The 260,106-nt window shown below is 47.2% G+C and overlaps 25 protein-coding genes and 1 non-coding gene across 42 annotated transcripts; 13 read left to right on the top strand and 13 right to left on the bottom strand.

The window, feature by feature from the left end:
* Positions 1–3,302: 3,302 nt before the first annotated feature.
* Positions 3,303–11,230, bottom strand: pkz (protein kinase containing Z-DNA binding domains). The gene is made up of 13 exons (XM_028989343.1): positions 10,835–11,230; positions 9,479–9,562; positions 8,731–8,814; positions 8,002–8,076; positions 7,470–7,511; positions 7,263–7,379; positions 7,083–7,184; positions 6,637–6,720; positions 5,783–5,966; positions 5,399–5,539; positions 3,871–3,972; positions 3,717–3,779; positions 3,303–3,639 (listed from the first exon to the last, which is right to left on the bottom strand). The coding sequence occupies exons 1-13, from the start codon at positions 11,050–11,052 to the stop codon at positions 3,523–3,525; spliced, it is 1,413 nt and encodes a 470-aa protein (XP_028845176.1). The 5' UTR covers positions 11,053–11,230; the 3' UTR covers positions 3,303–3,522.
* A 649-nt stretch (positions 11,231–11,879) lies between these two features.
* pdpk1b (3-phosphoinositide dependent protein kinase 1b) lies at positions 11,880–18,840 on the bottom strand. Its single transcript, XM_028988218.1, has 14 exons — positions 18,686–18,840; positions 17,370–17,567; positions 17,102–17,144; positions 16,872–17,009; positions 16,621–16,765; positions 15,858–15,955; positions 15,687–15,762; positions 15,513–15,581; positions 15,324–15,420; positions 15,070–15,243; positions 14,530–14,744; positions 14,387–14,444; positions 14,152–14,304; positions 11,880–13,576 (listed from the first exon to the last, which is right to left on the bottom strand). The coding sequence occupies exons 1-14, from the start codon at positions 18,707–18,709 to the stop codon at positions 13,463–13,465; spliced, it is 1,602 nt and encodes a 533-aa protein (XP_028844051.1). The 5' UTR covers positions 18,710–18,840; the 3' UTR covers positions 11,880–13,462.
* Positions 18,841–19,107: 267 nt separating this feature from the next.
* On the bottom strand, positions 19,108–21,607 carry tsr3 (TSR3 ribosome maturation factor). Its single transcript, XM_028988222.1, has 6 exons — positions 21,304–21,607; positions 20,768–20,975; positions 20,474–20,667; positions 20,198–20,365; positions 19,715–19,769; positions 19,108–19,427 (listed from the first exon to the last, which is right to left on the bottom strand). Exons 1-6 carry the CDS (start codon positions 21,422–21,424, stop codon positions 19,283–19,285), a joined length of 891 nt encoding a protein of 296 aa, XP_028844055.1. The 5' UTR covers positions 21,425–21,607; the 3' UTR covers positions 19,108–19,282.
* gnptg (N-acetylglucosamine-1-phosphate transferase subunit gamma) lies at positions 19,792–24,971 on the top strand. Of its 2 annotated transcripts, XM_028988220.1 has the most exons (11): positions 19,792–19,867; positions 21,711–21,873; positions 21,953–22,001; positions 22,139–22,261; positions 23,163–23,246; positions 23,319–23,412; positions 23,495–23,609; positions 24,027–24,109; positions 24,194–24,313; positions 24,401–24,482; positions 24,545–24,971. In XM_028988220.1, the coding sequence occupies exons 2-11, from the start codon at positions 21,822–21,824 to the stop codon at positions 24,634–24,636; spliced, it is 894 nt and encodes a 297-aa protein (XP_028844053.1). In that variant the 5' UTR covers positions 19,792–19,867; positions 21,711–21,821; the 3' UTR covers positions 24,637–24,971. The 2 variants fall into 2 exon arrangements, with proteins under 2 accessions (XP_028844053.1, XP_028844052.1); XM_028988219.1 differs by lacking the exon at positions 19,792–19,867 and having other exon boundaries at positions 21,605–21,873.
* Positions 24,972–25,301: 330 nt separating this feature from the next.
* On the bottom strand, positions 25,302–35,281 carry stat5b (signal transducer and activator of transcription 5b). 2 transcript variants are annotated; one of them, XM_028988216.1, is made up of 19 exons: positions 35,002–35,281; positions 33,311–33,439; positions 33,065–33,221; positions 30,833–30,922; positions 30,524–30,698; positions 30,287–30,417; positions 30,028–30,179; positions 29,667–29,822; positions 29,391–29,570; positions 28,966–29,053; positions 28,731–28,853; positions 28,147–28,239; positions 27,799–28,005; positions 27,582–27,676; positions 27,281–27,423; positions 27,018–27,173; positions 26,869–26,923; positions 26,658–26,765; positions 25,302–26,585 (listed from the first exon to the last, which is right to left on the bottom strand). In XM_028988216.1, exons 2-19 carry the CDS (start codon positions 33,436–33,438, stop codon positions 26,459–26,461), a joined length of 2,364 nt encoding a protein of 787 aa, XP_028844049.1. In that variant the 5' UTR covers position 33,439; positions 35,002–35,281; the 3' UTR covers positions 25,302–26,458. The 2 variants fall into 2 exon arrangements, with proteins under 2 accessions (XP_028844049.1, XP_028844050.1); XM_028988217.1 differs by having other exon boundaries at positions 35,151–35,271.
* A 4,493-nt stretch (positions 35,282–39,774) lies between these two features.
* LOC114795314 (putative nuclease HARBI1) lies at positions 39,775–42,349 on the top strand. Its single transcript, XM_028988420.1, has 2 exons — positions 39,775–40,597; positions 41,698–42,349. Exons 1-2 carry the CDS (start codon positions 39,928–39,930, stop codon positions 42,156–42,158), a joined length of 1,131 nt encoding a protein of 376 aa, XP_028844253.1. The 5' UTR covers positions 39,775–39,927; the 3' UTR covers positions 42,159–42,349.
* Positions 42,350–43,285: 936 nt separating this feature from the next.
* LOC114795716 (receptor-type tyrosine-protein phosphatase H) lies at positions 43,286–53,806 on the bottom strand. The gene is made up of 20 exons (XM_028989295.1): positions 53,638–53,806; positions 51,822–51,906; positions 50,390–50,632; positions 49,816–50,058; positions 49,470–49,721; positions 49,096–49,362; positions 48,715–48,981; positions 47,239–47,516; positions 46,960–47,203; positions 46,614–46,883; positions 46,108–46,183; positions 45,968–46,018; positions 45,803–45,884; positions 45,642–45,732; positions 44,698–44,768; positions 44,487–44,624; positions 44,291–44,413; positions 44,054–44,214; positions 43,849–43,984; positions 43,286–43,635 (listed from the first exon to the last, which is right to left on the bottom strand). The coding sequence occupies exons 1-20, from the start codon at positions 53,683–53,685 to the stop codon at positions 43,489–43,491; spliced, it is 3,273 nt and encodes a 1,090-aa protein (XP_028845128.1). The 5' UTR covers positions 53,686–53,806; the 3' UTR covers positions 43,286–43,488.
* Positions 53,807–55,330: 1,524 nt separating this feature from the next.
* Positions 55,331–64,584, bottom strand: slc16a5a (solute carrier family 16 member 5a). Its single transcript, XM_028988419.1, has 6 exons — positions 64,422–64,584; positions 63,318–63,711; positions 62,726–62,869; positions 62,050–62,631; positions 61,664–61,912; positions 55,331–57,132 (listed from the first exon to the last, which is right to left on the bottom strand). Exons 2-6 carry the CDS (start codon positions 63,622–63,624, stop codon positions 56,885–56,887), a joined length of 1,530 nt encoding a protein of 509 aa, XP_028844252.1. The 5' UTR covers positions 63,625–63,711; positions 64,422–64,584; the 3' UTR covers positions 55,331–56,884.
* A 3,189-nt stretch (positions 64,585–67,773) lies between these two features.
* Positions 67,774–70,567, bottom strand: kctd2 (potassium channel tetramerization domain containing 2). The gene is made up of 6 exons (XM_028988895.1): positions 69,960–70,567; positions 69,197–69,305; positions 69,029–69,120; positions 68,847–68,942; positions 68,549–68,674; positions 67,774–68,474 (listed from the first exon to the last, which is right to left on the bottom strand). Exons 1-6 carry the CDS (start codon positions 70,308–70,310, stop codon positions 68,445–68,447), a joined length of 804 nt encoding a protein of 267 aa, XP_028844728.1. The 5' UTR covers positions 70,311–70,567; the 3' UTR covers positions 67,774–68,444.
* A 368-nt stretch (positions 70,568–70,935) lies between these two features.
* hexd (hexosaminidase d) lies at positions 70,936–73,634 on the bottom strand. Of its 2 annotated transcripts, XM_028988893.1 has the most exons (12): positions 73,419–73,634; positions 73,233–73,348; positions 73,048–73,135; positions 72,793–72,957; positions 72,538–72,721; positions 72,396–72,467; positions 72,126–72,324; positions 71,973–72,055; positions 71,816–71,894; positions 71,617–71,727; positions 71,455–71,544; positions 70,936–71,375 (listed from the first exon to the last, which is right to left on the bottom strand). In XM_028988893.1, exons 1-12 carry the CDS (start codon positions 73,518–73,520, stop codon positions 71,177–71,179), a joined length of 1,488 nt encoding a protein of 495 aa, XP_028844726.1. In that variant the 5' UTR covers positions 73,521–73,634; the 3' UTR covers positions 70,936–71,176. The 2 variants fall into 2 exon arrangements, with proteins under 2 accessions (XP_028844726.1, XP_028844724.1); XM_028988891.1 differs by having other exon boundaries at positions 72,793–73,135.
* A 1,084-nt stretch (positions 73,635–74,718) lies between these two features.
* cpn1 (carboxypeptidase N, polypeptide 1) lies at positions 74,719–81,600 on the top strand. Its single transcript, XM_028988894.1, has 10 exons — positions 74,719–74,898; positions 74,995–75,288; positions 76,686–76,882; positions 77,594–77,749; positions 79,471–79,647; positions 79,738–79,849; positions 80,216–80,355; positions 80,531–80,630; positions 80,713–80,831; positions 81,173–81,600. The coding sequence occupies exons 2-10, from the start codon at positions 75,069–75,071 to the stop codon at positions 81,281–81,283; spliced, it is 1,332 nt and encodes a 443-aa protein (XP_028844727.1). The 5' UTR covers positions 74,719–74,898; positions 74,995–75,068; the 3' UTR covers positions 81,284–81,600.
* A 382-nt stretch (positions 81,601–81,982) lies between these two features.
* On the bottom strand, positions 81,983–82,075 carry trnai-uau (transfer RNA isoleucine (anticodon UAU)). The gene is given in 2 exon segments: positions 81,983–82,018; positions 82,038–82,075. It is a non-coding gene; the product is annotated as a tRNA-Ile (tRNA).
* Positions 82,076–84,274: 2,199 nt separating this feature from the next.
* dnmbp (dynamin binding protein) lies at positions 84,275–113,332 on the top strand. Of its 3 annotated transcripts, XM_028989372.1 has the most exons (17): positions 84,275–84,475; positions 91,507–91,664; positions 91,749–91,871; positions 93,728–95,956; positions 106,743–106,945; positions 107,033–107,135; positions 107,225–107,372; positions 108,150–108,167; positions 108,601–108,800; positions 109,275–109,405; positions 109,485–109,589; positions 109,686–109,814; positions 109,897–110,229; positions 110,935–111,105; positions 111,198–111,396; positions 111,649–112,271; positions 112,510–113,332. In XM_028989372.1, exons 2-17 carry the CDS (start codon positions 91,520–91,522, stop codon positions 112,693–112,695), a joined length of 5,046 nt encoding a protein of 1,681 aa, XP_028845205.1. In that variant the 5' UTR covers positions 84,275–84,475; positions 91,507–91,519; the 3' UTR covers positions 112,696–113,332. The 3 variants fall into 3 exon arrangements, with proteins under 3 accessions (XP_028845205.1, XP_028845206.1, XP_028845207.1); XM_028989373.1 differs by lacking the exons at positions 84,275–84,475; positions 91,507–91,664; positions 91,749–91,871 and adding an exon at positions 91,914–92,005; XM_028989374.1 differs by lacking the exons at positions 84,275–84,475; positions 91,507–91,664; positions 91,749–91,871; positions 93,728–95,956 and adding an exon at positions 99,929–101,496.
* Positions 113,333–114,231: 899 nt separating this feature from the next.
* Positions 114,232–118,623, top strand: habp2 (hyaluronan binding protein 2). The gene is made up of 13 exons (XM_028989296.1): positions 114,232–114,324; positions 114,485–114,518; positions 114,641–114,739; positions 115,035–115,145; positions 115,332–115,448; positions 115,537–115,653; positions 115,735–115,888; positions 116,638–116,726; positions 116,806–117,052; positions 117,128–117,270; positions 117,349–117,483; positions 117,578–117,723; positions 118,462–118,623. Exons 1-13 carry the CDS (start codon positions 114,232–114,234, stop codon positions 118,621–118,623), a joined length of 1,647 nt encoding a protein of 548 aa, XP_028845129.1.
* Positions 118,624–118,654: 31 nt separating this feature from the next.
* On the bottom strand, positions 118,655–134,679 carry nrap (nebulin-related anchoring protein). Its single transcript, XM_028988389.1, has 43 exons — positions 134,441–134,679; positions 134,263–134,357; positions 134,093–134,180; positions 133,007–133,111; positions 132,830–132,934; positions 132,589–132,693; positions 132,396–132,503; positions 132,211–132,315; positions 132,026–132,133; positions 131,056–131,163; positions 130,677–130,784; positions 130,311–130,427; positions 129,705–129,809; positions 129,503–129,610; positions 129,257–129,355; positions 128,852–128,950; positions 128,597–128,701; positions 128,416–128,523; positions 128,234–128,341; positions 127,962–128,159; positions 127,784–127,888; positions 127,591–127,689; positions 127,401–127,505; positions 127,208–127,315; positions 126,804–127,115; positions 126,619–126,723; positions 125,802–125,900; positions 125,613–125,717; positions 125,418–125,525; positions 125,219–125,332; positions 124,926–125,123; positions 124,746–124,850; positions 124,558–124,656; positions 124,229–124,333; positions 122,018–122,125; positions 121,574–121,885; positions 121,076–121,180; positions 120,426–120,524; positions 120,238–120,342; positions 120,051–120,158; positions 119,661–119,972; positions 119,431–119,583; positions 118,655–119,353 (listed from the first exon to the last, which is right to left on the bottom strand). Exons 1-43 carry the CDS (start codon positions 134,510–134,512, stop codon positions 119,117–119,119), a joined length of 5,460 nt encoding a protein of 1,819 aa, XP_028844222.1. The 5' UTR covers positions 134,513–134,679; the 3' UTR covers positions 118,655–119,116.
* Positions 134,680–136,371: 1,692 nt separating this feature from the next.
* On the top strand, positions 136,372–143,629 carry casp7 (caspase 7, apoptosis-related cysteine peptidase). 5 transcript variants are annotated; one of them, XM_028988404.1, is made up of 7 exons: positions 136,372–136,434; positions 137,096–137,220; positions 140,143–140,291; positions 140,375–140,503; positions 141,168–141,343; positions 142,205–142,343; positions 143,329–143,629. In XM_028988404.1, the coding sequence occupies exons 2-7, from the start codon at positions 137,096–137,098 to the stop codon at positions 143,553–143,555; spliced, it is 945 nt and encodes a 314-aa protein (XP_028844237.1). In that variant the 5' UTR covers positions 136,372–136,434; the 3' UTR covers positions 143,556–143,629. The 5 variants fall into 5 exon arrangements, with proteins under 5 accessions (XP_028844237.1, XP_028844238.1, XP_028844236.1 ...); XM_028988405.1 differs by lacking the exon at positions 136,372–136,434 and adding an exon at positions 136,709–136,713; XM_028988403.1 differs by lacking the exon at positions 136,372–136,434 and having other exon boundaries at positions 136,950–137,220.
* Positions 143,630–145,318: 1,689 nt separating this feature from the next.
* plekhs1.4 (pleckstrin homology domain containing S1, tandem duplicate 4) lies at positions 145,319–148,188 on the top strand. 3 transcript variants are annotated; one of them, XM_028988411.1, is made up of 11 exons: positions 145,319–145,426; positions 145,507–145,599; positions 145,699–145,814; positions 145,895–146,029; positions 146,311–146,386; positions 146,470–146,562; positions 146,641–146,702; positions 146,783–146,815; positions 147,009–147,107; positions 147,810–147,860; positions 148,013–148,188. In XM_028988411.1, the coding sequence occupies exons 2-10, from the start codon at positions 145,510–145,512 to the stop codon at positions 147,853–147,855; spliced, it is 750 nt and encodes a 249-aa protein (XP_028844244.1). In that variant the 5' UTR covers positions 145,319–145,426; positions 145,507–145,509; the 3' UTR covers positions 147,856–147,860; positions 148,013–148,188. The 3 variants fall into 3 exon arrangements, with proteins under 3 accessions (XP_028844244.1, XP_028844243.1, XP_028844242.1); XM_028988410.1 differs by having other exon boundaries at positions 147,810–147,856; XM_028988409.1 differs by lacking the exons at positions 147,810–147,860; positions 148,013–148,188 and having other exon boundaries at positions 147,009–147,353.
* A 330-nt stretch (positions 148,189–148,518) lies between these two features.
* LOC114795308 (E3 ubiquitin-protein ligase TRIM39) lies at positions 148,519–152,379 on the bottom strand. Its single transcript, XM_028988412.1, has 4 exons — positions 152,114–152,379; positions 151,480–151,715; positions 149,792–149,946; positions 148,519–149,353 (listed from the first exon to the last, which is right to left on the bottom strand). The coding sequence occupies exons 1-4, from the start codon at positions 152,264–152,266 to the stop codon at positions 148,776–148,778; spliced, it is 1,122 nt and encodes a 373-aa protein (XP_028844245.1). The 5' UTR covers positions 152,267–152,379; the 3' UTR covers positions 148,519–148,775.
* A 1,660-nt stretch (positions 152,380–154,039) lies between these two features.
* Positions 154,040–160,343, top strand: LOC114795304 (pleckstrin homology domain-containing family S member 1-like). 2 transcript variants are annotated; one of them, XM_028988400.1, is made up of 15 exons: positions 154,040–154,162; positions 154,414–154,449; positions 154,568–154,671; positions 154,760–154,878; positions 155,028–155,162; positions 155,683–155,767; positions 155,843–155,926; positions 156,063–156,152; positions 156,251–156,339; positions 156,433–156,477; positions 156,894–156,971; positions 157,437–157,514; positions 158,990–159,082; positions 159,186–159,300; positions 159,425–160,343. In XM_028988400.1, exons 2-15 carry the CDS (start codon positions 154,428–154,430, stop codon positions 159,491–159,493), a joined length of 1,206 nt encoding a protein of 401 aa, XP_028844233.1. In that variant the 5' UTR covers positions 154,040–154,162; positions 154,414–154,427; the 3' UTR covers positions 159,494–160,343. The 2 variants fall into 2 exon arrangements, with proteins under 2 accessions (XP_028844233.1, XP_028844234.1); XM_028988401.1 differs by lacking the exon at positions 156,894–156,971 and having other exon boundaries at positions 154,041–154,162.
* Positions 160,344–161,117: 774 nt separating this feature from the next.
* dclre1a (DNA cross-link repair 1A (PSO2 homolog, S. cerevisiae)) lies at positions 161,118–169,894 on the bottom strand. Of its 2 annotated transcripts, none has more exons than XM_028988397.1 (9): positions 169,369–169,894; positions 167,146–168,408; positions 165,954–166,087; positions 165,637–165,755; positions 165,140–165,283; positions 164,909–165,054; positions 163,600–163,754; positions 162,482–162,614; positions 161,118–161,565 (listed from the first exon to the last, which is right to left on the bottom strand). In XM_028988397.1, exons 1-9 carry the CDS (start codon positions 169,646–169,648, stop codon positions 161,411–161,413), a joined length of 2,529 nt encoding a protein of 842 aa, XP_028844230.1. In that variant the 5' UTR covers positions 169,649–169,894; the 3' UTR covers positions 161,118–161,410. The 2 variants fall into 2 exon arrangements, 1 of the variants encoding a protein (XP_028844230.1); XR_003750493.1 differs by having other exon boundaries at positions 161,429–161,565; positions 163,600–163,767.
* Positions 169,895–170,119: 225 nt separating this feature from the next.
* nhlrc2 (NHL repeat containing 2) lies at positions 170,120–183,503 on the top strand. The gene is made up of 11 exons (XM_028988399.1): positions 170,120–170,307; positions 170,425–170,577; positions 174,653–175,108; positions 175,192–175,313; positions 175,393–175,522; positions 177,601–177,694; positions 177,923–178,154; positions 179,669–179,791; positions 180,183–180,392; positions 180,592–180,805; positions 182,409–183,503. Exons 1-11 carry the CDS (start codon positions 170,145–170,147, stop codon positions 182,663–182,665), a joined length of 2,154 nt encoding a protein of 717 aa, XP_028844232.1. The 5' UTR covers positions 170,120–170,144; the 3' UTR covers positions 182,666–183,503.
* Positions 183,504–189,380: 5,877 nt separating this feature from the next.
* adrb1 (adrenoceptor beta 1) lies at positions 189,381–191,548 on the top strand. Its single transcript, XM_028988402.1, has one exon. The coding sequence runs from the start codon at positions 189,763–189,765 to the stop codon at positions 190,936–190,938; it is 1,176 nt and encodes a 391-aa protein (XP_028844235.1). The 5' UTR covers positions 189,381–189,762; the 3' UTR covers positions 190,939–191,548.
* Positions 191,549–195,111: 3,563 nt separating this feature from the next.
* ccdc186 (coiled-coil domain-containing protein 186) lies at positions 195,112–215,319 on the bottom strand. Of its 3 annotated transcripts, none has more exons than XM_028988394.1 (17): positions 215,186–215,319; positions 212,863–213,243; positions 211,952–212,829; positions 209,908–210,034; positions 208,558–208,686; positions 207,541–207,753; positions 206,620–206,739; positions 205,423–205,527; positions 205,205–205,303; positions 204,595–204,681; positions 204,284–204,426; positions 203,629–203,884; positions 201,425–201,614; positions 200,437–200,517; positions 199,258–199,471; positions 196,027–196,246; positions 195,112–195,930 (listed from the first exon to the last, which is right to left on the bottom strand). In XM_028988394.1, exons 2-17 carry the CDS (start codon positions 213,235–213,237, stop codon positions 195,847–195,849), a joined length of 3,321 nt encoding a protein of 1,106 aa, XP_028844227.1. In that variant the 5' UTR covers positions 213,238–213,243; positions 215,186–215,319; the 3' UTR covers positions 195,112–195,846. The 3 variants fall into 3 exon arrangements, with proteins under 3 accessions (XP_028844227.1, XP_028844228.1, XP_028844226.1); XM_028988395.1 differs by having other exon boundaries at positions 211,952–212,738; positions 212,838–213,243; XM_028988393.1 differs by having other exon boundaries at positions 211,952–213,243.
* A 685-nt stretch (positions 215,320–216,004) lies between these two features.
* Positions 216,005–225,612, top strand: tdrd1 (tudor domain containing 1). Its single transcript, XM_028988396.1, has 25 exons — positions 216,005–216,044; positions 216,800–217,013; positions 217,934–217,986; positions 218,093–218,144; positions 218,349–218,466; positions 218,624–218,687; positions 218,778–218,870; positions 218,937–219,116; positions 219,272–219,415; positions 219,496–219,664; positions 220,139–220,228; positions 220,389–220,565; positions 220,655–220,762; positions 220,867–221,037; positions 221,128–221,376; positions 221,516–221,650; positions 222,364–222,474; positions 222,551–222,718; positions 222,805–223,146; positions 223,566–223,682; positions 223,766–223,879; positions 224,537–224,704; positions 224,792–225,085; positions 225,228–225,265; positions 225,353–225,612. The coding sequence occupies exons 2-25, from the start codon at positions 216,875–216,877 to the stop codon at positions 225,404–225,406; spliced, it is 3,348 nt and encodes a 1,115-aa protein (XP_028844229.1). The 5' UTR covers positions 216,005–216,044; positions 216,800–216,874; the 3' UTR covers positions 225,407–225,612.
* Positions 225,613–229,201: 3,589 nt separating this feature from the next.
* Positions 229,202–241,459, top strand: top2a (DNA topoisomerase II alpha). 2 transcript variants are annotated; one of them, XM_028988391.1, is made up of 37 exons: positions 229,202–229,359; positions 230,376–230,522; positions 230,611–230,701; positions 230,791–230,854; positions 231,000–231,145; positions 231,224–231,321; positions 232,161–232,373; positions 232,448–232,621; positions 232,832–232,933; positions 233,025–233,162; positions 233,249–233,387; positions 233,466–233,623; positions 233,761–233,886; positions 233,980–234,090; positions 234,227–234,332; positions 234,632–234,741; positions 234,829–234,921; positions 235,040–235,154; positions 235,250–235,371; positions 235,464–235,612; positions 235,698–235,929; positions 236,239–236,373; positions 236,671–236,871; positions 236,958–237,153; positions 237,317–237,408; positions 237,847–237,990; positions 238,075–238,158; positions 238,302–238,502; positions 238,570–238,693; positions 238,782–239,082; positions 239,237–239,298; positions 239,386–239,499; positions 239,779–239,914; positions 240,522–240,583; positions 240,671–240,784; positions 240,896–241,107; positions 241,186–241,459. In XM_028988391.1, the coding sequence occupies exons 1-37, from the start codon at positions 229,243–229,245 to the stop codon at positions 241,333–241,335; spliced, it is 5,079 nt and encodes a 1,692-aa protein (XP_028844224.1). In that variant the 5' UTR covers positions 229,202–229,242; the 3' UTR covers positions 241,336–241,459. The 2 variants fall into 2 exon arrangements, with proteins under 2 accessions (XP_028844224.1, XP_028844225.1); XM_028988392.1 differs by having other exon boundaries at positions 241,189–241,459.
* A 572-nt stretch (positions 241,460–242,031) lies between these two features.
* Positions 242,032–243,027, top strand: LOC114795718 (gap junction delta-3 protein-like). Its single transcript, XM_028989297.1, has 2 exons — positions 242,032–242,093; positions 242,257–243,027. The coding sequence occupies exon 2, from the start codon at positions 242,293–242,295 to the stop codon at positions 243,025–243,027; it is 735 nt and encodes a 244-aa protein (XP_028845130.1). The 5' UTR covers positions 242,032–242,093; positions 242,257–242,292.
* Positions 243,028–260,106: the final 17,079 nt, after the last annotated feature.

Here is a 260,106-nt window from a genome sequence, read left to right on the forward strand (position 1 = left end):
CAGTTAATGGATAAATGAATCGGTGAGATGAAAAGGAGCAATACAGAGAAGTTTTATGGTGCACAAATGCATCTGGAAGCCCTCTTTAACAAACCAGCAAAACTCAGACATTCATGAACTCTGCTTTCATTTTATGGTGTCCTGTTATCTCACCTGATAGACAAGGGAACAGAATGTTTTATACTTGTGCCATCTTCTCCGTCTCCTAATCTCCTGATCGCTCATAAGGCACGTACCATAATACAATAAGAACGTCATAAGGCATGAAATCAATAGATTATCATAATGATTTTAACCATGTTTCATGTTCTTTGAGTTCAAACAAAACTGTTGCATTTATATTTTGTTCAGTGTATAAACACCACATGGAACAAAACATTCTACAGGAAAATACACATTTAAACCCTCTATTTCTTTGTGTTTCTTAACATATGGTTTAAACATGGGTGACAAACATTCATATAATTATTCATAAAACCATTGTGATATTTCTTTTTGAAAAATATATTTAAAAAAAACACTAAATAAATTGTCGAAACTTCATGACATTTGATTTAAAATAATGAAATGTATTCAATTTGGTGCCTGCTTACCATACTGTCTGATAACATTTTACAGCCTGTGTGGTAAGCATAGATATTGCTTTGCAACTTATTCTGTGTGTTTTTTAAAAAATCATCCTACGGTTGCATTCCTCATGCATGTGGACTAAAATGGTCCAACAGTCGCAGGAAGAATATTCATAAAATAGAAAATGGAATGGGTTACATATTAAGAGAGACTGGACAGAGGTAGAGTTGTCACCCTTGTTTCCAATGGAATTAAATAACTAAATAAATAGTTAGAAACTTTAAAAAACGTTTACTTTGTGCAACCAAGATGTCTGGGAACAGGGAAATACACACGGTCATGTCAGAGGGTTGTCATGAATCAATCAAATTTTGACAGAGTGTGTAGGTTAAAACTACCAATTTGCATTTTATTTTGACCCGGTTTGTTGGGAGAAGGGCACCATGATGCCTGCAGTGGTGTGCTAGGTAAGATCATTCCTCCTCCGTTTCATCTTTAAAGATTTTTTTAATTTAACTGTAAAGAAGACAGACCCATAATCAGAAGGTTGCCGGTTCGAGTCCAGAACCGCCAAGGTGCCACTGAGGTGCCACTGGGCAAAGTACCGTCCCGGGCGCCTGTCATGGCTGCCCACTTCTCACCAAGGGTGATGGGTTAAAAGCAGAGGACACATTTCGTTGTGTCACCGTGTGCTTTTTTTTAACAATGACAGTCGCTTCACATTCAGACTATCAAAAAATGCAGCCCAGTCTGGAGATTCTGTCAATCACCCAGCCGGGTGATCTGTACAAACAGCATTTCACACCTTCCAGAAGTTTCCTTCACCAGGTGAACGTCTGAACTCGGAGCTGGGAGTCGTCTTGTGGAGATTTAGTGAGCCAACAGGAAGCTGACGGCAGATAGGATCCCTTCGGAAGCGGCACTGGCAGCCTGTCAGACGAGGCACAGGCAGAATCATCTGCATTAAATTGCCAGCCCACATGAGGTGACAGAAAGGCCATGTTCACCAAGGAACCTGATAGCCACATCAGTCAGCTCCATACTCACAGGAAGGGAGGAACCGAGAGGAAAGATTCCTGCTCAAAGTCAACACACTTGGAAAGACAATTTGTCTGTCTGGAGGAAGGACAAAAACCTGAGACCCATAATAGTCAGTAAAAGTCAAGAGAAGACCTGACAAAGATTAACTTTCATTATTAGTTACACCACCGAGCAAGATGGCCATAAGCTAAAAACACATTGGGATGAAGTTGTCAGGTAATCAATAAACAATATACAGACATATTAATCGCCTTCCCTTCTTCTCAGAAGGCTTTCCACAAGATTTTTAATAGTTTTTATTTAGCACTTATTTCATCTTTTCCGCCACTACCTGCATTCCAAATACGTTAGAGGTGTGTGGTTTAGGTACTTAAATAGCCCTGTTTTTTTGTGAGACGTGTACCACCCCAAAATGATGACAGATCCATGCAGGCCACCCCGCTGAAAATATCCTGGCTCTGCCACTGATGGTGACATGTGCCTTTGACATTGAATTGAACTGAATATTTTGTGGAAGAATATAGTCGGCTATAAAATGTATATTGTGACTGAGCCCAAATATACCAGAACATGGTATTTTGGTCCATGTCGGCTAATATCAGTGACCTAACAAAGGTTGATCATCTGAATGAGGCGGGCACAGATGAGATGAGATGAGAGTAGTGATTGGATCATCAGCTTCTCTTGGCTGGGTCCATCAGTGCAGCAACCAGTCCAGAAACGCTTCAGTTGACAAAGCGGAGACGAGTCTTGAATGCAATTGGCTTGAAGCGTTTTGATGCCAAATTGCTTTTAAACGGAAGCAGCAGTTCATGCCTATTGGACAGGGTGGAACCCGGCCTGGAATAATTGATCTGGTGAGGACCACAGTTGGCTCAAGCTCACTCACAACCAGCTGCTCTTCCCTGGTTGGCAAAAAACCGGGAGAGTCTCTTGGGGGCTGGGGATTCGGGTGATGTTTAAATCAAACAAAGGTCCATGTGTGATACACATCAGGTGACATTACTGGGACCAACACGAGAGTTGATTTCCCCATGTGACGAAAATTCTGTGTTCTGTCTGGTGGCCCAATTAAATATCACCCTCTGTCACAACTCTGGGCCATCTCGCTGGGCATGACCCTCTTCCACCTTGAGAAGCCAAGTGCAGTGAGTTTGTTCAACATCTCCCCCGCTGAAAATGACAAATATGGAGCAACGGGCAGCTTAAAAATGGGTGAAACATGGCAATGCTGCCCTCCTGTGGTTCTTGGAGCTTTCTGCCTACTTTTCTAAGTACTTTCTTTTTGGCTTCTAATTTGTGTTGAGGGAGGCATCATGTTTTCTAGTCATTTAATTGTTTTATGTCTTACAGTTTTATGATGACTTTGTAGTATTTTAGCTCTTAATTTTATCTACACAAGCTCTTGTACAGCACCCTCGTAAACCAGTAGTATAAAGGTGCTCTAAAAATAAACTGACTGATTGAAAACTTCATTGTAGCAACAGAGGGAAACATTAAAGAAACAAAATCACCTCTTCTTTTAATTATTGGGTCTGTCAGGAAGACAGACCATTTATTATTGTGCTGAGAATGGCAAAAAAGAACATGTCTTACATTAAAGACCGCCACGCGAAGACCGTCAAACGTAAAGAAACAACGGAGTGGTCAGGCCGAATGGGAGATCTTTGAAGTGATACTGCAGTACCACATTAAAGAATTCCCATTTTACAAATTCCATGCCCGCAGCTGTGACCAATGCCTGGACAGACCCATCAAAATTTCCCCTGGAATTTTGGCTTCTAGTTAAGATTGCTATTGTTCAGCACCACTCAGCTCTGCTCAGATTTGCAGATCTGCAAATTGCAAAAATCTTCCATACAAGAGAAATACAGACAATGTAATAATGTAAACATTTAAAAAAAAAAAAACTCAATAAGTCTTTTGTCTGCGGTCACTTTCAGACCCTGCATCCAAAGCTGCCTTGAGCTGTGCTGCAGCAGGACGCTTTCTGGGCTCTCTGGACAACATCTTTTTTATGAGTTTGGACTGAAAAGACAGCAGAGAAGTACGGTTGAAGTGTGTGTAACAATTTAATACAGTGAGAGGACACAGTGAGAACTCACCTCATAGTTAAAGTCCTCGCTGAACTCATCTGGAAATTCCTGTTTACGGAGGTTCTCCCAAGTCTGCAAGACCAAATGTTAAAATGATAAAATGACATCACAAGAATACACGAGAGGAGAATCAGAACTGCTGGACCAGAGATGTAAACGTCACCTTTGCTTTCTCAAGGCGTGTGGAGAATTTCCAAAGGAGTTCAAAGAAAATCAGTCCCAGTGGGAATATGTCTGTTTTCTCGTCATAACTTCTCCTATCCTTCTATTCACACAAACACACAAACAATTTTTAAATATATATAATTAATGAATGTAATTAATTGCAGAATGACTCAAAATCCCTAAAATGTCAAAATGCCAGTTTGTCCGAGTACACAGTTACCTTCAGCTAATCTGGTAGTGAGACAGGCAGCAGAACCGATCGGCTCAATATGGAAGACGATAAACAGCACATTGGTCCTCGCAATGGAAAATTAGAGTATAAATGTAACAGATGGCAACAAAGTAATAGGCATGATGCTTTCACCGAAGCACTTCAAGCTTAAAATACCGCATTAACGCGAAGCATACGTTGATCGTAGGTGCTACTAGCACTTTGGGTAACACATTGCCCAGCTTGCGACAAACAACTCGCACGGAGGTTGGGGAATCAGTAGGTCTACCTCGAACAAACTGACACAATTGCCAAGTGGATTGCATCAAACTGCACACCTAATATCATTGCACACCTAATTTATCATCGTTTAGAGAGGGTTTTTTGTTAACATGAATGATCAAGATGGTTAATAAACAAGTAAAGTGCATACATGTTCATTTGTCTTCAGTCTGTTTGCAAAATGAAATGAGATTATAGATTAATATATATTAAATAAAGAATGAAATGTTTTGATTAATTGAGTATTAATCCACAGCAATAATCTGATTAAACATTTTCAGCGTTTGACATCACTATCACACAGTGTTGGGGAGCAACGGAATACATGTACCGGCGTTACGTATTTAGAATACAAAATATGAGTGACTATCACTCATTTAAACTGTAACTGTAATGAAATACAATCAGAATACACTTACTTTTTTAAATAAATTAATTACACGGCCGTCTTTTTCCATTTCATATGTTAGGCGTGGACCATGCATAACACAGGTGTTCTGTCGAAACATGCTGCCTATCGAGTTGTGCTACCTAGCGGATTGGCGCATGCGCAGTCCCTCAAGTTTGCACTCTGTTTCAGCGGCCATAAATCCATGCTACCCCTATAAATAGTGCAGTGCACACACATGGACGGAGTGTGTGTAAGGTGACACGCCATCACCCGGTTTAACCGCGCGGAACGGAGGGCCGCGGAACGGAGATGGTTATAATTGCCCGCTTTCTGCCGCGAGGAAAAAAAGAGGGTCATTTTTGTTGTGCAAGGCTACTTTTTATTTTAACTAAGTAATGGAATATGTTGGGGACCATAACAGTAAATACTTTCAATGGCATATTTTATGTTTCCAAAGTATTCAGAATACGTTACTCACACTGAGTAACTTAACGGAATACGTTACAAACTACATTTTGGGGCATGTATTCTGTAATCTTTAACGGAATACATTTTAAAAGTAACCTTCCCAACACTGCTATCACACACACACGTGATTTTGAGACTTTTTGATGATTACGCCATGACAGAATAATGACACACCTGCTCAGGGCTCATGTATGACTGTGTTCCTTTAGCCAGAGTTCTTTCCACTGATCCACCACTTTCATCCGTAATCATGGTCACAAGGCCAAAGTCTCCGATCTTCACGTCGCCATTCTTTTCAAACAATATGTTGTCCGGCTGCAGGGAAAAAATATTATATAATATAATAATATAATAACATGTGCTAGTGTTTGCCCCCTCTCTGATTTCTTACTTTTTTCCCCACATTTAAATGTTTATGCTTTTGAGGATATTTTGGTCTACATCACTTTGTCAGGTATGTTAGGTAGGTTGTTAACATAAAAAAAAAAGTCAGAAATCAGAAAGGGGCAAATGCTTTTTCACACCACTCTACAATACATTTTCTAAATTAAGTGTTACCTTCAGATCTCGGTGAATGAGTCTCTGTGAGTGAATGTACATTACTCCACAGACAACTTGCTTAAAAACTGTTAGAGCATCTTCTGCGTTCCTCTGGCTATTCCTGTAATTTCTGTCTTCTATCCAAGTGGTCAGTGTTCCATTCTCACAGAACTCCATCTGAATGAACAGATGCGGTCCTGCACTAAAAGACCACATCATGTTAAATGCAGAATAAAAATTGATTAAACAATTAATGTAAAGCTTCTGTTCATGTAGAGCTACTCATTATAAAAAAAAAAATTGGGGGCTGCCATGAAGAACTGCAGATAGGACAGGACTTTGATTTACATCCTGAACCATGTTTACTCTGCTGCACGCCCTTCGGACAGACTGATTCACTGTACAGTTTCTTTCTGAACTCACTCTCCCTGTGTACAGTGATTGGCCTAGTGGGGCAAAAAAAAAAAAAAAAAAGACCCATAATCGGAAGGTTTGAATCCCAAACCGCCAAGGTGCCACTGAGCAATGAACCATCCCCACACACTGGTGCCTGTCATGGCTGCGCATTTTAACCCATCCCTACAGAGAACGCAAAGGCCGGATCTTTCTGCAGCAACCCTGACATTAACCAATGGAGCAGGGTCTAGGGTTGCAAAATTGCAGTTGTTTCGTTATATTGTTTAGCCTTACTGCTCATCATATTACATTTGTGAAGTTGATTCGCAAACCTTCCTGCACCCATACAATTCTGGGAAAGGCTGTGATCAGACCTGGAGAACGGGTATTTAAAATGGAGGGTGGTCCCTGAAGATTCTGACTGGTGGTAATGAGTTGTGGGATAATAATATGTGAATATATTTAACGGAACATACAGGAAATCTGTGGTCCCTGAAGATCCTGACTGGTCGCCACTTGATGTATCAGTATAGCTGGACTGGTTTCCTCCCTTGCTGCTCCTGATGAAAGAGTGAAAGAGAACAGCAATTGTATTAGTCCAAAATCTTTACCCATATACTAATTAATGAAATATTACTATAAAGATTTTTATAGGAAGCCTATAACGTGGTAACTACACACACACGCGCCTACCTCCTTTGATATTCGGACTTTGGGTATTAAAAGTACCATGATGATTGTCTCTGAACAGAGTACAACATAGTCTATTACAATGTATTGAATATCATTATTCAATATAATGAATAATGATAATGTCATGAAATATTTTCAAACATTGGTGTCATCACTCAGAACTGTATGAGTAATGTTTATTCATGCAGATATAAAAGATGTGTGTGATAATCATATAAAATCTGCTCACCCTGCAACATTCCAGTCAAACTTTCCTTTCCAGGCTGTGTAGTAACGTACTATGTTTTGATGGTCGCAACGTGCCAGATTCTTTACTTCACTTTCCGCCTGACTGAAAGGAAAAATCTGTGCTCATAAATCAGCTATGTCTTTGCAACAATATATACAAAAATATATTTATCATACTTACCTGGTATATTTTACTATCTTTAGTGCATAAAACATGCCATCCATTTTATGCTTTGCTTTATAAACATTACCATAGCCCCCACTTCCGATCTCATTTATTTGATCAAAATCTTTCAAACTGTAATGCAAAGAAAACAAATACATGAGCAAGTGTCATTAAATTTAATGAAATTATTTCTACATCCCCCAGTTTCATATTTATCCATACCTTAATCCAGTGGCTGTGTCAAGTGTCCCGTCTGCAAAACCACTAAGAAGAAGATAATTTTTTTTCTTTAAAAGTAGAAAAATAAAAAATAGACAGGATATACAGTACAAACATAAATAACAATTTTACCCACATACAACATTTATGCACCTCCCACACTCCAATACACACAAATTGACAAACCAGGTAAATCCCCTTCAAACAAAGCATCCTGCACCCTCTGTGGATGTAGGAAATGCACGTCTGTGTGCAGTTGGTGAGGTGACGTGTGACAGTGGGTACCGCATTACAGGTCGTCAAATGTTGATTAGCTGTACAGAATGAGTTCTGCATGTTTTAAGTGAGAGCTTCCAAACTCAGCCAGAAAAAGGTGTCTATACACATGTCACTATTATATCACCTACCCAAGACATAATACTTGTGTGTGTGTGTGCGCCTGTGTGAATGTTCAATGCCATGTCACTGTCCTCACGTGAGACGGTGAGAAGGGAGGTTGGGTAATAATGCGTGAATATTTTTTAACGGAACATACAGGAAATCTGAAGATCCTGGCTGGTCACCACTTGATACATCAGTATAGTTGGACTGGTTTCCTCCCTTGCTGCTCCTGATGAAAGAGTGAAGGAGAACAGCAATTGTATTAGACCAAAATCTTTACCCATATACTAATTAATGAAATGTTACTATAAAGATTTTTATAGGAAGCTGTTTGAATATGGTAACTATGATGATGCAAACTAAACAGCCTTTTCAATTTTGTGAATTTTGAGAAAAATTGCAGTCATTGTGATTTATAAAGTCGCATGTATTCAGCAATTTTGGTTCAATTTCTATATATCATTCAGCCCTACTGGTCATCATATTATATTTGTGAATTTGATTCGCAAACCTTCCTGCACCCAAATGAAGCATCCTGCACCCTCTGTGGATGTAGGAAATGCACGTCTGTGTGCAGTTGGCGAGGTGACGTGTGACAGTGGGTACCGCATTACAGGTCGTCAAATGTTGATTAGCTGTACAGAATGAGTTCTGCGTGTTTTAAGTGAGAGCTTACAAACTCAGCCAGAAAAAGGTGTCTGTACGCATGTCACTATTATATCACCTACCCAAGACATAATACTTTGTGTGTGTGTGTGTGTGTGTGTGTGTGTGTGTGCCTGTGTGACTGTGTGACTGTTCAATGCCATGTCACTGTCCTCGCGTGAGATGGTGAGAAGGGAGGTCGGGTAATAATACGTGAATATTTTTAAACGGAACATACAGGAAATCTGTGGTCCCTGAAGATCCTGACTGGTCGCCACTTGATGTATCAGTATAGCTGGACTGGTTTCCTCCCTTGCTGCTCCTGATGAAAGTGTGAAAGAGAACAGCAATTGTATTAGACCAAAATCTTTACCCATATACTAATTAATGAAATGTTACTATAAAGATTTTTATAGGAAGCTGTTTGAATATGGTAACTATGATGATGCAAACTAAACAGCCTTTTCAATTTTGTGAATTTTGAGAAAAATTGCAGTCATTGTGATTTATAAAGTCGCATGTATTCAGCAATTTTGGTTCAATTTCTATATATCATTCAGCCCTACTGGTCATCATATTATATTTGTGAATTTGATTCGCAAACCTTCCTGCACCCAAATGAAGCATCCTGCACCCTCTGTGGATGTAGGAAATGCACGTCTGTGTGCAGTTGGCGAGGTGACGTGTGACAGTGGGTACCGCATTACAGGTCGTCAAATGTTGATTAGCTGTACAGAATGAGTTCTGCGTGTTTTAAGTGAGAGCTTACAAACTCAGCCAGAAAAAGGTGTCTATACGCATGTCACTATTATATCACCTACCCAAGACATAATACTTTGTGTGTGTGTGTGTGTGTGTGTGTGTGTGTGTGTGTGTGTGTGTGTGTGTGCCTGTGTGAATGTTCAATGCCATGTCACTGTCCTCGCGTGAGACGGTGAGAAGGGAGGTCGGGTAATAATACGTGAATATTTTTAAACGGAACATACAGGAAATCTGTGGTCCCTGAAGATCCTGACTGGTCGCCACTTGATGTATCAGTATAGCTGGACTGGTTTCCTCCCTTGCTGCTCCTGATGAAAGTGTGAAAGAGAACAGCAATTGTATTAGACCAAAATCTTTACCCATATACTAATTAATGAAATATTACTATAAAGATTTTTTATAGGAAGCTGTTTGAATGTGGTAACTATGTGGTAACTACGATGCAAACTAAACAGCCTTTTCGTCAATGTTGATAACCTGTACAGAATGAGTTCTGCGTGTTTTAAGTGAGAGCCTAAATGTCTATATGCATATTACTATTATATCACCTACCCAATACATAATACTTTGTCCTTATGGCACGGTGCTACATCATGCTGGAAAAGGCATCATTCTTCACTAAACTGTGCTAAATTCTATCACATCCGTATACCTGGGAAGTAAACGCGAGGTCCTCCGTGCGTCCAAATAAAGTACATTTAAGAAAAATTTGTGGTGTTCCTCGGGTTGGAGGATGGGTGTCGATACTGCAGTGAAAAAATTAACACCGATGGAAGATGGACTATGTATACCTGGTTAAATTCAGTATGGCTCAGACAACAGATTTTACAAGATAAAATATGCTGATACATAATTCCTAATACGTTTTGTGTTTCTGTGTGTGTGTTGGGGCTGGGCCCACCAGAGGGGGTGTTCCAAACCCTGGCCTGGCGATATGAAGAGCTCACAACACTCAAACTACAGATCCCATAAGGCGGTGCTTCAGTCGCCATGCCGAACGCAATCCAAGATATCTTGTGCGCATCATCGCCACCAGACTTACAGAAATGAATAAGAGAAAGACCCCAGTTCTAAGGTAGAGGCGCTGTTCCACCCAAAGGTAGTTGTGACAAACCTTCTGTAGGTAAAAGATGCGTTGGGGCAGTGGTGGCCTAGCGGTTAAGGAAGCGGCCCAGTAATCGGTTCGAATACTGAGCCGCCAAGGTGCCACTGAGCAAAGCACCGTCCCCACACGCCGCTCCCCGGGCGCCTGTCATGGCTGCCCACTGCTCACCAAGGGTGATGGTTAAATGCAGAGGACACGTTTCGATGTGTCACCGTGTGCTGTGCATGTGTTTCATGCACAGTCTACGATGATATATGTCTTATTGAAGCAGGTTTTCTTAGCAACGTCTAAATGGAAATCATTTTAAAATGATTTTAAGCGGTGTACGATACTGTACAACCGTTAGGATCTGGCAACACTGGCGGGCGTAATTTCGCACGTACCTGGCAACTGCACGACTTACGGGTTTAAATAACGATTATAATAATAATCTGCACAAAACAACAGTAAAAGGTAAGAAGAAGATGGAGAATACCTGTCTTGTTTGGGTCCTAGAGACCACAATGGCGGGGTCTCGCCCGTAAACACCAGGCGACCGTTTCTACTCAGCGCGTATAAAGTCGGATTCACGTCTTTCGCCGTCTTTAGCCCCACGGCTCTGGCGACGTCCAGCGCCTTAAACGCCTGCGTCGGGTTCTTCCTGAAATGCTCGCCTATTCTGTCCTCCAAGGACCCGCCGGGCCGCTCCGCCATGGTCCAGATGTGAAGGTGCGTCCTGACGTGCGTGTGTCACCGTGGACCGACTTTCGGTTTCGATTCTCCCCGCGCTTCACGTCAGCGGTCCGTGCGCGACTTCGAAAGTTAATAGTTCTCGACATCCGGGTACTGCAGAATTTAAGGCGGAACGGACCATGCGACAAATGGACTCATTTCATTTAAGAAGTCGGACACGACGCGCTGGATTGTTTATTAACGCTGTTCCTGACTGGGGACTAAGTGTCAGGGGAAATAGTAAAAAAAAAAAACAACAACAACACACAAACAAGATTCAACTCGGGATTTGAGACATGGTCAAAAGTCATTTTTATCATTTTTTCGAACCAGGCGTGACGTTGGCGCTTCCTGCTGCACTCACCTGCTGGTTATGGTGTATCGGGACACGCCCACGTGTAACCTGGTGTACCTGCTACCAAACCTACACACACAAACCTAAACACAGTCATGTCGACTAGTAATACTTGTAAACCGCGGTTCAGGCCGTCAACTTCCGCAGGAAACGCGAGCACGTGCACGCGCAGGTCACCAGCTAACGCCGACATCGCGCGTCTGACGTCACGGCGGTGACGTCACCCACAGGTCCGTGCGATGCGTAACACGAGTTACCTCGAATTGCATCTTATTTCTATGAGCTGAATAAAAAAAAAAAAAAGTTAAAAACAATTTAATTAAAAATTATTAATTGGCAATTAGATCCCCCTTTACCAACTGCTTTTATTTCTGTAATGTCTTCTCTGATCGGACGGAAAAGGAGCCTCTGATTGGTGCCGAGAACTCCTCCTTATGAAAAACAGGACGCACAGTGTCGGCCTAAACCCCTACATGCTTTATTTTATTTCAGCTCTAAGTGGCGCTGCACAAGTACAGGCGTCACCATGGCAATGAGAACAGCAATGAGAACAGGCTTCAAATGATCAGAACTATGATTAAATCACTGAGCAAATAGAAAATGTATATGAAATAGTGAGAACAAAAAGCTGTAAAGTTTACAATAATTCTTCACATTCAAAGGCTTTACATTTCAAAACAAACACAGCATGGCCCCCGAATATGACTTCAATCCAAATATGATTTTTTTTTCTCATATATTAGAATTTAAATAACACAGAATGAACTAGAACTAGAGGCTAGAACAGTAGCCATACAAGAATAAAAATACAAAACCTGGATCCTAGCACGGTTGCATTTCTCCCGTCAGATTTCAATATTACATCATCTGTACATCACAGTTCTCCCTGCTGCTCGCCGCGTAAAGGAGGGAGAGGTACGCAACGCCGCCGGGCCTTTACCTTTTAAAAAGCCCCCAGGGAGAAAGGGGAGACACACACACACACACACACACACAGTCACACACACACACTGTTGTACATACAGCACGCCGACTGCCCACAGGCAGACCCATCCATGTCCAATTTCACCCTCATATATACACACTCTCACACACACACACACACACACACCATTATCCCCAATCACCGCGCCTTAAACTATAGGAAGAAGGGAAAAGAAAAAAAAAAAAAAAACTTTATTGAAATCAGTCGCACCATTGGCTCAGGGATTATGCAGAACCCTTAACAAATCCTTCAGAACCTCACCATCCGCAGTTCTGCAGTGATTGTTTTTAGGGAGGGAAAGAGGTGATTGGATGATTGGGATGTTGCGTGAATATATGTTTGTTCAGGATGAGGCTTTTTTCTTTCTTTTTTTTTTTCTTTTTTTTTTTTTTTTTAAAGAGCAAGAACACAAAAATCAGGGGGAAAAACATTCGAGAGGGGAAAAAAAAATCATCCAATCAGATCAGTCAGACTGGCTATGGTGGCCAATGAAGGAAAAAGGACCCGCCTTAATTCAAATAGAGACCAATCAGACAGAGCAGACAATGGCGACTTGGGCACCACACTGTTCCAAATTGAATTTGAATGTTGAATATTGGGGACGAAGAGAGGGTGGGGAGGAGAGAGCGGGGGGAAGAAAAAAAAAAAAAAAAAAAAAGATGTTTAAATACTTATTAAAATAAAATAATAAAAAAAATAATAATAACTCATCTTCTCTGAATTTTGAACAGGCTGAATGTGAATATGTGAAATGAGGGACAGAACATCTAGACATCTAGCCGGTTCCGTACAGCCGCTGCCTGGCCAGTGCTCTCGACCCCTCAGCATTCAGGACAACTGGAGTGGAAATGTACTACTGAACTACTGGAAATGAACTACTCTGATACACAGAGGTGGAGGAAAAAGCGGGGAAGAAATAAAGCGTGAAACTGAGAGACGATGAAACAAAGCTGCAGAGTCTATGAGCGCAATGGGAAAGCAGTAACTGTCTCTGTTCTGTGATTGGCCAAGAGGGACACAGGGGAGGTGTGGCCGAGGGGAGATCGGCACTCCTATAGGCCTGGGTTCTGGTGTTTGTGGTAGATCTTCCTCCAGACCTCCTGGATCTTTTTACACCACTTGTCCGCATTTCCGCTGGGATCCATCAGATAGTACGTCCGGTTGGGCTGTGGACACAAAGCAACCAAAAATTGATTTTAGTTCCCTTTTGATGCCAGAAGAGTCATTACAAAAAAATAATAAAAATCAACAGGAAATGAGGGTTTTAACATATTACATCCATGCATTAAGCAGACTTACAAGCAGCACTTACAGGGACAGTCCCTCTTGATAGTAACACAATGGTAGTAAGTGGGGTTTGAACCTGTGACTTTGTGGTCTACAGATTGATAGACATGTGTTTTACCCATTAGGCATTAGGCACTCTTCCAGGTTAGATTGTGACAGGTGTCACCAGACTTGGACCAGGAGGACATTTGTCCATTTTGTTGAGTTGAAGAAGGTGTGGTAGAACATGTGAAGAACGGAGATGTTCAGGGCTGGTGGCCTCCATGACCAGCGTCCAACATCGACCCTGTGCTTTGTGTTTTTGTGCTTGTGCTTTTGTTGACTCCCCTCTGGTGAACATGGTAGGTGAGATCTTGTTTGTGGCTAAGATGACCTAAGCAGTCTCACCCACCACTAAACACATTTCTGTCAGATAAGTTGGTCTGTCTCCTTGTGATCATGTTGGTTTAGTTACCGTGTGAACAAAGAAGGTTTTGAAGTTCTTCGCTTCGGGTCGCAGCTCAGGAGACCATGGAATCTCCCCCTTTAGAACCTTGTTGACCGGATCCACATAGTACAGGTGAGGTCCTTCGGTCAAAAGCAACTGCCTTCTCCGTGCAAATAAACCCTGCGCCACACGGAGTATAAAAAGGTGAGACGAGGACCTGCAGTCAACAACAGACCCTAGGCAGAGGTTACACAACACTCACCTTGCGCTTGTCCACAGGGCCCATTTTCAGGATGAGATTATTCTCTACAAACTGATGCCTAGAAAGCAGGCAGAGAAACGACGGTCAGTCGGCGTGATCGGCAGAGCCAAATCGCCTCAACAGGGGCATTGTGGGTAAGGTACCATGGGTTGGCTGCGCTCTGTTTGTCCAGCAGCAGGCGTTTCTGCTCGTCGCTGAACTGCAGGTCCAGCTCCATGCTGTTGCTGTCCAGGTCGTGAATGAACTGGTCCACTGAGGGGGGGTTGCTTGTGCTGGGGGGGGCTTCCACGGCGGGAGTGAGGAAAGGACTGGGCTGCGCCACCTGCATACTGCTGAACTGGCTGAGGAGGTCATCGTACTGGCCGAGGCAGAATGACAAACATTTACATGCACGCAATCACCTGCTCATAAACACGCGTCATGCATCCGCATGGCTCAATTCTGTCACAAAGCCAAACATTCACATTTAAGGAAGTGACTTGTTTACTTCAGACACTTCTACATCTATGCCTCGCCCATATAAAATATCAGGGAAAAACAGACAGTCGAATTGAAACCGTTTCGGTTTGCTAGAAGTCATGGTAATTTCATCTCCAAAATGTTTACATGACTATTAATAATCGAAAAATTTGCTTCATCAGTATGTGAATATTAGCTTCCAATGTGTGTGTTCACATGCTCACATTGCCATAGCAGTCCTCATCATCTTCTGACATGGCGGGCAGGTACGCAGTGAGCTTTGGGGGTGTTTGGAGGTGCAGATCACTCCAGGAAATTGATTCAAAGAAGGGGTGGGACTTAAGGGGCTCGTACCCGCCCATCTCCTCACAACCAATCCGCTTACAGGGATCCAATAACTGCAAAACAAAGGATGAGAAAATTTACACTGATCTCACTCGGTTACTCACACATGGAAAACTGAGGAAACAAATCTCACCAGTAGTTGCTTTACAAGATCCTTGGCTTTAGGGAAAAACTTCTCAGGAAACTCGTACTCCAACTTTATAATCTTCTGGAATATTAGATACTCATTTCTGCAGAGACAGAGACTCCAGTTTAATAAGGAGAGAAAAGTAATGAATGTAGACAGGGCATAGTGTGAAAAAATGTGGGAAGGTCACCGTACCCAGCTCTGAAAGGTGGTAACCCAGCAACCAGCTGGTAAATGATGCAACCTAACGCCCAAAGGTCAGAACTGTACAGGAAACAGGGTGATACGGGGGATCAAAATCATGGGTAAAAAGAAAATGACTAAAGTGACAGCGATGCGGCAGCAACAGCTCTGCTCTGACACACTCACCTTTTACATGCAGATTTCTCGGTCAGCAGCTCAGGGGAGACATACTGGGCCGTCCCAACAAAAGAGTTTGCCCGAGCTGAGGCAAGAGACAAAAGCAGAAAAAGAAAAAGATGGACAGTGAGCATATATTTGGACGCCGGCGCATACTCGTTCTTTTTCTCACCGACTTACCCTGTTTGCTGTCTGAAGAAAGCTGTTTAGCCGTGCCGAAGTCTGTGATCTGAATATGCATCTCCTCACTCAGCAGAATGTTCTCTGGCTTCAAATCTCTGGAAAAGCACACAAAGTTACTCTGTATGAAACGGCTGCATTTGGTATGTCTTTATGAGGTCTGTCTCAACCAGACGGGAAAAGAGTAGCCACGAAAGTATGAGTAGACTTACTCCAAAATAATAATACTAAAGTACAATTAGAAAGCAGTCATCCAAAAAATGACTCAAATAAGAGTACAAAAGTATGTAGTGATAAAAACCATTCAAGTACTGAGTAACTGTTTGATTGTGATCTCATTTATTTTTAAAAATTATGTATTCAGACAAATAATATAAATGTGCTAATTCTGGTATTTCCTAATAATAATAAAAATAATAATAACAAAGTACGATTGGTAGTAATTAATGGATTAAACCTGAGCATACAATCTTATACATGCTAATTATTTGTGTTAGTGAAGTTTCAGTAAAATTTCTTATTGACAAATGTACACAAGTAAAAGGTATTGCATTGTAAACCTACACATAAATTACTTATCTTTCCCCAAAATGTTACTCAAGCAAATGTAACGGAGAAAATATAACTCGTTACAACCCACCTAATCCTACTTTACTCTGGTGGATAACATCATTTGTTGCATCTTGAGTAAGGTCTAGACTACTAGCCACTTATATATTTATACACACTGCACTCATCAGACACCGGCTTCTCAGGATCTCACCTGTGTATGATGCCTTTATTGTGTAAGTACTCTAGAGCGCACACAATTTCAGCAGAGTAGAACCTTGTGCACGTCTCATCAAACGAGCCGATCTTGCGGATGTATTTCAGTAATTCGCCGTTTTTTGCATAACTTAGACCAAAATCTGGACAGTTATTAAGGACAAAATTATGCATCTTGAAGCAGCATATTTAGTGCAGTCCTGTTTAAACATTCTTCTCTGTGTTTAAGCTCATCCAATTGAAGGATACACAGTTTCTCCTCATCCTGAAAGGTGAAGTAGAGCTTGACAAAGAAAGGATGATCGAGGTTCGACATCACATCTCGTTCTCGCTTCACATACTGGGCCTTGTTTTCTTTCATAATGTGCCGCTTCTCCAAGATCTTAACTGGAACACAAACACAGAAACACAGCATGTGAGCCAGGACTCCCCACGCCCAGCAGAAGCGGGGTTTGAATGTTAAAACCACAAGAACTTACTGGCATATTCCTTCCCTGTGTTGTGTTCTTTTGCGAGGACAACCTATCAGAATGGAAAATGCAATGAGATGTATACGGCCATGAATCCTTACTATGCCATCAATACCAGAGGTGCTTTTAAACAATCGCAATAAAGTATTAATCTATTCTATATCTATACTAATGTATTCTATAGATGTTCTATAGAGTATTTTCACACGAAACAAAACGATGCAGCTCAGCGTGATGATGACAGTATGAAATACAGTGATAAGGTGAGCATTCGTACGGTTGAGAAGGAGCCCTCTCCCAGGATTTTGCCAAATTTAAAATCATCCGATCTCTTCTTCCGTGGCTGCGTGGGCTGGGGGGGTGGTGCCTGACCCTCCATGCTGCTGCCTGGGAGACGGGGCGTGTCCTGCTGACCTCTTACCATGGGTGGACAGGTGCGGAGAACAACAGAGGAGTGGATGGGCGCAACATCATACTGCGGGAAAAGGGGAAAGGGTGTAATGCAGTCTACTGCAGCCGTAAAACTGCACACACTGCGCTGAATAATAGGCAAATGTTACGCTATAATAATAATTTGTCAAACAGGCTGGGCACATGAGATTGATTTTTTTTTACAAGCTTACTAGAAAACATTAAGTAATGATATAAAAGAAGGAAAAAAAAATATTTGAAATGTTTTTTATTTGGCGCCCCTGGTTAACCTGTTGACCCACATTCATGCTACTACTATGACACTTGACCCCGTGTTCCCCCAGGGCGCTGAACCTGCATTTAGGGAACGTTCTGGACGCGAGAACAAACCACTACACGGCCTGGGTTCTCATCTTTTCTCCTGCGAGCCGGAACTACAACAGCAGATGATCGCAGCAGGGACGACACGCCATAAAAACAGCGGAGGGTGAAGTGACATGTAAACATGTAGACAGGCCGCGACGAGTTCCGCCTCATCCAAGGCCGGGGCCTGTTCGTTCCTCTCACAAGTAACACGACAGACGAATTAAGGGGAAGAACGAAATAAGATTAAAAAATAATAATAATAATAATAAGTGCGCGGCTGCGGAGAAGCCGCTCCGGTCGCTCCCACCCATAACCCCGGCTCGCCCAGATCATCGGGAGGGATCACACCGGGACAACAACTCGCACTGGACCTCCGGGTTCCCGGAGAGGGCTGGGATAAAAATACACGAACCAACGAGACACACGAAGCGGCGACTGGCGAACTTTTTCAGCGTGCGGCAAACGAGCCTAGTTTCCTCCGACGGCGGCTAAAGTTGTTAGCTTTAGCTGCCAGCCAACTACGCCGGGGGGGGGACGGACAAGGAAAGAACTAAACCAACCGCGACACTCAACCTAAAACCCCGACCGGCGTCCATACGAGCAGTAGCTGGCCGTCGACGTTGTAGGAAGAACTGTCCGCAAAGTTTATTCACGTTAGCCGCGCGGCTAACACGCTAACGCTAGTCGGCCAGCCGCGTCGACCGCCGCGTCTCCAGTCGAAGGCCCACCGAGAAAAACGCTGCCCTGCTGCCGCCGCGCCGCACACGGCGAGCGGCGGCTTCGAGCCGACGCTCGGCCGAGCGCCGGCGTACTTACGATCTGACTTGTGGCTCTTGCCATGGGAGTTTTCCGCGAGTAATTTATTTGGGTGAAATAATCGCGGAGCTCGCAGTCATGGCCGCCGCTGCGCCTTCATCTTCCAGCCGTGACGTCATTCCACAACAACGCTGCCGCAGTCGAGGAGGACGGGGGCGCGGCTCTAGATGTACGATTTATAGACGTGCCCGTGAGCGAGTCACTGAGCCAGCCGCCATTCTAGAATTACTTTTCTATGGCGCTCAAACCGACGTCTGTAGATTTTTTTTTTTTTTTTAAATACGGATGGCTTATACGTTTCACGTCACAAACTGCCAGATATAACTTTCAGCTGCCTACAACTGCAAATTTGTATCGTAACTCACTCCTCGAATTGAAACTCAAATCGATTCCATAAGCTGACATAAAATACTAAACCACACTGAATAGCAATATAAGCTTTATTTATGAACAGTAACAGTGAACAGACGTTTACTGTATATTGTACAACGATGACCTGTTCTCAGTTTGACTACAATTCTGTGTAGCAGTAACTGCTGGGACAGTTATTTCCCCAGAAGAGCTGATGCAATAAACTCCAAAGGCTTCTCTGTTCTTTCATCCTACGTTCTCTGCTGATATTGTGTCTTCACTCTCTTTACATGACGTTGTGGCTGCCGCTTCTTTTTCTGAAGTTTCAGCCTCTTCGCTGTCTTCCTCATCATCATCATCATCATCATCTTCATCTTCATCCTCCTCCTCCCTGCAAACAGAAATACATTTAAACATTTCAACTGCATTTCGATCAATAGTTCCTTTATTTATGAGTAGAGCTTATTACTAAATACAATTAGTTGTCCGATGATGCATAAAAAGTTTTATTTGTCAAACTGCTACTACCACCCTGAATTTATGAAATGTTTCTGGAAAAAAAAAAACCTTCATAATGCATAACTTGCATAGGCTATTAACAACATGAACATACAGGTTGTGTGACGAGATGAGTGTGATTAATGAGCCTCTGTGTGTCACAGATGGGTGTGTTCTCACCGCAGGGGCCTGTTCAGGTTCATACACGTTCTTCCAGAGTCCACATCAAAGGGATCTGCAGGTGAAGACGCGCACACAAATGCTAAACAAACACGAACTGGGAGAATACGCCTCACCTACTTACCAGAACCAACACCCTCACACCTGATCCAGGTAATGCCTGTTCATAGCCATAATATAAACCTAGCTAGAAACCAACTCTCCTGTAATGGCACAGGTTATGAATATATCCTGACTTTTATAAACAAAACGACTACAAATATAGGGATACTGTACAAAAATAATTCAGACTGGGTCAATTTTCCTTGCATTTCATAAGGAGTTTTCACCTGAAGGTTTCATTCTACACTAACCATCAAGGGTATGTCTAATCAATATTTAATCCAGAGAATTATACTGCATTTATGTCAAGGGTTCAGGAAGACCTAAATCTGCATTTGTTGTTCTTCAAGTAATACTCCCCCCAAAGACCACCCTCTTTACCTAGCTCCTCCTCCTGAGGGGTGGAGCTAAGGTAGTCTTTCTCCACAGCCAGGAGATCCTCTTCTGATAGGCTGGCAGCGTAGCGCTCGAGCACGATTCGGTTGAGTTCCAAGAAGCCCATTCCCCATTTGAACTTCCTAAGTAGGAGCACAGCCAGGTCCTGGAAACCTGAACCACACACAGTAAAGCATGAAGAGGGTCCCGACACACACACACACATCTGACACAATAGTGTGTCATTTCTTATCTTATAGTAATTTGGTCACTGATGCATACCCACAATGCAGAAGGTGGCAGCGAAGGCCTCCACACAGGACAGTCGGTGTGGTTTCCCATAATTGACTGGATTTGCTGCCACCAGGTAGGGCAGTAACCGTGGGTGCGCGCCAACCATCTTGCTGAAAGGTGTGTCCTCAAGCCGCGCCCATGAACAGTCAATGACGGCGACCCCGGCCTGAGCCACGATCTCCCTGCCCAGCACAAACCAAGAACTAAAATAATCCCACAATGTCCTATACGAGAACCACATGGGCGGCACAGTGTCCTGCCCATTTACAGACTGAGCCTCACCTGTCTGCAGGGGTGACGTATCTGCTTCCCGCCGGACTGAGGATGAGGCCGTTGAAACGCTGGTTGAGACGCAGGCCATGCACCAGCCCCTTACGCACAAGCTTCCTGCCCGTGCAGCGCTTCGGGTCACAGTGACCCAGGTCCCACATGGCCAATGGGCAGGGCAGCTTGACCACAGCTGCCCCCTCCAACTCAGGCTCCATACTGGCTGCACACACACACACACACACACACACACAACTGAACCATTTTACATTTACAGCATTTATCAGACGCTTTTATCCAGAGCGACTTACAATCAGTAGTTACAGGGACAGTCCCCCCTGGAGACACTCAAGGTTAAGTGTCTTGCTCAGGGACACAATGGTAGTAAGCGGAATTTGAACCTGGGTCTTCTGGTTCATAGGCAAGTAGCCCACTAAGCTACTACCACCCTATCTGGGTGGACCAGGGGATGCATGTGGGGGCAGGACGCACCCCTCTGATCTAACTGGGACTTGCATGCAGGTGGCACGTTGAAGCGCGCGTTGACAGACCTCGCAGGGCGTCGTGCATCTCCTCGGTGAAGGTCTCCATCGTTTTGCCTTTCATCTTGTGCCTGGTGTCCTTTCCGCGGTGCACCGGCCGCTCGCACTTGCCCGCTTTCTTCCGGCCCATGTCGAGTTAATTTCCCTTCAACGCGGAAACGACGGACAGCGCGCGTGCGGCCATCTCATCAGGGTCGTATAACGAAACGACAGAAACAAGACCGCAAACTGTAGTGATTTCGGGTCGCAAACTTTCACACCTCGCTGGTAAACACGCCGCGGCCGCCGTCGCTTACGGCGCATGCGCGAAGCGATCACATGATCGCCCGATTCAATGTGCAACAACGTTCGCGTCTTTTCTCACATTGAATTACATTCAATACAACACAAAACCTTCGTCTTGTTTATTGTTTCAGAATTTAAGGAAAGCGACAAGGCGCGAATCCACATCGGCTCCCCGGCTCCAAAGCGATCACGTGATTTACAAACGCCAACATGGCGGCCGGCGGAAGACAACAGCTCGAGTGATGGAGGGACGGAGTGCGTGGGGCTTGCAGCTTCTGTGGCTGATTTCAGCGGGTGATTTCTTTATTGTCTTCAAACTAGTTTGTGAATAAATGGGCACGACAGAGGCTCTGAAGCTTCCTGTATTTTGTAGGCTGCTTCGCCGGAAAAATGAAGATCGTGGAGGAGCCGAACACGTTTGGGTGGGTTTTCATCTTAATTCGCCCGTAGCAGGGGTTGCACAGACGTCTCCGTTCTCCTCCGAATGAGCCAGTCTGCCGCGTTCCCCTGGGAAGCGAGTCCTGGTGATGAATCCGTCTCTGCGCCTTGTGTCCTCCAGGATAAATAGCCACCTGTTGAGCCAGGGCAGCAGGCTGCAGGCCAGAACCGGCCCGTCCGCGGCGGCAGGACCAGCACATTTACTGCGGCTGGCCGGGAAGTGCTTCAGCTACACGGAGTCCACGTGGGTGCTTTTATGTACACTTTCCATCATCAAGGGTCACCCAGAAACATCCTCACTTCTGATGCAAGGCTCGTCTGAAGTGAAGCGGGCAGTGGTGGACTAGCGGTTAAAGAAGCGGCCCGGTTGCTGGTTCGAATCACAAGCCACCAAGGTGCCACTGAGCAACAGCATTGTCCCCACACACTGCTCCACGGGTGGCTGTCATGGACGCCCAGTGCTCACCAAGGGTGATGGTTTTTGTGCGTTTCAAAAAAATACTGCAGCACAGCACACGGTGACACAATGAATTAAACCAGTCACCCTTGGGCAGCCATGAAACATGCCCGGGGAGCAGCTCGTGGGGAGGGCACCTCGGTTCAGGACTTTTTGATTACGTTTCCTCACACGCTAGGCCACCACTGCCCCATCTAGAAACATCCTCACTTTTGATGCAACGCATTTACATGACCAACATTTAGCGGAGTGCCTTACAACCTGTAGTTACAGGGACAGTCCCCCTGGAGACACTTAGGGTCAAGTGACTTGCTCAGGGACATACGTGGGGTTTGAACCTGTGACTTTGTGGTCTTCTGGTTCATAGGTGAGTGACTTACCTACTAGGCTACTAACACCCCTACAAAAGAACTCCTTAGCCCAACATTATTCATGTTGTAAATGGCTGTTAATGAACGGAATACAACAGTTAGTCAGTAAGTCAGTGGGTTGATGCCGATTAGATTCAGATATATTAGAAATAAACTTTTAATAAACTAAAGCAAGTCTCATGCTTGATGAAAAATGCATCACGTATGAAGCATTGACTAGACAGCCCTTTCGCAGTGGGTTTATTAGAGCTGGAACCAGTTTCAGTTGTAATAACACTTAGGTAATTTTTGTGAATTTTTTTTTCCTTCATCATCAGATATAAATACGACTTCTGCCCGTTCCACAACGTTACGCAGCATGAACAGACTTTCAGGTGGAACGCCTACAGTGGAATTCTGGGGTGAGTCTCCTGGGACTCCTACAGATTTTCACTCATTCCTTATTCCTTCATTCCAACGTCTCGTCTTCGCAGGATCTGGGAGGAATGGGAGATTCACAATAATACTTTTGTGGCCATGTGGATGAGGGAGGGAGACTCTTGTGGGAACAAGAACAGGCAAACCAAGGTGCGAGTGTGTGAGAGAGCGAGCGGTGGGTAGAGGCTGCAGTCTGGGGTCCAGTGTTCAGTTACTGGTGGGTGTGTTTCAGGTGATCCTGACTTGTGGAAACACCAGTAAACTGGCTCAGGTGTCTGAGCCACAGACGTGTGTTTATTCTCTCACTTTCAAGACTCCACTGGTCTGTCACCCACACTCCATGCTGGGTAAGTGATGTGTGTGTGTGTGTGTGTGTGTGTGTGTTAATTAAGTGATTGTGAAACACACGGTGACACAACGAAATATGTCCTTTGCACCCCCCTTGGTGAGCAGTGGGCCATGGAAGGCAGATGTAGCACATGGATGCGTAAAAAGGGAGTTCAGATAAAGTTAAAGAGGTGACACTTAACATGCAGGATTGTGAAAGTGAAGTGATTGTGAAACCAGAACATACCGGAGTCCACTGAACTGCCTGTACATATTTAAATATCTGAATTTAATTTGGCACAATTACTTTACAGAAAAAAAAATAATAAAGGGGCGGGACCAAGTAAATTACATTACTGCATGAGTTTGCTCCAAGTGAAGTTTACAGCTGTTATGCTTTATTTATTGTGTGTGTGCGCGCGCGCGCGTGCTCTCAGTGTATCCGGTCCTCAGTGAGAAGTTGCAGAAGGAGTGGGATGAAGCAGAACAGGCAAAATATGATGAGCTCATCACTGAACAGGTGACATGAACGCACACTAAATATAAAACCTCGGGATATATGAGAGTATGATTTATAGAAAATTGTGTGCGTGTGTGTGTGTAGGGCTATAATAAGCGGCTACGGCTGGTGTTTGAAGAGGCTGGCTTTCTGAAGCCTACAGACCCAAAACCAGAGGAGAAGAAGCCATCCCCAACACACCAGACAGTGGACCAGTGCAGACAGGTGTGTGATCCTACACCCACACAGGCACGTTACAAACAACTGTGTGCGCGGCTAGTCTGAACTTCCTCAATTCACGTCTTTTGACAGGAGTCACAGAAGCAGCAGGCTGAAATTGAGAAGCTTCGCTCTTTGCTCCAGCGGCACAACATCAGCTATGAAACAGGGAGAGGTAAGACGACGTTGGAACTGGCCTGCGGGTGGGGCGGAGTATAACATGTTTCTCATTCTCAGACACGCCAAAGGCCCCGGAGAGCCCAGAGCCCACGGTGTTGCAGGATGAGCATCTCCGTGGTGACACCGGCATAATGCCTGATAAGCTCTGACCATCCCACAGTTCTCTGCTCCGTTTCACCCTGGTGGGATCAGACACTTCTCTCACATAGTCAGAACTGGACACTGGAACCATCTGACCTGCCAGGTGTCTCCTGGAGCAACATTCTTGGACATTGGACAGTCTTCTGTTTTGTTGCTCACATTCATGCTTCCTTTTTTTTTTATATTTCTAATGATTAACTGGTTCATCAAATGGTTTTAAAATATTAATATTTTAAATCCAAACATAATTCTAAAAATGTTCATAAAGTGTGCACTTCCAGTACTTTTACTTCCAGTAAAATAATGATTGTACCTGAATAAAAGCACTTTTCCCCTCCATTTATGATAAAATATAAAAGAAATTGTGAAGTAGAAAACCGATGAATGATAGACGTCTAGAAAAAGGTAGGTAGTATTAAGGTTATAGAAATTATTTTAAATGAATGTGATTATGTGAGGACTGTTGAAGGCAAATGGAGGAGAGGGGGTCACTTCCTGCCGTAATCAACAGTCAATATCAATGAAGGGTTATGAATGAAATCATTTTATGTGTTTCAAGGATTTCCAAAAACAGATATAGTATGGGTGATTCTGGATGTTTAACTGTAAAAAGGTATGAATGTGTGTGGATTCAGGAGATCTCTGCTGGCTGACAGCCATAGTAACAACTGCCTTTTAAAATATATATAAAACTTTTATTTTCCCTCCCAAAATGCTCCAAGGTACGGCATACAGGACATGTCGTAACAATGGAACATTTCAGAATCATTGTCCAACGAAGGAAAAGCAACACAAACCAGACTCGTTTTCACAGTACCCACAAACTGTCCTCGGGTATAAAAAGCACGATACGCGGTGGTAAACACTTATGAGTTAGTAAAATAACATGGTTTTCACAGAACAGAAAGAAAATAACTCAAGAAGAGACTCTTGTTTGGTACTGTGCCTGTTAGAATTTTCCTGAGATCTTTTCTGAACACAAGGGTGTGGCTCTGCATGGCTTGATTGGCGGAATGGTCGGGACTGAACATTACTTCAAACGTAAAGCTGTTCCAGTTCAACATGAACACGCGCTGACTTGCTGCCATTTTCAGATAGGAATCTAATAAAGAACTCGATTGCCTGATTCTTGGAGGCAGAGGGCCGACGGCCATCACAGCACACCGTTTAGAAATCCGGCGTAAAAAAAAAAAAAACGCTGCAGCTCAAGTCATCACAAGCCCACTCTGGCACAAGCCCACTCGTTCAATGTAGTACTGATTAACGTCCCCCTTTGTCCTTTCGATGTCGCCAATTGTACCCTTCGTTTAGAAATAAAAACCAAGAGTGCAAGTGATCGGGGGCTTTGGGGAAGCAAGCGTTCGTTCTGAACCGTAGCTGCTTTGAAATGGAGCCAATTCATGTCAGCAGGACCAGTCACCAGCTGCAACAGAGCTTCATAACTGTACAAGTCATCTTAGACCAACAGTATTGGCTGATCAATGTGCGGCATGTATATGTATATGGGCTATGAACATCTGGTGTGTGTGTGTGTGTGTGTGTAAAGATGATGTACAATGTTGGCAGCAGATATTAACATACTGGTTTTCCTTTCCTCCCCTGCTCACTACAAGAAACCACCATTAAAAAAAAAAAAAGGGACGTTTCACATTAATCAGCAATTTGCACAAGACAGGATTACAACACAGAAGAGTTAATAATAAGGTCAGCGTGGCACTTTTACATGTTCCTCAATTTTTTTTTGTAAGCACCCTGCTTGGGGCTGCAGAGCAGTGATTGTCAGGCACAGAGTGGGTGTGTGGTATGTCTCAGGTGGACAGGGACGTGTGGTCAGGACTGCTGGCCGCCCCAGCGGTTCTCGATAGGCTGCCTCAGGAACTCCTCCACCTGCCGCGCCATGTCCATGGTCTCCACCTCCAGGTCAAACTCCCCATCAGGATCCATCATAGAGTCAGACCTGTGCACATGGAACACGGAATCGTCACAAAGCGTCGTGGCTTTTCATTAACGAGGTGTATTGGAGACTCACATGCCAGAGTACAGGTTGAAAGCATGGGGCTGGTTGACTGTTGGAGACACGGCCTGATCCACGAAAGAGGGAGTTCCAGGTGATGGATCAGGGCTGGGGGATGAGAACCTGAGGAACACATCAGCACACACTGTTCTACAGGCTACAAATTTGCTAAATGCAACAATACGAGTGTGAAAACGGTGTAGATGTGAAACTACAGGAAACTTACTCCACTTTGACCACCTGCTTGATCTCTGGTTTGACATAGCCATCCACCGGTTTAGCTGGAGATTAGATGAGAATGAAGACTGTGACATAGGTGTCCAAAGCTCCAAGAGAATACAAGAGTGTTTAAAAGGGCAGCGGAGACGGCCTCACAGTGAGGGGGGCTGTAGTATCTGGAGAAGACCTCATCTTTAGGCTGGCTGGGGTAGAGGAAGTGCAGGTGGTTGAGGTCACTGATTCGGTCAGCCAAAGAGCGGATTGTGAAGTCTTTAGTCGTGAAGGGCATCAGATTCCATACCATCCTCTCTCCTGCAACACACATACGCACACAAGCGGATATTTTACACTATACTGAGCAGCTATTAAGCAGCTCAGTTAGACCTCTCCTCGCTCTTCCAGCTAAGGAGGAATCTCACCTGCTTTGTTGGGGTTCTCCGCCACCCAGGCGATAGTGATGCCCCCGATCTCAGAGTCGCTGAAGCGCAGCAGAAACGTGCGGTTGGGTTTGGACATCAGCATGTCCTGGGCCTGCTGCTTATTCACAAAGCCCAGGATCGCTCTTCACACACAGAAGAGAGTAAAAATAAAAAATGACTGATGGTGCTACTGCATAACATAACGTGATTTGCAGATCACGTTATGACGCTCATCAGTTTTGTGATTTTCCATTTGGTGTGGTTTTGTTCATCTTGTGATAACTGTGCATGTCTCTTTTACCCATCATTCCAGTGGGCCCTGAGGTGCCTCTTCATCAGCTCCATCACCCCATCAAACCACTGCCAGAAGGTGAAGGTCCTGCCAGGTAAATTCTCCTGCAAAAGGAAGCAGATTGATGCAATATTTTTTACATATATGGCATAACTCGGAGGGTGGCTGATCTAGTATCAGTTGCAGGCTTGTTTTTTTTTTTTTTTTTTTTTACTCAGGCGCTGACCCGGTTGAATTGGGACCAGGTCATGGTCATGCTGCGGTAATCCTCTGGGTTGTTGCTGCAGTTGCTGAAGGCCTTCTGGGCGAGGAAGACCAGGTTCTCCTCAGACAGTCCACGGTTGCTCTGCATCTCTGCCTTGTATTTCATATTCAGAGCCTCACACAGCTGTGGCCACAGCACCTTATCAGGAACGACGAAAGGAACCCTCCCCTGGAAGGAAGTCAGGACAAACAAGTGCTGAGAACTATACGCTCGCACTGAATCTTGTTCCGACTGTGTTTAATAATGGTTAACATGTCTTCAGTTAGATGTTGTAGTTTTAATGAAAAACCCACACACACATTCACTCACCGGCTCAGAGAAAGCATTGTCCCACAGTACAGTTGCTGTAGCATTGTTGTCCTGACTGCCATGAACAATAACAACCACAGGCAGTGACAACGTCTGAAACGGTATAATTATCATGACTTAATCATCATTTATATTTTTTAAAATAAAAGTAGCCACTTATAATCTCCTGTGTTAGTGTCACGGCATGTTGCATACAGCTATCATCCACAATACATTATTACCAGTCACAGGTCAAGTGAATCTGATTGAGTCGCTTCTTACTGTGGCGCCTGGCAGTGGGTTGCATGTATTAGGAAGCAACAGAACCTCCTTGGGGTTCCAAAACTGCAACTCTTGTGCAATGTTGGGTGGTGACCAATGCCCACCACCAACTACAGTAGCATCAAAGAAGGACCATGGAGCAATGGAAGAAGGTGACCTGGTCTGAGGAATCATGTTTTCTTTTATATGTCTGTGTGTGTATGTCACTGTGGAGTCTACATTTCATGCAAGTGTTCACACAGTTTGAAGGACACACACCAGATTAATTGTCTAATTATATTTAAAATAAAATAACAAAAGAAAAAAATAATCATTTTGTGGACCTTGACGTGGAACACGAGTTCGTTTCCGCCCACAGTGAACTGAGACTCAAAAAGGACCGTGAACTTCTCCTCAGTCACTGACTCTGCCCCACGTCGATCCGACCTCTTGATGCGCTTCAGAGACTGTGAGAGCGAGAGGGAGAGAGGGGTGGGTTCATATGGTGACTGTGTGTGTGTGTGTGTGTGTATGTGAGTGTGTGTGTGATCTGCACTCCTGCTGTCCTGCTCTTCTCACCATGTTCCTGAAGTGTGCGCTGAGGGTTCCCGTGGTCTGGTGGTACTCCATCACACAGTTATTATTCAGGATATCCCCACTGCTGTCACTAGAAACATACACACAGACACACACACTCACTCAGTGTGACCCAATAATACAACTGCACCACTCTCCTTCTCTACTTTAGCTGGGAACAGCTGGGACAAAAGAGCTTCAGTAAAACATAAAGAGGACTTTTCCCCACACATTTAAGCCCACATTACTCAGAATGATGGACAAGGAAAGGAGATATGCTGAGATAAGCCCAAAAAGTCCACATAAACACTGTTAAAATGTTAGAATATGACAGAATGATTCAATATTTTTAATTGTTTCTAGTCACCCATATACAAGCTAATTGTGCAAAAACGTTCCCAGCGTATAATCTTAAACCATGAACTCACTTCCTGGTGTTCTCGTTCTTGACCAGGGCTTTGGCCTGCTGTTCACTGATGATGATGGCTTTGACCTGAGGAGGGTTCATGTGGACGTTGAGCTTCCCTCCCACCAAAAAGCGAACAGTTGCTGCGAACTTGGTCTGAGTCTTCAGAACTTGGGGAGGCTGCTTCTCTATGATGAAGGTGCTGCAGATCAACACACAAACACACACACACACACACACACACGTGAGAAGAGGTTTCTTCTTCCCAGAATGATTTGCTCTGGGTCTGAGTAGACACCTGGTGACCAGCGTTGATATGATGTCTGTGATGGTGGTGTTGAGTTCGCTCAGCAGCTCCTCAGTTGGTCCCGGAATGGGCAGCTGCTGGGTCAGGTGTTCGACTCGTCGAATCTGCTGCCGGTTCTGCCAGATCGTGTCTGCCAGCTTTTCACACCTACAGGCAAACACACACACACACACACACACACACACACACAACTGATGTACAGGCAGGTCAATGCACCACAGGAAATGACACCTGGTCCAGCAGCCAATCACATGTGATTATCAAAAATGAAACAATATTTAAAGAGTGCCAACTCTGGTCTGATACACGTATGTGAGTGAGTTTGTGTGTGTGTGTTGGGATATATGTATACCAGGACTGCAGTATGTCCAGTCCTCCCTCCTGTGGTCCACCATTGCCAGCCAGTTGCTGCCGTCTCTTCCACTGGATCAGTTCATCGTCCAGAATCACTGTCTGCTGTTTACGCAGCGATGCCAACGTTTTCTGCATCTTCTCTGCCAGGTCCTTCAACAACCACATAAATGCTGTACTACAGCACAGTTTCTATAAAGGACTCATCCGCTACCGTCTACCCCATGTGTCTGCGTGTAGGTATGTTAGGGGAGGAATACCTGTCTGTATTTAAGTAGTGTGTTAGCCTCTCGCGTGAGCCAGGCCTCCACTGTGGCACGTTTACTCTGCAGACTGCTCTCCCGCTGCACACGCTCAGTTGGGGGCAAGTTTGCTAGACTGTTAATCTGAGCTTCAGGGTTAGGGCGCAAAAACCAGAAGGCAGTGAGAGAAAATGAGATAGGGGTACACAAGTGCAAAGTATAGTGTGTGTGTGTAAGTGTGTGTGAGAGAGTTACCCTGAATGCGCAGGCTTTCCTGGTACTGTATAATGAAGTATTCCTGGCTGTGCTGCAGCTTCCGCAAGTCGTTCTCAGTGTCCTGCGTCATCACACGCAGCTCCTCGAAGGTCTGATTGATCTGCTGGTACTTCTGAGAGGTCCCGTCAATAGTCCCTCCTGCCGGGGAGGTCACCTACCAATCACAGTCAAGCAAACACGAGAACAAGACCAATCAGAACGGCTCCCGAGAAGCAGTGATCAGAATGTGTAACAAAGCCTCAATTCACTGCAGTTAATGTGTAGTTGATGTTTTTGTGTGTTGCTCACATTCATGGCTTCCTGCACCAGCCTCTCTTCGTTGTACAGGATGTGTTTAATACTGCGCACCAACTCCAGAGGGCATCGGTCATATGTGCTCTAAAGATAAAAATACAAATCCACTCACTTGGAGAAACATACACATTAAAAAAAATCACATATAATAGCCTGTACAAGTACATATGAAGCATGTTTAAACAGCAAGAAAACCAGGCTCCACTTTTGCCATTAAAAATAAGATTTGATGAGAAAATGTGTCCTTTTCTGAATGCTGAAAACAACTATGTAGTAAGAATCAGATAAAACAAAAGCCCCTTGTATTTACAGACAATCAGAAACGAGTGAATGAAGAGCAGCTTTCATTCATTTCACATGAAACAACCTGGGGGACAACATCTGGAAATAGATCATCTACCAACTCATTTAACTCCAAGAACGGCGAGTGAAGAGGTGATGAGAAAACGAAAGTGGAATGCCACAGCGGCAGTTTTCAAGGTATGAGACCAAAAACACCCGTAACCTTCACTCTCAACTGCCTGCACTAATCGTCTTTTTGTGGAAACCCCCAGTGTACGGGCAACACTCCAAACCAAACCTGGCAACGTGTAGAAACTACTGAGAAGCTTTACTTCCGTTCCACCAAAAAGTCCTTGCTTTATACAGTTTTGGGTCATTTCCTTGTTTTCCAAGAAAAAACATTAATAAAACAAAATTGATAAAACACACATATTATGAGCTCCCTGACTCACTAGAAATGAGGGAGACTGAACCAGGAAGGATGCAGTGAAGAAAGGTCGTATCAGGACACACCCGCATCCTCCATGACTTACATTCAGAGGTGGACATTAACGAAGTTGATTTACTTGAGTGTTGAGTATTTGTGAAATGTATGACTTTCACTTCACTACATTTTAAAGACAAATATTGTACCCTTTACTTCACTTCATTTCTATCAAGGGCCTTGCTAGTCATTACTTTTAACTCGGGTGTTTTTTGTGACGGCACATAAAAAATAAACAGATTACTTCGTTGTCAGCTCGGTTGTGTTTCATTCTGTAACATCTGACCAATTCCTTACTCTAGAGCATGAACATCTGGCGTTTTTGGTCCAAATCATATATCTTCACAATCTGCACAATCTACATTTACAGCATTTATCAGACGCCCTTATCCAGAGAGACTTACAATCAGTAGTTACAGGGACAGTCCCCCCCTGGAGCAACTTAGGGTTAAGTGTCTTGCTCAGGGACACAATGGTAGTAAGTGGGGTTTGAACCTGGGTCTTCTGGTTCATAGGTGTTACCCACTAGGCTACTACTACCAGGTAGGGCTGGAGTGAAGACTCTTTGGCAGACGTTCCTCCAGGACCAGGGTTGGAGAAATGCTGACCTAGAGCACTTTATATAGATCTATTATTATGGTCCGGCGATATGAAATCACACTAACTACAGATCCCATAATGCAGTGCTTAAGTTCTTTACACTGCACCTGAAACTGTACAGGAGCAGGTTCCACGTCGACGGCTTCAAAGTCACCGAAGCGCAATGTGAACTCGGAGAGCAGGGCACTCGGGTTGACACCGAAGTGCTGTAGTCTGTGTGTTATCAGTGCTTTATATGGCCGGGCCTTAATAATAGATCTATATAATGAGATCTCATGGGATGTGGTATGAGAGTCTGACACATGTGCTCTAGAGGTTCTACAATCTAGTCAATCTAGGTATTGTATGTGTTCTGACTATGACCTTTTGGCAGTGGTAGCCTAGCGGTTAAGGAAGTGACCCCATAATCAGAAGGTTGCCAGTTCGAATCCTGATCTGCCAAGGTGCCACTGAGCAAAGCACTGTCCCCACACACTGCTCCCCGGGCGCCTGTCATGGCTGCCCACTCTCACCAAAGGTTAAAAGCAGAGGACACATTTTATTGTGTCACCGTGTGCTGTGCTGCAGTGTTTCACAATGGCAATCAATCAATCACTTCACTTGTAGTGGAGTAAGATTTCATCAGTGGTATCTGTACATTCACTTAAGTAATGACATTTCTTGTAAATTACTAGTTGTAAGACCTTTTCTAATACTGGTAAAAAAGCAACTACAAAACAAAACAAAAAAAGGAGTAGAAGGATGTTATCTTTTCTGAAAATTAGTCTGAAATATTGTCCTTATGTGACTATGAATACCGATACACTTTCCAAGTTATAAATAGACAACATCTAGGCTTCTCTTCTGGGCTTCATGCGCACCTTGAGCTGCGTGGCGTAGTGGCCCAGTTTAATCTTGAGCAGGAAGCCATCTTCTCCCACTTGATGCTCGGCTCTTTTCTGCAGCTCCTGGATCAGGCTGTCCAGCAAACGCTTGGCCTTAAACTCTTCCTGGGTGTTCTCGGGGTCCACAGCGTCCCTGATGGTGGAACACGTCACACAGGCCCGACATTAAACCCCCAGCCAGTCTTACACCCGACCAAAGATCACACACAGACAGAAACAGACCAGGGCTGCGCTTCGATCCACTGGGCCAGGTAATGGCGGACCTCTATCGGGAAGTGCTGGCCATAGAGGGACTGCATCCGGTGCAGAGCCTCCCCTTGCAGCTGCTGCGCCTGAGCCCACAACGCCATCCTGAGAGACAGAGGATGGCCAGGAGAGAACAGAGTGACAAACAGCGAGGGCGTCAGCTACGGACGTGGTGGGTGGGGATTTTAAAAATCGGTGTAGGACAACTGGAGGAGAAATTTAATTAGACACAAAATCTAATAAGGCAGCATAATAGGTTCTAGTGGTCTGGTATAGGGAAAAGGGAAAACTAGCCAGCCGGGCACCAAATTGGAGGATCTGGCCATTTCCACCTGTTTTTTTTTTTTTCCTATATGAAAAAAGATCATCGTATTGACAACTGTTGCATGAAAAAGATTGTTGTTTCAGGCCAGTTTCCGCAACCTGGCGTCAGTGCACAATGTCAGACAGAATCAGACGCTGATGAGATTCACAGAATCAGTCGTGAAAGAGATTGATGCGTTTTTTCACTAGTTTTGCATTTTACTGTAGATTTCAAACAGTTACCATAAAAAAGCACTGCAAAAGTTAATATAAATCACAGTAAAACATCACAAATGTAATTCTGATGACAACAGTGATTAAAGCAAATATGACGCGACACATGGATTTACGCAACTGACGTATGACGTACTAACATGCTTCAGACTGATGATGATGATGATGATGATGTGTAACTGGAACGAGGAGACACTCCCTTGGCATGCTCCTGAGAACAAGATGGGGCAGTCCTCGGCCGTGTGAATAATAAAACCAAAGCCTCGCCAACCTGCAGTGCAAGCTGGGAAGTTGACTCACTTACATTTACTGTATTTACCAGACTCGCTTATCGAGAGTGACTTACAATCAGCAGTTACGGGGACAGTCCCCCCCTGGAGACACTCGGGGTTAAGTGTCTTGCTCAGGGACACGATGGTAGTAAGCTGGTTTGAACCCGGGTCTTCTGGCTCATAGGCGAATGTGTTACCCACTGGGCTACTACCACCCCGTACTCGTATTCAAATATCAATTGTATGATTGTATTTAGTTTATTGTGTCATTGCAATGCACCTACGGGGGCAAAGGCCACTGGGTCCAGGGGCAGCACGACGTTTGTTAAAATTCACCATTACGGGACGATTTCGCTTTCGCTTCTGTCAACAACCCGCTCCTGCCACTTGTTGCACGTTTAGCTACCGATGCTAACGCCAACACCGACTCGCCACCAAGTCGGCGACAGTCCGCACAATACCGCGGACCAGAAAGACGGACGTTCTAAACAAAAAAAAAAAGCTCAAATCCCACATTGTGGTTGTGCAACGAAGTTCGCGGGGCGTGAGCGACAACACGTCTTAGCCGAGTTTAGCTTGACCAGGAGAGTCATTAAAACAAACAAAACAAAAAAATAATAATTCGGTCAACATCAGATCGTGGAACCAGGTCGACGTGTTAGAGAGGAAACGAGGGCTTTAAAAGAGTAAACTCCTCGTCGGGGAAGGAGTCGCGACCGCCGACCCCTCTCACGGTTTAGCTAAAGGCTAAATTAGCTTAGCATGCTACTCGGCCGGCGCGGCGCACTTGACAGGCGGAGAACCGCGAAGTTCCACCGCGAACCTGCAGCCAGTAACGCGCCGCGCCGGGGTACTCACTAGTGGCCGGTTCGTGATGTCATGGACGGTCGGGCCGAACTCTTGACCGGCTGCACTTCGGACGCACGGCGGTCGCACGGAGCGTCGGGGACTGGACCTCCAGAAGGCAAAGTCAGCATAAAACCAGGAGGGAAGGATCCGCGGTTCACCTGGCAGACAGGTCGCTCCAGCCCGCCGGGATTCTGGACCACGAAGGGGGTTTAACAGCAGGACGTCAGACGCAGGCGCCGCTTTACTTCAGCGGCTCATGTTTAGTTGCTCACTGGGGGATTTGCGACACTCGTGCGCGCGCGCACACACTCATATACACACGCTCGCGCACGCACACACGCGACACACGCGCTCGCACGCACACACAGCAGACACACACACGCCGCGCACGCACACACGCAGACACACACGCGCGCGCACGCACACACGCAGACACACACCACGCGCGCACGCACACCACGCAGACACGCAGACACACGCGCGCGCACGCACACACGCAGACATCACAGCGCGCGCACGCACACACGCAGACACGCAGAGCACACGCGCGCACGCACACACGCAGAACACACACGCGCGAGCACGCACACACGCACACACACACGCGCACGCACACACGCAGACACGCAGACACACGCGCGCGCACGCACACACGCAGACACACCACGCGCGAGCACGGCACACACGCAGACACACACACGCGCGCACGCACACACGCAGACACACACGCGCGCGCACGCACACACGCAGACACACACGCGGCGCCACGCACACACGCAGACACACACGCGCTGCACGCACGCACGCATACACACACGCATGCGCGCACGCACACACGCACACACACACGCGCGCACTGCCACATCCACGCACACACACACACGCGCGCACGCACACTACGCAGACACACACGCGCGCACGCACACACGCAGACACACACCACACACACGCGCGCACGCACACACGCAGACACACACACGCGCGCACGCACCACACGCAGACACACACGCGCGCGCACGCACACACGCAGGACACTACACACGCGCGCACGCACACACGCAGAGACACACACCACGCAAAACACGCAGACACACACACGCGCGCGAACGCACCACACGCAGACCACACCACACGCGCACGCACACACGCAGAGCCACACACACACGAAACACGCAGACACACAGACGCGCGCGCACGCACACACACACACACACACACACACACACACGCAAACACGCACACACACACACGCGCGCGCACGCACACACGCAGACACACACACGCGCGCACGCACACACGCAGACACACGCGCGCGCACGCACACACGCACGCACACACACACGCGCGCACGCACACACGCAGACACACACACGCGCGCACGCACACACGCACACACACACACACGCGCGCACGCACACACGCAGACACACACACGCGCGCACGCAGACACACACACACGCACACACGCAGACACACACACGCGCGCGCACGCACGCACACACACACACGCGCGCACGCACACGCAGACACACACACACACACACTACACACGCAAACACGCAGACACACACACGCGGCGCACGCACACACGCAGACACACACACGCACACACGCACACACGCAGACACACACACACACACACGCAAACACGCAGACACACACACGCGCGCGCACGCACACACGCACACACACACGCGCGCACGCACACACGCACACACACGCGCACGCACACACGCAGACACACACACACGCAAACACGCACACACACCACACGCGCGCGCACGCACACACGCAGACACACCACGCGCCCACGCACACACGCAGACACACGCACACACACCACACACACACGCAAACACGCACTTTCACACACACGCGCACGCACGCACACACGCACACACACACACGCGCGCACGCACACACGCAGACACACGCGCACGCACGCACACACGCAGACACACACACGCGCACGCACACACGCACACACACACACGCGCGCACGCAGACACACACACACGCAAACACGCAGACACACACACGCGCGCGCACGCACGCAGACACACACACGCGCACGCACACACGCAGACACACACACACACACACCACGCAAACACGCAGACACTACACACGCGCGCGCACGCACACACGCAGACACACACACGCAAACACGCAGACACACACACGCGCGCGCACGCACACACGCAGACACACACACACACACGCCCATAAACACTGCAGTACACACACACGCGCTCACGCACACACGCATACACACACACGCGCGCACTCAGTACACACACACACTCAAACACGCATGACACACACACGCTCGCTCACTCACGCATACACACACACGTCTCACTCACATACTCAGACCACACACACACCACACACACGCAAAAACACACACACACACACGCTCTCTCACTCACACACTCATACACACACACACACACTCAACACACGTCAGACACACACACTCGTCCTCACGCACACACTCATGACACACACGCTCTACTCACTCACACACGCATACACACACTCACTCACACACTCATACACACACTCTCCCACTCACACATCTCATACACACTCACACACCCTCTCACACTCATACACACACACACTCTCTCGCACTCATACACACACACACACACACTCTCACTCACACACTCATACACACACACACACTCACACACACTCTCTCACTCACACACTCATACACACACTCACACACACTCATACACATGCGCACACTCTCTCACTCACACACTCATACCAGGGACGGATTACGGACCGGGCCCTTGGGGTGCAGAGGGCCCATGGGGCCCCTAGCCCCAAACATTTTGCATCGCAAACAGTTTTTTTGGAGAACTTGCAATGCGTAAATCATGGGGAGAGACCTATCTTTCCCATGGTAATAACCATGGGCTTCTGAATAGAAATGGGATGAATAGGTTTCATTTATCATTTGCCCGCCGTGGCTCTAGTTGGCAAGAAATTCACAGCACGTATTATTTTGACCGCATCATATTTCTTGTTGGGTCTATTTGTTGCACCTTATACCATCGTCAGATTTATACATGTCAACTTGCATCTGGCAAGCTAACGCCCGGGCCACCTCTCAACTACATGAGCGCACATCTCCACAACATTCTGACAACCCATGTGTAAACCTGCTGTTTATCTAAGTTATTGGTTTATTAAATATGGCACGGGTGGCTGGTAGTATTTGTGATTTTCGCTTACTTTACCATTTAATTCTGTTGGTGTCCTTGAATTTATTTGTTCCTGGCCCTGCGCATGATATGACTGCCTGCTAGCTGCGAGGATATAATTGTCTTCTTTGGGAAAGCTGCAAAGCAACAATGGCAGATTATAACAGGTACCTGACATTTTGGTTCACTTTTATAGACATTTCCATTTCTATTTCGAACTGGCACATTCTGGATTATTCAAACAAATAATGTTAGTCATGGTACGATCTGGTTGTGCTACGTTGCTAACGTGAGGTAAAGGCATTAGGCTGTACTGATTATAATTTGAGATCCAACTTACTGTATCAACTTAAGCCACCTTCTTTTCACATTTTCCAAGGTAAAAAGCGGCAAAAGATTTTGTCAACATCATTCTGCTTTTACAACATGGTACACCGCACTAGTTTGGACCCACAAGTGGCATGGTGACGTAGCAACTAGCCATCCCAGACAATGCTGGCGTTTTTTTTTTTTTGAGGGGGAAGGGGGCCTCGCGAACGTTTTGCCCAGGGACCCACATGACCCATAATCCGTCCCTGACTCATACACATACACACACTCTCTCACTCACACACTCATACACATGAGTGAGGGTCAGTTAAGGAATCGGCCCCGTAATCAGAAGGTTGCCGGTTCGAATCCCGATCTGCCAAGGTGCCACTGAGGTGCCACTGAGCAAAGCACCGTCCCCACACACTGCTCCCCGGGCGCATGTCATGGCTGCCCACTGCCCACTCAGGGTGATGGGTTAAATGCAGAGTTAAATCACTGTGCTGTGTGCTGTGCTGCTGTGTATCACATGTGACAATCACTTCACACACACTCATATACACACACACACACTCTCTCACACACACTCATACACACACACGCACATACACACACACACTCTCTCACACACTCATACACACACACACTCTCTCTCCCACACACAGTCATACACTCTCTCTCTCACACACTCACACATACACGTGCACACACTCTCTAACACACATACTCAAATTACATTCATGATATTAATTACATGCCCATTAACATATTTTTTTTTTTCAGTTTTTTACCTGATTTTTTAATGATATGTACCATAGTTACAAGTTACTTGTCAGTTACTCCTGACTTCCTGAGAAGAGAAAAGATGGCTGCATATAAACATTAATTGGTTTAATTTAATTTAGTTATGCTGTTCAGTTTGTATGCAGCTCAGTATTTATTATTTATATATGAATTTTTATATTGTGTTCGGATCTACAGGGTTTGTCATGTTTATTGACATCAAAATTCAGTGCACATTTTATTGCTTTACTGTTACGACAAAGATAATCCTGGGTCTTCTGGTGAAGGTTCTTCAGAAACTTCACTTCAAACAAATGCTAAAAAATAGTAACATGCACTGCAAAATGTTGTCACAAAATCTGGTATTTCAGTCCTCAGACTGCTTAATCCTGCTAAATCCTGTAAAAAAATAAATAAATAAAAAATACATTTGGCAACATTGTCGGTAAAGCAAAGACTTTTATTTTGAAGCGGTGCCCGCCGCCCACCGGAAGTTAACACGATCCCCTCCCGCTTTCTCTCAGCGTCCTTTTCCACGACGCGCGTTACTGTGTTTAAAATGCTTTCGTGAAGCGACGAGACGCTGAATTAAACCCGACATGCCGGAGTAGCGCGTCCCGTCGCCATGTTCGCCCCAGCCGTGTGGTTCGCGGTGCAGGAGCAGCTCTCCCGCACCGGCGGCCAGCATGCGGACCCGGATCCGACCCAGCGCTACCTGGACCAGTTCGACGACGAGTTCCTGTTCGGGAACTTCCACTTCGGCCGCGAGTGTCTCACTTTCATCGTGGACCTGCTCAGGGTCCGATTCGGCAAGAAGCTGCCGGACCGGGTGGACGCCGCGGTTCTGGCCGCGCTCGGCTTCTTCGCCACCGGCTCCGTGTCCAGGACCGTGATGGACAGGCTGGGACTGGACCGGGCCTCGGCGGACGAAGCCGTCCGGTCCGTGTCCCGCCTGCTGGCCGGCATGGTGCCGCAGTTCGTCACCTTCCCCGGCAGCCACAACGACCGCATGTGCGTGGCGCAGACCATCAAGGACCTGAGCCGCATCCCCAACGTGGTCGGGATCCTGGGCTGCCTGCACGTCCGGGTCACGCCGCCGGCCGACAGCGCCGCCCTGTACCTGAACGCCCTGGGCTACACGTCCGTCCTGACCCAGGCGGTCTGCGACAGCGACGGCAACCTGCTGAGCGTGGAGGGGTGCTGCCCGGGAGGGACCCCCGAGCAGAAGGTGTGGGACGGATCCAGCATCTCCTTCCAGTTCCGACAGGGCTGCCACGGCCCCAACTGGCTCATTGGTACGTCCTCCCGGCGTCTGGTTTTCACGGTTATCAGAATGTCCAGGTGCCACTGAGCAACATGCCGTCCCCGCACACGCCTTTCATCACCAAGAGTGCTGAAAGGTGTGTGCAGTGTTTCACAAGGACAATCACTTCACTTTCAATTAATTAAAATGAAAATAAAGCGCGACAGTGGGTACCACACTCGCCTATGAACCAGAGGACCCAGGTTCAAATCCCACTTACTACCATTGTGTCCCTGAGCAAGACACTTAACCCTGAGTGTCTCCAGGGGGGGACTGTCCCTGTAACTACTGATTGTAAGTCGCTCTGGATAAGGGCACTTGCTAAAGGCTGTAAATGTAAAGCAATTATTTTGCTGCATTCCGACTTGCACCGATGCCCTGTCACAAGCCCCGCCCTCATAACGGTTTCATGTACTTTTATTCATTTTCACTTACGAAATTCCATTTTAAGAAGTAATGAATGTCGTGACTATTATTGTTTTGGTGAAGTCGAGTAGCCTTATGAAAGTGACGTGATTGTCGTTGTGAAACACAGCACGCGGTGCACACAGTGAAATGTGTCCTCTGCGTTTCACCATGACAAGCGCCCGGGGAGCAGTGTGTGGGGACGGTGGTTTGCTCGGGTCGGGATTCGAACCGGCAACCTTCTGATTACGGGGCCGCTTCCTTCACCGCTAGGCCACCACCGCCTGTACTCTATTACAACATCAATAAAGTAAAGTAAAGTGAAGTGATTGTCACATGTGATACACAGCAGCACAGCACACGGTGCACACAGTGAAATTTGTCCTCTGCATTTAACCCATCACCCTGAGTGAGCAGTGGGCAGCCATGACCGGCGCCCGGGGAGCAGTGTGTGGGGACGGTGCTTTGCTCGGTGGCACCTCAGTGGCACCTTGGCGGATCGGGATTCGAACCGGCAACCTTCTGATTACGGGGCCGCTTCCTTAACCGCTAGGCCACCACTGCCCACATCAGTATCAGTGGAACAGGCGCACGAAACCTGTTCCGGCGCGAAATTAGCTCTAACTTCACAGAGATTCCTGCCCGCTGTTACGGCTGCCCTCCCTAACAAGATCCCACCTTCGGCAGGGGGGCGGGGCTACGAGCTCAGCAGGCACATCATGACGCCGCTGCGCTTCAACTGCTCCAAGGGACACTCCAAAGCGCACTACAGCATCGCCCACCACAAGGTCCTCTGCTGCGGCCTGCGCGCGTTCGGCGCCCTGAAGAGCCGCTTCCGCTGCCTGGAGGACCTGGGCCCCGTCGACGGCTCGCTGGGCCGCGCCGCCCGGGTCATCCACGCCTGCTGCGTCCTGCACAACATCGGCAAGAAGTTCTCGGCGCCGCTGCCAGGGCAGCTCGTGCCGGAGCCCATCCAGCCGCTGCCGTTCGTCCGGGCCGAGGCGCTGGCGAGTAATTTGTACGAGGTGGAGATCATGCAGGACGACATGATCCGGGCCTGCTTCGGCCACTCGGACGAGGAGAACTCCCGGAGGCCAGAACTGGGCCGGGAGGAGGAGGAGGGCGCCGACCTGACGCAGCCCGCGTAGAATCCCCGTCACAGCAGCCCTTCTGTAAATATGATCACGTCCCCGGACTCGCGGGGACCGCCTTTTTTCTGCAGATCTGGACTACGTTTTATTCGCAAGTTGCCTCGTTTTTTTATTATTCCTTTAAAGAAATTCTAAAAAATGTAACTCATTACAAATACAAAAATAAAAGCAATATTGTTATTATTTTTTTTTTTAAGTCAAAGTGATTGTCACATGTGATACACAGCAGCACAGCACACAATGCACACAGTGAAATTTGTCCTCTGCATTTGTCCCATAAGTGAGCAGTGGGCAGCCATGACAGGCGCCCAGGGAGCAGTGTGTGGGGACGGTGCTTTGCTCAGTGGCACCTCAGTGGCACCTTGGCGGATCGGGATTCGAACCGGCAACCTTCTGATTACGGGGGCCGCTTCCTTAACCGCTAGGCCACCACCGCCCCACAATGTTCTTGTGGAATCGGGCATTCGGCCTGCAGAATCCCAATAATGCTGGCTAACTTACATCATACGGTTTTCAAACGAGAAACACGGAGAAACCCCTCTAAATCCCGGTCCCTCCATCTCAATGATGTAATCCGAGTCGATTTTACGACCGTCCTTTTCTACGACAATATAAACCCAACATAAAGTCTTGTGACGTGCGTGGTGAACAACGGTGGATGATCTCTACACGCGTGGAGGGGAAGCGGTCCTGTAAAGACACGAAAGAAACGCATTTCAGTGACTAAAGACTCCGTCTCAAGTGAGGCTGTAGGTTTTTTTTTCCACCCAAAATTCACGTATCAACTTGCAAGGTTCAACACATTCGGAAGCCCGCATCAAAGGCCACGTCCGGACGAAAACGTTTCTCCCTAAAACGGGAAAGTTTCTGTCCGATCTGCCGTTACGTCCACATGGAAACGGCATTTTAGGCAACATACATTTTCTGAAATGTGTTTCAGAGCGAATTTCTCTTTTACGTGAATCCGAATGGCGAGTCGCTGGCGTATTAGCCCAACCTAGAACGTTTTTTAAGAAACCGAGAAAAACCTTCTCGTGTGGACGGGCCTTAACTCTGCCGTGATCTGATAAGATAAGATGATCCTTTATTAGTCCCACAAGTGAGAAATTTAAAAGGTTGGAGCCTATTTTTTTGTATTTTTTTTTTTTTTAATTTTGCCAGGACCAAGACAAGAGGCAAGGGTACAAAAAACACTTGTTTAAAGAAAAATATAGTTTTAATGTGACATAAAAAGGAAAAATAAATTAAGATGACTATTATTGTTTACAGGGTTCTCTGGGGAAAATTACATAACCCAATTCCCATGTGACCCGATGAGGAGGAGAAATCAGGCCGTCCGCTCGGAGTGGAATTCGCGCAGGGCTGTGGCGTTCGCGTAGATCATGTCTGAATTTTCATACACCGGCTCTTCTGGGACGTCGCCATTAAACTGCAGACAGTCCATGATGCACTGGTGCAGGAATATGTACTGAGCCTAGAGAGGGACGGATGATGTGAGAGAGCCGTCAATCATGTCTACAGACCCCTCCCCCTTTTAAGCTATCTTTTTATTAACATCATTAAAGCTCATCGTCTGGGTCTCAGAAATAATTACACGTCTGGGTGGGTAGTTAGTTCCTCTCCCAACATGCAAATAGGCACTACTCAGCCACTTCCTGTTTCATCTGGTTAAAGATGAGTGCTCTACCTCGGTCTGTACCATGAGGGGTCGGCCCAACCTCATGCGGCGCACCAGCGCTGCGATGCCCACCGCCTTCTCTCTCTCCAGCTGCTGCAGGAGGACGTCCAGGGCGATCAGGGTCCCCGTCCTGCCCACTCCAGCACTGAGTTCAACGTTCAGCCGTTAGGAGTTACTGGAACTGGTCGTGGTTCGCGGTGGATCGTAATGTTACCTGCAGTGGACCACAGTGGGCCCGTGGTTTCTGGAAGCTCCTATGTGATTCCGGACAAGGCCGCGGAACTGGATGAGAGATTCTGTCCCGATGGGAACGCCGTGGTCCGGCCAGGATGTGAAGTGGAAGTGCTTCACCACCCGTTGCTCTGATGTCGTTTCCTGAACACACACACACAGTCTAGTTTCAGTAGAATGGAGTAGAACAGCAATATCTGCTGGAGCGAAGTCCACTCACGTTTTGAACCTCAAATTCTCTCAGGGTCCAGTCTGTCTCTTTCTGCTCCGACAGAACGGTGACCCGGAGGCCACCATATTGGCGGGGTGCGAAGTCCCCGGGCCAGTACTGCTCACATTTCACCTGAAAACCGGAGGAACACGTTTCCTACCCTGGTCCAGTAGGGATTACTTCCACCACCACGCTGTGGTTTTACCTTTCCGGCCTCTGTGCAGTTGGTTACCATGACGACGCCCAGTGACCGCTGCTCCCAGACCATGCGCCAGAAGTCATTTACGGTGCCGGGGAGGGGTCCTTGGGCCGCAATGTACTGCCTGCCGATGCCACCGTACCCCTGCGGAGGAGATCACGGGCTTTATGAGGATGCGGAGGCTTCAACAACAGGCCTGCTGGTGGCGCCGCCTTACAGTCATGTAGCTGGCGTTGATGTAGTCGGAGTTGTGGTTCTGCACGCTGAGCTTCACTCGAGAACAGTCATCTGGCCGTATGAGAATAAAAGTAGGGGTGTTGAAATGAATGTCATAGTCGACACATCGTGATGCAGATGTGGATGATTCTGCATCGGTGCTGTGCAGAACATAATCGATTATGTCATATTCATGTTGCTCGGTGATTTGCGGCTTGAAAATTCTTATTACAAAGCAGCGCCGGTAGGAGTTCATCCACACAGACGTGCATAATAAACGTTTATTTCACTCCATTCAAACGCGCAGCCAACCGAACGCTGGTGCTGAATGCCCATATGGACGGTTTATTTGCTCCAATGAGCAGAAAAAAACGGTCGCCGCTCATTCCGCACTCGTCTGATGCCACGAGCGGCAGAAAAAGTCCCGGTTGAACAAGGCCTTGACTCTCATCGTATTTGAAAACATAATGTTGAGGGTTGAAGTTTATTGTCACGTGTACAGCGTACAAAGCACAATGAAATTCTTACTTGAAAACCCCTCCCACGCAGACAGAACATAGGACGTGATACACAGAAGACATAGAAGACAAAGTGGTGCAGCAGCAATAAATAAGTCGCATAAAGTGAATGTGCATAGTTTAAAGTGTCAGTGCGTAATGTTAAGCAAGTTATATATAGTAAAGTGTACATCGGTTTATTGCTCGTAGAGAGAGAGCGATTGAACTGGGGAGGAAACTGGTCCCGAATCGTGTTGGGCACGTGTGAATTGTCCCTGAGTCTCTTGCCTGAGACTCAGGGACAGGCAGGAAAGTAAAACGTGACAGTGCAGGGTGGCTGGGGTCTTTCACCACCCTCTGCAGAGCTTTCTTTGTCCTGAGCAGTGCAACTGCCGTACCATGTGAAGGAGTGTAGAAAAATTGATCGCCGTAAAAAAAAGGTACTCACAGGGCAGGACGTTGACGAAGCGGTTCTTCGCCTTGTTTTCTGGGAGCAACGCGGCGTCCGTCAACTGCCCCGTCCCCACCGAGCTAAAGTCCTGCGACACACGGCCCACACTGCTCAGGTGTGCAATGGTCCTTCAACCCAGAAGCCATTGGTTCTCATACCTTATACTCCTCTGCAAACCTCAGGTTCTCGTCACAGCTCATGGTCTTAAAATGCTCTGGGAAGCGGTGCGCCGGGACGGCCCTAGAAGACAGTCCAGCCAGCGGAGGCTTACACAAGACACGCAGGCTGCTGAGCAACAACACGACACAACGCCGAGCACGTACGTGTATTTGCCTCCGGACACCGAGGGCTTCTTCATCTGGTCTGGACCTCTCCTGCGGGCACCAACGGTGGGAATTCAAGCTTTTCAAGGACGTGCTCAGCCGGGCTTTAATGTAAAAAGTCACCGCATTCGAATACAGACCTGCGCCGCCAAAGGAACAATCCCACGCCAGCCAGGGACACCAACAGCATGATCAACACCGGCAACCAGATGACCGCTGGGGAGCAATGAAGAACGTATCAGATTCTATTTAAACGGCACGCGTCCATTAGGAAAGACATGAAGGTGTGGCTGACATCTTGGATTTTTATCTGGATTTTTCGTATTAACCCTGATGTCATGGGACATTCGACATTTTTTTGGTGGCAGTGGTGGCCTAGCGGTTAAGGAAGCGGCCCCGTAATCAGAAGGTTGTCGGTTCGAATCCCGATCCGCCAAGGTGCCACTGAGCAAAAGCACCGTCCCCACACACTGCTCCACGGGCGCCTGTCATGGCTTCCCGCTGCTCACTCAGGGTTAAATGCAGAGGACAAATTTCACTGTGTGCACCGTGTGCTGTGCTGCTGTGTATCACATGTGACAATCACTTCACTTTCACTTTATTGTTTATTACTTTTACATGATGGCCAGGCGCCGGAGCGACATACTCGTGGTGGTGGCACAGCTGGCTGGAACAGCCTCGCTCCTCATGTGAGCCGAGACGGACGTAACCGTCACTCCGTATGTCTTCGCCGGCTGAAGTCCTTGTATGCCGACTTCCATTCCTGGCTGTGAATGAGATTCGTTATGGACTATTGACCCGTCTCCGCCGTTTACGATGACCTCCACAGCAGTCCACACGCCAGCCGGCGGAGTCCAGCGGAGACGCAGGGACAAGTCTGCAGGCTCACAGCGCACGTCGCTCACGACCGCTGGAACTGCGGAATAACGCGGAAGCCGTGTTAGCGAAGGACATTTTCCTCATTGTCTAATCAGGGACGGAGAGGGACGTACCTAACGTCAGAGTGTGCGTGCACTGCAGGAGACGGGTGGCGAGTAACTCGTAGCACAGGCTCACGTCGTACGTGAATCCCGGTCGGAGGTTCGAGAAGGAAACCTTGTTATCTGACACGGTGCCGTTCACAGTGCCATTCAGCACTTGTGCCGTGGAAAAGAGTCCCGGGACCTCGGCCTCGATCCTTGACTCGGTGACGTTCCACCGGGCGACGGCACAGTTGATGGCTGGAAATAAGGAGGTCTTAGGGAACGTTTGCGGCAAGTGGAGGGTCTCGCCAGGAACGAAGTGCGCTTACTGGTTAGAGTCGAGAACGGGTACCCGCTGCTCTTCACCCCCTCGAACTCGGTGTACAGAAAAAGGTCGTATCTTGTTCCAGCGGTGAGAGCTGAGACGGTCAGTGTCACCTCTTCCTGCACTCCTCCCGCCGTCTGCAGCTCGGTATTGTTCTCGAACCTCAGAACGTAGCTGTAGCTCTTTTTGACGTTTAGCCATTGTAATTCGAATCCCGTCTCGCGTCGATTTGTCACAGTGACGCCATGGACGTTTAGGGGACCTAAGGACATAGAAATGAAGAGACCCAGGGTATGAGGTGTCCCCTAGGCCATATATGAAAAACATGAAGCAATTTTGTCTTGCACGCTCTTGTCAACAGCTCAAACCCGTACTGTGATGATTTTTCTGTTTTTCACATGCACATTGCCTACATATATACACAACTCGCGGCTCGTTCCTCCTTACACTGTGGCTCCCTGTGGCTTCGGAACACAAATGATGAGTGTATTATATTTTGAATCTGTTTTTTATTAGTTTGAAATTGGAAGACTATTGTGATCTTGTTTACATTCAAATGCAACGTGTTTTAATTTTTCGACACTCAGACACTCAAATGCGTCACAAATGCCCTATATGTGCATTTGCCCACCAGAGTTGTTAATCAGTTTGCTCCATTAGATTAGCATTTCACAATCTGACGCCTGTTGGGGTCAGTAAACAGTTTTTTGCAGTATTTAAAAGTTGCAAAATTTTTAACATATTTAAAAATTAAAACAATTTCATTTTGATATCATATATCAGTCTCTTATCTATTCATATGGTTATTTATTTAATTATTTGTTTCATTTTGAACATTTTGGGGTTTCAAACACATGAGCCTAGTTATTTTATACATAGCATAAAAGTAAAAATGATATATGCAGTGTTAGCTTAATTTTACAAAAATTGTCAAAAAGAATTTGCGGTACCCAGTGCCGGAAACCGGGTCCAAATGGACCTTTGAGTGTTAACTGGTTACCGACCCCCCGCACTACACCCTTTAAAATTGTACTGTCAGACGTGAAAGGTACATGATGTAAGTGTGTGAGCGAACAAACAGAGCACTCCCATTGGCCGGCCCGCCCAGGTGGTCCCATCCAGATTCTCCACGGATGTGGACCTCCAGGGAAATGGCAGGAACCACACGGAAGCAGGAAGCACTCCATATTTGTTATGTACATAGGGACATTGCAACAGCTTTTATTGATATATGGCCGAAAAAAAAAAAAAATCTATATATATTTATATATTTGATATATATTATATATTTGATATATATTATATATTTTATATTCTGGTCTGCAGAAAATGAACCGCATTCTATATTTCACACATACTTTGGAAGGTGGCTCATTTTAATGCATGAAACACACTGGTGAAATGATTTAAATATTTTGGGTAAGAGCCGAACACGACGGGAATGAACGATGGGACCTTACTGGTGACGTTACTGAAGTTATAGCCCCTGCTCCTCGCTCCTTCAAACTCGGTGTAGAGAATGAAGTGGTATCTTGTTCCAGCGTCCAGAGAACGGACCGCGAGGGTAACGCTCCCTTCGGCCTCCTGTGTGCAGGTGTTGGCCTCCGTGCCGTTGCTGTACGTCAGTGTGTAGTTGTAGTTCCGGTTGCTGGTGACTTTGCTCCAGTTTAGCACTAGTTCTGTTTCGCTGCGATTTGTCACACTGATGCAGTCAACATCGAGGGGACCTGAAAGACGGGAGACGTGTTCCCAGACATTCTCATTTCGCAGCTACAGGACCAGCACAGTAACAGAACTATTTAAGAATGGGGGCTGAAACGTCAACGAAAGAAGGTCCTTACTGGTAACATTAGAGAATTTATACCCGCTGCTTCTCACATCTTCAAGCAGGGTGTAGAGGGTGAAGTTGTACTTCGTTCCAGCAGACAGAGACGAGACCGTGAAGGTGACTGTGTTCTTTCCTGCATCTCCGGTCGCGTTCAGCTCCGTATTGTTGCTGAATGCCAGGACGTAGCTGTAGATGTCGTCGTTGTTGACTTTTTCCCATTCTAATGTCAATTCTGTCTCACTGCGTCCAATCACATGGACACCAGCAACGTTCTCAGGAGCTAAACAGAGTGCAGAGTGGATGTTCTCAAAAAAATCTCAGATATTTCTCTAATCCCGAAACTGTGGGAAATAATTTAAATCCCATAAAAAGGTGAGACGTCCTTACTGGTGAGCGCCGTGAAGTGGTAGCCGCTGCTTCTGACATCTTTAAACACCGTGTAGAGAACGAGGTCGTACTTGGTCCCGGCAGAGAGGGACGTGAGGGTCACTCCCGCCTCGCCAGTTGCGTTCAGCTCGGTTCCGTTGCTGAACGCCAGGACGTAGCTGTAGATGTCGTCGTTGTTGACGTTTTCCCATTCTAATGTCAATTCTGTTTCACTGCGTCCCGTCACTCGGACACCAGCAACGTTCTCAGGAGCTAAACAGAGCGCAGAGTGGATGTTCTCAAAAAATCTCTAATCCCGAAATTGTGGGAAATAATTTAAATTCCATAAAAGGTGAGACGTCCTTACTGGTGAGCGCCGTGAAGTGGTAGCCGCTGCTTCTGACATCTATAAACACCGTGTAGAGAACGAGGTCGTACTTGGTCCCGGCAGAGAGGGACGTGAGGGTCACTCCCGCCTCGCCAGTGGCGTTCAGCTCGGTACCGTTGCTGAACGCCAGGACGTAGCTGTAGTTGTTGCTTCTGTTCCACGTTAATGTTAACTTTGCTTCGCTGCGTTCCGTCACGTTCACTCCAGCAACGTTTAAAGGCCCTAAACACAAAATCCAAACTTTCTATCAACAACAGACCCTGTGGGATCAAGCTTCTGCCTTCCCATCAGTCGTCCCAGCAGGTCTACCACTCAAAATGTCCCTGTGACATGAACCATGTCTCTTTTTTTAACTGAAAAAACATCGGAACCAGTGAACCAAAGTTGGCAGTGAGAACAGTTCAAAAGACCATTAGTTCTGGCACCAGTCATGTGACTATTATTTAGTCCAGTTTCTCAGGAGACACTGAGCACAGGGCGTGGCTCCGGCCCACTGCAGACATGATCAATAAAACAATTCAAATAAATCCCACAAAAGGTGAGACGTCCTTACTGGTGAGCGCCGTGAAGTGGTAGCCGCTGCTTCTGACATCTTTAAACACCGTGTAGAGAACGAGGTCGTACTTGGTCCCGGCAGAGAGGGACGTGAGGGTCACTCCCGCCTCGCCAGTGGCGTGCAGCTCGGTACCGTTGCTGAACGCCAGGACGTAGCTGTAGTTGTTGCTTCTGTTCCACGTTAACGTTAACTCTGCTTCGCTGCGTTCCGTCACGTTCACTCCAGCAACGTTTTCAGGAGCTGAAAACAGAAATCGTTACTGCTGTCCTGGTAATAATCACAGGGACACCGGAGCTTAGTGTGGACCTCCAGCCCTCCACCACCGCGCAGCAACAATGCCGCCTGGCCACGTATCGGGAAGGTATTATCACCAACTGGCCTGATAAGAGTGTCCTTCGAACTGTGGGAGGGACCCTGGACACCTGGAGGCTCAATCCAAGGCCTCCTTGTGACATTAACTGCATATACACCAATCAGCCATAACATTGTGACCAACAATTGAGTAGGTTCCCCTTTTACCTGAAAGTTGAGTTGTGGCAACTGGAAGGAAGTTGGCTTGTGACCACAAACCTGGAGGATAAATTTTTGGTCACAAGCCAACTTCCGTCAGATTGACAAAGTTCTGTGGATGCAGAATGAAACGTCTCTACATTAAAGTGAGAAAGTCCAGTTGCCACGACTCAACTTTCAGACAAATTCACCTGGATGACTGAGAATCTTCACAGACATTTGTCCCCCTTTTACCACCAAAAAATGAGTAGGTCCCCCTTTTACTACCAAAACAGCCCTGACCTGCCCAGGCATGGACCCCACTGCTCCTCTGGAGGTCCTGTTAGGTGATACCACCTATAGGTGCACCTCCCACAGGTTCTCAGTTGTCAAACTCATTGTAGTGTTGCTTAAACCAATTGCGAAATACCATTTCCATGAATGGGTGAAATTGGTTTGCCAAAGTAGCTTCCACGTGAAAGCAGGAGCCAAGGTTTAGATTACATTTACAGCATTTAACTGAGCAGATGCCTGAAATGACAATAAAAATCTATTCTACTAACTTTAGGTCACTGGTAATTAATTTGTGTGATAACCACACAAAGATATAGCGTTGAAATACAGGAAACCCAAGAGTAAAACCACCAAAATCAGTAAAGACTGCAACCAAAAATACTACACTCTATAACAGGAGAAGAAATAAGCAGCATGAGGTGCTGACATCGGAGGTGGTAGTAGCCTAGTGGGTAAAACCAGAAGAGCACAAAGTCCCAGGTTGAAACCCAACTTACTGCCATTGTGTCCCTGAGCAAGACGCTTATCCCTGGGCGTCTCCGGGGGGGACTGTCCCTGTCACCACTGGTTATAAGGTGCACTGGATAAGGCCGTCTGATAAATGCCAAAAATGCAAGTGCATGCTGTAAAGAAAAAAAAATCTCACGTGCTACTGTAGTATGAGTAGAAGGTGCAGTCGATGGAGCTGTCGGAGCTTCAGTTGTAGTCCCAGTTGCTGAATCCTTTGTTTCCTATTCAAGGGCATTAAAGGGATCGCTGGTAACATGTTCATTACAGCGAGAAATACACTGATCAAAACGTGAACGGAACACAAATGTGAGATATCCTAGGCCCGAATGAATGAAATATTCATACTAAATACTTTGTTCTTTGCATAGTTGAACGTGCTGACGACAAAGTCACACAAAGATTATCGATGGAAATGAAATGCATGAACCCATGGGGCTCTGGATTTTAAGTCACACTCAAAATTAGTGCGGTGCTGCTGGACTTGAACCTCCCTTTTCATGGGGTTGTAAGGATTTTGCTGTTAACCTGTCCAGAGAATTTCAGATCGTATTCTTGTATCCAGGGTAAGTGACGTGACCAACAGACACCACTTGGTATGAGTGAGCGGGGAAACTGCCATTTAAATTCAGAAACACAGTTACTACCACAACATTGAAGGATTTGCGTTAAAGTTTCCGATGCATTTCATGAAACTTGTGTTTTTGCAATTCCTGCCGAGAGACCACGACAACGTGCGAAAGGAGCACAATGCTGTCAACATTAAATCATACCCTCGAATAGCAGTTGATCCAAAAAGCACATTCAAGAATCGAGGGAAGTTTAAAAAATCCACAAATAATTGAAAGCATATTCACACATATATATATGGTGGTTTGTAAATGCAGGTTTGTCGGTTTGTGAATAAATGTAACTGGACTTTTTTTTTTTTTGTTGCTGAATGAAGAAATATATTTGTGAACGGTGTGATATTTATTTGTGAATTTTGAAACTAAACTATCTCCATACTGGCAGCGCTCCTGCACAACGGCGGAGGTTGCGGCCCTGCTGCTGGGCTGTTGCCCTCCTACGGCCTCCTCCACGTCTCCTGGTAGCGCCTCCCTGCTCTGGACACTACGCTGACGGACACAGCAAACCTTCTTGCCGCATTGCATTGCACAGCTCGCGTCCATCCTGGATGAGCTGCAGTTACCTGAGCCACTTGTGTGGGTTGTAGACTCCACTAGAGTGAAAGCACCGCCAGCATTCAAAAGTGACCAAAACATGAACCAGAAAGCACAGGAACTGAGAAGTGGTCTGTGGTCACCGCCTTTATTGGGGACATCTTGCTAATTCTCCCACCTATAATTTCCACCTGTTGTCCATTCCATATGCACAACAGCATGTGAAATTGATTGTCCATCAGTGTTGCTTCAGTGGACATTTTGATTTCACAGAAGTGTGATTGACCTTTTTATTTATCCCTTTATTTTTGAATGTATAAAAGAGTGTATAATGAGAAACGTTATATTTGCTCCAGCTAGAGGCACCACTGCATGGTACCTGCTCAACACAATGTGACTCACTTCATACCAGACTCCTGATTCTCCACTGCAGATGTAGGGCCAAAACCAAGCATGTTCTTTAATCTGTCATTAATATCTGCACTGGCTGGAGATGTTCGGACAGAAGAAAGAAAGACTGGCTGCAAAATGTTGGTTTTTATATTAACAAATAATGAGATATCAGGAGAAATCAAATGAAGGTAGATCATAAACTGCTCATCAGAAACAATTGTTCCTGTAATAATTGTTCTTATTTTTATCGAAAAACACCTTCATCCCTTTATCTCTGCCAAAGATACTGTAGTAGTGCTGTAATATGTAGAGCTGCAACCGTATGGATTAATCAACGAATGTCCGAGATACGTGAGAAAGTCTATAATTACATTTTTAATCATAAGCAGAGGTACTCACCAACAGCAAAAACGCAGCCAGCCACAGGAACCACACCGCTTTCCCCATGGCCTGCAGCTTCACTGGTCTGCGAACTTTTATTCAAACACTGAAACGTCTCTCCTGGGACTCTGCACTGGGTAATGACCTCCTCAGGCGACTCTCGCCGCATTTCAACCTTTGTTCTTCAGCATACATCTGCTTCTCGTACTTCCTTATTCCCTCCCTCTCTCTCTGCCCTATATCTCTGATCAGCAGTTTTCGAACTAATAAAATCAACACGTGAACCTGACTCTCTTTGGGGATTTGGTAATTATTCATTTGTATGAACATATTTTGTTTTTTTTATATATATATTTGATTTATACGGATCCATTTGTGATTTTCTGTGATTTCCACTGGGCTGTAATTGACAATAATCAGAGTTTCACTTACTTTTACCGATCTTTAACTTGGACAACTGGCTGTGTCCAAACCCGCAGTTTGGAGGTAGGGGACAGAGATGCACGCAGCGCTGAGCGGCCTGGCAGCAACCAGATCGACTAAGTGTTAAACACTTTGACCCTGTAAAAAAGTCTGAGGCAGCGGATAGTGCATAAACTATTTTGATTTGACAGAGAACTACCGCCGGTTAAACATTAACATGATTTCTAGATTAAGGAACTCATTCCCAGGATTATAAGATTTATTGCAGACGCAAATATGTGTCTTCTGCTTTTGTGCTTTTTGGTAAGCTTCTTATAGTGGTGATGTGCAAAATGGACATTTTATTTTATTCATCTTTGCATCGGTGAGTCGAAAATTAATAGATATTGTGTTCTTCAGGTTAAAATAAGATTCATCCATTCTTTCTTAAAAAAAAAACAACTTTCATTTGGACAGTAGGTCCTCCAAGGGAACATACTGGCTCGCTCTCTCTCTCATATATATATATATATATAATGTATGTATCATACACATCATCATCAGTTTAGTTTATGAGTGGAGAGAAAATCACACATGAAACATACTTAACACAGACATTGGGTTTATGTTTCTTTTTAAGGTTTTTCTGCACAAATAGAGTTACAATATTGGAAGTAAAAAATAGTTAGTTGAAAGAGAAAAGATGACCCTCTGTCCATGCACCGCATGGGGAGGAGTGTTGGGGGACGGAACCTTTAACTGGGTCAGGGTTCTTTTGGGCTGACCACTTGATTGTCTGCTTCAAAAGATAAATGGATTTATTTGGCGAGATCAAGTAACATCTGGTAAACTTGGCTTCCATGTTTGTTCTTTTTACGGTTGGTTCCTGTTACACAGGGTTGCTTGCATGGTTACACTAGCACTTCCTCATTTCCAGTCATCACCACTGTGAACGCCATTAACGCATTCTCACCAGTGTTCATTTGCAGGAACCTGCAGTCATTTGTCACTCATTTCCTGTATCTTGCTAATGTGTAATAAATTACAAATCAAAGACAAATTGATTAATTGCTGTCCATTTGCATATTTGATTTGCTATTTTTTAGTCATTTTTACTTATTTATAAATAATACAGAGTTCTTCTTTTGTTCCTCTTTTTCCCATTCATGGTTTCAGTTCTATGTTCATTTCTTCAAAGTGTTTAGAATTTTTTTTTTTACACTTTATTTAATTGGGTTGAGATTACTTTACCCACAAGAGCAAAAGATGAGGATCCCGGAAACAGCAACAAGACTCAGGCGAGTACAACTCAAGTCATTTTTTTTATTTTCTCCATACAGTGTACATCAGGTGCCAGATAAGACCAGTTTCATCGCTTCTGTGTTCCTACAATGGGCCACAGCACACATAACAACAAACACGATTAAAAGAAGAAAAAAAAAATTAAGCACAGGAAATAGTGAACGGACGGAGGTTTCGGATGCAGTGCTGGATGGCTCCGCCCACTCCTCCCAACCTTCGCCTACGCTCATGAAAAAGCAGCGTTCTTTATACATTCATATAGAAACAAAAGAGGCGTGCGTTCAGTCATGAGTTGAATGGGGCAGTGGTGGCCTAGTGGGTTGAGGGTTCGAATCCCGAAACGCCAAGGTGCTGTCCCCACACACTGCTCCCCGGGCACGTTTCATGGCTGCCCACTGCTCACTAAGGGTGATGGTTAAATGTTGAGGAGACATTTCGTTGAGTCACCATGGGCTGTGCTTGCTGTGGATCACAATGACAACCACTAATATTCTCAAATCACAATCACATCTACTGGCCCTCATTCAAGTTAAATCACAAACTCATTTGGCGAAAGTTCTGGAATTTTTAGGTTTGCAGGTCTTGCTACATCCCAATGCCCTGAAACGTTCTGTAGAGGTGTCTTCATTTGAAATGTGCACTGTTCACCCTAGTCCAGTGCCTGCAGGGCTGTGAAATGAAGTTTTTACCAACGTTTGGCAGCGTTTTCACACTTGTAACAACAGCTTATGACAGGTGGACATGGCTGCTTGTGGCTTTTCTGCTTTGTCTGTAGAGCGTCAGATAGGAAGTAACACATCGACACATCAGCTGCTGAGAGAAGCAACAACTAGAGGTTAAAGGCACAGTCTCAAGCTGCAATACGCTGCAGATTATTCATGGCTTTGAGACATTAATTAGCTGGAGTTTAAATTTGGAGTTAAATTAAATGAAAAGAGGATGGGAAAAGGTCTGCAGTCCGGGAACACTCATTTAAAACAAGGAGAGAGAGCGCCTCACGTCTAAAGAACGCATGTAATGCACAAGCATTTCTGCAACAATATGACACTTTTGCAAATGTTTGATTAAATGCTAAAACATATGAATACCTGAATACCAAAAGCGTGCAACTCTTCCACGCTGGTTAATGCAGCTGTTAAAAGGTAAAGGCACTCTTTATTTGGTTTGGTATGGAAACACGGCAGGGCACCACGGTGGTTGCAGCGGGAAAAAAAAAAATAATTCAAAATCGAGCAAGCAATATAACAAGGGATCCAGGTCCAAATCTTCAGTGAAGCCCACATGCTGCGCCTTCAATCCAGTGTACGGTGTAATGCGTCAGATGGGCGAGCTGCAGCCGTGGAAAGACCCCGCTCCCCTGCTTGCCACATCGGCATCAACTCGACCACAGGTTTGCTAAATTAGCCTAGCTTAACTAACGTATAGCTTATAGGTAAGTCAAATTCAAACATTTCTGGTTTACCGTGAGGCGAGCAGGTGAAGGCATTCGGTGTTTGTGAGGCGCACACTTCACCTAAAGTCTGTAAGGCAGGGGTGACGAGTTCATGGCCATCGGCACACATCATTTCTGATCTGGGCCCGGGCTTTTGTCCTTGTCACACTCAGTGGACACGCTGCTGTACTGGCAGTCCGTCGCCAGCGTGGCGGCGGCCTTTTGCGGACATCCGTTAGGACGTTGTGCATCCGCCGTCGCCTTCTTACGGTCCAACCAGTAGAAGGACGCCATGAGAAAGAGAGCCGACAGCGCCACGGTCACACTGCAGGCATAGAAGACCAGTGTGTAGTGACCCGTGCGGTCCACCAAGAGGCCTGGCAATTTAAAAAGAGAAAAAAACATTACATGCAAAACACACATACAGATACTGCATAAATCAGGGGCGGGCAAACTTTTAAGCTCCGGGGCCACATTAACTTTTGTCAGACAGCCAAGACCAGCACCAGATGCACACACATCAAACATAAAGATTTTTTTAAAAAGCCTTACGGTGTTAATATTTACATTCACTTTTAGTGGGAACTGTGTTGCTTATCAGCCTTCGCTTGCTAAACTAAGAAAGGAAATTTTTACTTTTACTGCTGATACCACGCAATGTAGACGGTGCCTAACCCACAGTAAACTGTGTTTAACCCCCCATGTAACACACATCTCAGCAGGTAACATTCAACTATTTACAACAAACCCGCTCATTTCCTTTCCTTTCTTAGTTTAGCAGGTAGCCGAAGTCAACAGTACAACGCGGCCATTTTTTTTACTTTTACTGCTGACACCACGCAATGTAGACGGTGCCTAACCTACAATAAACTGTGTTTAACCCCCCATGTAACTCACAACTCAGCAGGTAACATTGAACTATTTACAACCAACCCGCTCATTTCCTTTCCTTTCTTAGTTTAGCAGGTAGCCGAAGTCAACAGTACAACGCGGCCATTTTTTTTACTTTTACTGCTGACACCACGCAATGTAGACGGTGCCTAACCTACAATAAACTGTGTTTAACCTCCCCATGTAACTCACAACTCAGCAGGTAACATTCAACTATTTACAACAAACCCGCTCATTTCCTTTCCTTTCTTAGTTTAGCTGGTAGCCGAAGTCAACAGTACAACGCGGCCATTTTTTTTACTTTTACTGCTGACACCACGCAATGTAGACGGTGCCTAACCTACAATAAACTGTGTTTAACCCCCCATGTAACACACATCTCAGCAGGTAACATTGAACTATTTACAACCAACCCGCTCATTTCCTTTCCTTTCTTAGTTTAGCAGGTAGCCGAAGTCAGCGGCCACTTTTTTTTACCTTTTACTGCTGACACCACACAATATAGACGGTGCCTAACCTACAATAAACTGTGTTTAACCTCCCCATGTAACTCACAACTCAGCAGGTAACATTCAACTATTTACAACAAACCCACTCATTTCCTTTCCTTTCTTAGTTTAGCAGGAAGCCGAAGTCAACAGTACAACGCAGCCATTTTTTTTACTTTTACTGCTGACACAACGCAATGTAGACGGTGCCTAACCTACAATAAACTGTGTTTAACCCCCCATGTAACACACATCTCAGCAAGTAACATTCAACTATTTACATCCAACCCGCTCATTTCCTTTCCTTTCTTAGTTTAGCAGGTAGCCGAAGTCAGCGGCCACTTTTTTTTACCTTTTACTGCTGACACCACACAACATAGACGGTGCCTAACCTACAATAAACTGTGTATTAACCCCCCCATGTAACTCACATCTCAGCAGGCAACATTAAACTCTTCACATCCTACATACTTGGCTACACGCCTGCTGTTCTGTTATTAGTCACCACAGAGAGTAAAAATGAGCCTTCGGGCACAAACGTCTGACTGCGCATGAGTCTGCCGCTATTGTGATAGTCGGCGTGTTTGGCGCGGATAAGCGCCTCTCTTCAAGAACAGGTGCTGGGGGTGTAGGGGCAGGTGGTTTTACCGGTTGTGGTGGGAAAATGTCTGCCGGGCTTCCTGACTGGAAGCGAGAGAAGGCGCGCAGAAACATGACTGCAAACTCACCCTCATCCTTAAATTCTGTCCGAATGTGCACGCTTGCGTGGCGCGGTTACATTTTTATTCCGGATTAAATAAATTCTTAGTCCAGTTCAGAGCTGTGAATCTTCGCCCTTTTTTATGTCTTTTTTTTTTTTTAACAGTTCTCAGCCACCATCATCAAGTGATGTGTTCATTTTCACAGAAGAGATGCGAATATGCATGGAGAAGTGGTGACCTGGAGGCTAGCCGCTGGCAATTGTTTTAAACCCGCCCACCGGCCTTTTAAAGAGATGTACTTGCTGGTCGGGCTCGGGTCGGCTCAACTTTTCAGGCCTGATTACAGCTTAAGCCTACCGGCTCCACCTTCCATCTGACGACTGGTCGCCACAGCCTATATAAAGTGGTGTGCTAGGCCCTTACTCCTTCAGGGGGTCCCCAGACTCCCCCAGATGTCTGCAAGGAGCTCCATTGGGGGACTTGAGTACATGCTTGAGTTATCCCCTCTGGACCACCCATTCTGTGCTGACCAGTGGTGAGGGTTCTGCTTCGCAATGTTTGGACATTTTCTGATTGTGTCCCCTGAGTGTCTCCATGGGGACTGTCCTGTAACTACTGATTGGATGTCGCTCTGGATAATATGGAACTTCAAATATATTAAAATAAAAAGGCGGGAAAAATGAAGTTTTTGCTGAAATTAATTAAAAGGACTCTGCTGTTGGGTAAAAATAATGGTCCCGAATATTTTACAATAAGTACATTCATATGGCAGAATGCAATATAGACACAATAGTCAGCTGTATATCAAAATGTGTTCGATTATTTCACAGTTTTATGTTGCTATCATGTGTCATTCTCTTACTTATTCATATCTTATTTTTCCTCATTGTGTTTAATTTATTTAATTAATTTTGAACACTCCATAGGATGAGGGAGTCTGATAAAAATGTAAACGTGCGTGTAACAGTGCCACCTCCTCTCCACATCCTGGTCGCCCTTCTTAAACCCCCTAGACTAAGGAACGTGACACCAGCGCTTTACTCGGTTTAGTTACTTATAGGGCTGCAACAACGAATCGGTTGGATCGATTAAAATCGATTACTAAAAGAGTTGGCAACGAATTTCCTAATCGATTCGTTATGTCGCGCAACGCAGAGACGTTTGATTATTAAAAAAAACTTTATTTGAGCGCGGAGCGGAGTGAACACACTCGGTCTCTCTCGCGCACAGATGCTAGCAGAGTTTGCCGCCTCATAGACAGCGCGGAGCAAAAAAAACAAAAAAAAAGCGGAGGTAGAGGACAGATACATGGCGGAGGCAGAGAAATCTGCGCGAAAATATGCAAAAGCGACATGGCGCGGCACGGGACCACGGCAATGATCCAGCACCTGAAACGCAAACATGTTGGAGTGTTTGAGGAGGAGGAAGGGAGTCCAGCAGCAGGGTAAGTCGCTACAGAATCCTACTTTTGTTCCGTTTTGAAGTGAGGAACGTAATGTCCCTGGTGCTGGTGTTTAACTCGCCGCGGAGGACAACTAGACGGGGACTTACAGCGCCACCTACAGGTGTGGAGGGGGGATGAAACAGCGTTCGGACTGTTCTCTGCGTCTCCGCGTGGACGACTCGCCTATTGTGTCCCTGAGCAAGACACTTAACCCTAAGTTGCTCCAGGGGGACTGTCCCTGTAACTACTGATTGTAAGTCGCTCTGGATAAGGGCGTCTGATAAATGCTGTAAATGTAAATGTTTACCCATCATCCAGCTTGACAAGCATGACAAGTTAGCGTTAGCGCGTTAATAACAGTAGTAAAGCAGGGGTGCTATAGTTACTTTGCATTAAAAGACTAAAGACATGTTTTTTGGAACATTCATTTTTCAATCTGTTGTCATGTATAGCTACACTGCAAAAAAAGCTTTTCTTACCTAGTAAATTTGTCTCGTTTCCAGTCCAAATATCTAAAAAATCTTAAATCAAGATTACTAGACAAGAAAAACGGCATGACAAAATTAAGTGATGCTTAAAACATCAAGATTAGTTTTCTTACCCCATTGGCAGATAATTTAGCTTGTTTTAAACAATCACTTAATTTTGAGATGTTTTATCAGAAAACAAGACATCATTTCTTATGCTATTTCATGTGTCTAGTAAATGTATCTTGATTTAAGATATTTTAGAGATTTGGACTGAAATCAGGACAAAACTACTAACTTAGAAAAGCATTTTTTGCAGTGTGTGTGTGTGTGTGTCAGTGTGAGAGTTTGTGAGTGTGTGCATCTCCAGTGTAGTGTAGAGAACAAGTTCTGACATTCAAACAAATCCTGTTAAATTTTCTGATTTGTATTGTTCTTTATTTTTTTATAAATGATTTATCGTTCTGGCATCTCAGGTGGCACTTTATTAAAAAAAAAAAAAGTCTATATTTGGCAGATGTAAAGCATACATGTGTGTTTTTTTGTGTTAGTCAATTTTTATTATATTTTATTATTATTATAACAGCTCAAGGAGCAACATGTTTGTGCACTTTCTAAAGTTTTTGGTTCTGTTTTTGAATAAAGGGTTGGAAATGATTTATTTTTTTTTTTATCTGATTCAATGATTAAAAAAAATATTTTTTTTAAAAAAAAATCGACAGATTAATCGATTATTAAAATAATCGTTAGTTGCAGCCCTAGTTACTTAAACTCCAATTCCTATCTCACCTGGGAGTCCTATTCCGGAATTCTAGGAACTTGCTGTGTAGTTCAGATCCATTCCGCATTCCGACTGCACACGAGACACCGAACGTACGAATCACAAGCATCCCAACCCACAGCCGCACAAGCCGTACCTGCCAGCGGCGGTCCGACGAGCAGCGTCACGCTCTCCATGATGGACAGCAGGCCCAGCGCCGACGGGAAGCGGCTCATCTCCACGGTGTCCATGAGCACGGTGAAGAGCAGCGAGCCCACCACCGCCATGGACACGCCGTAGGCGAGCACGTACGCCAGCAGCACCGCGAACGTGGGCGCCACGCAGCAGATGGAGTTGCTCAGCCCGTTCACCAGCAGGGCGGCGCTGAACACGTAGATGTGGCGGCCTGACAAGTGAAGTGATTGATGGATCGTCATTGTGCGCACAGTGAAATGTGTCCTCTGCTTTTAACCGTCCCCCTTGGTGAGCCGTGGGCAGCCATGACAGGCGCCCGGGGAGCAGCGACGTAAAAAAACCACGCACCTTTAAACCACGGCAGGCTGAAGAGCGCGCCGATGGGCGGGCGGATGAAGATGTTGACGAAGCCGAGGATGGAGAGCAGGAGCGCGGCGCGGCCGGGCTCCATGCCGTAGGTGGTGGCGTAGGGCACCAGGTACACCAGCGGCACCACGAAGCCCAGCATCGTCCACGTGATGCCGACGGAGTAGACGCGGAAGCGCACGTTGCTGCAGAACAGGTCGAAGGCCATGTGCCTGGACAGCAGCGCCGCCGCGCAGCCCAGCGCCGACCTCGCGCGACCTTTCAACCCGGCCGGGGGGGCCGCGCCCCCGTCCCGCGCTGCCACGGCGCTCCGCCTGGACCGGGGCGGTGCCAGGGGACGCATGACGGCCCCGCAGACGCAGCAGTTGAGCAGGACGGCCCCGAGGACGAGGAAGCTGCCGCGCCAGCCCAGCTCGCCGTGCAGGAAGTTGCCGAGGAAGGGCAGCACGCACAGCCCGAGCGCCGTGCCGGTGGACGACATGGCGTTGGCGAACGGCCGCCGCCGCACGAAGTAGTGGCCCAGGATGGTGACCGCCGGCTGGAAGCTGAAGCAGAAGCCCAGACCTGAGACGAGGAGGGAGACAGGAAGTTTGGACCTACGGACCTTCGTCCGTGCCAACGTTGAACGGAGCTTAAAAAAAAACGTTGTGGACACGACCTGTGATGACCCCGGCGGTGAGGTACAGCTCCCCGATGGTGGTGGTAAACGAGCTGGCCGCCATGCCCAGGCCGCTGAACACGCCGCCCAACATCACCGTGGCGCGGCAGCCCCAGCGCTCCACCAGGACGCTGCAGAGGGGACCTGCGGGACACCGGGGCGAAGCAGGCCGAGGTGAGCGGGGCCGAGAGCGCGCGGCGCGGATTACGCCGCTGATCCTCCCCGGCGCCACGGAACAACGCCGGGGTCTGTGCGCGGATTTCCCCGGATCACGGGCCCTGCCGCCCCCCTGGTCATGCATTTACATTTACACCATTACCCAGACGCCCTTTTCCAGAGCGACTTACAATCAGTAGTGACAGGGACAGTCCCCCCCTGGAGACACTCAGGGTTAAGTGTCTTGCTCAGGGACACAATGGTAGTAAGTGGGATTTGAACCTGGGTCTTCTGGTTCACAGGCGAGTGTGTTACCCACGAGGCTACTAACACCCTATGCACCTCATGCAGAGGTGGCCCTAGCGCTGAACAAACAGCGGAACACGTGCAAACACATTTATTACAAATAAGGAGAAGAGGAAGTTGTGGACGTCACCTCCGGCGTGCAGGACGGACGTCATGATGGACGGGACCCAGGACGTCTGGCTGTTGGTGGCATCGAACTCCATCTGCAGGTCTGTGTAGAAGATGCCAATGCATGATGGGAAGGCCAGCGTCAAGGCGAGGACCAGGATGGTGGCCACCAAGACCACCCACCCCCAGCCCCCATCTGGCGGCGTGGCCGCGCCCGGCTGGGCGGCCTCCTCAGAACCGGACCGGTCGGCCACCGGCGCCTCCTCGATGGGCCGTAACGCCAGGCCCTCCTCCGACGGGCCTCCTCCACGTTCCTCCACGGAGTCCATGTTCTCCGGCTCTCCCGGTCAATACGGTCCCGTTCGAAATGCACCAGCCGGCACGTTCCATGTCACTCCGCCGCTCCTCAACCGCGTCTGCAGCAGGACGGGAACGTGTAACAGTTACTTACTGAAAAGGCGGAACGTCGGGGGGGGGAGGGCGAGGCGGACCAGCCCGCCAACATTCCCAGCCGTGTCCTGACCTACGCAAACACACCAACACGAATTTCATTTACGGCATTTACCAGACGCCCTTATCCAGAGTGACTTACAATCGGTAGTTACAGGGACAGTCCCCCCCTGGAGACACTCAAGTGTTAAATGTCTTGCTCGGGGACACTCGGGGATGGTAGTAAGTGGGATTTGAACCTGGGTCTTCTGGTTCATGGGCGAGTGTGTTACCGCCCTATGGTTCTATTATAGTTCCCTTAACGTTGACACAACGCTGTGTGCACCGGAAGCCGGTTTCCATTCCATCAGCCGAGAGCGACTTGAAATAATCCACCCTCACTTGTCGGAGGGGAAGAGAACTTCCACAGAACCGGGAACTGTTCTACCGATCGTTCCTTTTCTAGCCGGTACCTTCCGTTGGTACCTCGAGAAGGTCAAGAAAGTTGCGCGACGGAACCAGAATCTGTCCTGGAGGAACGGTTCGGGTCCGGTTCCGACCGTCGTCTCCGGACCTCGGACCGCTAGCAGGTGTGGTGACGCGCGTGTGACGCGTAGTCGCGGCGTAAACGCGGCGTAAACGCGGCGGATGGGGGGGGACCCTGCGCCCCCCGCGTCGCGCCCCGTCGGGGTCTCACCTCGGCCGGCTCCCGGCGCTGCGGGCTACGCCCGTCCGGCGGCTCGGCCGCGGCTCCATCTGCCTTCTCCGTCCGCCGCCGCGGTGGTGGTGGAGCGGTGTCATGTTGCTCCGTGGGTGGAGACACGACGTGCGACGTTCCGACGTGGGCTGCGTGGGGGGGCGGCCCGGGTTCCGGTTTTTTTTTTTATTATTCACGTCCCTGGGTGGCCACGTGGGTGACGTGGCGGTGGGGTGACCCCCACCCAGTGCCCACCGTGCCACGGGCGACGGGGGGGGCTTTATTCTTCCGCCGACTCCCTGTAATAAAACGCTCAGCGCCGCGGACTATAATAGATTTTAAAAAGCAAAAGTAGTCAATTATATCAGCTATAAACATAGCAAACGAAAACTTATTTGACAGATAATAAAAAAAAAGCTAATAAACCGTTTTCAGTAGCGGAAGTTACGATGGAGAGAAGGTGAAAGAGAAGTGATTGTCATTGTGATACACTGCAGCACAGCACACGGTGACACAACGAAACGTGTCCTCTGCTTTTAACCACCACCCTTGGCGAGCAGCGGGCAGCCATGACAGGGGAGCGGTGTGTGGGGACGGTGCAGAAACACAAATTATCACGCTTAACATCTCCTCGGTCGTCAACGAGCAGCAGCCAATCAGAGAGCAGGACGCACGGCCAGGGAAAAGAGGGCGGGGCTTCAAACGTTCTCCGAAGAACATCCGCAACACAACAACATATGATATAAAGCGGTTTCGGGGCATTATGGCCAAATGCTGCTGCTGCTTCATTTTTTTTACTTCTTCTTACCAGATGCTTTCTCACACCGATTAGAATTCAATTGTTCATGCAATGATAGCCCCCTCTCTCTCTCTATATATATATATTTATAGACACACACATACACAGTACAGGCTGAAAAGTTTGGATGCACCTTCTCATTCGATGTGTTTTCTTTGTTTTCATGACCATTTACATTGGTAGATTCTCACTGAGGGCATCAAAACTATGAATGAACACATGTGGAGTTATGTACTTAACAAAAAAGTGGAGACCTGACCTCCACGGTCACCGGACCTGAACCCAGTCGAGATGGTTTGGGGTGAGCTGGACCAACAAGTGCTAAACACCTCTGGGAACTCCTTCAAGACTGTTGGAGAAGCATTTCAGGTGACGACCTCTTGAAGCTCATCGAGAGAATGCCAAGAGTGTGCAAAGCAGTAACCAGAGCAAAGAAACTAGAATATAAAACATGTTTTCACTTATTTCACCTTTTTTTGTTAAGTACATAACTCCACATGTGTTCATTCATAGTTTTGATACCTTCAGTGAGAATCTACCAACGTAAATGGTCATGAAAACAAAGAAAACACATTGAATGAGAAGGTGTGTCCAAACTTTTGGCCTGTACTGTACACACACACATATATATATATATATATATATATATATATATATAATGATGGTTGCTGATTATCAAATGAAATTATAGTGATTGTTTTTGTCATTGTAATGCACTGCAGCACAGCACACAGTGGCGGACGAGAAAGCGGCATCACCCCTACTGGTACGGGGGTGCGGCGCCATTTAAGGATTTAAAAGCTGAGCGTAAACCCGTGTGTTCCACTGGAGTGGGGCCAATGCTGGGCTAACAGTCTCAAATTTCCAAGAGCCAGGCACGAAATCAGCAGCAGCATGGGACCTGCTGCAGGAGAAGGGCTGGTGTAAGGTTCTGGGCTCTTTTGGGCCGGGCCTAGAGGAAGGTGCATGTTGGTCCGCGGCGATCCGGACACTGAACCGCCCCAACAGTGCATCGAGGTTCTCCAACAATAAAAAAAAAAAACAAAAAAAAAAAAAACACACAAACGTTTTGAAACCACATACACATTTTATGATAAAAATCTGACTTTTGATATTTCTGTATCCGTCTTTAACATTTAAAGAAACTCTAACAGAGGACAAGTTTTCCAAATCAATTGAGAGAAATGGGGCGGGGCAATCAGGCCGAGACACAAAACTTCACATTCCTCAAAGAAACAGACAAAAAAAAACAGTCACATTTCACATCCATTAACGGTCCATATATTACTACACCCAAAAGAACCGCTTTCACGTTTGGCGTTAGGAGAGTGAATGTAAAAGCATGCAGATGAAGGGTGGCGTGGACAAACGCTTGGAGTTCACTGGATCCGGACGAAAACCGCCTCCCTACACGTTACACTGATACGAAGGCCACAGAAGTCCCAGAATATGACGCATGCTGTCCGGAAGTTACAGATATTCCCGTCTTTTACCCCCCCCCCCCCCCAACCAACCAACACACCAAAAAGAAAACTGGTAGGACGGCACAGGACAGTCATCACAGAGAAAACGGGCTTTTTTTTTGTTTTTTTTGCCTGGACGCTGTTTCGACATCAAACAACTCAAACGTGAAGAACAAAGAACACCAAATGACGGAGGGACGATGACGGCGGCGCTCAGAAGTGCTTCGGTTGTCAGGAGAAAAAAAAAAAAAAGTATATAAAACATGATATAAATGGCGATGGTCGTTGGTTCAGCCATGGGCCCCTAACCATGTACAATGAAACTGCAACGACCTCATTGTGAACAATAAATAACCTGTTATAATAATGACCCCCGCTTTCTGCTCCAGGCACACACTGCCACCTGGCTGCCGGAGCCGCGCACCCCCCCCGGCAGGTGGGCGTGTCCTCCAGGGGTCAGACATCAGACAGACATAGGAGGCCCGGCTGTGAGGAACACGCCAGCAGCGGATTCTACTAGCGCATCTCAGAACATCACATCGTCGGGAACAAAAGTCATATGACTTCATAGCTTAAAGCATAACATATTCTTTACAAATATATATATATATATATATATATTTTAAATGTTGATAATCAGAACAGGAAAACCCAACTCTGGACATGTACACAGATATTACAGCGATTATTCGGAGATGCACCAGTACTAACCACATCAGGCTAATGCCGACCGCGCCTACAAATAAAGTTTCCTTTTTTAAAAGTCCAGACTATTCCAAGCAGCAAGACGTGTTTGGAAAAGCCCGGATCCTCCAGACATCGCTGTCCGGCTGTTCCAGAAAAAAAAACAAAAAAACAGACGGCTTACCTAACAGATATGTGGATGAAATAGTCTCATTATTATCATGACGCGTAATATGATATTATATATTAATTCTAAACAGGCAGTCAGAAAGAATACTTTCAGGAGTTAAAAACTCCTTATTTCATCAACACAAATGTAATGGAACAGAATACGCATCGCACATTAATGACTAGAAACCACTATGGTACAGATATCAACAGTTATGTTGCATTCAATCTTTTCGTAATACTCATAATCTATATGTTAGTAGTTTATGGACTTTTTTTTTTTTTTTAAATAACCTTTACATGCCTCACAACTGCATATGAATTTTCCGGATGTTTCCACGTGCCGTAATTTATCAGTTGTGCGCCACTCCGGCAGGCAGATGCAGCAAACCAGATGTCGCCGCAGACCTAAAGGGGTGGGGCTGATACATAAACCCCGCCCACAGCCCTCACTCATGCGGTCCTGGAGGTGGGGAAGCACAGGGCTGACAGTCGGGCGGGGCACTGGGCATGCGGCCTCCATGGCAGGAGAGGGGAGTCTCTCACAGTGTAAACACACACACACACACACACACACACACACACACACACACACACACACACACACTCCCAGTCAGATCTGATGACGAGGTCGGCGCCCGTGATGACACTGTGGTATTACAGAGCCCCGCCCCTCATCCAGCAGCTCCAGCGGAGGGCGTGGCCTGCAAGTTCATCCCAGGTCGGGTGTGGCCGAGATTTTTGCAGCACTGCAGAGGGAGGGGTGCAGGTCGTCCCGCCACGGAAAGGCACAAGGGGGCGGCTGAGAATGGCGCGGGGCGGATGGTGCAGGCGGGGATTCGCCGGTCACCTCTGGTCCTTACAGTGGACAGGGCGGAGGCCGAGGTGACGGGTGAGGACGCCCCCCTCTCACATCCGCGAGCCCCGCTCCTGGAGAATCTGCCACAGGGGAGAAGCGGAAGAGGTGAACAACTCCTCCCGGCGGAGCGGCGTCCGCTCCTGCTCGTTCCTACCTTGGCCTTTTCCGTGGGCTCGATGACAATGCCGTTGGTGGAGTTGTTGAGCTCCCGCGAGACGACGCACAAGAACTCCGCCTGGTCCTCGTTGCCGTAGTTGTAGGACGAGCCGATGCTTATGAGCTGCGGGCGACAAGAGTTGCGACGGTCACGCACCACAACATGCAGATCTCCCCTCAGGCGACCGCAGCTGATCTGGGATCAGCCGGAGGCTGGACAGGCGCCTGGACAGGAGCGTCAGCCATAACATGCCATGGGGAAAAAAAACATAAACGTGGGGCGGGGCCCGGCCGACCTGCTCAAACTTCCAGCCGTCTGACATGGTGGAGACCATCTGGGTCAGCTCCTCCTCCTGACACTGCAGAACACGATACACGTGCTTCACTGGACCCTGCGGGACCAAAACAACGCCAAATAAACAACATTTAATAATGACGACTTTCCACGTTTACATGGTGACGCCCGTCCTGCCGTCACCTGGGAGGTCCTGTTCTCGTTGTCCCGTATCCGCTCCTTCACCAGGCGCACCAGAGACGCGATGTTGTAGAACTCCGCCTCCTCCAGGACACCTGCCGGGGACAAAGGGACACCGAAGTGAGGCGCAGGCGACGGGGCGCCGGGCCCGGCGTGGGCGCCGCCACTCACCTTCCTGGGCCAGGTTCTTGTTGATGATCAGCTTCCCGTGGCGGAGGTAGTTTAAAATGGGGCCGAAGTACGAGGGGTCCCTGTCGATCAGGTACGCTCCCGTTTCATCCTGAGTGACGCAACACACACACACACACATCTCATCTCATGCAAACACTGGCATTGCAATTTAAAAAAGATGCCCCCACTGGACACTTGTGGCGTGTGTGGGGAGTTGTGGGTCTGCCACTCACTAATACGCCCGATTACGGCAGGGAGTGAAGGGTGGTTGTAGCCTAGTAGGTAACACACTTGCCTATGACCCAGAAGACCCAGGATCAAATCCCACTGACTACCATCATGGGGCAGTGGTGGCCTAGCGGTTAAGGAAGCGGCCCCGTAATCAGAAGGTTGCCGGTTCGAATCCTGATCCGCCAAGGTACCACTGTGGTGCCACTGAGCAAAGCACCGTCCCGGCACACTGCTCCCCGGGCGCCTGTCATGGCTGCCCACTGCTCACTCAGGGTGATGGGTTAAATGCAGAGGACAAATTTCACTGTGTGCACCGTGTGCTGTGTATCACATGTGACAACCACTTCACTTTTTTTTTTTTTAATCATGTCCCTAAGCAAGACACATAACCCTGAGTGTCTCAAGGGGGACTGTCCCAGTAACTACTGATTGAAAGTTGCTCTGGATAAGGGCGTCTGGTAAATGCTGTAAATGTAAATCTAGGGCGTGGCTGTCACGGATCGGTAATATGGACGTGGCAGGCGTCCCTCACCTTGTCCGAGTCCAGGTCGGGGTCGTCCTGGCAGAGGCGGTACAGGAAAGACTTGGGTTCCCTGCACAGGGTCTGCTTCGTCGTGACGAAGTAGGTCCCCCCCACGTTGAGACGCACCCAGCGGGACCCCGGCTTCTCCGGCTGCTCCGCCGGCGGCGTGGAGGCGGGACTGCTCTTCACCGGGAAGCCGAACACCGCCCTGGCGCCGGACACCCCGGGGCTGGACGAGCCGCTCCTGGGCGGGACGACCAGGGTCGGCGACGGGAGCCTCATCGAGCCCCGCACTTCCCGCGGCTCCGTCTGCTCGATGACGCCGGCGCCGCTGGGCTCCACGGCGTGCAGCTCCGCCATACTCCCGGGACGCGAAATAAACAAACACGAACGGGCTGCTGGCGGTTCACTCGGACGCGGCGGGGCGGACTAGTTTCCGGGCGAACGCGGGACTGAGAGAAGGCGGCGGGGTCGAGGCGACATCGCCAGACGCGCCCGGGCGGCCCGCGGATTTTTTTTTCTGTTCGAACGACCCGTGTCGCTACGGCCATAAACAAAACGGGAGAGGCTCGTTGCAAACGACTTCCGGGTCAAACCATCACTCGCGTGTCAAAATAAAAGTCCCGCCCCCCAAAAAAATATCGCCGGATGTTGGTGAAACACTGATTTTTTTTTTAATCTGAGCTCATCGTGATGTTCTTCTTCAGCTACCATCATAAAGCGTAAAAATCGTACATATCTTTTCGGGCCGTCACTGCCAGACTATGACTCTCTCTCTCTCACACACACACACACACACACACACACACACACACACACACACACAATCTCTGTTATATTTAGTAATGTTATCTATTAATCCTTGTTATTCTTGCACTGCATGTGCCCTTTATTTAAATGTTGCATGTAGCACCAGGTTCCACAGAAACGTTGTTTCGTTTCACTTTGTACTGTCTAACATGGATGTAGCTGAGATGACAATAAATAAAACTTCACATTAACTTTTAATAGTAGAAAATGTGCACGTACTGCTGTCCCTATGCAGTAAGTTCATTCACTTTGTAATTACTCCTTCGTGAGAAGACTTCTAGAGCTAAAACAAACGTATCAGACAGTGTAGATATTTAATAAAATTACCCAATGCTATAATATTTCTTTAAACAGCTTATTGGTAGGCTGTGGAGTGAATTATGACGAGAAGTATCATGCTGTTAATGGTCACAGTTCTACTGGCTGCTCGCTGGACCTGGCCTGAAAAGCCCCATCTCCTCCATGGAGATGTCCAGGTCCCTCAGCAAAGCCTGGACCGGGGCCACCACCGGGGTGACGTGCTGCTCGATCCACTCCTCAACAGTCGCCGGCGGGTACAGGCGGCCCATCTCCTGCCGCAATTCATCTACCGTGGTCCGCACGGGTTCCAGCAGCCTGTGGGAAGAGGATCGCGGTTAGAACCTGCACCGGCGGCAGTGACGTCGCGGGCAGAGACTTGGTTAGAGTGACCTACAGCGCCACGTGGGTCTGGATCTGTGGTCCGACCAGCGGGTTCACGGTCTTCCTCTGCCTGTGGTACGGGCTAAACCAGCCCCTCACAAACCTAAAAGAGAAGATTGCAGAGCGTCACTGACGACACTGCGATGCCGAGACCGTCGCCGTTCTCCGAACTCACATGTTGCCGTCGAGGAGTCGCAGGTCCTCGGACTGCAGAAGAGCCGCCAGCTTCACCACCAGCTGTGCCAGTCGCCATCCTGGGTACGAAGGGCTACCGGCTGGGTCTAATCTGTAGAACAAGCACACGGGACGGACCCTTCCGTCAGGAAAAAGTTCCGGGCCGAACGTGCTGTAGCTGGGAACCATGGAGCCATCACCTGATTATGTCCTCCACCTCAGTGGACGGGATCTGCAGAGCATCCATAACGTTGGTCTGGGCTTCCTGAGAGAAGGTGCCTGCAGAAGGAACCCAGCGGTCAGAACACGTTCACCGTCCCAGGGTCCCTTCCCCTCCCGGCGGCGGAGGGGACGCACCGTGATGCAGCGTCTGCAGACAGGAGGCCAGCGAGGGGACAGCCACCGGCATGAGCTCGCACAGAACCGACAGGTGATCGTACCTGCGGAGCGGCGAGGTCGGTCAATCATCACCTCTCCTCCACAGTTCTAGTCAAATAGCGCCAAACGGACCTCTGCCATCCGGTGAGGGCCACGCCGCGCAGCCGGACGCCGGAGGGCAGGGCCGATGCCACCCTGAGCCACTGCAGGTGGTTTTCCACGTGCCTCTGGGTGCTGGTCACACAGCAGTGGACGCTGGTGGAGCCTTTGAAGGAGCTGGCGGCCCACTGGTCGCTCAGCCCGGCCGCCTGGTACTTCTCCATCAGGAGCACTGGGGCGCACGAGGGAGACGCTGAGACGGGACCCGCACACTTCACACGTACAGGGACGCCGAGTCCTTACCTGTCCTCTCCACGTCCAGCGACGGCTGGTAGTCCCACAGCATGGGCTGGACCAGGCCAGCCAGTCCGCTCCCTGCGGTCAAGAGCGGGAAAATGAAGCGGCCGCTGGCGCGTCTCACCTCATTTCACACCAGATTCCCAACCTTTCAGGGTCTCCACGCTCAGGTCCCTCAGCATGTCGTCCCACACGATCAGATCCAGGTGGGGGAAGCGCTCCCGCACGGCCTTCGCCACCGTGACCACGTGACCCAGGAAGAGCTGGTGCACGGAGCGACCCGGCCCGCTCAGCCAGCGGACAGACTCCTCCCCCTGGCCCAGCAGGTACACCTGGGGAGGGCGAAGGCGTTCGTCGTCAGCCTCGCGGCGGCGCGGGGGTTAAGGCGGGGGGCGGGCGGTACCTCGTCCGCTCCCAGGTGCAGCCGGCCGCTCCCGGGGTGCAGCTCCGCCACCTGCCGCAGCATCTCCAGCACCAGCTGCACCGCCTGCTCGCTGTGCGGGTTCAGGGTGCCCAGGCAGTGGTCCACCTCCCGGAGCCGGCGGAACGCGGCATGCTTCAGCACGAACTGGTGGGAGAGAGGGAGAGAGAGAGAGAGAGAGAGAGGAGGGGTGGAGCTTCTAACGCTCAACAGAGGGGCGACAGGGGATCTTCTCACCTCCAGGTGTCCAAACGTCTGCACCAGAGGAACCACCTCAAGGCCCCTGGCTTTGGCGACGTCCTGAATGGAGACGATCTCTTCACGACTACGGCCGGAAAAGCAACGACAAACGTGACCCGAGGATGGGAACCAAAAAAAATATTAAAAACCATTCCATGCCACCTGAGGGGCCTGCTGCCCACCTGTAGTGCGCATGCGCAGTGCTGCGCAGGACCCGCAGCTCCCCTTCGTACGGAAACGTGTCCTCGTACTCCACCAGCAGCCCGTCGGCGCCGAGGTCCGCGAACGTGTGGACCAGCTGGAAGCGCAGCAAGGCGGGAGTGTTACGCGTCACGACACCGGCCGATTTTTTCGTCGCGGCGCGTTACCTGTCGCAGGTGCTCCACGGTCGGCGGCGCGCCTTTCAGGTCCAGGTGGACCAGCTTCTTCCCCCTGGAGAGAAGACCGGAGTGCCCGGCCGCAGCAGCCATCGGCCGAGGTTGCCAGGCCGTTCCAAGACGGAAAGACAATTTAATAACGAGCAACGAGGCGAGATGAGCGCCTTTCCGCGCCGTTTACTTCCTGGATCGCGGCGGCTTCAAAATAAAAGTCCGGGATCTTCATTACACGCCCAGGCCGAAGGAGGGCGACCGCGTTTTAATACTTTTACACGTTTTACACTGCACTGGAATGGCGTTTATTCCAACACATCATTTATTTTTTTCTCCATATGACGGAACATTTTGCTTCTCTGGTTGTCCGAACATTAGTAATAACACGTCGAGAAAAAAAAATCCAGATCCAGGTACTTTTACTCAGCCTACTTCCAAAAGGTCCAGATTCGCCTACTAAAACTAATTTGCTGACCTTCCTTATTCAGACCTCCGGTGTCTTCAGAATAAGGATCATATTGACCGCCTGAACCGTCCTGGACTGAAGATGTCACCTGTCTCCCCCTCACACTCACCATCTGTTATTCCTCTGGTGTCCCGTCCTCACGTCCCGCTTTTTTTTAATCTGCTGCAGATCCCTGACTTCATCCCATTAATCTCCGCTAATTCATAATTAATGTTACTTTTCTAAAAGTCGCTCTTGCTTCATGCCATCAGTTCAGCCGGGTCCTTGTGGCTTCTTCTCTGTTTAAAACAGGGCACAGGGACACTTTGTGAAGTTCTGCACAGTGTTTTTGGAAGTTTGCAACAATGTCCTGGATCGTAAGGGACCACTTTTTGGAAAGTTGCAGACATTCAGGGTGGTTTGGGGGTCAGCGTTTTTGTGTGTGTGTGTGTGTGTGTGTGTGTGTGATGGGTGGCATGTTGTCTGCACCCAGCTTGTTATAACCTGCTGCCATGTGGGTGAGGGGTTGACAAACTGTCCCAGGTGGCGCAGTCCACAAAACGCCCCCGTCCCCTATAGTGGCAGGTTTGAGTGGCAGCAGCTCGTGTGAGATACCATGTGGAGGCGGAGCTGGTGGCGGGGCCAATTCCCAGAAAGACTCCAGCCTGTGTTTACTCTGGAGTTAATGAATGGACAGAGCTAATCTCCATTTTACCCCCGTCCTCTCCTCCCTGACCAGCGGCCGAGCGCTGGCCGTCCTCCCTTCCCCTCCTCTAATCTGCTCGGGCCGAACATTAGCCAAGAAACCCCATTTTTTCTACAAGTCCTGCCAGGGAGGAGGGAGGGATAAAGTGAGAGGAGGGTGGGAGGGACGGCGGGAGACGTATGGGGGAGGAAAGGACAGAATCACCCTCAGAAGAGCACGTCCCCGGACGTTAGTGCTCCACGTTAGGACACATTTGTCCTGTCGTTGAAGCAAGTCGCACTCGTCAGTCCGGGAGAGGAGAGAGGGAGACGAACAAAGAGCCAGGGGTGAGTGCGAGGAAGAAAGAGAAAGGGGGGGCAGTCTTTACACACTCCCCTTTGAGTGTGAAGTGTGTGTGTGTGTGTGTGTGTGTGTGTGTGAAGGTCTACAGAAGGCAGAGGGAGTTGAGGGTTGGAGGCAGCAAGGGAGAGAGTGGAAGAGAAAGAACAGGAGCACCATGCTGCGTCTGAGCTGGATCACGGCGGCAGCGCTGCTCCTGGCGGCGGCGCGGGGGGCCAACTTCCAGCACCACCGCTACGAGGACCTGGTGCGGGCGCTGTTCGCCCTGCACGACGAGTGTCCCTACGTCACCCGCATATACAGCATCGGGCGCAGCGTGGAGGGACGCCACCTCTACGTGCTGGAGTTCAGCGACCAGCCGGGCGTCCATGAAGACAGTGAGTGTTCCTCACCTTTACCGCATTTACCTCGGGACGTTCACGCAGTAGTGACAGGGACAGTCCCCCCCGGAGACTTGCTCAGGGCCATAGCAGTCATAAGTTGGGTTTGAACCTGGGTCTAATCCACCAGGCCTTTCCCAGACACTTTTACGTCTTCGTATCGCCAACATCCCCGCTGCTCTGTTCTTCCAAGTCGCCTTCGACACCGCCTCTCTGCATTCGGACACGTTTACTGTACTTTACTGTCACATGTTCTGCCATTTGGTCACGTCTGGTAGAAAAACAATGACAACTAAACCCATCGCAGCACACGACCGTGATCAAACGTGCTTTATTTTCTCCCAGCGTTTATTGGAACCGTGTTTTTTTTTTTTACGGGTTTGGGCAGGTTGTGTCAAAAAAGCATTTCCATACGGAGCACGTTATTACGACCTCTCTCTCCTGAAGCATTGGCAGATGATGTAAAAACTTTCCTTCGTCCGAATTCCCTCTCGCTGTTCGGAAGGTGATTGATAAGTTTTTTCCGAGCTCAGGAGTCATGGAAAGTTGTTATGAACAGAGAGAAAGTTTTCTTTGGTGTCTCCGAAAGACAATTAGCGATTTTCTGGCTTCACGTCTTCTAAAGCAGAAGGCGCCCTGCCCACAGAAACCGCTCCCGAGAGACTCCGCGGAGTGGAGACCGGAGCCGAGGTTCATGTCCTAAAGGAGCACGCTTGTGAAATGCAGGCTGGCCGGCGGTGCCAGCTCTGGGTCGGGTACGTTTCGGTGCAGAGGGATCCCTGACAGCTGAGTTCCTGTGGATCTGCAGATCTGCTTCCTTCAGGAGGAAAGTAGGATGTAGGCCTGTTCCACTGGAGGTTCCTCAAAAACAGGAACAGGGTGCACCATGGGGTCGAACAGGTTTGACCTCTTTGTGTCCAGCTAGCTGCAAACAACACGTTTCATGTGATACGAGCGTGTGTGTGTGTGTGTGTGTGTGCGTGCATTGCATTCTGGGATAGTCCTGGTGTTGGGTGTCTGACAGGAAGAGGTCAGAGAGCAGCGGCCCATCAGCATCTAATCAGCCGGGAGTGTAATTCAATCATTAATGACATCAGAGTCAAATGGCATCTTCCATGGAGGGACTTTCATCTTCTGACCTACTAAATTCCCAAATGGGGGTCAATGTATAAATGAAAGGTAGACTTTGTGAGCCTGGCTGATAAACAGCGTTGGTAGAAACGGTAGACGGCAGTAGATATGTCAAAGGAGCAGGCGGAGACAAAGGAGGACAGGGGCTCCTGCGTGGAAACCGGAGAACACCCCACCCCACCCCCACCTCAACCCTCTGACCTTACAGCTTCCTGACAAGCAACCACCTGATGCGTGTGTGTGTGTGTGTGTGTGTTTTCCAGTGGAGCCGGAGTTCAAGTACGTGGGGAACATGCATGGAAACGAGGTTCTGGGGCGCGAGCTGCTCATCCAGCTCGGCAGGTTCCTGTGTGAGGAGTTCCAGGCTGGCAGCGAGCGGATCGTGCGCCTCGTCCACAACACGCGCATCCACATCCTGCCCTCCATGAACCCCGACGGCTACGAGGTCGCCGCGCAGCAGGTACCTGCGGCGTTATTCATGAACACGGCCGCTCGCCAGTCGTTAAAAGGAAATCATTCACTCAGTCACTAACCCGAGAGCCTCCACAGTTTAGGAATCTGATGAGGGTTAAATGAGCGGTTCATTCAAGATCATCATCATAAAGATGGTGAAAAATGTCCTTAGAGGCTGAACAGGTAAAAGACGACCAGAAAACAGCAGACCAGCAGTAATGGAGGAAAATATGCCTCCTTCTTCCTCACAGTCTGCAGCTCTCTACATAGCAGGATCAGACTTTTGACAGAAACAATGAGAATTCGAACCATGTTTACAACGCACAAGATTTCATGAGCTCGCCTCTTTCTCACATTTTGTGCTGCTATATAAATAACTTAATGAATATTTCATGACACTCTTACTCTGCATTTCACAACCTTAGATGCAGGATTTTTTTTGCACATCAGTTTCATTTTATACATCAAAATCTCAGAAACCTCTTGCCCAGAATGCAATGTTCCAGGACCAGGCTGACTGCAGACCGGGTGGTCATAATGTTATGCCTACTCTTATTTCTGTAATGTTGAGGTTGAGCAGTAAGATGGTCTCACACACACACACACACACACACACACACTATTGTGCCATCGTGGCATCATGGAGAAAATAACTACCAGAAGCTGGTTCTTCTCAGGAGCGTCTGTGACTGATGAGTGACGTTCTGTTGATCTCCAGGGCCCAGAGTTTAACGGCTACCTGGTCGGGCGCGGAAATGCCCGGGAGGTGGACCTGAACCGGAACTTTCCCGACCTGAATGCCCTCATGTACTACTATGAGAAGACCAACGGGCGCAACCACCACCTCCCTCTGCCCGACAACTGGGAGGAGCAGGTGGGTTCGTGGCCGGCCCCGCCCACTGTTGACGACAGCGGTGACAGATGTGTGTGAAGGAGTGGTTTTTGCCTGCTGGGCCTCTAATGGGTTCCAGAGGTTCCAGCACCACGCACCAACATGTCCTGATGGGAGAACAGTGAACGAACGCTAACAGTCTGCCGGGTTCATGCAGTTACGATAATGATAAAAAACATTCATATATCAGGCCTATATCAGCCTTACAGGTGAATATAAAACTGAATATTTTAAAAATATAAAAATAAAATGGTACCTGACAGCAGACATATGGACAGAAACAAGCCACTGGCCCCCGCTGGATGTTAACCAACTGCAACGTGCGCTGGAAAAAAAAAAAATCACGTCAACATAAAGATCGGAAAATGAAAGGTCAATTTTTTTTTTTATTCCAAATTCCTGCCGTTTCTAACTGTTTTTGTCAGATTTGTCAGCCTTTTATCTGTCAGGATGCAGTACAGAATTCCGCAGATGGAGGCAGGAGGCGGAGCATCATAACGCAGCCATGCTGCAGCCAATGGAAGAGGGGGAGGAAGGAACAGACAGACAGACAGACAGACGGAGAGGGGGAGAGAGAAGGAGATTTGTGTGGTGGGGGTCATGGAACATCTGTTTTGGGTAGGAAACCTGATGCTCCAGTGACAGCTAGATCTAGACAAAAAGCCATAGACCCGTACATAATAAACATGGAAATAATCTCCAAGGCCAAACCGCGTACACCGGCAGGCGGACGTTACTGGAAGTGGTGGTGTGTTGATTCCCAGTCTTGCAGGATGTTCTACTTCACTTCACACCTCAGTGAAAAATAACGTACTGTCCCACTGATACTGTGTGATTAAAAACAGCCAGGGACGTTCTTACTTGACAATCCAACAAATGAAATTCAATGCAAAAGCTAAATCTGTGCGTCTGCTATGTTCGTTGTGTGTGAAATATTTTTCACGTTGGTGTAGTGGTAACAGATAACACACTCGCCTATAAACCAGGTTGGCTTTTTCGTCATGATACTCTGCAGCACAGCACACGGTGACACACAAAAAAACAAAATGCGTCCTCTGCATTTGACCCATCACCCAGGAAAGCAGTGCCCAGGGAGCAGTGTGTTGGGATGGTACCTTGATCAAGGGGACTTCAGTGGAACCTTGGTGGTCCCTTCAGTTACGAGTTCGCTTCCTTACTCGCTAGGCCACCACTGACGCCACCAAGCCACTTACTACCATCGTGTCCCTGAGCAAGACACTTAACCCTGAGTGTCTCCGGGGGGGACTGTCCCTGTAACTACTGAGTGTAAGTCGCTCTGGATAAGGGTGTCTGATAAAAGCTGTAAATGTAAAAAAAAAAACCACAAATCCAGTCTCTCAAATGACTAGAATATAATCTAAATTCAAGGTTTGACTTTATTAAATAAAATTTTCACAGTTTTTTGAGATGCACTGGGCATGACTGGTCAATAAAACTGCTTCTTTTCTGGGTGAATTTTTTTTCCATGAATATTCACACATATGCTAAGATTTTGGACAGGAGGCGAGCATATAAAGGATCTACAGACGGTATGAGTGTGATGTATGTGTCAGTGGCTGAATTCCACCATGATGTGAAATTCCATGAGCCACTTATGGTGAGCGCGTGTACGTTTTTTTGAGAGACTCGTCTGACATCTGTTCCAGACTGTCATGCGCTCTTGCGTTCCTCTTTCCCCGCAGGTTGAACCGGAGACGCTGGCTGTGATTAAGTGGATGCAGAACTACAACTTTGTTCTGTCAGCCAACCTACACGGCGGAGCGGTGGTGGCGAACTACCCCTTCGACAAATCCCGGGAAAATCGTGTCCGGGGCAAGTCCACGTACAGCGCCACCCCCGATGACAAAATATTCAAGAAGGTGACTGAGCTGCCGCCAGTGAGCGGCTGAACGGGGACTGTTTCCCGAACCTCGACTCACATGGCTTTGCTGTCTTACGTGTGTGTGCAGCTGGCGAAGTCCTACTCGTACGCACACAGCTGGATGCACAAAGGCTGGAACTGTGGGGACTACTTCGACGAGGGCATCACTAACGGCGCCCACTGGTACTCGCTGTCCAAGGGTGAGTAACCACGAAGTGACCAGTGGTCCTCAAGCATCTCTGGAGCCTGGATCTGGAATGCATTTAGTCAATCTGATTCTAAATGTATGGAAACATCATTAGAACCATAACCACTGTCCAAAATACACGTTACACGCATACTTATAACAGTGAAGTGATTTTCATTGTGAAACACTGCAGCACAGCACACGTTGACAGAACGAAGTGTGTCCTCTGCTTTTGAACCATCACCCTTGGTGAGCAGTGGGCAGCCATGACAGGCGCCCGGGGGGCAGCGTGTGGGGACGGTGCTTTGCTCAGTGGCACCTCAGCGGCAGACACATTGTTACTATCGAAGTATATTCTGAATGTTCAACCTTCCGACAGGTATGCAGGACTTTAACTACCTGTACACGAATTGCTTTGAGATCACGCTGGAGCTCAGCTGCGCAAAGTTCCCCCCGGCGTCCACGCTGGCCCGCGAGTGGATGGCCAACAGGGAGGCTCTGGTGTCCTATATGGAACAGGTGAAAACACAGCCATGTCAGTTTTAATTCTGACACACACACGTCTGTGATCTCTTCCTGCTCGTTCTCTGGAGATGTTGCATCCTTTCTGCAGCTTCTGTTCTTCCACAAGCTTCCACAGGTTGACAGGTGAGCGTGTTTTTGTTCAGTGTCTTGGTTGTGTCTTTTCCCACAGGTGCACCATGGGATCAAAGGGATGATCTACGACGAGAACAACAACCCTATCAGCAATGCTGAGATCTCGGTGGCCGGGATTCACCACGATGTCACTAGTGGTGCGTGTCTCTGCTCGGTTTCTCTGTCTGGAATCCTATTTCTCTCCTTTCTCCAACGTTCTTGTTCTGCTACGTCTCAAAGGTGCACACGGGGATTACTTCAGGCTGCTTTTGCCGGGGACGTACACAGTGACCGCGTCTGCTCCAGGACACGTCCCATCCACCAAGCAAGTCACCGTGGGGCCGGCCGAGGCCATTCTGGTGAGACTGGGCAGATGGTGCCCACCAGGAGGGGGGCGGAGCTCGTTAAACAGCCTTCACACGGTTCTTTTAATTGCCCTGTTTATGGGCAATTCTCAGCGCCAAGGAGGGAAGTTATGTTCTCAGTAATCAGATCCCACTGAAGGACTGTTCTAGTCTAAAAGATCCTTCCTTAAGGGTGTTTTTCAAGGATGTAAAACATCCACAATCCTGGAGCTTTAAAACACTCTCCACAGTTAGATGTGCTTTATTAATCCCCGTCTGTAATTTCTATACAGTCTGTATTGGTGCGATTAATTACCGATTTGTGACTAAATTCCTTTTTTAACCTTTGTTCTCAGTTGCACTTCCACCTGAAAGCGTCCCCTAAAGGGACAAACGCCAACATCAGGAGCCACAGCAAGAAAAGTGTCTCCTCCAGACCTTCCCTGGCCAACCTTGGTCCAAGATGAACCAGAGGCATTTCAGACATGGACTCTTCCTTTTGACTTCTTTTTTATTCCAATCAAAGCGTCCCTTTTTTTGTTTTTTATTGAGAACATATTCTGTTCTCAGTATTTATGTTTTGCCTACGATAGCATGTGTTGTGCTCTTCTATGAGGGACAAGTTACAAGAGCAATGTGAACCTCAGACAAAACTAAAGGTCAAACACATCAACTGCTTTCATATTGTTTTTTTGTAAAATTAAGTGGTTTTAAACTAGTTACCAAATTTTACACATTTTACATTCTAGGAAACACAATATATTCCAATAAACCCTAAACCAGACTGTGCCCTCATATATATCTTTTGCCAAAATGACATGGTAAACATAACTTCCAGCAGTCCTGGAGGTCCAGCAGAACGTCCACAAGCCTACACACAAATATAAATATATTAAAAGTGAAGTGATTGTCACATGTGATACACAGCAGCACAGCACACGGTGCACACAGTGAAATTTGTCCTCTGCATTTAACCCATCACCCTGAGTGAGCAGTGGGCAGCCATGACCAGCGCCCGGGGAGCAGTGTGTGGGGACGGTGCTTTGCTCAGTGGCACCTCAGTGGCACCTTGGCGGATCGGGATTCGAACCGGCAACCTTCTGATTACGAGGCCGCTTCCTTAACCGCTAGGCCACCACTGCCCCAAAATAAGGTTAAAGACACGTTGCTCCAGGTGAGGCTTGAACTCACAACCTCGGCATAGCTCATCAGAAAATGTTTCATAAGTACCGCGCGATAACCGATTGAGCCACTGGAGCTGTAAATAGCTTATTTACAACAAGCTATTTTTAATATATAATAATCTATAACACAATATAACATACTTATAATAAATATTCAAAAATCAATGTCACCACAGATTGTTGCATGTAGATGATTGTTCAGTAAAAAAATGCAGAAACTGAGAACTGCTTTGTGAACCACTGAAAATATGTCTTTGCAGCTAAACAAATATAGTGACTGCTTGGAATGAGACCAGTCTGAGTGGCATTTGAGCTTATCAAAACTCATAGAAACCCTCTTGTCACAGAGCATTTCTGATCTTATATTTTGAAGCATTTTGATGGCATGGAAAGATTCATGTGTTATTGTGGCACTGGATAGATCTCAGGCACTAAGATCTCATTAAGACAGCTATTTTGCTGGCAAAAGTCACATAAACCCTTCTGGCCCCAAGTCATTGATAATATAAAGTGAGTGTCAGCACTGAACCCAGAATGAACATCAGGTGGCGCTGTGCTCCTGTCAAACACACAAACTTTTTTCCATGACGTGCATCATAAATTCTGGAGAGAACAATTGAGGAGGGAAAAGGACTGACATACCTAAAAAAAAAAAGAGAAAATGTGAGGTGAAAGAGAGCAGGGAAAGAGAGCATTTCAGGGAAAAAATGAAAGTGTGCTAGGGTGCGGCAGGATGGGGGCGTTTTACCAGTAACAGCATACCATCACCATTAACCAATAATCTTTGTGGGATGGAGGACATAAAAAAGCAACATGGCATTTGCAACACGAACAATAAAATATTACTCACATCCTATTTGCATTATAAAACCCCATCGCCCATGCTCTGACTTGAAAACGAATGAAAACAGCCAATGAGCCGAGACTCGTATGACCCCTTCGAGTACAAATGCCAGTGTGGGAGGTGGCAGCACGAGCCACCATTCATGATGCGCCCAGTCATGGCCACACTGCCGCTACTTCATACATTAATATTAATGCTGGCGGAGGTCGTGGGAGGGCGAGGATCACACAGTGACTCTGAATCAGAGTTCAGAGGTTAAATCGTGTGGGTCTGTAAAAGATGAGTCAGAATGGTGGGAGAGTTTTGGGGGAATTCGTTCCAGTTTAAGGTGATGGTTTATGGATCCATGATCTATGTTCGCCCTGCTCCAGACAACCATAAACACTTCGTATGGGTGCTTTATGACTGTCCTTCTTCAGTACCAGTCAGATTTATTCATGGGATTTTAGAAACCCTTGTTTTTTTCATGAATACACATCTCAATACTTTCTGGCCTACCCGTGGCCTGTGATTTGTGCATAATCTGCCACGTGCAAACATACTGTATATCTATTAATAAACAAGATTATGTCTAAGCACGACCATACAAACAACTATCAACTATCTGCAGAAATGTCTCGGCTGGCACGTGCGCAACATCCTGGACAACCAGACTCAGAAAGCTGGTACCCCTACATGTGCTCATGCTCTATCCTTCCTGACAACTTCCTTCTATTGTAGCTGAACGTCACGAATGCAGGCGCAGCACAATCTCTGGCCGCGCCCGGGGGGTGACTCTGCAGGACAAACAGCGGCACGGTCCCAGGCCTCAAGACAGCACTTGTCCTCTTAGTGAGCATCTGCCCGCTGTTACTTTCTGGCAGGTTTTCCCACCAGTACCAGTTTCCCAAAATGATTCTTTTACAAATACAGGTGGCTGGAGAGAAAAAAATGGACAAGGTTTCAAGGACGGTTCCTCCTAGGCATGGACCTCGGCAGAAGCTTGTGGAAACTTGCAATGCCTCTATGAGTGATCATTTAAGAATGAAACGAAATTCCCAATTGTCTCCTCATGTCTCCTCCACCCTGACCGGACAAGCTTCGATAGACTCCAGCAGTCCCGGGAACGTAGTTGGCCTTGCTGATTTATGTTAAAGCCACAAACAGACTACAGAAAAGTTAATATGCACACAGATACACACAACAAACAATGATAAAAAAAAACAATATATATATATATATCAGTATTGCCACTATTTTAATCTTTCATCAAATAATAATAAGGATTTAATTTCCCACCCCAGTTAGTAGGTTGTTGGACGGTGAACAACGTTTTCTGGCTCAGTATTATAAAGTGTAATAAGCGCCTTATAAGCGCTTGATCGGGTGGGCGGGTTGTTTTCCGTCAGGCGGCGGGGCGGGCAGCCCGGCTGGGCCAGTAGGACCCCGCCAGCAGATGTCAGCATGGAGGGAGTGGAGCCCGGGGGGCGGTAGCGGCAGTCTCAGCCTGCGGGACCCTCCCTGGGGATGACAGCGGAGCCCAGCGCGGCGAGCGGCGCGTCGCTTCGGTTCGGTTCGGACGGTCCGCAGCTTCGCACCGGGGCTCCCGCGCCGCGTCTCGCAGCTTTCTGTCCGTGGGGCTGCCCACGCAGGTAAGGGGACACGGAAGACGTGGCTTTTAGATCTCCCCCCCCCCGCGTGTCTGTTGGTGTGAAGTGTGAAGTGTGGTGGCCCGTGGATCGGGGGGCTGCAGGCCTGTCACCTGTCAGGCAGCATTTGTTGTCAGTTGCCTGGTGGCTCGCAGGAAAGGCGACACCCCCGGGGACCAGGTCGTGAAAAGTGACACCGGAGTGGGTAAAAAGTAATTTTTTGCAGCCAGGACTGTGGTGTGACTGATCTGGGGTCAGAAGCAGCTGGAGGTGAATTATTGAAGGTGGCCTTGGGTTCCGCGTGCGAGCCTCCCTGCTACCTGTTGACTGCTGGGACGGGAGGACGGAGGACGGTGGACCTGGTCTGAGCTGGCCGCGGTTCTGTAACATTCCGAGCATTCTTCTCAAACAAGCTGTGGAGTTCACACAGCCGTGTAGAAGGAGAGGATCCCCCGTTCGGATTTGAACTGGGAGCAGATGATGGCAAAGTCTCCAGATGCTGAGGTGACCACCCATCTCCTCATGGTTCCTGCACAGTCCTGTCCTACCACCCACCCGTCAACTCGGTAACGTGTCTCCAGCTGGATGGGTTCAAAGTTTATAAAGTGCTGGTCTGGGTTTTAAAAGAACCTTTTATTATATCGAGAAAGGTACGTCTGTTTGTGGTCTTGGGGCCATTTTGAGCCCAACTGCATGCTGGGATGCGCAGCACTAATTACAGTAGTGGGATGAGGTGTGGTTTGGTTGGCGGAACCCTCTGCCTTGTCTTCTGTCCCCAGGAGGGCGGAGACAGTGTTTGTGCCTGATTCCTTTCCTCATCCTGGTGGATTGGTGGAGGGAACGTGGGAAGCCTGCTGAGATCCTTCACCTTCCTCTCTGAATGTCTTCTTTTTCATTGGAGGACGATGAGCAGCAGACTCCTCCCACTTGCTGACGTTGATCGTATACAAGGATTTACCACCTGAATGTTTTCCTGTGCGATGGTTCATAAATAGTTTTTACTACAAAGTGTGTTGTGCGCATACAGTACAGGCCAAAAGTTTGGACACACCTTCTCATTCAATGTGTTTTCTTTATTTTCATGACCATTTACGTTGGTAGATTCTCACTGAAGGCATCAAAACTATGAATGAACACATGTGGAGTTAACAAAAAAAGGTGAAATAAGTGAAAACATGTTTTATATTCTAGTTTCTTTGCTCTGATTACTGCTTTGTACACTCTTGGCATTCTCTCGATGAGCTTCAAGAGGTCGTCACCTGAAATGCTTCTCCAACAGTCTTGAAGGAGTTCCCAGAGGTGTTTAGCACTTGTTGGTCCAGCTCACCCCAAACCATCTCGACTGGGTTCAGGTGACTGTGGAGGTCAGGTCTCCACTTTTTTGTTAAGTACATAACTCCACATGTGTTCATTCATAGTTTTGATGCCTTCAGTGAGAATCTACCAACGTAAATGGTCATGAAAATAAAGAAAACACATTGAATGAGAAGGTGTGTCCAGACTTTTGACTGTACTGTACTATCTCTTATATTAATATTTGTAAATAATGTTTTAAATAATGAAAAGGCAGTAAGATGCTCCAGTAGATTAAAACACACGCCCAGCTGCCGTGGTCTGATCCCACAAAGCCCTGGTTCTGTCCGGCCGTCTGTTGCACAACGCTGCGTCGATGGAGTCGAGCTTGAGAGAAATGTGGCCGCCCTCCATCACCCCTCCCATTGGCTCTCAGGAAGTGAGGTTCTTCCGTGGAATAATCTCTTTTCTTTTCTTCTGTGAGATTATGGAGCGTTTGTCCTGATATACCTTCAAATGAAGACGGCACTGCTAGTCTACCCAGAATGCATTGTGCTGGTCTGTGTTGGTCTAACAGGGCGGTAGAAAGCGGTAGAAACGTATCCCATGTGAATTATTTCTATGTTTTTCATTAAAGCAACACAAGTGGCCTTTTCTGGGGTCTAGACTGAGGAGCTCCTGGAACGTCTTTCCCCAGCAGCCCTGTCTCCATGGTGACCGTGTTCCTCTGGCTGGGCCGGCGTCGCTCCGAAAATCTAAATGTTTGTGTTTGAGGGGCGTAGCTCCGCCGCTGCCAAGGGGATCTTCCCACTTTTTCCCCTCGTGATGTCAGCCCATGTGGAAGAGTTCCGATTCCAGGAACTGGGAGTTGGGCTGCAACGCGTCTGTTTTTCCTTCTTTTAGTTCTTCTGGCTTTCCAGGTAGAAATAAGAAAGAGGAAACGAAAGTAAAAATGTTGTTGATATTACTGCGTCTTCCTGTTTTATGCACGGCCAGCCATCTGAAAGGAAATCCCCTCTTACTGACCGACGCCACGCCTGCACTTACCGTTATCTGATACTTTAACTTAATACTGCTTTTGTTAATCATCATTAATATTATTCATTTCTGGCATTTATCAGACGCCCTTATCCAGAGCGACTTACAATCAGTAGCGACGGGGACAGTCCCCCTGGAGACGCTCTTGCTCAGGGACACAATGGTAGTAAGTGGGGTTTGAACCTGGGACTTTGTGCTCTTCTGGTTTTTATAGGCGCATGTAAAACCCAGACAGTATCGGGCATGTTGTGAAAAATCATTAAATACATTATTGATTGATTTGTAATGTGCTTTACCATTTTGTTTTACTTTTATACGGTTTTAAAGAGTGGACGATGAGGGGGCTGGTAACATGTTTGTGCCTGTCTGGAATGATCCGCCCCGCCCGCCCGGGCCTGAATGTGTTTTGGTGGAGCCAGCAGTATATACCAGGCCTGCAGCACAATGGCGTTCCTGTAAAAACGCAGGCACAATATGGAAACCTCCTGAACATGGCTGCTGGGTCCGTGCCGTAGTCCAGGCCGTCCCAGCCGCTGTTGTTGGCATGAAATTGGTCCTGCTGAATAAATAAAGTGGACAGTCAGCAGATGAGCCCACGCCCTGCTCGCTGTAGCTCTGGCACGGAGCGGGCGCCGGGAGAGAGGCGGGCCTTTTGGTGAGATGGTTGGATCAATAAAATGAAAACTGCATTGCTGGAGTTGGTCTGACTTTGACACAAATCCCACTTTTCTTTTTCTACCCAGAAGCCTCTTGGCTCCGTTCGGGTCTGAAGCCGGATTGAATGGTTCTAATTACAAGTCTTTGTCAAATCCGGAGCCTTAGCCAGCACCTATAGAACTTTAGAACACCGCAGCTGAAAAGGAGACGAAACAAAGAGCAAAGAAAGGATGGAAAAACGGGAGCTTATCAGAGAGAGAGAGAGACGTGTAGGTGAGGGCAGAGTGAGCAGGAGGCGGAGTTTTGGTTCACTCACTGGGTTCCATGGAGGTTCTGTTGTTATTTAGACAACAGGATTCTGTGAGGAATAAACGCAGAATCAGAAAGGAGTCCGACACACACACACACACACACACACACACACAAACACACAAAACACCACATGCACTGATACAGAACACACCACACACATGCATAGGCAGATATATCACATTCCAAATACACACACACACATTCATATACACACACGCACAACACAACATGCACTGATACAGAACACACAACACACGTGCACAGGCAGATATATCACATTCCAAATACACACACACACATTCATATACACACACGCACAACACCACATGCACTGATACAGAACACACAACACACGTGCACAGGCAGATATATCACATTCCAAACACACACACACACATATTCATATACACACACACAAAACACCACATGCGCTGATATAGAACGCACAGCACACGTGCACAGGCAGATATATGACATTCCACACACACACACACACACACACACGCTCCCTCACAGGGGCTGACTGAGTTACTCAGTTGTGTGCTTGAATTACATCACAGCAGGACACCAAGGAGTAAGTCTGCAGCCACACAAACACTGCTTTGTTTCCTTCTGTCCACTGTGTGTGTGAGCACACACACTCACACACACACACCTCTTATACACACAGACACACACACACACACACACACACACTCAAACACTACTCATTCACACTCCATACACACAAACACACCATGCACGCACACATGCACATACACACACCACACACATGCACACTCACACCTGACACATGCGCACACACACACACACACACACATATGCATACACACACCCACACACCACACCACACACACACACACACCCACGTACACATGCACACACCCACAGACACTACATGCCTCTGTTCTTTCATCAGTATTCGTCCGTTCACAGTGGACCCTGCTGAGATCATTACCGCCGTCTTCTGGACATCATTAAATCAGTCTTACTCGTCATATTCAGAAATAATGTCTCTGCACCCGTTCGCATTCGCCACAGTGGATCAGCTGGTCTGGCTGTCCCTCCCCATTTACCCAGTCAAGGACCTGCATCCTCTGTAACACCCTCCCATGTTTTAGATACCAATCTCAAATTGGACTGAAAATGGCATAATTAATTCATAAATAAATGGTAAAGTAAATGTGTAAATTTGAATAAATAAGTGCATGCAAACTAAAATACATAAAAATAGTAAGTTGTAGTGTGATAAAACAGTTGTTGAATTTGTATAATTTGGATTTTCAGTCTTACGTTTCTTTGTTGGAAATGTTGCTTTCTTTTAACACCCACTTCATCATCATAATCAGTCTTCGTCAGATCGTTTACCCATGATGCATTGTGCCTCCCTGGGGCCGGGATTATGCAGTAGTGTCCAGAAGAATGACTGAGTGCTGATTGGCTGGTGAACGTTCCAACGTTTCGCCCTTAAGATCCTTGCCGACAGGCGCATTCCACACAACCCTGATGACCCACCTCAGAAATTCCGTGTTTGGATGGACACTGTTATGCAGAATCTGGTCTTCTTTTGGACGTGGAGATGTTTGTATGTTCCTGTCCGCTGGAACCTGTGGGCTGAGCTGCTGATGGCCAGTAGGCAGTGATAGTTCGTATGAAACGATCCTTCATGGTCTTTTATTCTGCTATTACTTTCCCCTCTGGGGTTCTGGATTAAACTTTTAGCCTCTAATTAAGACCAAAACGAAGCTGACGATGCTGTAGTTTCTCCACTAACACAATAATTATTGAGATGCAGGGGCCTAGTGGTTAAGGAAGCGGCCCCGCAATCAGAAGGTTGCCGGTTCAAATCATGATCCACCAAGGTGCCACTGAGCAAAGCACCGTCCCCACACACTGCTCCCCGGGCGCCCCACTTTACAGTTTGAAATGAGTTATCCTGGGATTACAGATTCACATGCTCTCCTCCCAGCTCAATTTTAAATACCATGTGTTTCAGATTTTTCAGACTGGATGAGTAATTCTGAGTCTTAGATCTTAACTCCAGACAGAGAGATTCTCGCTCCATTAAGTATTAATGCTGATTGAACTTTACTGCCTAGCTGAATAAAATCTGCACAGTTGAAAGGAATAAAATCATAGTAAAGGTACATTTACGGCATTTGGCAGACGCCCTTATCCAGAGTGACTTACAACGTGCTTTCAAGTTACCATTGATAAGAGATCAATTCTGGTTCACTAGGACCCCAACTATGAATACAATCTTTTTATTCACTCTGTTCTAGATTCTGTACACAAGTTCGACAATAAGAAGGTTACACATTAATCTAAATATTCTCTAAAGAGGAAGGTCTTGAGCTGCCGTTTGAAGGTGCTCAGTGACTGAGATGCTCTGACCTCAAGAGGAAGTTCATTCCACCACCGAGGGGCCAAGACGGAGAAGAGTCTAGATGAGCGTCTTCCTTTTACCTTCAGAGATGGAGGGACCAGGCGAGCAGTACTGGAGGCTCGGAGTATATGAGGTGCAGTGCAAGGTGTAATAAGGGCTGTGAGGTAGGATGGTGCTACTCCATGTTTGGCTTTGTAGGCCAGCATCAGTATTTTGAACCTGATGCGTGCAGCTACTGGGAGCCAGTGGAGGAAACATAGCAGAGGGGTGGTTGGGAGAACTTGGGTAGAACTTGGGTAGACATTAAAGAACAAATTTAAAGCCTCATTGTACACCTTCTACCAGACACAGGCTGAGGATCTATTGAACATAGCCAAAAATAACAATTGAAAAGGTAGCTGTCGTTTTATGATATATTATCAATATAGTTGATGAATATGTGCCCAGCATGTTCTCTTAGGCGTGTTCAAGCAGGCTCGACCCCAAAATACAACCTTCCCCTTACTTTTCTGTTCTGGAAAATGAACCCTGGTAAGCGATTTTTTAATACAGTTCCTGAATTTTCACTGAGGACATGATCTCCCCCCTTTGTGGCAGTCTGACAGCTGACAAACAGCTGTAGCATCTGGAGCAGGCGCTGATATAACAGATTTGGGTTCAGAACAACACTCGCTGGGTCAAATTAACACCATGCCTCCATATAAAACATCACTAAACATCTCAATGACAAAACCAAATTCTCCACATGCTCCATGTGCCCAGGTGTTGGAATTTGGTTCTGATAACGTTCAGTTCAGCACCAGATGTCCAGATATGGATCTGAAAGGATGTAAGGATTCCCATCGTTTTTGGATCGTGATACTTTTTTTTTTGAGCGGGAGAAATATGCTCATCCCAGATTAGCCTGATGTGTCCTTACTCCAGATGTTCTCCTGCACCAGTTGTTACTCCACTGCTGATAGGTTTCAGCTAATAAGTCTTTCGGGGGACAGTTACTTTCCCCCAGCCTGGTGATGTGACCTCATAGGATGTTCACCTGAACCAGATAACCTATGTGGTTTTTATATTGTATTGAGAAAGTGGCCCCGCCCAGTGTCAGTTCAGTGTTTGTGTGTGTCCGATAGTATTATTGTTAAAAAGGTTGTGGTTTCCCGGGTCCTGATACGAACCCGAGCCTGGTGCAGCTCAGATCGGATTTCAAGAAACAGGTTTATTACTTTATTAAGCAAGAGTCTGTTGTAAATTAAAGAAAGAAAACCCCACGATGCTCAGATGTCCCGTCGTAACCAATGAAGTGACAGCGATCTGTGCTAAACGCCGCAAGTTGGGCTTCTTTCTCCATCTGCAGGCCGTGAGTGAAGATGGAGGCCGGCTCGGTGGTTCGTGCCCTGTTCGAGTTCCTACCCAGTGTCTCAGAGGAGCTCCCGCTGTTCGCCGGTGATGTCATCGAGGTGCTCAGTGTGGTGGACGAGTTCTGGCTGCTCGGCAACAAGGACGGGGTCACAGGTGAGTGTAGGTGCGCGGTGATATATGAGACCAGAGTGACGTGGAGTAAATCCTCTCGCGTTTCCCTCCCCCTCGTCGCTCCAGGACAGTTTCCCAGCTCTTTTGTGGAGTGCGTCACCATCCCCAGTTGCAGGCCAGGCGACGAGCTTCATGTTTGCATCAACCACTTCAGCTCTGCCGAGCCCGGAAACCTGCCACTAAAGAGAGGTGAGATGACCACAGCAAAGACATACAACTCTGAAGGATGTGAAATGTGATTATTATCATCCGCATAATAAAGTGTCTAATTTCCTGTTTTGTTTAATTTTTTACTTTGTGCAAGGTTTAATGTGATAATACAGGTAAGAATTTAATATACATCACCCCTGTAGCCCCTTCTTGCTGTAGGGTAAGATTAGGGGAAGATGTGTGGCATGTGGTCTCAGTCAGACTGTACAGGGTGCGCCATTTATATGTATACACCTTAATTAAATGGGAATTGTTGGTGATATTAACGTCCTGTTTGTGGCACATTAGTATATGTCAGGGGGCAAGATGGGTGGTGACCATAGTGGCCATTTTGAAGTCGGCCATCTTGGATCCAACTTTTGTTTTTTCAGTAGGAAGAGGGTCATGTGACACATCAAATTTATTGTCAAGTTCACAAGAAAAACAATGGTGTGCTTGGTTTTAACGTAACTTTATTCTTTCATGAGTTATTTACAAGTTTCTGACCACTTATAAAATGTGTTCAATGTCACCAACCATTCCCATTTTATTAAGGTGTATCCATATAAATGGCCCACCCTGTAGATGCACCTGCCACATCCCGCAAGATCACTTTATATAGATCTATTATTATGGCCTGGCAATATGAAGCACTGATAACACACAAACTACAGATCCCATAATGCAACGTGCACTTTGTTGACAAACTTACGCACTGATTTCGCAAGGCGCTTTGGTGATTTTGAAGCACAAAAAAATAAATTGAACTTCTTCACATCACAGTTGCCGTCGACGTGGAAACTGCTCCTGTACAGATTCAGCTGAAGCATTGCATTATGGGATCTCTAGTTTTTATGCTATCAGCGCTTCATATCACCAGGCTATAATGATAGATCTATATAAAATGATCTTGTGGGAGTTTGACACCCCTGCTGTAGATGATCAGCTGTAGGCGTCATGGTTCATGCTGACCACCAGGTGTCTCTGTCTGCCTGTAGAAACAGGACAGACCTTTTATATGGTCCTGTCTCAATTATTACTGTTGAGGCAGTGGTGGCACTGAGGTTCCCTTGATCAAGGTCCCATTCCACACACACACCGCTGCCCAGGCGCCTTTCATGGTTGCCCACAGCTCGCTGGGTTAAATGTGTGCTTGGCGTCATAATGACAAAAACAATCACGCTCACTTATGGCGAGCTGGTTTACGCCGTCAGCTCCCACTTCGTTCCTTTGCAAAGTTAATAAGGGACTTATTGTAGGTCTTAGCACTGCTGCTTCAGATATGCTATCTGAAGGTGTCGTGTTGATATGAATCCCACAGACCAGGTCTGTGCAGTTAAAGTGTGCCAGAGGGTCATTTATCGTTCCTTCTGTGGAGAGAGCATTTCCTGCAATTTTTTTTTATGTTTCTCTTGTTCTGGATGAGTTAGATTTCCTCTAGGTGTGTGTGTGTGTTTGGTGCTGCTGGAGACACAATGGGGGGTGCATGGCTGAGCTCAGAGGAATGTGACTCCTCTGACCTCTGAACGTTCCACCTCCCTGCCTCCTGTGTGTGTGTGTGTGTGTTAGCGGAATGCTGATAGCAGTATTACAGGTAATGGGAGTTACGGTGACCTTTTTAAACCTTGCTGTCTAAATGGTCGATGTTTACATTATATTAAATTTTGGACAAAGTACAGATATGCAGGTCTGTGTATCGTGATGTGTTGAATATAAATATAAATATAAATATAAATGCTCGGCATGTCCTGGGGAGGAAAGCTCCTCTGTCCTGGTCATAAGCAGCACGACTCTGACGGGATCTTGATTCTTTGTGTGAAGAATGAGTTAAAACGCTCCCTTTCTCTGTACTCTAGGTGATGTGGTGGTGTGTGAAGGCCGCGGAGATTCAGTTTGGCTGCGTGGACGTAACGAGTCGGGGGTTCGTGGACTCTTCCCCTCCTCCTGTGTGAAGGAACTCCATCTATCTGGTCGTTCTCGCCAACTTCAGGCTGCCCAGGCCGCCCAAGCATCAGACCTGCCACCTCATGCCCTGGGTGTGGCCCGGGCGCTCATGGGCCTCCATGCCCAGCTGGATGAAGAGCTGGATTTTAGAGAGGGCGACCTCATAACGATTGTGGGGTTGCCTGAACCAGGCTGGTTTCTTGGTGAGCTGGAAGGACGTTCAGGCATCTTTCCTGAGGGCTTTGTGGAGCTCTTGGCACCACTGCGCTCATTAGACGAAGCCCCTGATACAGAGGATGGGGAAGGACAATATAAGTTTTACAGAACATCTGAAAGGCAAATAGAAGAAGATGAAGAAGAAGAAGAAGAGATTGAAATGAGGGATGAAGACTTAGGTAAAGGGAGAACAGAGGAACAGGAGGAGGAAAAGGGTGGCATTTACGGAGTTGCACTCTATGAGTTCCGGGCCATGGAGCCTGGAGAGCTGGACTTTGATGTTGGTGACCGTATTAGGATCACCAACACACTGGAGGATGGCTGGTTGGAGGGGGTGGTGCATGGCAGGCAAGGGGTCTTTCCACATCGATTTGTCAAGATGGACAAACCTGAACCAATCTTCATAATGAACTCTAAGACAATGTCCAAAGAGACCATTGAGACTGAGGCTGTGTATGGATCTGGAAACCAGGACAACGAAACCCAGACAAGTCAGAACTGGGTTCCTCATGAAGACCACACAGTGTGGGACCTGGACTACTTTGAGCGCAGAGAGGAATCTTCCAGAAAACGCCCTGAGGATTTGAGCAACGCCTCCAGTAATGTTGGGCCGGGGACTCGACCTTGTCCTCCCCGTCCCCAGCCCTTGGATAGAGCCCCTAGGCCCAGGCCCCCTCCGCCCACCATGGGCCCAAATCAGGCGGCCCGAAGGCCTTTACAGAGGACAAGCAGTCCTACCCCATCCAGGCCTCAATTACCCCCTCGTCCAAGCCTTCAAGCCCTGACTCTGAGCAAACGGCACAGTCTCAGTAGAAGCGTGGGACACCCTGAACGACCATCGTCACCCAGAACTTCGATTATATTGAACCACATCACCCAGAAGCAGTCCAGGGAACATGTCCAGCATGACCACCATGTTGCTCGTGACAGCAGTGGCAGTAGGAGTCCTTTCAAAAGAGGCTCGTTTGCCTTCAGCTCGAGTGGTCGCCCACGAGAGAAAACGAAGAAGCTCAACCATCATGCCAGTGTCAGTGATGTTGACTTGCTGATGGGTCTCCACAGTGGGGTGTGGTCCAAGCCTCAATCCCAACCCCTGTATTCTCAGCCCCGCCCACAGGAGCACGACTCTAATGGGTTCCTGTCCAGCTCAAATACACTGGACACTCTCAGCTCTTCAGCAGGAGAACTGGAGACCAAACTGTCACAGCAGCTGCTGGAGTTTGAGAGGAGCCTGACTGGTGGAGGAGGAAGAGATGAGGATGTCAGCAATGGCTGGAGGGCACATATCTCACGACACTTCTCTATCCTAGACTACAATAGTGAAAGTGACATCATGAGAGGCTCCTCACAATCCCCTGTGGACCATCTCCTCTTGCCCACTGGCTCTGCCTCGTCCCCATCGTCCCCTTCTGGGTCTGCCTGCTCAACCATGGAAAGACGGAAGACTCTCCGCCCGCCCCCACCACGACCCAGAGTCTTTCGACCACAAGGGGCACCACCACCCCCTTCTGTAGTTCGCCTGGTTGCACAACCCATAAAACCGTCCCGGCCAGCTCCCAAACCTCCCTGCACACAGGCACTGAGCTTAGACTCTGGCCCGCGTGCCGCTGGACCACCCCCTTCTAGACTGTTCTTCACACCTGAAGAAGAAGAAAGGCAGGCTGAGGAGGAAGCAGCAACAGTCCACCTGAGGAACTTAACTGAGCAGGAGCGGGAGATGGAGAGAGAGCAGGAGCAGTACGAGCTTCTCTTGAGGCTGCAGGAGGTGGAGAGGGACATTGAAGCCTACAACCGCACCGTCCAAGAGCTCACCGCTATGCTGGAGGAGGTGGAGGATGACACGGCACGTCAGCAGGCAATGGAGAACCTGGAGTTCTGCTCCTACACACTGGAGACGTTGTCCCTGGAACATCAGCAACTGCAAGGTAAGGGCAGAAACCTTTCTACTCAAATTTCTGAGAAGCACAGTGTGTTTGGACAACGTTGCAGAGATCTTTAATGGTCCATTTTGATGCATGGACAGCCCTAATTTCTGTGCCCCCTTGGCCGTTTCCTGATGGCTTGAAATGAAATCCAGCAGATACTAGGAGCCTTATTCTCCAATCGCAAACCAGACTTTAGCCCCTGAAAGGGTAAAGCTTGTATTGGTCTGAGATTAGTCTGTGCCGCTGAGATATTATCACAACACTCTTAGTACGGAAAAGTTTAGAGCGGAACAATACCCAAACAATTTTTTATGAATCGGAAGAACAACTCTTTTTGTAAGAACATATGTGACGACCACTTACAGTCAATACCTCAAAAATCAGCAAACTAGCGCGAGCCGCTCACCCCACAAACTCTTGGTCATCCAAACAAACCAGCTGATTCAAAACGGGATTTTATTATCATGGTTCCAGTTCACTATGCAAGTTGGCACAACTTTTTTTTTGCGTTTATTTATTTGTTAAGGTTTTTTTATGTTGGGTTCGAACATGAAGCACTTTTATTTTACAAAGGAAGAATGTGTAATGTTGTGAAATAGTTCTTTGCATGAAAAGACTGGTCTTGTGGTTTATAGGTTGAGTGTGTTGGTCAGCCCAAGTGTTGGTTGTCATGAATGTGCAGGTGAAGGCCATGTGGAATGGCCGTCCTTTTGAAAGGTCTCATTTTTTGGACCTCATAGTCCAACATGAGGACATCCATATCTGAAAATGTTCAGCTGTAATGGAATCCAGGTCCTTGTTTCTCACAGTAACATATTTTACGATGTCCCTACTGTACAGAAGTGTGGGTTGAAGTGGTTGTGTGTGGTTAGTTGTGTGTCAGTCATGATGTCACGACTCTTGTTAAATACTGTAATTATAGACTGCATGTTTACTCATATTGCAACCATCTTATCTTGTGCTCTTTGACGCCGAAAGCATTTCCCGTAACTCGGTGAAAGGCATTTCAGCGTGAGGGCAGGGTTCTCGGTTCTGGCTGAAGACCTGACATGCGCCGCAAGGTCAGCGAATGTGCGAATCGACACAGACTGCTGCCGGCTGGGCCACTGGAGTGGGGGTGACCTTCCAGATGCGCCGTGTGACAGAATAATGTGTACATTGATTTCCTCTCACCAGTGACTGTCCTTCCTCTGTAATCAACCCTCAGTGTCCCAGCTTTACATGTTTTACACCGAATCTGAGAAGACAGACTGATCTGCAGATCTGATATGGAGAAGTAGGAACCCCCCCTGTCCTGGAACCCAAGCCCATTGCTATAAACAGATTTTAATCCAGTTTAAAAAATGAGTTAAGACAGCTTGGACTGTTAAAAGTTGTGTAGCAGCTTGGGCAGTGCATTCATCTAACGACCTGTGACCTTTTCTAAAGAGTGTAAATGGGTCAGAGGACCATCCACAGATGACCAGCAGCAGAAGTCAGCAGCTTCTCCAATCCAATTGTGAGTTTGTTAGAGAAGCTCTGCGGACTCTAATCTAGTTAATCCAGCTATTATCCAGTGCTTTTTTAACGGTCATATGTTCATTATAAGATGACTGTCTCCTAATTGCTGCTCTGGCTGATTTGTGCCAGGATGGTGTGGAATCTCCAACTCCGGTTGGAGAACCCTTTGCCACCTACGTATGAAATGTTTTCTGGCTCTCAGGTGATCTTGGGGCCTCGGCCTCCCTCTCTCTGTCTCTCCATTTCTCTCTGCTCTTACCGGGGCTGGTGGGGTGATGGAGGCCGGAGCTGAGGTTGGTGGCGTTGTGGGGCTGCGGAGACGCCTCATGGTGCTTCTCGCATCCCTCATCCGGCAGGTTGTCAGGCCAGGCGTCCCAGGCAGGACAGGTAGGGAGTGAAATGGGGATATTTAGGATTTTTTTTTTTTTTAGTTTGCCAGGATGTGTTACCACACACCCTGTTCTTGCTTTGGTTGTATTGTCTCCTTCACTCTAGGTTCATATGGCATGTTATACATTTTCTCTACTAACATCAGTGATACGTGTGTTTTATCAGTGACTTGTGTGACATTGCTCTGTATTTGTTTGTGTTCAGTGACCGAAGGTCACAGGCGTGGCTCAACCATGTTCCTACACCAACCCACATCCACCGAAATTACTAATTTTATTCGTCTAGGTTTGCACTTGATTGAACGTGTGTCTCTGTGGAATGTGAAGCCTCCCACTTAATCACCCTCTGTTGTGTGTGTGTTCATTGTTATTGTGAACGTAGACGTTCTGGCTGTTTTTCTTCATGACTTCATGACGTGCATTTTTAACTCCTCCCCCTTTTCTCGATATAGGCGGAAGGTATGGAACGAAGAGAGAATAATGAAGTCGATCGTGATTAAATTAAGCTGCGAAGTGGAGGTGGAGAGATCCTTGTGCCTCATTTCTCCACCATGTGCCTTTGTCCCACTTGGTCATGGGGGGGATCTCAAGTTGGTGCCACCATCCTGAGGGTTTCCCAGGGCATCCATGGCAGATAATTAGAAAAACCTCATTAAAAGCCTACAAAACACTCCTCCATTTTAATGTTTTACAAAAGAAAGACATTATTTTGGAAGCGATTGGAGATTGAGGTTGACCAGTAGGTGGTGACTTCAAGTGAGGCGTTTCTGCGGTGGACGTGTTCTGTTGTGTCTGGAGGGGTCTTTACACACTGACAGGGCAGGAATTCCGTGTGAAAGCGTTGGGTGAAAGGCTGATGCCTTTAATCGCAGCCTTTCCTTCCTTCTGAAAAAAGAGTGTGAAACACACACACACACACACACACACACACACACACCCTTTCACACTGACTCTCCAAGCTGCAGAAGCTGATATCAGCTGAAGATTTCACACTGTAACTGTTTTGAGGCCGTGAGGAACAGGATATTTATTTCATGTCTTACAAGTCTGTGTGCTCGGGGTGCACGAGAATTCCAGCGCAGTTTCGGTCCGGTTGGTGTGAGGCAACGTGAGAGTTGCAACGCTGATAACCAGGGAATTCATTGAGAAGAAAGAAATCAAAGAGCTCTTAGGTTTCTTTCTACGCCCATGTCCTTCATGTCAATGTCTTCTGAAACCCTCAATTAATTCTTTTCTTGGTTTATTATTTCTTTAACGTGTTTGTGTATATGTGTGCTGTAGCTGTGGGGACTTGCGGCGCCTCGTGATTGGTCCTTTTCGCTGTGTGGAGTGGGAGGGGGGATATACTACACCCTCACGTATGAATAGGGCTGGGGTTTCTCACAGATCCCACAGCCTCTGAGACCAGGGACGGCCACCAACAATGGCCCATTGTGCATCGTGCGCTGCAGTGCACAGTGTCCCTCTGAATAATCTGCTCCACTTTTATTTTTTATGTCCCCTCCCAGGTCGTCCCTCTACAAACATCAAACATTAAAGAGTTTTCCCCCTTTTAGAAATTCATGGGAATCTCTGCACAGCAAAAGAAGGCAGTACAAGTTTCCAATGAGATTCTAATGTTAATGAGTCCACCGCTAAAGAGGAGCTTGTCTTTCTTGGAATTGCAAGGAAAATAGGGCAGCTTTTATGACGTTGTTACAACGTGTTTAACAGTTTATTATGCAAATGTGCATGGAGTCATGTAAATTTGACATGTTGTGACTGGGAAGAAAAGTTTTTGGAGAAGAAAAAAAAACTATAACAGGACAAGGGGGAAGCCTGCTTCCTCTTCTGAAGAGCTGAGGGACAATGCAGCAAGGGACCCTGTTTTCCTGCAAACACAAAAGACGTCCAATCACAGAGCTTGGAATCAGTCTGAGCGTAATCCACCAGTCATGTGAACTCTGAGGACCTGTCGCTCCCTCTGTCCCTCCTCCCTTCCCTCCTCCTCCTCCTGTCCAAGTCCTGCTCCTCCTCTGTCTGTCTCTCCTCCGCCCCATTGGCCGGTGTGAGTTTGAGGAGGCGTGGCATCGAGTTTCTCAGCGCTCAGAGCGTCAGAGTCGACAGTCCTGCTCAGGCGGCTTCGGCAGTGCGAGCGAGTTCGAGTGAGGGACACGTTACAGGCTCTGGAAGGAAGAGCATGGCCAAGTGGCGCCACCCTCCGCGTTCCTCTGCTGTTTTGAAGTGTGATTCCGGTGGGAGTTAGCGGAGAAGAGCTTCATACCAACACCTGCTACCAACAGGGCATGAAGGGCCAGGTGATTCTCGGGCATCCGGTGCCATACGGCTCCTTGCCCTGGGACTACAGCAAGGCTCCTCCCAGGAGGGGGAAAAGTGTGGAGGAGCTGGTGAGCGAAAGTTGGGAGAGGGAACGCTGTTCCCAGATCACAGGTCCCCAGGACTTTAGGCCATCGCCAGGTAGCTGGGAGCACCAGGCGTACCCGAGGGTGACAGGGGACGGCTGTCGGCAGCCTAGCTGGGAGTATGAAGACTGGGACCGGGTCCCACAGCGAGGGCCCGGCCCTCAGCAGGTGGAACAGTACTACTACCACTCCCCAGAGGCAGTTTACCACCAGCCTAGAAGGCCACAGGAATGGCTGCCTGGCCACTGCTTCTACCAGGGGGTGGAGGAACCAGGCTGCGCCAGCCCTCGGGAGAACAGGGACTACAAACGGCAGGACAGCTACGAGCGTGCGGTTCGTGACAGGGACGACTACTATGGAGAACGCCATTTTAGTAGCAGAAGTTTGGACCACTATGAAAGCAGAAAACTGGATTATTATGACCAAGAAAGGAACAATAGCCAGGACGCGTACAGATACATACACCGAGAACAGAATTATTACGGTTTTTACCAGCACAGGGATGGGTACACTGACGGATGTGACCGTAAAAAGTACGACCCCAAGTACCAGGACTACAGCGACACAAGACGACGAAACAGGAACGCACTCAGGGACACAGACTACTATGATTGCAGACCTGAGGACTGCAATCCTCATTATACCTACAGAGAAAAGGACCAGCTTGAGCACAGACCGAGAGACCAGCACGGTCGTCGTGAGAGGGACCAATATGATCGCAAGGACGTTGATCGCTATGACTACAGAGAAAAAGATTACTATGATCGTAGGGAAAATGGACGCTACGAGCGGCGAGAACGGGACCGTTATGACCTCGCAGAGGGGGACCGCTGCAGGTACAGGGAAGGGGGACGCTACGATAGTCAGGAGAAAGACTACTATGACCGGAAGGACAAGGATGGTTATGGTGACCGCCACAGATACAGAGATCAAGACCACCTTGAAGATTTGGCTGAAGAGCGGGTTGACATCAAAAAGAGGGACCGCAAGGAAGGGGATGAGGAGGACGTGCGGCAAAAGGTGGCCGTTTGCAAGAGACGATCCTACAATGATCAAGACAACCAGGACCCTGGAAACGTGGACTCTCCTCGTCCAGGTTCTGGCAAATCCAACCCAGATTCCGAGAGACGTAGCCACGTCCGAAAGAACTTGTACACGGGCTCCTTGGATCGGAACAGTTTCTACAGGAAGACGGCGCCCGGTTCCCTGAGGAAGTCTGAATTTGCCCTAAGCAGGAAAGAGAAAGCAGGTAAAAATGTGAAACGCGGGTGTCCGTCCAAGTCCTCGTCCTCCCAAGTCATTTTTACAGGATGGACGGTGGCGTCTGGGCTCCTGCTCTTAGGTCACATTCCACAGCCTGACCTTTTAGTTGCCAGGCGCTGACATTCAAGAGCTGCGCAGGGCTTTCAATCGATGCAGGAAGCGTGGCGAGTCGCCGAGATTGCGGCGCGCGTGTGTCAGGTAGCCAGAGTTGAGTTTCGTCCCGCTCTCAGGAAGGTGACGGTATTTTTTACGAGGGTGGGGCGACCAGTCTGGCAGGTTGTGTCGGTTTTTTTTGTATTTATTTCTTTTTCTTCTTCTTCTTCTGGCTGTTCATTGTTCTCCCCTCCGCCGCCTCCTCCCCTCCTGGTTGTTTTCTTTCGAACGTCTTTCATTTACTCTGACAAGCACTTGGCCTCAACAGGTATTTGAGGGGACGAGGATGTGCACGGACGGATCCTGACTGTGTGAAGTGTGTTGGGAAATCATGCCCGGCCCTTTTTGGCTCCTTGACCAGGGAGCGGCATGAGTCCCAGGTTGTCCGATGTCATTATAATAACTCCGAGTTCAAGTTTATCTCGGCGGGGAGTGGAGGTTCTGTGTGCGCCGTGCGGTGGTACGTGCTTTTCGGGCCGCGTGGTGTTGGGAGTCGTGGCAGGTGGCTGCGGAGACTGGGGTAATCCTTCGTCTGGCGTCAGCACGGGGAGCAGGAGGAGGAGGAGTAAGACGAGAAGTAAGGACTCGGACCAGGAGGTGCCTGGCGCCGGGGATCCTCCCCACCCCCCCCACCCCCCCAGTCCTGATTTCCAGGGTGGGGGTTTGGGGTCTTAAAGATGAGGTCCAGTCTGACTCACTGTGTGAGGTCATCCTTTAGAGATAAGCGACGTGCATCTGCAGGGTGCCCCCATGCACCTTTTAATACCATAAATCTATGATTAAAAATGTCCTTAGTTCTTAGTTGCATATTTTTGTTGTGTTCATTCGGAAGGGCAGAAAGTCTACTGGAAGCATTAAGTTTCAATTCCATTTAATTTAATTGACTCTGTTATATTATCATTTTAAATGGTGAAGAATTTTTCCTTTTGACCCAGATTCCAGTTTAACTTTATACCAGAACTTCTGGTTTAATTAACTCTCAGCTTTTACATTCCCTTTGGCTGCAGTGTTGAACCACATGAGGAACGTAATGCTCTTACACCCCTACTGTGTGTGTGTGTGTGTGTGTGTGTGTGTGTTCCTCATCTGCCATGTTGCTTGGCTGAAGGGGGATTAAATCGTAGCACAGGGGGTAAGGTAATGTGGGTTCAAGGGCCATCTTGGAAAACAAAAGCCTCAAGTCACGAGTTGAGGAGGGAATTAGCTACCTAATGTAGGTCAGAATCACACACACACACACACACACACCTTTCATGAACGTGTTCATGTTCATATCACTTTCCGACACTTCCATGCTTCGAGAATCAGGTTTGAAGCCGAGGTCTGCTTGCATTGAAGAGTATGCAAAATAATCAGTCTTCTGCATATGACCCCATAAACACTGACAATATGGTGGGTTATTGTAAATATGTAAAAGCCTCAGCAATCGGGCAGGACTAACACATTTTTATTTATATTGCCTTGATCATTTTGCTTAGAGTTAGCTGTATATATTTATTTATTTATTTGTGCTTTAATATATTGGTTGTCTGGCAGAAACACAAAGGGCACCTTGTGTCTTTAAATGAAGACGTCAATAGGTTGTTGTGGAGCAGCGATTTTGCCAGATTGATTCGTCCCCTCGGTCTGATTTAATGCCGCTTTTGGCACCGTCTGCACTGTCTTATGTTGGCGAATTCAATCAGGCCTCAGCGTCTGCTCGATAAATCACAGAATCGGACAAAGCAGTTTGCCTTGAAGGGCGTCCAGCAGATCCCCGTTTCCAAGACTCCTGTGGTCTCCAGATCAGTCGAGGCTGGGCAGTAGGCCACCCTGTCCATGCTGGTGCAGATAAAGGGGCTGGGGTTAAAGGGGGGGTTGAAACACGTCCTTGCCCAGGTCATTCCATTCCACACGTCCTTGCCCAGGTCATGCCCAGTCGGGTTTATGGAATGAAGCACCGGACTGATGGGATTCCACAGATGCTGTTTTAAACGTGACACGTCCCTGTCGTCACTCTGCACACATCCTGTCCCACTTCAGGTCCGACCGACTCTTCTTGTTTGCAGCTGACTCCACACGTAAACATCCCGACAGCCGGCGAGTCAGGCGCTGGTAAAGTCCACAGCCGATGGCCGTGGCAGACGGAACTCTCCGTAGGAAACGGAGAAGGTAACTGGGATGTCGGTTCTCAGTGGCATGGCGAAAACTATTATCGAGCCGCGCCCGTTTAATGTGGCACTGTGGTGGTTTCGTAAGGCGGCTCAAATTATGTGCTCTGGCCTGGTTCTGCGGTTTTGAGCAGACCCGCGGACAGATAATGCTGGGTAATTAATAGGAAATATGAAACTTGCGGACGGGGAGCAACAAAAACCTGCTTCGTTTCTGGAACCGTCCAGGTTTGCGCCGAGAAAGTCACTTCAAAGTCACTTTCATCCGCGTCACGTTCCCGAGGTTAATATTTACGCGCCGCTCCAGTGTGAAAGTTGTTCCGGCCCCGTCCTACTTAAGAGGGCACTTTGCGCCTTGGCACGGTCACAGGGGCCCCGTCAGCGGTTACCGAGGCAACGGGACCTTCAGCCAGTGAACTTTGCGCGGCGCACACAGAGTGTGACCTCAGGTCACACGGGCGCGGCGAGCAAACGCTTTTGAAGACGGACTGGGGCTGTAAATATGGCAACGCGTTCATCACACCTCAACAGTTCCAGTAGCAAAAAGAACTTTTATTCACCAGAAGTGTCATTTACGACATTTTGTGTTCATCTGCGTGCGCGAGTTTGTTTGGAGCTGCACTGCTTGCGTCAGATTTCTATATTTATGCCTCACGTGGCCGTGACGGCGACCCGTTTACTGTACACGTCTCTCTGAATACAGGCGTAACGTGCATTTTTACCGCTACCAAGCTAATAACGCCCTGTTAGCATGTTGTTCTGCTGCGTGGTGACACATTATGCTGAATATGTCTACGTTTGGAATTAATGATGCATCTTGAGAACTTCAATATCTATCTGAAAAAGTGAACATTTTCAATCAACACGCTAAATTCAAAACATGCTTTAAAAATCAAGTTAAAAGGTCAGATGAACTGAATCAGAAGTAGATGATGAATTTTGGGGTGGGCGGAGCCAACCATTCAACCCAAAACCTTCTTTCACATGGCCCACTCAGTGTGTGTGTGTGTGTGTGTGTGTGTGTACTCCACGTACACAGTTTGATGTTAAGCTGAAACTGGCATCATTATAATGAACAGAGTAACTAGTAACTGCACTCTGTTGAAGTGAAAGTGAAGTGATTGTCATTGTGAAACCCTGCAGCACAGCACACGGTGACACAACGAAACGCATCCTCTGCTTTTAACCATCGCCCTTGGTGAGCAGTGGGCAGCCATGACAGGCGCCCGGGGAGCAGTGTGTGGGGACGGTACGGTGGCACCAGCTCAGGATTCGAACGTCCTTCTGGCCAGCGCTCAGGACCTTTAAAAACAAAGGCTGGTCGTTTGTGAAGTGTGAAGCTCTTCTACGTGTGGCCAGAGGATGAATCTGTCTTTCTGAAGCCCCTTTCCTTGTTTTCTGCTGCTGTGTTGTCTTTGTCTTAGCAGAGCAGATCCCACTTGCTGCCCCTCGTTTTTAATCTACTGACATTTATAGATTCGATTTAAAATAAATAAATACAAGGCCGACGGTATTTAGGTTTACATTTACATTTACGGAATTTATCAGACGCCCTTATCCAGAGTGACTTACAATCAGTATTTACAGGGACAGTCCCCCCCTGGAGCAACTTAGGGTTAAGTGTCTTGCTCAGGGACACAATGGTAGTAAGTGGGATTTGAACCCGGGTCTTCTGGTTCATAGGCGAGTGTGTTACCCACTAGGCTACTACCACCCTGTATATTTAGGTGCTTTGTATGTATATCACATCTAGCTTGTTTTTGGATTGTTGTTGCATTTTGACCTCTGGAGAAGGTTGGTAGTTGATAATGGACACGTTGAATATAATAATCCTGAACAGAAGAGCTCTGTGTATTGTTCACCTGTTCCCACGTTCCAACGTGAGAACCCAGCAGGCATAGAAAGAACCTCCTGCCACAACCAATTACTTCCACCGTGTGGGGGACTTTACCCATCAGGCCCTTCACCAGGCCGTGGCACACATACCATACGTTCACTGGCACAGACAGTATCCTGCTCGCTCTGCAGTGTGTGTGTGTGTGTGTGTGTGTGTGTGTGTGTGTGTTGTGACCTCTTTGTTCGTTTGTGTGTGTTTTGTGTAGTACAGTATATGTGTATGACTGTTTCTGTGTGTGAGACAGAGGTCATGTAGTGTGTTTTACACACACACACACCTACCACTTATCAGCTCTGTGTTCCCCACCATCAGCGTTATCTTCTTCTCAGTAAAGTTCCAGGGGGGGAAAGTGACCTCGTGTGGAACCGTCTCGCTGGTTTAGTGGCAGCGGCACGAAAAGTCAAACTAGAACTTTTAGAACCTCACAACGTTGTGCAAGTTCCCCACTTGTGGGACTAATAAAGGATAAACTTGTCTTATCATTGTGCAATATTTTGGAAACTGTCCGTGATGTTTGGGAAGTGGGCGGAGCCAAGAGTTCAGGAAGCTAAAGAAATAAAATTAAGGGTGTCAGCGGGGGAAGAGGATAGAGTGGTGACACCGTCCGGTGTCATTTCAGCAGTGTGTGGTGGCCATCGCCCATCACCCCTCAAAAAATGAGAAAAAGAAACAAGTCAGGCTCCATTCAATCTATTGTACAGAACCAGATCTAGAACGTTACTATGGCTCTCTCCTTTAGTTCAGAATTCCAGAATTCGTTCCGCTAATTCCGCATTAATTACTGCACTCCTGGGTGGGTGGAGCTCGGTGGTGGAGGCTGCGCTGCTATGGGTGGGTCTGCAGGTTACAGGCGCGTTCCTTCATCTTTCTTATTCCTGGATACTGATGTTTACAAGTGAATCTGCATCGTGTGTGTGTGTTTGTAGATCTTATGGTTCCTCTGTAGGTCAGGATGAGATTGGGGTGCCGTTGGCTTCTCGGATCCTGAGTTGCTGAGGATTCTGGGTATTGACTTTCCTCTCTTCCTTTCAGAGATGACGCTGCTTTCCACACAGTCCCAGTCGGTGGACTCTGAAGCTCCGGTGTCTTCAGTGGTGTCCAACGAGGACCCTGAGCAGAGGCTCCTGGAGAAGAGGACGAAGGTCATTGAGGAACTCTTACAGACGGAGACGGACTACATCAGAGACCTTCTGATGTGTGACGAAAACATCATTCAGCCCCTTAAGAACAAACAGGTAGATCTGAAGAACCATGTCTTAGCCAAGTTACCACAGATTCCTTCCTCTTCATCTCATTCTTGTCTTTCTTTTGATTGAATGCAGCTGCAGAACGTGATCGACTTTGATGGACTCTTTGGGAACATCAGCTCTGTGATGCATTTGTCCAGTCGTCTCTGCAGTTCCCTTATAGACTCTGATTCCTCTGGTGAGTGTGTGAACATCAAAGGTTATCCTGATCATTAAAGATCACAGCAGGTCATAAGAACCTCTCCAAAATTCTTGTTTCAACTACAGGTAAAGTCTTCCTGGACTTCAAAGGTGAGCTGGAAGAGGTCTACAAGATCTACTGCCAGAACCATGACGATGCCATCTCACTGCTGGAGGCCTATGAGAAAGATGAGAGCATCCAGAAGCACATCCTGGAGTGTCTGGAGAAGCTCAGGTGAATTTGGAAGTGTGAAGATCCTTTTGTGCATGGTGTTGAGCATGAGATTGAACCCTGGAACATGTATAACAGAGATGGTAATGAAGCATGATGCTCTAATGAAGTGTATTTGGTGATTTACAACTATTATTTCTGAAGGTTTTGATGAGAAGGTTAGAACTTGCTGTACAGGGTGTGTGCGGTGTGTGTGTGTTTGCAAGTCGCAGCAGAAGAATGTGCCTCACCCAGTTTCACCCCATGCTGGTTTCAGTCGCTCTTTCACTCAGGCTTGTGAACGTTCCACCAACATTTCAAGGATAGGGGATGTGGGCTTCTTAGAACATTCTAAAGATAGTTTTCATGCAGGATGTGTGGGAATATTCTGAGTAGACTGGATGTTAGAAAATCAGTTCCATAACCTGAGAAAACCGAGGTCACCCGGTCAGGATGATTTGAGGAGGAATGGTGTCTGGAGGACGTGTGAATTTGGACATTATGGGGTGGAAAGTCATCGGGGAGTCAGGCAGTCAGGAATGGAGGCGGTGTGATTTATGGCTCCTCCCTCCTCCCGATTCACCACGGGAGCGACGTGTTTCCATGACGACAAGCGGCTGATTAAACCCCCCAGAAAGTGTGTTTAGGCTCAGGGCCAGTCAGGTCGGCCGCTGTGGAAAAGTGAAAAAAGGCTTTAATGTCAGATATTAATGTCAGAGTAAAGATGAATCCCAGCAGCTCAGCAAAATAAACTCCGCCCTCATGTGTTTCTCTCTCTCCTTTCCTCCCCTCCACTGGCAGAGCGATATATCGCGAGTGGTAAGTCTCTCCGAGCCAAAGATTGTGCATGAGAAGCATCTAAAAAGCATGAATATTAACCCCCTAATCATCACCCCATCCCTCCTCCTTTCCCTTTAAAAAAATTTTTTATTTTCCTTTCTCTCTGTTTGTTGGGGGGGTGTGTGATTCGCTGTGTGTGTTTTGTGCGTGTTGCCCCTGGATACGCTTTTGGCTTCTCATGACTCGCGTCTTCTGGCTCTTGCGTGGCTGGTTTTCTCTGCCGTTGTCCCGCCGCTCTTCCTCTGACAGGCGCTGTGTGTTCACACACACCCTCTTTCTCTCAGGCTTCCTAAAGCCATGGCAGCTTTTTACAAAGCCTCTCGGTGTCTGGAGAGTGTGTGTGTGTGTGTGTGTGTGTGTGTGGGATGGGGGAATCAGAGTGGGACAATTCCTGAATTCCCATCTCGTGCAGGGGCAAGACGAACTACATCAACCTGGGCTCCTTCCTGATAAAGCCGGTGCAGAGAGTCATGCGTTACCCGCTGCTGCTGACGGAGCTGCTGAACGCCACGCCCGAGTCGCACCACGACCGCCAGCAGCTCGCCCAGGCGGTGCAGGCGGTCAAGGAGATTAACGTCAACATCAACGAGTACAAGAGGAGGAAGGACCTGGGTACGACATGTGTGCCCGTGTGTGTGTGTGTGCGCTTCTCCTACGAGTCCATCCGTTCTCTACACTTCTAAAACGTGCCCACGCCCATTATTCATTCAAGAATTCTGATTGGTGATCTGCGGAATGTTACAATTAGTCATAAAAAGTCATTTGTCTCATAAAACACCAGGAAAATACCACCTAAATGTGTAAAATATTTTATAATAACCCAAACAATCTGTAAACAGTGTAAATCCGTGTATTCTTATAAAATTGTAAATTGTTATAATCTTTTGTTTGTTGCACAAAATCCATATCTATGTGTGTGTGTATGTATGTGTGTATATATATATATATATACACACACACACACACACACACACATATATATATATATGTTGATGGTAATTGATCGTGATGATATTGATTGTAATTGTAAACATTCTAAATCGCTGCCACATGTTTGACCCGATGGCGCCCCCTTCTGTCCCTCAGTGGTAAAGTACCGAAAAGGGGACGAGGACAGTCTGATCGACAAAATCTCCAAGCTGAGCATGCACTCCATCATAAAGAAGTCCAACCGCGTCAGCAGCCACCTCAAACATCTCACCGGCATCTCTCCACAGGTACAGGGTCAGCTGACCTTCCATCCTCACCATTCAGAGCAAATATACACACAGACGTTCTTCATCTCTTTCACCTCAGATAAAGGACGAGGCGTTTGATGAGGCGGACAAGCGTTTCAGGCTGCAGGAGCGTCTGATCAAGTCCTTCATCAGAGACATTTCCCTCTACCTGCAGCACATCAGGGTTAGAGCGCCGCTTGTCATAAGTACGTAATAGTTCATATTTTGTTTCCGTCTGTTACTTATTCGGTTTTTCTTTTTCTGAACCGCATTCCATCAGGAGTCAGCCTCTGTCAAGGTCCTCGCTGCCATCAGCTTTTGTGACATCTACAACGAGCGTCACCATCCGGACCCTGAGCAGTTCCAGAGAGCCCACCGCTGCATCAGCGACAAGCAGTTCACCGAATTTGTGAGTCGAACTGAAAAATAATCTTGCGTATGAAGTTGGGTTGTTTTACTTTCTGTAACTGTTGCTTGCGTTCTGTGAGCAGAAAGAGCGGACGGAGACGCTGGTCATCACCCCCCTCAACCAGCTCCTCTCCATGTTCGCCGGGCCCTACAAGCTGATCCAGAAGCGCTTCGACAAGCTGCTGGACTACGACAACTGCAAGGAGCGCTCGGAGCGCCTGCGGGACAAGCGCACGCAGGACGAACTGCAGGCGGCACGCAACAACTACGAGGCGCTCAACGCGCAGCTGCTGGACGAGCTGCCCAAGTTCCACCGCGCCGCCGAGGAGCTCTTCACCGGCTGCGTCCACGCCTTCGCACAGGCGCAGAGGGACTTCGTCCGCCTCATGCTGGGGGAGCTGCAGCCCCTGCTGCAGGTGGGAATGAGCAGTTGTTTTTGGCAGCCTGACTTCAGTTCATTTTTGCACCAAGCTGTCATTTTAGTTTTTTTTATGTCTTAGTCGTATCCACGATCATTTTAGTCAAGTTTCAGTCGACTAAAATCCTGAGCATTTTAGTCTTATTTTAGTCGGAACCCAGTCAATATAGTACAAGTACCTAGTACATCAGACAAAAACAACATTTTCTTTTAGTCAAACCCATTTCATAATTAAAGCTCATCAAGAATTCACTACCTCGACATCTAGTGGCCGTATTTCTCCCCGTTTTGTATTTTCACATCATTTTAAAGAAAGTGTGTCCAAAGGTTGCCTCCTCTTTCTCTCTCAGTCATCTGAGAACCAAATGCAAGAATATTAATAATGCACAAACGGGAATTGAGGATGTGACGTCATCTGTGCGACCGCATTGGGACACACAGGAAACAGAAATACTGCATGATAATAACACCAGAGGAAACAATGCCTCACCTCAATTTTGTCAATGATAATAAAGAGATAAGAGTTTTTATTTTGCAAACCACATTTATTTTTGTTTTTATTAATCAACAATATTACATTCCACACAATATTAAATCCAGAAAGAATCACAGCTTCTGTCTTCACTTCTTTTATTTCTGCAAGATGAATTTTGAATAACCAACACGCATCTCATTGCTTCCTGTGTGCTGGTGTGTCCTCCAGCTGTCCAGTATAGAGGGGAACCTGGTGGCCCAGTTTCAGGAGGAGCACAGCCGGGTTCTGCAGCTGCTCCAGACCTTCAGCTTCTTCCCGGAGAGCCTGCCTTCCCTCCGCAAGCCTTTCGAAAGGAAGACCCTGGAGAAACAGACCTCGAGAAAGCAGATCCCGGGGCCGGTGAGTTCCTCTGTAGACGCACATGTAAACGCGCTTCCCAGAACATTCCAGGCAACATTCCTGTGCTCTGATCGCGTGTCTTTGCTCTCTAGCCGTCCGCTGCCCTGCAGACAGACGAGCAGCGGACGGGCCTGCTGGCTCAGTACGGCCCAGAGAAGCTTTATCAAGCCGTGCGCAACTTCAACGCCGCACAGGACCTGGACGTGTCTGTGATGGAGGGGGACGTGGTGGGTGTGATCAAACAGCAGGACCCAATGGGCAGTCAGAACCGCTGGCTGATTGACAACGGGGGTGTGTATCAGAAATTATAATCATATCAAGTCTGTTGTGTCATGATGTTATATCCATATATGTTTTATGTATGATCTCCATGTGGACTGGAAGATGTACTGCCCTCATCAGGCATCTCTATCTATCAAAATGATTTATTTAAACCTGTTTATTTCTATCAGAAATGTTCATATTTATCGGTTATCAACATTTTGTAATTATCAATGCATGAAAAGACATTTGACAATATATTTTATTGCTCTGCCTCCACAGTCACTAAGGGCTTTGTGTACAGTTCATTCTTGAAGCCATACAACCCACGTCGGAGCCAATCAGATGTCTCCATCGAGAGCCAGTCGTCCAATGAGTCAGGCTACGGTGGCTCCTCCCCTGTCTTCTCTCGGCAGAACAGTAACAGCACGCTGACCTTCAATCATGATGTCAGCACAGTCAGCTTCTCCACAGGCCCGCCCCCAAACCACACCCAGCCACGCCCTTCCCAGGACTCCACCCTCTCCCAAAGGATCCCCAGGCAAGACTCGCCCTCCCTCAGAGAGTCACCCCCAGACACAGCTTCCCGGCACGCAGCCAATCATAAGGACTATTTATCCGACGGCCCCTACCGGATCTCCACCAATCACAGGGACTCTGTGGACTCCAGCCAATCAGCACGCTCCAATCACAGGGAGCACTCTGATTCGTCAGAGACAGACTCCTCCTCATCCAACAGATTTTCCTCTCGATCAGAGAACTCACACAGGCTTAATCAAACCCAGATGGCGTATGCGACCCAGCAGAGAAGGAACGGAGACGGGGCTCTGAGGCGGTCCCAGTACCCGGCAGAGGAGATCACTGAACCAGTCCAGGAACCAGAGGCAGAACCAGACGGACATCAGGTAACACTGGACAAAACCAGTTAGCTTGTACTGGAAATTACAATGGTGCAAAAAAATAACAATAATGATGCATAAATTAAATATGTTAACTACAGATTGTGGTAATTTCATATTTCTCCACTTACAGTGTTAAGCATATTGATGTATTTTATTTATGAATGATAATTAAAATAAATTAAGGCTCTGCTTCAATAGAATGTTGATGTATTCATACAAGTAATGGAAATTGTTTTTCCAGATCTACTACGCCCTGTACCCCTTCAAAGCTCGCTGCACAAACGAACTGAGCATCTCAGCCAATCAGCGCGTCCGGATTCTAGAGTTCCAGGACATGAACGGCAACCGAGAGTGGTGGCTGGGCGAGGCCGGCGGAAGGCGGGGATACGTGCCCTCAAACTACATTCGGAAGACAGAGTACACTTGATGCGCCGCCCCCACTCACACTCAGACCCACCCCAATTCCACAGAGAACTCTTGAGTGGTGGGGACTGAACGGACCTCAAGGAGACCACTCTGGAAGACTGTGAATCTGCTGGTGCCTTGATATTTTTTAATTACTGTCCCATGCCGGGGCAGGGCAGATCTTCTCTTCTGCAGCTGATGATGATGCTGACGGTTGAGATGGTGGCACTTTTATTTTATTTTTTATGATCTTTGTGTGCAAGAACAGTATTTATGGACACTTCTCATCTGTTTCAATACCGATGTTTATCTTTTTTATTTTCATCGAGTGTGTGTGCTTGTGTGTGTGTGTGTGTATGATTGACATTTATGGGAGAGAATAGCAGTGTGGATAAAGTTGCAAGCATGCTGTGTGTGTTTTGTGTGTGTGTGTGTGTGTGTGTGTGTGTTTTGGTCTCTTCTACTCCCATACTGCACAACTGAGTGATATTTACACACATTTTAAGTTGTTGTGCTGTGGTGAGTGTGTGATGGTGTTACCAGGCTCCATATTCTGAATGTATGGCTGCGATCTGGAGTCAAGTGAATTTTTTTTTTTTCTAGTTTTTCTTGAATAATAAAAAACCAGCAGCACAGCTGACAAAAACTGTACTCACAAACTGTGTTTGAGTTTCTTAATTCTTCTCCCATCTTCCCCTGATTCAGGGGTAAGTGTCTTGCTCAGGGACACAATGGTAATAAGTGAACGTGGAAGAGAGTGTCTTACCCACTAGGCTACTACCAGCCAAGCTTATATTAATTAATAATGAATAATATCTCTGATAGATGCTACACATATCAATCAATCACAATATGAAAACCTTATACCCAACACTTGTGCTCTGAAGGTCTCCTGCGGTACCAGGACATTAGTAGCAGTTCCTGTAAGCGGTGCCTCCATGGATCTAATGGAAATGTGACATTCTACTGTTACTCCATAGTCCAGGTGCCCAAATACAGAAGATTTTAATGCTCCTGCACTATAAGCAAGAACAGAACTTTCCTGACATTCTTCAAAGTTGTAGAAAAAAATATGTTTCAGTCAATATGGGGTGCTGTGTGTACATTAATGAGGAAAAAAAATGAACTTCAAATTCATTTTAACAAATGGATGCAGAGTGAAAAATTTAAGGGGGTCTGAATACTTTCTGTACCCACTGTGCATGCATCCATAGGCACTGGTTTTTACTACAGACTATGGCCGATGTGCTGTTCCATACACAACGAGAGCCAGGGTGTTGGCTGCAAGTTATTAAATATAACCGAATCCCCCATGTCATCAGTATTCTTGCTCCGACCTGCTCACGAAGGAACTTTTCTACAGTTCGTTGTTTTCTAAAGAAAAATCAATCGAGTTCCTCGCCCTGCAGAACCCTGACCCACTTCAAACAAAACCCTGTCTACACTGGCAGGAAGACCCGACCCGAGCTTTCTAAAGTCCAGTGGCCTGATCGGCAGCCGTCAGAGGGACGTTCAGATGAGGGGAGATACACACCCGGCCGCTTTTACTCCTGTTCCCATGGCAGCCGTGGGTCGCGTGGTTCTGTTTCTGCTGGTCCTGTCTGGCCCGAGTCACTGTGCCGCCAGTGACGGCGCCAAACCCGACGGTGCGGTGAGTTCGCGATCACCAACAACGTTTTCCATACACGCCTCACACATCATCTGCAAAAAGCCTTTATTAAAAATGGAGGGAGCAGAATTTCGGCTCACCAGACAGAGTTAGTGGCTCAAGATATCTGCACCGCATGACAGAAAAAAACGTGTCTCCACAGAAGATCCTGCAGGCCCTGGGCGGTTTCATTGAAGGTAAGGCGTCTGCACGTACTTCAAATCGTCTCGTGTTCTTCTGGCGACTGGCTTCTGATGCCGTGGTGGAGTTTTACACGCTGCCACGCGTTCATGGCGGACCTTCCGCCTCTGCCTTTCAGCTGTGCTGGATTACGCTGTGGACGAGTCCACAGATGACCCCGATGAAGTGTATGACTACGACTTGGCGTGGCTGTCGGAGCTGTTCGGGGTGGAGGAAGGTAAAAACGTAGCTCACGTCCGTAACGTACAGAAGAGTAAAGAGAGAGAGAGAGAGAGAGAGAGAGAGTTGCGGCCCGACCAACCCTCACAGTTCACCGTGGTAACGACCCGGAGTACAAGGCCACGGCCGCTGGTGAACGTCCTGATGTGACCTGATCTGTTTACACCCCCAGAAACGACCCCCTTCTTTCGTCTCCCCACAGGAATGGGAATTGGATCCATTTCACTGCTATAACTACGCACGACAAATAAAAATCTCGAATAGAATTTGTACACCTTCCTTCCGCACTTCAGATCCGTGTGACCCGAACCCGTGCCTGCACGATGGAACCTGTGAAGCGGACGGCGACGGGGATTTCAAGTGCAGCTGTCCCAGGCCGTACAGCGGCAGCACCTGTCAACTCTGTGAGACCCACCCGCCTTCTTATTGTCCTTTCAGACTCAGCAGCCATTAACAATGCCGCATTTCCGCAGTCGTGTTCACGAGTGCGCTGTCCAGTAAAATGTAAAAAGTAGAAGAAGAACAGTGTACGGTGTGGAATGCATGGAGATTCTGGACCTCTTGTGTGCTATTGCTTGATTTATTACCAGTTAGGAACTACTGTAAGGGCGTCCGCTGTGGGCGTGGAGACTGTGTGCTCATACCTACGCCTCCCTACTACGAGTGCAAATGCAAAGTCCCCTTCCAGCCCCCGAACTGCAGGACACGTAAGTGTCGGCACCACATGTCCCCGCTCGACAGCCACTGCTTACGTGGGAGGGTGAGAGCGAGACCTGTGGCCCGTTCCCCCGACAGCGTCCGCCTGCCAGCCTGACCCCTGCATGAACGGCGGCAGCTGCCAGAAGGGCCGAACGCGGTCGCAGTTCACCTGCCTCTGTCCTCCAGACTTCAGCGGGACGTTCTGCGAGATCGGTAATGCGCCGGTTAAACCTCGCCCGCCGCCCCGAGGGCCACCGGGCCGCGTGACAGCCTGCTTCTGTCTTCCACCGCCAGGGCCTGGAGAGTGTTACGTGGGCGACGGGGAGTCGTACCGGGGCTTCATCAGCAGGACAGTGGACGGGGAGGAGTGTCTCCCGTGGAACCACCACCTCATCCCATACAAGGAGACGGACGGGAGTGAAGGCCTGGGATCCCACAACTATTGCAGGTACTGTGTGTGAGTCTTAAGTTTGAGATGATTATGGCAGCAGCTCCAACCACATTATGAAATGTTTGCTCTTCCAGCAGAGGGAGCAAGAGGGTAAAGAGTCATTTTGCAAATTTTCTGATGGTGAAATCTTTGGAGATTTTCTGTTCTGGAGTGTATTTTATATTTCCCTTAGCTGTCTGGGATTAGTAAAATATCATAAACCAAAATAATCTGTAGCTTTCCCAAAAAGTAATGGACATGGGACTTTACAGTAAAACACAAAAACACACAAAAACTCATTATTATACCATTTAAAACTACAGACACAACCTCAAAATTGGATGAGCATTAGTATCTTGTCTACTTTAGATTCTGGAGGCACCATAGAAGAATGCTGCTGATCTTGCCGCCATCTTGTTTTCTTTCTGTTTTGTGTATTGTGCTTCTCGGGCCACTAGAGGGCACAGCAAAGGTCCCTGAATGAGGACAACAGGTTTAAATTGAACAGCATAAAATGTTATGGTAAAGGGAAGACAAAATGTTATGTCCACATATGAGGGGTTTTGGCTTCTCCGTAAAACATGGAGAAGATAATGTCCTGCAATGCTTACATGACATAAATGCCATATAACCCAGCTAATACTTCAACATGAACGTTGGAGCACAGGGATATTGTTCACCAAAAATGACCAAAAAAGTAGGGCTGTCCCTGAATGATGATTATGAATATGAGGCCTTTTGAAACGTCGGCAATCCCCATCCAACAGGAATCCAGATGATGATGACGCCCCCTGGTGTTTCATTAAGGAACAGAAGCAGCTGAACTGGAACTACTGCAATATTACAGAGTGTGATGGCAAAGGTGCACACACACACACACACACACACTCTAAATCACACACGTCTTCCCAGCTCACATGTCCACATGTCTGCAGAGCCGCCCACCGTTACGAGCACCGTGGACGAGACGGCACCCCCACCGGTGCAGTTCCAGGAGTGCGGTCAGCCCTACATCCCGAACGTCGCCCCCAGGATCTTCGGGGGTAAGAAGGCCAGGCCTGCAGCCCACCCGTGGCAGGCGTCCCTGCAGGTGCGGACTCGCCACTCCGAGCTGCCCTTTTCCCACCACTGTGGCGGGATCCTCATCGACTCCTGCTGGGTGCTGACCGCCGCCCACTGCATGTGAGCGTCACCCATTCCCGCACATGACCAGAGTGACGTGGCTGGACGTGCCAACTGTGTGTTTTATCTCCCCAGCGACCAGACCAACGACATGCAGGTGGAACTCGGAGGGGTGAGGCTGGACAAGAAGGAGGAGTCGGAGCAGATCATCCCGGTGAGGGACGTCATTGTCCATGAGGACTACAGGGAGGAACCCGACGCCCTCTATAGTGACATTGGTAAATGTTGATCATCATGGACCCTGAGCAGGAGAGATCAGTCGCTGAAGTGTGTTTAACGCGTGTGGTTGTAAACAGCTCTGCTGAGACTGAAGGCTGTGGATGGTCACTGTGCCAACGAGACCAAGTATGTGAAGACTGCCTGTTTACCCACAGTTTCCTTCACCAACGGCACAAAGTGTACCATTTCAGGATGGGGAGTCACTGAGAAAGGCAAAGCAAAATGCCAAATACAAATACCAAATACCACTCACTTCTCCTACCCACCACATCCACCTTCCCTCTTCCTCCATCTCTTCTTCCTCAGACGAGCGAGGCACGGACACCCTGCTGGAGGCCAAGGTGCGTCTGATCGCCCAGATGATGTGCAACTCGCCACAGGTTTACGACAACCGGTTGGATGCCACCCAGTTCTGTGCCGGGAAAATGGAGGGAGGGGTCGACACCTGCCAGGTGGGGGCGGTCTACACACTTCTCAGATTGAAGTGGCGTGATTGTCATACACAGCACAGCACACGGTGACACAGTGAAATGTGTCCTCTGCTTTTAACCATCTCCATTAGTGAGCAGTGGGCAGCCATGACAGGCGCTAACCGCTGCACCCTTACCTCCCAGGTCATGATCACAAGCTTAGGAGAGGTTCTGTTACCATGGTAACCTGGCAGCATCTTTCAGGGGAACCTGATCCACGGTGCAGGGACGACCTGCCACTCAGCCAGTTATAAAGCAGCATGAAGCCATGGGAAGAGCTTCTATTACTGGCTGACCGAAAGCCCTCCGTGGATCAGGTTCCCCACACCATGCTTAAACTTTGCCAAATATCTAGCTGAACCATTTTTGGTTTCTAGTTTTGGATATTATATAAGGAAATAAATAGAATCATCTGCTTGTTCAAAAATAGCGGTTTCCTAGCTAGATCTTTCTTCACATTTACATTACATTGTTGTATATTGCTTCTGATGCTTTAGAACCCATCCACACGAGAACGCTTTTCTCTAAAACAGGTTTTCGGTGAGATCCACCATTGTTGTATGTAGAACACTCTGGAACCCCTTTTAGAAAAGAACCTTTCTGGGTCCACTGAAATGCATTTCTATGTGGACGCAAGGCCAGATTTATAGAAATGGGGAGCAACATGGACTATATGTGGACTATATTTGTGAATAACCTGAAGATAACCTCCTTCACCAGGGGGATTCCGGCGGCCCTCTTATGTGTGCCAGCAACGGGACGCACTACATCTATGGTGTGGTGAGTTGGGGTGACAACTGTGGCAAGAAGAACAAACCGGGAGTGTATGCCCGCGTCGACCAGTTCATTGACTGGATCGAGGCCAAGATGCGGACGGCCTGAGTTAAAAAAAAGGGGGAATCCAGGACTGAGCTGCATTGTCAAAATCTTTTATTTTCATGTCCTCTTCAGCAAGTGCTACCTGTTGTGATGAATTTTCACAAATCTGAACCAGTCAGTCATTCACGAGTATCAAACATCTCTTCAAACGCAACCCTGACACCATGGCTTTCCATGATGATCATGTTTTACCGAAAACGTTACTTTGTGTCCTATTACATAATCTTATTGATAATAATAAAAAATTACATTCACTTTGTCAGACTCCTTGGTTTTACATGCAAAGACACACAAAAATCGATTCAAGCCCATCTTACTATGAACATTCAACTTCCCTCCTAATGTCCTGGAACAGTCCAGCACAGCTTCCGTCCCACTTCCACACTGCCCGTTTCTACATGCTAGCTTCTCTCATCATACAGGATCACGGCTGACAAAAGCTCCAGGCTCAAAATACATCTTCTACATGGACGCATGAAACATCATCACACTCATCCTACTTTGCAGCTGCAGAAACTGGAGCCACTACAGCAGCAGACTGGGAGGTCAAGATGGACTGAGTGGCGGTGGATGACTTGCTGATGGTGGTGGTAGCCTGTCTGAAGTTGGTTTGAATAGTCTTCTTCCTCTTGACATGGAGGACCTCCATGGCGTCCGGGTTCACTCCAGGCTCCTGGAGCTGCTGCCCGCCCTCCTCCCGCTCAGAAGAGCTCTGCTGCAGCCTCTGGATCATCTGGGGGGGGCAAGAATATAAAGGGATGAGAAGAAAAAGTGAAGACGTACAACGAAAGACTGAAGCCTGCAGCGTACCATGATTTGCTGGTACTGGGCAATGGCCTCGTCAGTGTCCACTCCCTCAGCCAATCCCAGCTCAGCGGCACGACGGGCCATCTCTACTCTATGTGAGCCTGGGGGGGTCCAGCCCACTCCCTTAATCCAGTTCAGGTCAGACTTGTAGTTCACCTAAAAGCAAACGAGTTGAACAGTCAACGACGGGACCCGCAGACATGGGAGAACATTGGTGGTCAGGAGGCACCCACGTCGCTCTGCAGCTGGTACGCCTGCTTGGCGTGTCTGACAGTCAGCTGCTCGGGGTCGCAGGTGTAGGTGTGGAGCTGCTGCCGGTACCCCAGGTTGCTGGCCTGCGCCTGGCTCTTTCTGGCCTGCAGGAACTCTGGTTGGTCGCCGTGGATCTTGAACTGTGAGCGCATCTCCTGGAACTGCTTCTTATACTCATTGTTGCTCTGGAGTTTGCCCATGGCCAACGAGTGCACCATCTTGGGGTCGTCCGCAACGCTGAGCAGCCCCACCTGTTGACCTTTACCCTTTACAAAGGCCTCTTTGTACCGGAACTGGAAGAACAACATTCACAAATGTGGCCATGAGGATTTATTTACTAGTCGTGGGTGAGCTTGTGATTCAGAACTTACATCACTGGCGATTTCTCTAGAGACCTTGGCTGTTTGGAAGGGAATGGCATCCAGTCTCAGGTCGTTTCCCGCCATCCTCACCTGATCACCTGATGTCTTGTAGACTTTCTGCAGAGGAGAAATTGGGAATTTATTTAGTACTGGAGACAGATGATGATCAGCTTGCAATGATCTGCCAGAGTCTCACATCGCTGATCTGCTGCGCGTTCAATTTAGCCCTGATGAAGTCGGGGTGGTCTGGTGGAAGGGTGTATTTGTGCATCGCCTCAGAATCGCCAGACTTGTACAGCCTCTGTAACACACCGCACACGACAAGCTTTCACAGATTCAGAGGCTTTTAACAATTAACCAGGCAAATGTCGGCATGCGGCGCACCTCACTGCACTGCTGGTAGCTGTTCTTGGCATGGACGATGTCAGGGGAGTCGGCCACAGAAGTGAATTTCAGACGGTCAGGTAGCTGACGGTACTTCTTCTGCAAAAAGCAAAGGATTTGAACCGAGTTCCATTCAAGTGTAATTCCCCCTGTAGTACATTGGATTCAATGGTTTTTAAAAAATGGGTGGTAGTAGCTTAGTAGTTAACTCATCCACTTATGAACCTAAAGAGCACAAAGTCCCAGGTTCAAACCCCACTTACTGCCATTGTGTCCCTGAGCAAGACACTTAACCCTGAGTGTCACCAGGGGGACTGTCCCTGCAACTACTGGATAAGGGTGTCTGGTAGATGCTGTAAGGGGCAACTCCAGATCTGGGGTTCGGACCGGAGTTTTGTGTTTGTCCTGTGTTATAATGATACTTGATTGTTTTCAACTGTGTCTACTTGTATAAAGCTGCCCTGTTCATTTCTGTTTGTGGTCAGGGTCATTGTTTGGTCATGCTTTCTCATGTCGTGTGTTGTATTAAGTCCCCTGTCTTGTGACGTTGTGCGCATGCGTCCTCTTTCCTCGCCATGTCCAGCTACCGTGACAAAAACAGAATGTCCTATAGTACATGGTCTCACTCTGAAGAAGCTGTCAGAACTCACATCACTGATCAGCTCTCCTGCTTTCTTTGCCAACTCCAGCTGTGGAGTCCCAACAGAGTCCCAGGCCACGCCCTTCAAGAAGTTCAGGTCCGACTTGTATACTTTCTAGGAAGCAGAATGAAAGAATTGGTCAGTTCCTCATACTGTGTTCATGGAAGAGCAGTGGTTAAAAACCGGGAGGGTTGAAAGTTTCCTCTTATAATAGACAAGCTTTAGTAAAAAAAAGGACAGTAAAATAATTCTGTAATAGCTCACAAACATTCTAGTAGCATAATTAAAACACATAACAACATGTTTATTACACAAGTTCCATAGCTCTCAGGAAAAGATGATAGCTCTCAGAAAGCTCTCGTGATAGCTCTCTGATAGCTCTTGGAAAAGCTCCTGAATCTGAATGCAGCCTGCATCATTTTATCTGACTAAACTGACACAATCCAGGGATTCACATGATTGTGACATGTGGAGGTTAGCTGATCAGCAGTGGAAAGTACTTCGCACCTCACTCTGAAGGTTGTAGGCCTTCTTGGCCCACTGGACCTTCATATCGTCTGGCAGCACTGTGTAGCGGTGGATATGGGTCTTGTAGTCCTGGTCGCTGGCCAGGGCCTGGGCCTTCTTGGCATGAACCAGGTCCACTAGGTCCAGGGGCAGGTGGTACTGGCTGCTGGTGGACAGGGCGTCCTTACGGTACTGCTGGTTGCTCTGGAGACGGCCCACCTGCATGCAGTGCAGGAGACGGGGGTCGTCCAAGATGCTCCGTGCTCCAATGTGCTTCCCTTTCTCCAACACATGGTTGTGCTTGTACTGGTACTGAGGCAAATAAAAGTCCCCTTTAAAACATTCACATTTCACTAGAACACTGTTCCATAAAAAGTTATGGAGTAGTATAACTGTTTATGTTTATAGAAACAGAAGTGTCGCATGGTCCTGTGGTCCACGTACGTCGCTAGCGATGCCCGTAGATGATTTCGCTTGCTGGAAGGGTATGTCTTGCATGGTGAGTTTATACCCCTGCGCTCTCAGTGTGTGCCAGGACTCTCTGTACTTACTCTACACAAGGAGGAAAAAAAGTTGGGATGAAAACAAGGCTCAACTCACGCAGGCAGCAAGAAACCTGGAAAACAACCCAGAAACCAACCCAGTCACCAAAACCAACCCAGTCAAACACACACTGTACCTCACAGAAATGACCCAGAAACCAACCCAGTCACCAAAACTCACCCAGTCGAACACACACTGTACCTCACTGAATTGACCCAGAAACCAACCCAGCCAAACACACACTGTACCTCACAGAAATGACCCAGAAACCAACCAAGCCAAACACACACTGTACCTCACAGAAATGACCCAAAAACCAACCCAGTCACCAAAACCAACCCAGCCGAACACACACTGTACTTGACAGAAATGACCCAGAAACCAACCCAGTCACCAAAACTCACCCAGTCGAACACACACTGTACCTCACTGAATTGACCCAGAAACCAACCCAGCCAAACACACACTGTACCTCACAGAAATGACCCAAAAACCAACCCAGTCACCAAAACCAACCCAGCCGAACACACACTGTACTTGACAGAAATGACCCAGAAACCAACCCAGTCACCAAAACTCACCCAGTCGAACACACACTGTACCTCACTGAATTGACCCAGAAAGCAACCCAGCCAAACACACACTGTACCTCACAGAAATGACCCAGAAACCAACCCAGCCGAACACACACTGTACCTCATTGAACTGACCCAGAAACCAACCAAGCCAAACACACACTGTACCTCACAGAAATTACCCAAAAACCAACCCAGTCACCAAAACCAACCCAGTCGAACACACACTGTACCTCACTGAACTGACCCAAAAACCAACCCAGTCACCAAAACCAACCCAGCCGAACACACACTGTACATGACAGAAATGACCCAGAAACCAACCCAGTCACCAAAACCAACCCAGTCGAACACACACCGTACCTCACTGAACTGACCCAGAAACCAACCCAGCCGAACACACACTGTACCTCACAGAAATGACCCAAAAACCAACCCAGTCACCAAAACCAACCCAGCCGAACACACACTGTACTTGACAGAAATGACTCAGAAACCAACCCAGTCACCAAAACCAACCCAGTCGAACACACACTGTACCTCACTGAACTGACCCAAAAACCAACCCAGCCGAACACACACTGTACCTCACAGAACTGACCCAGAAACCAACCAAGCCGAACACACACTGTACCTCACAGAACTGACCCAGAAACCAACCCAGCCGAATACACACTGTACCACACTGAACTGACCCAGAAACCAACCAAGCCGAACACACACTGTACCTCACTGAACTGACCCAAAAACCAACCAAGCCGAACACACACTGTACCTCACTGAACTGACCCAAAAACCAACCCAGCCGAACACACACTGTACCTCACAGAACTGACCCAGAAACCAACCAAGCCGAACACACACTGTACCTCACTGAACTGACCCAAAAACCAACCCAGCCGAACACACACTGTACCTCACAGAACTGACCCAGAAACCAACCAAGCCGAACACACACTGTACCTCACTGAACTGACCCAAAAACCAACCAAGCCGAACACACACTGTACCACACTGAACTGACCCAAAAACCAACCCAGCCGAACACACACTGTACCTCACAGAACTGACCCAGAAACCAACCAAGCCGAACACACACTGTACCTCACAGAACTGACCCAGAAACCAACCCAGCCGAACACACACTGTACCTCACAGAACTGACCCAGAAACCAACCCAGGCGAACACACACTGTACCACACTGAAACTGACCCAGAAACAAACCCAGCCGAACACACACTGTACCACACTGAAACTGACCCAGAAACAAACCCAATCACCAAAACCAACCCAGTCAAACACACACTGTACCTCACTGAACTGACCCAGAAACCAACCCAGCCGAACACACACTGTACCACACTAAAACTGACCCAGAAACAAACCCAGTCACCAAAATTCACCCAGCCGAACACACACTGTACCTCACAGAAATGACCCAGAAACCAACCCAGCCGAATACACACTGTACCACACTGAACTGACCCAGAAACCCACCCAGTCACCAAAACCCACCCCGTCAAACACACACTGTACCTCGCTGAAGTTGGCAGCATTGAGCTTCGCCTGGGTGATCTCTGGCCTTTCCGCCGTCATGGTGTAGTTGTGTCTGTAGTTTTCTCCTGCCGCTTTGTACAGACGCTGATGTGAAACAGGACAAGAGTTTGGTACTTCGCATTACCACGTCCTCCATTTTATGGCCCTAGTCTCTTTGATTGTTACTTTTCCTGTCAGGCTTTGGGCCCAACAAGTCAGTCATAGAAATTTCAGAGAAGAACATCCCTTTAAACTAGTCAGGTATCTACTTTCTCTCCAATTGGAAACAGGTCGTGTTGGAAATCTGCTCCAGGTTTCCAGGTCCTCACCTCATTGGTGATCTTGCTGCTCATTTTGGCGTGGACAATGTCTGGAGAATCCGCGACTGACGTGTGCTTGAACTTGTGTGGCTGCTGGCGGTACTTTCTCTGAGGAAGGAGGTGAGCAGAGAGAACGTCACTTCTTCTCAGTGATCTGAGCTGAGATCTCTGTGGAATGTTCCGAGGCTCCCGCTCACCTCGCTGAGGAGGTCGGTGGCTCGTCTGGACTCCTCTATCTGCAGAGCTCCTGTGGCGACCCATGCTGCTCCACGGAGGTAATTCAGGTCCGAGCGGTAGAGTTTCTGCAACGTACACACATTCATAATTATTGATTACAATTTTTTAAGATGCACAGACGTTGGTGAAAGTGTCCTGACCTCGCTCTGGAGCTCGTAGGCCCTCTTGGCAGCTTGGACCTTGAGGTCATCGGGCAGTGAGGTGTACTGGTGCAGGGTGTGTCTGTAGTCCTGCTCACTGACCAGGGCCTGGGCTTTCTTGGCGTGGGTCACCTCCAGCATGTCCATGGGCAGGTGGAACTGCGAGTGAACCTTCACTGAGTCCTTCTTATATTTGATCTAAAGGGAGTGAGATCTGGATTAGAGAGAGACTGAAACCAAGTTTTTTTTTTTTACTTTTTATTTAAAGTTCATAATGCACAGATTTCACTCACGTCACTCTGCAGTTTGCCGGCATGGACAGAGTGGGCAATGTTAATGTCATCCTCCAGACCTTTCAGTCCAATCATCTTACCCTTCATCTTCTCAAACTGCTCCTTGTATTTTTGCTGAATGTAGAGGGGGGAACAGCAGACCATGTTAAACATTTTGGATTTGGCCGAAGGAACAAGAACCGAAGAGGAAAAGACGTACATCGCTCAGAATCTCGCCCGAAGTCTTTGCGGCCTGGAAGGTGATGGCGTCCAGACGCAGCTTATAGCCGGCATCCCTGATCTTGGTCCAGGACTCTTTGTAGCGTTTCTGTGAGACAAAAAAAAACCCCACAATGCCATAAACATGACCGCCACTGCTGTGGAATACAAGTGCCACACTCATCCTGGCACTCACTTCACTGAGGTTCCTGGCGTTCTGCTTCGCCTGGACGTGTTCTGGGAGTTCGCCTCTCAGGGTGTACTGGTGCTTTACACTCTCGCCCTTCTCTCTGTACAAACGCTGTTCCACAATTCCACAAGCAAGTCATGCACACAGGATTTATTTCAATAAACCACTGGTCACGTGACACACTGGGAGGCTTACATCTACTGCCAGCTTGTTGCTGAGTTTGGCCTGGACCATCTCTGGTGAGTCCTCCACACTGGTGAACTTCAGTGCTGAGACATCCTGACGATATTTCTTCTACGATACAGTGGGGTGGGGAAATCAGGATACACTTTATTATACTATAAAATACCCTGCCCGGCCTCAGGGGACCATCAAGTCCCCATGGCGCGTCTCCCTTCTATTCCTGAAGTCACTATTTTAACACACAGAGCAAGGGCTAATAAAGGTCAAGCGGAGCGGAGTTGCTTATGAGAGCAGGTTCTAAATGTTCTCCCGAGAGCTTTATCAGCGTCAAACAGCGACCATGGATCATAATTCATGGGCCGCATCTACATTTACATCATTTATCAGACGCCCTTATCCAGAGCGACTTACAATCAGTAGTTACAGGGACAGTCCCCCTCTGGAGCAATTTAGGGTTAAGTGTCTTGCTCAGGGACACAATGGTAGTAAGCGGGACTTGAACCTGGGTCTTCTGGTTCATAGGCGAGTGTATTACCCCTAGGCTGCTACCACCCAAACCACCCATCTTAAGTCAGTTAGGAAATTGCATTTTCAAATACATCTTCATTTACACTACAACACGTACAAACGCATTTACATGTACTATTATAACAGTTATGCACCAATTTCACGACTTTATTCTTTTTACCTTGGCCATTTATACACAGTCCACATGCTGACCTGGTCATCACAATCAGGTCAGAATGAAAACTTTCCCTCGTTTCTATCAATTCAATTACATGGGTCCTAAGTGCTTCAGAGCCTCAGAGCCTTTTGGAGAATTTCATACCTCACTGAGGACCTCTCCGGCTTTCTTGGCCTGCTCTACGTCCAGCGACCCGGCAGCCGTCCAACCCACTCCTCTCATCCAGTTCAGGTCTGACCGGTACGTGTTCTGAAGGTGTACGTTTGCAATTTATGTAAAGGGTCCAGATATTTACTGACAGAGAAACGTAGTAGAGAACGGAGACGTACGTCACTCTGGAGATGATAGGCCTTCTTGGCCCACTGCACCTTCATGTCGCTGGGCAGGGTGGTGTACCTGTGCAGGAAGGTTCTGTACTTGGTGTCGGTGGCCAGGTCCTGGGCCTTCCTGGCGTGGGTAAGGGTCAGCATGTCCAGCGACGCGCTGTGGCGGCTCTTTGAATCCTCGTATTGCTTCTTGTAACTGCGCTCGCTCTGCAGCCTGGTGGCATGGGTGGAGTGTGAGAGCTGAGAGTCACCAGCCACCGTCTTCACGCCAATCATTTTACCCTTCGTCATCTCGTAATTCTGCTTGTATTTGACCTGTGGAGCATTGTCATGTTAGACCAAACGTAATTAAGGCATTTATTTGTTGCTTCATGACAGCCACTGATACCAGGCAGATAGAAACTCACATCGCTGGCCAGGTCTCGCTTGGCTTTAGCAGTGAGGATGGACAAGGAGTCCAGGCGGAGCTCGAAGCCCTTCTCCCTCTGCTCTTCCCAGCTGCTCTTGTATGTTTTCTTTAATAGTAGATAAGAAAGCAGGTCAGGACTATTAAAACCAGCTTATTAAGGGTCTGCATAGCTGGCAATGGCGCAGCCTTACGGCACTGAGGAGGTCTGCGTTGGCCTTCGCCTGCCTGAAGAGCGGCTCGTCCTTGGTCATGGTGTAGTGGTGCATCGTTCTCTCCGTACCCGCCTTGTACGCCAGCTGTACATTAAAGGTCAGACATTTCACGTCCGCAACTCGAACAGCCTGGCTGGGCTGGGTTTTAAACCAGGTTTGAATGTCTAACCCCGCTCTGCAGCTCCTGGCTTTTCTTGGCGTGTCTGATGGTCGGCGTGTCGGCGACCTGGGTAAACTTCACGCCGTCCACCTTCTGCCGGTACTTCTTCTGTAAGACGAGTAAAGGAAAGATCGCACAGGTTACAGAAGGCAGCGGTGCGGCGGTGGTCCAGAACGACGTGCCCTGGTCCTTGCGGTCTCACCTCGCTCACCAGCTCTCCAGCCTTCTTGGCCTGAGCCACATCCAGACACCCGTCCGCCTCCCAGCCAACCCCCTTCATCCAATTCAGGTCAGAGCGGTAAACGTTCTGTGGGGAACGACCCACAGTCAGGGTTAAGAGCAGCATGATGACGCATGACCATCTGAGACGAGGCTCTCACCTGGCTCTGAAGGTTGTAGGCCTTCTTGGCCTGCTGGACCCTGACGTCATCAGGAAGGATGGTGTAGTCGTGCAGCTTCTTTCGATACTCCAAGTCGCTGGCCAAAGCCTGGGCCTTCTTGGCGTGGCTGAGGTTCACCATGTCCTGAGGCAGGTGGTACTGGGACCGGGATTCTTTGGAGCTTTTCTTATAGGCAATCTGCGATTGACATGAAAAAATCATGATCCGCTAGTATCCATGGTGAACGTTCTCCTTGGTTATTTGCGACTCACCTCGCTGCTCATTTTGGCCACCTGTAGAGAGTGCAGCGTCTTGGTGTCGCTGATGTTCACACCCACAGCCTTGTCCTTATTCTTCACGAAGGACTCTTTGTATTTGACCTGTTGAACGGAACGCTGGTTAGACCCGTCTCCCATTAACGGGCATGGCGCTCTGGGAGTGATGGCGGACTCACGTCACTGGCCAGGTCACGAGACGCTTTGGCAGCTCTGATGGCGAGATCGTTCACACTGGCGTCACAGGCTTTGGTCTTGTTCTTCTCCCAGTCCTCTTTGTATTTGATCTGTCCAGGGGGTTCAGAGGTCACCGGCTGTCACCTCCCTGGGGAGGTAGTGATGCTGCTTACAGGATCTTACCTCGCTGAAAAGCTCAGCATTGGCCTTGGCCTTCTTGATCTGCGGCAAGTCCTGTGACAGGGTGTACTGAGTCTTGGTTTTTTCATAGTCAGCTCTGTAGTTGAGCTGTGCAGAGGAGCAGACGGTGGCCAACCTCAGCAGACACTCCACAGATCACATGCTTAGCATTAGCCATTTCTGCCCGCTAATTGGTCAGTAATAAGCAATATAAAGTCCTTCTTTCAGGAAGGTAACCATGGAAACCCCCGTACGTACGTCGCTGAGCTGCTGCGCGTTGATTCTGGCCTGGACGATGTCCGGCGTCTCTGTGACGGAGCTGAACTTCAGCTTGTCGATGTGCTGTCTGTAGTTCACCTGTAAGATGACAAAAACGACTACCAGTTATTTACATGTATTAATACTGAAATGGATTGCTTTTATATTAGCGCATCTAAACATATTCTTCATAAACGTTATAATCACGACACACAGAAACATAATGAAGCATTTTGATTTATGTTGACGATTATGGCTGATAGCTCACAGAACATAAAAAAGATTCACAATCCCAATCCAGAAATGTACTTGGTTGGGTCTTGGTTAAATTACCGAGAAAAATGAGTTCAGCAGATGCACTAAATACTGTATTATATAAAAAGATGTCAATATAAATAGCCTCACATCCTTCAGGGGCTCCAGCTTCCTCTGGGTCTGGTAGGAGGGCGTGATGGTGGCGGGATAGTTGTATTCACCCTGCTCATTCTCTGACTTGTAAGTAATCTGAAGCATTAAAGACAGACACACAGATAAACACTTGGAAAGAAAATTCACCGTGAAATTTTATAAGAACGAGCATGAAACTTTAAAAAGTGGCTCAATATAATTTTGTTTCTCCCACTGGCGAGTGTCTGCTATGAGGAGCCTTACATCACTAGCCAGCTTCCCGGCCTTCATGGCATGTAAAGTCTTCTTGTCCAGCCCGGAACCTTCGTAGTGACCCTTCATGTGGTTGGTGTACTGTTCCTTGTACTTGTTCTGTGGCCACGGAACACAGAAAGCGTTTCTGCAGCACTATAAAGAGATGAAGTCACAAAAGCCACCCCGACCCTGCTGAAAACGCGGCACGCACTTCACTGGTAAACTTGGCCATCTTGGCGGTGTTCTTGAACTGCGGCGTGTCACAGTAGTTGATGCTGTGGCCCTTCGTGTTCTCCAGGTCCTTCTTGTACTCGACCTAGGAGAAGACGATCCATTCAGTAACTCTAAAGCCTAAAATTGGATTGTGCCCCACTAAAAGTAACCAAAGCCACTCCAAACAGCCATCTTGGGGCAGTGGTGGCCTAGCGGTTGAGGAAGCGGCTCCGTAATCAGAAGGTTGCCGGTTCAAATCCCGATCCGCCAAGGTTCCACTGAGGTGCCACTGAGCAAAGCACTGTCCCCACACACTGCTCCCCGGGCGCCTGTCATGGCTGTCCACTGTTCACTCAGGGTGATGGGTTAAATGCAGAGGACAAATTTCACTGTGTGCACCGTGTGCTGTGCTGCTGTGTATCACATGTGACAACCACTTAACTTTACTTTAAAGCCGTGGTAACTCAATATTCTATGACAAATAGATGTCAGGTGGGGCACACTAAACTGAGAGTGGCCTGTCACAGTGGCATCCAGGAGCCAGACTGTCTGTAGGATGATGACATGCGTGGATTGTGTTGGTGACAGTGGGTGACATGCCCACCTCGCTGACGATCTTGTTTATTTTGCGGGCGCTCTTCAGTGTCAAGTTGTCCTCGGTGTTCAGGTTATGATAGTGGGCAGATCCTTTCATCTTCATCAGATCTTTCTTGTATTTCAGCTAAAAATAAATAATAAAAACACTGAAAGACTTTTTTTTGTACTTTTTCCCCTTTCATCTTGCTGCACATGTTCATGTGATGTTGCAGTGGCGTGGACAAGAACATTCACACACACACACACATAGAGACAGCGTGTCTGACTGTCAGGCAGCAGCTTTTGTAGTGACAATGTGAGCCTCGTACAACCCCCCAGCGGTGACATGTGACGATGACGTTGTGTGTGTGTTCCAGCGTGAGTTCGTACTCACATCGCTGGCCAGGTCGTGGGCCTTCTTGGCCATGTGATAGGCGGGAGTGATCATGGCCGGGAAGCTGCCTTTGCCCCTCTGCTGCTCGTATTCCTCGGTGTAGGCGAGCTACGGTAGATCAGAACGGTAAACAGGAGGATAATCCTGCGCTTTATCGTGGCAGTTCGTGTGGACTGTCCCCTTTCTGAGGAACACAGTTAACATATTTCATGCAGAGTTTTAAACGTCACTCATCTCATGACCCGACGAGCCTCCCTCTGGATCATATTAGCATCATATTATGGGAAATCTGTTTAAGAGGCTGAAACCCATGACACCGAAGATCCGGCGTAAAAGCGGCGTAAAAGCGGCGTAAAAGCGGCGTAGCGACGCTGAGCACCTGGCTGCAGTTCTCGGCCGTCTCGCGCGCCTGGGCAGATTCCGCCATTCCCGCCTCGGCGCTGCCCTTCCCCTTCAGCTCCTGCTCGTACTTCTGCTGGTACTTCACCTGGGGGTGGATGAAGGAAGGTCAAAACTGTCCAACGTGTACAACAGAGACTGGCAGGATGATACAGGGATGTCACTGAGTAAAGCATCTTGGCTGCCCACTGCTCACCAAGGGTGATGGTTAAATGCAGAGGACAAATTTCACTGTGTGTACCGTGTGCTGTGCTGAAGTGACAATCACTTCACTTTTCCACTTTAGCATGTCTCTGTATTATCTGGGATTGTTATGTTACATAACAACGTCTTCCACTGAACATGGCTGAATATTGCCAATCATATTTACAAGCGGCTTTATGCAGGACTGGCATGGGGAAGACGTCTTTAGTTGTCATTTATTGTCTATTCTCCCTTCTCTACTTGTATTTAACTACATGTTGCAGCCATCTGTCACAGCTAATGTTAACATTGACGAAATGTCCTCAATTTTTTACGTTTAGCCAGTGTTCACTTTTTTTTCTCTCATTAAAGTAGTTAAAAATGTATTTGTTATATATATATAAGTATTATTATTATTTTACTTTACTGTAATTCTACTGTTTGTTTGGTTTATTCACATTAAAATAAAATATTTCAGGGTATGTCTGTCTCCCTGAAGTTCATGTGTTCATGAGCTGATTTGTCTTGCTAAAGATATTATTAAAATGTGAAAGTGATTGTCATTGTGACACAATGCAGCACAGCGCACGGTGACACAAACAAAAATGTGTCCTCTGCTTTTAATCATCACCCTTGGTGAGCAGTGGGCAGCCATGACAGGCGCCCGGGGAGCAGTGTGTGGGGACGGTGCTTTGCTCAGTGGCACCTCAGTGGCACCTTGGCGGATCGGGATTCGAACCCATATGCTGTGCGTGTCAGAAACTCACTTTGCTGGCCATCTCGCCGGCTTTCTTGGCCACCTGGTAGCCGGGAGTGAAGTGGGCGGGGAAGCTGCCTTTCCCCCTCTGCTGTTCGTAGCCCTCGGTGTAAACATGCTGCACGGAGGCACATTTCACTAATAAAGACCCGCTTTACTCCACCCCCTCCCAGACAACAGCAGCACCAAACTCACATCACTGGTCATCTGGGTCTGGGCTCGGGCCAGGAGAACCTCCGGAGTGTCGGTGACGGCCGTGTACTTGGACACTCGCTCCTCGTGCCCTTTCTTATATTCCAGCTGGAAATGAGAACGGAAGGATTCGCTGCTTCAGCCGTCCGGCTCCCAAAACGTGGAAAAGCGGGAGCAGCGAAACTCACATTGCTGGCAATGGCGTGGGCCTTCTTGGCGTGTTCGTACGCCGGCGTGATCATGGCGGGGAAGCTTCCCTTTCCCTTGGACTGGTCGTATTCCTCTTTGTACTGAACCTGTTCACCCACACGCCATCATCAGGAGTGGCTTCCACATCACCAGGAAACATCTGACTCTAGAAAGGTCTTCTTCTCTACTTACATCGCTGGCCAGGGACGTCCCGGTCTTCGCTAGCAGGATCTCAGGTGAGTCTGTGATGGAGCTGAACTGTGTCACCTGCTCCTTATGAGACTTCTTGTACTCCACCTGCCACGGAACAAACACACTTCAGCTTCATTTCAACACTGATTTAATTTTTAAATCTCTCGTGTTCTTCAAGAAACCTGATCCCAGAGTGAATTGTTCACTACTTGGCACCATTCATGCCCTGAGACGGACTCACGTTGCTGATGGACTTCTGCGCCTGTGCCACGCGTACCACCTCCTGGTTGGTGATGCTGCCAGAGTACCAGCTCTGCTGCTCCGAGAACTCAGCCTTGTAAGCGGTCTGGAAGGACAGAGGGAGCTCAGCCAAAGATCAAGGCGCTACATCCCGCTGCAGATGGTGGTCGGATCTCACCTGGCTGCTCAGCTGACTGGCCTTCCTCGCCTGTTCTATGTCTTTGGACCTCATGTCGTAGTGGAAGGTTGACATGAACCTCTCACCGTCCTCGCGATACTTCAGCTGAGGAACATACAGGAATACTTAATACTTAATACCCCTGGATTTAGCTTTCAAGGAACATTTCAACTTAAAACGTGCACCACACCAACAAGAATGAGTTCAGCGCGGTTTATAGCGATTTCATGGTAAATATCGGCCATTAAGGGTGCTACATTTTACATGTTAAATGGCTACAGACCTACTGACTGATGCAGCCACTCCAATAAAAGCCGTGGATCCCGCAGACAGGCAGGAACAGGTGGGTGGAGAGACGGAGGAGAGGTGAGGCGGGTTTTTTTACGGAGGCGTATATTTGCCCGCCGAGCGCATTAAACAGGACCACGCTGTGGTGTCATGTCTCTGTCCCAGGACAGAAATAACCCAGACCAGGAACCCAGTCCCCATTCCACACCCCTGGAGTCACCAGTGGCCCCGCATGTCACCAGCTTCTCATGGAGAATCAACATCAACTGGTTTTAAAGGGTTTGTTGTTTAGGAGGCTTCGAGTTGCAGAATTGATCCTTTCAGCGGATTCAAAGTTCTTTCGTTTCCCACTGCTTGTTCACTTTTAATTAAAGTAATCTTTAATTCTCAGAGATGGCTGGTCTAAAGAATTTCATTTACAGCATTTATCTTCATTTACAGCATTTATCAGACGCCCTTATCCAGAGCACCTTACAATCAGTAGTTACAGGGACAGTCCCCCCCTGGAGACATTTAGGGTTAAGTGTCTTGCTCAGGGGCACAATGGTAGTAAGTGGGATTTGAACCTGGGTCCTCTGGTTCACAGGCGAATGTGTTACCCACTAGGCTACTACCATCCGCCTAAAGAATGTTTTTAATATTCAGATTACAATATGAAATATTTAAAGTGACAGTCCCCAAAAAATCCTGCAGTTCATCAGCCAATGCAGGATTGTTTTTGCTTAAAGATCTATTCTAAAGATGATAATAATAATTGTGCACTCATATGACATGCGTGTTCATCACGGTAGACCTCACCTCACTGGCAGCCTGGGCTTGTTTCTTGGCGTTGATGTTGACGGGCGTCTCGTATACGCTGGTGAAGCTGTTGTTTCGGGGGTTGTGGCTGCAGAGAGAGGTCGTTATGTGACAGAACCGTCCCCTCTGATAATAGTTGGAATTTCTGGGTAAATCGGATCGGTACTCACACTTGGCAGTATGGCCTCTTCTCGTGGCTCACAAAGTTGTTGGGTGTGAGGACCATCTTACACACATCACAGTGAAAGCAAGCTTTGTGCCAGTTCTGCTTGGCAAAAAGAACGACACACAAGAGCTTTAATACGGAAAGCAGATATATCCAAGTGCACCAGATGTAGGTGGTCTTACCTGATCAATACAATTGATCTTCTCCGCCGGGTACACCGCGAAGCCACACCTGGCACACGACTGAATGTTCATGACTGCAGCTCCCCCGCGTAATAAAGAGAAGGAAAAGACCGACAGTCGTGAAGTCTTGTAGAAGGAGGAGAAAAAGGGGAAAAAAAAAGGGGCAAGGGACTGCAAGTGTCCCAAATGTCCCAAACTCAGATCTCCAGCTTGACAGGCAGACCCTGTCTAATACATATCACGTTGGAGCATGGCCCCGCCCCATGCCCCCCTCCTGCCTCTCCGGCCATCCAGCTGTCCATTCGTCGGCCGGCTTCTGTGTTTATGAAACTGAATCCTGGTTAACTTTGGTCGGCCTCGTCACACCGCGGCCTTCAGGACGCCTCTAAAATAGCAGCATGAAGTCAGACCCCCACGTGAAGCACCTACGCGTCTTTTAATGGCTTTTGTGTTCCTATGACTGCGCACAGGGCTTAAGCCTGACATCAGGGTGCGTTCGTATTTACTTTGCTTCCTTTTTCATTTCTGCTTCCTAATTCCATTTCATAAGTGAGTTCATTCATTCCTTTTTCAAGTACATCTTAGATGCGCCTCTTAAACTCCAACTGTGCTGCCATAACATTATAACCACCGACAGACAGGACAAGCGGCTTATTTTCTTTCAATGGCAGTGGGTGTTAGACTTGTTTAGGCTTTTACCAAATTTCTGATGGCTAGATGGGCCATGAACCTGTGACAGGATCATGACACACGGGGCCCATGTTGTCTGATCTAATGGACGAGAAACTGTAGCACCGATCGCTGAGAAAGTTGACGCTGGCTCTGATTGAACGCCGTGGACTCAGGGTGACCAGGGTGACCCGTGTCCATCATCAATAGTCTCCCAGAGAACAATGGAACAAAAGCATCCAAGGTGTCATGTTGTCTTTTACACTAGGGGCAGTGGTGGCCTAGTGGGTAAGGAAACGGACCCATAATCCGAAGGTTGCACCGTCCCCCCCACACAATGCTCCCCGGGCGCCTGTCATGGTTGCAAACTGCTCACCAAGGGTGATGGTTAAAAGCAGAGGTTGCATTTTCTTGTGTGTATGGTGTGCTGTGCTGCAGTGTGTCACTTCACTTTACCGGGACAGTGGTGGCCCGGCGGGTAAGGAAACGGACCCGTAAACATAACGTTGCAGGTTGGAATCCCGAGCCACTGAGGTGCCACTGAGCAAAGTACCGTCCCCACACATGTATTCTCATGTAGTCATGGTTACTTCTTACGAAGTTACTTTGAGGAACAAGATGCTTGGTACCCCATCAGATAGCTTCAGTGAAGTTCAGTGCAAAGCTAACCAATTATCAGCCCCACCTATTTATTACAGAGTTAAAAAAATGTAACTAATAAGATTCAAGATTCAAGATTGGTTTATTGTCAGTACAACAGGACACGGTGTATTAAAACAATGTTTCACACAGACCGCCCTATGTGCAATCATAAAAGAAAAATATACATGTATATACACACTAAACTAAACTATATTGACTAAAACTAAAGCTTAAATACTGTGCAGGTCATCTCTATAGGAGAAAAGTAGAACTTTTCTGTACAATGAACAGGTCGAAGAGGACATAACTGGACAACTTCACGTAGGACGGTTGTAAGTGGACATGTTGGATATTTCAAACAGGACACAAGACAAGACAAAACGTGCAGGAATGTGCAAAAAGAAAATCTTAATGTAACTCGTGCTGTTTCTCCACTGGCAACTAAACGACATGGAGCAGTCTTCACCACTCTGTTATTTAACAAGAAGCAGAAATTTTTCGGACATTATTATTATTATTCGTGATTAGAATGGTTGTCTTTATGAAACTGCTCGCTGTCGCTTTAACCCGGAAATGGGCAGGACGCGCCTCAGTTTAACTTCATTCCTTCTTCCGAAAAAGTTGAGGAGACACGTCCCACTACAAGCCCGAGTTCGCCCACATACCACCGGCCTACTACTGCGGTACCTACTCCTTCTCCTACTACTACTACTCCTACTACTACTTCTACTTCTACTACTGCGGTACCTACTACTACTCCTACTACTGCGGTACCTACTCCTACTCCTACTACTGCGGTACCTACTCCTTCTCCTACTACTGCTACTCCTACTACTACTCCTACTACTGCGGTACCTACTCCTTCTCCTACTACTGCGGTACCTACTCCTTCTCCTACTACTGCTACTCCTACTACTACTCCTTCTCCTACTACTGCGGTACCTACTCCTTCTACTACTGCGGTACCTACTACTACTACTTCTACTGCTACTTCTACTCCTCCTCCTACTACTACTACTTCTACTACTTACTCGCGGTGAGTGGCTCTTTTATCCGTGTTGGACTTGAACCCACGTATGAAAGTACGTCGGCAACTCGAATAAATTATATATATATATATATATATATATATATATATATATATATATATATATATATATATATATATATATATATATATTATATAAGGGCAGTTTAAAAGTGCAACTTGAAAATAATATAAGCACTGTGCGGATATATGTATACACATTAGTCGGCATGGAGGATGAAAACCGCGGACTTTGTGAATATTTCTGCTCTCTGCTGGTGTCGTTTCTTCCTGTTCCTGCGGGGTCTACTCTGAAGATGGCGGAGGAACCTCCAGCGGTCACCGTCCCGTCTGAAGACACCTGGGAGGAGGACGAGGAGGAGGAGGAGGACACGACGGACGCCAAGCCGGACCGGAAGTCGCGATTCCTCATTTTCAGGGGGTGCGTGCGGGTCCAGGTCCCTTCGCCCCGGGTCAGGGATCCGGCAGGGGGCGCTGTTGTCCTGCGGTGGGGACCATGTCCCATGCAGTTCGCTGGGGGTCATGGTAGATCCGCAGATCACCACAAATCACAGAACGTCACCGTAAATCACCGTACACTGGTCACGCCGTGTGGAGTAGAGGCACGTGCACGGTGAAAATTAAAGCAGGGATCTAATCAATTCTCCGGTGCGGGGTTGTGAACGTGATTGTCATTGTGAAACCCGGCACACGGTGACACAGCAAATGTGTCCCCCAGCGACCTTTTTACGGTTCAAATCGAGGTGCCACTGAGCAACGTAACGTCCCCACACACTGCTCCCCGGGCGCCTGTCATGGCCGCCCACTGCTCACTCAGGGTGATGGTTAAAAACAGAGGACACACAGCGACCTGATCACGGGTCCGGTTCCTCACCCGCCAGGCCACCACTGCCCCGATGTAGAGGGGACTGGGAACAGAACCCAGTGGGAGAAGGGGAACCAAGAACCGGAAAGCGAGAGGGGAAAACTGTCCCGTGTTGAATGTGACGAGCGTTTGGATACAAAAGTGGAAGCATTGCAAAATAAATTAATAACAGTGCAAACTTAAAATAGTTAATGCTGTAGGTTTACATTTACAGCATTTATCAGACGCCCTTATCCAGAGCGACTTACAATCAGTAGTTACAGGGACAGTCCCCCCCCCTGGAGCAACTTAGGGTTAAGTGTCTTGCTCAGGGACACAATGGTAGTAAGCGGGATTTAAACCTGGGTGTTCTGGTTCATAGGCGAGTGTGTTACCCACTAGGCTACTACCACCCTAATAGTAAATGCAAAGATGAGCTCAAATAAAAACACAACTATATAATATAATATATGAATTGTATATAAAATATCCGGTATAGGAATAAGATTCTAACTTCACACTTTAAAAATCAAATAAACCCATAATACATGCCAGAGTAGGCCTCAGCTTAATGATCATTTCAACTATAATATCATCTACATATGTATATATTGCTCCAACTGCAGAGCATGTCAAGTTTTTGAGCAATGGCATCACCAGCCCCACCACACCTGGGAAGTGTTCCACACAGCGAGATCAACCTATAGGGATTAACCATTCCTGGTGGCTTATACACTCGCCTATGAACCAGAAGACCCTGGTTCAAACCCAGTTTACTACCATCTTAAACCTGAGTGTCTCCAGGGGGGGACTGTCACTACTGACTGTTAGGCGCTCTGGATAAGGGCGTCCAATAAATAATGTAAATGCATCTGTCTGATTCGAGTTTGACGGGTGGTAGTAGCCTAGTGGGCTATGAACCAGAAGACCCAGGTTCAAATCCCACTTACTACCATTGTGTCCCTGAGCAAGACAATTGACCCTGAGTGTATGGGATAAATGTAAATGTAAGAGAAGAAGAGAAAGTGTCACACAGCAGCACAGCACACAGTGCGCACAGTGAAATTTGTCCTCTGCATTTAACCCATCACCCTGAGTGAGCAGTGGGCAGCCATGACAGGCGCCCGGGGAGCAGTGTGTGGGGACGGTCCTTTGCTTAGTGGCACCTCAGTGGTACCTTGGCAGATCGGGATTCGAACCGGCAACCTGCTGATTACGGGGCTGCTTCCTTAACCACTAGGCCACCACTGCCCCAATAGGAAAGCCCCTTATCCAGTCATTTTTTTGTCTTCATTTAATTTAGTCATTTATAAATCACAGTTAAAACATTAAAAAAGTACAGTTCATCACGGCAGTAAAACCAATACGATATTATTCGAGTTAAAACCCGGATCGCTTCTGTCGCGATTAGACCGGATTGTATTGATTTCGGAGAAGGAGACCACAGGCCTTCGTGTTGAGGTGTAGCTTGTACCGAGCTGGTATGGAGGGAGCAGCGGGGGGCCGGGGTGTGTCCTGCGTGACCCCGTGGTGGGGTGGCTGGGCCTGAATGGGCCCTTTGGAAAGCTCTGGCGGCTTCCGGCTGCTGACTCAGACGCCCACTGCCGCCCTGCTCAGCGCAGCCGCCACTCGCCTCTTTATAGCGTATGGAGCATGTCCGGATCCTAGCGCACCCCGCCGGCCAGCCCCGAGCCAGCAGTGACCCCACAGAGAGCCAGAGAGCGAGACGAGGAACCCGTTTCAGATGCAGAGTGGAGTAGCAATAAACGACGAAGCCAGGTAACGGCAGACCGGCTCGTACATCACATGGTGCTTCCCCGTGGGATCCTGGCTTGTCCCTCAACAGGGGGCCACACACTCTGTGTGTGTGTGTGTGTGTGTGTGTGTGTGTGTATGAGACCCATTGTGGGTTAAGCTGATGACTGGGCTGTTCTGGAATACGAGCTGATATTATGAGCGCAAAGCTTGTTGTGGCACCGACTCAGTTTGAGGGACGCTTCAGACATGGAAATATGATAAATCTGTGAGATTTTGTATCCAGGCAGGTGACTATATATCTTGTGGGGGTTTTGCTGTGATGTTGGACATTTCCGTATTTTCAGAATTTCTGCACGCTTGTCTTGTATTTTTGCCCCGGCCTGTGAATTCTGACTGAAGTTGAAAGATTTAACTAGTTTTTCCTGAAGCTTCTGTTGTGGATGAAGTCGATGTTCCTGTGTTCTAGAGACCCGGTTTTACTGTTTTTATCTGTTACACTAGGCCCTGACACACACACACACACACAATATTGTCTGTTTTCTTCATAATTATCATGTTTATCATATTTACCCCCTGTCAGTATGAAGCTGTATTAATAGAAGAGTTTGCTTCTGTTCATAGACAGATTTACTAGAAATGACATAATAGGAGAAGCATAAGGGTGTATTGTTGTTTTATAATTACTATTATTATTACAGGAATTGCTTTATGAACGACAGGTATGTGTTTGGTTTTTTTCAGTAAGAAGGACAAGGATGGCCAGACGCGAGAGAAGGACAACTCATCAAGCCACTACAGGATCGTTTCACCCTCCTTCCAGTATAAAATGAGCCACAAGCGCGTGGGCAAGTGCCTCATCATCAACAACAAGAACTTCGATGAAAAGACAGGTACCCGCTCTGCTGGTACGGAGGGGGGCTGCTGGGCTCTCAGCCGGACATTAACCGGTCTTGTGTGTTTGCTGGGGCGGCAGGGATGAATGTACGGAACGGCACGGACCGGGACGCTGGAGAGCTCTTCAAATGCTTCAAGAGTCTGGGCTTTGAAGTTTTCATCTACAACGACCAGACGTGCGAACAAATGGAACGGCGGCTGAAAATGGGTGAGGGCGGGGCTATGTTAGCTGAACTCCTATTGGATGTGAGCAGGGTGCCTCAGTCCTCCACTGGCCACGGTCCACTCAGTAGTGAACAAACAGTACCCTAATGGCACCTTCATACGTGTACGTTTACCGGGTGTTCTTCTCTCGATCATCTCCCCAGCGTTTATTTCAGGTCCGTTCAGGTCGGGTGTTTCTTTATCATGAAAAAAGCAGACACTGCTTTAATGCTTCCTGGAGCTAATCAGTTGTCAAAGGAAAGGAGATTCATTCATTTCAGGAATTACGTGTGTACATGTTTCTGAAACATGTTCTGACTTTTATATATCCCACATTATTAGAAGCGATAAGGTGAAGTGGCAAATCAGGTCAATTAAAAGAAGATAAAATTAAAGAACAAAACGTAACAGTTGAGACCATTCGCCCGCGGCCCTATTTTCCTTGAATTGTGATGAGAGGTGCGATGAACGATTAGGACAGGGGTGAGGAGGAGGAGGAAGTTCAGCACATTTCTTTGCTTTATTATGATCAGAAAGACCAGAGACCTCATCCTGCCAGCTGCCACTGGAAATACTGGTTTCCACCACTTCGCTTTAACCAGGCGTGACAAAGCAAAGAATGTTAATGCAGCTTGGCATAAAAATAATTCACTGTGCATGTGTCTCAGTGTCACAGGAGGACCACAGTGACAGCTCGTGCTTCGCCTGCATACTGCTCAGCCACGGCGAGGAGGGCATGATCTACGGCACCGACGCCGCCATGCCCATCAAACACATGACGTCCCTCTTCAGAGGAGACAAGTGCAAGAGCCTGGTGGGCAAACCCAAACTCTTCTTCATCCAGGTGAGAAAATCTCACTCGGCAGGTTTATGCCAGATGGATCCGGCTGGTATTTTTCTCGCAGCTGTTTTCCTTCATGCCTGCGTAGCTTTCAGTTTCACTGCAGATAGAAACACTTTTGGTGGCGTTATAGAACGAAGGAACACAGGACAAATCTGGACTTTTATATTCACAAATCAAACATTTCAAAGACTCAGTGGCCACTCAGTGTGAGCTGTTTATTGTTTAATGTTAAAGTGAAGTGATTGTCACACTGCAGCGCAGCACACATCCCCGAAATGTAGCGTACCTTACCTTACCTTAATCAAAGGGTCCTCAGGTCACCTTGGCAGTTCGGGATTTGAACCCACAACCTTCCCAGTCCACTTCCAAATTCGAACCCCGTATTCGGCATGTTCTGAGCCAACCGGACTGTCTCCACAGTCACCACTCTTACATTTACATTTACGGCATTTACCAGACGCCCTTATCCAGAGCGACTTACAATCAGTAGTTATAGGGACAGTCCCCCCCTGGAGACACTCAGGGTTAAGTGTCTTGCTCAGGGACACAATGGTAGTAAGTGGGATTTGAACCTGGGTCTTCTGGTTCATAGGCGCGTGTGTTACCCACTAGGCTACTACCACCCCACCAGCACGTGGTTTTCAGGTTGTGGCCACGAGATCAGAACTTGCAAACACAACAGCTAGAAAAAATAAGTCAAACCTCTCGGCCACGTCTGGCATGTAGGTTGTTGTGACATTATGACCAGTGAGTGTATAAGGAGTCCATGACAGCCGTGTAACTCTAACCCGAACCCAACTGTTTCTCGTCCAGGTGATAGGTGGAGAAGGGTTATATGACTCCATGTATTATCTCCCTCAGGCATGCAGAGGTTCCGAGTTCGATGACGGAATACAGACGGACTCAGGGCCACCTAATGACAACCTGGAGACAGATGCCAACCCCCGACACAAGATCCCTGTGGAGGCAGACTTCCTGTTTGCCTACTCCACCGTCCCAGGTAGTGCAGCCCCTGTCCCCATTCTGTCGTCTTCCTTCCGGGATCCTGGTATTTCAAAACTTAACACAATTATCGCTGTTGTCTCAAGACCAGGAGAAATAACTTGTTATCTTGAGATCACAACCTAAATTTCTTACGTTTGGTGCCAAGATTTTCATGTTTCCGAGCATCCAGAACTGCCTCAGTGACACACACTAAAAATTGTGACAATTGTCTGTCCCTGATCTTGAGATAACAAGAGAAAACAAAGAATTATGCAGAATATTTAGCATGGGTATGAAGAACAAAAACAATATATTATGTACTCGACTCAGATTTCATATACATACATATAGATATATAGATATATCTATATAGATATAGATATACATGGTGGGCAATTTATATGGATACACCTTAATAAAATGGGAATGTTTGGTGATATTAACGTCCTGTTTGTGGCACATTTGTATATGTGAAGGGGCAGACTTTTCAAGATGAGTGGTGACCAAAGTGGCCATTTTTAAGTCAGCCATCTTGGATCCAACTTTTGTTTTTTCAATAGGAAGAGGGTCACATTTATTGGTAATTTCACAAGAAAAACAATGGTGTGCTTGGTTTTAACCTAACTTTATTCTTTCATGAGTTATTTACAAGTTTCTGACCACTTATAAAATGTGTTCAATGTCACCAATCATTCCCATTTTATTAAGGTGTATCCATATAAATTGCCTACCCTGTGTATATATATATATATATATATATATAGAGAGAGAGAGAGAGAGAGAGAGGGTACTAGACAATTCCTTATCAGACATATTCATCCTGATATAATCAGTAAAGACATTACAAAAGGATTCAGAATGAATTTGTCATATATTATTTTTTGAAAGTGTGTATTTTGATCCTCCTGTGATTAGATTATTAGAGCATGAGTATTAACAGAGGAGGAACATCTGTTCCTGTTCCGGCGCTGATTTATGACTGCTTACGTTTGCTCCCGCAGGCTACTACTCCTGGAGGAACCCTGGTCGTGGCTCCTGGTTTGTCCAGGCCCTCTGTAATGTCCTCAACGAGTTCGGCAAGCAGCTGGAGATCATGCAGATCCTCACGCGGGTCAACTACATGGTGGCCACCAGCTTCGAGTCTTGGTCCGAGGACCCACGCTTCAGCGAGAAGAAGCAGATCCCGTGCGTGGTCTCCATGCTGACCAAGGAGCTGTACTTCAACTGACCGCTGTCACCGACGGACATCTTGACCATCACTTCATTCAGGGACAATCCAGACGTGGCTGGACGCTCGTCTTACTCTTTTTTTTTTTTTTTTTTTTTTTCATATTTTTAAATAGAGTGTGCGTGTGTGAAAGCCATTTTTCTCACCTGACTTTGGGCACAAAACGAACACTCACATAATCATACAAACAAAAAACAATCTTTCATTTTTTATGACTTTTAATTAAGGGGTTTTTAAAAAATCTTGGACGCCGCGGACGTCAGCGTCTTTATTGTGGCCGACCGCCACAGTCTTTCAGTGCAGCAAGCAACCCAGTCCATGCACAAGTAAAATCCGTTTATTAAATTAGTGAGTAAAAAGTGCCCCGGCCTCGCATGATATCTGCGCTCACCCTCATGTAGATGTAGCCACATTATAGGATGAGAGCCTAACTCTGAAACTCCCGTTCTTCACGTTCATTTTTGTCGGCAGCAGTGCTGATTATGGAAGAGAGGCGGATCTCTCTGGGTTCCATGTGTCCTTGTCCTGCCTTCGGTTTTGTGGATGGACGAATGGTGACACCAATCACATTCACGTGACCTTCCAGGTTGGCATGTGACCCGTCACCACTGTGTCACAGCGTGATTAGATGTTCGTTTGTATACAGAGGCAGCTACTGTGATGCTGGTGATTCCAGTTCTACAACGTTTCCGAAACGTCTGCAGAACAAGGACCTTCTCCTTTATCTCCGTGTCGCTTTTCCACTTCTCAGTTCACAACCAACGTCTTCATGATCACGGATCTCATTCAACAGTGATGTGCCCAAATTCTTCTAATTCCTGATCTTACTTTTGGAATGGATTTTAAGGGAAAAAAGACTATTTTAAAAATGCTTTCTAGTGTTTAATACAAATGTCCTCAGGTATATATACCATAATGATTTGGGGAAGTTTACAGAGTAAATGAATATTGTAAATAACACTGCCATATCCTTCACGCCTCTCTTTTTGGCGCGACACATTTGTAAAAACGAACCCACTGGTTTTGTAAAAAAGATGTTCTATTGAATAAAAATGATGTTTAAAAGATTTCTCCTAACGTGTTTTCATTTATTAATATTAGCACACAAGATATGCTGGGCTGGGCATCACTTTGGCCTCTCACTTCATTTCATGTCATCATATCATATCCTGCACATATCAGCCATAGTGCATGAAGCAGGATTTATGGCTCGCTGGTTATCTGAATGTTGGAGAGGAGGGGCTAACTACCCGGCCCGCCCTTTTCTGTTGCCCTGTCACCATTTCTGACATCCGCAAGATGATTTTATAAATAACAATTTAAAAGGGGAGGAGCCTGTAAGCAAAGATTGACAGCTGCCACACACCATTTTATCAAAAAGTACCATCTTACCTAAAAAAAATCCCAGTCTGCCAAGGTGCCACTGAGGTGCCACTGAGCAAAGCGCCGTCCCCACACACTGCTCCCCGGGCGCCTGTCATGGCTGCCCACTGCTCACCAAGGGTGATGGTTAAAAGCAGAGGACACATTTCATTGAGTCACCATGTGCTGTGCTGCAACGTTTCACAATAACAATCACTTCACTTTCAAAAAACATAAAAAGCATAATAAATAATACAAGTGGTAAGACAGTTATGAACAGTATGCAGCAATCCCCAAAATGTAATGAAACATTCCATCAATGACACCACTTGCCAAACACTTCAAATATGTTCTATTTTGGACTGTGACCAGAAGGAAGGCTGCATTAAATACGGTAAAAAGTCCTGCCTACTTACACCCGGAGTAGGAATATAATCCAAGGCAGAGCTTCAGATCAGCACAGCTTCTGGACCTGAGCAAGTGGAGCTGGTTCTACATCAAAGTATCAGGTAAAGAGTCTGTAAAGCGTTTTATTGGATGAATAATCTCAGTGTGTAGAGAAGTATGAGCTTCTCTGTTTATTCCTCAGAACATGACCACCACATTCTACACTGGGATGCCGGAGGAGGTGTTGAGCGGGTTCCTCATTAAATCTCCACCCCTCAAAAAATTTAACTACGTGGTGGGTTGCACTGCAAATTTCTCAGTCAATAAATATTATATTATTTATATTATTCTCTTTTGTTGTCTGCATGGAGCTACTTTTTATTTTCTTTTGCAGAAAGCATGGAAGAAGAGGTTTTTTGTCTTCTACAAGATGGCTGATGATGTGTATGACCTGTACTACTTCAAAAATGAGAACAAAGAGAATCCTTTGGGGGACATAAAGCTCTCAGCGTGCGTATTTGACCTGCACGTGACCCCATGACCTCCTGTTGGTTTGTGCTCATGTACTGTTTCACGGCGTTCCTTCTCAGGGTCTCGAAAATCCTGATCTGCCCGGAGAACCACAGGATGTGGACGTGGATCCAGAAGAGCTTCAAGTGTTCCCGGACCTCCGTGATCCTGCTCAGGACCGGGTACAGGGACTTCTTCCTCATTGGAGAGAACAGGTCGGTGAAAGGTGACAGGGTACTGCCACAGCCAGGACCTTGTTTCATCAATCAATCAATCAATCAATCAATCAATCAATCAATCAACTTGTCTGCCTGTCTATTTACCTATCTGAGACATGAGAGAATTAGTGAATGAAATGGAAGCAGGGTGGTATGACGGTGTCATCTTCACTTTTAACAATATAAAATGATATATACTAATGAGGAAGAGGAAGATGCGGAGTGAAGGGGGAACAGAGACAGATGCCACTTGACATGGTTTTTATTTGTCTGTGTAGCACGGAAATGGATCGCTGGTACAGTATGTTGAGTAAAGGTCTGAAGAGACTTTCACAGAGTGTTCAAATCAACAAGGTGAGACCACCGCACCACCGGAATCAGCCCTTGTTGAAATACGGATTTTTATTTCAATGTAACTTGATGAATCTGTGACTCAGGAGAGCGATGAGAGTCGGTCGGCGGCGAGAAAGGACAGCGTCTCACAGGAGGACTCCACATACGACAACGTCAACCTGGAGGACTCCAGCGAGGTTCACATTATTTGTGCAAGAACTCACGGTTCATTATTACCAGAATAATCCACTCACTCTTTCTCCTGTGTCGATCAGAAATCTGAAGAGAACGGCGATGAAAACAGCAGCGGGCGACACAGCATGGACTTGCTCTCATTGTAATGAGGATTTTAAAATGATTTATCATATACTGTATCATATTTTTCATTAATAACAAATTGCTTTTTTTTCACACCAGGCAAGACGCACTGGCAAATATCTGTCCTGAATTGTGAGTGATTCTGCTACGCGTATTTTTTTGCAACAAGTAGTTTTAAAGTCATTTCTAAATTCTAAAAAAAAAAACGAACAGCCAGTCAACTCAAGATAACTTTCCACTGTCTACTCCATTAATAAAAGAGTAAAAATGAGGAGTGTAGAAGAGCAGAATTCATATTAATAAACTCCACATTGCTTTTCTGAAGGAGGAATGCGCCTATGGAACCTTCTGGAAATTCTGACCTGAGAACTGAGGAAACCTCACCAACCATGACCAACGAACAGGAGACGCCTCACTACCAGAGGTATGCACAGCATGAGGCAGGGATTATATTATTATTATTATTATTATTAATCATAAGAATAAGAGTGATCTTCTTATTTATATAACACATTTAAATCAATTAGGTCAAATATTGCAAAAATATGACAGTTCACAAACGTTTTACTCACAACCTGTGCAGCATGTCATCATGGAGGTGAAAGTGCACTGTCACTGCAGCACAGGACATGGTGACACAACGAAATGTGTCCTCTGCATTTAACCATCACCCTTAGTGAGCAGTGTGGGTGGTAGTAGCCTAGTGGGTAACACACTCGCCTATGAACCAGAAGACCCGGGTTCGAATCCCACTTACTACCATTGTGTCCCTGAGCAAGACACTGTGTCCCTGAGCAAGACACTTAACCCTAAATTGCTCCAGGGGGACTGTCCCTGTAATACTGATTGTAAGTCGCTCTGGATAAGGGCGTCTGATAAATGCTGTAAATGTAAGCAGTGTGTGGGGACGGTGCCTTTATCAAGGGCACCTCAAGTGGCACCTTGGCAGTTTACCTTCCGATTATGGGTCCACTTCCTTACCCACTAGGCCACCACTGCCCGTGTATAAAACGCGGGACAAGTCAATTAAAACAGTACAGAATATACATAATATTTACAGTTTTACACAGTTACTGCTCTTATTACGCCCTACATGAACCTGAACTTGTTATAAATTCTCCCACAGACCCCGGTCTTGTTCGTGGTTTAGTGATGAAGCTCAGGCCAAGTAAGGCAAGTAAGGCAATCAGCACAGCAGTTATTCATTGAAACCAGTTTTAGCATGAGCCATTACATAATGACCGCAGGTTATTAATTTCTGCAGTTATTATAGCACGTGGCTGCCCTGTAATGATGCGTTAATGTAAATGATGCATTTCTGTCCTGCAGGTTCCATGACATCCATTCATCCACAATATCAGCCTCTTCTCATTCTGTGTCAACCTAAAATCTTCATGCAATGTAAATGGGTCTTGAAATGCTGGACTAACTGATTGACTGGTGTACATATTTTTATGATGATTGTAGAATTAACATAATAAAAGAATAGTTTGTTCATTCACTCACTCTGCGTGATGCTTCATTTATCCAAAGGAAACCTCCAGCAAATACAGGGACTTTGGAGAACTGTTGAACTTACACCAAAGCATTAATCATATATTCATATCACTCGTCTCAAACGACAAAAATATCTGAGGCAGTCGGTAAATCTGAGCCGTAACAGCAGAGGGCATTCATGCTCCAACGGTGGAAACAGATGCAGAAGACGGCCAGAATGAAACTATGACTTTGCAGACTTTTAGCAAGATGCAGTCTTGAAAATTGTGTAGCTTTACTGAGAAACAGTTACATTCCTCTTAAGCCCATTGAGACATATTGTATGTGATTATGGGCTGTATAAGAAAAAAAAATTGTTGTTGTCCTGCTCAGATATACATATATACTTAATGTATTTGAATTAATAGTCATAATCAGTCAGACGCCTCCACAATATCAACACTTCAGCATCCCGTCCTCCCACCGCACCTGCATTAGAAGAGGAAATGATGTTCTGTGTGGCAGAACAAGTGTTCCATGACGTTTGATGGATTTTTTCAAGGTTAAGTAGGATGGAACCCGGTTCCGGGTTTGCTGGCCTGTGCGTGGCCATTCATCACAGGGTGGGGGCCGACCTGGAGGCGTCACAGATGACCAGTGGCTTCCAGTTGGTCCCCTGGTTGTCATGGCCGGGACAGACGGCCTGGAGAAGCGTGTCGGTGAAGGTTCCCGTGCTGAAGCAGTAAAGAGGTGTCATGGTATCCGCCCCCACGAAACACACCAGGCCACCAGGGGTGCTAGAAAACACCCCGATACGCTCGAAGCTCCGCCCTGCCACGTGCGTCAGCTCGTGGGCCAGCCCGCGGTGCCAGGCGGTGTAGACCCCGTTATAGTACTCGACGCACCACGACTCGGGGCCACGCCCAAGCCAGCAGTCCTCCTCCCGGCCCTTCCTGGGGATGGAGGGGTACGTCAGGCCCAGTTCCCAGTACGTCTTTCCCTTCACCTGCACCACCCAGTAATGGCGTCCCTCCTGAAAGCCGTGTTTGCTGACGGCATTGAGGGTAGTGTCAAACCGGGCCGGGTTCTCGGGGACATCCTGCCAGGTGTCAGTGTAGGTGACAGAGGTTCCCTCTGGCGATATGATCAGCTTGGGATGGGCGGAGTCCGGGTTGAGGACCACTTCAGAGGCATCTGTGCGAGGTGGAAATAACCATGGTTACGTGCAGCATGGTCAAGAACAGGATGATACCGTTTCCTGTGCCAGTAACGGCTTGTGGGACATGCTCATGGTTCCTATAAAGCTGGCCAGTGACCGCAAAGGAAATATGCAATTAAATTCACTTTAATCCACTTTTGGATTATGTTTTCTAACTCACAAAATATAAATATTTGTTTGTAATAATTGCCCTACTGTATCTGTATCACTGATATATAATAATCCTCATCTGGAACGTAGGGTTTCTTGCTTCTGTCGCATATTCAACATTTTTTTAGCATGAATAAATATTTTTGTCCTTTTCCTGGTGGTGTTCCTAACAGTAAGTAAGGAGGAAGATCTGCTGAACCGGACCGTGAGCAACCAGATCGGCCTGCAGAGCCATTTTTTATCATGATGTGGCGTGAACTCACAGCTCTGGAAGAGCTTCTTGGTTACGGGAACCTGGGAGCGGATGAAGAGCAGCAGGTTGACGGTCAGGCTGAGGATCTGCTCGTTCTTGAACTCGTCGATCTGGACCAGCTCTGGGTCAGTCTGCTTCAGAGTTGCAGCGATCCTGAAGGGCGATGTCGGAAGAAAACAGGGTGGTAGTAGCCTAGTGGGTGACACACTCGCCTATGAACCAGAAGTCAAATGACTCGCCTATAAACCAGGGTTCAAATCCCGCTTACTACCATTGTGTCCCTGAGCAAGACACTTAACCCTAAGTTGCTCCAGGGGGGACTGTCCCTGTAACTACTGATTGTAAGTCGCTCTGGATAAGGGCGTCTGATAAATGCTGTAAATGTAAATGTAAATGTAAAATTTGTTCGGCTTCTTTAAAAACTGGTCAAATGTGAACATTGCGCATCCACTGACATAAATGTTAAAAATTTTTGCCACCACAACAATTTTCAACATCAAGGTCTGTTTTGAGATGCTGGTTCCTGTAATTATTCATTCCTGTTCCACAGGGTGCCAGGCATCGTATTTCAGTTGTGTTTACAGTCTACATTCATCTTTCATTCCGAACGCTCACCTGATGGCGTCATTTCTCATGTAAATATTCGTCTTTTGTTTTATTTCCACATACCTGTCCTCTGTTTCCATGTCCTGTTAATAGAAAGAATAGCGTCACAGATCATACGTAAGTAATCTAATTAACTAGATAATTTCTCAAGACTAAAGCCTGACTCAAAACTATTATGGAGGCGAGTGTGGAAAAGAGGCTGGACGTGCACTGCGCGAATTAAACACCCAACTCACACTGTACAAACTAAATTGAATGTAATGAAAAGGCAAAGCTCGCAATGTATGTCCACAATCTGCACGGTCCGATACGCCGATGCATGTTGAAACATTGAATAGTAAGAACCCGCACTAGAAGTGATTATTAACAAAGTGCAGAAAAATCCATTATCAAACTTATGACGTGAGTGGAAGTGAATGGACGTGTAGGATCCCATGCCGTGGTGTTTTTCTTATTGTGAAACACTGCAGCACAGCATGTGGTGACACAACAAAAGAAATGTGTCCTCTGCTTTTAACCATCACCCTTGGTGAGCAGCGGGCAGTCATGACAGGCGCAGTGTGTGTTGGGACCTCAGTGGAATCAACCCTTCGTTTACGAGTCCAATTCCTTACCTGTCACAACTGCCCCAATATAGACAACATATCCAGGGAAAAGAGGACATCTGGTCACCCTTGGTTAAGATAACACCCTTTATTGCTGTTCCAACAAACCATGCTGCTGCTTGGCCCTGAGGCGATCGAACTTCAAACAGGTTTGATATTCTCACAATCTGGCAACTGCCGATCGTGACCTGGTCAGCAGGGTAAATCGATGTCGGGAGGGTTACACTGTGATTTGGACCTGCTTGAACAGTTATGGCGGGTGAAGCATTGACACGAGCAGAAACAACGATCGGTCGCCACCCCTGCACTTCCAGCGCACCAGACATGCCCACCATCAAGTGGTGATGCCACGCCTACCTGTGTCCAGTAAACCAAACGATGCTGTGTTGAGGGTTTATTTATTATAACAAGTTAAATATGCAGAGATTAACTTCTTATTTTTGACAGCCCTAAATTATCAGCGTAATGAATTGAATTAGAGTGACATTGTTGTACCTGTTCATCGGTCTGCTGGGTCTCTAGTCGGGTGGAGAGCTGGGTCAGCTCGCGGTCGATGTCCTGCGTGAGGGCGTAGCAGCGCTCGATCTGCTCTTCCACCATCTTCTCGGTGGCCTCCGCCTCCACCTCCAGCTGGCTGAGGGTGATGTGCAGGTCCTCGTCCAGAACCCGCTTCATGTCCTCATACTTCCTCTTGATCTTTTCTTTCAGGGCCTCCGTCTTGTTCTGCGGTAACAGAATCCCTATTGTTCTTATTTAATGGTTAAAAGGTTGTGCTTTAGTGTTTAAAGCATGGGCCACAGGTTTCACATTATGATGAAGAGATGGTTGGCTGAGTAGCTGGTGCTCACACTTATATTAACTTTTATGCCTGAAAGAAATATGGAATATTGGCTACCGTGCGCCCTGTACCAAGTGTGGCTTCTGCTGCGCCCAATCTGGCAACGCGGCCATGAACGGCTCTCACCTTCTCTACCCATGCGTCCGCTGTACAAGATTTTACATTTTTTGCATGTTCCAGGGCTCCGTCGAGTAATGTCATGTGCCGTATGCTATGTTTCCTGTCCTCTCTGGTCTGGCGTGACAGCAGGGTGAGATTTGGCAGCCCTGCTTGCGTCACTTACGCTCACAGTGACTTGTTTGGCCGCCAGTTTCTTCATTCTGTGTGTAACCACGTCCCTCTGTCTTTTTAGGTACTCTTGCTGCTTCACCAATGCTTCCTGGTAGAAAGAAGGAACGGATGAAAAACAGCCAACGCTTCCTGCTGGTCCTGCCATCTAAACCCAGCCATAAAACCAGCAGGATGAGAACCTGGACCCAACATGCCAATATCCGATGGTATGAACTAGCAGCGAGTTTTACTTGACTGTGGGTCTTCATGGTTCCCGTGTCCCCGCTGTCCTCTCACCAAGGCCACCTGCCCTGCAGCTTTTATTCTGTCCCGCTGCTGGGACGGGTCGGGGGGGAGGGCTTTTTTCCTGCTCGGTGGCCTGGGCGGCATGTCACTGGTGGGACAGGGACCTGTAAATCTGTGTGGCGCGGCACGGCCGACTCCTCCAGGGTCTGTAAGGAGCTGCAACCGGATACCATCATTATTTATATCGGCTTCGCACCTCAAACAGAAGGCAGGTGTGAAGGCAGATGTGATGGTAACTTTTACTCTCATACAGTAGGCCACATGTCAGGATAAATATTCCTATCATGTATGTCATTTACACTAAAATAAGCCATATGGATCATAATTTAATTTCAGTTGAAGTATACTTTGCTGATGTATGTCAAGGTTCTTTGGCTTGTTTTAGATGAAGAATACTTCCTCATAAGGAGTTCGGCCATGTATTGCAAAATGTTTTCGCAAGTCAAATACCTTTGGATAGTAAGATAATATTTTGATCAAGATTGGTTGAAACAAGATAAGTATCTAATGACTATCTTACTGGTAGCAATGAAATGGCTATCACAGGAGAGCGCGTCTTTACATACATGGATCAACATTGTAATGGACATTTAATAAATGGAGAAGGTTACGCCACATGTTAATCTGATAGTGGAAAGGTTTACATTTTACTGGAGAAAATTAGTTCAATATTTGAGGCCCATTAGGCCACATTTTGTGTTTTAGGTAACAGAACAGTGGATAGTAGCCTAGTGGGTAACACACTCACCTATGAACAGGAAGACCCAGGTTCAAATCCCGCTTACTACCATTGTGTCCCTGAGCAAGACACTTAACTCTAAGTTGCTCCAGGGGGGGGACTGTCCATGTCACTACTGACCATAAGTCGCTCTGGGCATCTGATAACTGCTGTAAATGTATGAACAGATCACTTCCTGTGTATAGTTTTGCAATTATAATTGTTCAAGTATGAATGTATACTTTTGTTTGTTAATCAATAAAAAAATTGTTATGTGTGTGTGTGTGTGTGTGTGTGTGTATATATATATAATAAAAAAATTATATTTCCTCATATAAACTCATCATCTTCTTCTTTATATGTGTAAACAGAGACGGGCAAGAAAAACTAGTTTGTTTCCAAGCAGTGATTAAATGTGGTAGACAAATGCCAGCTATGGGTACTTACACACACACACACACACACACACTCACACACACATTCCTGTAATGTTTAGAAGAATATGCAGGTTGTGCCAAATGCAGAACCCTCAGCTGCTGGCAGCTTTGTGGCCGACTGGAAGGACAGGGCAGCTGCCGCATTGTGCTCCTTCTGGAATAACGTTAACCTGTCACCGAGGCCCACGTCACACGGGGGCCACCGTCACACCGCACCGCACTGACATTCACAAACTGTTTGGAAATTAGGGCAGGGGTTTCACTCTTTCCACCCCAAACAACACTTAAAAATGAGGTACTCAGAGCAGAAAAGGACAATGGAAAACCAAGCACATTAAAATAGAACTTGTCACTTTTAATTTAATTAAAAAGTGACAAGTTCTACTCTCACTACTGAGGAATCAGAAAAGCGCGTCTATAAACAGCCCTGGACTGTTACCAAGAGGAAACTCGGCCCCTTTTTTTACTCCACACGCCCAGGGTTACACAAGCAGGTCTGGACTTCCTCGTCACTTCATTACAGCAGCATCTCACGCCTGAAGACAGGTGGCATCTTCTCCCAGCGCAGAGGTGGCCCTGACTCGCTGATTTCCGCAGAACGGTACGTCCATGTCTGTTTTTGAAGGCTATACTCCATTGATGATCAGATTAATAATCGACTGTAGATGGATTTTGAGTCTCGTGGATTTGCACGCATTTGTTAGTGATGAAGATCAGAGAACCCACACGTTTGGCGAAATGCATCAGTTTCATTCACATTAATGTCTTTATGCTGTGAGCTGGTGTGGTACTGTTCATGGATGAACAATACTTCAGATGTCCAGGTATTTATTATCTATACATTTTTCACAGATTATTTATCAATTATGGCCAAAGCGAAGTCTACAGGTATGTGGTACAGATTTTATATACATATATACGTATATACACACACACACACGCACACATATATTATTATATATATTTTATGTGTGTATATATGAAGTATGGGAGGTTTTTGCTTCAGTTTTAGGACACAGGACCACATTCTACGCCCCAGCTGAAGGGATGCTGGAAGTGCAGAGTGGGAACCTGTTTAAATCTCCTCCCAGCAAAATGCTGCACTCCATGGTACAGGAATTGTCCCAAACAGGCATCACCATCATCACAATCGTGAATTAAAAAAATTAAAAAACGCACGCGTCTGTTGTTTTTGCAGAAATCGTGGACCAGACGCTTTTTTGTTTTGCTCAGGGTGGCTGACGGCGTGTACAGCCTGAAGTATTTCAAAAATGAGGAGAAGAGGGGCAAAGCTCTGGGGGAAATCGACCTAAGCAAGTACGTCATTTGAGTGTCACTGTCACTCATCTCACGTTACCTCCCTGAAAACAGAGCATTTGGAATGTTCTGCTTGGTTTCTTTGTTGCTTTCCCGTTGACTGTGTTCTAAAACGCACCGCTTGTTCTTTTTTCTCGTCGCCTCGACAGGATCTCGATAATGATGGTCTGTCCGGAAAACAACACAATGTGGCCCTGGATCCATAATAACTTCAGATGCCCCCAATCCTGCGTGATCTTTCTACGAGAGGCAGACAGAGACTTCTTCCTCATTGGAGAAAACAGGTCCGACAAAGTCACCATTACAGAGAGACAAATGATCAAATTCCTTCTCTGTTCGCCAATGTTTTCCTTTGTTTTGTCGTCTCTGTGCAACACGAATATCTACTTCAGGAAGCTTCTCACACAAATAGTCAGGGCTGGAGGCCTCTCCAGCAGTTACTATCTCCAGCTGGGCTGGCCGATCTCCTGCCTGTCTAGGTGGAGGGTCCGGACTGACACTTTCACGGCGCTCGGCTGCTATTTCGGGGGGTGCAGCAGTGCTGCCAGCGATTCTGACCAGATCCATTAAATCCAAACTCCTCTGTCCCTCAGAGTGCAGACTACTTGTCATTTATACGGCACGCTCCTCGCCAAATAAGGCAGCAGGGCAAAGCAGTGATGAGATGAAGGTCCATACTGTGGTCCCAGCACCTCCAAAACATGGTGCTTTCCCAGGTTTCAGTGTTTCATGGGCAGGGTTTATGTGCTGTGGCTGATGTGTCATTATTTCAGGTTTGACGGTGTGTGTTTCTGTCATCTGCAGCGATGAAACCGACCTCTGGCTGAAGGCCTTGTACACGGCCTTGAAGGACCTGACGCCCCAACCTGAGCACAACAAACATGAACTGGTGAGGAAATGAACTTCTTAGAATTGTGGAACTGGATTGTCAGGTGTGAAGTTTAACCGTTTATTTCACTCACAGGAGCTAGAAAGCAGAGGCAGATCCATATCTGCACCAGTAAGTTTTGGATACAGTGGAGGATCCTTTGAAGTAGAACCAGTGGAGGTAGGCGCTCAGTTTTGGACGTTGGACCTCAGATGTAGTGAGGAACAACACTGAAGCTTCAGGATGGGGGGGAACAGCACCTCTGGAAAACCAAATGGCCCGTGTGACCTAACAACGTGTCGTGTGTTTCATCTAGGATGCCCAAAAATGTCAGTCAATGCCAGCAGCCAATCAGTGGCATTTAGTGCATCAGCATCTTTATGACCATCCTAGAATGCCCCCTAGAGTACGTCCTCACACACACACATACACACACCCATACGCATATCCGAGAATCTTCATATTGCATTCATAGAAAGCACCCATAATGCATTTCTCTTTCAGAAACTGGGCCTTGAACGTTCAGAAGACCAAGATAAAGGAGATGATGGTGCCGGTGACAAGGAACACATTTATGAGGATATGACCCCTTTGTAAGTGGGTTTCACATTTATACGTTTTTAACATATTTTTTTTTACCTGTATGTATTCATTAATTGGGGTTTGTAATGTTTCTCTGCTAAAAGGAGAGCAACCCTGAAAATCCCAGAGGAGGATGCATACATAGAGACGTAAGTGATTTCACCGGGAGTGTATCTATTTCTGGATTTAGATTTAGATGTAAAGGCGGGAATCTGCTTGCAAGTCATACATTACATTTACATTTACGGCATTTGGCAGATGCCCTTATCCAGAGCGACTTACAACGTGCTTTCAAGTTACCATCGATGAAGAGATCAATTCCGGTTCACTAGGACCCCAACTATGAATACATCTATTTTATTCACTCTGTTGTAGATTCTGTACACAAAGTTCGACAACAAGAAAATTACAATTTAATCTAAATATTCTTTAAAGAGGAAGGTCTTGAGCTGTCGTTTGAAGTGCTCAGTGACTGAGCTGTTCTGACCTCGAGGGGAAGTTCATTCCACCACCGAGGGGCCAAGACGGAGAAGAGTCTAGATGAATGTTTTCCTTTTACCTTCAGAGATGGAGGGACCAGGCGAGCAGTACTGGAGGCTCGGAGTAAACGAGGTGCAGTGCGAGGTGTAATAAGGGCTGTGAGGTGGGATGGTGCTACTCCATGTTTGGCTTTGTAGGCCAGCATCAGTATTTTGAACCTGATGCGTGCAGCTACTGGGTGCCAGTGGAGGGAGCGTAGCAGAGGGGTGGTGTGGAGAAGTTGGGAAGGTTGAAGATTAGTCGTGCTGCTGCATTTTGTATTAGCTGTAGAGGTCGGATGGTACATAGTGGTAGACCAGCTAGAAGGGAGTTACAGTAGTCCTGTCGTGAGATTACTAAGGACTGAACCAGTAGTTGGGTGGCCTGTAACGAGTAAATAACAATATTCACACAACCTGTACATGATCCCCCACACATATCTTATACACATGTACTAAACAACCAGTACAAACATGCATACATGTCGTATCGTGAGATCCTTGCCAATACGCACCCCTAGAAATAATGATTGTTTCCATTTTAATTTTGGTATGTCAGCAGTAGTGTTAACTGTATTGTCTTTGTGAAGTGATAAGATCCGGACACCATCTCCAGACTCCACCGTTAAGACCCAGGATGATCTGAAGAAGAGGACAGCAGATCACAGGTAGGTTGGAACCATCATTGTTGGCCCACCAGGACACCTCCAGTCTATTTTATGAACTTGTGATTGGATCCCTGGAGCTCGGCGCTGTGTCCATGCTGTGTCGACTCGAGCAGTTTCTTTTTTGCGCCTCACTTACACACTTCGTAATAAATGTGGCTTGTTTAGCCCTTACGGAAAATTGGCCATCATATGTTGTGTGGGTGGAATGAAGTAATCACCATCTTGGGTATTTGGTGCGGTACTTCCCGCCATGGGTGTTTATGGGTGTTGACCTGATTATGACCCCGGCATGGAGAGTTGGGTTTAGAAAACTGGTGATTCATGGCTCTCGTATTTGCTGGAGCTTTGTAGTTTTGTGCCGATTATCTCTGCTCCATCTCAATGGTTTAAATGAGGGCCGAATTACAGAAAGGCTCACCGTGTTTCCGCGTTCTTAGCTGTTTATCTGACCTTCGGCAGCTGGACTGCGGGCCGCAGCTCACATTCCTGACAGTCCATATTTCATACCTGTAGATGTTATTAGCTGGAGCTGTTTTACAGGTTCTCTCACGGATCAGGTATCACTGACGCATGGAAAAAAAAAAAAAAAAAAACGCCGCAGGCTTGATGAGTGAAACCGCTCGGTGTGTTTATCTAGAAGAGGTCTCTTCGCTCGTAGCTGGAGGCATTCACACGGTTAAAAAACACGAAGCACGTTGCTGACGTTTCTTATGAACTTTAATAGAACCTATTTGATCCGGTTCCCCAGGGATCCGGAGGCGGTTTCATCTGTAGGATTTCAGTACGTATGAACTACGGGTGTCGAAAGTAATCGTATAATCGATGCATCGCGATGCAGACGTGGATGAAATTGCATCATAGTGACGTTGCTTGGTGATTTTTCTGGCCGCGGCATAAAATGTATTGCTAAAAAGTAGTGATTTTGGCTGCCTGATCTGAGTAGGAATTGTTCTCTGAACACGGTCAAAGTTGAAATTTGACCGCAGCGCGCTATGACGTATTTTCGTGCGACCAATAGGGTGTTCTTTCTGCCACTTCGAAACACACACAAGAGGCGGGATTGGAGGAAAAGCTGATCTTAACAATCTCCGAGTGTCCAGAGATCTACAGCACGACATCGTTGTCTTACTGGGAGTTTAGAGAACCACGCAAACCTCGTTCGGTCTGAAAGCCGAAAAAAAAAACGGTCTGTGTTGAGTCCAGAATTACAGGGCGAGCGCGGACTGAACGCAGAGTTCTTCTGCTCATTGTAGCAAATCAAAGTGTCCACACAGGTAACTCGTGTATCATGTGACATCATGCGACAACGTAGGAAACGTATGGGATGCTGTTTTTTCCCCCTCTGGTCATTTGAGAAGGTCGGGTTCTTTGGTCATACCAACAAGCTGAAGAAGCGTCAGTCAAAGCAACTGAACTAGCATAAGAAATTCCAGGTTCCAGACTCATTAACAGACAGGAACACCTCCATCCCGCAGGGCTGACGGCAAAAACGAGCACCGGACGTCTGTGGAAATGGATCTGTGTGTGAGTCAGGAGGACCTGAGGAACCATTTGAGCCCAGAAGAAGCGTAAGCATTACACGTTGGTGTACACGTGGTTGGTCTCGTATCTCCTGAATGGTCTTAAAGGCGCAGGGGTGTGGCTTTAACGACCTTTAACCTCTTTCTTCAGTAAGAGGAGGGAGAGCGTTCTGCTGCAGGACGATGAGATCGTGGCCATAAACGACCTGCACATTGACAGCAAGGAGGAGGTGGAGTACTGCCTGAAAAAGCTGAGGTCGGATAAGGTGCGTCCCTCATTCAGTCAGGATTGTTCTACACAACATTATACACTGCACATAATTAACAACTACGAATGCATAAATTCCCACATAGATCAATTAAATCTAGTTTTTGACCCCTGTATCTCAGGTGAAACTGACCATAAGGAGGTTTTCCTGTGACATCGAGGAAATGCGTCATGAAATCTCCGTGAACTAGAACAAGAACTGTGAACAAGGCCTTCCTGACCCAATCCTGCACTTCTCAGAACTGTGAACATTCCCTGATAAACTGAGAGTGTGGGGTTCCGATGGAACTTGTGAATAAATGACAGATTTGAGCACTAAATGATTTAAATGCACAGTGAATATGTACCTTTGTTGAAGTGTTATTGTGCATGATACGCTGCTATGTAAATACGTCGAACCAGCCGGCCTTCCAGAATCCATAGAATTCTTCCAAAATCCATAGAATCCACATGGGTGTTAGTAGCCTAGTGGGTAATATACTCGCCTATGAACCAGAAGACACAGGTTCAAATCCCACTGACTACCATTGTGTCCCTGAGCAAGACACTTAACCCTGAGTGTCTCCAGGGGGGGACTGTCCCTGTAACTACTGATTGTAAGTCGCTCTGGATAAGCTGTAAATGTAAATGTAAAGGTAGACTGCACTAACACGTGCAACACACCCAGCCCTTGGAACTGTGTACATGTGCAAATAAAACTACCCACCAACATAATCGTGCATGTGAACCGATCAAAAAAATGTATGGACGTGCATTTTTAATGGAACTAGTGACCCACTAACAAAATCAACAGGATGGAATTTCCAGATTCACCGATTAGGGTCAATGGTCAGCAGTCTGCTGTAGTTGCCATGACTACATGGGTCCACTTTTTATTGTATTTGATGGAATATTCTCAGTTCTGAAGCTAATGTTTTGTATCTTGTGATTACGTATTGTTGTATTAATCATTCTCATAAGTTTGTTGTCACATGTAAACGTGTTTATGTGATTATGATAAAGTATTACAAAAATGAATAAATCTGTTTATTCAATACGAAAGGGGAAAAAAGTGGAACATTTCCAGCAGGGTGAACCGTTTAAATCTGAGGGCAACACTTCTCCGAAGATCACTAATTGGATAGATATTAAATTGATTAGTAGACCATGCTGTGTGTGATGAGCTTAAAAGAGCAGGCATTCAGAGTCTATTTTGTGTCACTGGACAGAGTAAAGAAACTTGATTTGCTCCCATGCAGCTTCTATTTCATCCCATGTCCATCTAAAGGTCGGCCATGATTGTTTTTCATGCTTTCTAAATAACTCACTCATTGCGCATCTGGGAATGTTCTTGTATGGCGGCGGCGGCATGTCTCACCTTCCACGTTCGCCCAGCGGCACCTGGACCAGCTTCATCAAATTCTTTATCTGCACAGGTTACTGTCGAACAAACCATGTCACACCAGAGGCGGATTCTCGTCACACGTGCGCGCACACACACGCGCACACACACACACACACACACACACACACACACACTTCATAATGCTTAAAAAGGCAATTTCCCAGCCAAAAATGCTGACATGCAGACAACAGCAGCGCATATGTTGTGTGTGTGTGTGTGTGTGTGTGTGTGTGTGTGTGTGTGTGTGTAACTGTTAACTGAATCCAGAGGGACTTTTCAGATCGACCTAAACACTTTGTCAAGCTCAAGAGTTGAACAAATTGAAGGTCAAAATCAATCAGAATTGACAGTGACATTAGGTTCTGCAGCAATATCCTCCAAATAGAACAAGAGTGTCAGGGCAGACTTAAAAATGCACCATCATCACAACATGGTACCATCATTTATTTATTTGCATATCTCTTAAAATATTACACGTTACAATGGCAGAAATTTAAGGGCCTGCCCGTCCAGATTCACGTAGGAAAATATAACCAGAAAAGTAATACTAGAAAAGCAAATGAATGATTAAAGAATGAAATAATATTATTTGATATCAGCAGCAGCTTCTTGGTTCTTACACAGGTGGCTTTTTTTCTTACCAGGAAGACAGAAAACAAAAAGAACCCCCAGGCACCACCGAGACCCAGGCACCTCGGTTCCTCGGCCACGCACGGAGCGTTGTCTAGAACCGGCTGCCCCCCGCCTCCGAGACCCAGGCGTTGCAGTGGCGCTCCAGCGCCTGCCTGTTGCCCACGGTGGCGATGACCTTGTCTGGCCGCAGCCACTGGACGAAGCGTTTCATCTCCAGGTAGCTGCTGTGCTCGCTGTAAGGGACGCCTGCAACAGAGGAGGAGGAGGAGACGTTTACCATGGTGCACAGATAAAGAATATAAATGACGGAGTGACAGGGACAGGCTCGGCGCACCATTAAAAAGCACTGATGTGCATAAACAGAATGAAAATAATCAAATCGTGACAAGACGGCTCAGAAACTCAAATGGACGCCGCTCAGCCTACACAGGTTTCAGTGACAGAGGTCAACAGGCAGAGACGTCGGAGAAAAAGCAGAGCTTCAGGAATGCTGTGCATCCATTTTGTGATTCGGAAGGCATACAGCTTTGTTATTAAGAGGAGTACAGACGAGGAAATTCAGCTTAAAATAGAGTCCGACTCAAACGTCGCGGGTACATCACTAATGCATTAGAAGCGAGGGCTTATTAAATTATTTAAAAAGGATTTTAATTAAACCACATATACTTCCACTTCACTGACTTCACTTTATTCCTCTGAGATACGTCCTGTCCAACCACAGAAGGCAAAACAAGACTCTGCAAGAGAAGGCCAGGAATAATCCACGTCCCTCCATCAGAACCAGGGTGGGACTACAGCTTCCTGTACGTATCTCATGAGGTCTTCTGGTGAGCAGATACACCCACATGCAGAAGGTTCTCTTTCACGCACCGTCACTTCACAGTGATGCACTCTGGATGTCAAGGTGGTGCAAGCCATTCTATTCATTTATATTTAGTGACAGGTTGCGTCCAGATTTTACAGCCATTGTTCCTGCAATAATATATTCAACCAATAGATGCTGCTCTTCTACCTAACAAAGAATTAAGATTTTGTATCTCATTTCCTGAGGCGATGCAGTCAAGGCAGTAACATTAATAAGGCGGTTTTGTGTGTGTGTGTGTGTGTGTGTATGAGTGAAAATGGTCCATCGGCCACGTTAAATAAGACGTGAGGAGCGTACCGTAAATACTGATGTTACCCCGCTTCTGAACGTCCTCCACGCCTCTGGCTGCCGCGAAAGTCCAGCCCGTGGGTTTGAAGGCAACCAGCTGGTCATACTGTCCAGAGAACTTCTTTAAGTGGGTCTGAAGGCTCTACAGAACAGAAGAAGGTAAAAAAAATAAAATAAACTTGATAATTTTTTTAAACATTACTTAGCTAATAACATACAATTTATATCCTTACATTATCATGAACTTTAGATGGAGTTTTTTATATTTTATTATATTATATTACCCGGAATATTCAGAGGCAATGTCCATCTACATGCGCAAATTCAAGATGCGCATTTCATAAATTACAATAATCGGCCATTTGTCCCAGAGCAGCGAACGCTGCCAACCTTTCATATCAACACCGACGCGCAAAATGAGCCGAAATGGATCTGGCCCGCTTTTTCTTTTCTTTTTTTTTTTTTTTTTTTTAACAGAGCCAGAGCCATTAGCATCCTGCTCTCAGTGGCCAATTACGATGCCAGGATGCTGTGCTTGCACTTGGTCAGTGTAATTAGAATCTTCATTTTCATAACACACTCAGCATTTGCATGAAAGTGGATAAACAATTCAAAATGCAAAAAAAAAAAAAAAAGCTAAGCGTTAATTCCTGTTTTCACAAAACACCCACAGCCTCATCGAGGAATAAAGACAATATTCTGGGTTTCAGATGAGAAAGTGCTGGAGAGAGAATGGAACCCAGTCCTTTTTGTTGATTTTTAATAATGTTTTTATAAGCAAAGTTTAAAAGGGGAGGGGCTTGCAGGCATGATTGACATCTCAGCATTTGTTTATTTATAAAAAGAAGCCGTTTGTTAGCCCCCACTTTGTCACTTTTGGTTGAACTGCAACGGAAAACTTTAAGTCATGCACCCTATTTCCTCATTCTGGATGATTAAAGCCCCTCCTTTCAATACGTGCCACGCCCAGGTATAGCCCATTTTCCCACACTCCTAATAACCTGCATGTTTGTGTACAAGGGGTATCAGCGATTATCGGCGAGGGAACTGGTGAATATGACCCACATAAAGCTAAAATCTCCCCCAAAAGAACTCTTTGAATTAAAAAAAAAAAAAGAAGAATTCACCCTGAAGTTGAGTTGCATCATAGGTAAGACGTGAACCTGGGCAGCCTTCCAGTCCGTGGTGATGCTCTGTCGGATGTGGGCCGACTCCAGGCAGCACATGGTGTTGAACTTGTCCCGGGACAGGCACACTTTCGAGGCCAGAACGGCAGCCACCGCTACAAGACAGTGCTTGTTAAAAACTCCCACATTTAATACACGAATGAGAATGCATTATTTAGCATCTGCACAGAACACGCATGAATGATATATACAGAATAAACCTTGCAGAGAAGGTAGAGAGACATCCCTGCCCCGCCCTGACAAATTTGGAGCCCTAGGCAAGATTTTAGAAACGGCGCCTACAGAATGCCGTTTCATTATGGGGAGGCGCGGGTGGTGACGCAGCCACCATCCTGGGTGACACTTGAAGGCGTAAAAAGTTAATTTGCCAGCGTGTTACCACTAACGATATCGTGGATGCTTTCGTGCAACAAAAGTGTGTTGTGAACCTTTAAAAATGTATCATGGGCTATTACTGGTCCTGTCGGCTTGCCGTAGTGGAGGGGAATGGTGAGCGCCATGGTGGACTCAAAGGAAATTTACGCATCATTATTATTATGTCTGCGTTTTTCCAGAAAAAAAAAATTCATTGACCCACTGGTTCTTCAGAAAAAATAAAAACATTTGTGCTCATTTTAACATCCAATCAGCGAGCAACTGCAATGCGTCGCACGTTTGGAAGCCACGAAGAAAGTCTGTGTCGGTGGAGATAATGTTTTAGGGGAGAAAGCATGACGTCATAAGGGGACAAATTCAAAGATCCGACTATCTGAGCTGCCGCTCTCTGAACGGTGAAGCAGAATGGCCAAAGCGCTCTTTATACCTATCGCCGTTTCTAGCCGCTGCAGGACCATAGACAGACTAGGGGAACTTGTATCAAAGTTAAATCATCTCCCAAAGTGAAATTTTCATGTCACCCCCAGCATTTGCCTATATTGCCTATGCCATGGGCCGGCCCTGTTGCCACAGCATGAGAACTGAGACTCTCACAGTGGAAACTAGGGCACCTTCTCTGAAGGGAGGGAGGGAGAGAAAGGAAGAAGTAACAGGCCATCTTATTCTGGGAAAATGTAGGTTAGAGTGAAGTTGCTGTCCATGACCCAGCCTGGCATACAAAAGACAGAACGAGGCCAGTATTACACTCAACATCGCCGGGCTTCACAAGAACAGCAGCAAAGAGGAAAAAAAAGAGACACTCTTCATCCGGACTGGTTTTCATCACAGAAAAAGACAGACAAAGCAGAAGAAGTTGGACCAAGCAGCAACCGACCCAGGAAAACCTTCTCTTTGCCCACGGAGTACGTCCCACACACCACCAGGGTCCGCGGGTTCAGGGTCACCATCTCAAAAGCGGTGTTGGCGGCAAAGGTTATGACCTCCCCCTGGGTGGGAAAAGTGTATTCCGGGCTGCAGTACCTGTAGGAGGCGCAGGGTGAAAGGTCAGCGAGAGAGAGAGAGAGAGAGCGAGTGTTTCACCACTGAACCCTGGGGCTGAACTCACGTGGTGTCCAGGTACAGCGTGTGAACTCTGACCCCTTGCAGTGCCGGGTAACGCTCCATCGACGGGTCGGCTCTGAAGTCTCCAGTGTGGAGAACCCGCTGGCCGTTCGGAAGGGTGAACAGAAACATGGCCGCTCCTGGACAGCTGAGGACAATTTAAAATGTTCATGTTCCATAGGAAGCTGGGAACGGTCAGACTAAGAAAAATATTTCATTCAAAAGAATCATAGGCAACATACCAGGTTTTCAATATTTCTACAGGATTAATTATGCATTAATAAGCATATATAATGGAAGCATTAATGGATTATATAAGCATTAATCCATATAATGGAAAGGTTCTCAAATCTTGCGTTGAAATTTGTACTGTTATTCAATCAGATGATGCTAAGAATGTAGGATTATAAACCTTCTTTAAATAATAGAACTTTCACCAGCATTCAAAAAAAGATTCTGACGCGTGAAAAAAGGATCATAAGAAACATGACGTCTACTAACTGGTTAGCATCCAGGACGATGACCTTCACTCCGTCCACCGTGACCTCCGTGTCCATGGGCAGGACGTGGATGTAGCGCTCATCCACCTTCAGCTTGCTCTCCACCAGGTTACCTGTGATCTGCCACCACAACATATGATTAGAAGAAGTCACTACTGAATGTTCCCAGGCAGAACGTAATTAAACATCATGAACCACGCCGAGATTCATCTGGAGACTCGGGACGAGAATTCCCAGCGCGGGTTCATTACGAATCTACAAAAAGAAAAAGAGCCTTTTTTTTTTTTATAAACCGCACGAAGACCAAAGCAGGCTCACTCGGTTGCAGTAGATGGGCAGAGTGGAGGCCTTGGTCAGTCCGCCATAGTGGTCCGAGTGGAAGTGGGTGAGGAAGTAGGCGGTGACGTCCTTTATGGTCCCGTACTGAAAAGCATCCACGGCAAAGGTTGTGCCTGAGAAAAACAGAGAAATATAATTTTACATTTTCCCAGGGCAGCCGCAAAATTCTAGAACTAGATCTACCAGCTCTAGATCGACTATGAGCATTTTAAAAAACTGCACAAATCTGGCTTCTAGCTCACATTGAGAATGATATACTGGTTTTAATGGGTTTTTTGGCATCTGTTTTATAAAATGTCTAGGTTGTTTAAATGTGCTTTAGAAATTAATAAAGGAAATGCATCACTTCCACGCAGAAATCGCACGACCAGACAATATTTAGGAGCACAACCTGCCAGGCTTTCGGAAGGTTGCTGGTTCAAATCCCATAACAACAAGGTGCCACTGAGCAAAGTACCGTCCCCACACACTGCTCCCCAGGCGCCTGTCATGGCTGCCCACTGCTCACAAAGGGTGATGGTTAAAAGCAGAGGACACATTTTGTTGGGGCAAAGTGTGCTGTGCTGCAAAGTTTCACAATGACAATCACTTCACTTTCACACTGATGGAACTGATGGAAACAGATCAATCATGTGATCAGATGCAGGACATTTCCTGACTGCGAATGATCCATATTGGATTAATGTCGGTGTGTCATTTGAACCGCCATATGTCTGGCTAAACCATCATTAACGCCATTAACATGGTCAGTTCTGACCCATTTCACCAAAATGTGAATATTAGCATAATTTTGCATGTCGTTTTCGAAGGTCATGAACAGAGAAGATGCAGGACTCCAGCCCTCCATACCTGGATGTGGAGCCTGGTGGTGGGCTTAAGAAAATCAGGATTATTGATATTTGGAAGTGAAGTGATTGTCATTGTGAAACACTGCAGCACAGCACACTGTGACACAACGAAATGTGTCCTCTGTATTTAACCCATCACCCTGAGTGAGCAGTGGGCAGCCATGACAGGCGCCCGGGGAGCAGTGTGTGGGGACGGTGCTTTGCTCAGTGGCACCTCGGTGGATCGGGATTCGAACCGGCAACCTTCTGATTACGGGGCTGCTTCCTTAACTGCTAGGCCACCACTGCGCCATTTATGCAGGTTTTTAAAAAAGCAAGTTTACCAGGGATTTTCTTGTGGAAGGGACAATATCTGGTTTCTTGTGGAGCTCCTTTATTCCACTTCGCCATGTTCCTTCTCCTCCAGCCCCCGGTTTCTCCGCCTTGCCTCGCTCTTCCATCCTGATTCGGATTATCTCCAGACACCGGAGCCTGGGCCTGAGTGGTTGCCACCTGTTCCTCCTCCTCCTCCTTCCTCCTCCTTGTTCTCCTGCTTCCAAGGTGACCAGTGTTCTCTCCAGGACCTCCTTCACCTGGGGGTTTCTTCAAACTCCCCTTAGCTTGGCCATCCACACCCTTCTCCTTTAAGGGCTTCAGGCCGAAGAAGACCCCGATGTCCGTCTGTTTGAAGCCGGAGGTTGGTGCTGCCTTGGCCAGGGTCTTCCTGGGTCCCATGGTGTGTGTCTGGGAGGAGGTTTGGGAGAAGGAGCTTGAAGGATCAGCCTCCCCACTGCACCTGCACAGGTCTGGGTTTGATATTTGTTCACGAAGACGCTCCAGAATTAAACTCTGCTGTGACTGCAGCTGTGGTTCTACTGCTGGTCCTGTAGAACCAGGTCCAATGATCTGACTCTGCTGTGTGAACGAGGTGTTAGAAGCAACACACGTACCAAACGAGGTCTTAACAAGTGGCCGGTCCTTGAAGTCATTAGAGTCCTCAGCGTCACACTGGTCCAGGAGCTCGGTGAAGAGGGCGTCGTCATCATCAGTCTGGTCACCTTCCCCTTCATCTCGGAACAGGGTTCTCCGTGTGCAGCTGTCAACGTCAGCAGGAAGCTCAGACAGGGGCGAATATGAGATGTTCTCATCATCTCCAGAAAGTTCGGGCTCTTTTTTGACCCCGCCTGTCTGGGAAACCCGATCGCAGCGTTCTGCCTGAAACGGAACCGGCTCTTCCCCGCTGTGGACAGAGCCTTGGCTCAGGCGGCCAAGACTACGAACGGCACCTTCATCCCCGGCATCTGCTCGGACCTTGGATTCCTGCGATCTGGGCCCTTTGGCTGAAGGGGACCAGCCTTTCTTCTTTTTAATGTCCCCGAGCGCAGGGGAGCGCAACAGCAGCAAGGCATTGGAAAGGCCGTCCTGGCTCGACTGTGGAGAGGGGCTCGCCACATCCAGGGAAGAGCGAGCTGCCGGTGACGCCGTCTGCCGCGAGAGGCGGGGACCGCCATCCTGCGTGGTGGCCCGGCTGTGAGCGAGCAGGAAATGGCTGTACTTCTTGTAGTGGCTTGGAATAGAGGACGAACACCGCAGACCATCGGGACATTCTGGATGTGTAACCAACAAGAGAGAGACATCAACGGAACGTGCGGCAATTAGCGGCCCAATTATTACATTTTCCCACCATCTCCCTGAGCTGGGTGCTGACTGGTCAGTTTCCAATACGGTTTTCAGAACCCAGAACGTCTGAAACGGCTAGTGCTTGAAAAGGCTCATTTTAAAGAATAAAAGATCAAAATCCCCACGGATCTGGAAGGCAATATTTTCAGCTCTTACAGAGGTTAAACAGAATTTTGGGGTTTGCACCTCAAGTTCTTTTCCTCACTGTTGCATTCGCAACTGTTCTTTCAGACAGCAACAAGACTGGTGCTTTTAAAAAAAAAAAAAAAATCATTACAGTAGAAGAGGATGCTCTTCAAAATTGTACAGTATCTGGCAGCCATTTCTTGACTTGGAACCTGGAAATCTATGGCAGTTTTTTTATTTCTGTAAATGTTGTTTTGGTTTGGGAGGGATGGCTGGGTATTTCTCTGTTCTGAGTAATTGCTAAAAACATGATACGTGTCAAACATCAACGTGTTTTCTTTATTTTCATGACCATTTACGTTGGTAGATTCTCACTGAAGGCATCAAAACTATGAATGGACACATGTGGAGTTATGTACTTAACAAAAAGTGTAGACCTGACCTCCACAGTCACCGGACCTGAACCCAGTCGAGATGGTTTGGGGTGAGCTGGACCCCAACAAGTGCTAAACACCTCTGGGAACTCCTTAAGTACAGAACTCCACATGTGTTCATTCATAGTTTTGATGCCTTCAGTGAGAATCTACCAACGTAAATGGTCATGAAAAGAAAGAAAACACATTGAATGAGAAGGTGTGTCCAAACCTTTGGCCCGTATTACTGTATTTTTTTTACTGTATTAAAAAAAATATATATAAAAAAAAAATTCTCTCCCACGCAGTGGGCAGGAATGGACGTCCGGGTCTCATGAGCCCACCTACCGTTGCTGTCGTCTCCAGGGCTTTCCACGCACTCTGCCACGTGCCACCTTCGAGACTGGACCATCAGTATGGAGAAGGGCATCTGGCAGAGTGGACAGTGTCCGGCCGCGGGTTCAGGAGAACCGTCCTGAGGCGGTCCGGTCTCGTTTGCATTCGGGTCCATCACGCTGGCGCCCATCTTCCTTCGCTTGGTGGCCCTGCTGCGCTTGGCAGGGCTCTTCCTGGTCTTGCTGAGAGGTCGGTACTCCCATATGTCACTCTCGGAGCCGCTCTGGGACATTTGGGCAGGGAAGAGGAGCACGGGCGCGGACAGACAGGCCTGGCCGCGGCGGTTCCAGAATAGCCGCTACCGCCGCCGCACAACAACGCGGCCATCGGCGGGGTTTTCACACAATGACAAGTCTACGCGACTGGCCACGTCCAGAACGATCGCCGCAGAGCAGATCGAGATGGTCAGAGGCCTGCTGTCACTTCATCAGTACGACAAAACACACACACACCGGAGCCCCTACAGCACTGAATCAGAACTTACCGCCAAATCGAAATCAGTCATCGTTCAGCAGTTTCCAAAGTATTTGGCAAATCAAAGTACATATGGGTCAAATTATCCTACCGCGTGATATTTACATTTGAATGAAGCTTAGCTTTGTTTGTGCCTAGATTTGCGTATACACGGTTAAAAACAATTATTGTTGCGTGAGAGGTTTGTGGTGAAAGTGCCGCGGCTGAAACACACGCCAGCGTTGGCTGAGCCGCCCGTGTCGTGGGACGGAAACATGGCGTCCTACAGCAGTCTGACAGATCTCATTCCCGTCCAGAGCCAACTGGACTACGCCCTGGAGGATGCGACGACACCGCAGGAAAAGGAGTCGCTCGTAAAGCAGTATCTGGAAAAGCTGGACGACAGGGAGGACCTGAAGATCCCCGATTTCGAGAAGGGTCGGTGACGCCGCTACGCCAACTTGCTCGACAAGAACTTGCCTAACTGGCCATTAACGCGCAACGATGCTGCCTGTTTAATAATGCATTTACAGACTGAGTTTGTCGCTTTCGCAGGGCTGCAGTGGCTGAACACGGGCGCGCCGCTGTCCCTGCGCACGGAGCTCTCGGGGAAGGTGGTCGTCCTCGACTTCTTCACGTACTGCTGCATCAACTGCATGCACATCCTGCCGGACCTGCGCCAGCTGGAGCAGCAGCACTCTGTTGAAGGTATCAGGCGGCACCTCTGCAACCTGTGGAATTACCCAAGATCTTCTGGTGTGTCACACGCATAGTTATAGCAGTAAATAGTATTTTTTGAGGCAGCGGTGGCCTAGCGGGTATGGAAGCGGCCCCTTAATCAGAAGGTTGCCGGTAGTGGCCCGATCTGCCAAGGTGCCACTGAGCAAAGCATCGTCCCCACACACTGCTCCCCGGCGCCCACTGCTCACCAAGAGTAACGGTTAAAAGCAGAGGACACATTCCGTTGTGTCACCGTGTGCTGTGCTGCAGTGTTTCACAATGACAATCACTTCACTTTCGCAGCACGCACTTTCACCATGCATAGTTAAAGTAGTAGGAATTATAGAAATGCATGTAATAGAATAAAAAAAAAAAGTAGAAGGAATAAGGCTTATGTTTAATGAGAACACAAAACACAGACATCATTGGCTATGGTGGCTATGGTTCAGGCTGAACTGATACCATTTTCAGTATATGTTACCCATGCACTGTAGAGTAATTGTTCAGTATCTGCCGTTTAGATCATGAGGTAACTGTTCCCTTTCATGTTACTGGTTAAATGATTCTTTACAGAATGAGAATCGATATCAATAGACTTAGCAAAGGCACACGCATAAAGTAATGTTAGATCTGTTTTTTATATTTCTGGAGCCTCCTTTATCAGCAGCCACTTTATTCTTTGCTTTCTGTGTTTTCTGATCACATCTGTGCCACTCTTAGGGAGCACCTTCATCTACCTTTTTATTGATGTGTTATTATGAAGATTAATTTTAATGATGTTTTAAACAAAGTATGGATGAGTGATAGCTTTCACAGACCCTACTTCCCCTTCCTTTCAATACGTGACACGCCCAGATGTAGCGCAGCATCCAGCTCCTCCCTTTCACCTCGGTCTCCTTTGCCCTCCGTTCTCTTCACTAATAACCCTTTTAACACAAACGTGGCCACTACCAACACCATGCAGGTTTTATTTACCATGTAATGAAGAATTTGCCATTTTCCATCTCTCATGTCATGTGATTTCACACGGGACCCTACATGAGGCTTCACACAGGACCCTACAATTATCCTAAATGTTTTTCCTTTTTCCATGGCCTTTTGACCTCGTGCTCTGTAAATATATGGAAAATGGATGTGTCTGGTGTTATTTTAAATAGGAAAATATTTGCTGTGGCTGAGTTTTGATCATTATCTATGAGCTATTCGTGCAGTAATTCACATTTCAAAGCCTTTTCACATGTTTTCACAGCTGTCTGTGCTGCAACTGGAGCATATCACCGTTCGTCTTTTAACACATGAACTTCCAAGTTACGGTTTGGCCTGTTATTGGTTGGAGGTGGGGGACTAGCATCCCCTGGTGTGAGAAAGCTGCATTACATCATTTGTTTCAACAAAAGGGAATCTGACTTTCAGCTCAGCAACCCGTCTAGTTGACCCCTCCTGAACCTTGTCCTGTGGCGTCTGGCTCTGAGATGTTTACACATCTCCAGATCCTTTAAGTCCAGTGAAGAGTCAGTTGTGAGGAGGAGCCTCAATCTATAGAGCTCATCCCACAGACACTCAGTAGAAGCCATGGTAGCAGGTCTGTGGTGCTGGAGGTCTTTGGAGGGTGGCTTTGGGCCATGTCACTGTCACCAGTTAATTTGTTGTCCTTCATTAGATGAATTTGGGTATGTTCTGCTTTTTTTGTCCTTGTCCTTCCTTACACTTGTTCCTTTTCCCAACATATCAACTGAATATAATAAGTGGTAGGTAGTAGTGTAGTGAACTGGTTTTAATGTTATGGCAGATTGCTGTGTGTTCCAACGCAGCGTCTCATTCTTCTCCGTTCTGGTCCTTCTTGTCCATTAGACCCACCGGGCGCCTGGTTCCCCGGTCTAAATATAGAACGCAGAGTGGTCTCACTGCCCATCTGTCACTGGCCTATCTGTGGTCCCTCACCCGGCCCGTCGGAGGAAGCAGGGTGCGCACATCACTTATCGTCCAACCCCCCCTCGCTTCATCTCTGGCACGCAGACTGGTACATTCTGTTACTGCGGCCGGGTCAGAGGCAGTCTGTCGCTGGCCGGTGTGAAATGCGCCTCAAGCCTTCATAAACCACCGTAAACCATGCCTCCTTATTTAAAGAACGGTGTAGATGCCGCCGACCTCGGGCCGCTGGTCCTCTGCTGACCGTGGTACCTGCAGACTCAGGCCAGCGGGGAAAAGGAACCGCTGAGCGGCTGAATATTCAGCTGACGCCAGAGGCCAGGGGGGACATGGCTTCACTCTGAAAGCGTTTCTGTGCTCCATGGTGATGCTGATCTTATGAATTTCAATGTTTGGATGAATCGTTGCCGCTCGCGTATATTAGCTGCCATCTGTCTCCTTTCATCTGCGGCGCAGCGTTTGCTGCCTGGGGACACGTAACGCGGGACGGAGAGCCTTGCACTGACATTTCCGTTAAATTAGAATGAGCCCTATTCGAACGACTGCCGCCATACTGGAGCGACAGCGACTCGGCCAAACACAGGAATGGAGGACGAATGGTAATGAGTGCCGCAGGGCTCCATACCTGGTCCTCCCTGCTGAAAATTGGCTTTTGGTTATGCATTTGTTTCAATTTAGGATTTCATTTCAGCAGGATGTTTTGTGACATAAAAATACCCGGTTGATGATGCCGCCGCTGCTTTCTGGTGAGCTGGAACGCGCCACCGACTCTTTAAACGAAGTCCGCTGTTGTCCGCACCTTCAGGCTGATGAGAAGTGACCTCCATGTCACGCGGCGTGGGAACAGGCCACGGAGGATAAAATGAGTCTGTGTTTGTCCACCACCAACCGGTCATTCAATTCTTGCTGTAGTGAGACACGATCCATGCACTGGTATCCAGTATTATTGGTGTGTGTGTGTGTGTGTGTGTGTGTGTGTGAGAGAGAGAGAGAGAGAGCGGTAGTTTAGTTTTTGCCACCCAACAATGCTAAAACAGTGCAGTTTTGCAAGATGCAATGATTTATGATAGACCTACTGTATTTATTCATTCATATATTACATAAAAATTTCCCTCTTTATTAAAACAACCCAAGTTGGTGTTCAGTAGAATTAAGTTTGCACACTTTCATCTAGAATAAGTGGGAGAGCTGTGACATGGGCCAATAAAGTAAAGGGAGATTGGGGAAAGTTCACTTTTCATCTTCTGTAATGCTCGGCGAATGAAAAGGGCTTCTGGAACGAATTTCATCAGGAGATGTGAAGGAATTATATTTCTCAAAATAATCACAGGATTTATCACTATATGCCTTTGATGTGCGTAATTAATGTACAATGCTTTTTCACCATATCACCAATAATAATTCATTTAAAAAAACTTCGTCATCTCGTTGGTCCAGATGATGCTGTGTCCATGCACAGTTTAATGATTAATATTTCAGCATAGTGATGCGTGTTTCAATTGGATGACAGATGAAACTCATGACAGTCTGCCAGTCTAAATTGGCTGACTAAGGTTTTCAGCCACTGGCTTTGCACATTTGATGTGACGTCACTCAGGAGACAGGACTCGTCAGGTTTGGATGGGAGCAGTAGCCATCTGCTTTTGAAAACTCATCACTTAATAATTAAAAAATGATGATAAAACCGCCCTGCTCGTTGTGCCTATTCAAAATTGGGATTATTGTTTCAGGCTAAATGAAACATTTATAATTTGATCACATTTCGGAGAGCCGGCCTCACCCCGTGGCATTTTAATATGACGATTCCAGGGCCGTCGGGGGGGGCTCTGATTGGAACAAATCTCATTTTGGCTCCGTCATTCACATTATTCACGGCGTATTTGGAGAGACAGGCGAGGCACCAGCTGCTTATCTGATGGAGCCGTCTTCACTTCTTCACTCTACCTCGTAATATCCTTTTGGAATAAAGTCAGCAGCACTTCCTCTATTTTTTGCATTTATTTATGTTTTATTAGTGCTGCTTATTCCAGGCAGATGCTAATTTTACCCAGAAGCGGTAAATGAATCACGCTTCTGAGTGTTAATAACAACACTGGAGCAGCGCCGATCTTTCTCTTCTCTGGCCTGTACTCAGATGGCCTGGTGGTGGTGGGCGTGCACTCCGCCAAGTTCCCCAACGAGCGCGTCCTGGAGAACGTCCAGAGCGCGGTGCTACGCTACGACATCACTCACCCGGTGGTGAACGACGCCGAGGCGCGGCTGTGGACGGAGCTGGACGTGTCCTGCTGGCCCACGCTGGTCCTGCTGGGGCCGCGGGGGAACCTGCTCTTCTCCTTGGTGGGCGAGGCCGAGCGGCAGCGGCTGGCCCTGTTCGCCGGGGTGGCCCTCCGGCACTACGGGGCCCGGGGCCTGCTGCGGGGGCACGGCGTGGGCGTCCGGCTCTTCCGCGACTCCCTGCCCCCCTCCGTCCTGTCCTTCCCGGGGAAGGTGGCGCTGGACCCGGCGGGGAAGACCCTGGCGATCGCCGACACGGGTCACCACAGAGTGCTGCTGGTGGCCAGTACTGGGCAGGTGCTGCACTCTATAGGAGGTGAGGCGTGATGACACCGTGACACCTCGCTGGCCTGTTTGTGTTTACGTTTGTCTGAGCGCGTGTTGACGTGGTGTCACCAGGGCCGCAGAGCGGCTGGAGAGACGGTGACCTCTCAGAGGCACAGTTCAACTCACCCCAGGGCGTCGCCATTAAAGGACAGGTGGTGTACGTGGCCGACACGGAGAACCACCTGATCAGAAAGGTGGGTGGGCGGCCGCTGGGAGAGGGCGGGGCACTTCTAATGTGGTCGAGGTCTCACATTTTCACATGATCTTCCCCAGATCGATCTGTCCGTTGGAAAGGTCACCACGCTGGCCGGCGTGGGGGTGCAGGGCACTGATAAAGAAGGCGGGGGCACAGGCCTGGAGCAGCCAATCAGCTCCCCCTGGGATGTTACCCTGGGAACCGCAGGTAATGTACACCAATCACCTGGAATCAGGACTCTAAAACTGAATAATGAATATGAGACAGTGAAACTGTCACAAATGACGATCAGGGGCTGCCAATCTGTGTTCATTGCTGTTTTGTGCGCGTTGTGTAATCTAACAATATTCAAAGATTAAAAATGTAATTATACATTGCCATCTGATGCGCTACACGAATTCTCTCTACTCAGCAGCACAGCCGGTGACTGTCGTTTATAACACGGATTCAAATAAGCAAACTTGGCAACGCTGACACGTTGGCGGCGAGATGCAGATGGACGATGATGGCCTGAAGATGAGCCGTTCAGCTGCGTTTCCAAACGAAAAGAGCCTGCGTGTCTCTGGCCTCGTCGTCATTACCTGGGTTCACTTCGCTCTTCTTCTTCAGTCTCATAAGATGTCATTCCCTTTATAATACGCTCTTGTGTCGTTCTGCCGGAAGGGCTTTCGCCAGGTTTTATTTTTCCACATCGCCACTGCTATCTGCTGTATGAATCTCTCAGACTGCAGTCATGGGTTCTGTTTGAAGTCCTGCGGTGTTCCACTTCTTTGTTCTGCGTCTCGATTTTCTGCGAGGTTGTTGCTTTTTGGCTGCTTGGACGCTGCTTTGCTGCATCAGGATCAGAGGCTGAATGGGGCTGAGATAACATCACAGGGCTCTTCAGCCAGCCGTGTGGTCCTGATGATGATGATGATGATGATGATGATGATAAGATGGCATGAGAGTCAGGCTGCAACAGTCCCCTGCAGTGGACACTCTGGTCCCCTCGGGACGATGAGACATGCGGGTGTTGGGAATAAAACGCTGCGGTGACGGTGACAGGCCTAATGAAGACGGATCCTGCTGCACATAGACTGATTGGCCTGACAAGGACAGAATCGGGGGAAATTGTACATTTGCACTTTTTGTCTCCCGACTACGGAAGCAATCGTACAGCAGCACAATGACGACTGACACTCCGTCACTTTGGAGGAAGAGCTTCTGGTAATGGACAAAATGCAGAGAGCGTGAAACACACACACACACACACAGAGAGAGAGAGAGAGCGAGAGCGGGTGGAAGTGAACGCAGTGTGTGTTGGGAACATTCACCCCACGTTCCGCTGTTCCCACGTTCTGATCCGCCTCGTCTTTCAACACGGGCCTTGCTGGGTAAATAAAGATAAAGGCCAAGGATCAGTTTCGAACAAAAACAACAGCTAAAAGCGTATCTGTACATTTTTCGTCGCCCTTGTGTATGAGAGCCGCGTACGTTTTGCATTTTTTTTTATTATTAGCAGGACGTTATCCACAGGCGCCTGTGGCCATTACTATCAGAAGAGCTATGTGTAGCACAGAAAAGAATTGGGAAAATATTTAGAGGTTTATTGGGGGAAGAAATATAATTTTTTTAAAAATACAGAACCTCCTCGCGTTCTGTAGCAGACATGGCTGCTTTTGTCTTTTTTTTTTTGTTTTACATCAGTAATTATATATGATTATTCGCGATGGTTGGGCCAAGAATTACGCATAATGCTGATGTAAGCTAATATTGATCCTGATGAGCTGTAATGAATTTCATTATTATCTGTATATTTTTTATGTTTCTTTGCTCTACTGGTTCTGTGGGTTTTGACATTTCTGCTCCATGATGGCACTTGGCATCACCATCGCGTGTCGAGGAGTTTCGTTGGAGTCCAGTGCAGGAATGGCTTCAGATAAGCTCTGGACCATTAGGGATCTATTGTTAGATGTGAAACCCGCTCTCCGTGGCGCCACTGAAAGGTGGTGAAAACCTCGTCAGTCGACTTTCGTGTCCATTCACTGTGTTTCTGGTGTGATACACTGCCATACACACACACTCACATGCTGCATGTTAATGTGTGAGGTCATGAATTGATGAGCTGGTACGCTCCAGGCTCCTGAGAGGCAGATGATGGATGCTGAGGAGGAAGAGGACATATCTGAGCTGCTGATAGACACAGAGCCCAGAACATCTCCTACTCTTCCTTCCACCTGACTTCTGTCCATACTTCACTGGATGGAGAAAAACCATAATGTGTGTGTGTGTGTGTGTGTGTGCAGGGGGTGAAGAGGACAACGTTCTCTGGATAGCCATGGCCGGGACCCATCAGATCTGGGCTCTGTTCTTAGACGATGGGAAGCTGCCCAAAGGGAGGTGAGCTGATGTTACCCATGAGCCTCCTGTGCCCTGTATCTGTGTATATCTGTGCTATCTGTGTAAAAAATAATTCAGGGCACATCATGTAAATGAACTGATTAAGTGTTTCTTCATATGGTCAGTCTCATCTCACTAATTTAAAAATCAATATAAAATATTTCTCTATTTAAATCTGTGTGGAGAAGGGGGTTTTAATGTTGTGGCTGAACCTCTATCACCCCGCAGCACCTCGGCGAGAGGGACGTGCGTTCGCTTTGCCGGCAGCGGCAGCGAGGAGAACCGCAACAACGCCTACCCCCATAAAGCCGGCTTCGCCCAGCCGTCGGGCGTGGCGCCGGCCCCCGCCACGCCCTGGAGCTGCCTGTTCGTCGCCGACAGCGAGAGCAGCACCGTCCGCAGCCTCGCCCTGACAGACGGCGCCGTCAAGCACGTGGTGGGCGGCGAGAGGGACCCTCTGGTGAGAGGGGGACGGTCGTTGGGGGCGGGGTCAGATCCTAGTACAGTTTCACATTCGTTCCATCTCTCCCCGCATTGGAAGGGTGAAAAAAAAAAAACCACCCTCATGCAATCATTCTCAGTCACACGTCGTTGTTAAATAGTTGCGTGGACGTAAATCCTGATAATTGGTTGCATTGATTATCCGGAGTCAGCGAGTCGGAAGACGAATCGTGTTTCTGGCGGAGGGCCCCGGCCGCGGTAGCGCGAGGATTTAAAAAAAAAAAAAAAAAAAAGTGATTTAGGCTCGACCCTCGAGTCCCATAGGAAGTTTGAAGCACCTGCCCTTCTGACAAGGCCGGGCTCGGCTCTCCCGGCTCTCCATATAGGGCCGGAGCGGCCTCCATTCTCCGGGCTGGCATTCCGGACTCGACCTCAATCTGCTGAGGTTTACTTTTTCGTCCCGGCAACAATCTGCATGAGCGGCTCGTGCCCTTTATAAGGACAGCAGGCCTCCGGACACATCGATTTATTTATTTGGTGGATATACAAAGCATCCATTCTGGAACCGATTGTGCGCCGCATCCGAAGCCGCGTTAATGTGCAGCCTGGACGCTTCCTCGCTGGTTCCTTTTTATTTTCTGCTCTCTTCCAGTCGAATTCCTTCCCGACCGTTTGGTTTATTGAATGTTTCTCTACATTCCGGCTGCACCTCAGGCACCTTCTCCGTTCCACATCTTGTGCTGGATTCTTTTTATCGGTTAATGTACCAATAAAGGATTTTATGGTTAATGGACTGCTGTTTACAGTAACAGTAATTTACTTAATTTGGAAATCTTTCATTGAGTGATCATTTTGTGTTTCATTTTCTCCTGTAATGCCATAAGTGATTAAAGTGAAGTGATTGTCACATGTGATGCACAGCACACGGTGCACACAGTGAAATTTGTCCTCTGCATTTAACCCATCACCCTGAGTGAACAGTGGGCAGCCATGACAGGCGCCCGGGGAGCAGTGTGTGGGGACGGTGCTTTGCTCAGTGGCACCTCAGTGGATCGGGATTCGAACCGGCAACCTTCTGATTACGGGGCCGCTTCCTTAACCGCTAGGCCACCACTGCCTAGCGGATAATTCCAGGTTATTCTTTCACTTCAATGTTGTTTTGATCAGTTCCACACTCAAGGCTTTTTATTTATTTTCATTAATTGATTTTATTTATCAGATTAATCAGTTTCCCCTTCCCTTCGTCTCCTGCTCTGGAAAATGAGATCTGGAGCCATTTTCCCACATCGACCCGGCTGAATTAATGAGAAATTACGCCCTTCCCGTTTCCATTAGAGGACCTAATTAGTTAATTACTGCACCACTTTCATGATGCACACACTTTTTTTTTATTATTATTAGTTGTTGTTTTAGTCCTCACTTGTTCTCTATCTCTCTTCCGGCTACAAAGCCTGCATTCTGTTTCCACCTGGCACTGTCAGGTTTGCCTGGACAAACATTTCCACAACTTTCTGTTCATTTTTCTTCCTGCAGAACCTCTTTGCCTTCGGAGATGTGGACGGTAAGGGGGTGGACGTGAAGTTGCAGCACCCACTGGGTGTAGCCTGGGACCCGAACAGCAGTCTTCTGTATGTTGCTGACTCCTACAACCACAAGGCAAAATCACTTTTTTTTTTTTAAGGGGTAAACCCTAACTCATTAGTATTTAGCGGCACCAGATGGAGTGAGTGTATTAAGTTAGTTAAGAATAATAAATAGAATTTCCATGACCACTGTGTTGTCTTTTGGCCCATTTTTATGACATGTTAGTCATTGCCAACACTTAGTTTTTTCTGGTGCCATGTCGGACCTGCCAGAATTGTGCTTTAAATTTGTGAAGAAGTGGATTCAGACCATCTGGCCTCAGGCTTTTTGTTATTAATCAAATATTCAGTTTCCATTTCTCGAAAAGATTCGATTCACAGCGAGGTGGGAAGAGGCGTTAATGACGATTGCCGCTCCAGCAGCTTCCATGAGATTATTCTTTATTATAAGTTGTGCTTCCCAGATTAAAGTGGTGGACCCTAAGACCAAGCAGTGCCGCACGGTGGCTGGTACCGGCGAGCCTGGTGGGACCCTCGGACCTGGGTTCTCAGAGTCCAGCTTCAATGAGCCGGGCGGCCTGTGTGTGGGAGCGGGTGGGAAACTGCTGTACGTGGCCGACACCAACAACCACCTGGTCAAGGTGCTGGACCTGCAGACCCAGACTGTGTCTGTGGTGGGTCCACGTCTCCATCCATCATCACCTCATTAAAATACTTAATTTCCTAAGGAATCACTCTTAATTAAAAATTGTTACAATCATTTTCATCCCATTTGATTTTCTGAAGGCAGTGCTTTAGTTATAATGTACTGTATGATTTCATTTATACATAAAAATAACACAGAAGCTAATATAAAATATGCCTCTTTCTCAGTTCCCAGTCTTACCTGCAGCAGTAGATGGGCCAGCAGAGGTGGATTCTGGGGCCAGGAAGCTGCCCAAGCTTCCAAAATCTACCCCCGTTGTGGAGATGCCCCTCCTGACAGTGTCACCTGGACAGACGGTCAACTTGGAGCTGCGCCTGTCGCTGCCTGATGGGACCAAGTTGACAGAAGAGGTGTCAAGCTTCTGGAGCATCATGGCTGAAGGTGTGTGTGTGTGTGTGTGTGTGTCCATCCGTTGTACTAGTGCATCTCAAAGCGTAGGAATGTTGTGATCAAAGTTAATATCTCATGAAAACCAGAAATCCTGTATCTCAAATTATTAGAATATCAAAAATTGGGCAATGATTGATAATGTATACAGTGAGTAGTTGTTTTGGGGCTGAAGTTATATTATGTGGTAAGATGCTGCTGCTCTATACAACCGGACCAGGTGAAGTTATATTACATGGGCATAATAAGCTGCTGCTGCTGCTCTCTTCACCTGGACCAGATGCATTTATATTACATGGGAGTGATAAGCTGCTGCTGCTACTCTTTTTCACCCGGACCAGATGAAGTTATATTACATGGGCGTGATAAGCTGCTGCTGCTCTATACACCCGGACCAGATGAATTTATATTACATGGGCATAATAAGCTGTTGCTGCTCTCTACACCCGGACCAGATGCATTTATATTACATGGGAGTGATAAGCTGCTGCTGCTACTCTTTTTTCACCCGGACCAGATGAATTTATATTACATGGGCATAATAAGCTGTTGCTGCTCTCTACACCCGGACCAGATGAATTTATATTACATGGGCGTGATAAGCTGCTGCTGCTCTATACACCCGGACCAGATGAAGTTATATTACATGGGCGTGATAAGCTGCTGCTGCTCTATACATCCGGACCAGATGAAGTTATATTACATGGGCATGATAAGCTGCTGCTGCTGCTCTCTACACCCGGACCAGATGGCTGTTGATGGTTCCTTGGCTACGTTTAGACCGCTGTGGCTCTGGGCCTCTTTAGCTGCCCAAAAATAACCCAGTTATTGGAAAATAATGATCACTGTTCTGTGATTGTGATTGGTTGGGTTGGTGTGTTTGTTTGACTTTTACTGGTTCTTCTGTTTTACAGCGTTTTACTTCCTTTGTTCCTGGTTTACATCTCTCACAGTTGCAGTGATGTTAAAAGCACCATGCTGAGTGGTTGGGGGGGTAGGAGGCGATACGTCCGAATACTTATTGTTGATGGTGTAGCGTTGGTTGATGGTTTGGGCCCATGTTTGTGCTGTGTGGGTGGATGAACATTCTGTTACTCAGAAAAAGAGATATTCTTGCAGAGCAGAACGTGGGTGGTAGAAGCCTGGTGGGCACTCACCTATGAACCTAAAGACCCAGGTTCAAACCCCACTTACTACCATTGTGTCCCTGAGCAAGACACTTAACCCTGAGTGTCTCCAGGGGGGGACTGTCCCTGTAAGTACTGACAGTAAGGCGCTCTGGATAAGGGCGTCTGGTTAATTCCCTTTAATGTAGAACGCCATTCAAGAGATGAAAGAACCATCACTGGTTTTCCTCAGCACTGCTTCCTTCTCCAGAGTCACATGTTGTTCTCCTGGGAGGGGGAGGTCCTGGACAAGAACATGAAGGACCACTGAAGAACAATTATACACACACACATACACGTTGTGTCATAAGCATGTTTTTTTCAGTACAGTATGGTGATGGTGGTGAAAATGTTGTCCTGAGGTTTTTAGGGACTGTCCACGTGGGTGGTTTGATATTTTGATAGACAGGATTGTTTTTGCTCTCTCACAGGTAACGATTGGCTCCTGGATTCTCAGGTCATCAGTGGTGACATCACTGATCTGTCCCGATCCCATGCCATCCGCATCTCCGTCCCGGCCACGGCAGCTTCGACCAACCCCACCCTAACCCTGAACGCCTGGGTGTACTGCTGTCAGCTGCAGGGCGGAGCCTGCATGATGAGGGCAGTTTCCTTCAAACAGGCCCTGCAAATTGATCCCACCTCTCGGCAAGATCTGGTTTCAGTGACGTTGGCACGCGCCCTGTAGAACCTGCCAGGCTCCACTGATCCATTGAGCATAACGGGATGATTGAGGAATGAAGCTCCCATCAGACTCTTCTGTGTGGCGGAGGGTCTGATATTTTACTTCTACACCTTTTTGGTTGAAGTGGACAGTCACCTGGTTGGCTGACTGCACACTAGGACGTCCCCCAACTCTTCACACATGACTGGTTACTCAGAAGATAAGATCCACAGATACAGTATCAAGGAACAAAGGTCACTTTTGCCCTTTAACCCCTAGTGAGGGAGGTTCAATGGTCCTGAGCTCAACATTCCAGGGGTCAACACTGTGACTCCCTGGTATGCAGCCCAAACCTCACTATACACCACAAAGTGCCTTGTCAGCAGCTCTGTGTGTGTGTGTGTGTGTGTGTGTGTGTGTGTGTGTGTGAGATCCTGTATATATGAGTATAAAATACATTTTTCACACATAATTTATCCACTCTTATTTGCTAAAGCATTAGTGTGCATTACTTGTATCTCTAACGGGGTGTGTGGTGATTATACCAAAGCGTCTGATTCAGAACAGTTCTTTTATGGATCAAAGTTGAATATTGTTGAGACACATTACCATGCAACCAAAAGAAACAAAGCACTGAAGCGGGTTAACCACACCTTCTTTTTGAACCAGCGACACGACCATTTGGTTTAGAAACATTAATACAATTTTTGTCTGCTTTAATCCATGATAATATAGTAAATATCCAGTGTGAAGTTGCAGTTTCCACTTGTGTGGCCTCGCCTCTACCCATGATGCATTGTGGGCAGTTCTGCTCTTTGCACTGTAATTTTACTAGTAATAATAAAACCGATGAAAAACCTGACCGTGTGTTTTCATCCCTCCAGGTTTATAATGAATCAGCAAGGATTGGGCTGGAGTGTTTAGTCGACTCTTATCTGCTGTTTGTGTCGGGGTTATTGTGTGTTAACCTGATCACTGTCGGCTGTTTATGTTCGTAGCGCCGCTGCTCTCCTTGTGTTTAGATGGCTGCCGTTAGATGTGTAATTAGCCAGGAAGGTTCTGTCGGCTTTTCACGATGGCTGTTTGGGTTAGGAAAGTGTGTCACTAAGTGGGGACGGCCAGACTGGCCTCTAGTGAAGCGAGGGCCTCAGAAGAGTCGCTGCGGTCATCCATGTTCGAATTCTGACAGTCATTCCATATTTTCAGGCCCTCAGACCCACCAAAACGTACAGATCACGTGGGATCATGTGTGTTTTTCCTGTGTTACACTGCAGCACATGAAAATGTTGTTCCACATTTTTATTCTTCTGAATTCTTCTGAATTCTTTTTTACATTTCACCTAAAAACTATGGAGTGGATGGAAGCAATATGAAAACATCACGTTTGTCAATTTTTTTTGGTTCAAATCAAAGTGTTTTGTAAATTCACTGTTTCACCTTTTAAAGCAACAAAAGTTGTGCACACTTAAAATGTGTTCTTTTTAGTTCTTCCACCCCGAATGCCTTGGACAAGGTATGGAAACATAAGTTATGATGTGACTTAAAAGATTTGTGGATGATTCAGGGATAAATTAATTAATTCATGTCACTTGTGATACACAGCAGCACAGCACACAGTGCACACAATGAAACTTGTCCTCTGCATTTAACCCATCACCCTGAGTGAGCAGTGGGCAGCCACGACAGGGGCCTGGGGAGCAGTGTGTGGGGACGGTGCTTTGCTCAGTGGCACCTTGGCGGGTCGGGCTTTGAACCGGCCACCTTCTGATTATGTGGCCGCTTCCTTAACCGCTAGGCCACCGCTGCCCCCTAGACTCCTAACCCCCCTTAACCGCTAGGCCCCCTACACAGGTTCGTGCGGACAAAAGCTCAACGATGAATGTTTCTGCCTGACAAATACATCAGACCAAAAGAGCGGCTGCTGAAATGACATTACAAAGCAGCAAACAGGTATTTCCCGCGAACGTCCTGTGACGTCAGCAAGGATGGGGCGGGGTCATGGGGAGAGAGCTGCTTGGCCCCTTTCGGGTCCCTGAAATAGCGTTTGGCTCGTTTAGAGTTATGAGTACTCATGATTGGTTCTATTCATGTTTGATGTGTAAGGGCAATTTAAACCCACAGAGAGAGGTGCTGACCGAACAGCGCGCCAAAGCGTCTCTTTTCCCGCCATGAGCTCGAGCCGTGGCCAAAACCGACGCGAAACGGCGAAAACGTCCAAACACACGTCTGTGTTAAGAGGAAAGGTTTCTCCAGGAGAGCCTGTGAGGTAACGCCGCTGTCAGCGCCGTTTACAGGAATTCCCGCAAAAGTGTAGAATGGATGAGGTTAATCCTCGCACACGCGGCCAGAGTTTCCATTTCAAAGTCAACAACGCGCGCGCTGGATCATTTTAATAGAAATAAAAGTGGGTCGGTGTGTGCGTGTGAGAGAGAGAGAGCGAGAGAGAGGAGGTTCTATATCAGGCCTACGTGGCCTGGATATGATCCCCACATGTTTATTCTCATTCCTGGCAGTGGCCTGGTGGCTTAGACACGCGCCTATGAACCAGGAGACCCTGGTTCAAACCCCACCTACTACCATCTTAACCTATGAACCAGGAGACCCTGGTTCAAACCCCACCTACTACCATCTTAACCTATGAACCAGGAGACCCTGGTTCAAACCCCACCTACTACCATCTTATCCTATGAACCAGGAGACTCTGGTTCAAACCCCACCTACCATCTTAACCCTGAGCGTCTCTAGGGGGGACTGTCCCTGTCACTACTGACTGTAAGGTGCTCTGGATAAGGGCGTCCAGTAAATAATGTAAATGCTTCTGTCTGATTGATAGAAGCATTGATAGATTGATAAGATCGGGACCTGTCACAAAAAAAATACACACATCAGACACACGAACGGAGTCGGAAGACGGCTTCTGTCTGATCACTGATTTATTGAATAACAGCAGAAGGCCGTAAAGCAGCTAATCCAAGATGCAGCGAACGACAGAAGGCGGGCGGGCGTGTGGGAGCAGCGGGCGCGGCTCCAACTGGACCTCCAATTTCCGGGAAGATTCATTCCAGCGCAACATGTTCAACCTGCTTAAAAACCGGTCAAGATGGAAACTAGAACTTATTCAAAATTCCCCAGCGCTTCAAATGGTGTTGTAAAACTTTCAAAACTTTCTGAAGAATCCAAGACACAACAGCTGATTGCTGTTTGTTGGTATGTGATGGTCGCTGAGCAAGGTTCTTGTACAGAATGAGAAGCTGAGAAGCTGACCTAGGCGTTTAGAACTTCTCCCCACATCTGGACCTTCTTTACCAGGGCAGTGAAATGCCTGAGATAAGCTTCAACTTGCAGCAGTGAACATTTTATACCGGTTCTCACCGCCTTGCCTGGCCCAGCGTGTCCGTCCAACATCAGCTTCCTTCCTCTATCTGCTATTGTTCATATGGTTGCTGCAACTATTATGCCCTTCTCCCAGTGCTTCTAGGTCGCCCTGCTTTCCACTGACAGGCTTGTTAACCCTTGCGTAACCCCGCAGTCCAGCGGACGGTGGTGAAAGGCCTCGAACTCGAGCTGCGGTCTGCAGACGTGATCAGAACCTCTCAGTGCTGCTGTTTTACATTTTTGCATGATTTTTCCTCCTTCATATTTATACAGATTTTTACATGGTCACATGGCCAATCAAGTTTTATCTCATATTTAATAAATATATAAGCGATTTAGCATTTTAGCAATAGAAATGTGAACGAACGTGTTTATCTGCATCATGTTAGCATTCGTTTACGAGCATGAAAAACGTCAGTACATGATCCCTAATTAGAGAGACCTAGACCCCGCCCACTCACAAGCCAGGGTCCTCTGGGGTCAGATTAGAGGAAAGAAACTGATTAATCGGAGGTCCCGTTGGAGGTAAGAGTCACTGGAAATCAATTGCAAGTTATTTATTGTGAGCCGTAATGAGACGATGAATCCAAGATGAATTCGCCCCGTTACACAGTCCTTCAGTCACCAGATCTCAGATCAGCTTATTGTCCACAGGGAACCTCTGACGGGAACAATTTGAAGACGTCTGTGCAGCATACAGATCTGCCGGAAGAAAGGTGGACGAAGAGGCTGGACCACCCAGGTTCAACCAGTTGAAACTCATCTGATGACCTTACTGCCCTTGATGGTGTAACCAGGGTCTCCCCTAACCGCAGCTTCATCTTAACGTTCTTAACAACTGATTCTGGATAAAATGTGGAAAACGATCCCGCGTGTCCCTGAAGACAATCAGCGCCGTTTTCGCTACCATCATGTGTTTTTTTTCCAGCTTTTCCCACATAAACTTATGAAACTCATCATTTATTCAATTAGAACTGTGGACTGGAATGAGAAGATAAGAGGGCCGCTTTTAACAATGCGAGGCAGGAACATTTCAAACGCTTCGGGTAAATAAGGAGGCAAATGAAGAATCAGCATATGGGAGGTCGGTGAAGGAGAAAATCAAATGACTACTTGTCATTCGAGAAACAATCAGGCGGCATCAGCGCTTCGAGCCGGGATGAATTTCATTACAGACGGTGCTAAGCACGTCTGTGAAAAATGGCCGTTTAGTGGCCGCTCTGTGGATTTGGATGCCGGGCCAGACAAGCCCATGGGGCGCCGCACTCTGACCGACTGGACCCATCACAGTCAATCAATAAGCTGTATTTACATTGATTGATGGATTGATTTAATCTTGATTTATTGGGTAGTAAAATGTGAATTTTCGAGTTCCAAGCTGCTTTGGTACAATGTTGTAGATCAAATTACTGTTCCAATTTACTGAATAAAATCCAGGAAGGGTGAACATCAAACTTTGTTCTTGTAAAATACTCCTGATTTCAGCAGAAAGACTAGCGTGAGAGGAGAGAGTGAGAACCTCCTTCCCACAGACCAGTCCGATCGTCCTTTGACGTTCATGCCTTGTCCAAGTGGAACCCTGGATGCAGGAATGCAGTGGTCACATGACCTTCTGGCCATTTGTTGACCTGGAGATATTCCTGGTTTGGGAGGTGGATGCCACAGTTTGGAGATCGCACGGTGCGTTTTTCACCTGCAACCCCTTCTTCCATGGCTTTGTGCTCCTGGGTCTGTTGTAGGAGCTTTTGGCGGCGTGCATGGTCGTCACCCTGAGACCATGTATCATGTCCAACAGCCGAGGTTTCTGTGCTTTCAGTTCTAATGCATCTGCAACTACTGAAGTATTCCATGATTGAAAGGAGACATGCGGAAAAAGATTCAGCTTCAGGCATATTTTAAACCAACAGACCAACAATGCCCTGCAGGACGTGATGTAAGAGCTTTCCGCTTCCCCACATAGATAAACTTCCATCACACATTCCTCAGCTTTTCCCCTATTTTGGCCGCTGCTCTTCCTTGTCCTGAACATGAAGACTGCATCCCTGTCCTGTCCTGTGCTACAACCCACATGCCAGTCCCAACTGCGGGGACAGCCTCAGAACTCAAGCTTTGTTGTCAAAGCCAAAACACTCACCTCCCTCTTCAGGGCCCTCGGGTCTCCTGCCAGCAGAAGCTGCAGCACCCGGGTCCTCACTTTCTCACCCAGAGGGCAGCTGATGTGTCTGACCCCGCTTCCGGCCAGCGGTGGCACGCGGCGACACTCCGAACAGGACACTCAGGACGGGTGGTGGACGAGTGAGTTAATACTCCGTCTCAATAGAAGCATTTAGGGATGTTGATGTGTGTGTGTGTGTAGTGTGTAGTGTATGTGTGGTGTAGTGTGTAGGTGTCTATGTGGTGTGTGTGCAGTGTGTGTGTGGTGTGTGTGTAGTGTGTTTGTGGTGTCTGTGTAGTGTGTAGTGTGTATGTGTGCGTGTAGTGTGTATGTGTGTTTGTGTGTGCATGTGTGTAGTGTGTATGTGTGTATGTGGTGTAGGGTTTATGTATGTGTGTATGTGTATGTAGTGTGTATGTGTAGTGTGTGTAGTGTGTAGTGTATGTGTGTATGTAGTGTGTATGTTTGTATAGTGTGGTGTGTATGTGTGTATGTAGTGTTTATGAGGTGTGTGTATGTATGTAGTGTGTGGTGTCTGTGTGTGTTTGGTGTGGTGTATGTGTGTGTGTGTGTAGTGAGTATGTTTGTATAGTGTGGTGTGTATGTGTGTATGTAGTGTTTATCAGGTGTGTGTGTGTGTGTGTGTGTGTGTATGTAGTGAGTGTGTGAGTTTGTGTGTAGTGAGTAAGTGTGTGTATGTGTGTGTGTGTATGTAGTGTTTATGAGGTGTGTGTGTGTGTGTGTGTGTGTGTAGTGAGTATGTGTGTGTAGTGTGTATGCTTGTATAGTGTGGTGTGTATGTGTGTATTTAGTGTTTAAGAGGTGTGTGTGTGTGTATGTGTGTGTGTGTGTACTGTATGGTATGTGGTGTGTGTAGTGTATGTGTGTAGTGAGTATGTGTGTGTGTGGTGTGTATGTGTGTATGTAGTGTTTATGAGGTGTGTGTGTAGTGTGTATGTTGTGTGTGTGTAAAGGCCGCTTTATGTCTCGCCCCGCTGTGCCCGGTGCTCTGAGGACGCGTAATTATGATCTTATCTACAGTAACAGTTTCCTGTGGCTGGTGAGTACGAGCAGCGCCCTTGTCGGGCTTTTTATAACCAGGTCCGGCGCGGAACGCGGCGTGTCGCTCCTGAATCGGGCTTTGTGCGACGCTGCCAGGTTCATGCGGCGACGACGTGAACGGGTCACCTCTGCAGCGTGACCTGTGGCTACATTCCTGCTGTACAGGTAAAATATAAAAAAGAATCATAAATACACAGAAAAAACGTTATGCGTCTGTTTTCATTCGTTTATTCTGTTCTAATAAATGAATCAGAACAAGATTGCTGAGCATTTCTTCGTTTAAAGGAGGAGGTTCGCGTTTCAGACGCGTGTGCGCGCTGGGAACTTTGGCCGTGCGTAAAGACGCACCGCTCCCGGACGCGCGCTCGCCAGGCGCGCCGCAATTGGTCGTCAAGCTCTGTGATGTCACGACTCGGTCCGAGTCCGCGGCAGGCGCGGGCTGTGCCCAGACGACGCAGGCAGACGCGGGCGCGCCGCTCGCAGCTGCCTGGATGAACTCGGGGCGTCCGGAGCCACATCGCGCATCGCCATGGCGGACGGCGGCCCGTCCGCGACCCGCGCCAACGAGTCCGAACGGACCTTGGAGCTGAACTCGGCGGACGCGGGCGTCTCGGAGCAGTGGATGGTCGCCGTGGGCATGGTGATGGGCGTCATCGTGCTGATGATCGTGGTGGGCAACATTCTGGTCATCGTGGCCATAGCCCGGAACCAGAGGCTGCAGACCCTGACCAACGTGTTCATCGTGTCCCTGGCGTGCGCGGACCTCATCATGGGGCTGCTGGTGGTCCCGTTCGGCGCGGCGCTGGAGGTCCGGGGCTCCTGGATGTACGGCTCGTTCTTCTGCGAGTTCTGGACGTCGGTGGACGTGCTGTGCGTCACGGCCAGCATCGAGACCCTGTGCGTAATCGCGATCGACCGGTACGTCGCCATCACCTCGCCGTTTCGGTACCAGAGCCTCCTGACGAAGGCCAGGGCCAAGGCTGTGGTGTGCGCGGTGTGGGCGATCTCGGCTCTCGTCTCCTTCCCGCCGATCCTCATGCACTGGTCCCGGGACGACGAGGAGACCTCCTGCTACGACAACCCGGAGTGCTGCGACTTCGTCACCAACCGCGCGTACGCCGTCGCCTCCTCCATCATCTCCTTCTACATCCCGTTGCTGGTGATGATCTTCGTGTACGCCAGGGTCTACCGGGAGGCCAAAAAGCAGCTGAGGAAGATCGACAAGTGCGAGGGCAGGTTCTACCACCACCACAGCCTGAGCAGGTTCAAGCCCGCACGGAAGCGGGCTTCCCGCATCCTGGCGCTGAAGGAGCAGAAGGCGCTGAAGACGCTGGGCATCATCATGGGCACCTTCACCCTCTGCTGGCTGCCCTTCTTCATCGTCAACGTGGTGCGCGTGTTCCGCGCGGACGCCGTGGACCAGGAGCTCTTCGTGTTCCTCAACTGGCTGGGCTACGCCAACTCCGCCTTCAACCCCGTCATCTACTGCCGCAGCCCGGACTTCAGGAGGGCCTTCAAGCGCCTGCTGCTCTGCTGGCCCAGGCCGCCGGAGCGCCGGCTGCACGTCAGCTCGTGCGACCTGTCGCGCTGCTCCGGTGGCCTGGCGACCCCCGGGGACCCTGGCGCGCTGGGGACGTGGCTGGACAGCAGCGACTGCAGCCTGGACCGGGGCGGCTCCTTCCCACATTCCGAGTCGCAGCTCTAGCCGTCCACTTTTTTTTTTTTTACCGGGACATTTGGCCGGGTCACTTGTCACTCGTCACTTTTTTTCTTTTTTTTACATGATGCGCAAGCCACGCCCCTTCACAACAATACGCGCTATGAACTACAGAACCACACAATTAGAGTAAAAATACAAATAGTTATGTCAACAGCTGTGGACTTTATTTATTTACGCGTTAAATTATTTATTTCTGCATTTGGCAGGCCACGCCCTTCGAAGAAAACACGCCCCCGACGGAGTCTGTAAAGTTCGACGGTTTTTTTAATACCTCAATTTCTTACGTGCAAATTGTACGAAAGTAACTTGTTTATATTAAACAGTCGAGTTAAATCTGTACAGAATTTATTCGGTACGGCGCACTGAAGTGTTACTCATGCTTATGGGAGAAATTGAATGTGAAATGATGTTTCATTGTCTTACAGACTACTATGGTTCTATCTGTAATTATTAGAATGTGACTCATATATCATATTAGAATGCAAACGTATATTACCTGAAGACAGAACACTATAATACATTATGACACGTCGTTTTTTTTACTCAGTATTGTGTGTGTTCTGCCTCCCTCGTGCAATAAATTGCTGACCATCCTGCAGTCATTTCCCATCAGCTGATATAAAACAGTTTTATTCTGCTGCGCCTTGTTATAAAGTCTGTGTTTTTATATATATATAACGTATTTATTTATCTATTGACTGGTTTATGTCGCTCAGTGCCAGTCTAATCAAGCAAGTCGCCTGGAATTAATTTTGCAAATGACTTTTGTTTGTCACAAGATCTATAATCATGTCATACGGAGCAGCCGAACAGGCCGCTGTCAGTCAAGGGATGAGAAGCAGAGTTCCCGGCTGGGAGCAGCGGAACTGATGGAGGGCTGGAAAGCGGCGGAATGCGCTTTGCAGATGCGTGCAGCTGCAGCGGCGGATCTGGCCCTGCCTCAAAGCGCGTCTAATCACGGCCAAACACTGCAGGCATTCCGTGGGGTTCCACCACGTTCCTGGGGTTCCAGATATGGTTCTGAATACGCCACCGCCTGACATCAGTCAGATAGGATCTAGGTGGTCGGTATGTATTCCCAGGTAGGAATAAAACGACCTGCGGAGAGTTGATCGGTGAGTTGGAGCTGCACTGCAGAATTTTTTTTTTTATTCTACTTGCAGGATGAATGAGCGTGCAGCTCCAAGGCGCTCCGGATTTTTCTGTCTCGCGTCATTAATACCGGTTAAGAGCCCCCTGGACACGTTTCAGGTTGGGCCCTTCACGGAAACCCTCTCCATGATGGATGAGGAAGTCACGTGAGCGCTGCTGTGAGACCCGTGCAGGTGGAAGTTCATACAAATGTTCCCCGGGCTTTTTATTCGAAGGGCCAATTAAGGAGAGCCGGTCGGGGGCCACAGCTGCAGCCTCTTCATCAGGTTTAAATGCATCAGTGTCCCCAACCCTTGAAAAACGCTGAATGGACCACAGACCTCCTGTAAGTATGATAGATGCATGCGACCCGGTGGAGTCAGGGGTGAAATGTGCCGAGCCTCAGGATGCCCCATTAAACGTGTGCAATTTCACGCTTTCATCGGCACCCCTGTTAAAAAGATGCGGGGTTCCTGCGCGTGACGCGGTTTGTCCCGTGACGAAGGATGTGTCAGGCCTGGTATGCCTCGCTCCCCCTGCACAACGAGAGCGGGATTTAAAATACACGGCCGATGCCCAAAATACCGACCCTTATCTCAACCCTGTCCGCTGATGCCCGCCTGCAGCCACACAACCAGCACGAGGTCAAGAGGTCGGCGAGGCCTGAAATATCCGCAGCTGGGTCACAGATAAAGGCCTGGCGGTGGCCTGGGACGATAGTGGCGTGCCGGGTTATGTAACGAATTTGCTGTGGAGCAGAGGTGTGTGTGTGTGTGTAAGTGTTTCCGAGATGTGAGATGGCGTGATGGGACCAGGATGGTTATTGCTCTCGTGTTCCGGGCTGGTTCCTGAAGCCATTATTGGGCAGGTCCTAAAAATAGTCCGCGGCAGTGTTTATGTGGCACGACGGCCCTGTCAGGAGGGCTGCCTTTAACCTGCGGCGGCAGCGGAGGGGAAATGTCACACAGGTGAGCTGAATTTCAAACGCGGAGGAGGACGAGAACGGGAAGGCATTATGGGAGGAGCATGTGACCAGAATGGACACTTCCAGCCTGCTGGTTTCTACATGCACATTCTTGCCTGATATTGATCATCTCTCTCATTGCCGTTTAGATTCTTTCTATAAAAGCAAATGCATTGAGGTGAATTCTCTTTAAAGATAAATGTTTGTCCCGTTCCTGAAAGACCCTCAGCCCTGTGGCACAGAAGCTGAAGTTTAGCAAGGAAGCCACGTGGGCTGGCCTGAGCCAGATTTGGATAAGGAGGAGGAATTTGGGGGAATAATTATGAAGATGATGATGATAAAGTGAAGTGATTGTCACATGTGATACACAGCAGCATAGCACACGATGCACACAGTGAAATTTGTCCTCTGCATTTAACCCATCACCCTTGGTGAGCAGTGGGCAGCCATGACAGGCGCCCGGGGAGCAGTGTGTGGGGACGGTGCTTTGCTCAGTGGCACCTCAGTAGCACCTTGGCGGATCGGGATTCGAACCGGCAACCTTCTGTTTACGGGGCCGCTTCCTTAACTGCTAGGCCACCACTGCCCCAAAAAATATGGAACGCTTCACCAATTTGCGTGTCGTGGTGGTGGTCTTCAGACGAAGAATGCAGACCTTGAAATGTAACTCAGTTACTGCTACATGCCACCACCAGGCCTTCACCATGACCTCCTCAGGAGCACGAACCCAAGGTTTTCCGGATGAAGGCGTGTGTTTTCTGCTGCAGCATTCAGCGGCTTGTGTACATAAAACTATTATTGGCGTCGACTGCAGGACGAACAGGAAATGCGGTGCCTGAAATCACACCAGCAGGCAGGCGGGGCATGCGCTTCGTACTCTTCTCTTCATCTAAATGTGCAGATGGGTAAAATGTTTTCTACCAAAGTTTTAAAAGGGGAGGAACCTGTAGGTATGATGGACAACTTTTACTTCCTTGTTTTGCACAATTTAACCCTCCTCTTGTCAATACGTTCTCTACACTCCTAATAACCACCAACATGTAGGTTCCTACAGCTTCTGACATGGGAACTGGTGAATATGATGTTCGTGAACATGATATGTTTGATAAAATACCCCCATTCCATCGGACAGAAACTCAATCCATCCATCCTTTGGACAGTGTATGTAAACTTGGAACCGTGGAAGAAAAAGCACAGGGAGACAACGAGATTCCATGTCCACAGTCCTTCAACTCCTGAAAACGTCAACAAGAGGAATATTTCACAACTTCTGGCATTCAGAAGAGCAGTGTGTGTGTGTGTGTGTGTGTGTGTGTGTGTGTGTGTTTTGTATTCAGGCTGCAGGAAGCTGAGGGGCTGGGATGGGAAGGGGGGTGGAGTCCAGGTAGATTGACATGGACTTTTTTTTTTTTTTTTTTTTTAAACTTTACTACAACCCCTCCTGGTTCAGGTTAACTACCCACATGAAACCAAGACAGGAAATAAAAACTCTGGACAGAAAGAGACAGGAGGGGCCTTTTTTTTAAAAAAAAAAAAAAAAAAAAGGACATTTTACATATATTACCATATCTACAACCAAATATTCAAATCAACACGGCTTCACTACTCAGACGAACCAGACAGAAACGTAATCAAAAAGAAAAAGAAAAATTCCATTTGAAATCATTCGTCACCCCTCATTTAGACACATCCATGCAGAAACGAGAAATTTCACCTTCATTTCAGAGAAATGAACTCAGTTCATCTGCCCCACGTCACATACGGAGATAACGAGGCCACCAGCATTGAGCAGTATTTTTAAATTGATGCCATCATGTGGGGGGGGGGGGGGGGGGTCTCGCTGGTAACCACGGCGACAGTGGGCTGTGCAGGGAGGGGAGTGAACACCACAAACAGAAAGAGATTTACAGCCCCTCCTCCAAAAGGGGGAATTGCACTTTTGCCCCTCGGTATTTACAAACGTCCCCATCTACTGGCCCCTGGACCCCGACGGAGTCACCGCCACGCCGGTGGCATCGCTGCACATACGACAGGAATAAAACAGGACAGGACGGCTCAGCACGTAGAAAAATTACATTCAATCTCAGAAGCAAAAAAAAAATTAATAAATAAAAGTTTAAAAGCAGAGAAAAATAAAGAGAGTCCCCACATGCCATAATAAGGCAATTTGTACCTCTCCACCGTCACCACCGAGGTGGAGAGGGGCGCATGTGTCCAGAGTCTGACACGCTTTCTGACTTAGTCTCACCATAGTCACGTATCCCCAACCTAGTCTAACTGCTCCACTCACAAGGGAGTTTAAAAACAGCATCACTGTTCCCTTCACTCGGGAGACTCAGACAAATGATGGTGGAGAGAGGGAGAGAAAGTGAAAGAAATAAAACAGAGAGAGAGAGAGAGACTGATGGCTGACCAGAACTCTTTGGCATCATGACAATCCAACACTAACGTTGTGAAAACTCAACATGAATGTTAAAGGTCCTTCAGTTCCTTCAACGTGGGACTCTAGGGCGGAGCCTCAGGTACGGGGTGGGAGGAACCTTCACACGAACTCATTTGGCTTCACAGCGATCATCAAGTAATGGTGGTAGGGCAGGGCCAGATCCAGCCAGCCAATCCGGCTGCAGTGCGGACGAAGCAGCAGTCATGTGATAAACAAAAACCTGACAGTCCTGTATGGAAGGATCGGAGTGTGATCAGTAGTCCTGACATCTTTCAACTGATTCTGCTCATGCGGTGTGTGTGTGTGTGTGTGTGTGTGTGTGTGGTCCTCTGTTCACGGCTCTGGCTGTCAGACGTCACTTCCTACTGACCAGGTCCTCTGCCTCGCGCTGCTGCTTGGTCAGCCGCTCGATCTCAGTGCCCAGAGTCTGGAGATTGTCCTGTGGAGAAAGGCAGCAAGACAGTGTGAGAACAAAATAGAGGACGACAGAAACGGAACGAGGTGGGAGGACGTGTCCCCTTGTGTGTCTCAGCACCTTCAGCGTGATGTTCTTCAGCAGCGTGTCCTCCAGCACTGCCTGCAGCTTCCTGTTGATCTCCAGTGAGAGGTCGAGGGTCAGGCCGCTGTCAGCGGGGTGGGAGGTGTACAGAGACGCCATGATGCCGCCCCGCCGACTCAGGTGGGCTTTGTTGAAGTCGGACGCCTCGGAGGACAGAGCGCCAGTCTCCTCTCTCAAAACATAACTCTGAATGATCCTGCGAGAATCAGGAAAAAAAATTTTTTTAATCGAAAAATTTCACAAACAACAAAGACAATCTGAAGGGGAGGTGGAGCCCCAACCTGAGACCGTTTTCACTCAATTCACAATTAACAAAAAAGAATCTCTGGTCAACAGAAAACAAATTGAGGAGAAAATTTGGACGTTTAGAACTTGCGGTAATTTGGTTTTAAAGTGGCTAATCTGAAGGTAAATGCAGGAGAGGGGCATTTTCAATCATTATTGGTTTTTCTCCTTAATTTGAAGGAGAGCAGCAGGAAGAAAAAGAGAGACTTAGATGCTGAGAAAAATAAAAAACTAAGTAGTTTTCAGTCATTGTCAGCAAAGTGGGTGCAGAACGGAGGGGAGAGACGCCTTTTACCCACTCAGAATGAAGAGAGTCGCTTCATTCCAAATCTATTATTCCCAGGTGTGACGCACATGCGAATAAAAGGCGGATTGAGGTTTTAATGGGTTCTGCAGACCCTGCATGAAGACAGGGGTCGGGGGTCATCTTGTAATACCACCATTAGTCTTAAATGAGACCCAGAATGGAGTTTAATGACAAATGTGATCTTATAAGATTTCCGTCCCTCCATCCAGATATAGTGGGAAAACCAATCAGGACTACAAGGCTGGTGGTTATCTTACAGTGTAAAAAAAAAAAAATTAATATTAATAAATAAATAAATAAATAAAATACACACACACACACACACACAAAGTGCCTACTCATATATAGGGCTATCAAAATAATTGCATTTAAAAATCACTGCAATGAATTAAATGTATTTAAGGTTAAAATAGGTGATATTTTAGGCTGGGTTTTGTTTACTGTATTCCAACATGTTTGAGGGCGCCCAACAACTCACATTAAACCAGACTGACCAACATGTTTGGGGAATATTGCAAAAATGGAATTGATTGGCTGGCGCTTGCTCTGTGTGTGAAAATTTCAATATTTTATGATCTGTCATGAGGAACGGACCCACAATTCAGTTGGGCAGCACGAGGTCACCATGAAATGAAGCGCCTCTGTTGAACGTGTGAGCGTAACATTATGACCGCACATTCCCTCCAACACTTTTCGCTGTAAAATATTTTAGCAAGCTTTAGTCTTTAGAGTTACACTGGTATATAATGTTCATCCACATGCTGAGAGAGAGAGAATTTAATGCCAGACAGAGATGGAGCAGCCACCGTCCTGTTTTGTCACAACAGGCAAATTGTCCTTTATGGGAACATTAGGTAGGAGAAGAGAAAAAACTGAAAGGGAAGCAAATGCAAAATCTAAAGCTGACACACACACACACACACACACCAAACATAAGTAGATAAAATCTCAACCTCAGGGCAACATACAGAGAACAACTCACCTCGGCCCAGCCTTAAGCCATTTGGACCCAGTTCAGTCAGGACGGTTTTAAAAAGAACAAAATATATAATGACAAGAACCTAAGAAGCAGCCTCTACTGTCAGTGTGTTGCGAACGTCAGGCTATCAGGGACAGGGAGGAGAGACGGAGACAATAGCAGGGAAAGAATTTGGGTTTCGATTCACCAGCTCAAGCTCTGGAAATCTACAGAGATTCCCTGACATCTATTTAGGTCCATGGAGAAGCACCCAGCTCTATTAATGGTCCTTCAGAAACGTGAACAGAGCCCCAGATCACGGTGACCAGCCCGACACGGACGGAGGACAATGTCCTGGTTCTCAACCTCTCAAAAACAATTCAAGAGCAGCAAAAGCTGAGGTAAGCAGACAGGGTGTCACATGACCCTAATAGTCCATAGTGATGTAAAGGTCAAGAGAGCAGCATGACAGGCTGGTTCACAGACTGAAACCCCCCCCAAAAAAAACTTAGACATTAAAAAAAAAAGTCCCTCAATGGCATTTCTGGAATGTATTAACATGCGGCGTAGGAACCCGTAGGTTAGATGTTGGGAGTTTTTTTGTGTGAAGGTGACATGATAGTCATTGTGATACACTGCACCACAGCGACACACAACAAAATATATGTCCTCTGTGTGGAAACAGTACCTTGTTCATGGGGACCTCATGGCACCTTGACTGTTCGGGACAACCCGCTAGGTGCCCTGTACACTGTGTGAAAATAAGGTTGAGCCGCTCAAATTCCTCCAGTGGTTAAAAGGGGCAATGTATGGAACTGCCATAAGAAACGAACCCTACATGTCTGTAGAGGGTTAAATCCTAAATGAAGGTTCCCACGACCAACGTTTCTGTCTGATGGTGCAACAGATACTGTAGACTGCAGAAACACGATCATGGGCTCATTACTGATATAAGACTGATCACTAATGAGGATCACCGACAAATAGCAGTCAAGGACAAATGCATTAAAAGATAAAATATGAGAAAGGATGAGAACTAGATCAAGGATTATGTGTGTGTGTGTGTGTGTGTGTGTGTGTGATCATGTGACCAGTCAGAAGTAAGGGTGCCGGATACGAGGAGGCAGCCGCTGTGTGGGGGGGAGGGGCACATGAATTATGGATGCAAGATTGTTAGTGAAGCCTCAGTCCCATCCCAGTAGATGACTATTAATATCAGGGGCCATATCAGGGCAGAGATGTGTTCGTGTAAATGCCCACCAGTGCCCGTTTTCTGTATGACAATCCTGCACCATCAAATAAAAGCCAAGGCAGTGGGCGATGAGGGGGTGTTACGAGAAAAGGATGCAAAAAAAAAAAATAAAAAAATTACCCACAATGCCGAGACAGAGTGACACAGCCCTGTCGGAGACAGCAACAGTGAGGTTATCTCACAGAGACAATACTCGGCTAAAGAAAGATGCTCATAAACATCTTGGAAGCGCCGTGTTTGTTTTATCAGAAGCAAAGTTTTGTGGCTTATTGTTATACATAAACAAGTGACTACACAACAGGGCGGAGTATGAATTATTATTTATAATAATAACGCGTTTCAGCCCTTTATCCCTTGCCCTTCTGCGTTTCTGGTTTTTTTTTTTTTTCTTGTCCATTCACTCACTTCGTCTTTTTTCTAATCTCCTCTACCAGCTGTCGAATGTGATCCTCCATGAACTCGATCTTCTCATTCTTGCGGGCGTGGGCCTTCTGCAGCCGCACAATCCGCTCCACCAGCACCGCCTTGTCCACCTCCGGGAAGCTGTCCACCGTGGACGTCGCTGGCTGACCCTCAGGGGAACGCTCCTCCGTACTGCTGCCCCGCACGTTCAGAGAACCTGACACACAGAAACGTGAACAGTGCAGCTTATTGCAAGAAGCAGACAACCGTGGTCTTCAGCTGCACATGCGAACCTTCTAAAAAGAACCCATTCAAACTTACAGAGGCCACTTCACATGGAAGCATCTCATCCAGTTCAATGACAAAATGACAATGTGACAAAAGGCCTTCAAGGAAAAACCTTCCTGCAGGAACAATCCTGACATCAATGGTCTGTGTATGAAGGCTGAGTTGGAGTGATAGGAGCACGTTCCCTTAGAAGATCCATCCCTCACAGACTTGCGCCTGCAAATGTTTCGTTCTCACAAAACTCAGAAATTCACCGGACGCATCCACCTACTTCATGCAAAATTAGCATAAAGAAACAAATACCCCAGGGTGGTAATAGCCAAATGGAACTCGCCTCTGAACCAGAAGACCACAAAGTCCCAGGTTCAAACCCCACTTACTACCATCGTGTCCCTGAGCAAGACACTTAACCCAGAGTGTCTCCAGGGGAACGGTCCCTGTAACTAATGATTGTAAGTCACTCAGGATAAGTGAGTCTGGTAAATGCTGTAAATGTACCTGTTTAATAATGGATATAAATTGACTAGCTTATATTAGACTGTGCCGTGGATTACCGCAACATTTGCTTCAGTTCTGACATCATTTACTAAAGGACGTGAATGTCAGACATTATGTGTCCCCACAACTCACGCATCAGCTTCATAAAAATGAAGGCAGGGAGGGGCGGGGGGAGGATTTGGGGTGTGGCCAGGAGATAATGTCATGCTAATGGTGAATTGTTTTCTGGTCCCTCGTTTCTGTTTTTGCACAAATGCTATTGTTAGGAGGGTGAACACATGCCAAATCACTGAAAGGACAATCATATGACCCTCATCTGGCTGCCATTTGAAGCCCCCCAAAAACAAATGACAACCACAGTCTGCAATAGTAAGAACTATGGGTAATGTATGGTACCTGATGAGCTGGAGCGGCTTCCCATGCTGCTGATATCACGATCGCAGCTCCCGTTCTCCACCTGTTCCAGCTTCTTTCGTGCTACACACACAAAAATCACAGTTTCAATAATTAAGTTGCAAGACACACACACACACATCTCACATTTTCATCAGAAATGTTGTTGACATGGTGACACGTCTGAGCCTTTACTGGGGTGACGTCTGCAGCTCAGGGCCAAAAATAACCCACATCCCCCTGGGACTCATCCGCTCCGCAAGTCAAACAAGGTCAATTAAAGCCTGAAAGCCTCAGGTGCCTGGAGGTGGAGAAACGTTGTCGCTCTGAGAGGGCCAGCGGCCCCGAATAGAGGCCGTTTAAAAATATCTCCACGTTCGTACGTCTCCGCCGCCTTACAAAAGCTTCCCAAGGCTCCATTTCCCGCAGTCTGGGTGTGGTGCTACATGTTGGAGATCAGCAGTGGGGGTGGGGAGATGCACGAGTGAGTGTACGTTGGGAATGGAATTATTATTATCAATCACCCTGATTCATTTTCTAGTTCTGGGTGAGATTACTAGCTTTCTTTCATTCAGTTGTTTTCATCAATGAAATATCTTAATGGACCTATATTATGAACAAAATGAGATGGAACTTAAAATGCTGGTCATGTGACAATAACTATGATGAAATAAATCATGTAACGTTGTTGACTAATAAATGCGGTTTACAAAATAAAAACTAAAATCTCTTTCATTTTTGTTGTGTGGTCAAAAAACATGGAACAATTCAGAGCGTTTTTAGGTGTCTGGAATGGATGTAGTGGATTCTTGAATCTATAAGGTAACAAAATATAATAATTCAAACCTTGTAAATCGAAGACTAATAAAAACTAAATTGTCGCCTTGATGCCAAGACTAGACTAAAACTAAAATGAATTTCACCGGTTCTGGGTCGCGCCGTGTTTGTAGCTTTGTGCGAGTGGAACGTTGGTTGCCGGTGTGCTTCTGACCTTGTGCAAGTTGTTTGGTGAGATCTTTGATATTGGCAACCTGCTTCCTCTTCTGAGTGAGCAACTCGTCCCTCAGCTCGTCCACCCTGGTCTTCAGCTGCGCCGTCTCCTCCTGCAGCGCAGACCTCTCCGCCTGCAGCGCCTGCACCTCGCCCTGCCTCAGGTGCTCCTCCCGCTTCAGCGTTGCAGTCTGTAACACAAACGTAAACGCTTTAGTCTTTACCACATTCCCACGATCCTGAACTTTATTCATACTTTTGTCCGTGGCCTCTTCATTAATGACTGGCATGACATATTTTTAGTTTCTCAGACAAACTCAGCTCGCATGCTGCCTCAAGACACCCAGATGTGCGAGGGCGGGTTTATCGTCTGCTAATTTCTTACATAAAGTGACAAGTGGATGAGTGATTGAAAATGGCAGGTCACGCTCACCAATGAAGGAGCACAACTGAATTTTTAAATTAGCCATGCCATCGATCATTCAGGGTGGAATATCCGTAGTTTCTGGTGGCCTGTCTGTTTTAGTTTTAGTCTTAGTCTTAGTCTCGACTAAGTTTATTATTAGTCAGGGAGGGCTGTGTGGCCCCCCCAAAGAAATGCCACCCCACACCATTACTGACCCACTGCCAGTAATGGGGCAGTGGTGGCCTATCGGTTGAGGAAGTGGCCCCGTAACCAGAAGGTTGCCGGTTCGAATCCCAATGTGCCACTGAGGTGCCACTGAGCAGACCAAAGAGGAAGACACCAGCAATTCTCGATCGGTTTCTATAGATTTTGACTTTACAAAACAAAGAGCCCTGATAAGGCCTAACTAGTCATGCTCGGAACATGCTCGGAAATTGTTAAGTGCTATACAAATTTTTATTTATTTTTTTGTGCAGTGTGTGTACACGTGCATGTGTTAGATTTGTCTGAAATACTTTTTGAACAAGTGGGTATTCAACGGCTTCTTAAAAGGTGGAAGAGGGAATTTTCAGTCTCATTTCATTTGCAGATCTGAGAGGGCGTGCGGGAGTGTAACTAGATAGTATTGTATTGATATAAGAGGGTGCACTTCCATTTACAGCCCTGTAGGCAGCATCAAGGATTTGAACTCAATGCGAGCAGCTACCGGGAGCCGGTGGAGAGAGGGGAGTAGGGCTGCACGATTTGGGGAAAAAGACATATTGCGATTATTGAGATCAATATTGCGATATGCGATTGTGATATGATAAAGGACACTTGATTGTATATCAATGAAAAGTCGCATACTAATAGTGAAATGTTTAATTTCAAAGTGAAACATACAAACTACTTATAACAACCTGAAATGCCCAGTGCTTTCAAAATACAATATTCTACTAAATTATTTAAATCACAAAAAACTCTTTTACATTACTGTCGAACGACAAACCCTGGTAAGGCTAAACAACTATATTTGGCCATTATAAAATCCCGTATTATAGTTCTTACGTTTAACCAAAACGTTGTTTGGAGGCTGACTTTAACACAGGGATGCATAGCTTTGCTAGCTTAGCTAAGGTTAACATTTATAAACTGAGGTGAATTTCTTTAGGAAACCTTCAAAGTTTGAGAAGTTAACTGAACAGCAAAGAACAGTCTAAATAGTTAATGCCTACATTAGCCAAAACATTGTTTGGAGGCTTAGCTTCGCTAGCTTAGCCTAGCTTAGCTAAGGTTAAGACTTATAAAATGGGATTTTATAATGGCCAAATATATTCAAAACAATCGTCCAGCCTTACCTATGAAATGTAATCCCCGGGGATCTGGTTTGGAGCGTACAGCGGTTTGTACAGCCCCAAGCAGCACAAGAGTGAGTAATTTTTATACACTTCTCTCCATAGACATGTATATGCTTCACGTCACAGCACAGCCTATTGCAATATGGCGGCGACGTTGACGTACGATGCAGCGCGACATGCGGCGTCTAACCATATGTCTCCGAATCGAAAGTCATGTGACCAAACACGTCACATCCGACTGAAGTGAGACTTCAGTCAGCTCGCAAACTTTGAGAGAATGAGAGAATGGATCGGATATGTTGCCGATCCAATCCATGTACTAATCATTTAAATTGCAGCTTTTTGCGTTCATGTAATCGTACAGACTGACATCGCGATTACGATTGCGATTAGATTAATCGTGCAGCACTAGAGGGGAGATTTTTTTTTCTGTTTGGAGTGTATGAATCCAGTGACACTCACCACGTCACCCAGCGTCCTCTCTGTCTGCTCCAGCTGCGTCTGCAGTTCCCTGCATCTGGAGCTCATCCTGTCCAGCTGCGACAGCAGGCCGTTGTTCTCCGACTGCAGCTGGGCGTTCTTGCTGCTCAGCTTCTCAGTGAAGGTCAACAGCTCAGCCTCGCGAGTCCGGCTGCCCTGGACGTCCCTCTGAAGGTCCGAGATCTGGGCGTTCAGCGCCTCCACCTCCTCCCGCAAACCCGCAGTCTCCTGCTTATTACTGTCAAGCGGAAACCACAAGCGATCAGCCCAAAATCTCAGAATGATAATTCAGCCAATGAACCTTGAACCCTCCCCCAAACTCCGCCTGTAATTAGACTTCCTACTGCTTGTATTCATTCGGCTTGTCATAATACAGGTCACGTTATGTAGGTGGATATTTTAGAGTCTACACAGAAGCCATGTGACTCCCCCATGACCTAATACCATGCTCTGATCGTTATTACAAAGGGTGAAAGGTCAGAGGGGCATCCTGTGGGGCTGTGTGGGTGGGCGTGGTTTATAAGTGACCAGGTGAACGCTCAGCATGCCTCCAGGTGTATTTACATCTGTGGAGCAGCAGGACAGAGGCGGTGAAGGGCAGACGCCACAGGAAACGAGAGAGATGAGACGCAGTCACCTCTGGAGCTGCTCCTCCACTTTCTGCACAGCGCCCAGCTTCTCCCTCTGGTTCTGGATCTCCGCCTTCTGCCGGTTGATGATCTCCCGGTACTTAGAGAGTTCATCCTCCCAGCGTGGGCGCTCGTCCTCCAAACACTTCACCTGGGGGAAGAAGTAGCCAGCGTTTATTAAAATAGCCAGAATTCACATAATCACGTTCACACACACACACATAGATATAATGGAAACGTAGAAGCAAGAGTGCTGAAGCACGACACAGAAAACAGACAATAGCCACACATACACACACACACACACACACACACACACCTTGGTCCTGAGTGTAGTGAGCTCATCCATCCCCTCCTTGAAAGTCCTCTTCAGATCCTCCAGCTCTTTAATCTTGGCCTGGTGCATCTGCCAATCAAACCAAGGGGAAAGGGCGGGAACAGATAAACAAGTCTCCTTCTGTTCGGTCGGTCCCCCCCCGCGACCCTGAGGAATGCGCTAACGAGGAACACTAGTGGTGCGGCGAGCGTGGCGGGACGAGAAGTAAACCGACAGAGAGGAGCGCAGGGGCGTGGTCTCACCGATATCGCACATCAAGAGCAGGACAAACAACAACAACGCAGCGGGTGTTGTGGTGGTGGTGGTTTGGCTGTGATAGTTTTAAAGAGGAAGTTTGACCACAGGCAGGCTGTAGCTGCTAGACCACAATCAACGACAAAAAAAAAATAAAAAATCATTCTGCTTTAACCCTTTAATTAATCATTAATCACCTCACTGAAATTAACGTGTGTGTTTGAACATTTACTGCACGTTACTCGAAATTAAAGCTGTTCTGGTTTACAAAGCATATGATCAGATTTTTTTTTGTCATGAGAATTGTCTCAAAGTGGCACTAATCGGCCTGATTAAAGTGTGTGAGTGTGTGGGTCACCTCCAGCTGGTCTGTGTGCTCCTGCTTGTGCTTCTCCAGCTCCCCTTTAGTTTCCCGCAATTTAGCATCCAGCTCATTGGATTTTATCTCTTCAGACTCCTGGGCCAGGGGAGAGAGAGAGAGAGAGAGAGCCAGGACATTTACAACCATGCCCATTTTTTACTGCAGGGTTACGCAGTGCCCCCTGCTGGTCCAGGGGAGCAGACTCTGGTCCCCACCTGGTACGTGCGGATCATGTCCTGGCAGTTCTTCCGGATCTGTTCCGTCTCCTCTTTTGCCTGGGTCAGCCTGGCCGTGGTCTCCTTCAACTTGTCCTTTGTTTCCTTTTTAGTGACACAAGAGAACCAATCATGTCAGGTGGGGCGGCGGCTGAACAGAAAGGGCGTGTCTCCTGACGGGTTAAAGGAAATAAGTCTGAGGCTGTGAAGCAGAAGAGCGTGGCGGCCTTTTACATGCATCAGAAATCAACAGATTCTGATGAGGCTGTGACGTATGTTTACTCCTAATCATGCGATTTACCGCCCATCATAGCAAGGTGAGGAGAGAAGTATTGCATGCAAATTAGACAAATGTCTAAGAGAGGCGGTGGTCAGTCAGTGTTAGAGGACACTGGCAGGACACTTTAACCACTTCATGTCCCCTTTGGATAGAAATGCTCCAAACTATGACAACAAATGTCCCCACATTCTAGAAGTAATTTTTTTATTTGTCGTATTCCTTTTTATGAAAGCAGATTAGTATGCAAATAATATTAAAATAAATAAATAAATAAATAATTGTAATAATAATGGCCATGGTTAAAATGAGAGAAAGAAAAGGGTGTAAAAGGGGCAGTAAGGCAGTCCATCTATTTAAATCAGAGGTAATCAGGTTGGTTCATTATAATCTGCATACAGTAGAATGTTTAATCGGGCTTGTAAATAAGACTGATGCAGCAATAAGAGGGGGAATTCAGGGAGGAAAAAAAAAAAAAAAAAAAAAAGATTAATTTGTAATTACACCAGAACTAATCAGGGACAAATAAAATAATCATTAAAGTTGTGAATGATAACAGAGCATTAGAATTATTACATATTTTGTTTAATGCATGTGAACAACAGAAAACTAAGCTGAACTGTATATTCTACACTGTATTTCCAAACATTTTGATCATTTTTACCATCTATGTTTTTAGTTCCTCGTTCTTTCTCCAGGGTAACAGCAACCTTGTCGCCAAAAAATAAATAAATAAATAAACTTCTCATCAGTCATAGACTGGAGGGTTAACGCCACCAAACAAGCAGCGAAGTGTGATGGGTGCGGACACTCACATTAGCCAGAATAATTACAGATGTTTTGGGTTCTCACAAAAGGACACATTTCCCTGATTAAAAATATGATTATACTGCATGAAGAAGGAAACATGGGCTGGTTACCTTGTGTCCGTCCGCCTCGCTCTTCAGTTTGTTCTGGGCCCATTTCACTTTAATGACCTGAGAGTTGACCTCCTCCTTCAGCCTCTCCACCTCCCGTGTCAACTGGCTCACGTCTCTCTCCTGCAGCCAGACCAAGCACAAGTCCAGCATCATCCTACGGGTAACTCGCACATGACACCGAGTCAATAATGAGACCTTCAAACTTCCTCAAACTTCCTCCACCCCTCAGACACCATATATACATGTATTCATTTAGAAAAAAGTTATTTTATTATTTGTCTGGTATTGAACATTCTTTACCCCACAACTCTTATTTATTTATTGACCTGTACCCCAATGTGATAGTCTTATATCGGCCCCTTTTATATCCTGCAATAAAAAATAAAAAAAAAAACCCAATGGTGGAATAAATTGTTCACTCTATTGCGAGATATATGGTGCAATAAAACTTGCCATCGACTTCATTAAAATCAATGGTCAGGCCCAGTGCTAATTGGTATGATTAAGCATGATGCAGGGAGACTGGCAGGGTCATCCACTTCCACAGTATATTAAGGCAGAAGATGATTTGTGATCACACAACATGCCACAGCAGGAGATGCAGACTGGTCTGGCAAAGGTCTGTCTCTAATAAAGTGGCCAGAAAAAAAAATTTAAAATATGCACAATTGTAAAGATGACATAAAAAGGTCAGTGGGTTTTATTGACTTTTTCTTTCCCGGATGGGCTCTGATGCACATGGCGTGTTTGAATGCTGGGAAACTGCATCACCAACCACTTCAATCAAGACGCAAAAACAGGCGAGAAATAAGAATCACAATAACAGAGAAACAACGTTCTCTCAACGAACATTCCGGCTCTGCTGATGGAGCACCACTCGAACATAAACGGACCGCGTTTCCACGGCAACGGCGGGCCAACCTTGGCATCGTGGAGCTGCTGGAGGCGGCCCTTGTCCTGGGCCAGCTGGTTGCCGCGGAGCGCCTGCCGGTCCACCTCCTTGCTCGCCTCGCGCAGCTTCCGCTCCAGCTGCTCGCGCTCGCGCCGCAGGTCCAGCGCCTCCTTCTCCCCCCGCACGTACTTCATCACCATCGCCTCCTTCTCCTGGCGCGCCTCCTCGCACTTCTTACTGGCCTGAAAACACAGCGGATGCTCATCAGTCGCGGCAGAGATGCATTATGGGGGATTTCATGTGCATTATTATTCATCCGGTGGATTCTTGCAGAGGGAAGGTAGCTTATTTATTCCACAAAATCCCAAAAAACAGAAATCCTTTTACCTACATGAAGAATCAGAACAAAAAGTATTAGTTTAAGGGTGTGTGCACATTTGGTCTACTTTTTTTTTTGTTTGTTTTTCCATATGAACTGTAAGGTTACAACCGCCACTTTTTATATGCACCGTACGTGCAACATAAGATACGTTTCCTCATCATCCTCACACGATGTTGTGGGTAGTGGCCGTGGTCATGTGACATCTACAGCAGAGATCATGTATGTGACATACCCTGAGCACAAGGGCTATAAGGATTTTTCTTATTTTATGGATTTTTACATGCTATCACACTAGTTTATATCATTTGATTTAATGCCATGCCTTGTACTTAAGATCCCAGTGGAAAGATTTTGCAAGGTTATTTATATTTGAAAAGTGTATGTTGGAACCTATCACAGTCCTCCTCGCAGCACTCCTGTCGACCGAGTGCTCTCTGCAAATTTAGCTTGTCCCACACCAAAGTCAACTCATCCTTTACATGCATGTGCAACACCCACCTCACGCACCAAACCCCGCCCCCATCACTAGATCACGCAACTCAGAGAAGAGGGAGGTGTGCAGTGGTGGGGCAGCATCCAGCCCTTCACACCAGCCCTTTCCATGGCAACAGAGGGGGCAGCATCAAAAGCAACATCGCCGGTAACCACGGCGACCACCACTCACCTGCTCGAGCCGGTAGGACGTCTCCCTCTGGATCTGTTGAGCATTGTTCTTGGCCGCCTGCTCCTGCTGGAGGAGCTTCTCTCGGGCTTCGTTCAGCTCCTTCACCAGTTCCTCCACCTGACCCTCAAACTGGAAACAAAAGAAAGAGTCCATTTGTATTCTGAAGGCAACTTCAGCTAGAAGAACAGCACGTGCATTTCAAGGTTCGAAGCGTTCTCCAGAGATGATATGAATCATACACATGTGAGGCAGAGGGAATAAATCCTCCACCAGTCAGAAGCTCTGCTAAACCGCAGACTCGTCTTTTAACGGGAGGTAACGGGGCTTCAGTCCGCGGTTCAGAGGTCGGCTGTTACAAGAAACAGATAAACACACAGCAAGCACACGTAGCACAAACGCTACTCGTAGTTTATTAAATGTTGAGGTCTGACAGGAAAGAGTGACTAGCAGAGGGACATTAGTAACACTGTTTACTCAGCTGTCACTGGTCTCAGGCACAGGTCGTGTCCAATCAGGGAGGCGCATGAACAACAGTCATTAGATTAGAGCTCATGGGTACCACACACACACACACACACACACACACACACACACACACACACAAACATTGTGTGTTCCCTGTCATGTGCAGCTCTTCTTTACAGTGACTCCGCCTCCTGCATCAACAACAGATTACTTCCTTATTCTCAGCTCGGGGTTATTCCGCCCATCTCTTGAGGGTTCGAGGGTAAATATGGCTCAAATCAGAAAAAACAAAAACACTTCAGAAAAACTAAAGACAACTACATTCAAATAAGACAGTTATTCATCAGCGCCTGCAGATGAGAGCGCAGCTGGCGGAAGTTCAGGTGGGGGCGTGTTCTGGGCGGGGTCAGCAGCAGGCTCACATCTTATAACAACACAAATCATTTTGGCCCCGATAGAAACACAACAGCTACACACAAATTCATTTGAATATGAACCAGAACACACTCAGAGTGGGAAGATGGCCGTGTTTACACTGTGGGGAGAAATGGGAGCCAATAAAAGACCAAGATGCTCGTTTCCCCACATCCAAGGCAGGTCAGTTTTAACATTTACAGCATTTACCAGACGCCCTTATCCAGAGCGACTAGTAGTGACAGGGACAGTCCCCCCCTGGAGCAACTTAGGGTTAAGGGTCTTTCTCAGGGACACAATGGTAGTAAGTGTGGTTTGAACCTGGGTGTTCTGGGTCATAGGTGAGTGTGTTACCCGCTAGGCTACTACCACCCTATTACATCCTGAAGTGCAGCCACTGGTGGACAGTTTCACCTCAGAAACCATCTCTATTCCATCTCTCTATTCAGGAAGGGATGAAAACCCTTTTACCTTCCTGATGGTGGAGGCGTGTTGCCGCTCTGTCTCCATCCTCCTCTTCAGCTCCGCCCTCATGCTGTCCTTCTCCGAGCAGATGCCCAGGATCAGCTCCTGGTGTTTCCGGTTCTCCTCCAGCAACCTGAGGAGAAGCTCATATCAAACAGGCGGACATGGTAGCTGATATTTCCAGATTTTTATTCAGCCATAATCGAGATGATTTACAGATTTAAAAAAAATGTTGAAGGTTCAAATTTCATTCCGTGCAGCAACTAGAAAAGAAGCAAAAATCACCCCACCCCAATCACCCCCACGAGCTGACACTGCACACAAATTATAAAACTCATTAAAAGGAGCAAATTCATGAACACTGAAGCATGAAGCATCCTGCAGTACCTTGCACTTGTCTCATCTCACCACACACACACACACACAAAATTCTACCGTCAGCTTCTGGAAATAAGAGCGTGGTTCCTTTACCACACCTGCAGATAACCATGTGGCTTATAATGCATAAACAGAATATTAAACTATTTAATAACTGATATCACAGAGGAAACGTCATAATGCACATTTAATAAACTCAGTCACGTTACACACATCTTTAATTAGAAATAAGTTTCAATGAAAAGCAATTATCCTGCAAATGTTTCTGGTCAGCTGTACGGCAGTGTGACCCATGAACCCTGATCAGGCACCTCAGGGTGACCAGAACATAAGGACATTATACTCTGTTGTTAATCCATGGTAAAATATGGCAAGTGTTTATTTTCTGCTGTTTCAAACTCAATGCGGCATGAAACGGAACCAGATTCAATCACCCAAATGCCTGAAGCAGCATCAGCATTTTGGTGACGGGGCTGGAAGATGGTAAACGCAGCTGGTCTCCTTGCAGAACGTACAACTGCGATCAGATACTGCGGCCTGGGCAGAAGCAGCCATAGGAAAGGCTTCTACACTCATGCATGGGTTATTTATGAACGGACCACCAAAAATGTGCACGTGAAAGCCGGCAACTTGATTAAGGAAACTTTTATTTCCTTCAATCTGCTATAAATGAACTGTGCCATTATCATCTGTGCCTACATTCCCTTCATGATTCAGATTCGGGGGGCACCATATTTAAATGGCAGTAAACTACAGTGTGTGTATATACAGTCCAGGGCAAAAGTTCTCATTCAATGTGTTTTCTTTCTTTTCATTTACATTTTACATTTACTTTCTTTTCATGACCATTTACGTTGGTAGATTCTCACTGAAGGCCTCAATACTATGAATGAACACGTGTGGAGTTACGTACTTAACAAAAAAAGGTGAAATAACAGAAAACATGTTTTATATTCTAGTTTCTTTGCTCTGATTACTGCTTTGCACACTCTTGGCATTCTCTCGATGAGCTTCAAGAGGTCGTCACCTGAAATGCTTCTCCAACAGTCTTGAAGGAGTTCCCAGAGGTGTTTAGCACTTGTTAGCCCCTTTGCCTTCACTCTGCGGTCCAGCTCACCCCAAACCATCTGGACTGGGTTCAGGTCCGGTGACTGTGGAGGCCAGGTCTCCACTTTTTGTTAAGTACATAACTCCACATGTGTTCATTCATAGTTTTGATGCCTTCAGTGAGAATCTACCAACGTAAATGGTCATGAAAATAAAGAAAACACGTTGAATGAGAAGGTGCGTCCAAACTTTTGCCTTGTAGTGTGTGTGTGTGTGTGTGTGTATATATATATTCCAACAGTAATGCAACTGTAAATGTAATGACAATGTCTCTGGTGACGCCACCACCGAAGTAGAATCAACAACAACAACCACAGAGAGAGAACAGCGCATAACTGGTAAATCAGCTGCTACTCTTTAAGAACCTGTATTAGTGCTGTTCAGTGTAATTGACATGCGACTGACCAGGTTCTACTGCAATCATAACAAAAGGTTTCAGCCAAGCTGTTAAGTTGGGCGTGGCACACGTTGTAGACCTGGTAATGGCTTTGTTTCTTAATTTAAAAAAAAAATTAAAAAAGCGCTAATGAAAAATCTAGAGACAGTGGGTCACTTGATTCTTTACCTCTTGATGGCTTTTTCCTGTTTGTTGTATTTATACTGGACACACTTCTCAAAGTCAGCCTCCTTCGGTAGGCCGTTGGGGGGGCTTCCATGGAGGACCCCGCCCTCGGACACGTGACACGAGAACAGCTCGGACTCCAGCTCGTCCAACAGGGACTCCTGGGAGAGTGTCCTCTGGATCTCACATATCAGCTTCCGGCTGCAGTCGGTGTCGAACGGACTGGCGCTGGAGCGGCTCTGGTCAGTCGGGGCGGGAGATTCCCTGGAACCGTTGACTGGAGTGGAAATGAAAGGTGTCTGATCAGGGGACAATTCTGCTGTCCCATCAAGAACTGAAGAGTCCACAGGTCCTTCCAGAACTTCAGGCGACGAGTCTGTAGTCCCCTCCAGAACTGCAGGCGACGGGTCTGTAGTCCCCTCCAGAACTGCAGGCGACGGGTCTGTAGTCCCCTCCAGAACTGCAGGCGACGGGTCTGTAGTCCCCTCCAGAACTGCAGGCGACGGGTCTGTAGTCCCCTCCAGAACTGCAGGCGACGGGTCTGTAGTCCCCTCCAGAACTGCAGGCGACGGGTCTGTAGTCCCCTCCAGAACTGCAGGCGACGGGTCTGTAGTCCCCTCCAGAACTGCAGGCGACGGGTCTGTAGTCCCCTCCAGAACTGCAGGCGACGGGTCTGTAGTCCCCTCCAGAACTGCAGGCGACGGGTCTGTAGTCCCCTCCAGAACTGCAGGGGACGAGTCTGTAGTCCCCTCCAGAACTGCAGGCGACGAGTCTGTAGTCCCCTCCAGAACTGCAGGCGACGAGTCTGTAGTCCCCTCTAGAACTGCAGGGGACGAGTCTGTAGTCCCCTCTAGAACTGCAGGGGACGAGTCTGTAGTCCCCTCTAGAACTGCAGGGGACGAGTCTGTAGTCCCCTCCAGAACTGCAGGAGGAGACTCCAAAGTCTGATGTAGAGCAACAGAGGAAAATTCCTCCACTCCCTCCAGAACCGCAGATGAAGATTCCTCGATAGGAGAACACTCCAGCGCCATTTCCAGCCCCCCTGTAGGAGTGCGGGTGTCATCCATGGACGAGGTTCCACTGTCGCAGCTCAGGTTCTCATCTGTCTGGGCATCCGTTCCGTGTTCCGAACGGTCCCGGCTCTTAGATGGAGAGCGGTCAAACTCCGCCTCCTCACTCCAGCCTGCCCCGCCCTTCATCAAGAGCCCAGCAGCACCCGCCGTTGACCCGTCATCCGGCCCCTCCTCCATCGCAGGAGCTGGGATCTGACAGTCCGGCAGACCGTCCATGATCACCTGCACCAGCACAAAAATTAATAATTACATTTTTTTGTCAACAACAGTGACCAAAAGCACAATTCACCTGATAAAAACTGTCACCTGGGTCCCAGCTTTAGACACGTTTCAGTCAGCTCGCTGATAGACCTGGGTGGAATGCCATCATTCCACCACGATCTGTTCGGCCTCCTCTCGGGTCGGGAGAGGAGGAACATTTCTCAACGCGTCCCGCCCACGTCAACGACCCGAGGTGCGGCCCTTACTCATACACAAGGGCGGCGGCTCCCTTCCACCTACAGGCAGGACCCTGAGAACATTAGCTGGGTGTGGGCCCAGCTTCATTCAAGAACCACCTTAACCATCCCAAATGGATCAAAGCAAGTAACGTTTCAGGAAAAATGAAGAAAAATGATTCCAGGAAGTCAAACTGTGATGCACGAGACGCACGAGTCGAGCCTGTTTTTCCTCCCCCATTCCAGTTCTGGACAGGTCATATGGGCACGAGGCTGATACAGCGATTCTACAGGCAAGAGAACGAATGAATTAATGAACTTCCGTCTGGTGATTCAAAGACAACGACCTTTAAACGACACACAGCACAGTACAGTCTGTAGTAAACAATTTTAAAGCCAAAATATATGACGTTCCTTTGTACTTATTCTTTGCCTTGGGTATCTCTACAACAACATCTGAAATACATGGCTTATGTACACTATCCACCACTGGAAAATAGCAAGAGATCACCTGCATTCGCTTGTTTTTTTCCCCTCCCTTATCAATGTTTTCAGCAATAAAAATTATGCATGCATGCGCATCGGTCCACACAGTGACGGAAAAATAAACACACATTAATCCACCATAAACCTGGGAGTCAACACCTGAGTGCCACATAAAAATATATATTTATCACAGCCTACAGAGCACCGGACAAACGTGGACTGCTCTTAATTAATAACCAAAATGGATAACTTAGCAAATAAATATTGACCAAGCCAGCTGTCTAGGCTGGAATATTACACCGTGTCTCCTCCAGACAAACTTGTCTGGGACTTATATTTTAAGAATAACTCAAATACCTTATGCTGAGGCTGGTACACAGTTGCACCTAAAACGTAACCCATTCCAACCATGTAAAACTTGTGAGAGATTCATTAACGCCGATGATGGACAGAACCAGAAAAGCAGAAATCACACTTCCTGATGGTCAATCTCCGGCAAGATCGGCATCGTCACTCAACATCCTTATCAGGGACATTCACACTGCAAGCGATGCCACCACCCTGCACTGCCTGAAATGGTTATTCGGCAGGTTTTAAATTCTCAGTCTATTAAAAAAATTATTTTAAAAGAACCAAAATCTGTAGAAACTTATGTGACAGCATCTGGACCTCAGACTGAACCTCACACCACGTAGGGAGGCGATTGTAAACGCACACGGAGCATCGCAGAACACCTACTGCTGTGGAGTGGTGAAATAAACCCCCCCCCCCCAAAAAAAAGTCTGGAAAAGGATGACCCGGAGCGGGATTAAAGACACGCTAAATCTGGCAGCGCGGCAGAGCGCCATGTGCCAAAAAAAAACAACAAAATACTCCGGGTCCGTCTTTTCAAAGCCACGCCTTGTCGCCCATCTAGGATGGGGCGACTGGTGACAGCGAAACAGGGTCTGACAGCTCAAGTGCTCAAGGCGCTATTAGCCGACAGGCTTAAAAGTGAGCTTAGCCCAAACTGCCTGAGCTGTCGCGCATAATCGTGTTCCGACATAACGCACACAGGGGGATGTATAAACCGTGACAGAAGTAGCAACAGGGCGCTTTTATGACCGCTCGTTGGCACGTCCAGGTGCCCAGAATCGGTCAAGACGTTAGTCTGGCTAATGCTAAAGCTAATGCTAGCAAAACCGCACAAAACGGCTGCCTGACAGCTAACGTAGGGGCCTGAAAAAACACGCAAAACTCACCGGGAATTACAAAACGGCGTCTAGGACAAATCCATCGACCGCAGGAAAGACGCAGCCGGTATCAGAAGAGGGGATCCCCGCCTGAAGGAATCGGCTCCCATCGCGGGTCGCTCCGAGGTGACACATCAACAAATATGGCCACTGCGGGGAGGGGTGGGCGGCGCTTCCGGGGTTCCATCCAATCAGCGCCCGCTCTTGGGATCTACCTGTAAACACCTGTTAACGTGTTTTTTGTCACTCACACACACACACTCGGGCAAATTTAAATATCAAGAAATAAAAAGTACAATCTACAAAATGATTTATACGAGAATTTTAAATAAAGGACAATAATTAACTTTTTTTCAGGTGGCCTTTAAATTAAAAGCAAGAGTTAGACCTGATGGTATTCTCATTTTCTCCTTTTTTAAGCTTCAGTACATTCGCATCCCTTTCCCCGAGGGGCAGAAAACTAGAAAAATTACGGTGACTGCGTCAGCCAGGCTGCAACTCTGTCTGAATTAGATCACAAATACGAGGCAAACGTTTTTCGAAGGTACCTGGACCTCGTGGTGTACTAATGAAATAAACTTCATCTAATTGCTAATAAATGTTACGTAGAGCTCAAGCAGGGGAAATGTGGCAGAAAATACTACTAATAATAAATGCAATAGTCAATATTAACACTGCAGTTGTTGATCCTGCTGCAATTCGTATGGCTGCTGTAAAATGCCTGTAAATGTTTTTTATATATAAATGAATTAGCCCACATGGCCATGCTTTGCTGGTTCATTTAATTTAATACTGTGAGAGCGTTCCGGACGCACTGCGCATGCGTCACATCAAACGGCGACACAACGAAGAACGCGTGTCGAGAAAGGTAGAACGGCAAAAAAGAACCTCAATAAAGTCTATTTTATTTAAGTTTTAAAGTGATCCAACGCTGGTTTATATGTACAGCGTTTAGAGTGTTTTTAAGATTTAAATAGTTAGGTAATCTAGTTAACGGTTAGACCCTCTAGGGGTCATTAACGCGTAAAAACATCATATAATACCTGTAAATGTGTGGAATGTTTAATCAATGGAGCATCGTGTGTTTTGTTTCATCTGTTTAGTCTCGTTTATATTAAGTGTTTGGCGTTCGGCGTTTATTTAACTTTTTTTTGTGCCGTCAGAAGCAACGTGGCGATGAGCGTTCTTAATGGTGACAAAATGTTAATGTCGTTTGTACTTGATACGATTGGGGGTGTAACGACGCGACTAAAACCGATAAAATAAAGATAAAAAAACAGAGATAAAATAAAAGATTAGTTGCGATAGTGTCCTAGAACGCGGCGGGAAAAATGGCCGCTGCGGTGAGGAAAGGCGGACCGGCCCAATGTCGACTCTTTAACCCCACAAGGAAAACTCGACACACTCCAGCAGGTCCGGGCTCGCGTCTGGACACTTGTGGCCTCCTGTCGCCGAGGACCGTATAGGTCGGAGTTTTCCGACCCTGGTCTTCCAACCCATCTTTATCGATGTTGTCGCTCTGCCCGTGTAAACCGTCGTGGGATTTGAACATTCACATGTTCAAATCCCACGACGGTTTGGAGTGGAATTCACATAGAGTGATTTTTTTGAAAAAAAAAACAGGAGGGAAAACCGTAGCGCTTGACTGGAGGCGGCCAATCAGCACGTCAGTCTAGGGATCCTGTCCCAGCTTCCAGCATGAAGAACGCCTGCACGTCTTTGGTGAGGCCCAACCTCCCTCCCCTCAGAAGACCTGCCACCTGGCCTGGTGTGGGGGTGCCATCGCCGCTGACCGGTCGGGGAAGTGGTCTGGAGCCAGACCGCCATCCAGCCAGTGGTACTGTATTGTTGTTTAGCCCACACAATACAATGTCTTTTTCTAGGTGTTGTAGTTATTGTTCATTTTAAATTTTGCAAGGCCAGCAGATCTCAACATTGTCCTGTGCAGATGAAAGCTTTCATGACATGACTTTTTTTTTTTTTTTTTTGGCTATTTGTAGTCTTAGTGGTCCCCTAATACTGTATCTGAAGTCTCTTTTCCGAAATTCAGCCTGGTACAGAATTATATTAGTTTTACATCCAATAACCGAGCAACTGCAATGCTGTACACGTTTAGAAGCCATGACAGTCGGTGGAGATCATGTTTTAGGGGAGGGGCGGGAAATTCTCTGGGCGAAAAAAGCACGAGGTAACCTTTCCGCTTATGACAACATAAGGGGACAAATTCCAGATCCGACCGTCTGAGCTGCCGCTCTCTGAATGGCGAAGCAGAATGGCCAAAGCACTCTTTACACCTATTGCCGTTTCTAGCTACTGCAGGACATTAGACAGGCTAGGGGAACTCTGATTAATGATAATTTATCTCACAAAGTGACATTTTCATAAAAGCTCACTTCCAAGCTGCACTTGATGTTTTACATCCTCATATCTGACTATTGTGATGTTACCTATATACTGGATTTTTTAATTCTTAGTCTCATTCTATCTAGGTATGAATATGTTGCTATAATAATAAATGTATTTGTCACATACATAGTCATACACGGCATGTAATAATTACACAAAGCCATTATACTAGTATAATAAAATGTGACGGCTATTTCATTTTTTTTAAATAATAAACCTATTGATATTGTTACATTGATTCTGAGACATTTTCCAGCCCTATATCAGCATGAAGGACAGTTATATTGTGCTTTTGGGTTAACATGATTGACAATCTCTTTCATATTGTCATACTGTATTTTTAATGTGAAGGAGAAACAAACAAAAGGGACCACATTCTTCCAACTGCCAAGGACGCCTCCGCAGTACGTACTGTTGCATGATTGCTCCCGTTCTGAGTAGTTCTTGCAGAAATGTGGTCTTTGCATGCTTTCATCTGCAGATGCATGCTGCCATTTTCTCTCCCTCCAGATGATACCTGCACCAGTCACGCTGAAGTTTTGCAACTACTGCGGTCAGCAAGGTGAGCCAAACCGCAGGAGCGGACATGGGTCACATCTTGAGAAGCACTGTGCTGACAGATGAGTTCCATTCGTGATCCTGGCCCCATCAGGAGCCGCCAGCTTGTTGACTCATGTTCTTCTGCAAATATTTGTATTTTTTTTAAAGGCCCATTCATTCATCTCTTCCGATGTTCTGCCTGAACAGATTGTTGACTTCATTTCAGGCAAACTGCGATGCACTCGCTGCAAGAAGACTTGCTACTGTTCCGTGTCATGTCAGGCGGAGGACTGGAAGGCCCATCGTCATATCTGCAAGTCCAGCGTTCCTGAAGTCCACCCCAGGTTGTGGCTCACAAACTCAATAAGTCGATATTGAAGAATGCAGTATTGGCACAGCCTCTTTAAATGCCGTGCTTTTCCTGAGAATGAGAAAGGGGCCATGGACGTGAAGGGATGTATAAAATGAAAAATGTAACACGTCATTGACTTGTTATTTCAGCCAGAAGCTGACAGAGTGCAACCCCCCAACCCCTGCAGGGGGAGCAAGAGAGTTAGACCTGATGGTATTCTCACATTGTCCTTCTTTAAGCTTCAATACATGATTCTGATCTCCCACTCGTCCACGGTGGTCAGTAACAGCCTTATCTGCGCAGGTTCGGGGGAACTGCGGTGGCGGCGGTCAGAAAAAGAGAGTATTTGTGCAGGATCTGAGAAAGAACAATCTCTCTAAAGGAGCTGAGATTCAGGTGAAAGATCTTCTCTAGTCTTATTTACTGAAGGCAGGGAGTTGATTATCTGACCTTCACATACAGGCCACAATAGTGGAAGTGAGGTGCCCCGGGAAGTTCTTCATCCACGTGCAGTCTGCTGCGATGATTGACGCCCTGAGGAGCATCTCTGTGGAGCTGCAGAAGCTCTCTGGAACCTCAGCATGTTCCCTGTACCGTCCGCAGGAAGGAGAGATCTGCTCGGTGAAATACACCCAGGACCAGGTATGAGATGAGGAACCTCAGAAGTCTGTTCAGAAATCTGACCTTATGTCCAGAGCAGTTAATGTTTACTGTTCAGGAGTATTTTTAAATGGAAGAAGTCTGTTTCTTTTGGACTCAGCTGTAAATGTCAGTGTCCCGTTTGATGTCTTCACCAGAACTGGTACAGAGGGCTGATTCAGGCTGTGGATGCAGAGCAGCAGTCAGCCAGTGTCCTCTACATTGACTTTGGAAACGAAGAGGTTGCTTCGTTTGACAGAATCAAGCCCCTCCCCCCCGGCGTCGACCCCATAGCCCCCTGTGTGAGTTCCACCTGCCCTCCACCATGACTCTGAGAGCTGCTGTCGCCCACGAACGCTCTTCCTGTTGTCTCTGTCGGCAGGCGTTGCAGTGCCGCGTTGCTGCGGTAACGCCGGTGATGACTGATTGGACCGGGGAGTGTAACATCGCCATGAGGCAGCTGGTGTATGGGAAGACCCTGACTGTCAGTATTGTGGGGGCTCTTGACAACAGTGCTGTCTTCCCTGTGGATGTGACTCTTGCTCAGATTGGTACTAAACTCCACAATCCATGCATTTATTCAATTTTTTCATTAATTCTGCATTGTTTGATGTGAACCATTTGACAGTTTGGCCTGTTCAGTTCGTTTCTTTAATTATCTTTCATTAGAAGTGATGAAACGTCAAAAGATTAATTAAATTATTAACCATTAAAGTAAAAACCCCTGGGCTTTACCTGATGTGGGAAGAAAAAATAGATAAATGAGTGTGGGACATGTTGCCCTTCAATAACTTATAAATTAACGTATTCATTTCCTGGTGATCAACTGGTGATCGTTTCTGACAATCAATTTTCACTTATATAAATTAAATATAGCTGTACCTTTTTTTTTGTTTACTTGACGTTCAGACAGAATAAACTTGTTTATGACTTCAGTGGGGGCTAATTCAAATATTCAATATTAAATTGTTTTAGGTATGTCTTTTATATATTTCATTTATTTTTAAATCCCCTTCTTTTCCCAGGAAAGACCCTGAGCAGCTTCCTCATAGAACAGGGCTACGCTACAAAGGAGGCGAGTGTCCCGAATAAACCCCGCACCGAGCAGGAAATTAGTAAGAAGCTGACCTTGGTCTACATACTCAGGTTGATATAGAATGATGGGATTGGTGTTTGAAGGATTTTGAGCATCTTCGCAGGCACATTGTGAAATATAACGTCTGAAAAAGATTTGTAGGCTTTGTGCAGTTTTGCTAAGCCTCTCCCTCACTGCAGAATCCATCCTGAACGCGTCTTTTGAGAATTTCAAGCGTTTGTTGGGAGACAAGGACGAGAACGTTGAAGCCCAACCCCCCGAGCCCCTCAGCCAGGGCATAGGTGACACCTTCTCATCGGTTGTCACCCACCTGCAGTCACCCTACGAGATAATCTGCCAGAAGCTGGAGAACACCAGTGAGTTCTGGATACTGAGAACTGGATACTGCGCTAAGACTGTTTTCTTTTTGGCCAGATGAAGATGGTTTGTGTGTGTGTGAGATCAGGTATAATCCAGGAGATGCAGATAAAGCTGAGAGAACACTGCTTGAACACACAGGCCAGCGAGAACTTCCGACCAGCACCAGGAACTGCCTGCTGTTCCCAGTTCCTTGGTTCGTTCTCTGTTCCTGGTTCCGCAGAAATTTCAGGCTTCCTGTGTCACTTTGATTCTACAGCCGGTGCAGGTGCTGATGCTGCTTCTCTTCTCTTCTCGCAGAGGACAGCCAGTGGTACAGGGCCAAAGTGCTGGCCTACTCCTCCGAGGAGCGCGTCTGTGTGGGCTACATCGACTTCGGCAACTCTGAGGAGGTGGAGCTCAGCCGGTTGCGTCCAATCAGCACCGAGCTCCTGGAATTGCCCGCTCAGGCCATCCCCTGTTCTCTGGCTGGTATTGTGGAACTCACGGCCACCATGTAAAGTAAGAAGAACGCGCCATATGTTTGATCCTGCTGTGTATGTGCGTGTCCGTGTCCCGCAGGCGTCCGGCCGCGTACAGACACTTGGTCAGAGGAGGCGGTGATTACGCTCAAGATGCTGGTGTGTAACCGCTTTATCCGGGTGGAGATCCTCGGGGAGTGGGAGGGCAGGGCTCTGGTGGCCATGGTTGACGAGGTCAGCGACCCTCAGAGCAACATCGCCGAGCTCCTGGTCTCCTCCGGTCACGCTGTGCCTGAAACTCTGGAAGCGTGGTTAACAGACTCGCCCTCTTCCCCAGCGGAGCCCACAGGTACCCAGAACACAAAATAGGATGAAATAAGATCTAGAATTTTGAGCTTTTTGCAAGACTGCAGTTACTGATTATTTTCAACTTCCTCGATACGGGTGGGAAGTTGTATAATCAGAATTTCCTGTATTATGTGTTTTAGCAGCAAGTACACCAGTAAAACAGAAGCTGCAGTGGTCATGTGCTGAACTTCCCTCAGAAGGCCAGATGGTGGCGCTGGTGGTCAGCATGATTGAGAACCCGGGGGAATTTTACTGTTACCACTACAATTCTGAAGGTAGCATCAACTCAGAAGGATTTCTTTTTGGCCAGTGGTGTTTAGGGTTTTATCGCCACTGTGGGGACACAGTCTCTGATTCAACACTGTGCTGGTTTCTGTAAGAACCAGTGTTGGTCGGCCACAACCCTGTTGCTGGTTCACAGGTTTTTCATTTTACATTTGAACCCACCAAAGCTACAAACACACTTGCTGTGAACCAGGAAAAACACAAAACCCCACTTACTGATCACATCGTGCCCATGAGCAAGACCTAGTGGATGGCCTAGTGGTTAAGGAAGTGGGCCCATAATCGGGAGGTTGCTGGTTCGAATGGTAGTAGCCTAGTGGGTAACACATTCGCCTATGAACCAGAAGACCTGTGTTCAAATCCGACTTACTACCTTGGTGTCCCTGAGCAAGTCCCTGATTGTCTCCACGGGGACTGTTCCTGTAACTACTGAATGCAAGTCACTCTGCATAAGTGCGTCTGATGAACGGCTTAAATGTAAATGAATCCTGAAGCACCGGAGTGTCACTGAACACAGTGCCTGTACACCAACTGTCAGTGTAACTACTGAATGTAAGTCACCCTGCATAAGGGCGTCTGGTAAATGCTGTACATTTTAGATCTTCTAAAAAGCCTCGTCACTGGTCATAATCTTGTTTTATTATATTATCTATTATCTTATAAGACAATGTGATGAATAGGATTTTTACTCTGTGTGCTGCAGGCATGCAGAGACTGGTGGAGATATCTGCAGATCTCCAGAATCACTGCCAGGACGCTGCGGACTCCTCGTTCAGCCCAGTTGTGGGAGAGCCTTGCTGTGCCCGGTTCACTGGTAGGGGCGGGGCCGTGGTGGGTGGGGCATTACAGGGACTAGTGTTGTTTCAGCGGTCTCTGCTGTTGGTTTGTAGATGGGAACTGGTACCGAGCCATGGTGAAGGCCGTGGGGCATGATGGGAAGGTCCAGGTATATTTTGTTGATTATGGAAACACCTGTGAGCTCCACCCATCTCAGCTGAAACCTGTTGACTCCAGGCTGCTCAAACACCCGTTCCAGGCAATCCGCTGCTGTCTGGCAGGTACTGTGTGTGCATGTCTGCAAGCGCGCATGCGTGTTCTATATTTTCTTGTCCTGTGTGTGTGTGTGTGTGTGTGTGTGTTGTAGGGGTGGAGCCATATGATGGCCAGTGGAGCAAGGCTGCGATCCAGAGGTTTCGAGCACTGTGTGAGGCAAAGCAGTTGGAGGGGCGTGTCCTTTCAATCACGGAGCGTGGGTATGGGGTGGAGCTGAAGAGTGAAAGCCACATAATCACTGCAACACTCCTCATGGAACGTCTGGCGACACCCACTGCTATGCCAACCAAGTCCCTTGCCACATCACTTTCTCCTGCATCCCCAAAGAAGAACGAAGCTGCGGTCGCATGCTCTCTCCCTTCCACCAATCAGAAAGAGGTTCTGGCTGCTCCAGCAATGAAAAATGCAGAGTCCACTCCTGTAGCAGCATCCTGTGAGATTCTATTTGATGTTTTCCAGAAAGTGCTTAAAAAAACGATTTTTAAAAATGGTTTATAATCTGATTATTCTTCAGATGTTTATAATCTGATTATTAATCATACAGGGGCAGTATTTCACAGCCAATTGCATATATTAGGACCTGTTTGGCCAATAAGCAAACATACCAGACATCAGTGCCTTGTATTATGTGTTTTATGAAGTATAAATCATTTGGGTGTTTGCATCTATTCAATACTGTCAGTTTTTTTACTGAAATAGTTTTCTACTCAGACCCCTTTCATAGAGTTTATGTAGAAATACTGGAGCATTTCATTGTTGACTAAATTCTTGCATAAATTGCATAAATTCTGCCATTGGCCAACCCTGCGCCCCATATTTTCTGGAATTGTCTGACATGAAACTGTCCATCAGCTGCAGCGTTTGCCCTGGACTGGAAGACTTCAGAGCTGCCCCCCAATGAGCCTTTCACTCCCCGAGTTGCTGCTGTTATCAGCCCCAGTCTATTTTTCGTCATGAACCCTGGCATTGGTGAGGGTTGTTGTTTTTTTTTTTTTTTTTTTTGGTACCGTGATTACATGGTATTATTACCGACTGCATGTTTGCCTTCGCAGTGAAGGCAGAGGGAATGCAGGCACTGATGATCGAGGTGGGAAAATACTGCAGGCAGGCAGCACCCAGCCATGCCCGGCCACTTCCGGGGGCGGCCTGCTGCGCGCTCTTCTCAGGTGTGTTTTTTTTTTTTTTTTTTTTTTTTTTTTTTTTTTTAAAAAAACCCTTGTGCGTTTCCTCTTTGCTCATCTTCTTTCTTTAGTTGCAGAGAAAAATCGACATTGATTTAAAGCAAGTCATGAGGCATTCCAGACCATTTTGATATAGTCTCCCATGGCAACCATTTAAATTATTTTTTTTTTTACCTGTAGTGACCTGAATTTAGATTAGTGACATATGAGGACAAATGTTATTATTATTCAAATGCTTCCTCTTTAAGTTCTCATAATTTATTACAAATGCTCCTGATTGTGAGTCTGCTAAATTATGTATTTGAAAATACCCAATTATAATGGAATTTGTCACTGCAGTTGTGCCACTTGAGTTTACATCAGTCCAGCAGGAGATTTAAAATGTTGTGCAGCTGCATGTTTCTTCCAGAGAAGGTGATTCCAGGCCTGCAGCAGGATAACAACACACTAGAGTCAAGAGTTCTGGACCCACCTCAACCGTGTCGTCCAGCTCTGCACCCAGTTACATGTTTGTTTTGCAGAGAATTGGTTGCATTGTGTTTTAATCGCTGCACAGCAGACATGGCGCCCCCTGCTAATTTATATAAACCTTTTCATAATAATTTAATCATTTTGGTCATAAAGAACCACATTTTTGTTTAGGAGACAAGACGTGGTACCGAGCCATCGTGGTGGACACCAGGGACGAGGACGTCACTGTTGTATACGCCGACTATGGGAACGTGGAGAAGGTTCCGTACTCCAGCATCCTGCCTGTTCCTGCGCAGCTCCTGCAGCCCCCATTCCAGACGGTGCGCTGCACCCTCGCAGGTGACTCGTGCTGTTCATCTACGTATCTACTACAGGCTGAGGGATTAGAACCCTGTAATGATCGTTCTCCACTCTTCTCTCTCCCAGGCGGTGAAGGAGAGAAGTTTCCGTCCTCCTGGCCGGCGGAGGCGCTGGAGATCTTCACGTCTCTGCTGGGTGGCGAGCTGCAGGCCACGGCCCAGGGCTTCGACGGCACCTCCAACTTGCTGAGACTAAGCTGGGGCGTGGAGCAGGTGTCCTCTATTCTGCTGGCCTGCCAGAAGAACCCACTGGACGGTCCGGCTCTGGCTTCAGCCATTAATTCCAGGAGTCCTGCCGAAGAGAGTCTGCACCCCAGTCCTTCAGATAACAAACTCGAAACTCTGGATGGTCCAAGGGCTGGTAAATTCATAAATGAGATTATCAGTTCTGCATCGAGTCTTTAGAGAGGCCATGCATTCACATTTAACCAAGAACCCAAATAAAAGAACCAATTCATCCTGAACATTTAAATTTTTAAATATTATTATGGGTTTTCCTGCAGCTCCAGCCTCCTGCTGCTGCGAACATCTAAACCAGAAGGTGAGAATCATGCCGGCCTGGAATAAGAAAATGGATGTCTAGTTTTGCTGCGTCTGAAGTGCTTTTCTTTACTTCTTTACCTCCTAGCTGGATCGTGTGGAGAAGCTGCTTCTGCTCCTGCTGCAGCGTTCAGCTGGATGAGTAGTGAAGTTGGTGCACTTGCTGTTCCTGCACTTATTTTTCATTTTTTGGGGGTTTTAAAACTATATTTGACTGCTGGCTTCATGTTTTTGTTTTCCATCCATCCACCTTGTGTTCCATCTTCCACCCTTGTTTGAAAGTCAGTAAAGTTCTGTTTGTTGTTGGTTTTGTGATTTTATTGGAATATTGATCTATCACCGAAAGAACCTGGTAGTTTCTGTGTGGGGATTCTTGATCAGTCTAAGACCAGGGCCATGGCTCGCAGTCCCGTGACGTTTCTCCCCTGTGAGCTCAGGATCAATATCCTTCAGATGTTCTGCAGGGTGGATGCAGCTGCTGAGGCGTTGAGGAAAGGGGTGGGGTTGATGGGGGAAAAAAAAGTCTCAGAATATACAGAACACTGATTAGTCACTAAAAATAATTAACAAAAAGTAGTTTCATGAGTGATGTGGTGACCAGACCAGTAAATGTGTCTTCTTCAGCAGCAGGAGAGAAGCCTAAAAACAGCCATTAAAAATGGCTTCACTGGATTCAATAATCCAGTAGTACTCTGTGGTTTGAAGACCAGTTCTTCTGTAATGTTACTTGTTAGTAATTGACAGAGGTTGTAACATTAAAGATTTATTCATTTCAACAGTGTGACATGTCATTCACAAATGATTTGTTCAAAAGACAAACCTTAAAGAGGACGTTCTGAGCCGAGTGACTTCCACAATTTTCCACATCGCCGGTGCCTGATTGAAGGAATTGGGTTTGTGAACTGCACTCTCCTGAATCATTTTCCTCTGATTGCAACCCTGAACTGAAACCTGAACCTTTCAACTGTGTGTAAGTTCAGGAAGTCGGAGTTGCAGGCTCCTCCTGCCAAGCACTGAATGATTGGGGGAAGCTGTGAACAAATCTTTTTAAAGCGAGCTATTCTGGTGATTCAATACATCTAAAAGAACTGCCATGCCCATCACTACCACACACTGCAGTTATTCCCCAGTCGCTCTGCACCAGACCATCCACTGCCACCAAATTTAGGCCAGCGTTGTATGTCTACCCAGAACATTAATAGATGTAATGAATTTACAAAAACATAAAATTTTCATACCTCAGATCTTCTCCAGAGGGCAAGATGAAAGAAGGACTATTTTTAATAAACAGTCTCTGCATGGAGGCTTGCAACAGATGATCTGCTGTCACAGATGAAACAGAGGGGATTGTTTTTAATAGGCCCTATCTGTCCTTCTATTTGTTGCTCTTTCTTTTTTCCCAGAAGCCCCTGGTGGTTGGGTGAATCGTGTGATGGTATCGTGAGGCTTCATATGTCTAACGTGCACAATGGAAAAGCAACTCCTGCATGTCTGACACCCCCAATTTCTGACCCAAACCCCCCTCCAGCCTCGCATCTCAAAGCTGATGTGTGTGTTAATGTAATCGCTGTGTCCACCATCTGCTTTCAGCCCTCGTGGATGAGAGTGGAGTGACTATTCTTATCGTCTCTGCACTAATCTTGCAGTGAAGAATGCTCACAGACCCCCTTTGGCTTTTTTGAAGATGGAGGAGTGTGAATGAAGCCTTCTGTATCCTCTTCACAAATCCACTGGGTGTAACACCATAATACACGCTGCATTCTACACAGTGGTAGTGGGGCAGTGGTGGCCTAGCGTTTAAGGAAGTGGCCCCATAATCAGAAGGTTGTCGGTTCAAGTCCTGATCCGCCAAGGTGCCACTGAGCAAAGTACCGTCCCCACACACTGCTCCCCGGGCGCCTGTCATGGCTGCCCACTGCTCACCAAGGGTGATGGGTTAAATGCAGAGGACACATTTCACTGTGTGCACTCTATCACAATGACAATCATCATACATACAGTACAGGCCAAACGTTTGGACGCACCTTCTCATTCTATGTGTTTTCTTTATTTTCATGACCATTTACGTTGGTAGATTCTCACTGAAGGCATCAAAACTATGAATGAACACATGGAGTTATGTACTTAACCAAAAGTGTAGACCTGGCCTTCACAGTCACCGGACCTGAACCCAATAGAGATGGTTTGGGGTGAGCTGGACAGATATTCTGCAAAATGTTTGTTTTATTGTGGTGGTGTTTGGTAGGTGGCCTGTAACTTGATATGGACACTGGTTCCAACCTTGGTCAGTTTCTGAGTTTTTTTTCCCTCTGAGCTGCTAGCATGTGTGTGTGACTGTGCAGTATTTATTGTATAATTCTAATCTAGTATAAACATAATCTCTGGTATATTATTATTTATTTTTAGTGGCCCTAATCTTCTTCCGTATTCTACAAAACAATTAAATGTTCTTTGCCCTTCACTGTAAATCTTCAACGGTCAATTGATGGCTGCACATCGCCACCTAGTGGCTCAGCGCATAAAATGCGTATCACTTCTTTGATTACTAATGGTCTGCACATTTATTTTTATTTTATTTTAATATATTTGGTCTAGAATAAAAATAAAAAAAGTCTGAAATTTGTGTTTACATCAGCATCATACACAAAGCAGGCTACAGTCAGGATTGTTCTGGGAGCTGGTGAAATGCGTTCATATAAAAAATAGCAACATAAAAATGCAGAAGCTTTTCCATATAAAATTTGTCCCAGTGGGGGACAGACTGACAGGACATCATCACCACGGTCAGTGTCTCTGATTGGGAACGTGGCCATTGAGGACATGAGTGGAAATAAAAAATATCAAAGACAGCATCCCCCTGAGAAAAAGGACCTACTGGAGATCTTCCTGGTCTTCTTCTGATTGGCTGCAGCTCATTCCCACAGTAAGTGGTTGTCTTTTTCTCCCATTCCTAAAAAAGAACGTTTTATAGTTTATTTCTGCTAAAAAAAGATCAGCGCAGCACCAAACGTTCCCATCTAGAAACATGAGGAAGTCTGTATGAGTCTCCTCCTTTCACAGCTCTCACCTTCACCTTCTGAAGCACAAAATCATCAGAGGACAGGCAGACAGCAGCGGGTTCTGGATCTAAAAGGCCTCTTTTCCAAATGCAAACCCACCGAAAATCATAGGGTGTAGTAGCCTGGTGGGTAATACACTCGCCTATGATCCAGAAGACCCAGGTTCAAATCACACTTACTACCATTGTGTCCCTGAGCAAGACACTTAACCCTGAGTGTCTCCAGGGGGGGACTGTCCCAGTAAATACTGATTGTAAGGCGCTCTGGATAAGGGCGTCTGATAAATGCTGTGGGTAACAAAATCCTAGTGGGTAAGCAATTGGACCCGTAACTTGAATGTTGCCGGTTCGAATCCCACTGAATCCCCACACACTGCTCCCCGGGCGCCGTTCATGGCTGCCCGCCGCTCACCAAGGTTGATGGTTAAAAGCAGAGGACACACCATGTGCTGTGCTGCTGTGTCTCACAATGACAATCACTTTACTTTTATTTTATGGATTTCCAGTGGAAGGCAAACGTCGTAATCAATGTCAATACTAAGTTTCTAATCAACAATGCTGCAAATCAATAATCAACAGAGCTGCAAAGATACGTACTAATGTGCGAAGAGCGCCCTCCTACGCAGGCACGCTTTTAGTTCAGTTTAGTTTAAGACCTTTACTGGAGAGCACCATTATTACGTTTACACAAGCAAAATGAACTTTGCACATGATTGCCGGGGCCTTGCGTTTCGATTGGCTGAAATGCGTAGAGTAGGTGGGTCTTTGTTGCGTTAGGATGATCTGATTTGCTTGTTCTATGCTCCCTCTTCTGATTGGCCTATTGGTCTTGGCGGGACGTCACGTTCGAAATTTTAAAACTAGTCCGTAAACAGACGCTGCAGAACTCGAGTTGCTGGTGGAGGAAGTGGGGTTAATTTATGTTAAATATAGGTTCTACTATCCGTCTGTTCGGCAGGTTTTCAACTTTTTTTTTGGTGTCTTTTGCACTTTGTTATTCGGTAAAAAAAATGGCGTCTACCGAGGGACCGCTGAAGGTAAAAGATTATTTTATTACAGTGACCGCTTTACGTTCGTGCGACCTGTTCTGTCTTCTTGGTCCGAATCACGTTTTAGTTTAGTTAGTTATGCCTTTTTTTATTGCTACATATACAACGAGATCCTAGGTGCTACTTAACAGACAAAGGCAGAAAGTAGACCGCACAGACAATGTACACTATAAACTTTTACTTTTTACTAAATGCTTTTACTCTCTTGTTACTGCAGTGCGAGTTGAAGTCGAGCTTTATTGTCGTTTCAGATATATACGTGTTAGAACATAGTGAAACGAAACAACGTTTCTCCGGAACCTGGCGCTTCATGCAGCATTTACACAATGAAACCAAGTTACATACTGACATGAAGTGACCGTGTGGGGACACAAACCTGCTACATAAAGAGCAAACAGGGGACACGGGCAGTGCAAGAGTAACATTTAACTAAAACTAAAACAGGTGGCGTGAATAATAAATGTGCAAAGTATAATAGTGGAAATACTGCTGTGCAATGTGTAACGGTGCATTAATAGTTAATATTACAAACATATAAAACTACTCAATATAACACAGGTAGTGCGAGTGTGTGTGTCAGTCCAGAGTGGAAAGTCCCTGAGTGTTCAGGCATTTGATGGTCTGTGGGATGAAGCTGTTTCCGAGTGTGCCAGTGAGGGCCCGAATGCTTTGGTACCTTCTTCCAGAGTGCACGTGAGTGGTGTGTAGAATTCTTCACAGTTAAATTTCCACATCCTGGAACTGTCTTCTACACGGCCTGGAAGAAGTTTAGTTAACATCCATGGCATTCGTCAGACACCCTTATCCAGAGCGCCTTACAATCAGTACTTACAGGGACAGTCCCCCTGAAGACACTCAGGGCAAAGTTTCTTGCTCAGGTTTGAACCTGTGACTTGGTGGTCTTCTGAGCCATAGGCAACTAGGCTACTGTGTGTGATTTGACACCATGTTTCAGATTCGCTTCTTATTCTGGTGAATTAAAGACTTCTCTTGTCTCCCCCCAGTCTCTGTTTGAGAATAAAGTCCTCAGTAAGCCCAAGAAGGATGAGAAGCGCCTCTCAGTGGAGCGCATCTATCAGAAGAAGACCCAGCTGGAGCACATCCTGCTCCGGCCAGACACCTACATCGGCTCTGTGGAGCCCCTCACACAGGTCTGTTCTCCGGGATGGTCTATTCTACCCATGCTGCAAATGTAGCATCACTAATCATCTTCCTCTCTTCTCACTTAATCCTCTTCAGCAAATGTGGGTGTTTGACGAAGATGTGGGGATGAACTGCAGGGATGTGACCTTTGTGCCTGGTCTCTACAAGATCTTTGACGAGATCCTTGGTAAACCTTGTGTAAAACGCAGAAGAATATCTGAATGTATGGTGCCTGACCAGTGCCCTTAATCTCTGCCGGTTTCACCCCTTGTGCAGTCAACGCTGCAGACAACAAGCAGAGAGACAAGAACATGAACTGCATCAAGGTCAACGTTGACCCGTGAGTTCCTCCTGTCATTCTGCATGGCAGCATTTATGCATTAAAAGCAATCACCGTGTTCCTTGAAAGAGCTTGTAGATGCACATGAAAGATCAAACCAGGTGGAGCTCCAGGCCGCTCTGAAAGAGTTTAATCCTCCATGCAGGGAGAATAACACGATCAGCGTTTGGAACAATGGGAAGGGCATTCCGGTTGTTGAACACAAAGTAGAGAAGGTTTATGTCCCGGCCCTCATTTTCGGGCAGCTCCTCACCTCTAGTAACTACGACGACGACCAGAAGAAGGTCACAGGTGAGGTTTTCACCCCTGGTTTCCACTTCATGTTCTGTTCGGCCTTTGATTCATTCATTCATCATTTGCCGTCGTCAGGTGGCCGTAATGGATACGGTGCGAAGCTGTGCAACATCTTCAGCACCAAGTTTACTGTGGAAACTGCATGCAGAGAGTCGAGGAACTCCTTCAGACAGGTTGGTAAAGACCGATCTTCTGACCCTTCCCCCATCTCTTATTAATACTCTTAATTAAAGGTCCCATGACGTCTTCTAACGTTAATACGAGTTCTCCAAGCCTGTCTGTGGGCCTGCAGTGGCTAGAAAAGTTTAAAGTGAAGTGATTGTCACATGTGATACACAGGAGCACAGCACACGGTGCACACAGTGAAATTTGTCCTCTGCATTTAACCAATCACCCTGAGTGAGCAGTGGGCAGCCATGACAGGCGCCCGGGGAGCAGTGTGTGGGGATGGTGCTTTGCTCAGTGGCACCTCAGTGGCACCTTGGTGGATCGGGATTCGAACCGGCAACCTTCTGATAACGGGGCCGCTTCCTTAACCGCTAGACCACTGCCCCATGAACCCGGGCCGCGGCGGTGAAAGCGGCGAATCCTAACCACTACACCACCAGGGACCCTTAGAAATGCCAATAGGTGTAAACAGCGTTTTGGTCATTCTGCTTCACCGTTCAGAGAACGGCCGCTCAAACGGCCTGATCTGGAATATGTCCCCTGTGTGGAAACGTTGCCTCCCGTTTTCCATGCTTTTTCCGCCCAGTGAATTTCCCACCCCTCCCCTAAAACATTATCTCCACTGACCCCACTCAAAGCTTCAAAGTGGCTGAAATTCTGCACCGAGGCAGATGTTTGGATAGATACTTCAGATACATTTTTAGGAGACCACTAAGACCGATATAAAAGCAAAAAGAATAATAATTGCCCACAGACCTTTAATAATCAGATTTTTCTCTGGCCATTTGACTGTCGTCCACCTGAGCTCTGCTAGATCTCATTCTGATGCTCTGCTTCTCCTCAGACATGGTTTGATAACATGGGACGTGCGGGCGAGTCAAAGATCAAGCCTTTTGATGGCGAGGAGTTTACCTGCATCACGTTCCAGCCAGATCTAGCCAAGTTCAAGATGGAGTCCCTCGACCGAGACACGGTGGCTCTGATGACCCGGCGTGCTTATGACATTGCAGGCTCCACCAAAGGAGTCAAGGTCTTCCTCAATGGCAAAAGGCTCCAGGTGAGTAAATCAGTCACTTCAAATAACAGCAAAGGCTCAGTGGAGACAGTTCTGACAGAATCTACCTCGAGTAGGTGAACAGTTTCCGGAGTTACGTGGACCTGTACCTGAAGGACAAGGTGGACGAAACTGGCTCTCCTCTGACCGTGGTGCACGAGGCGGTGAACGAGCGCTGGGAGGTCTGTCTCACCATGAGCGAGAAGGGCTTCCAGCAAGTCAGCTTCGTCAACAGCATCGCCACCACCAAGGTCTGGAGCTCCACTACCTTCTCCTCTTCATGTTTCTGCAGTAATATAGTGTATAGTGTCCTTTATGGGCCTTTTATTACACAAGAAGTTCTATTTTCTTTTCATTTTTAATTCATGTTTGTAGTGTTGTCCAGTCAGATTTTCACCTAGTCACGAAGCAAGAATCATTTTTGCTCTCGTGTTCCTGATTAACGCTGTGCTGTATTTCAGGGTGGGAGACACACGGATTACGTTGCAGATCAGCTGGTGGCAAAACTCATTGAAGTGGTGAAGAAAAAGAACAAGGCTGGTGTGACTGTAAAACCTTTCCAGGTCTGTCAGGCAGCGTGTTCTGTATTTGAGAATATATTAAAAATTGTAATGTATTTTACCAACTCGTGTGTGTGTGTGTGTGTACATACAGGTGAAGAACCACATGTGGCTGTTTGTGAACTGTCTGATTGAGAACCCGAGTTTCGACTCGCAGACCAAAGAGAACATGACCCTGCAGCAGAAGAGCTTCGGTTCTACCTGCACGCTCAGCGAGAAGTTCATCAAACAGGTGAGCAGTGGCTCTCCACTTGCTCAGGCGAATCCTGATGATGATGATGATGACGACGACTTCACCGCTATCTCCGCTCCCTTCAGGCGAACAGCTGTGGCATCATAGAGAGCATCATGAACTGGGTGAAGTTTAAAGCTGAGACGCAGCTGAATAAGAAGTGCTCCGCCGTCAAACACACCAAGATCAAGGGGATTCCGAAACTGGACGACGCCAACGATGCAGGTAGGGCCGTTATCGGCGCTGAAGTTCTGCCGCAAGGCCCTCGGCCCGGTGTTGATCTGAGCTCCATCTCCTGCCCAGGGGGCAAGAACTCCACCAGCTGCATCCTCATTCTGACTGAGGGAGACTCGGCCAAAACCCTGGCCGTGTCTGGGCTGGGCGTGGTGGGCCGCGATCGCTACGGAATCTTTCCTCTGCGTGGAAAAATGCTCAACGTGCGAGAGGCGTCGCACAAGCAGGTGAAGACCCTGACATTCTCACTTTTTCACGGTCCCTAAAGGGCTCACGGCATCTGGCCCAGTCAGAGGGAAGGATGGATTGATGGACTGACCTTCTCTGCCGTTCCTGAAAATGTTTTAATTATTTCCCTGGACAGATTATGGACAATGCTGAGATTAACAGCATCATTAAGATCCTTGGGCTGCAGTACAGGAAGAACTACAGCGACCCCAACTCTCTGAAGACCCTGCGCTATGGCAAGCTCATGATCATGACAGATCAGGTCTGCGTCACCATGGCAACACACACCAAGTTCAGTATGTTTTATACTGTATCTCCCTGCTAATCAGGTCTGTGTTTGTGTGTGTGTTTGTAGGATCAGGACGGCTCTCATATTAAAGGCCTCCTCATAAACTTCATCCATCATAACTGGCCCTCCCTGCTGCGCCACAACTTCCTGGAGGAGTTCATTACTCCCATCATCAAGGTGTGTGTGTGTGTGTGTGTGGACCTGCTATGTTCTTGAATTGAAGAAGTGGTGATCCAGGGTCTTCATGTTGGTCTTGAAAAATGCCTCTCAAACTGTTCTTATTGGTGCTTGTTCATCTCTTCTCCATGCTCAGGTTTCTAATAAGAAGCAGGAACTCTCCTTCTACAGCATCCCAGAGTTCAACGAGTGGAAGGAAAGGCAGGGCAACGTGAAATCCTGGAAGATCAAGTACTACAAAGGTTTGTCCTAAACACCTGTGGTAGTCAAGATCCAACGTAAGCAGCTCCTTTTCAATGTCCTCACGATCACTGATTGGGCTGGTGGGTTTTCATGTCACGGGGCGGGTGTCACATGGTCTTGGTTCTGAGGTTTTCTTGGAAATTATCTGCTGACTCTTGGTTTAAGTCAACAAAACGCGTTTTTCTCCTCAAACTTAGTGGTGTTTGAAGCTCCATTGTTCTGTTTCTCAGATTGTACGAGAACCGTTGGTCATGTTGACTGATCTGTGATGGGAATTTCCTGACTGTTCCACCTTCAGGTTTGGGAACCAGCACTTCGAAGGAGGCGAAAGAATATTTTTCGGACATGGCGAGACACCGCATCCCCTTCAAGTATTCTGGCCCTTCTGACGATGAGGCCATCACCCTTGTGAGTTGTGGGGAATAGTTCTAAGGTAAGGAGGATCTTCGGATCCCAGCTTCAAGCCTCATGTTTGGTTTCTCTCGCGGCCCTCAGGCCTTTAGTAAGAAGAAGATCGAGGAGAGGAAGGAATGGCTGACCAGCTTTATGATCAACAGACGGCAGAGAAGAGAACACAATCTGCCTGAGGTCAGAGCTGCATCCATCTTTACCGAGTCTTCCAAATTACTTGCATCTTGATTTCAGAGCTGATGCTGGTCTATCGTGAGCTCATGTATCCTTCATATCTGCTTTTCTGACTGGACAGGACTACCTGTATGGCCAGGAAACCAAGTCCCTGTCCTATTTTGACTTCATCCACAAGGAGCTGGTCCTCTTCTCCAACTCTGACAATGAGCGCTCCATCCCCTGCCTGGTGGACGGTGAGAGACCTGGTCCTGCTGCTGATGTTCAGACGGGTTGTGTTGATAGAACATTAGAACATTGTGGAATGATTGTGAAATCCTACCCTCTTTAGGTCTGAAGCCGGGACAGAGGAAGGTTCTGTTCTGCTGTTTTAAGAGGAACGATAAGAGGGAGGTGAAAGTGGCTCAGCTTGCCGGTTCTGTGGCTGAGATGTCTGCGTATCATCATGGAGAGGTGTGTGTGTGTGTGTGTGTGTGTGTGTGTGGATGCTGTCACCATTCATGTGCTCCTTCACTCATATCGGTTTGTCATCTGGACATCTGCAGGTGTCTCTGATGATGACCATCATCGGACTGGCACAGAACTTTGTTGGCAGCAATAACCTGAACCTTCTGCAGCCTCTGGGTCAGTTCGGCACCAGGCTGCAAGGCGGCAAAGACTCTGCCAGCCCTCGATACATCTTCACGATGTTGAGGTGAGGTCAGAGGTCACATTCTGCTTTTCTGGGAAACGCCCCGGTCCTTCTGTGTACGTGACAAGACTGTGAACTCTGTCTGCAGCCCTCTTGCCCGGCTGCTCTTCCCCCCAGTGGACGACAACTTGCTCAAGTACAACTACGACGATAACATGCGGGTGGAGCCGGAGTGGTACATCCCCATCCTGCCCATGGTGTTGGTAAATGGCGCCGAGGGCATCGGCACCGGCTGGGCCAGCCGCCTCCCCAACTACGACGTGCGCGAGATCGTCAACAACATCCACCGAATGCTTCATGGAGAAGAGCCGCAGACTATGGTGGGTGGGGCTGGCTGGTTATTTGATTGGCCTGAATTTTATTGCGTTAATCAATCAGCTTTTTTATGATCAATATAAAAATTGCAGAAATTTGTGTGTTTTGTACGTGTATTTATAATACTTTTATTAATGGACACACGGCTGCTGAGGTGCTGGAATACTGAAGCAACACAGGCAACGCCATGTGACGCACGAATCACTGTGTAAAACTAGCAAAGAGGGAAATGGCTGAAAATGTCATGGAGGGGACTTGCAGTTATGTCTCTTTGACACTCACCAACCCCACCTCCTCTCGTCCCCTCTCCACAGCTTCCAAGCTACAAGGGATTTAAGGGAACAATTGAGCAAGTGGTGACCAATCAGTACATGAACAGCGGTGAGGTGTCCATCCTGGATTCTACCACCATCGAGATCTCCGAGCTGCCCATCAAGACGTGGACTCAGGTCTGTTACATCCTGACAGGAAAAAGCATTCAGAAGATTCTTATCGGCCTGACATCATGAATGTGTTAAAATGAAGTAAGGGGGCAAAGGGTGTAGTGTGCTGGGCGCGGGTTGGTGGGAGTGGCATTACACAGTTTATGGTCTTACGAAACGAGCAACCTTTTCATTCATGTTTATTTGCAACTCAATTGAAGAGGTGTATTAATCCAACCCGCCTCCATTGTCACGGCTCATGGAAACCCTGAAAAAATTTAAGTCTGACTCCAGGATAACCCTGGTCCTGCTCTGTATCTGCAGACGTACAAGGAGAATGTGTTGGAGGTGATGCTGAACGGCACCGAGAAGGTTCCTGCTCTGATTACCGACTATAAGGAGTACCACACGGACTCAACGGTGCGCTTTGTGGTGAAGATGACCGAGGAGAGGCTGAGAGAGGCGGAGGCAGCAGGCCTGCACAAGGTCTTCAAGCTGCAGAACCCACTCACCTGCTACTCCATGGTAATAAATCCATTGTGTAAAAAGCTCCCGTGTGGGTTCACACTTACACAAATCTTACACACAAACACCTTCTCTCCACTACACAGGTGCTGTTTGACCATGTGGGCAGTCTGAAGAAATATGAGACCGTTCAGGACATCCTGAAAGACTTCTTTGAGTTGAGGATGAAGTACTATGTCTTGCGCAAGGACTGGCTGCTTGGCATGCTGGGAGCTGAGAATTCCAGACTGACCAATCAGGCACGATTCATCCTGGAGAAGATCCAGGGCACCTTGGTCATTGGTGAGGCATCATGTGTCCTGTTTGTGCCTCATGTTGAGGTTGTTACTGTAAAATATTATTTGTTGTAAAATCAGTGGAATCTGGGCTGCGAGGGTCTTAAAGGGACACAAGCGCTGATTGGTCGCCTGGAGGCTTGTCTGAAGGGGAGATTTGCTCTTTACAGAGAACAAGCCCAAGAAGGAGCTGATCCGCATGCTGCAGGAGATGGGCTACGATTCTGACCCGGTGAAGGCCTGGAAAGAAGCCCAAGAGAAGGTGTGCATGCAGTCAGGGGAAAACTTTATTTGCCCACTTACAGAGAAATGATCAGTCTATAATTTGGTAGGTTTATTTGAACAGTGAGACAGAACAATAACAAAAAATACTGAAAAATGTTTCAAAATAATTATACATTAATTAGCATTTTCATGAATGCCAACACATATATGATAAATACATTTACATTTACAGCATTTATCAGACGCCCTTATCCAGAGCGACTTACAATCAGTATTACAGGGACAGTCTCCCTGGAGCAATTTAGGGTTAAGTGTCTTGCTCAGGGACACAATGGTAGTAAGTGGGATTCGAACCCGGGTCTTCTGGTTCATAGGCGAGTGTGTTACCCACTAGGCTACTACCACCCATAGCATTTGATTGTCTCTTTTGGGTCCTGCTAGAGGATTGTTGGGTTTAAACTCTATCTTCTTCCAGGATGCAGGTGAGGAGAACGAGGAGGATGAAGAAGAGAAAGAGGAAAGGTCGTCTGGCCCTGACTACAACTACTTACTGAGCATGCCCTTGTGGTTCCTGACCAAGGAGAAGAAGGACGAGTTGTGCAAGCAGCGGGATGCCAAGGTGCTTCCTGCTTCCCCCTGGTTCCCACCCCTTTCTGTCCGATGGATCTCTGATCTCCTCTCCCTCTTGTCTCTCTGCATGTAGATGACTGAGCTGAACACTCTAAAGCGTAAGAGTCCTGCAGATCTGTGGAAGGAGGACCTGGCTGCATTTACTGAGGAGCTGGAGGTAACTCCACCCACTTCCACTCCTCCATTCTTCTTCTGCTCTGTGGACTGAGATGGAGAATTGCTGGGCTTTAGTTAATCAGCTAGTTTTGTTTTAGTAATTGTAGTAATTGTGTGTGTGTGTGTGTGTGTGTGTGTGTGTAGCGCATTGACGAAAAGGAGAAGGAGGCGGCAGCAGCTGGTGTGACTCTAACCCAGGGTAAAGGGAAGGGGTCCAGGACTAAAGTGGTGAAGGTGAAAGACGAGACCAGACCGACCCCTCAGGGCCGCAGGGTCGTCCCCCGCGTAACCAGCGTCATGAAGGACCTGGCGGCCAAGAAGAATAAAAAGTGGAAAGCCAGCAAGGTAGGAATCAGGATGAAGAGCAGAGATCCTGACCGTTCCACACCCTGACCAGCGTCTTCGTTTGCAGGATGAGAACGATGTGGCCATGAAGATGGAGTTTGACGATGAGGAGAACGACGGCGGAGATGCGTCCATGGGTCTTGCTGCACGCCTGGGCAAGAAAGTAAAAAAAGAGCAAACTAAAGGAAAAGGTGGAACATCTAATTTCATTTATCATCGGATCTCAAATTCATAAGAAGCATCAGCTCTGTTTTACCTTCTGCTTCGCTTCACCTGCAGCTTCTAAGCCAGGAAGGCAGACCACCCTCCAGTTTAAGCCGGTTAAAAAGGAGGCGGTGAAGAAGAACCCTTGGTCTGATGACGATGAATCCATTGTGGAAAGTGACGGAAGTCCAGAGGTGGTGGCACGAGACCGAATCGAGCGCAAGGCTAAAGGTCCAGGTGGTGCCAATAAGTTCAGTTTCTCAAGTGATGACGACGATGACTGGATGAAGGGAAAGAAAGCAGTCATTAGTGAAGACGAAGACTCGTTCATTCCTGAGTCGGATGGTGATGTCGACTCCCCTGCACCACAACCGCCGTACGTCACTGATCATAGACTAAAACCTACAAATTATCCATAAATATTAGGATAGAATCAAGTCGCTGACTAGAAACCAGATATAAGATGGTGTAGTGATGAGATGGGGGGGGTCGAAATGAAAGTAACTTCATAAAATCCCTTTTACTTCCAGGAAGAAAGAGGTGAAGCGCAAACAGAAGGCAGAGAAAGTCGAGGCCGTAACTAAAGCCACATGTAAGTGTGTGTGTGTGTGTGTGTGTGTGTGTTCATATTCTGTTTGTGTGTTGTGCTGGATGTCACTGTGATTTCTGTGATGTTTAGCTAAGACCAGTGATGAAGAGGCGTCCCTGAAACCCCCAACAAAGCCAAAAGAGGCTGGGAGAAAGAAACCAGCAGCAGCGAAGATGGCGCCTGCTGCCATGAATAAGAAAGCTGGTGGGTATTTTACACGACTCCGCTCTCTCTCACAAACGGAGCAGTGGTAGCCTAGCAGGTAACGAAGTGGACCCATAATCAGAAGGTTGCCGGTTCGAAAAGGTGCCACTGAACAAAGCACCGTCCCCACACACTGCTCCCCTTGCGCCTGTCATGGCTGCCCACTGCACCGTTAAAAGCAGAGGACAGATTTCGTTGTCACCATGTGCTGTGTTTCACAATGACAATCACTTAACTTTCACTTCAAACACACAATCATTTGGTGCTTTTACTGTCCAGGTGTCCCCAATAAGTTCAGTTCCTCAAGTGATGATGATGACTGGATGAAGGGGAAGAAAGCAGTCATTAGTGAAGACGAAGACTCGTTTGTTCCTGAGCCGGACTGTGACGTCGACTCCCCTGCACCACAACCTCCGTACGTCACTGATCGTACACTAAAACCTACAAACTCATTTTTACCAACATGTAATGTCTCATGGTTGGATGTATGGTGACACCTGCTGCTGTAACATCGGTCCACACCAAACACTGGTCCATAAAGATTAGGAGAGAATGGAACTCGTACTAGAGACCAGATATAAGATGGTGTACTGATGAGATTACATAAATTAAAATAACCTCATAAAAATATATATTTTTTAATTTATCCAGTCCTTTTTACAATGAACATGGTCACAAAGGGCATCACATATTAGAAGAGCAGCTCAAGACTCCAAGTGAGCAGCCAGTCCTTCTCTGGTCAGCACTGGATCATCCTGGGATGTTCAGTGATATTTATCCAGGAAATATGGCATACGGGGGTTACTGGAGTCTGTTATGTATTATGATATAATATTGAGGTCATATATTACAGTTACAGCACATGACTATCAGGTAGAATCAACAACAACAACATTTATTTCTTATATAGCCCAAAATCACATACAGTATGTCTCAATGGGCTTTGACAGGCCCTACAGTTGAATCAGCAGGTGGTTTGTAAGGGACAAGCTGGGAAATCCATGGATGTCTTTTACTTCCAGGAAGAAAGAGGTGAAGAACAAACAGAAGGCAGAGAAAGTCAAGGCCACAACTAAAGCCACATGTAAGTGTGTGTGTGTGTGTGTGTGTGTGTTCATATTCTGTTCGTGTGTTGTGCTGGATGTCTCTGATTTTCTGTGATGTTGTGCAGCTAAGACCAGTGATGAAGAGGCGTCCCTGAAACCCCCAACGAAGCCTAAAGAGGCTGGGAGCAAGAAACCAGCAGCAGCGAAGAAGGCGCCTGCTGCCATGAAAAAGAAAGCTGGTGGGTATTTTACACGACTCCGCTCTCTCTTTCTCTCTCTCTCTCTCTCTCTCTCTCTCTCTCTCCCTCGCTCGCTCTCTCACACCCACATTTCTTTCCTCCCGTCTGCAGATGTGAAGCAGCCCTCCATTGTAGAAGCTCTCTCCAAGCCCAAGGCTCCTTCTAAATCCAAGGCTTCCAAGACTGCCCTGGCCTCCAGCTCCAGTGAGTGTGAGAACTCCGCACCAGCAGCCAGTCGCAAGAGGAAACCAGCGGCCGAATCTGGCAGCGACTCCGATGACCTCATGTCCCGCATCAAGAGCAAGAAACCTGCAGGAGTGAAGGTGGGTACCGGGTGGGGTTCTGCAGGGCTTCCCCTCCGTTTGAACGTTGCCTGAAAACGAGACTTGTCTTCCCTACAGAAGAGCAGGAAGTGGGACGAGGATGACAGCTTCTCCCTCCCAGATGAGGTGGAGCAAGTTTCTTTTGCACCCAGGAGTAAAACGGCTCGGTCCAAAAAGCCCGTGACCTATAACGTGGATTCTGACTCGGACGAGGATTTCGGGTTCTAGAGCAACTTTATCCAGGAAAAAGAAAAAATGTAAAAACAGATTAATGTCTCTCTTTTATTAGTTTTATATGAATGTCTGTTCCATGTTTTAAATGTGTTTAAACTCTTGGTCCGCAACGTTGTTCATGTTCATTTGTTTCGTCTGTATATATTTTCTGCTTCTTTTTGGAATAAACTGTTCAACTCATCCTGTCTGAGTGATGGTGTCGTTTTTTTTTTTCTCTATTCTGACATGGAAAAAAAAAAAAACGTGTAAACTGTATGCTGGCAATCTGATTAAAAATCTAATGATCATTATTAACAGTAGTAGTTACCACTGTGGTGGCCTGGCGCATAACCGGGCCTACTTGCGGGTTCAAATCCCGAACCGCCATGGTGCCACTGAAGTACCCTTGATCAAAGGACCGTCCCCAGGCATCTATTCATGGCTACCCACTGCTCACTAAGGTGTCTGGTTAAATGCAGCGGACACATTTTGTTGTCACTGTGCAATCTTTCACAATGACTCAGTTTCAGAGAACCGGCAAGTATTATTGTGAGCCGAGCTTATTTTGGCAGGGAGGCGTGGAAGAACATTCCTTCTTGAATAAGTTCTCGTGTCGCAGGAATGTCTTCCATGAGTGGAGAAAAATAAAACCCCACACACCAGTCTGTCGAGATCTGCAGCTGACCTTTCATTTCCGTCCAGAACCCTGCCTACCCTCCGTCGAGCGAAGATGCGTCTCTCTCCAGCCGCCTGGACCAGACGATCTCTGCCAGGTAAACGGGTTATCTTAGCTTTATTAAACGTTTATAACCTAATACAACTGATAGCTTTCATCAGCGCGTTATCCAAAAGGTTATTACAATGTCTGGGATTTGGATCATATTTCTCATCCGAGCCACGTTATTACAAAAGTAAAATCGAATTTCTGCTTCATAGGGGAGGAACGCAGCTGAACGCAGGAGGGACCTGGACATGTCTGTCTTTGACCTGGTGAATTATGGCTTTAAGACCTTGCAGGTCCATTCTCCTCTGCTGGGACGCCTGTGGATGCTGCTCATGCTGGCGCTGCGCATGGCCCTGCTGAGCTCGGTGGCGGGGGACATGTTCCAGGACGAGCAGGTCGAGTTCACCTGCAACACGCTGCAGCCAGGCTGCAAGCAGGTCTGCTTCAGCAAGGTCTTCCCCGTCTCCCTCTACCGCTTCTGGGTCTTCCACATCGTGGTGGTCGCCACCCCCTCGCTCCTATACCTCATATTCGCCATGCACCATAAGCCGGAACCGCAGGAAGGTGGCCCCGCCCGGCAGGGCTGCTTGCGGGAAGCCGGGGTGATGAAGAAGCTGCGCCGTTACTACTTCATCAACGTCCTCCTTCGCTTGGCGGCGGAGGTGGGCTTCCTGATTGGCCAGTGGAAGCTGTATGGTTTCCAGGTGAGCCCACAGTTCCCATGCACAGAGCCGCCCTGCCCCTACACCGTGGACTGCTTCACCTCGCGGCCCATGGAGAAGACCGTGTTCATGTGGTTCTACTTCGTCATGGCCATCCTCTCAGCTCTCATGAGTGTAGCCGAGGCGGTCTGGACCTCCATGAAGCTCCTGGAGAAACCAAAACCCCAGTCCCAGCACAGAGGACCTCGACCAGGGAGCACAGGGCCCGAGCGGCAGCAGCTGTCAGCAGCTTCTCCTCCTCCTCTTAAAACCTGCAGATGAATGGCCGAGGTTCCATCAGGTTCAAAGAAACTGATGGAAGTTATGAGAGTTATGTGTCTTCCTGAAAAAAGCCAGATAGCATCTCTCGACTCATCCTGACATACTTGCAGGTGGTGAGTGGCTGAGATTGTAGAACCGGTTCTAAGAGAGCTGTTCTGTCAGAACTCGCTGGGTCACCTCCACTTTGCGGGAAGTTTAGGCAAGACCGAGGCCCCGTCCACACGGAAACGTTTTTCTCTTAAACTGTAAAATTTCTGTCCGATCTGGCCTTGCGTTCCACACAGAAACAGTGTTTCAGGGGCCCCAGAACCTTTTTTTTTCCGAAATGGGTTCCGGAATGAATTTCTCTCTTTTTTTTTTGTGTGAAAACACCGATGTATTAGTGTCACATAGCTCACTGGGAAGGCCGGAAGCAGGCGATTCCCACAACATAAAACCAACACCGGCCGAAGATTCGGCGATCAGTCGTTGAGGTCACATCAACGCCGACCCAGAACTCGACCCGGCTCAGCTTTTTAAAGTAAAGCCGCTTTCTTGTGCCACGCAGGCTGTAACTGTTTTGAAAATGAAGTAAAAATTTGTCCTCTTTTTAGCCCAGAGAAGAAATGTGCATAAATATATAAAATGCATTATAAATACATAAAGGCTGACCGTGGGCCGGGCTGGCTACAGGCGGGGCTGGACATACCCGACTTGGACTGCGAATGCGCAGCGGTTAGGGTCAGCTTTAGGAATAGGGTGTAGGCTGGGCTGCAGCAGCTGCAGAAACTCATGAAGCAACTGCAAGAAATCCTTCAAAGGGTTGAAAGACAGGTCTGGAGGAGAACTAGACACGGAACAAGATGTGAGAGCGGGGAGTTACAGCGCCACTGGAGGGGGGGTTAAAACAGCGCTTAGAATGTTCTCTGCGCGTCTGTGTGGACAACAACATTTCAGATAACGCTTCGTGTGGACGCAGGTTTTATAGAAACCGAAAACTCGTTTTAGAGAAAATCGTTTTCGAGTTGTTTCTTTTAACACTAGGTGGCGTCATTGTGCCAGTTTTATAGGGCCTGGACACCGGTGGCCGCTCAGCATCATCAGAGTTTTGGAATAAAGATCTCTGACAGGTCCTGGCTTTATCCTGTTACTGGCGCATCGAGTGCAGCTGTAAATTTATGAATCACTAGAAGTTTTGTGTATATTTGTGTATATATGTCTGTTGGTAAAATGTTTACCTAGGCACATGCAATTTATTTATTTATTTAGATATATATATTTATTGTTTTTTTGTCACTCCACTGCTGTGTGAGAAGCTTTGCTCTCAAGAATTTCGGGATGGTAGTAGCCTAGTGGGTAACACACTCGTCTATGAACCAGAAGACCCAGGTTCAAATCCCACTTATTACCATTGTGTCCCTGAGCAAGACACTTAACTCTAAGTTGCTCCAGTGAGACTGTCCCTGTAACTACTAATTGTAAGTCGCTCTGGATAAGGGTGTCTGATAAATGCTTTAAATGTAAATTTCCCTCACATGCTCTGTACTTGTGTATCGGCGTATGTGACGTGACAATAAAAGCCATTTGATTTTTCACGTTTCACACTGCTGGTACAAACATGATGTGTGACAAAAATCCTGAACTGGAACAACATCAGGGATGTTGAGGTGGTTCCGGTGTCCCTGGATGTTTCTGGATTGTGTTTTACTGAAATACATGAGGTGTGTGTGTGTGTGTGTGTGTGTGTCCTCTCTCGTGAAGCGCTCTTCCTCTTTGATCTACACTGGAAGGCCATTGTAGATGCTTTTTTTAATGTAACTGTTCTCCTGCTGGAGATAGATAAAAAAATGAACTATTCTATTTTTCCTTTTCCCACTGGTAAATCCTCGTAGGCTGAAGCTCCTTCTGGAAGTGAATGTAGGTCATAGGAGCAGGAGAACAAGGAGTAAATCAGTTGCCATCATCCTCTCCTGAGCTTTCGTGGATGGTTGAGGTGGGTGTGGCTGCTGCTGAATGTGGAGAAGAAGCCTCCAGCATCACCAACTGACAGACCATAATCTTAACTTTGCATCACATCACATATTCAGGGATGGTCAAGTGTATTTGTGTCTCCTCGTATGGGAGTCTGTTGGGCTTTAATTGTATACAACGATGACGTTAAATTCAGACGTGATGGAATATGTGGTGGAAAGCAGGATGGGAGGAAGGGTGGATGCTGTTCACTTGCATACGTGACTGACATCTGAGATACAGCAGCTGTGACGTGTGTGTGTGAGCACCACCATCCTGACATGATGCGGCAGGGCAGAAATGCCACTGTGCCCCCAGCCCTGTCAATTTCAGCCATTCACCTCTGAATTCCTCAGTACTCTACTGACAAACTCCCTCAGATGTGCTCACGCGGAGCTGCTGGTGTGCTGGGAACGTTCTATAGTGTTCTCTTCACTTCTGTTGTCTTTGACAAGCATACCCCATCTGTTCCCTTCTAAGCCAGAAATGGGCATCTGCAGCTTGGTGAGCAGATGTCTGGGAGACACTCTGAGCTTCTTCAGGATTCACAATCTACTAATTCAGTACTTCTTGCGCTTTGCCTGGTTTGTTTTCTTGATCATAAGACATACGCTGATGTTTTAAATCAGCATTAGTGACACATACATGACCAGAAGACACTGACCAATCACAGCTCTGAGTAGTGTAGCGCTTAAATCCACCTCCTTTTAAATGGAAACATCGCCCCTCACTGTTGGCTCTCCCTACCTACTGCTCCGCCCACACTCTTGAAGGACAGTTTCAGGTCCAGAAGTGTGAGAACATCTGTGAGGACCTGCTGCTGATGTTCCTTTGCTACCTGTGTGCGGTGTTTTTGCTCTGTGTCTTCAGGTGTGGTTGCTCTAGTCATTGCTGGAAAGTAGAATCATAGCGGAGAATAATAGCTGATTTTAACTGCGCTACGTCTCTGTGACAGAAATGTTCTTTCTGTTTAATGTTATTAATCAGACCCCCTCAACTTGTGTTTTTTCTTTTTAATTCGTTGGTCTTTGTCAGTAGTTAACAGAATCTGTGGATAGTAGAATCATCTAACAATGTCAAGATGAATCACGCCTGATCCTAAAATGCTGAGAGGACTCGTTATCGTGCATCACAAGCCCAATTCCCACACACTTTACTGGGGTTCATCCAGACCCAGAAGCACACAGCAGCCCAACCCGTACCCATCACTGGACCCTCCATTGCACAATTTAATGAATGGACAATTTAGCTGGAGGTGATCAGCAGGCAGGACGTGATGGGGAGCACCTCTGCGAGAACAACAGCGAGAACAATGTGACCTCTAAATGGGGTTTTCCCGTGTGTTTCCTGTGTGTTTCTGGGCCCACGGACAGGTTAGCTCGTGATGTGTGTGGGAGTGATGGCTGATTCTCCTCAGACGGCCTGGATTCTGCGTTGTGACAACCTGTCTCTGGAGCCCCTCTCTCAGTAACCTTTGCAGCAGACCCACCTGTCAGAATGGAGCTCTTACTCATGTGGAGTTGCTCTGCCCTTTTCCCACAGCTTCCTAGGAAATGTAATGTGACGTGAGAAGAGGGGATGAAGATGGTGGAGAAGGACAAACTTACATATGAGGAACAATTACTCTTGTTGATGCTTTCTTGTATAGCATTAACTTGAAAGTGAAATGATTGTTATTTTGATACACTGAGACATTGTGTCATCTGCATTCAACTCATCACCTTAGTCAGAAGTGGGCAGCCATGAAAGGTGCCCTAAGGAGCAGTGTGTGGGGATTGATCAAGGGGACCTCAGAGGCACCTTAGGGACCCTTCCCGCAACCTTGCAACCCACAATTATGAGTCCACTTGCTAGGACACCTCTGTCTTCTGTCGGTGAGAGGAAGACCTCTGATTCTTCTCCTGAGAGAGCTCACTACAACACTAATGTGTACACTCTAGCATGTACAGCACAGCAGTTAACACAACAGCCCTCCTGTAACAGTGGAACCAGAAAATCACCTTGTAAAACCTGAAGGGAGAGGGACTTCAAGACTCTCATGAAAGCCTGTGTGTGTGTGTGTGTGTGTGTGTGTGTGTGTGTGTCCCCTCATGCAGTGGGGCGGATAACTGGCGAACGATTCAGTGAACATTCTTCTCTTCATGATCTCGGCTGTGATCTCTTATTTCCTGCTGCTCCTACTGATCTTCTGGTGATGTTTGGTTTGTGTGCCATTCTGCTGTGGTGTCCTGGTGAAGTTTGGCTTATTGTGATGTTCTGCTGTGATGTTCTGTGACATTTGATTGGTGAAATGGTCTGCTGTGGTGTTCTGGTGAAGTTTGGTTGGTGTAATGTTCTGTTCTGATGTTCTGGTGAAGTTTGACTTATTGTGATGTTGTGTTGTGATGTTCTGGTGAAGCTTGGCTGGTGTAAAGTTCTTTTGTGATATTCTGGTGAAGTTTGTCTTATTGTGATGTTGTACTGTGATGTTCTGGTGAAGCTTGGCTGGTGTAAAGTTATTTTGTGATATTCTGGTGAAGTTTGGCTGGTGCTGTGTTCTGTTGTGGTTCCCTGGTGAAGTTTGGTTGGTGTGATGTTTTGGTGATATTTGGTTTGTGCGGTGTTCTGCAGTGGTGTCCTGGTGAAGTTTGGTTGGTGTGATGTTTTGGTGATGTTTGGTTTGTGCAGTGTTCTGCAGTGGTGTCCTGGTGAAGTTTGGTTGGTGTGATGTTTTGGTGATGTTTGGTTTGTGCGGTGTTCTGCTGTTGTGTCCTGGTGAAGTTTGGCTTATTGTAATGTTCTGCTGTGATGTTCTGGTGAAGTTTGGTCGGTGTAATGTTCTGTTCTGATGTTCTGGTGAAGTTTTACTTATTGTGATGTTGTACTGTGATGTTCTGGTGAAGCTTGGCTGGTGTAAAGTTCTTTTCTGATATTCTGGTGAAGTTTGGCTGGTGTGATGTTGTACTGTGATGATCTGGTGAAGCTTGGCTGGTGCTGTGTTCTGTTGTGGTTCCCTGGTGAAGTTTGGTTGGTGTTATGTTTTGGTGATGTTTGGTTTGTGCGGTGTTCTGCAGTGGTGTCCTGGTGAAGTTTGGTTGGTGTGATGTTTTGGTGATGTTTGGTTTGTGTGGTGTTCTGCTGTGGTGTCCTGGTGAAGTTTGGCTTATTGTAATGTTCTGCTGTGATGTTCTGGTAAAGTTTGGTTGTAATGGTGTAATGTTCTACACACAGAGAGTTTAAAAAATGAAACCCCTCAGCTTTTTGGTTTAAGTGTATGAATGAATTAATTTGTTGCACACACAAGACTTGTCCAACACATGGGGAACTTTCTCACACTGCAGACTGCAGGCCTGGTGCAGTGTGTGGAGCCCACCTCAATGTGAAAGATCATGTATCTCACACACAACTGCTGGTCCTCACCATCCAGAAAACGCAGTCACAGAGTCAAACACTTGGTCACCACTGGTTGTCAGCAGGTCAAATTCCCTTCACTCAGTCATCTGAGATGCTTCTACTCCAATGTTCACCACATGGTTTTGTTACAGGACATCACAGCTCAACGCGACCAGTAGCAGCTGAAGTGAAGAACATGTCATGTGATCTGCAGTATGAACTGCTGTTGCTGCCTATTCAATCTGTGTTGAAATGTTTCTTAATACAGTTATTTCACACTTTTATGGCACCACTGTGTGTGTGTGTGTGTGTGTGTGTGTGTTGTACCTTCTCCTCTCCATATTTTCCTGTGTTTCCTGTTAAATTGGCTAGACTCTCTTGACAGATTTACAACTTCAAGGTAAACATTTTCTGACAGAGGGAAATAAATCTTACACCACCCTACCCTAATTGGGGGAGGAGTCCAATTAGGGGCTGATGAGTTGCCATCTTGCAACAACAGAGAGAGAGAGAGAGAGAGAGAGGGAGAGAGAGAGAGAGAGTCAGATTATACAATCTCGACTGAAGATTGTGATCATGATAAAAAATTCTGAAATTATGGAGGAGATGCCTCAGGAGACCATCCACCACCCCATCAGGAGCTTGCCCAGGCATTGTACATCAAAGTTGGATCAGCCTGTAGTGTGTTTTTACACTTTAATTTTGAGTGTGACTCCAAACCCAGACTTCCATGGGTTGATAAATTTGATTTCCATTGATAATTTTTGTGTGATTTTGTTTTAAGCACATTCAACTATGAAAAGTACAAAAAGCTTCTTCACATGTATGTTTATTTGCTTTTCACAATAAAACATACTTGTATAAAAATGTATACAATTGAGCAACTGAGTCTTCTTATATGAGGACGGTAGTAGCCTAGTGAAGTCGCCTATGAACCAGAAGATACAGGTTCAAACCCCACTTACTACCATTGTGTCCCTGAGCAAGACACTTAACCCTGAGTGTCTCCAGGGGGGGACTGTCCCTGTAACTACTGATTGTTAGTCGCTCTGGATAAGGGCGTCTGGTAAATGCTATGAATGTAAATGAGGACGTGGGCGCACTAGCGGCTGGCGAGGTGGGTTCACAACACTGGCTTTTGAGCTGGGATTGTACAGTAGCTGGGGGAGCACCAACCTCAGAGTAGTTGTACTGGAAGGAAGCTGGCTACCTCTTGATCTACCTCTTCACCCCCCTTTTATACCATCTGTGTTCCTGTGCGTGAAGTCCTTCCGGGTCAGCGTGGTCGAAGTTGCCCTGGTGCCCTCTGGTGGCCTGGCGACCAAGTGGCAGCTGTGACAATTCTCATTCTGAAAGGATCATAAAAAGTCCACTGTGGTAGAAATGATTTTTTGAATTTTGGTTTCTATTCACCATTTCTAGTATAATCACTGTGTAAGGAATCTTCTTGTTTCATTAAGGCGGTGCTTCATGTTTTAGGGCTTTGGGGGCTACACCTTCACAACTTTTTTATAATGTTTGCGGGGGAGTGTGGGTGTAGGAGAGGGTCACAGAAACCCAATGGTACATAATACATACACACTCCGTGTGATCTTTTACATCAATTCTGATTCTGTTCCTAAACCTCTCCCTGCTCCTCCTGGTCCTGTTGATCTGTTCATCCCTTCATCCTCTTTCTCTGCAGTCTTCTTGTCCAGCCCAGCTTCTTAGCTCAGTTGGGGAGATTTAGGAGGATCAGAATCCAGATCCAAATCCCACCATGCAGCAGGAAATGAGATAGAGATCAGGGATGAATTGGCACAATTCTTGTGGCGCATTATGGCGAATGCACTTGCATCATGATGGCTTCTGATGTAGAATATTATTCCTTGTAGTTTTAAATGTAATCTGTGGTTTGGTTTGTTTTGGTTTTGGTTTGAGAAGATGTGGCCTTGTGTGAATTTGAATGTGATTCATGATAAAGCTCCATGTAACCCAGGATGAGCAGGAGGGATATTTGATATTGATACAACATAAACAGGAATGGTTTGGAGAAAGGTAGAAAGGTCACCCACCAGGCTGACCTCTCTGTCTGGCCTTGGGCTACAGGTTGACCTTCACACACACAAAGAATTGATTACACACTTGTAATCAATTCTGGTGGCTGGTCCATCATCATCTACATAATTCCTCTATTGCTGAAATGGTGGAAACTGTGGACGTGTTTTAGTCCTTCCACTCCAGAAAACAAAAATGTATGACTCAGATATATATTTTTTTCCTTCAGACACACACACATACACATACACACATACACACACGCACATAGAGAGAGAGAGAGAGAGAGTGAAATCAAGATCAGTTGGCCTGTCCTCAGTAGCCCTGTCTTTGCCATCTGGTGCCCTCATGATCTGCTGAAACGTGACTCTAGTACAGGGATTATCTCTGGCTGCTGCTCACTCTGCCAGCCCTGTTTCTGTCTCTATGCCAGCCTCTGTACCCATCTATGTACTCATCTCTGTGCCCATCTTTGTACCTGTCTCTGTGCCTGTCTCTGTACCCGTCTCTGTACTCATCTCTCTACTCATCTCTGACCCCGTCTCTGTACCCATCTCTGTGCCAATCTCTGTGTCTGTACTTGTCTCTGTGCCCATGTCTGTGTCTGTGCCAGTCTCTGTAACCATCTATATACTTATCTCTCTACTCATCTCTGTGCCCATCTCTGTGCCGATCTCTGTGTCTGTCTCTGTGCCCATCTCCGTACCAGTCTCTGTACCCGTCTCTGAGCCGATCTCTGTGCCCATCTCTGTACCTGTCTCTGTGTCAATCTCTGTGTCTGTCTCTGTGCCTGTCTCTGTGCCAACATCTGCCCTGATGTTTGCACCAGCATCTGTGAACTTTTATACGACCAGGCTCAGGTGATGGCCGCGGCAGAGTAAATACAGGAACATTTATATCATTGCTGAGGTCGGCAGCAGGAAAATCCCAAACACATCAGTTATTCCTGCTCTCAGTTGGATTATAACTGATTAACAGTGGCAGATTAACAGTGTCACATGTCCAGGCCACAACATTTGTGTCTGAAGCAGAGATCTTATGAGTAATGGGCATATTACCGTGATATTAATTTCTAGGGGTGTAACAATGTTCCACAACAAAAATAGATATATAAATGTGTGAGGTTAATGAACACTGACATTCAGGAGACCTTTCTGCAGGTCAAGGTTTATGCAGATTAGGTTTACGGATAAATTGAAATGTCCTCTGCATTTAACCAATCACCTTGGTGAGCAGTGTGTTGGTACGGTACCTTGATCAAGGGCACCTTGGCGGTTCGGGATTATGAGTCCGCTTCCAGACCACCTTACAATCAGTAGTTACAGGGACCCTGTGTCCTGTGAACACGTGACTTTGTGATCTTCTGGTTCATAGGTGAGGCTACTACCACATAGTGGCCATTTTGAAGTCGGCCATTTTGGATCCAACTTTTGTTTTTTCAATAGGAAGAAGGTCATGTGACACATCAAATGTATTGGTAATTTCAAAAGAAAAACAATGGTGCACTTGGTTTTAACGTAACTTTATTTTGTCATGAGTTATTTACAAGTTTCTGACCACTTCTAAAATGTGTCCAATGTCACCAACTATTCCCATTTTATTAAGGTGTATCCATATAAATGCCCCACTCTGTATATTCATAATGCAAGCCACATCTCCAAAAAATGAAGAGAGAAGAGAAGAGGAGAAAGGAGACCAGGAAGGAAGAAGGGAGGAGAGGAGAGAAGAGGAGAGATTATGCCTGTTAATGTCTGCTGAGTAACGCACCAAAATTTTGGCCGCTGTGGTGGAGTGCTTCTGCTCCACCCTCTCCCCCGCCTGCTCCTCCCTCTACTCCTCCTCCTCCTCTGTTTTTACAGGCTGCCATTTCCACTAAATTAGTGCCTGAGGCTTTAATAGCAGTTTACGAAGCCCATTTATTGGTGTGGATTGGTGTGTGGGAGTGTGTGTGTGTGTGTGTGTGTGTGAGAGACTGCCCTCAATGTTGGGTCTTTCTCAGATTCCCTGTGGTTTTGTGTTTTTCCTTTTTTTCGCTTCCTGCTCCTTTTCACACCAGAATGTTGTTGCTCTTAACCGAGAAGGCGGCTGTTTTTCTTTGTAGAGAATTAGCACTTCATCACCAGCCACTGCTCACTGTCACTCGCGCGCGCGTGTGTGTGTGTGTGTGTGTGTGTACAGGGGGTGTTTCCTTCTGTGTGTGGAAGGAAAGCAGCGAAAGCTCAGTCCTGCTCAGGGTGATGATGATGACACACCTTCACCTCTCCTTAACTCCGCAGCCTCTGATCTTCCTGATCATCTCCTACCTCACCACGTTCCTCCAGCCACCATGGAGCATAATTAAATGTTAATTAGATTAGTTGAAATTGATTTGAGATTTAGTTCCAACCCATTAATGTTCCATTCCACCCAGCAGCTGTCTGATCAAAGGCACAACTGGCCCCCGGGGGCCCGGGCGGGATCTTCATCACCAGTCGTTTCCTGGAACTCGTACAGATTTCCATGCGGCCGGTCACCTCAAGACGATTCTGAGGTTCTGAGCTCCCTCTTCTGAGGCCGGCAGCCGGACCGCGGAGTGGAAGAGTTCTGAGCTCCAGCGGGAGGAGAGCGGGGGCGTGTGTGCGAGTGTGTGTGCTGGGAACGGGGTCACTTGAGTTTGTTGCTCTCGGGATTTCAATCATCTCCGTGTCTCCGCCCCTGAGCGGTGGTGCTGTGGCGGGGTTTCTGTCCGCCGGTTTCGGACGCGTCTGTTCAGAATGCTGAGCTGCGTCTCGCTTCCGTTCCTGCTTTTTGGAGAAAAGAAGTAAAAGTTGTGCAGGAGACAGGAGCTCCACCCCTGCACGGCTCTCGTGCTGCGCCTGCGGAAGCCTCGGCGCTGTGGGAACGTTGTAGTCTTTGAAGAAGAACAGAGGGCTTTTTTAATATTAATGCCCCTCGCACGTCTCCCCCCAGGGCAGAAAGGGTTAAACCTGCCTGCGGCACACATCTGCGAAGCGTTTGAAACATTCCACAAGGCTTACCACATCTTCTCAGATGGACACCGTCCTGCAGGCTTATAAAGCCGATTTTACAGGTGAGGGTGGGCCAGAGATCGATCTGGGTGTGTTTGTGTGTGTGTGTGTGTGTGAGGAGTTTATTATGACGCTGTGACCACAACACTCATGTGAGGAGAGCCCCCCCGAGTGGAATATCCTAATGACAGTTCAGCTCCGTGTCTCGGTTGTGAGTAGATGGGATTAGGTCACGTCTGTTTAGATAAGCTAGCACACACAGGAATCTTGAAAAGGAAGTGATTGTCATTGTGTGACACTGCAGCACAGCACACGGTGCCACAACGAAATGTGTCCTCTGCTTTTAACCATCACCCTTGGTGAGCAGCCATGACAGGCGCCCGGGGAGCAGTGGACCGGGATTCGAACCTGCAACCTTCTGATTATGGGGCCGCCACCACTGCCCCTTGGAATGGAATGGTCCTCCGGATTGCTGCTCTTCTTCATGTACCTCCCTCCTTTGAGAAGATGTAAATGAGAGTATGTGGGCTCAGTGGTGAACCACCTCTTCTTCTCCTGGTTCCCATGGGCCGGTGGTGGACTGAAGTAAAGCTCACCTGTTGTGTGCTTGTTCTTCCCGGTGCGGATGCAGGAAGGTGGAATGTGATCCCTGATACGGACGTAAACTAACACCAAAAATGTTTTCCTTGGGAGGGTCCTTGCTGGCTGATATGAGCGTGTGTGTAATGTGAGGGTGGCTGATCATACAGGTTAAAGTTTCACCAGAAATAGCTCCTGGATGAATCCCAGCTGAGTAACCAGGACCCTGGGGGGCACACACTGGAGCACCTGCTGGTCCCCTACCAGGTGCTGCATAAAAGCTCAGTTTGCTTATTTTATTAAACATAAATTCATAAATACACGAATATGGGGTCTCAGCACAATGCCCCTCACTGGATAAGGAATCTGTAGGAAGGGGCATGAAGCTTCCCGATTTGTGGCCAATTTGTGGCCAAAATGCAATGTTTAATATCTTCATATTAACATGTAACACACACCATAATACATTAAATTTGACACTGTTCACGTGTAATTATATTAAACCGAGCACAATAAAGTTTTTAATTTCTGATCGGGAGATGATGGGCTAATAATGATCATAATAATAATGATTATAATAATAATACAAACTCACGTCTCTGATGTGGGGAGGGGGCGGGGCGTTTTCTCCTCCGGCGCACCACGTGACTGACGCGCAGCCCCGCCCTGCCGCCCCGACTTCCGTCGAACGGAACCAGGTCTCGTCTCGCCGCGCTGCGGATACGCGAACCGGACGGAACCGACCCGGCGCCGAGCGACGGAAGCGGGGGGGCGGAGTCAACAGGTCTCAGGTAGTCAGGGTCTGTCCGAACGGCGATGCGGGTTCTGCCGGGAACCGAACTTGTTGCGCTCGTCGCCAGTTTATTTTTCAGAGCCGTCGTCATCGTCATCATCTCCGTCGTCATCGTCAATCGCGCTCCTCACGCAACGATGAAGTAAATATCCCAGTAAAGGCAGCGCTCACGTCTTTAGATCGGTTGCCATTAATTAGGCTACGCAGCAGAACGTGTGCGTGGATGCATGTTTATATGCATGTGGTGCGTGTCTGTGTGTGTATTTGTGTTCACACACAGTACGGGCCAAAAGTTTGGACACATCTTCTCATTCGATGTGTTTTCTTTCTTTTCATGACCATTTACGTTGGTAGATTCTCACTGAAGGCATCAGAACTATGAATGAACACATGTGGAGTTATGTACTTAACAAAAAAAGGTTAAATAAGTGAAAACATGTTTTATATTCTAGTTTCTTTGCTCTGATTACTGCTTTGCACACTCTTGGCATTCTCTCGATGAGCTTCAAGAGGTCGTCACCTGAAATGCTTCTCCAACAGTCTTGAAGGAGTTCCCAGAGGTGTTTAGCACTTGTTGGTCCAGCTCACCCCAAACCATCTGGACTGGGTTCAGGTCCGGTGACTGTGGAGGTCAGGTCTCCACTTTTTTGTTACGTACATAACTCCACATGTGTTCATTCATAGTTTTGATGCCTTCAGTGAGAATCTACCAACGTAAATGGTCACGAAAATAAAGAAAACACGTTGAATAAGAAGACCTGTACAAACTTTTGGCCTGTACTGTATATACAGCGGGTACAGAAAGTATTCAGACCACTTAAAGTTTTCACTCTTTGTTTTATTGCATCCATTCGCTTAAATCATTTAAGTTTTGTACTGTAATGTACACATAGCGCCCCATATTGACAGAAAAACTCAGAATTGTTGACATTTTTGCAGATTTATTAAAAGAAAAACGGAAATATCACATGGTACTAAGTATTCAGACCTTTTTCTCAGTATTTAGTAGAAGCTTCCTTTAGATCTATTACAGCCATGAGTTTTGGGGAAAGATGCAACAAGTTTTTCACACCTGGTTTTGGGGATCCTCCACACCCCCACAGCATGATGCTGCCACCACCATGCTTCACTGTTGGGACTGTATTGGGCAGGTGATGAGCAGTGCCTGGTTTTCTCCACATATACTGCTTAGAATTAAGGCCAAAAAGTTCTATCTTGGCCTCATCAGATCAGAGAATCTTAGTTCTCATTTTAGCAAACTCCATGCAGGCTTTCATTTGTCTTGCACTGATGAGAGGCTTCCGTCGGGTCACTTTGCCATGAAGCCCCGACTGGCGGAGGGCTGCAGTGATGGTTGACTTTCTACAACTTACTCCCATCTCTCCACTGCATCTCTGGAGATCAGCCACAGCGATCGCTGTGTTCTTCTTTTTCTCCCTCACCAAGGCTCTTCTCCCGCGATAGATCAGTTTGGCCGGACGGCCAGTTCTAGGAAGGGGACATTTTTTTGTAACCTTGGCCAGATCTGTGTCTTGCCACAATTCTGTCTCTGAACTCTTCAGGATGTTCCTTTGACCCCAATATTTCTTATTTGCTCTGACATGCATTGTGAGCTGTAAGGTCTTATATGGACAGGGGTGTGGCTTTCCTAATCAAGTCCAATCAGTATAATTAAACACAGCTGGACTCAAATGGGGCTCAAGCCCATAATCAGGAGGTTACCGGTTCGAATCCCGAGCCGCCAAGGTGACACTGAGGTGCCACTGAGTAAAGTACTGTCACCACACACTGCTCCCCGGGCGCCTGTCATGGCTGTCCACTGCTTACCAAGGGTAACACTCTCACCTATGAACCAGAAGACCCAGGTTCAAATCCCATTTATTACCATTTTGTCCCTGAGCAAGACACTTAACCCTAAGTTGCTCCAGGGGGACAGTCCCTGTAACTACTGATTGTAAGTCACTCTGGATGAGGGACTGATAAATGCTGTAAATGTAAACACATTTCGTTCTGTGTGCTGTGCTGCAGTGTTTCACAATGACAATCACACAAGGTGTGGATCTAGCTCAAGGATGATCAGAAAAAATGGACAGACAGAGTTAAATATATAAATGTTTGTACATATGTATGTTTGTGTATAATTTGCGTGTGTGTACGTGTGAGTAGTGTATGTACATTTGTGTATATTTTTGTGTGTGTGTATGTATTTGTTTGTACATTTGTGTATATTTACATGTATGTTTGTGTATGTATGTTTGTGTACATTTGGGGGTGTGTACGTGTGAGTGGTGTATGTACATTTGTGTATATTTTTGTGTGTGTGCATGTATTTGTTTGTATGTTTGTGTATATTTGCGTGTATGTTTGTGTTTGTACGTTTGTGTATACTTGCGTGTGTGTGGTGTATGTACGTTTGTATATATTTTGTGTGTGTGTATGTATTTGTTTGTACGTTTGTGTATATCTGCGTGTATGTATTTGTACATTTGTGTATATTTGCATGTGTGTATGTGTGAGTGGTGTATGTATGTTTGTGTATATTTTGTGTGTGTATGTATTTGTTTGTACGTTTGTGTATATCTGCGTGTATGTGTTTGTACGTTTGTGTATATTTGCATGTGTGTATGTGTGAGTGGTGTATGTATGTTTGTGTATATTTTGTGTGTGTGCGGTGTATGCATGTTTGTGTATATCTGCGTGTATGTGTTTGTACATTTGTGTATATTTGCGTGTGTGTATGTGTGAGTGGTGTATGTATGTTTGTGTATATTTTGTGTGTGTGTGTATGTATGTATTTGTATGTACGTTTGTGTATATTTGCGTGTGTGGTGTATGTATGTTTGTACGTTTGTGTATATTTGCGTGTGTGGTGTATGTATGTTTGTACGTTTGTGTATATTTGCGTGTGTGTATGTGTGAGTGGTGTTTATGTTTGTGTATATTTTGTGTGTGTGTGTATGTATGTATTTGTATGTACGTTTGTGTATATTTTTGTGTGTTTATGTGTTTGTACGTTTGTGTATATTTGCGTGTGTGTGTGCGGTGTATGTATGTTTGTGTATATTTGCGTGTGTGTGGTGTATCTATGTTTGTGTATATTTTTGTGTGTGTGTATGTGTTTGTACATTTGTGTATATTTGCGTGTGTGGTGTATGTATGTTTGTGTATATTTGCGTGTGTGTACGTGTGAGTGGTGTATGTACGTTTGTATATTTTTGTGTGTGTGTGTATGTATGTATTTGTATGTACGTTTGTGTATATTTTTGTGTGTTTATGTGTTTGTACGTTTGTGTATATTTGCGTGTGTGGTGTATGTATGTTTGTACGTTTGTGTATATTTGCGTGTGTGTGTGCGGTGTATGTATGTTTGTGTATATTTGCGTGTGTGTGGTGTATCTATGTTTGTGTATATTTTTGTGTGTGTGTATGTATGTATTTGTATGTACGTTTGTGTATATTTTGTGTGTTTATGTGTTTGTACGTTTGTGTATATTTGCGTGTGTGTGTGCGGTGTATGTATGTTTGTGTATATTTGCGTGTGTGTGGTGTATCTATGTTTGTGTATATTTTGTGTGTGTGTATGTGTTTGTACATTTGTGTATATTTTGCGTGTGTGGTGTATGTATGTTTGTGTATATTTGCGTGTGTGTACGTGTGAGTGGTGTATGTACGTTTGTATATTTTTGTGTGTGTGTGTATGTATGTATTTGTATGTACGTTTGTGTATATTTTTGTGTGTTTATGTGTTTGTACGTTTGTGTATATTTGCGTGTGTGGTGTATGTATGTTTGTACGTTTGTGTATATTTGCGTGTGTGTGTGCGGTGTATGTATGTTTGTGTATATTTGCGTGTGTGTGGTGTATCTATGTTTGTGTATATTTTTGTGTGTGTGTATGTGTTTGTACATTTGTGTATATTTGCGTGTGTGGTGTATGTATGTTTGTGTATATTTGCGTGTGTGTACGTGTGAGTGGTGTATGTACGTTTGTATATTTTTGTGTGTGTGTGTGTATGTATTTGTTTGTACGTTTGTGTATAATTGCATGTATGTATGTGTACATTTGTGTTTATTTGCGTGTGTATCTTTTGCAGATGTGTGTGTTTGTGTGTGTGTGGGGGGGTGAATGGTGATGTTGTGGTGAGTGGAGGAGGACGGCATCAGGTCTGTAGTACAGGAGGCAGGTTCCTCTCATGCAGGAACTTGAAGGTGAATGCAGGTGAAGTTTTTTTCCATGAACCTCCATGCACCTTGTAATCAGTTTTATGAAGCTGAAGGTTGCTGTGATAGGCAGATCCATGCTGCTGCTGAAATGTCCCGGTCCCATCCCACCCACTACCAGTGAAGCACCATACCTCTCCAGACGCCGGTTCTAATATTATCTACGGTCCCTGAGAAGTGCCCAGCCCTGGAATAAAAATGATTTATTTTCCCCACAGTCAGTCTAAACCCGTCGGCCACCACTCTGCTCCCTCCTCTAATGAATAGAGCCATTCACTCTGACAGGTGAGATGTTCGTCCTTTCAAGCAGGGATTTTCAGCACATTTTCACTCAAGATCTGATTACGGACTCCACTCCTCCTGCATTTCCATCCCTCATTCACCTCCGCCTCCCTTGTTCTTTCAGCATCTTGCCACTGCATGTCCTCATTGGAATGGCTGTCTCTGTGAGGTCATGGCCTTTCTGTCACTCGGCCAGAGTAACTTTTATTCAACTACAGCTCGAGTTTAGTGGAGTGGAGATAAAGAGGAAGTGGGCGAGCTCTTCACAGTATCATCATGATGAGCATGACCAGCATGTTCTTATCTTCTGCGGCTACGTTCCTCAGCTCTGATTTTATAAATTGTGGCTGCAGATAAACCACCGGATCGATCAGTCTACCAGTGTGCACTGTGTGTGAAGAGGATGAAGAAGGTGGGCATGGAAGCGATGAGAAGAAGCACCTGTCTCCGCCACCCTCATTATCGATGGACTGGTCCGCCACCTGCCTGCAGCTGAATAGGGGCCTGCAGAGAACCTCTGGTTCTCATGTAAACGTTAGCATGACATGTGGAGTGGCGCATAAAGGTCGCCTTTTATAAAAATGGGAGATTATTTAACATTAATGCGGGTTCCCCGAGCCTGTCGGTGGTCCTGCAGTGGCTAGTAATGGCGATAGGTGTAAAGAAGGGCTGTGGTCATTCTGCTCCATCGTTCAGAGAGCGGCAGCTCAGAGGGTCGGACCTGGAATCTGGAAAGGTTACCTCCTGTTTCTCTTGCTATTTCCACTTAAGAGAATTTCCCACCCCCTCCCCTAAAAAA

The sequence above is a fragment of the Denticeps clupeoides genome, chromosome 8 (genome assembly GCF_900700375.1).
Source record: "Denticeps clupeoides chromosome 8, fDenClu1.1, whole genome shotgun sequence".
NCBI lineage: Eukaryota > Metazoa > Chordata > Actinopteri > Clupeiformes > Denticipitidae > Denticeps > Denticeps clupeoides.

Coding starts and splice junctions, on each gene's coding strand:
- pkz (XM_028989343.1), bottom strand. CDS start 11,052: ATGGCGGAGCGGCCCGGCGGGTCCTTGGAGGACAGAATAGGCGAGCAT. Junction 7,512..8,001: donor CCAGGATCTTCAGATTTCCT/GTATGTTCCGTT, acceptor TCTTCTTCTTAG/TGGTTTTGCAGACGGGACAC. Junction 6,721..7,082: donor TTTGACTGGAATGTTGCAGG/GTGAGCAGATTT, acceptor CTCTTTCATCAG/GAGCAGCAAGGGAGGAAACC.
- pdpk1b (XM_028988218.1), bottom strand. CDS start 18,709: ATGGCAAGAGCCACAAGTCAGATC. Junction 15,244..15,323: donor ATCTTGTAAAGCAACTACTG/GTGAGATTTGTT, acceptor TTTGTTTTGCAG/TTATTGGATCCCTGTAAGCG. Junction 13,577..14,151: donor AAACCTTCTTTGTTCACACG/GTAACTAAACCA, acceptor TTGTGTCCACAG/CCCAACCGGACGTACTATCT.
- tsr3 (XM_028988222.1), bottom strand. CDS start 21,424: ATGGGCCGGAAGAAAGCGGGCAAGTGCGAGCGGCCGGTGCACCGCGGA. Junction 20,366..20,473: donor TGCCACCTTCTGCATTGTGG/GTATGCATCAGT, acceptor TGTGTGGTTCAG/GTTTCCAGGACCTGGCTGTG. Junction 19,770..20,197: donor CCCTCAGGAGGAGGAGCTAG/GTAAAGAGGGTG, acceptor CTTCACCTGCAG/ATCCCTTTGATGTGGACTCT.
- gnptg (XM_028988220.1), top strand. CDS start 21,822: ATGGAGGGACGGAGTGCGTGGGGCTTGCAGCTTCTGTGGCTGATTTCA. Junction 23,610..24,026: donor TCACCCACACTCCATGCTGG/GTAAGTGATGTG, acceptor GCGTGCTCTCAG/TGTATCCGGTCCTCAGTGAG. Junction 24,483..24,544: donor CAGCTATGAAACAGGGAGAG/GTAAGACGACGT, acceptor TCTCATTCTCAG/ACACGCCAAAGGCCCCGGAG.
- stat5b (XM_028988216.1), bottom strand. CDS start 33,438: ATGGCGTTGTGGGCTCAGGCGCAGCAGCTGCAAGGGGAGGCTCTGCAC. Junction 30,180..30,286: donor CACTACTTAAATACAGACAG/GTATTCCTCCCC, acceptor TGGTTGTTGAAG/GACCTGGCAGAGAAGATGCA. Junction 29,571..29,666: donor ATATCAACGCTGGTCACCAG/GTGTCTACTCAG, acceptor GTTGATCTGCAG/CACCTTCATCATAGAGAAGC.
- LOC114795314 (XM_028988420.1), top strand. CDS start 39,928: ATGTTCGCCCCAGCCGTGTGGTTCGCGGTGCAGGAGCAGCTCTCCCGC. Junction 40,598..41,697: donor CGGCCCCAACTGGCTCATTG/GTACGTCCTCCC, acceptor CACCTTCGGCAG/GGGGGCGGGGCTACGAGCTC.
- LOC114795716 (XM_028989295.1), bottom strand. CDS start 53,685: ATGGGGAAAGCGGTGTGGTTCCTGTGGCTGGCTGCGTTTTTGCTGTTG. Junction 47,204..47,238: donor GTAAGCGCACTTCGTTCCTG/GCGAGACCCTCC, acceptor ACGTTCCCTAAG/ACCTCCTTATTTCCAGCCAT. Junction 43,636..43,848: donor CCCTCATGGTACAGACCGAG/GTAGAGCACTCA, acceptor GTCCCTCTCTAG/GCTCAGTACATATTCCTGCA.
- slc16a5a (XM_028988419.1), bottom strand. CDS start 63,624: ATGGACTCCGTGGAGGAACGTGGAGGAGGCCCGTCGGAGGAGGGCCTG. Junction 62,870..63,317: donor GTCCGTCCTGCACGCCGGAG/GTGACGTCCACA, acceptor GGTGTCCCGCAG/GTCCCCTCTGCAGCGTCCTG. Junction 57,133..61,663: donor CGTCGGACCGCCGCTGGCAG/GTACGGCTTGTG, acceptor TTAAATTGCCAG/GCCTCTTGGTGGACCGCACG.
- kctd2 (XM_028988895.1), bottom strand. CDS start 70,310: ATGGCGGAGCTGCACGCCGTGGAGCCCAGCGGCGCCGGCGTCATCGAG. Junction 69,306..69,959: donor CCGACCTGGACTCGGACAAG/GTGAGGGACGCC, acceptor TGCGTCACTCAG/GATGAAACGGGAGCGTACCT. Junction 69,121..69,196: donor CAAGAACCTGGCCCAGGAAG/GTGAGTGGCGGC, acceptor TGTCCCCGGCAG/GTGTCCTGGAGGAGGCGGAG.
- hexd (XM_028988891.1), bottom strand. CDS start 73,520: ATGGCTGCTGCGGCCGGGCACTCCGGTCTTCTCTCCAGGGGGAAGAAG. Junction 71,545..71,616: donor CGACTCCTCGACGGCAACAT/GTGAGTTCGGAG, acceptor CTTCTCTTTTAG/GTTTGTGAGGGGCTGGTTTA. Junction 71,376..71,454: donor ATCCAGACCCACGTGGCGCT/GTAGGTCACTCT, acceptor CTCTTCCCACAG/GCTGCTGGAACCCGTGCGGA.
- cpn1 (XM_028988894.1), top strand. CDS start 75,069: ATGCTGCGTCTGAGCTGGATCACGGCGGCAGCGCTGCTCCTGGCGGCG. Junction 76,883..77,593: donor ACGAGGTCGCCGCGCAGCAG/GTACCTGCGGCG, acceptor GTTGATCTCCAG/GGCCCAGAGTTTAACGGCTA. Junction 77,750..79,470: donor CCGACAACTGGGAGGAGCAG/GTGGGTTCGTGG, acceptor CTTTCCCCGCAG/GTTGAACCGGAGACGCTGGC.
- dnmbp (XM_028989372.1), top strand. CDS start 91,520: ATGGAGGCCGGCTCGGTGGTTCGTGCCCTGTTCGAGTTCCTACCCAGT. Junction 95,957..106,742: donor GGAACATCAGCAACTGCAAG/GTAAGGGCAGAA, acceptor TCTTCCTTTCAG/AGATGACGCTGCTTTCCACA. Junction 111,397..111,648: donor CTGGCTGATTGACAACGGGG/GTGTGTATCAGA, acceptor CTGCCTCCACAG/TCACTAAGGGCTTTGTGTAC.
- habp2 (XM_028989296.1), top strand. CDS start 114,232: ATGGCAGCCGTGGGTCGCGTGGTTCTGTTTCTGCTGGTCCTGTCTGGC. Junction 115,654..115,734: donor CGGGACGTTCTGCGAGATCG/GTAATGCGCCGG, acceptor TTCCACCGCCAG/GGCCTGGAGAGTGTTACGTG. Junction 116,727..116,805: donor CAATATTACAGAGTGTGATG/GCAAAGGTGCAC, acceptor ACATGTCTGCAG/AGCCGCCCACCGTTACGAGC.
- nrap (XM_028988389.1), bottom strand. CDS start 134,512: ATGAACATTCAGTCGTGTGCCAGGTGTGGCTTCGCGGTGTACCCGGCG. Junction 131,164..132,025: donor CCGGCGAGATGGCCAGCAAA/GTGAGTTTCTGA, acceptor ATCCACCCCCAG/GTGAAGTACCAGCAGAAGTA. Junction 119,584..119,660: donor CGTACCAGCTGCAGAGCGAC/GTGGGTGCCTCC, acceptor GTTTGCTTTTAG/GTGAACTACAAGTCTGACCT.
- casp7 (XM_028988403.1), top strand. CDS start 137,009: ATGGAGGATGAAAACCGCGGACTTTGTGAATATTTCTGCTCTCTGCTG. Junction 140,292..140,374: donor GAACTTCGATGAAAAGACAG/GTACCCGCTCTG, acceptor CTGGGGCGGCAG/GGATGAATGTACGGAACGGC. Junction 140,504..141,167: donor GGAACGGCGGCTGAAAATGG/GTGAGGGCGGGG, acceptor CATGTGTCTCAG/TGTCACAGGAGGACCACAGT.
- plekhs1.4 (XM_028988409.1), top strand. CDS start 145,510: ATGACCACCACATTCTACACTGGGATGCCGGAGGAGGTGTTGAGCGGG. Junction 146,387..146,469: donor AGAGTGTTCAAATCAACAAG/GTGAGACCACCG, acceptor TCTGTGACTCAG/GAGAGCGATGAGAGTCGGTC. Junction 146,816..147,008: donor GCAAATATCTGTCCTGAATT/GTGAGTGATTCT, acceptor GCTTTTCTGAAG/GAGGAATGCGCCTATGGAAC.
- LOC114795308 (XM_028988412.1), bottom strand. CDS start 152,266: ATGGCAGGACCAGCAGGAAGCGTTGGCTGTTTTTCATCCGTTCCTTCT. Junction 149,947..151,479: donor ACCGATGAACAGGTACAACA/ATGTCACTCTAA, acceptor TTTTCTTCCGAC/ATCGCCCTTCAGGATCGCTG. Junction 149,354..149,791: donor CAAGAAGCTCTTCCAGAGCT/GTGAGTTCACGC, acceptor CACCTCGCACAG/ATGCCTCTGAAGTGGTCCTC.
- LOC114795304 (XM_028988400.1), top strand. CDS start 154,428: ATGGCCAAAGCGAAGTCTACAG. Junction 154,450..154,567: donor GGCCAAAGCGAAGTCTACAG/GTATGTGGTACA, acceptor TTTTTGCTTCAG/TTTTAGGACACAGGACCACA. Junction 155,163..155,682: donor TTCCTCATTGGAGAAAACAG/GTCCGACAAAGT, acceptor TGTCATCTGCAG/CGATGAAACCGACCTCTGGC.
- dclre1a (XM_028988397.1), bottom strand. CDS start 169,648: ATGTCCCAGAGCGGCTCCGAGAGTGACATATGGGAGTACCGACCTCTC. Junction 168,409..169,368: donor CCCTGGAGACGACAGCAACG/GTAGGTGGGCTC, acceptor TTACACATCCAG/AATGTCCCGATGGTCTGCGG. Junction 165,756..165,953: donor TGCCCATCTACTGCAACCGA/GTGAGCCTGCTT, acceptor TTGTGGTGGCAG/ATCACAGGTAACCTGGTGGA.
- nhlrc2 (XM_028988399.1), top strand. CDS start 170,145: ATGGCGTCCTACAGCAGTCTGACAGATCTCATTCCCGTCCAGAGCCAA. Junction 170,578..174,652: donor GCAGCAGCACTCTGTTGAAG/GTATCAGGCGGC, acceptor GCCTGTACTCAG/ATGGCCTGGTGGTGGTGGGC. Junction 175,314..175,392: donor AGAACCACCTGATCAGAAAG/GTGGGTGGGCGG, acceptor GATCTTCCCCAG/ATCGATCTGTCCGTTGGAAA.
- adrb1 (XM_028988402.1), top strand. CDS start 189,763: ATGGCGGACGGCGGCCCGTCCGCGACCCGCGCCAACGAGTCCGAACGG.
- ccdc186 (XM_028988393.1), bottom strand. CDS start 213,237: ATGGACGGTCTGCCGGACTGTCAGATCCCAGCTCCTGCGATGGAGGAG. Junction 205,304..205,422: donor ACATGATCCGCACGTACCAG/GTGGGGACCAGA, acceptor CCCCTGGCCCAG/GAGTCTGAAGAGATAAAATC. Junction 200,518..201,424: donor CACCAAACAACTTGCACAAG/GTCAGAAGCACA, acceptor TTGTGTGTGTAG/CACGAAAGAAGCTGGAACAG.
- tdrd1 (XM_028988396.1), top strand. CDS start 216,875: ATGAAGAACGCCTGCACGTCTTTGGTGAGGCCCAACCTCCCTCCCCTC. Junction 218,871..218,936: donor CTAAAGGAGCTGAGATTCAG/GTGAAAGATCTT, acceptor CTTCACATACAG/GCCACAATAGTGGAAGTGAG. Junction 221,651..222,363: donor TTACCACTACAATTCTGAAG/GTAGCATCAACT, acceptor TGTGTGCTGCAG/GCATGCAGAGACTGGTGGAG.
- top2a (XM_028988391.1), top strand. CDS start 229,243: ATGTTAAATATAGGTTCTACTATCCGTCTGTTCGGCAGGTTTTCAACT. Junction 234,333..234,631: donor GAAGATCAAGTACTACAAAG/GTTTGTCCTAAA, acceptor TTCCACCTTCAG/GTTTGGGAACCAGCACTTCG. Junction 235,372..235,463: donor CTGCGTATCATCATGGAGAG/GTGTGTGTGTGT, acceptor GGACATCTGCAG/GTGTCTCTGATGATGACCAT.
- LOC114795718 (XM_028989297.1), top strand. CDS start 242,293: ATGTCTGTCTTTGACCTGGTGAATTATGGCTTTAAGACCTTGCAGGTC.